Raw genomic sequence first — 288,358 nt, 5'->3', positions numbered from 1 at the left:
TCTTCAGGTCAAAATTTAAAGTCCTCGCATAGTTTTTTTTTTTTCTTTTCTTTTTTTTTTTTTTTTTGCGGTACGCGGGCCTCTCACTGTTGTGGCCTCTCCCGTTGCGGAGCACAGGCTCCAGACACGCAGGCTCAGCGGCCATGGCTCACGGGCCCAGCCACTCCGCGGCCTGCGGGATCTTCCCGGACCAGGGCATGAACCTGTGTTCCCTGCATCAGCAGGCGGACTCTCAACCACTGCGCCACCAGGGAAGCCCCCCTCACATAGTCTTTTTTACTGAAGCTCTCTAGTGCAATTTAAAGTGTTTTAGGAGAATTTGAAACCTTGTTGAATTTTTTTCTTAATTACGATCCTCCACCAAACCTTCAGTATGATGTTTTGATTCCTTTGTTCTACAGCATGTTTTTATTCCTATTGGTCCAAGTAGTTTCTTTCTTTTCTTTTCTTTTTTTCTCCACTCTTTAATTATATTTGATTGAAGAGAAATTTGTCTAGACTTAGAATTTGTCAGCAGAGGACATGGTCTGTCTTTAGTTCTTACTCTCTATGTGGGAGCTGATAAACCCACTTCTCAGATCTGTAGTTAAAAGGCAGGTTGAAAGGCATAGCTTCTACTTCACTTTCCACTGAATAGCAGTGTTTTATGCAGTATGGCTCTTATTTTATCACCCTACTTTGTTCTTTAACAGGCTGCAATGATGCTATAAATGAATAACTGCCATTTTCAACATCTTCGCTATCAGGACTCTTTCCTTGTTATCCCTTCCCACAAACTTCCTGACGTAATGAGCCATCGATAGTTAATCATCACCCCAACTCCACCTTCAATTTCTGCCTTGTTTTCTGAGACCAAGTCACTACGTGGATATATGAAGATAGGGAGTAGGGAAGAAAAGTACTCTAGCCACTTCAAACAGAAACTCTACCAGGTGAGAAAATATGACTGCCCAATTTTACAGTTAGTATGGACCATGGCTTTTTGAGCCATGATATAGACCAACACTGTCTATATATAATGAAAGCCACGAATGCAAGCCACATATGTAATTTTAAATTTTCTAGTAGCCATATTAACTAATTATTCAGTAGTCACATGTGGCTGGTGGCTACAGTACTGGATAGAGCAGGTCCCAATAATCAGGGAGTGTTATGAAAGTTTCAAAGCCTATGTTTATCTGCAGGTGAGTCTTTTTAATGGGTGAAGACTGGTTGAGTTGCCAACTTTTTCCTAATCCTATGTCTTCACCCTTATGGAAGGAAGTAAAATTTCTGACCATATTCTGGAAATGGGTTGATTATGCTATTTTTATCTTTCTCTGTATATTCATAAGTGTTTTGTTGAAAAATTGGGAGATTGTTACCTAGACATCATCTTAAACTCTAAATCAGAAAAATTAATTTTAAACTTAATTTTTTCCATTAGTACATCAAAAAGCTTTAAAGTAACCGAGAAAAATCTACCCTTTAAAGTAAATTCAGTGTCTAATGAATGATAGTAATTCATAGTAGCAAGAGATCATTTCCATAATTTTCGTGTTTATAACAAAAGTGTATGTTTGGACAGATTTTAAGTTGTTGCTCTCATTTGTATTTTCTCTTTGGAGAGATGATGTGCAGTCATGCATCTAAAGGTTTTGCAGGAAGCCGAAAAATGTTCCCATTCTCTCCATTTGTTTACCAAACATGCTGCTTCACAGAAAACTAAACAATCCTGATGTTTCTGTTTCCAAAAGTGGCTATTTTACAAGAATGTGATTAGCTTAGAAATGCAATCCTGTCCTTTTCAATGGTCAAGACTAACTACCCCTTCTCTGCATTAAGTGAACAAAATTCATGCTCAAAATTTCCATTTTACTTGCAGTTGATATCTTCCTTTTTAATGGACAAGCTCAATAATTTTTCTTCTGTTATAAGAGTTTCTATTAAAATGACCAAAACTCAAAATGCAGAGAACTCAGGAATAAAATTAGAAAAGAAACATCAAAACTTGAGATGCTTGCAATGTAAAACTCTACTATTGATTCCTAATAGTAAGACCATTATTTCAACTATTGTATTCTGTAATTTGGAGTTTTTACAATAATTATAATATTAGTATTTTTCAACAGAACACCAAACTTCGTTATCAAAAATGTTAATAATGAATATTTAACATTTTTGATAACGAAGTTTGGTGTTTTGAAAAATAAATTTAATGGATTAAACAAAACCAAATTTGTCTACATTTTTGGTACGTTGACGTAAGATCTTATACGTATAAAATACTAACAGCTTTCAAAAGAAAAATACAATTAGTGCTTTAAAAATACAGCAATAATGTACACTTGCTTCATCCATGATGAAGGGCCAAAAGAATCTTCAAAATTTTGGAGAGGAGAAAGGTTTGGAAAAGCCTATTTATTTCCTAGGTTTTTAATGATATATCACTCTATGTCTTCAAATGGGACAGAAATACAGAATCCAATCAGTAGCTTCTATGGATTTAGTGCAGCTTTACTTCAATTTTGTAGGCAACACTTGTCTGCATGTCACTGTACTAAAAATTACAAATTGTTTTTAGTTAGTATATGCTTAGTGCCCTTTTAATGAATGAGTAAATTAATTGAATGACAATAAAAGTAAAGTAGCATGAGAGAACAAATCCTTATTTTCAGCTGTTAAAGTTATCTAAGGATGAAAAGAATGGGAAGAAATCAACACCTTCTGTAAGTGTTCCTTCAGCACTTGACTTTGTTCAGAATGTGAGCATGTCTCTAATATTGTTTGTTTTAAATTGCTTCAATTGGTGTATTTTGTTTACTTTGAACGTCTTGGAATTCCAAATCTGTAAATTGCATTCCAACCAAACAGCAATATACCCTTCACAGAGTAAAATCCCTCCAAGAAGAATGAGATTAGCTCATTTTAGTGAGAGATAAGTTCATTAGGACACTTTGAAGGTTGACGGAATGTCTGGAGTTAGAGTTCTTTTCAAGTACCTTGAGCGCAACAATTAAAATTTAAATTAAATTTAACTCAAAGCAAATTTACTGAACACCTCCTGTGACCAAGACACTGTGGGGATACCTACAGGGATAAGTTGCTGCTGCTAAGAAACGGATGATCCTAAATAGTAAATGTATCCATTATTAAGTATAACAGAAGGAAGAATATGGTTAGTTCTCTGAACACAGAGGAGAGGTAAGTCAAATGGGGACCAGGAGACTAGGAAGGATTCATGTTTAGTACTGCAGCAGCCATTATGTGACTACTAGGGAGAATGGCAAAGCAGAAAGACAGCAAGAGTCTGTGGGTCCTTGATGACATTGTTGAGCTACTAGCCACCCCAGCAACTGCCTACCTCTGGACTTCTTTCTTGATTAGGAAGATAAAAATTTAATTAAGATAACACCACTTTCAGGCCATCATTCATGCCAAAATCACCTTACCTTTTACATAAGGGCCCAGAAATCTGGCTGAGCTGCAAGAAGAGGTTGAGTAAAGCTTAGCGGTGGCAATGAGAATAGAAAGGTGGGACCGAATGCAAAAAGGTAGGATGGAGAGGAATCTGCATTTCTGAACATGGAAGCCTGGAGAGAAGGAGCCAGAGATGTCTGGTTGATCGTATGCATGACTGCTATCTGCCTCAGTTGGAATAAGAGAGCAGGAATAAGTTTGAGGGCAGAGAACGCTGAGTATAATTTTGGTGTTGAGTTAGAAAATGAAGAAAAACATTAATTTTGCTAAATACTTTTGAACTAAATTGAACCTTAGTTTATGAGGAAGTCAGCATGGCCATATCCCCAAAGTGTTAAGTATGCCTTGTTCACTCCACACTGAAGTGACATTTATCCAAAGTTGAATTTAATATTGCAAAGAAATCACTGGTCTTCTTCTTACTGTTTGAGCAAAACAGTTCAAATAAACATATTGTCTATTTCCTTCTGAAACCTGCCTAAGCTGAGAACAAAAGAATAAAATGTATTTAAATCTACAAGGGCCAAGACAATGGGTCCCCTTTCTCAGGAGGCTACTGGAGCATGTTCACTAGTAAAATGAGAGAATCATTCAAGAGGACAATATTGGGTTCTTAAATCAGGGCATCCAGCACAGGAAAGAGGTGAAGGGAACTCCTAGGATGATGATGCAGGAAGCCCTAGGATGAAGGCAACAAGCCTAAAGAACAGCGCTCAGTACTGCCTGGAGCTAGAGGTTGGTAAGCAGGAGGAACCTGCCTGAACGGCGGCAGAAAAGATTTTTTTAAAAGAGTATATTTAGGGCTTCCATGGTGGTGCAGTGATTGAGAGTCCGCCTGCCGATGCAGGGGACACGGGTTCGTGCCCCGATCTGGGAAGATCCCACATGCCGCGGTGCGGCTGGGCGCGTGAGCCATGGCCGCTGAGCCTGCGCGTCCGGAGCCTGTGCTCCGCAACGGGAGAGGCCACAACAGTGAGAGGCCCGCGTACCGCAAAAAAAAAAAAAAAGTAGATTTATTTGCTCTGTCATTTCTTGCTCATACGAATAGATCTTTCTTGGTCCTAATGTAACCTCAAGGGACCTGGGAGTCTTCTCATGTACTCAGGAAGAAGAGAAGAACTAGTATGATTTGAGCACCAGCTAATCTTCACCAGTGTCTAAAGGTGAATAATCAAGTTATAGCCATAAAAGCTTACATGACAGGAGAATAAATGAAAAGTAGAAGGCAATTGGCCTGGGAGCTGGAATCAAAGGTAGGGAAAGGGGGCACCAGTAACTGCTGTACAATGTATTGTAATGAGCCTTCTAGAGCAATTTGCTCTTTTAAACTAGTCATATAAATAACTTTCATAAAAATAAAATTTTAAAGAAAATGAAAATGTAAATAATCCATCCAGAGAACCGGCTCAGATAAAAAGATTATGGTCACCTCCACTGAATCCCTTATTCAACAAACTCTATCCCTCCACGATTTAGCCTAAATTCTGCTCTCCCCTCCCTGGTAAATCTTACTAGAGCAGACTAAACAGTGCAGAACATCTTGCAAGGATACAAGAAGCATTTATTTTCCCCAAATAGCTGAGCCACAGTCTCTCATGGTGTGGGTGACACAAACACACTTTAAATCTCTATTCAAGACCATCATTTACTTTTTTTTTTTTGCGGTACACGGGCCTCTCACTGTGTGGCCTCTCCCGTTGCGGAGCACAGGCTCCGGATGCACAGGCTCAGCAGCCATGGCTCACGGGTCCAGCTGCTCCGCGGCATGTGGGATCTTCCCGGACCGAGACACGAACCCGTGTCCCCTGCATCGGCAGGCGGACTCTCAACCACTGTGCCACCAGGGAAGCCCATCATCATTTACATTTTTGATCCAAGTATTCTGGGCAGTGTAAATAATTCTGGAAATCAAATCAAAGCTAGTTTGAGCTGGATGAGGCTCTGCTAAGTCACTTAAGTTCTTGAGAATACATGAAGGCCAAGTTGTACACAATTAAAATGTTAAATTACACATGAACAGAATCTGTTGACTCTTTAAAAAAAAATAACACATGGAAATTTATCTTCTTCCATGAAGGGATGTAAAAAGGCTGCCAAAAGGAGAAAGGGAAGATTTCAAATATAATTATTGCCTACTGATACTGAAATAGAATTATTGCCTACTGATATTAGATTTAGATTTCTATGTAGAAATCTAAAATTATAGAGAAGAAATGTACCTTAAAGTCAACCAGTCCAACATCCTTGATTTACAGATATAGGAGCAGAGGTCCAGGAAGGCAAAGTGGCTTGCTTGGGACAAAAAAACTATTTATGGAAGGCCGGAAAGAAAACCAAAACCCCTGACTACCAGTCTATTGTCAATGCACCCTAAGTGCGGCTTCAATTGCCCCTGCCCACAGGACATGCTGTTGCCAGGCTGGAGGATGGGGCTCCTAGGACAAAGGGCTCACGAAGGAAGGTGGACATTTCAACCAGGCGGCAGAGAAAGTGCAGAACAAGCGCTGAGTTAATGCACTGCACGCAATGCGACCCAGAACTGTGTGTCAGGAAGAAAATTCACAGAGTTTTCAAAAGAGAGTAAAGTGCTTGGAAGCTTGTTTTAAAGGATCAGAATGCTCCTACCTCTTTTCTGTTCCTTTCATGTGCACAGTAAAAGAGCAGAGGTATTCTATTTCCACTGTAGGTTTTTGAGTGTGAGACCAAGAAAGCTATTCATGTGAAACTACTCTTTAGCGACATAGCGTTTCAACAAGGCATCACTAGTACAAGCCGGGATGATGGCCACTTGAGCCTCTTTTTTAGGTGTCTGACATCAGCTTCAAGACAGCCTCTCCCCAAATGTGAGTTTCAAATGTTGCCTGTAGACACGCTCCAATGAAGGAAGTCAGCAGTTGCAATTTGTGTATATCCTTCGCACTCCTTTTCCAACGTACCCTCTTAAACCATAGCTCCAGACCGTGGCTTTCCCCTCCCTCCGTGTCCCAGAGCAGAGAAAAAAAAGCATTCCTTTTAGTTATGTATCAGTGCTGGCTCATTGCCCCTATCTACCAATTTTCCTGTCATTCAGTAACGGCAATAACCATGTGTTTGATACTTGCTTTAAATTTCCTGGTTCTTGGGAATGTCTAATTGTTAAGGGTTTTCCTTCACTTCTAAGGTAAATGAGCTCACCGTAGTCCATTAAAATTGTCATTTTATCTGAGGACCATGGACAAACTTTGTTAGGTAGTGTTTCACTCTTATCTCTCTGTCTGATCAGAGAGGAAGTCTTGCTAGTCCCTCTTTAGCTTGAAGCTGATTATTGGCCTCATGATTACACAAAAGAAGATGCGGTTCTTTCCACACCTGAAGGCATTTGAGGTGCAATTTGTGTGGTACTTCCAAGCCCTGCTAAAAGGAATGGCTGCCTATTTTCCTAATCTGTCTGTTTGCATTTGTAGGCATTGAGAATTCACAGTAAACAAGGTAAAGGGCAAATGCTTTCACAGGTTTGCATTGGACAATAAAAACTATTGGTAACAAAGAGAAGCAGCTCTTTGCAAATCTGTACTTTATCAGCTGATACAGATGTGAGGATATTCTCGTATAGACCTTCTAAAATGATCAGAACTTACCATTTCCACAGACACGGACTAAACTGAACGTATCTGGAAAAAAGATTTTTGATCTTCTAATTTCAAATACTCTGTCCTCCTTTGAAAACATGTAATGTATAGAATACAAATATAAGATGCTAGTCTTGAAAGTGAGCAAAGATATACTGTAAAGAGAAATTGATTAATGGGTTTCTGTAAGGATTTATGTAAGGGAAAGAGCGTCACCTCTCTGTAAGTGCTTAATTTTTGTTCTACTTGAAATCTGAGATGAGTGAGAGCTCAGTGAAGTCCTCTTCAGCAGTATGATTTTATTATTTTTCAAATTTCTGATTTAGATGAGTGTTTTAAATACATAAAAATTGGTGGAATCCTTATCAGAATCTCAACAGATGAGGCCTGAGAATCTGTTCATATCATGCTGAACAGGTGACTATGATGCCCAGCTTCTGAACCCCCCTAACATTCATCAATAGTGTCTACCATGCCCTCGACAGTGAGATGGTTAAGTGCTTACAAGAAAGGTGTTCTGCTATTCATTGAACAGATATCTATAGCTGTTATATTCCTGATGAATAAGAGGAAAAGTTGGAATTTTGTATGAAGATAAAGTAGTTTGATTTATATCTTTGTTACAGGAGCAGTTACAGAATAGATAAAATAATTCTAAGGAATATTTCTTTAGGGAGCTCTTCAAATGTTTTAGTAAATATTCTATTGAAATTCCATAGTTATGTACCAGAAAGCATAGAACACTTGACCTTGGCCTGGAAAACTTTGATGGCTAGAGTAACTAATCAGCTAACACCACTATAAAAATTTTGGTAAGGTATCTGCAAAGAGCTTAATTTTTGAACAGGAATATGATTAAAACGTGAAATAGCATGTTAAATAAAGTTGTTTGGAATTGCCCCAAATCCTAAATGTTATATGCTTAAAACAATGATTTGATATTCTTTTATACTATAATCTTATTTCTGAAAGTAATTATCCCTCATGTTCAGTTGCCTCTTCAGGGCTCTCGATAATCTTTTAATGTTGATGGCTTAGAGGAAGACTCTGTGTTAATGACTAGAGGACTTGTACACAATACTTTATCCTTTATTTATTCATTAATTTAACAACAGTATATGTGAATTTACTATGTGCTAAACTCTGTGAACAGTTCTGGGAATTTGGTAGTGAATACAACAGATCTAAGGGCACTGGAGGAATTGAATATATCTGGCTTGGATTTTCAGATTCTAGGATCAGAAGTTGTTCCTCAAAAGTATATTTGTACTGATTTCTCACCAAGATATTAGAAAAAAAGAACTTGAAGGATCACTAACATAATAGGATCCATTCAACTCAACTTATATATGGTTCCTCTCTAAAGAAGTAGTGTTTCACAACAAATGAACAAATTCTGCAAACATTTAAATTGCTTAAATAACCTTACTAATTAGGTGAAATAGGCCATAACAGTTATCAAGAGCAAAAGCATTGTGTATAGAGTCAACCTGCTTCTCATATATGATGCTAGATTTAAAGATCCAGACTTGCAGTGTTTTCAGAAGCAAGATATGTTTGAATTTTGATGGATTATTTAAATTAACTATACTGAATAGAACTAGCAAATCTAGTTAGGAGCAATCTGAATCTATAAATCATCAGATGACTATCATAGAGCTATAAAAAGCAGTAGAAAATACTTAGTAAGTTGGAATAGAAATATCAGTGCAAATTTGGTCATTTATTCAATGAATATTTATTGCCTTTCCACTATAAACCATGCAATATACTAAGGTACTGGGGATATAAAGATGAAGACAGTCCTTCCCTCAAGGACTTTGCAGATTAGTAAAGTCCCTGATAGAGGAAGAATAGGCCAAATTTGATGTTCTGTAGGCAAACAAACTCTGAGAGAAAATCCAGTTTTTCTAGTCCAAAGAACCAAAGGACAATCTTTGTTCAGGACAACAACAGCTCACTGAAAAATGAGAGAAAAATCTCATAAAGGAGTGATTTAGAGAGGAGGAGCCCCAAATTCCATCTGTAAACTCTGCCCAAGTCTCTATCTGACCCCTGACCACACATGCACGGGACAGATTGCAGATAAAAATAAAGGAACTGATATGAGATTTGAGCTATCATTCAAAATACAGAATATGATGTTTAAGTCCAATCAAGTTAATTTTTGAGGAAACACCTATGAAGATTAAATAAAACATAATCCAGGGTCTCCATAAGATAATATTCACACTGCCCTAGATACAATAAAGTATATCTCAAAATATAAAGAACCAGGAAAATATGACCTGGTCTTATTTAATCAATGGAGACAATCAATGGAGATTAACGCTTAGATGATTCAAAATGTTAGAATTAGAAGGCAAGTATTTTAAAGCAACAGTTGAAACTGTGCTCAAGGACATAAAGGAAAATATGCTCATAATCAATAAAAACATAGGAAATATCTATAGAGAAATAAAAATTATTAACCAAAAAAGAACCAAGTGAAAATTATAAAACTCAAAAGTACAATAGCCAAACATTTAAAAAAAAAAAAAAAAGAAGTACTGGATGTGCTTATCAGAAGAGTGAAGATAACAGAGGAAACAAAGAAGGAATCTGAAGCTAGATCAATGGAAAATTGTCCAACCTGAAGATCAGAGAAAAAAAAGATGAACAGTATTTCAAGGAAGTGATGGGACAATTTCAAAAAATCTAACATATGAATAATTGGAATCTCAAAACACCAGGAGATACTGTGTAGACTAAAAAAAAAAATTGTGTGCTGTCTATATGAGACATATTTTAAGCATACTGACACAGATAGGTTGAAAGTTAATAGATAGAAAAAGATACACCTTGCAAACAGAAGACATCAGACACCTGGAGTGACTATATTAAATTCAGATAAAATAGACTTCAAGACAAAGAGTACTACCCACAATAAAAAGGAACATTTCATGATGATTGAAAGTTCAGCTCATCAAGGAGACATAATAATAATAACAACAATAACAACAATAATAATAAATATATGTGCTCGATAACATTTAAAATTCAAAGATATGGAGCAAAAATGACAGAATTAAAGGGAGAAATAAATAATTCCACAATCACAGTTGGAGATTTTAATATTTTTATTGTCAATTGATGAGTAACTAGACAAAATTTAGTAGGGTCATAGATGATCTGAACAACAGCATTTTTTTTTTTTTTTTTTTTTTTTGCAGTACGCGGGCCTCTCACTGCTGTGGCCTCTCCCGTTGCGGAGCACAGGCTCCAGACGCACAGGCTCAGCGGCCGTGGCTCACGGGCCCAGCTGCTCCGCGGCATGTGGGATCTTCCCAGACCGGGGCACGAACCCGTGTCCCCTGCAACGGCAGGCGGACTCTCAACCACTGCGCCACCAGGGAAGCCCTGGACAACAGTATTAACCGACATGACATGACCTGAGTAATATTTATAGATTACTATACACAGTGACCTTCTAAAATGCTGGTAATCACTTATTTCCTAATCTAGATAGTGTTTATGTGAATGTATTTACTTTATTAAAATTCACTGAGTTGTACAGTTATCATTTGTGCACTTGTATATATGTTATAATTTGATTTTTTTAAAGTTTACTTTAAAACTGTACACTGGCAGCAGCGTACAGAATGAATTGGTAGAAAATAACACTGGAGGCAGGTAGGCCAGTAGGAATGTCATTCCAGAAGATTACGTGAGAGACAAAAGAATCAGATTTGTGCAAAAACTGAAGGAGGTAGAACGGAGACCATGTTTCAATCCATTACACGTGGGAGGTGCCAGCGAGTGGGGAGCCAAAGATGACCTCAGAGTTTCAGACTTGGTAGCTGTGTGAGATTTGCACTGTCTCCTGATTCAGAGGACACAGGAGGAAGAGGCTTTTCATGACCTGGTCAAACTGGAGCCTCATCACCCCCAACCCCTCTGAAATACCTGCATTTCCTGGACCTGACAGTTGACAAGCTCTCTCCCACATCTGACTATTGTTACTGCTATTCACTCTGCCTTTTCTTTAACTCCTCATAACCTTTGTGAGTCACTCAGGAGCTTCTTCCGTGGAAGACTTCATTGTCTCTCAAAGACAGTTAGGCTGCTACCGTAATACATCATTCTGTTTTATTCTCTGGCTTGCTTTGTCCCACATCCCGAATCACCTTGAGGGTGGTATTTTGTCTTATCTTGTATCCTAATATAGAGCACGTGGCTGTATACATAGGAAGTGCTCAGTTTTAATGGTACTGAATTGAGTTACGATTTGTATCTGGAAGGATGAATTGGGCTTTTGTTAAATTAGATTTAATGAAGTTCCCAGGCTATGCCATATATAGAATACAGATAGTTGTTGGGGGGAAAGGAACATAGGTCACTACCTCTGATCTAGCACAGTTTGTAATTTAGTTAACAATTTAGGATTTTCTGAATAATGTGAAGTGGATTGTTAATTTGTTTAATTTTATCAACAACTGTACAGTTACTTTTTAGGACATCCAGATAAATTCAATATAGCACATTATTATAGAATGTAGCATGTGAAATTACACATATTTCCTTCAGTTCATTTAGCATTGTTTCATACAAGGTTATTTTCATCTTATGCTATGCTGAACTATACTTACCGGATATGAATCACTTTACAAAAGTCACTCAATAACTCGATTCACTTCTTAGTTTGGTTCTTGCCAGCCCCTTTCTGCTATTTATAACACTTTCCAGTTTTCAGACACTGAACACAGAATGTAAAATTTAAAAATATTTCATGGTTGAATGATTGTTCATATGTGCCAAAAATCTTTATTTTTTTTACTATCATTTATTAATAATTTCCCATATCTTTATTAAGGCAATACTTCATACAGATTATCTCTATCTCATGCAACAATTAAAGATTTACTTAAGAGCAATATTGGATCTAAAGAAAATGAGAAGAGATAATAAATGCAAAGAAAGAATACTTTATATCCTAATGCCTTCCTAAATTATGGAACCAAAAATACATCCAAAAAGCTATTTCATGGAAATGAAACTAGTGAATAATTTACTTTTAAAAAATAAGTGAAAAAAAAAGACCTTAAAATAAATTTATAATTTTTAAATCATTTTCTTGGTCTTAAGTATCCATCTTTTAAAAGAAAGATTTATAGGAAAATCACCATCTAAACTATGAATCATATAAAATATTTAAAGTAATAAGTAAGTAGAAAGTATAAAATAACAAAACCTTGGATTTGGACTTATTCTACTTTCTATAAAATAACAGTTTATTTTAAGAATATTTTTTCTGGTAATGAGTGTCACTTGGGTTTGAATGAAATGATTTTAATAAATTATTAGCAATCAGTTTTTCAGAACACTTCCCATACTATTCCTTGGATATGATTTCTTAAATTATGAAAACTGCAGTTAACAATTCACCCAAACATAGACTCCCAGGGACAAAGTGTGAAAATATATTAGGAAAGAATTACAAGGACATACCCAGTAGATAGTGCTTTTGAATAGAGAAATAGGAGCTCTTTTCACAAAGAACTGAAGGGATCTATTTGTAGTTTCACATACACATTTTGAAAGCCCCCCGGTTGTAGTTTCACTATCAAAATAATGAAGTGTCAATGGCATTTCTCCTCACAGTAAAGAATTAATTAAACAACCTCTATAATGATCTGGCTGCTAATAGTACTATTTCTGACATGAGACCCTTTTACCTTGGTTCTGAATTACATGAATCCCTGTGAATGCTTTTGTTATAAATACTCATCCTGCTTCCTTATGTGTGATATGAATTTCTATGATCATAGGATCACAATTATCTCCTTGCTCCTTTCAAAGAATTTGTATAGTCCCTTTGATAAGAGAAACTCGAAGTGTTTTGCAAACACACCATTTACCCCAGCCAATATGAATCACTGCCCTCGTTCTATAAGAATAACAATACCACCTTTCAGATAAATTGTCCGGCAAAGGAAAGTCTTAAATCACACCTAGGGACAAGCCACAAACACAGCAAGAAGGCTAAGTTCTGCAAATCACATAATTTTTCTACTATCAAATATACTTTGCTTTATGCAATAGATGAGTTTCCTTAAGGATTCTCACAAATGAAGAGAAACGAAGAGATTCTAAGAAACGAAGATTTGTTTCCAAATCAAATCAAACTTTAATGCATCCTGAAGACTTATTCCATAGCAGTGAAGTTTGATTATGGCCATTGGATTTTCAAAAGAGAGGATATAATATGTCCTACATATTTAAGAGGAAAAATTTTCACTTTGACTATGCTAGGAAAACCTAAATTTGCAATTTGTCTGAAATGTTGTACAAGAATCATAAATTCTAATGGTTATAGGGCCAGGCAGAAAACATAACCAAAGAGAATGAGGCTAAGTACCGGGCAATAAGGTGGGGTCAAGGGGTGGAAGCGGGACAAGAAGGCGCACGTGACCGGGCACCACGCCCCATCCAAGCGGCAACAGCTGCTCGTATCTCAAACAGCCTGTGTGTAATTTTGGGGAATTCAAGCCTATTTCACCATATCTTCAGACTTTTCAAGAGTCAGAAAGAGAAAAATAAATACTGTATGCTAACACACATATATGAAATCTAAAAAAAAAAAAAAAGTGGTCTTGAAGGACCTAGGGACAAGATGGGAATAAAGACACAGACCTATTAGACAATGGACTTGAGGACACGGGGTGGGGGAAGGGTAAGCTGGGACAAAGTGAGAGAGTGGCATGGACATAAATATGCTACCAAATGTAAAATCGATAGCTAGTGGGAAGCATAGCACAGGGAGATCAGCTCGGTGCTTTCTGACCACATAGAGGGGTGGGATAGGGAGGGTGGGAGGGAGATGCAAGAGGGAGGGGATATGGGGATATATGTATACGTATAGCTGATTCACTTTGTTATAAAGCAGAAACTAACACACCATTGTATAGCAATTATACTTCAATAAAGATGTTAAAAAAATCAAAAATCAAATCAAATCACTGGATAGGACAAATAGACAATGCACGCTGAGTAGATTAGAACTACAGGAGACTACATTGTGATTCTCATACAGTAGCACATTCTGAAAAAAGGCAACCACTCAGAAGTTAACCCTTGACAATGAAAGGAAATCTCAAGCAGACACTTGGCCCAGATCTTCTATGAAAGTTGATCTAAATCAAAACTATTGAAGATGTTCTTTCTATGAGCATTTACTGTGTTAACTCATGCTAGTCATTATGCTAGGTGATAGAGATGAGACATTGAACTGGATGCAATCCTCCCTCTTTTGAGGAGGTTGGGGGCTAAGGCTGTCCTCTCCCACAGCTCTACGGTTCCCAGTGGAAAGGTTGGATCTTCCCTTGCATAACTCTCCCAGTCTGTGGTCCCATTCTCTCACTGTCTTTTCCCAGGGGAGTAGGAGTGACTTCCCTGATTGGTGAGTTGCTGAGAAGGACCTGAGAAAGTACAGGTTGACTCCTCCTTCTCTGTCCTTGGGGAGTCAACTGATGACTGTCACCATCTGCTCTTGTCCTCATGGGGGAGAACAAACGACATTTTGAAGGATGTGTTCAGTTCAAGGGAGATTTAGCAAACCATTCGACCTCACGTAAGCCATGCCCTCCAATATAGTTTTAAAGGTTAAAAAGTTGAGGACAGAGAAATTTGTCTCTGTGTTCTGTTCTCTGTGGCTCCAAGCCAAGAAAGGATAGAGAGGTGTTAATTATTGGTTCTGATAAAAACTTCAACAATTTCCCCAGAGAGTAAGCCCAAGTGGAAAGTGTTGATCATTGCGAAGTATATTGTGCTGTGAGAACACACAGGAGGGTGATCTTAACCAAGAATCCAAGAGTCAGAAAGTCTTGTAGCAAAAATTATGAACTATAATATATTTATCCAGGTAAAGGCACAAGCAAGCATGGAAACACAGTTTTCCTGGAATAGGAAACAGCAGGCACAGAGGCACTGGGGGCAGCATGGTCATGTGGTGGAGTCAACAGTAGTTCAGGAGGGAGTTCAGGAGGGTGGGAGTGGAGAGAGGAGTGGAGAAAGGCAAGGTGGTGAGGCTAGAGGAGCCGCAAGTTCTGAAGGGTCCTCTAAACGGTATCAAGGAATCTGGCTTTCTGAGGATGCCGCTGAAGTGCTTTCAGTGGGAAAGGCCCACAATCAGATTTGTGGTTTTAAAAGATCAGTCTGAGAGAAAAGAAAGCTCAGTCTGGCTACAGTGTTACAAACGGGTTGACAGCAGCAAGGCTGGAGAGAGATGAACTAATTACTATTACAGGAACCCAGGCAAGAAGAGAAGTTTCCTATTCCAGGCATGAAGAAGAGAGATTCAAGAAGTATGTAGGAGAGAAAATCATCAGGTCTCAAGGGACCTTTTGACCTCAGAAGGGAAAGGTCCTTGGATCCAAGCAATGTCCCCACTCTGCCCTTTGGCCTCCCATTGCTGGCATTCCACTGGCTCCAATGCTAAATTCAGAAGCTAGTGTAAACCAGGATCTGATCACTCTCAGTTCGGTCAGAGCTGGTAATATACCTGGACTGACAGCCCTCCCCAGGGCTCTTGGTGGCATTACAAATCCCTGAGTCTCTTCCAGGTCCTCTTCAGGCATTCTAGGTTTAGTGGTCCACCCCAGCCTCTGTGCAGGGCTCATTAGACCTCACCATGACCAGCCCAATGTTTTCCAACTTAACTCCTTTTTAGTTGTCCTGGAGCAGTGGGTGAGCTGTAGCTGCAGGGAGTTTTAGAACCCATCCCACCACCCAAGAACCCAGAGTGGCCAGAAAGTGGGGTTCATGCCTTATCAAAATAACTCTCCATTTAAATTACTTAACACTCCTTCAATTCTGAAATCTGAACACATCTCTAATTAGTTTGTTCTCCTACTTCTGACTCTGTGTCAATCTTCTTTTTTGACAGAATTGGGATTCCTTCACTTCCTCTTCCTGCCAGGGCCTCCTCTATGTAAACTCAGCGGTCTTTGAAAGACCAAATCTGTCTTTCAAAGTAAAAGTGTCAAGTACCCAATCTCATTGGCTGGAGAGGGAACACGTTTTAAAGGAAGAAATCAAACAATTAAACATAATAATAGCTAACATTTATTGCATACTTTATAACAAGTGTGGTGAGCACTGTTCTAAGTGCTTTTAGATTTAATTTCTTTCTATTCCCCACTGAGATGAAATGGGCGGGGTGGGGGGGAGCTAAAGAATTACATAACATGCCTAGGATACATAGCTACTCAGTGGAGGAGAGTTTAAAACCAGGCATTCTGGATCTTTGCAAAAAAAATATTTTTATGTGATATAGTTCAAGCTAAGAGAAAACGTATTTCGATAACGTTAGAAAGATGCAACTGTAAAGGGTTCATTTGACTTGGCAGTAAGAACGTCATCATTGACCTTGGTGTTTTTAAGTATAGGGGAGAAGAAGGGCAGTTATCAGGGGTGGAAGAGTAAGGGAGAGTTAAGAAATTGAGGAAGAGACAGGATACCATTCTTCACAGGGAGTAACCATGTATATAGTTGAGGGGGAGTTTTTGTTTTCTTTTGTTTTTTAACTTGGGGGTAATGGAACATCCTTAAATACCGACAGGGGAAGAACCCGTAGAGAGGTGACCCAAGGTTAGAGGGAGTGATGAGAAACCTCTCCATACCTCATCAGAAGCAGCCCAGTGACCTCAGAAGAGGCTCTCTTGGTTAGTTTAGGAGCTGAGATAAGCAAAGAGTAGATCATAAACGTGAGGGAATGAAAGCAAATCCAAAATTCAGTGATGGCCCCTTTGAGAACTGCTTAGCTAAGACCCAGAAGCTTATCATGAGAACTATATAACTTATGGGGTTAAAACAAACAAACAAAAAATAAAAACACGTAGTTAGCAGACCAGTGTCTTCATCCTCTTTTTCCTTCAAGAAGTAGAAGCCAAGGGGGTTCAGAAATACACATAAGAGTTTCCATTTGATGAAATTCAAAGTTCAAGGCAGGCTTTGCTTTTGAAAGTTGTTGTTTTCATGTTCTGGAAGACCTAAGGCTATTAAATGTAGTGGCAAGACGCAAGGGGAAGGAAACCACTTAAATACGGTTATAGTTCTTCTGATGGAAGCACTGTTCAAAGCAAGCGCAGCGGGTAGTGCTCCTGGATTCTCCTCCGAAGCAGCGTTTACCAGAGAGAAAAAAACACTGACCTGAAGCTCATACTGGGCAAACATTACATTTCATTTTAGCAAGACCTTACTGAAAATTTGTCTAGTTTTCTTTTCTTATTGTTTAAGGCATGTTGTTTAACAGTATCATCTCCCTTTTTAGCTGTATGGGGATTTAAAAACATAGTTGATGCATTACAGTGATGCACTATAGGTATAATATATAAAGCTGGTTAAGGAGGTGTAATGTAATTTATAAAAACTTCTCCATTACGGGCTTCCCTGGTGGCGCAGTGGTTGAGAGTCTGCCTGCCGATGCAGGGGACATGGGTTTGTGCCCCGGTCTGGGAAGATCCCACCTGCCGCAGAGCGGCCGGGCCCGTGAGCCGTGGCTGCTGAGCCTGTGCGTCTGGAGCCTGTGCTCCGCAACAGGAGAGGCCACAACAGTGAGAGGCCTGCATACCACAAAAACAAAACAAAAAAAAACAAAAAACAAAAAAACTTCTCCATTAGAAACTTACTGTCTGAGTTACTCATGTTATTCTTAGCATCGACTGCTTTATATTCGATATTTGCATATTTTTCTGAAAAATATATGTCTCTTTATGTCCCACCTCATATGTATTTTATATAAAGTAAGAATATCATGAGTTTAATGAATTAATTACCTTTTTTTAAAAAAAATTCCTGCTCTTTTGCTTTGTGTTGTGGTTTATTTATAACTTGCAGAAAGAAATCTTAGCCAGAAAGAAAAAGAATTTCCTAGTAGATTTCACAGAAGTTGCACAATTTTCCCTGTCATATAAATAATGTTCGTATTCTAAGATTGTTTCCACATCTGTTTGTCTATTTATATGATTATAATTTTGCCATGTCTTTTTCAAGTTACAGTCTTAGAAAGAGTGTAACCTCTAGCATAAATTTTAGATCAAGGGTAATTTTCTACCACATTTGCCAGGTACTGAGGCCCAGAATATCTCGGGAAAAGCCTGCCCACTAAGGGTGATGGTCTGGGGATTGCCTTGAAGCTGCCACATGTCAGTATAAAGGGCACAAGGAGTTAAAGGTCTGCAGGTAGGCAGACCTGCTTCTAAACTAGTCTGGACAGCTTAAAGAGAGAGAATAACAAATGTAGTCTCATTTCAAGGCACAGAATGAGACCCAACAACTTTGCATGTCCCCGATGAAAAAAAAAAAAATCTGTCTTTTCCAGCTGTATGGCTAAAGGAGCAAAAACAAAACTTCCAGTTTGACCTTGTGGTGTCATCAAATGTGAAGAATACTTACATTGGTTCTCTCACATGTTGTTTTACTGTACTTGAATTTAGCGAATAAACCAATCAAGGGCCAGGCAGGAAATGCACGGCACGTTCAAACTGAGTAATATGAGGAGAGTTTAATAAAGGGATTATTGACAAAGGCATGCTCAAAGGCATGCGACAGTACCATGGAATTAGTAAAAACTGGGTACTAGTACCATTCATAAGCCTGAAAGTGTGAGGAGATGAAGAAGTTACCAGAACACAGAGACAGAGCTATTTGGAGAGAGCCACTGCATAGGAGCTTCAGCCTTTTGTAAAAATGATGCTGCCAACTCATGACAGCCTCAAAGGAGGGAATCAGGGGAATAAACACCCCAACCTCACTATCCTCTCCCTGTCACTCCTCTTTATTCAAACCTATTTGTAAGTCACTGGACAAGGGAGCTTATTAATGCAGGTCAGAGTCCCAGGACAGACGACAGTGTGAAGAAGGTATTTAACCCAGAGAGTTTGGAAAGCTAAGAACTGCGTTTTGCGAAATTCGTGATTCTACTAATTAGTTGTACATAATTTAAGAAGGTGTACATAATCTAAGTAAGTGTATGACTTTGCTCCAACAGATGTGACTCTTAGCAGCAGATGAACTTTAGATTCCATTATCTGTCACCAGTTTTGTGGGTGGAGGGCACCTAAGGCAGCAGCAACAGCGTAGTGGCATCTATAGCCATTTCCTGATGTCTGGATCACAGCTATGGTGCTTCTATTATTTACCTGAAGCCAAAACCTGTAATTCCCACTGCTCTAATGGTTTTGTTTTTGTTTAAAACATCTAGAGTAGTTTCTGTTTACTGAATTGAACTTTGACATCAAATTATGACACTAGGTGAAAACATTGTGATCTCCTCGTCTTAAGGAGTTTTCATGTATGTTTCACGTTCCCACTTATTTTCAGTCTTTTCAGTCGAGTTAGACCCATGAATACCCTAGAGGGCCTGTTATTAAATCAAGGACTTGAGGAGAAGGACCATACACCAAATTAGCATCCGGATGTAATTCTAACAGTTTACTTGAGCAGTTTATGATAACCTAGTCTTAATTGTGGCTTATTCCCTCATTTGTCATTAGGGAATTAAAATTTAAAACAAGAATAAAACACCAACACACAGCTTTTAGAATGCTTCTAATCCAAGAGATTAGCAATACCAAATGCTAATGAGGATGTGAAGCAACATAACTCTAATTCATTGCTGGTGGAAATGCAAAATGATAAAGTCACTTCAGAAAAGTCTGGTGGTTCCTTACAAAGCTAAACGTAGTTTTACCATGTGATTCAACAATCATACTCTTAGGCATTTACCCAATCGATTTAAAAAGTTATATCCACACAAATGCCTGCATATGAATGTTTACAGCGGCCTTATTCATAATCTCCAAACACTGGAAGCCATCGAGGTGTCTTTCAATGATGAATGGATAAACAAACTGTGGTGCAGCTATTATTCAGTGATAAAAAGAAATGAGCTATCAAGTCACAAAAAGACATAGAGGAAACTTAAATGCATATTGCTAAGTGAAAGAAGCTGATCTGAAAGGGCTGTATAATTCTAATTATATGACATTCTGGAAAAGGCGGAATTATAGAGTCAGTAAAAAGATCAGTAGTTGCTGGGCTTGGGGGAATAGGAGAAGTGTTGAATAAGCGAAGGAGCAGGATCTTTAGGGAAGTGAAACTGTTCTGTATGATACTGTAATTATGGAGACATGACATTATGTATTTATCAAAACCCATAGAATTTTACAGCACAAAGAGTGAACCTTAATGTGTGCAAATTTTGAAAAACCATTTAGTAGGTCAGGGGACCCCAGGAAGGAATGCAGACTATGACAAGAGAATCTACCTGTATTATAAATGTGTGAGACCACCTTGCCAAAGGGGGTGGATGGAAAAGGTGCCGATCTACCTATGATGTACATAAATATATATATACTGATATACATATGATATAAAGAAGTGATTGAATAAATAATAATTGAGAAAAAAGAGACAAATCTGCTATGGAAAAGAATTCCAAATAATTAAAGTAGATATTCTACCCTTAGTAAGGGGGTGCCTAACTCTCTACTCCTTAAGTATGAGTTTCACCTAGTGGCTTCCTTCCAAAGAGCACTGTATAGAAAGGGGGAAAAAAAGAATAACTTTACAGTGGAGAAATGTGACAAACACTATATCTTAGCCAGGTCATCAAGACCAACATCATAAGGGATTATTCATGATGATAGCATGTACCCTTGACCTGATCTGATGATAATGGCATTTTAACCTATGTGATCTTCCTCCCATAAACCTATAGCCCCAGTGTAATCTAGAGAGAGATCATAAAAATTCCAATAGAAGGGTTTCCTACACAGTACCTGGCCGGTGCTCCTCAAAACTGTCAAGATCATCAAAAAGAAGAAAAGTTTGAGAAACTGTCACAGCCAGGAAGAGCCTAAGGAGACATGGTTACTAAATAGGATAGGATTCTGGAACAGAAAAAAGACATTAGGTAAAAACTAAGGCAATCTAAATAAAGTATGGACTTTGGTTAATAATAATGTGTCATTATTGGTTCATTAATTGTAACAAATGTACCATACTAGCGTAAGATGTTAATAATAGGGAAAAGTGGGTGTGAGTAGATGGGAACTCTGAATTATTTTCTCAATTTTTCTGTAAATCTAAAAATTTTCTTTAAAATAAACTTTATTAAAAATAGTCAAATAAAAAAAGCTAAACCAAAAAAAAAAAAAAAGCAAAAACATATAACCTGAAACGTATGCCATCAGACTTTGATGTAGACTACCCTGGGTTGTTGTCACACTCACTCTCCCTTATTCAATTTGACTGTAATATCTGACTCGGTGACTTCCATTGTCAGTGACTTCTACCTCCATGTGGATAATCCCTGCAAAGTACTGATCTCCCTCAGCCTTCTGACCTGCAAAGACATTTATTCCCTCACTCCACCTCAGCCGTCCGTTCTAGACTTGCCATCACCGACAGCACAATCTCCAAAAGGGTTGTTTCGATATCCAACTCTAGCTACCCTCCAGCCTGTCCTTCTAGCCACCTGATTTAGGATTCCTACTCAAGCGAGTGTTTGTTCTCATCTGGATCCTCAGTTCATTAAATCTGCCCTTCTTTCAATAGGCGTTAGCACTCTGTTCCTAGTTCCCTCTTACCCAGCTTACATTTTCTCTCCCAGGACAACAATCTTAATTCCCTCCCATGCTCTCTTTCCATAATCTAACTTGCCAAAGGGCTAAACACATGTAATCCTATCTGCCCATTTCTTGCCTGCAACAGTGGCTGAACACTGCCGGAAAAAATACACAACTTTTCTCATTTGTTTTAAGTCCAGGACCCCTATCTCAAATGAGCCCTCAACACTCCCTATCAAGTCTACCACATTTGACTAGAATTTTTAAATTTTGCACTCTCCAAAAAATTATTTCCTATTATAACCTTCCTTTTCAAATCTCCTACATTCCCTCCCCTATGCCCTGTTTACCTCTAAGAATCTTACGCTTCACACTTTACGGTTACCAATAAGACTTAGCCACACTGGCCTTCTTTCTGTTTTTTTTTTTTTTTTTTTAACATCTTTATTGGAGTATAATTGCTTTACAATGGTATGTTAGTTTCAGCTTCACAACAAAATGAATCAGTTATATATATACATATATTCCCATATCTCTTCCCGCTTGCGTCTCCCTCCCTCCCACCCTCCCTATCCCACCCCTCCAGGCGGTCACAAAGCACCAAGCTGATCTCCCTGTGCTATGCGGCTGCTTCCCACTAGCTATCTACCTTACGTTTGGTAGTGTATATATGTCCATGCCTCTTTATCGCTTTGTCACCGTTTACCCTTCCCCCTCCCCATAGCCTCAAGTCCATTCTCTAGTAAGTCTGTGTCTTTATTCCTGTTTCACCCCTAGGTTTTTCATGACATTTTTTTTTTTTTAAATTCCATATATATGTGTTAGCATACGGTATTTGTCTCTCTCTTTCTGACTTACTTCACTCTGTATGACAGACTCTAGGTCTATCCACCTCATTACAAATAGCTCAATTTCGTCTCTTTTTATGGCTGAGTAATATTCCATTGTATATATGTGCCACATCTTCTTTATCCATTCATCCGATGACGGACACTTAGGTTGTTTCCATCTCTGGGCTATTGTAAATAGAGCTGCAATGAACATTTTGGAACATGACTCTTTTTGAATTATGGTTTTCTCAGGGTATATGCCCAGTAGTGGGATTGCTGGGTCATATGGTAGTTCTATTTGTAGCTTTTTAAGGAACCTCCATACTGTTCTCCACAGTGGCTGTATCAATTTACATTCCCACCAACAGTGTAAGAGGGTTCCCTTTTCTCCACACCCTCTCCAGCATTTATTGTTTCTAGATTTTTTGATGATGGCCATTCTGACTGGTGTGAGATGATATCTCATTGTAGTTTTGATTTGCATTTCTCTCATGATTAGTGATGTTGAGCATTCTTTCATGTGTTTGTTGGCACTCTGTATATCTTCTTTGGAGAAATGTCTATTTAGGTCTTCTGCCCATTTTTGGATTTGACTAGAATTTTTAAATTTTGCACTCTCCAAAAAATTATTTCCTATTATAACCTTCCTTTTCAAATCTCCTACATTCCCTCCCCTATGCCCTGTTTACCTCTAAGAATCTTACGCTTCACACTTTACGGTTACCAATAAGACTTAGCCACACTGGCCTTCTTTCTGTTTTTTAAACACCAACCGCATTTCAACCTCAAGGCTTTCCACAAGCCATTCTCTCTACTTGGAAGGCTCTTGCCCATGATGTCTAGATGGCTGGTTCCTAGACATTCAGGTCTCAGCTTTGGAGGCACCTTCCTAGTGAGCTTTAAAAGTAGCCATTCAATCACTTTCTATCAGAACACACCATTTAAATTCTCTGCATAGCATTAACCACTATCTGATAGACCTTTTGCTCATTGTTAGTTTATTTGCTTGGTACTTGTCTCCTGCCTCTGAATGTAAACTTCACCTGAGAGCAGAAATGTTACCTGATTCATTCACCAGCATGGCGCTAGAACAGAAAGGGCATATATTAGGCACTCAATAAATATTTTTGAATGAATGAATGAAGTCATCGTGTATATTTAAGCATAATATGAAAAACTAACATTGTTATAGGTCAGATTCCTTGAGAAGCAGACTATGGCATGGAGATTAGCATGCAGGAAGTTTATTAGAGGGTGCTCTTAGGATCAATGCCTGTGAGAGGAGAGAAAGAGGCAGGACTGGGCAGAGGGAAGAGTTGGGACAAAGGTCCCAGTCAGCTGTGCAGAAAGGGGCTGAAGGTCATCAGTTGGCAGTACTTCTAAGTGGGAACCTGTAACACATAGACCCATTTCTTCCCATAAGTTCTGAGAGCAGTTCCTCCAGAATTCTGGAGGCCTTCAACTTGTAAGGGGCAGGCTAGTGGGCCAGCTGTATAGCCCTTTCGACTGCAGTTGTTCTCAGGGCCACAAATGATACTCCTCATTTCCTTCCTCTAACATCCCTTCTAGATTCTCCCCCTCATCAGTAGTACCTCTGGGTCTTGATGGCTTACCTGGAGGGATGAACCAGAATTTCAGATTTCAGGTGTCTGAATACATGGTCCCCATGTTGTACTTAGGCTGAGGTAGCTGCATTTGTCCATTTATTATCAAAATTAGGTAAGAGAGCACTCAAAGACATGCAAGTGGATCACTAGGTTGCCAAATACATTCCTGCTGCCACCACTGTGCCTCCTCCTGATATCAGGGTAAAGGATGCCTGCCAGGACGGTGACTCCTCTTCTGGTCTGCAAATCCCTGGCATGAGGGACCTGAAATGCCTGGGCATCGGCCACAGCTTAAAGTTCAGTGGGATTTTTGCTGAGTCCTCTGTTGGAAGCGTTCCCTCTTTGTGAACCAGGATCTTAAACCCACAGAGCCCAGAGTTGTACAGACAGGAAACACCAATTCCCAAAGGTAATCACTGGGAAATGGTAATCACTGGGCCATTCCTACTTCCATCTCTTGCTTTCCAGACCCATATACTTACTGACGTCCCAGCACCACACGATGGCTGTTGATTGTGTTTCTGCCCAGGTCATAGCAGAATGAACTTACTTCTAAATTCGGTCACGTTCTGAGGGACTAGGGGTTAGGACTTTAAGATATCTTTTCCAGTGGATGGGGAAGGGGAAGGAGAGAAGGGCACAATTCAACTCATAACTGGGGGGGAATTGGTGAAGAAGAGAATTTAATTAGATCTGACTCTAAACTGTACCTCCTCTCTGCCCCCAGCCCCACGCATTTCAAAATAAAGCACCTCTAAGTTTATTTGGTTTACATATTGGGGTTTTGCCCAAGCTTTCATTTGAGGGGGAAAAAAATCCCTTAAAAAATGAAAATTACTGAACTAGATAAACTTCTACGTTCACCAGGAAAACTCTTGTTTAATAACTCAGGAACTTGGGTCTATGACCTAGGTTTGAATCCCAAAATAACCAATTATTTCTTTGTGATCCTGGGAAAGTTAACTAATTTCTCTAAAATTTACTCTTTTATTTGTAAAGTGGGATAACTAGTTACTTACATCAGAGCATTGCTGCAAATATTAAATAAAACAATCCAAGAAAAGTGCTTAGTACTTTCTCCAGCACACAAAAAGTGCTCGGTTACTGTTAGCTCTTATTAATATTTTCTCTCCAAATATTGAATGGACTATTCTGGTCAATGGAATAAACCACAAGGACTCTAACATGGATGTGTTAGGTGGCAGTAAAGAGTCAAGTAAATTCCTAAGTAGCTAATTTAAAAAATGAATCATACTAACAAAATAAGAGTCCCTGACTCAGGAAAGAAATCCAGAGCTTTGTAACACAGTCTAGAGACATTGTCTCATTCTACTCCTACAGCCCAAGATGCCCACCAAATGCTGAAATATGCTGGAGAGGTATTGGAACCAAGGGGAAATCACTCTTGCTCCCATGTAAGGAAAGTCCCTTGCCTCTAAGGGAGGAGATGGTAGACAGGTGAGGAGGCGGTCCAAGTGGAACTAGACTGAAGCAAGTGAGAGGCGTGCAGAGTGCAGAGCTGAAGGTGACGCTCTCCCTCAGGTCCTCAAGCACCAACCCTGCAATTGCAGGAACAATGTTAGAGGGAGCAGCTCTTAAGGGCAGGGCGGGGGGACCATGAGGTTTTCTGCAGGTCAATATTAAAGTGCGGTCTTAGTATTAACAGAGATAAAGAAATGGTTTTAAAAAGAGAAAGTAAAGCTGAAGAGAAGACTTTTGTTTCAATAATGAGGAAAATGAGCCCAGGAGAGGTAAGTGATGACTTCCTGCTCACACAGCTGGCGGTGGTCAGAACTAGGATGGGAACTCACTCTCCTCACTGGCCAAGTTCCTTTCACTGTAACATGATGACACCGTGAACCATGAAGAGAATGTGCCAGGAATCCCAGATATTGTAGCCATGGAAATGAAGTGTATTTGTAAAAAGAGTTTAAAATTATTAATGTTAATAATAGGTAAATAGTAGTAGAAAAAAATGTTCGAAAAGCATAAGGTTCCAGACACACTAATGACCTATTGATGGAATAAATTCTTCATTTTCTTTTCCTTAATCACTTTTGTCTGTGTCAGGGACAACAGCCTGGACATGGCTTTGGCATTATAGTGGTCATTACTAGTAGGTAGTGACCTACTAGTTACTGTGTGTCAGGAGCTGCTCATGGGTTATCTCTTTGATTTCTCAGTACAGATCTATGAGGTAGGTATTATTATTCCCATTTTTACTAATAAGGAGATAGCAAGAAAGAAACAGTAAATAAATAAATAAGAGTGCTAGGATGTGAATCCAGATCTCTCTGACTCCAAAACCTGTGCTCTTACCAAGCATGCCCTGGTGTCTTTCTCTCTTCCTTCTCCTCCTCTTCTCCACATACATCTGTGTAAAGTTCTTTTAAAATATGCTCAGTCTCAGCCTCTTGCCCTACCATTTTATATTGATGCCCATGCTAGTGTTTTTCCCACTCCATGCCTTGTGCCCTGAGGTCTTTCCAGCAGGCAGTCCCATCCTTGTTTCCATTCTCCACTCTTCTTTCCATCTCTCCTGGTTATTGTCTTAGTGTCCCCCTGAAATCCTCTGTGGGTTTCTCCCAGTTTTGTTTTTGTTTGTGTTCGGGAATTCTTAAGACCACACATTAGTATTTGTACCTGGATACCTTCATTTGCCTGGCTGTAGCACCTCCCCCTCGCTTGTCTGTCTTCTCCTCCTTCAGGAGTAAGAGACTTTCCACACTTGGAAGTAAATCACTTTGTTTCCAATACTTTTCCAGCTTTCTAATGCAGAATTTTGTAGGCATGTTTAGCTACAGGGGCAGAAATTGAGCCAATATCTGAAGACCACAATAAACTTATGACAGCCTCCAAAAGAGAATTGATGTTTGGATGACAAATGAGAGACACGTGGAATTAGTATTATGGGTTCCTCATAGGAGGGGTGGTCAGGGAAGGCTTCATGGAGGATGGCGAATTTACACAGGCATAGAGGAAACAAATGACCTTCTAGGAGGGACAGTGACACAGAAGTTGAATACGTGGTTCAGGGGACTACAAGCAGGTTACTATTTTTGAAGCAAAAGATTCACACAGGAGAACTGTAAAAGGTGAATCTGAAAGAGCAGGCTGGACATGGGGTAGAGTGCCCTTGAATGCCAGACTTTTATTATTCTAAGTAAGAAAATCTGGCTTGACACCTATTTTTTGTAAATAAAGTTTTATTGGAACACATCTGTGCCCATTCATCTAGGTGTTATCTATGGCTCTTTTCTCATTACAAGAGCAGAATCAAGTAGTCTCCACAGTGATGGATATCGCCCACAAAGCCTAAAATATTTCCCATCTGGCCTTTTACAAAAAGAGTTTACTGACCCCCTACTCTAAGTAACTAAAAGATACTAGCATATTTCTTATCTACAGAATAATATATAAAGATGACAGAAGATTGTGCTTAATTAAAATTTTTTTGAATTACAAATTTTATTAATAAAATTAGATCAAGGAGAAAGAAAATACATGTTAAGACTTATTTAGGAGTAACAGCAGAATTTTCTTTATATGTTTTAACCATTTCTAAACAATTATTGATAACAGAGATTTGTTTTGCAGAGATCTGTTTTGTGTGCATGACCTAGAGTATTTGTCATGGAAGGGGGAGGAATACATTTTAATTAAAAAATAAAGGCTGTGCATAGAACACGAGTCATTGAGGAATGGAATGATTCTAAGATATGGTGCAGTTCCTTTCTTTTGTACTGAATGCCCAAGAATCTTAGGAATACGTTACCTAACCTGGCAACTTAATCCTTTCTCTGCTGCTTCTCAAAGTCTTTCTTCTTGTTGGCTTGAATTAGGCCACAGTAACAAAAACAAAGTCTTTTCCTTGAGGATCTTTAGGTAAAGCAGGGCTGAGTTATGAGACAAAGCTAACCAGGTAATTCTGTGTTTTGTCTGCCAAGGTTTTCTCCTGACACCAATATTTGGGTGCAATTGACTCAAAGGAGAAACTCGGTTGAAAGGGATTGCATTCTTTTCTAAACACAGAATTCACTTATTAAAAAATGAATAAAACTATCAAAATTAGTTTGAATTTTCTTTAAATCCTCAACCCAGAATTGGAAACAAACAAACAAAAAACAAGAGAATAGCATCAAAAGAAAAAAATGCTAAAGGTGATCAGCATGGTGTGATATATATTACATAATTATAACAACTTAACGTTAATATGCTCTACAGTCAGATTATAAAAAAGGATAAAACATGGGAAATCTGCTTTTCATAAGAAATTAAATGTAAATGAGTACTAAAGGAAATAGAGATAACAATGAAAGTTGTTTTAAAAAATAAATTTGGTGGATTTTTTTTACTTATTACAAAATGTTGTGTGTTCATTGTAAAAACTTAAAGTATGAACAAATAAAAAGAAAAAAATAAAATTTCACCCTTCAAGTCCACAATTCATGGATAACCACTCTTGACATTGTGCAGTTCTCTGAGAAAAATGTGGGATAAAGAATTATGAGAAATTTTGAGAGAAAAATCGGAATCAACCTCATGTCAAATGATAGGGAATGAATGATTCAGGCATTATCACATTTTTGTAGTATGAAAAGTTATGCCAACATTAAAGTCATTTTTTCAAGAAATATTTAATGATATTGGCAACCTTTCATGATATAAAAACATCAGAAGCCTAAAAATTGCATCTATAGTGTTAGGAGTTGAATTGTGTCCCCCTCAAATGTATAACCCCCAGTCCTAAACCCCAATACCTCCAAATGTGACCTTATCTGACAATAGTGTTATTGTAGATGTAAACAAGATGAGGTCCTACTGGGGAAGGATGGGTCCCTAATCCAATTTGACTGATGTCCTTATAAAAAAGAGAAAATGTGGGGACAGACATGCACACAGGGAGAATGCCATGTGAGGATAAAGGCAGATATGGGGATGATGTTTCTACAAGCCAAGGAATGCCAAAAATTGCCAGCAAAACTCTAGAAATTACGGGTGACACAAGGAACAGATACTCCCTCACAGCCCTCAGAAGGAACCAAGCCTGCTGACACCTTGATTTTAAACTTCTACCCTCCAGAACTGCGAGACATTAAATTTCTTTTGTTCAAGCCACTCACTTTGTGGTAGTTTCTTTAGGAGACTAATATATATAGTATCAAATGAAGTTTGCTAATTAGTCAGCAGAGAGAGAGAGAGAAACTGTGCGTGTGTGTGTGTGTGTGTGTGTCTGTGTGTGTGTGTGACTTTCTCAGTGACCCTTTCCTGGTGAAGAGTCACTTCTTCCCTAGTGACCCTGTCTAAAACTGCAACTCTCACCACATATATTTTCTTGCATCTACTCACAATAATCAGTATCTACCATATTACATATTTTATTAATTTATCTTTTCCATTGTCTGTTTTCCTCATCAGACTCTAATCTGCATGAAAGCAGGGATTTTTGTCTTTTTATTTTCTGCCATCTCTCCAGTACTCAGAACAGTGCCTAGCCCCAGGTAGACAGTCAATAAATATTCAACAAACAAGTAAATGAATGGGAAATATTTTAAATCGGAAGGAAAGAAATATACCGTAGTGTAAATGATAGATTTCTCTGGGGAGTAGGAATGAGAATTATCGGTTTGTGTGTTTTCTAAATGATGTGGTTTGACGTGTGTCCACAGTATTCCATCCTGCTTATGATCTTCACTTCCTGTCTGCTGTCAGTCCCATGGATTTCAGACTTGCTTAGCCAGCAGCCACAGTTACATAAGCCAATCACTTACAAGAAGTAAATAAATAAATATACATATACATGGAATATATATATCTTTTAAATATATGCCTAGAGGTCACAGAAAATAAAGTCGGAGATCTGAAGCATAAGAAGGTTTCTGTCGCTAGAGGGAGCCCCCTGGTGTGTCAAGAAACAAGGATTGGAGACTGAACCAGGAAGAAATAGAAAATATAAACAGACCAATCACAAGAACTGAAATTGAGACTGTGATTAAAAATATTCCAACAAACAAAAGTCCAGGACCAGAAGGCTTCACAGTTGAATTCTATCAAACATTTAGAGAAGAGCTAACACCTATCCTTCTCAAATTCTTACAAAATATAGCAGAGGAACACTCCCAAACTCGTTCTACAAGGCCACCATCACCCTGATACCAAAACCAAACAAAGATGTCACAAAGAAAGAAAACTACAGGCCAATATCACTGATGAACATAGATGCAAAAATCCTCAACAAAATACTAGTAAACAGAATCCAACAGCACATTAAAAGGATCATACACCCTGATCAAGTGGGATTTATCCCAGGAATGCAAGGATTCTTCAATGTACACAAATCAATCAATGTGATAAATCATATTGACAAATTGAAGGAGAAAAACCATATGATCATCTCAATAGATGCAAAAAAGCTTTCAACAAAATTCAACACCCATTTATGATAGAACCCCCCCAGAAAGTAGGCATAGAGGGAACTTACCTCAACATAATAAAGGCCATATATGACAAACCCACAGCCAACATCATCCTCAATGGTGAAAAACTGAAACCATTTCCACTAAGATCAGGAACAAGACAAGGTTGCCAACTCTCACCACTATTATTCAACATAGTTTTGGAAGTTTTAGCCACAGCAATCAGAGAAGAAAAAGAAATAAAAGGAATCCAAATCGGAAAGAAGAAGTAAAGCTGTTACTGTTTGCAGATGACATGATACTATATATAGAGAATCCTAAAGATGCTACCAGAAAACTTCTAGAGCTAATCAATGAATTTGGTAAAGTGGCAGGATACAAAATTAATGCACAGAAATCTCTTGCATTCCTATACACTAATGATGAAAATTATGAAAGAGAAATTAAGGAAACACTCCCATTTACCACTGCAACAAAAAGAGTAAAATACCTAGGAATAAACCTACTTAAGGAGACAAAAGACCTGTATGCAGAAAATTATAAGAAATTGATGAAAGAAATTAAAGATGATACAAACAGATGGAGAGATATACCATGTTCTTGGGTTGGAAGGATCCACATTGTGAAAATGACTATACTACCCAAAGCAATCTACAGGTTCAATGCAATCCCTATCAAACTACCACTGGCATTTTTCACAGAACTAGAAGAAAAAATTTCACAATTTGTATGGAAACACAAAAGACACCAAATAGCCAAAGCAATCTTGAGAAAGAAAAACGGAGCTGGAGGAATCAGGCTCCCAGACTTCAGACTATACTACAAAGCTACAGTAATCAAGACAGTATGGTACTGGCAGAAAAACAGAAATATAGATCAATGGAACAGGATAGAAAGCCCAGAGATAAACCCATGCACATATGGTCACCTTATTCTTGATAAAGGAGGCAAGAATATACAATGGAGAAAAGACAGCCTCTTCAATAATTAGTGCTGGGAAAACTGGACAGCTACATGTAAAAGAATGAAATTAGAACACTCCCTAACACCATACACAAAAATAAACTCCAAATGGATTAAAGACCTAAATGTAAGGCCAGACACTATCAAACCCTTAGAGGAAAACATAGGCAGAACACTCTATGACATAACTCACAGCAAGACCCTTTTTGACCCACCCCCTAGAGAAATTGAAATAAAAACAAAAATAAACAAATGTGACCTAATGAAACTTCAAAGCTTTTGCACAGCAAAATAAACCACAAACAAGATGAAAAGACAACCCTCAGAATGGGAGAAAATATTTGCAAATGAAGCAACTGACAAAGAATTAACATCCAAAATTTACAAGCAGCTTCTGCAGCTCAATATCAAAAAAACAAACAACCCAATCCAAAAATGGGCAGAAGACCTAAATAGACATTTCTCCAAAAAAGATATACAGATTGTCAACAAACACATGAAAGGATGCTCAACATCACTAATCATTAGAGAAATGCGAATCAAAACCACAGTGAGGTATCACCTCACACTGGTCACAATCGCCATCATCAAAAAATCTACGAACAATAAATGCTGGAGAGGGTGTGGAGAAAAGGGAACCCTCTTGCACCGTTGGTGGGAATGCAAGTTGATACAGCCACTATGGAGAACAGTATGCAGGTTCCTTAAAAAACTAAAAGTAGAACTACCACATGACCCAGCAATCCCACTACTGGGCATATACCCTGAGAAAACCAGAATTCAAAAAGAGTCATGTACCACAATGTTCATTGCAGCTCTATTTACAATAGCCAGGACATGGAAGCAATCTAAGAGTCTATCGACAGATTAATTGGTAAAGAAGAGGTGGCACACATATGCAATGGAATATTACTCAGCCATAAAAAGAAACAAAATTGAGTCATTTGTAGTGAGGTGGATGGACCTAGAGTCTGTCACACAGAGTGAAGTAAGTCAGAAAGAGAAAAACAAACACCATATGCTAACACATATATGGAATCTAAAAACAAAAAGGTTCTGAAGAACCTAGGGGCAGGACAGGAATAAAGACGCAGACGTAGAGAATGGACTTGAGGATATGGGGAGGGGGAAGGGTAAGCTGGGATAAAGTGAGAGAGTGGCATGGACATATATACACTACCATATGTAAAATAGATAGCTAATGGAAAGCAGCCGCATAGCACAGGGAGATCAGCTCAGTGCTTTGTGACCACCTAGAGGGGTGTGATAGGAAAGGTGGGAGGGAGATGCAAGAGGGAGGAGATATGGGGATACATGTATATGTATAGCTGATTCACTTTGTTATACAGCAGAAACTAACACACCATTGTAAAGCAATTATACTCCAATAACGATATTAAAAAAAAAAAAAGAAACAAGGGCTGATTCTGGGGGCTGAGAGCAGTGAGCAAAGGATAGCCTCAGTCTTCCATCCACCAAGATCTGCTCCTCCCCTTCTCTCATCATGACTAGTTTGGGATTGATTCCACACTTCACCTCCAGAAATAGGCACATGACCCAAGTCTGGCCAGAAGGATTCTGTTCTGGAGTTTCCTTTGTAATTATTGGGAAAGAGAAGATCATTCAAGGAGAAAGCCCATCATAGAATAAAGTTATCACAGGAAAGAAGAGAATAAGAGATGGAGAGGGTCCTAATCCTGATTATATCATTTGCCCCAATATCCAACCACACCTGAAAGTAGAGTCCTAGTACTGTTCAGTTATGTAAGGCAATACATTTTCCTTTTTTGCTTAATTCGACTTCCAGACCCAAAGGGAGCAACCAAGAGAAGTCTGCAACCGAAAGAAGCCTGGAAAAAGTACAGCTTACAAACTTATCGTAACTTAAAAAATACAAACTCTGCATTTTCTCACAATCACGTACCTGAAAAAACAATATAAACAACAGATCAAAAATACAAACCACGTCCGAAACCAAAGATAAGCATGAGTGACTTCTATTACACAAAAGACTATAATATTTTAAACATCACTTCTTCAGGGAAGCCTTGGTGGCAACTCCACTGGGTCAGGTGCGCCTGTTATACCCTCTCATGGCACTGACACATTCCCTTCCATAGCACATCTCGATGACAATTCATCAAATATTTGCTTCCATAATTACCTGCTTGCCATCTCCTTCCTCATGATGCCTGAAGTTCCATGAGGGAAAGAACTGTGTCTTGCTCTTCACTGTGTCCCTAGGGCTGCCACATGGCAGATGCCCCATTGTATTACTGGTTGAATGAATGAGAGGACACTAATGTGACTAAAGTTCTTGAAAGAAAACGCTCTTTTTTAACCTATTTGAGAGAAATGGTGTACATTGGATGGTTTGAAGTATAAATTGTTTTTACCATACATGAATTTTGTTTCATCACCAATTTTTAAAAATTTTATTGAAGTATAGCTGATTTACAATGTTGTGTTAATTTCTGCTGTACAGCAAAGTGATTCAGTTATATAAACATATACATTCTTTTTCATATTCTTTTCCATTGTGGCTTATCACAGGATATCGATTACAGTTCCCTGTGCTATTCAGTAGGACCTTGTTGTTTATCCTTATCACCATTCTTGAGTTAATTTTACACAGATTCATTTCAGATTTTCTTCCATAAATTTAATTGAAAGTAAGAACTAACATGTGTAAGCCACTTTACGAATTACGAAGTGCTTTTCATGTACACTAGCTTCCTTAATCCTTACAAAAATCCTGGAGCTGAGGACGCAGGGCTCAAGGAGCTAAGTGTCTTGCCCAGGGTCACACGCACATGGTGAGGTGAAGTCAAGCACAAATTCCAGTCCCTGTCTCCAAATTTAGTGCAATTCTTCTGACGATAAAGAGCACGTGAGCCCATATTAATTCTTATTTAGCATTAGTCAATATTATTGAAATCTGTATATGTGTGTGTGTGTTAAATCAGATATGACAGAAAGCTGAAAAACAGGGAACACACTGAAATTCATTTACTCTAAAGGAGAGTATTATATTTTATATTTTAGCCAGGCAGGTAAAGCAAATATGCACTCGTGTGTGTGTGTGTGTGCGTGTGTGTGTGTGTTGCCTTAAAATGAGAGAAAAAGACCACTTAGTTGTTAAGATCAGTCAGAATTTCCCAGTCACATCTAGTATTACCCCCATGAAAATGATGTTTATTTTTATTTTGCTTTTGTAAAACCTAGTATATTTACTTTCTATACTATGTAGAATGCAAATTATTCTTTAGGAAGGAATTACTTTTGGGTAACAAGCCATTGCTTCCTCGCGGTTGCGTGGTTAAAAAACATCTTTATGGGGGTGGGGGCTGTTTTCTTCTTTTTTATAATTGTCATAATCCACCAGAAATAATATATAATTCCATGTAGCTCTACGGCTGTCTCACAGATGGATGGTATAGTATGTCTCTGTTTCTTCCAACTCTACCCCCAGGCCCTTACTTCTGTTTTCTGCCTTTCCTCACAGTCCCCGTAATCGTCAATTGGTAATGTATCCGGGTGATCGCGGACAGAGAGGTAACAGGGCTTACTCACGTCCCCCGGCCTTATGTCATAAACAGTAAATCCTTTATGCTGAAAGCCTGTTCGTTTTCACACCATTCGCTTGCTCACTAACAGTTGTCCAGATTTTAAAATTCAGCCTCTTACACTAATCCTGCAACTGCTGGTCCCAGACAGGTGCGGGGATCAGACTGGCTCAGTTAAGTAAAACATCTGGCCTGAAAATGATAATAGGCTCTTTTTACTCCCTCAAGCCAGAAGAGGAATGTGAAGTTTTCAGATGTTAAATCACACAATCAGTTTTTAATATTCACATAAACATACACATCCCCTTCCCCTCTGTCTCTTTCTGCATCTCTGTCTCTCTCTTTCTCTGTCTCACTCTCTCTCTCTCACACAGACACACACACATTCCACACACAATGAGCAGTAATATTTCACTATTTCTTTTATAAAAACAAGACTTCTAAAGGGCAAAAGGCAAGGAAACATGAAGATCTAACCCTGTGGACAGCCTTATATCAGCTTTGTCTCTGGGTTTTGACAGGTATTGTGGGGCTGTTCTCATAAAGGCCTAAAGATAATTTTTGCAGGAAGCATATCATGTGTTTCAGTGACATTCTCATGTTTTGTGACTTTATGAGTTCAAAGCAAATTATAGATGCCTCAAGGTTAGAAAGATGATACCTGAGGATGAGCTTATTTGATAGCAGGTCTTTTACCTCACCAGTCCCATTTAGAATCCGGTCATGGACAGTGACTGGGAATGATGAATTACTGACATTTACAATTCCTCCCAGCTTAATGTGTGGTGATTTTATGATTCCACTGCTAGGTGGTGGCAGACATACTGTCCAGTTCTCAACAGAAAAATTGAAGTATCACAAGGATCCCTGGTTTTCAACAAAGTTGAGAATTTCTCCAGAAAACCCACTATCAGGTGGCATCCCCAAATATTCTTTCAGGGGCTGAAGACAATTTCTGCATTCACGGCCAGAGCCACCCACTAGAATTTTTACCACCATCATTGTTTCGTGAAGAGCAGTGGTTTTTTTGAACCCAGGTCAGTGAAGTTTGATGAGGCTCAGCCATCTGGGAAAGTTTGAATGAGGCATTAGAATAAAAGCCGAGAATTGGATAGAAATGTAAATTCGCTGGCCCTACTCCAGGCCTACAGAAACAGGAACTCTGAGGGTGGGACCCAAGAATTTGTGTTCTAACAAACCTTTGAGGTGATTCTGATCACACCAAAATTTGAGAACCACTGGATCAGGTAATCAAGGTTACCCTTAAGAGGACACTGGGAGAAGGGCTAGAGGAGAGAGAAAAGATCCAGAAACATTTAGGAAGGCAGATGTAATGACTAATTGTGTGCAAGAAAAGGCCACCCTAGACTAACTCCCAGGTTTTTGGCTGCCGTGACCACTTTGCTCTGGTACTACTTACTGAGATGAGACGAGAAGGATCAGGTCTCAGGAAACAGGAGGACTTTAGTCTGAGAATAAATGAAGAAGGAGAGAAAGATCCTTATTCTCCATTCAGAGCACTTGCCTGCCTTTAGCTGTCTAGAATCATTTAATGATCAATGATTTAAATGTATTAAAAGTGTTTGTACTAAAAACAGAACTACCATATGACCAAGCAGTTCTACTCCTGAGTAAACATCCAAAAAAAAAGAAAACACTAATTCAAAAAGATACATGCACCCCAAGGTTCATAGCAGCACTATTTAAAATTGCCAAGATATGGAAGCAACTTAAGTGTCCATTAACAGATAAATGGATAAAAAAAAAGATGTGGTGTATATATATACAATGGAATACTACTCAGCCGTAAAAAAAAAAGAATGAAATTTTGCCATTTGCAACAACATGGATGGATTTGGAGAGTATTATGCTAAGTGAAATAAGTCAGACAGAGAAAGACAAATACTGTATGCTATCACTTATATTTGGAATCTAAAAAATAAAACAAACTAGTGAATATACTAAACAAACAAACAAACAAAAACCCAGACTCACAAATTGATGGTTATTAGTGGGGAGAGGGAAGGGGCGAGAGGCAAGATCAAGATAGGGGTAGGGGATTAAGAGACACAAACTACTGTATATAAAATAAATAAGCTCAAGGATATATGGTACAGCACAGCAAATATAGCCAATGTTTTATAATAACTATAAATGAAATATAGTTATTCAAAAATTATGAATCACTGTTATATGCCTGAAACTTATATAATATTGTACATCAATATTATATACCTTAATTTAAAAAATAAATAAAATAAGCAATAAAGGGTTTGTATTTTCTCTGAAATAATCAATATAACTTACATATGTTACATATATGGTATAATAAGGCTAATTCTACCCCAACCTTCATATACACCCTCATTCCTTTTGGGGTACCTAATCCACCTACCACAAAGGGAAATAAGATGCCTAGAGTGGGAAGTGGTGACAAAGTCTGGCGGGAGCCAACTGCAACTACTAGAGGAAAAAAAAGGGAGAATGGGCTGGGGTATGAGTGAAGAGGAGACAGGGTGAACATAGTGTATCATATCATTTCAAATAACATTATTAAAATATATTATGTATTTATATAACATGAATAAAATAAAAAATGAAATAATAGACAAGAAAAATTATTTGCAATATGTGTATCAGATAGAGAATTTGAATCCAAAACATATAAAGAACTTTCAAAACAAAATAATAATATAAACAATCCAGTTCAAAAAGTGAATAAAAAATACTTCATTAAAGAAGAGATATAGATGACAAATAAGCCCATGAAAAGATGTTTAGCTGCATTAATTCTTAGTAAAATGCAACTAAAAATACAATTAGATACTACTATAGACCTAACAAAATGGCTAAAAATAGAAAGACTGATAATACCAAATGATGAGGAGATAATACCAAATGTTGATGCAGAATAAGTGGAACTTTTGTAAATTGTTAAAGGGAATGCAAAATGGTACACCTAGTTTGGAAAATAGCTTGATATGGTCTTTAAAAACTAAACATACAACCCAGAAATGTCACTCCTAGGTATTGCCCAAGAGAAATGAAAACATAATATCCACACAAAGACCTGTATGTGACTGTAGCAGCTTTATTTATAGTTATTCCAAACTACAAACAACCCAGTTGTCCCTCAATCAGTGAGCGGATAAACAAATTGTAGTACATTCCCACAATGGAATACTACTCAGCAAATCTATTGATGCATACGACAAAGATGACTCTCAAAAGCATTCCCACTAACAAAAGCCCGTTTTCTTTAGCCAAACAACTAGGATAGGGGCAGCCTAGCAAGACAGAAAGATTTTAGACAACAAACGGTCTATTCCAGCCAAACACCCAGAAAAAAACCTTGCTCTCATCTCCCCCCATGCTACCAAAGGCCAAGAGCCCAGACGTTCATCCCCACCAGGTTGCAGTAAGTTGTCAGAGAAGGGTTGGTGGAGAGTCAGGGCTTCACCATCATCCAGTGATGAGGCTACCCCCAACATGAGCTCAGTCAAGACCACATGAAGAGGCAGAACTCCCATCCCCACAAAACAGGAGTGAGAAGACTTACCCTTGGAGGCCAACTGGGAAACCTGGAATTCTACCTCCAATGGCAGTTACCAGGCAGTTACAAAACAGTGTCACAGAAAGCCAGCTAAAACAGAAGATCTGGAGTCTCATAACATAATACAAAAATGTCCAGGTTTTAACTTAAAAAATCATGTTACCAAGAATCAGAAACATATCAAACAGAATGAAAAAACAAGATCAGCAGATGGCAACACCAAGATGACACAGATGTTAGAGTTATGAATGACTATATACACATGTTTAAATTCATCAAGCTACATTGAAATGGAGTAAATTTTACTTTATATGTTACACCTTACAAAACTGACATCGAAAGGTGAGCTCAAAATGAAATTCACAATATTTAAAATAATTTTATTTAACGGTTCGAAAAAAAAGCTTTGCTTTCCTAATGAGAACAAGCTGATTGAAAATATTTCATTACTTTTGAAAAATTTTGGTTTAACACTTTGTGATTCAACAGTTCAAAGGTCTCTTCTATATTCAATACATTTCATTTGATACTCTGGTTTTCATGATTGTCAGAATTTCTCAGAACTGAATTTAATTGTCACATCAGTTCTGCCACTTTTCACTTGTACTTGCATCATCAGTATCATCTTCACTCCATATTTTGGGTTTTGTTCTGTGGGGAGGGATCTTTTAAAATCCTTGTGCACCTTATTTAGTGATAATCAATAATACAGTCCCTACATCCACTTAACTGAACTATAGAAAAATGACCTATAAGTGAATAATTTAATGAGGGAAGTTCTACTGTCAGCCTCTCTATTGGTGGAATTTTCACCTTTCCCTTGGGATACCTTGCATACCTAATGTAACATATGGACCGAGTGAAGGTACACGTGCCATTTTGTATGTTAAATGCTAGTAAAGCATATTTCTTTCTTATTTCTAGGTAAAATTTTAACATAAATATAATATATTCTCTCCACACCTCAATGGATTGTCTTAAACACACCCGGATACACTGGATACCATTAGATTAAACCATAAAAGAAAACAGATATGCTCCAAACACTCTATGACTTACTAGAACATTGATCAGTTTGAATCTGATGAGATCACATTTTGAAGGCGAGGGCCTTCTGTCCATCTATTTTTGCTTATGAAAATTTATTTCTCTGAACATTCTTCCATGGGAATCTAAGGTGTCTATGTGGACAGATTATGAGATGAATCTTTACAGCATCTCTTTCAATACTTAGTTGTACCTATTCAGACTTGTCACTTCTCCAGTCAGAAGAATATGGCCTCACTCTCACACTATTGTAATATCTTCCTAAATGACATAATGCATATTCTGTTCTGCAAAATACATCGAAGCTGCACAATATTCATAGCCATGAAACAGGAGTTGAATCATAGAATCAACAAGCACTTAGAACTGGAACAAATCTTAGGGGTCAGGAGTTTATAGCACTCTGTCATTGTCCATGTCTAGATTCTAAATGATGATTTTGAGGTGAAAGGCCCTTGTTTAAGTGAAAGCTCTCAAATAACCCAATCCTCAGACATCATGAACTTTTAAAGATTGAATCATCCATAATCTACAGATACTAATGAATCAAATGGTATACATTCACTTCTTTTCCTGCATTTATGTCCATGAAATCAGAATATATGGATTTTTCCCCTTTGGCAAGTCAGAGGTTGAGAAAAAGAAAAAAGAGGGTGGGGGGATTCCAACCTCTGAGTGTTATGAAGTATTTTAACTGGAATGTTTCAGTTGTGGCACCCTGGGGAAAGCTGTTCTCCAACTGGAGAGTGTGAAGTATTTTATGAACAGTGTAAAGAAAGCAGATGTATTGGCAAGAAAGCCACTGCTTCTCCCAGTTGTGTGTTTTTCACTTAAAAACAAGAGAGATACCCCAAAGCAACTGGTCTTTCAATTTGAGAAGTTTTAATATTGTTTACTTATTAATTAATATGTATTTTACATGTATTCAACAAATAATTATATTTTTTATTACACATTTTAAACAAATAAGTTATTTCTAGTGGTAGGCATTTTTTAAATTTTCAATGTATATTTACCTTAACAATAAAAGATAAACTCCTACTAAACAATAGGAACAGAAAATGATCACATGTATATAGCCAAGGCAATCCTCTAAATCTACAATTTTACAAATTTGGTATTCCAATATCCTGTTATACACACTGTGTATAAGTGTGTATAATACTTCAGTATTATAGTTAAGTGTACTTAACTATAGTTAAGTATACTTAATAGTTAAGTATACTTAACTATAGTTAAGTATAGTATTAGTTAAGTGTGTATAATACCTCAGTATTATAGTTTGTATGTAATTCTGAGTTCTATGTTTTAAATTTATTATTTTATTTATCTACAGATTGCTATTTTTAATGAAAACATGGTAGTCCATTACACTGACACCAACAATTTACCTAATAAACTCTTTACCTTTGGGTATTTAGATTGTATGTAGAGTTCTCAAACCTTATTGGGCATCAGAATCACCTGCAGTGCTAACACAAACAAAGATCGCTCTGACCTGAATGTGCACACGTGCTCACACACACGCACATACATTTCTGATTCAGTAAATCTGAGGTGGGACCAGAGAATTTCCATGTCTAACAAGTTCCCAAAGGATGCAGATTCTGCTTTTCTAGGGACACACTTTGAGAACAACTGATCTAAGTTCTCTGTCAGGAGTTCACCCGCTTATCATGGACTTTATTGCTATTCCCCACATGGAAATTATTCTCCCAAATCCAAAAATCCCTATTTCATTTCTCAAATTAAGTATTTCGAAATGAATATCAAGAAGCTGGGTCATACTTCATTAAATATAGATTATATATTATTCTTTAAAGACTATCTTAAACCTTAGAATTAGGCTAGGCATTAATTTGGTTCTGTTCATTGCAATGAAATGGAAATTTCAGATCATCAAGAGGCAGAAGCCAGTAAAAGGATTTCATAATCCCTTTATTTCCTATAAAATGTAATCATAAGCAACATTCAAATATTCCCTTACTGTTTCCAGTCCCCTTTTAAGGTGAAATTCTTCCATTTCTGATCACCTCCAGGCCTCCCACAAACACGGCTGTGCTGATGATGGGAAAACCCAAAGGAAATCGATGCAACCCACAGCCAAGCTCTGTAAGGGAAACCTGACAATTGCCCCAAAGAGGGGAGGTAGTCTAATTCCTTTTATTTTTGCCCTCTCAAGGCAAACATTATGTGCCCTGGTGTTAGTCTAATTTAGCATTCAAGACATAGAAAAAAATTTTATTCTATTATAATGCATGGAAAGTAAGCCAGCATAATTTCTAAACAAAGAGCTGTTTTTATCATGAAAATTGCAAACACAACATTTTCCTCCTTTGTTGTAATATAGAACCTATTCTTTAAGAAAGGAGTTTCTTGCATGGGGTTTGCTTCCCATGAAAAGGACAAATTATTGCTTGATGATGTCAGAGGGTCTCATGTCCATTGGGATTTTTCTAGGGATTTTCATTTAAAAAGGTTGTGAAAATGTTACCATAATATTAATCTTTCATTCACGAATCATCTTGGGAAACCCTGGTCAAAAGAACTTTTTGAGTTTACTTCACATTTGTACTCCAGTTAGGGACATAATTATGATAGCTGCCCTTCTTCTTTTTATTTTCTCTGGCAAAATACTATGCATTGTTATTTATCTCTCTTTGTCATATATTTTATCCTTCATAGTATCTGACTGTACCTGGATATTCTCCTAAAACCTCAAAGTTTGGTTTTCATACTCTGGATTAGGCTGATAAATTTGTCAGGGTCTTCATGAAACGCATTTCGTCCTTCTGTAGGAGATCATCCCCTAGAATAAACAAGGAACAAATTCGTACTTTTTTGACTCAAATCTTTTCTGGAATAAATCTAAGAATTCACTGAGGTCATGCATGGAAGAAGAAATGAAAGTATTATCTGTGTCTACATATCCTTCAGTTTCCTACACAGGAGCCCAAAGTCACCAGAGTCACATTCCTTTGTTCTCTCCATTGCCATTCCATGTAGCAAAAGTGAGTAATGATTAGATTAAACTTCTCCTCACTACTCTTCAGAGCATAGTTTAGGGAAACAACAGGATTCACACACACCTTGTGATCCATCTGCACTACCTGCCCTTCAACTGGATCAGTGCCCACTACCACTCATCCCTTTTTCCTGGATGGACAATAGGATTCCTCAAACCAGCTGGGGATTATTCATGTTTTATGGATCTTGGACTGCTGCTGCCACTTTGGAAAGGCTATTACAAGTGATGATGAAATATCAAAGTGGAAATACCCTGGACATCTATAAATATGGGACTGGAGCCTATGTGAGAAGACAGCTAAAGTTCTGAGAAGTGTAAGCATAAAAGCATGAGTTCAAGGCATGAGGAACTATTAAATTGCTGAGGGAAAGAGCATAGTCTGGGAAGAGGAGGAGAGAAGAGGACTTGGAAGGGAAACAGAAACAGATCAACTGGAGAGGTAGGAGCATAACTAGGAAAATCCGGGGCCATTGCAGCCTAGAGAAGAGGGCACCTGTCAAAGAATTCAGACAGTCCATGTCAAATAAGATGACTTCCAAAAGGCCATTAAATGTAGTAGTTAGGACATCATTAATGACTTTATATAAAGTTCAGTGATGATATTCATGAGTACTCACTTAACATTCTCTTCTGCACAGACACACTGAAGAAAAAAGAAAGGTCATTTTCTATTCTTCCCATGAAAGAAGAAAATAACATTCCAAAGTTACCTGAGTGAAGGAAACTAAGCCAGAGCTGAGAAAACTGATTGAAAATTGGCTTTGATCTACCTTCTCTAGGAAGTCCTTCCTGATAGCCCCAGGGACATGAAGGTGCCTGTTCTCCAGGTACCTTGCGCCATTTCACACGCTTGCCCTATACTCATTGACTGACCAGACTGGGCTGGACTCTGAGTACCCCGGAGCCAAAGCCTGGGGCTTATTTCTCTCTTTTGATCTAACACAGTGTCCAATCCAAAGAAGGAGCACATTAAATATTTATGTAATAAGTGAATGAATGAAATGCCTGTGGACTGGCATGAGGGGAAATGAGGGTGTCAACGCTTGTCGGCAAATCCCAGTGTTTTACAGAAAACCTTTCTTAATCATAATATATACATGTTGCCAGGATTACTACAGTTGTTCAAATTGGATAGGCTTTTATGAAAGATTTTCATTTGTATTCACAAAAAACCCACACACATGAGTAAGTGCCGAGACTGATCAGTCTATTTTCCCCTCTAACTGGCAGCATTCACAGTCACTTTATTGTGTCAAATAATGCTTTTTCCTCCTCCCTTTATCTTGCTTATGTCTGACCTTCCATTAAAAGTTGCTTAGAAACTGCTTAGCAAATAGGGGTGCCGCTCGCTGACATCTTCCCTTTGTGACTTCTCAGCTTTTCTCTGGGTCCATTCCCTTTCCATAAGCATTTTTAGGCTTCTTTTCATCTTTCAACAGACAAGACTAAAGCCCAGCATTCTCCACCCATTGGAAGGAAACACTGCAGCTTCTGAAGCTTTACCACATACAAGCAGCTTCCATACACCTGCCGGTTAAGAGAGGAGTAGATTAGCAAAGCTTCCGTGGGTTTTTAATTTTTATTAACAGCTTTGCATAGCGTGCTAAGCAAGTCATAGAGTTAAAAAGAATAACAACAATGTAAAGTCCATGATGCTCACTGAAATCAACCAGACTTGGCGGACATGGAACGACAGTCATGGGGCTTCCTTGCACAAAGAGCAGGGATTGATCCACGCTCTCCTGTGAGCATGAGCTAAGCTAGAATCTTAAAACAGAATTCTACAATAAATACCCAAGGAATGGGGCTCTCCCTAAGACCACAGCAGCCAGAACACATCACTCCCCTCTGCTTTCCTCATCTCAACACTTCTATTGGTGTAACTGATCAAGTTGAACAGTATACCAAGGACAACTCTGAAAAGGAAAATGATTCGATGCAACCTTTATTATATGTCAGCTATGGTTAAGTAATATTCTAGAGTCTAGACAGTGGGTTGCGGTGGGAAAGGGGAAATAGAATAAGAAATAAGAAAGGCACAGTCCTTGCCTGCAAAGAGCTCACAGTCGTGGGTGGGGAGAAGACTAGAGATACATTGTACAGCTCTAAAATACTATTGGGCTGTGCTGGCTCTATAAACAAAATATTGCAGGACCAATGGGAACAGCAGGTTAAATTCCACCTGCAAAGGGGAGAGAAAGCAGAGGGGATTAGAGAAAACTTCTGGAGATAAGGAATTCAAACTAAGCTTGTGTAAATGGGGTTCTAGTAGATGAAAGACATCATGGAGCCCTGAGAGGTGTGTGTGGAAGAACAGAGGGGCAAGCCCACCAATTTCCCCTGTGACTGGAGCATGACAGTGGTAATGCATTCATTGTTGGCCTTTAACCCAGCCAGCTGAGCTAACTTTTCCCTCACCTGCTGCCTTCCTCCATGGTATTGTGGAGTCTGGGAAAATCACTCAGTTTATGTATATGTTGCTGATATTTTCTGACCCCCAAATCAGGACAGATAATGTGACTGTGATATTTTTTCAGATTTGTGAGATTCTTTTTATGAAAATCTATAAGGATATAATTAAACAAGAACATGCTACACACTATCTGCATTATGAGGACCCTTGGAAGAAGTTTCTTCCTGATCTTAGTATTAGGAATGGTTGCGTTTCCCCTGAGCAACTGGGCACTGACTTAAATTTCTCATTGGCTGCTAATGAGTTTAGCATCAACTCTGGGTCAAATAGTAGCAGGTATATAAAATCTACTGTATACATTGTGTGCTAGTCACAGTCCTAGCTACATTTTACATCCTTATACTTGTTTGTCCTTTTCTTTCTCATTGATCTTAATTTTACAGAATCTTCAATTTCATGTAACCTTTAAATCCTTTTTGTAACAAGGTGGAATAGAAATGAATAAAAAATAAAATATATATATTTAAAAGCATATACAAGTAATGAATCATGTTAACTGAAAATAACTACATTCAATTAAATCATACTTGTCTGGGAAAACTGAAGAGATATAATTCCTGGTTTAAGTCCAGCTGCTGAGAAACTGTTAAACACGAGCACCTCACATTCTTGATACCATTTTATTATTATTCTAATATAAGCAAAACTGAAAATTTAAGGTTAAAAGTTAACTTTATGGTTAAAAGTTAACCTCTCATGGCTATAATTCCAAGTTTCTACCATATCTAATAGAACTTTAAATAAGGAGGTAATCATGAGAACAATGATCTGAAGAGAGTAATTTTCAACAACCTGTCTGAAACGACGAGTGAGCTTTGAAAAACCGTGTTATTTTTGTTCTGGACACTTTACTTCATAGAAACTAATGCTGGGGAGCCAGTATTCCAATATTTTCACCACATATTAATGCTCTGCCATTTTGTCAAATCCAAGCTAATACTTGACATTAATCTTTCTAAAATCGAAAACAAAAGTTACATAAGTTTGGATGAACATAGCATTTCAAAAGCGTAGATTTTTCAAAATCTATGGTTTCCAAAACTTTTTTGTTTAAATTCCTGCTTTTTCTACATTAAAAACAATGCCTTTGCTTCTCAAATCCTTCTCTCCTTTTTTATTTGCCTATATCCAGGATAGTCACATATTAGGAAATCGGATCTCACCATAATTTCCAGAATCAGAAGTGGAAGAGATTTTCCATGCAGAACTACCCTATGCATTACCAGTGTATTCAGTTTTTTCACTTTCTTGCTGAAAAAGAGAAGGGAATGGCCATTCGTTAAGCACCTACCACACGGCAGGTGTTTTGCTGAGTGCTTTGTATACATTATCTCTCTTAATCCTCACAGTAACCCTATGAGGAAGGCAGTTTTATCCCCATTTTATAGCTCAGGAAACTCAAGCTCAGGGGGGATCAGTAACTTGCCCTGGGTCACCCAACCACTGGATGGATTATGACCTTGGGTCTAACTGCAAAGCACCGGGCCCTTCCACAAAACATGCCACCTCCCACCTTGAAAATGTTTTGCAAGACATTTTCTATTTTCACTCTGCTATTTTAGCCTTGTTCATATATTTTCATTTTGAATTATATAAATCTTCAGTCAGGGTCCTTTTTGGTGAGTCTCACATTTTAAAAATTTATTCTAAGGCACTTTTATCTCTGGGGAGACAATTTTCTTTCCTTATGGAAAATTTTAGATCATATTGTCACTATGAAAATACCTTGTGATCTAATTTTAAATTGCTATTAATTACAACTAGCATTAGCGAAAAATTTAACAAAAAAATTATACAGCAACAAATGGTGAGATCTTCCCCTTTATTCTCCTTTTCTGGGTATCTATTCCTGCAGAACAAATTACTCTAAAACTTAGCAGTATATAACAACATCAGTTTTTTTTTTGTTTGTTTTGTTTTGTTTTTGTTTTTGTATTTTTGCGGTACGCTGGCCCCTCACCACTGCGGCCTCTCCCGCTGCAGAGCACAGGCTCCGGACGCGCAGGCCCAGCGGCCATGGCCCACGGGCCCAGCCGCTCCGCGGCACGTGGGATCCTCCCGGACCGGGACACGAACCCGCGCCCCCCGCATCGGCAGGCGGACTTCCAACCACTGCGCCACCAGGGAAGCCCAACAACATCAGTTTTATTATATCTCATTATTTTTGTGGGTTGGGAATTTGAGTAGGGCTTGTTTAGCCAGCCCATTTTTCTGCTCCACGTGGCTTTGACTGAAGTTACTGGGCGGGATTCAGTGGGCTGATTGGCTGAGCTGGAGGCTCCAGGGCAGCTTCCCTCTGGACTGGGTCCAGGTGGGTTAGCTGGAGGGCAGGGCTCAGCCAGGACTGTCAACAGATGCATCTTACACTAGCCTCTCAAAGATGGTGGTCTCAGTGTCATCAGACTTTTTAGAAGGTGACTCAGGGCTTCCAGATTGTGTGGTAGGAGATGGGAGATGGAAGCCACCGATCTTTTAAGGCCCAGGCCTGGAAACCAGCACAGTATTTCTTCCACCATATTCTATTGTTCAGCAGTCACACACCCACCCCAGATTCGATGGGGAGAGAACGCTTACCTCACTTTTTGATCGGAGGACCATCAAAGATTTTGTGGCCAACCTAATCACAACCTCTTTTGATGTATAAAGCATCTACTCCAAGCGTCTGCTAATACCATACAGACTTTAAAACCATCCACTGATGGGTAGATTTGCAAGAGCTTTATTGAAGAGAAGACCTTTTTAGGTGTCTTTATGAAAGATACTCAAATCATCAAACAAGACAAAATTTTAAATTCTTTTAAAAAATCAGTCAGTTCTTATTCATCATAAAGACATCTGGAAAAACTCATGAGAATAAAAATACTCTCCAACTTCCAAACTCAGTGCAGTTTGAGAAAACAGTAAATGAAGATTTTGAATCTCATTAAATACCATAACTCTGGTCTAGTTGCTTGTTTCCATTTTCTTTATCTAATCTACAAGGTGATTTACAAACAAATATAAGCCTGGTATGGTTCTATATGTAGAAATGGCAAAAATTCTATTTACATGAGAAACATAAAGCTGATTTTTAGAATTGGTTGCTGCTGGCTTTGCACAAAGGTCTCTGCCACTTCCTCCACTGTAACAGGCTTGGTGGGCATGTAAGGGATTGGAGGCTGATGTCCTGCTTTGTAAATAAAGTTTTATTAAAACACAACATCCATTTTTTGTATTATTGCCTATGACTGCTTTTGAGCTACAACAGCAGAACTAGCCTTGCCTATAAAGTCTAAAATATTTACTATCTGACCCTTAGAAAAAGTTTGACTACTGTTCTAGGTCATGGTTTCCCAGCCTCCTTTGTAGTTAAGCCTGGCCATGGGACTAAAGCCTTGCCAGTGAATGGAAGTAATGTGCCACTTAGGGCTGGCTTCTTGGGACAATGAGAAGCTGTCCTTTTGCCAGCTTCACCCTAATATGACAATAATTTAGTTTTGACCCTTGCAAACAATGTCCTAAGGGATGGCAGAAAAATAACAGGAAAAGGACCTTGGTCGCTGAATGACCATGGAGCAGAAAGATTCACCAACTTGGGTCACCTTCCCTGAATCGTCACATGAAAGGTAAATAAACTACCAACTTTACATCACTAGAATAGGGTCATCTGCTTTATTAAAGCAATCAAGTTTTATTCTAGGATACCAACTTTACATCACTAGAATAGGGTCATCTACTTTATTAAAGCAATCAAGTTTTATTCTAGGATAGCTTCACAATTTGAACTACCAATAAAATATATAAACTAACACTTAAAAATTGATCAAAATAGGGCTTCCCTGGTGGCGCAGTGGTTGGGAGTCCGCCTGCCGATGCAGGGGACACGGGTTCGTGCCCCGGTCCGGGAAGATCCCACATGCCACAGAGCAGCTGGGCCCGTGAGCCATGGCCGCTGGGCCTGCACATCCGGAGCCTGTGCTCCTCAGTGGGAGAGGCCACAGCAGTGAGAGGCCCGCGTGCCGCAAAAAAAAAAAAAAAAAAAAAAAAAAACTGATCAAAATAGTACTCATTAATCACAGAAAAACTTTTCCATCCAATTCATTATTTTTCTATGTCAAGTAGGTAAAGTGGGGGGGTTTTGTCTTCAGGAAATAGTTTATGGAATGAAAAAAAGCACAAAAACCAAAACTGTAATTAAATGTTACCCTGAACCCCACCACTTCAAAATGCAAAAGAGGATTTTTCACTTAGTTGCATTTTGTAAAAAGGCTTTTACAGATCAGATTCACACCTTGTTTTAAACAGAGGCCCTTCCAGGTACTTTGTGAATATAGGCAGAACAGAAATCCAAGGGGAATCTGCTTAAAACTACGTGATCCCATCAGCCTCAATGTCTTCACATTCAACTTCTGCATTCTTTCCATCTTTGCACATAAGATTAAGGAATCTGTCTCATCTATAGATAATTAGAATCATTTTGATACAGGAAATAAGTAATATTTTGATCATTTCCAGAAATAACATCGATGATCATCTACTATAGCCCAGGGACTAAAGTCAAAAGGTAATCTCCAAATGGTTGTTAAGATAGCAAAACATCCCATGTTTCTCTAAATTTTTTACAAATAACAATTTAATACATAAATTGCCCCCCTATTTCCCATTTTTGGTTTGGTGCACTGTTCTTTGGAGGAGTTAAAAAACTATCAGAGAGCTAAATATAAAAAATAACCTAAGAACCCCACCATCAAATCCAAATGGTTAACCAGTAATTAGAGATACAAATGGAGCTCAGAAGCCTTAGTGGGTAAGTCAGGAAGAACCCAGACATCCTTATGGTCTATAGAATTTATTCTTTATGCCTTTATTGTTAGACTTGTACACTATTTCCTTGAATGCCAAATTTAGGCATCCTTCCTAATTAATGATCTTTTCAAGCCCTTTTCAGAAGCCATTGGATTTTGATTAGCCCACAAAGGAAGGTTTTCTCTCCTGGGCACATAGTTCTTGGTCTCCATAGCAGTTAATTGAGTAGCAGAATAATGGTTTCCTTACAGGGAGGCTTACAGGCTGCACAGAGAGGTTGATGCCTCTTTAGTCTCTGGGAACTGTAGTGACATTCACTAATGCTTGGTAAATTTAAGCCCAGAATTAGAGACCAAACTGATGTATCTGGACATATCTCAGTCTGATGTTTCCTGAGCAGCTGGGTCAGTGAAAAGATACGTACACTGGCTCAAGGCCTCTGCTTTTCTTCTAGGTGAACTTTTCATTACTCCCTTATTCCTTTACTTCACTAATACAGCCAGAAATAGCTACTTTTTGAAAAATTCAATAATTTCTATTTTTACAGACCAAACTTTCCTGTGCAAAGCAGAGCCTACAAAGATTCCTAAGTTCTCAGAAAAAATTAGTGTATATGCGTGAATGTGTGTGTATGTATGTGTACATCCCTCTCCTTTCCCAAATATTGCTAAAACTATGGATTGCTATTTGCCTATCTTTCAAGCAGAGGGAATGCAGAATCAATAGTCCCCTCTTTCAATCATCATACAGAGTGGAGTGCCTCAGAAAGAGAAACACAAATATCGTATATTAACGTATATATGTAGAATCTGAAAAAATTGGTATAGACGATCTTATTTACAGGGCAGAGATAGAGACACAGACGTAGAGAATGGACGTGTGGATGCCAAGGGGGAAAGAGGGAGAGTGGGATGAATTGGGAGATTGGGACTGACATTATACACCACGGATACTATGTATAAAATAGATAACTAATGAGAACCTGCTGTATAGCACAGGGAACTGTACTCAATGCTCTGTGGTGACCTAAAAGGGAAGAAAATCCAAAGAAGAGGGGATATATGTATACGTATAGCTGATTCACTTTGCTGTACCACAGAAACAGGCACAGCATTGTGGAGCAACTACACTCCAAGAAAAATTTTTTAAAAATAGTCCCCTCTTTCAATTTTAATAAAATTGTTGACTATTCTACCTAGTAAGAAAGTAGGAGACTACTTAACCCATGACCTAGTGGACACAAATATTTGGATGACTATATGATATTAAGAGAGCACAGAGTCATCCAAATATTTGTGTCCACTAGATCATAGCAATTAAAGAGGTCCAGTATCTCTTAGATGTATATGTTAGACAATATGAGAAGTCCCTGGCTTAGCACCACAGCAAAGCTGTTCTCTGCCTCCCTATATATCTATATTTGTATCCATGTCTATAGCTAGCTATATATATTCTATCTCTGTGCTCTCCTTAAACCCCACTATAGAACAATAAAAAGGATTTATAGATTAGTTCGCAAATGGGAACAGAGACAATGTTTAAGAGATGCCAACAACATTTGAAAGATAGAAAATGAGTGGACAAGTGGGCATTGTCTTAGCACAGCTGAGGAAGCCTAACTGAAGTGCTAAGGGTGAAATGCAGATGGAATGCAAGCCCAAGAAAGGTTCAGGGCTTGGAGCACTAAGGACTGGGGAAGGCACTACACGTGAAGGTGGGGCTGAAAACTGGAGAATTCAGTTGAATGTTTGTATCGGTAGCATTTTGACTCAGTCCCTTTGTCTGCCAATCAAACATCCAAGTATCTCTCCTTCACTTCGGCAGGAGAAGGGATTTTATTTTATAGAGACTTCAAACAGGAAGTATCTACCTTACTGAAAAAGAAAAAGAAAAGCATTAGGGAGAGCTTCAAGAATACTAATTCATATCCCAAGGGAAATGAAAAAAGCTATTAAAATATGAAGTTATAACAAAATACCATAAAAAGCATAAAGAGGAATATTACTATTTTTATCTTTAAGGAATAATTTTTCAAATATTTTTCAATTTATATACTCTTCTCCAAAAAGGGGGTATTGAAAGTGTTATCAATAAAAAACTTTCAATTATGACTGTAACAGTTTTGTGGATAAAGGTTGATATGTTCAATACACAAGATTTTAAATTCATTGCAAATATTTAAACTTATAATTAATGTAATAAATATCTTGGGGCTCATATTTTTTCAAAAGCTTTTAAGGGATACCTAAGCAAAAACATTTGAAGATTAGCCTTTGAGTACTAATTCCTGTAGGTGCTGGAATTGCTGACGGAAGAGAAAGCTGTCTAAATTTTGTTTAGTTATATTAGTGTGGAGAAGACTGGATGTTAGTGATGCAGGGGCTTTTTTAACTTAGTAACTTCATTCAGTTTTCAAGGAATCAACAAAATCCCTTAAAACCACATAGCCTTAACTCTTTCTAAAATTTCTTCTGATGCACTAAAAATCCACCTTTAATCTTTAGGACACACAGAAACACACATGTGTACACACATTGTAGACATGTGCACAAACACAAACTTCATCTAACAGGAAAACTTTTGTTTAATCTGTAATCCTTGAAGAAAAGAATGTGTTTATTCTCTACAAATAAAAGCACTCAACAGATCAAACCATCTCATTGGACTTAAATGCACCAATGGCTTCTGCATTTGTAGGAGATCTTATGGGTGCCCAGTCCATCTCCCACCAGCTCTCATGGTCCCAGTTCATGCTCACGGTATCCTACTGAAACTGGCTATGCGTGGGCTTGCTCTCAGCCAGTGCACATGGCAGCCGGAAGTGCCAGAAGCGATACTCCTGGTAGCAGCCCTCAGCCAATGAAAAGAATTGGAAAATAAACTCTCCAACTTCCTTGCTCTTCAGGAGGAATAACAGAAGTTCAGTCCAGTCTCCCAAAGTGCCCCAGGAGTATTGAGCCCCAGTGGCCCAGTTACTGCTCAGTAATGTACCTTTATTGTCTTCTTTCCCTTCCCTGTCTCTCTTCCCCACCCCCCAACTGGCGTTCCTGAGATCAACTCCCAGATAAGCTACTTGCACTCACATCTTTGTCTCAGGGTCTGTTTTTATGAGAATCCACCTAAGATACCATACTCCGCCTTCTGAAGGAAAATATCTTTTGTTGATTTCTAATTTGCAACTTATAGTGACTCTTGTACATTTAAAGTTTGTCTGAATTCATGAGGTTAACAAGCTAGTGAGAAGAGATGAACAAGTCTACATCCTGCAAATCCATTAGGAAATGTAAAGGAGCATGAAAATAGGAAGGAAAAATCCTTTTAAAGGGGAGGTAGGAAATATATGCCCCTGTACTGGGAAGATTTTCTGGGACCCCTTCATCAAGGTAGGCTGAGTCCCTTCTGATTGACAGGAGCAAAGAAAATAGCAAATTGCCTAAAAGCCAAGGCCAGAGGCCTTTGAGATGACTAGAGTGTGGGAAAGGTGTCTTCCTGCTGTTGGAACTTTGAAGATGTGTGAGATACAGTCTCTATGAGCTAAGCATCTGTCAGAGAGTGTCCTAAGGTAGTGTATGGCTGATTCCTTATTTTGTTTCATAAAAGCTGTAGGGTCATCAAGGAAATAAGGGAAATTTGAGAAGGTCTAAAAGGGGGAGTAGATTTTTGTATCTCTAATGTTGGAAGAGAGAACGATATTCTGAGAGTTACAGATATGACAAATCCATTGAGGTTGCTAGTTGCCCTATGGTTGGAAACTAAACATGTCCTATTTTATCCAGCCAGCATCCATTTCCACATCTCCCACTCCTGTTTTTTAATTTGAGAAATTACCCGCCCCCCTTTTGTGTCATCATGGTGGAATAGTGAATCCAGGTATTTGCCGTTCCAAACAAAAGAGGGTCCTGTGTCCTATCTCAACCAGATCCTACCAACATAAAACAGCAAAAGAATAGAAATGAAACCTGATCTTGGCCAGTCAATAGATAATCACAGTCATTCAGGAGTATTTGAAATAAAGTCACGTACATTTTTTATCAACCAACCATTCTCCTATTGAGAAATAATTCCTAGCTGACTCCAGGCCTGTGGTGGAGACTGAATACCTGAACAGAGAATGCAACGCAATCATGACACCCAACACAGTAATTGTGAACTAGGGGTTTTCCAATTCGCCATCGCAGCACTGCTTTGTCATCAATGCTTTTAAGTGACCTGTACAATGAGGGCCTTTCTGTGAGTTTCAGCATACTTAGTGCCAGCACAATGACTAACACCCAAAAGGCACTCAGTAAATATTAATTGAATTGAATGTATGAAACTTTTATTAATAGTATCATTTATTAATAAACTTGAATAAATGCAGAATGGATTACTAATATCTTTTATAAACAAATATAGAGGCAATGTCATCCCCTTTGACTTTTACATTAAATCTTTTTTTAAACTGGACTTTTTATAATATTAATAGTTGCTAAACTTTGAACACTCTACATTCTTTGAGCATTTATTATGTCTCAAGGAAAGTGTAAGATCCCAAAGAACAGTAAGATACTCAACCTGAATTTAATGATGATTTAGACTTGCTTAGTAGTTAATATTTCAAGTTTAAATCATGTGTCACAGAGAAAAAGGCTGGAACCAAGGAAGAATGTTATTGAGTCCATTGACCTCGAGTAGAATTTCCCAATTTCATACCAAGGATATAATGGTGTTGATCTGAGTTAGAAATGCCTGAGATAGCTTTCTTGCCCATTCTCCCTTAATACAAGGTTACTAAGCAACATCTTCACATAAAACAAAGTATGTGAGATCAAAATGGGCCCAAAACTCCTGGTAAAGACTGTGATATGTAATAATGGTGAACTGTGCTTTTCACTGATGTTATACAATATGAGAATTTTCTTTTTAAGGCATTTCAAGGTGATACTGCCTCTGTATGTCTAAGTCAGTTGATTCATCTCTGAAATACATCTATTCTACCCCTGAAATATCTCTCAGTAGCTTCATATAACATAGCTAAATAGTGAAAAATTAAAGGTGCTTACATAGGAGACTAGAGACAGTGGGAAGGTAGAAAAAAGAAATAAATGAATGTTGAAGATGACTTCGTGCCAAGTATGGTGAAAAGACGGCATATTAATTATTTCACATAGTTCTCACAGAAATCCTATGCAGTAGGTAATTTTATCCCATTTTTACAGCTGAGGGAAAATAGTGATCAAATAGGATTCACTAAACTGGATTGAGTTTATAATATAATATGCCTTTGGAGAAAAGCACCATCTCCTCTTTACTATATTTCAATGTATAAAATATAATTATTTTTATGTATTTCTTAAGCACTATAATGGATTGATTGCCTTAATTTTTATACCTGTGTATCCACAACCTTTTGTAGTGCCTTCCCACACTGACTCTGACCTTGGCCAGAGAAATCTACTGATTCAATGCAATCCCTATCAAAATACCAATGGTATTTTATTTCACAGAAGTAAAACAAATAATTCTTAAATTTGTATGGAGCCACAAAATATCCTGGATACCCAAAGCAATCTTGAGAAAGAAGAACAAAGCTGGAGACATCACACTCCCTGGTTTCAAACTATACTACAAAAATATAGTAGTCAAAACAGTATGGTACTCACTCAAATACATACACATAGATCAATGGTACAGAATAGAAAACCCAGAAATAAATCCATGCTTTTGCGATCAATCTCCACAGAGGAGGCAAGAATATACAAGGGGGGAAAGACAGCCTTTTTAATAAATGATGTTGGGAAAACTGGACAGCTATATGCAAAAAAAAAAAAAAGAAATTGGACCATTTTCTCACACCATGTAAAAAACTAAATGGATTAAGGACTTAAATATAAGACCTGAAACCATAAAACTCCTAGAAGAAAACATAGGCTGTACAGTTTGACATTAGTCTTAGCAGTATTTTTTTGGATCTCTTTCCTCAGGCAAGGGCAACAAAAGCAAAAATAAACAACTGGACTACATCAAACTAAAATGCATTTGCACTATGAAGGAAATCAACAAAACGAAAGGGCAATCTATTGAATGGGAGAAAGTATTTGCAATGATATATCTGATAAAGTGTTTATATCCAAATTATATAAAGAATGTACACAATTCAGTATCAAAAAACCCCACAAATATTCCAATTTAAAAATGGGCAAAGGCGTAAATTTTTTCCAAAGACATTTTTTCCAAAGAAGATATTTAAATGGCCAACAGGCATGTGAAAAGGTGCCCAGCATCACTAATCATAAGGGAAATGGAAATCAAAACCACAATGAGATATCACCTCACACCTGTCAGAATGACTACCATCAAAAAGACAACAAATAACAAGTGTTGGTGAGAATGTGGAGAAAAGAAAACCCTCACACACTGTTAGTGGGAATGTAAATTGGTGCAGCCACTAAGGAAAACAATATGGAGCTTCATCAAAAAATTAAAAATAGAACAACTACCATATGATCCAGCAATTCCACTTCTGGGTACTACCCAAAAGAAAACAGAAATACTAATTTGAAAAGGTATATGGACCCCTAAGTTTATTGCAATATTATTTACGGTAGCCAGTTATGGAAGCAACCTAAATGTTCAATAACAGATGAAAAGATAAAAAAGATGTGGTATATATATACAATGGAATATTGGCCATAAAAAAGAATAAAATCTTGTTTTTTGTGACAACATGGATGGATCTAGAGGGTTTTATGCTAAGTCAATAAGTCAGACAGACAAAGATAAATAGTGGGTGATCTCACTTATAGGTAGAATCTAAAAAACAAAACAAATAAACAAATAAAACAGAATCAAACAGACTTACAGATACAGAGCACGAATTGGTAATTGTCATAGGGGAGAGGGGTGGGGGGGATGAACAAAATAGGAGAAGGCAGTTAAGAAGTACAAACTTCCAGTTATAAAAATAAACAAGTCACAGGAATGTAATATACAGCATAAGAAATATAGTCAAAAATATTGTACTAATTTAGTTTGGTGACAGATGGTTATTGGACTTGGCATTTCCTAATGTATTTGATTGCCAGATCACTATGCTATACACTTGGAACTAACATAATATTGTATATCAACTATACTTTAATTTTTAAAACTATAACCCCAGCTTCTGTCTCGTAATTCAAGACGTCCATTTGCATTATACACATTTCTGTCAGATTTCTCTGCTCTCTACAGGGACCTAAGAAGATTTCTCTGGTGTTTTTGAAAAGTGCTCTTCCTTCCTGAGGAGGTCCTGCTGGGAAAGTCTTACCGGCTCCACACTGCAACCTGGGGAGCCTTGCTTTGAGTCAAGTGGAAGTTAGGGGTCTTGGATCCTGCCTCAGAAGTAAGATGGCATCTGTGAATGTATCGCTCTTGGTTTACTGATCTGCTTCTTTCAGTTATTTTAGGTGGCCTGTTAAAAGTTCTCTTAAAAAATCGATTGCACTGGGCTTTCCTGGTGGCGCAGTGGTTGAGAGTCTGTCTGCCGATGCAGGGGACACGGGTTCGTGCCCTGGTCCGGGAAGATCCTACATGCCGCGGAGCGGCTGGGCCCATGAGCCATGGCCGCTGAGCCTGCGCGTCCGGAGCCTGTGCTCCGCAGCGGGAGAGGCCACAACAGTGAGAGGCCTGCGTATCGCAAAAAAAAAAAAAAAAAAAAATCAATTGCACTGAGGAATGACAAGCCATCCAGTCATCAGAGAACTTGTCAGAGACTGTTTTATAGATATTGTGAGAATCCCGATGGCCCCTGGAATGAGGAGCTAGGGAAGAGAAGACGGGAAGCGTGTAGCATGGGGAGCAATCCAACTTCAAGTCGGGTGTGAAGTAGGGAATGTAAATGAGGGAAACTGGCTGGAGGAGGCCTGTGGCAAACTGGAATGTGCAAACCCAAGTAAAGGGGAGCCTGTTTCCCAGCCCAGCAGATTACAGGCGGCTAGGAGTCCTGGTGGCCAGATATACCAATTTTTTGGAGAGAAATGAAAAATTTTATATTTTTAGGTAAAATAATCCCAATTTTTAATGATGGGGATTCATTCCATTGTTAAACAATGTGTGCCAATTAAAACATCTGTGAGTGGGATGTGCCCACTGGGCTGCATGATTTCCACCTCTCACCTCAAGGGACAGATGACAAATAAGAGATACACAAGGATGAAAGGAAGCCCTCGTTATGTCCAAGATATCCCAGATAATAAAAGACCCCTGAGTTTACAAAAGTCAAGACCCTGCCCATTGTATAGGGAAGCACTCTGGGGAGCAGAGCTTGAATGACCTAGAGTCCCAGAAAGTTAGCTGGAGAGTTGAAAAGCTACAGAACAGAGCTATGCAATAGAACCACAATGATGGATGAAATTCTCCATATTTGTACCGTCTTATATAGTCGTCCCTAGCTGCATGTGGTTATTGAGCACTTGAAACATAGTGTGGCTGAGAAACTGAATTTTATTTTATTTTTTTCAAGATACTCATGAGTTATTTTATTAACATTCTCTTAATATTTATATTAATTTTTATTAGCTTGGCCAACACTTAATTTTTTAGTAGATATTAAGCATATAAAACTATCTTCAGACATTTAAAAAAGAGCTGTTGGGGCTTCCCTGGTGGTGCAGGGGCTGGGAATCCGCCTGCCAATGCAGGGGACATGGATTCAAGCCCTGGTCCAGGAAGATCCCACATGCCGCGGAGCAACTAAGCCTGTGCGCCACAACTCCTGAGCCTGCGTTCTAGAGCCCATGAACCACAACTGCTGAGCCGGCGAGCCACAACTACTGAAGCCCATGTGCCTAGAGCCCATGCTCCGCAACAAGAGAAGCCACTGCAATGAGAAGCCTGCGCACCGCAACGAAGAGTGGCCCCTGCTCTCCGCAACTAGAGAAAAGCCCACGTGCAGCAATGAAGACTCAACACAGCCAAAAATAAATACATAAAATAAATAAATTTATTTTTTAAAAAAAGGAGCTGTTTTAGTTCTGGAGATGGTTGTACTGGTAGCACAACAATGTGAATGTACACTTGAAAATGATTGAAGTGGCAAATAAAAGTTGTGTATATTTTACCACAATAAAAAGGATCTGTTTTTAAATAGTTTTAAGTAATGTCAACATAAATAGCCACAGGTGGGTAGTGGCTACCATACTGGACGTAACAGCTACTGAAGCTCCAAATGAGTGATGTCCAACTTTAGCATGCGTCAGAAACCCCTGGAAGGCTTGTTAAAACACAGATTGGTGGACCCCTTCCCTGACCCAGAGTTTCAGATTCAATGGGTGAGGGTTCCAGAATTTGCACTTACAACAAGTTTCCCAGATGATTCTGATGCTGCTGGCCCCCATATTGAGAGCACTAAACTGGCACCCAACTTTCAGATTCCCAGGACAGAGTGTGGTACCAGAAAGAGAAGCACTGACCACTATATAATTACTAGTTCAAACACACACACACACACACACACACACACACCGGGTAGACAGTAGATTTCCTAGAATTGCCTCTACCACACTAGAAGAACAGGGCAGGTGGAGCTCATCAAGTCCATGAACAATTTTGCTCTGTCTTGGAAAAGATGAGGTTTGCTTCTAAATCAGAACATACTGCATGCCTGCCTGTGTGGCCCTGAGCCTTAGTTCCACTCTAGCAGGGGGCAAAAGAGAAAATCCTATATCATCAAGACCAAACTAGACACCTGGTAAAATCCATATGTCAGGAAACTTGATTAATTTTTTCCTTGCTAGGCATAGCATCAGCAAATCGCCTGATTTATCCTAGGAATGCACTATTAAATATCAGTGCAGGGCTTCCCTGGTGGTGCAGTGGTTAAGAATCCACCTGCCAATGCAGGGGACATGGGTTTGCACCCTGGTCCGGGAAGATCCCACATGCCGCGGAGCCACTAAGCCTGTGTGCCACAACTACTGAGCCTGCGCTCTAGAGCCTGCAAGCCACAACTACTGAAGCCCGTGAGCCACAACTACTGAAGCCCGTGAGTCACAACTACTGAAGCCCACGCCTAGAGCCCATGCTCCACAATAAGAGAAACCACCAAAATGAGAAGCCCGCACACCGCAACGAAGAGTAGCCCCCACTCGCTGCAGCTAGAGAAAGCCCGCACACAGCAACGAAGACCCAATGCAGCCAAAAATAAAATAAATAATAAAAATAAATAAATTAAGGGCTTCCCTGGTGGCGCAGTGGTTGAGAGTTCGCCTGCCGATGCAGGGGACACGGGTTCGTGCTCTGGTCCGGGAGGATCCCACGTGCCGCGGAGCGGCTGGGCCCGTGAGCCATGGCTGCTGAGCCTGCGCGTCCGGAGCCTGTGCTCCGCAACGGGAGAGGCCACAACAGTGAGAGGCCCGCGTACCACAAAAAAATTAATTAATTAATTAATTAAAAATATATATATCAGTGCAGGTCAACTGCAGCTTCCATCCCTGGAAAACACATATTTCAGGTGCAGGGGGGAAAAGGAGAGTCCCCTAACCCTCCTTCTAACCTTTTCCCTCATTTAAAAAGGCAGAAATAGCGAGATCTGCTATTGTAATACAACCAAGGAATTTCAAAGACATGACCTTTGTGTCTTATTCCTAATATTATAAATAAACTTAATATAGGTGGAGGAATAGCACCTGACAGGATGGCAGAGGTGGGGGGGGCAGGTGGTGGCAGAGGGGTCTTTCAGACTGCCTCCATAGTTCTTGGTCAGTATAACCCTAACCATAACATTCTATTACACCAATAATTCAGATGGAAAATTTATGCTCCTTGCCACATGTGGAAGACCAATTGCATGTACAGCTCCGATTTTTTATGTATTCATGTATCAACACTGTACTCTCCTCCCACACTGACTCTGGATTTACTGTGTGATTTGCTTCAGCCAGTCGAACAGTAGCAAACTTGACATAAGCAGAGGCTTTATAAAGTTTTGCACATTTTCTATTGTCTTTCTGTTCCTAAGCATTCACAATGATTATATGCTCAGGGCAGTTTGCAATGTATGGAATACAGTCAGATCTGCCCAATTGTTCTAACGGAAGCCCTAGATATATGAGAGAATTTGGCCAAGATTAACAATGCTGCCTAGTGGACCTGCTACTGATCACAGATTCTTGAGTGAGTTTAGCTGATTGCAGCTCAGACTAGGAAAACTGACCAGCAGAACTGTGGACCCATGAGAAATAATAAATGGCTCTGTTAAGTCACTAAGCTTTGGGGGTGATGTGTTACACAGCTAGAGCTAACTGATATATCGTGTTTCCTCATAAGCATACCAGTTATGTGATATACCTAGGATAGATTATGTGGAAAGAAAGCTACTCATTATATATATTTACATTTTGGGCTATTTTTATGTTTACTTCAAGCATTTATTACAGAATCTATGGGAGGAGAAAGTTTAAAGGAGGAAATTAAAACCCTTATTCCATTCAGATATCAGAAAGTCATCATCAGTCTTAGCAAATCCAATAAGTATTTCAACAAAGTGAGGATGCTCAATGGGAATATATTTTTACCACATGATCATAGTCCTGATTATTACCCAAAAAAGGGGAAAAAAACCCTCCATTTCAGATGCATCCTCCCATTCCCTCTGCCTGCTGACCGTTGCTTTCCATTTTACAACTTCTACTCAGTTTTCAGTACAAAATGGACAAACTGTCCACCAGCATCAGGCAGGGGGCCTGATAGTGTCTTAACAGAACCCCTGCTGATGTGCATCTCTGTTCTCTACTCAGCTGTCCCATCCTGCAGCTACAGTTCTAAAGTTACAGGACAGTTTCTAACTTTGTGCCTGTCCCAAGGCATCAGGACCAAGGCACATGATTTGTAATTTATGAGGACACCCACAGAGCTGTCACTTGCAAGGCAGGTGTTGAGAAAATGGCAAGCAGCAATAGGAAAGAAAAGGACTCTGATCTCACCCCTGAATAATGGTGGCTAACCTAGCCATGGATAGAAAGCGTTGACATAAGCGAGCTTTAAAAATAAAGCAATGGCTCATCTTGCTAAAGGCACTCTGTTTGTCTCTACGCAGTTGAATATAAGAGGATTTAAGCAATCTATGAAAAACTTAGGTGTAGTGTTTATTCTGAGGCTGCTTGTATGTTTTTGAACTGTGCTTTGCAACCTAAACTACCAATTTCAGGTATCCAATAGAAAAACAGGCAATTCAAAATTCAAACTAAATAATCCCGATTCAGTGGATGATGATTTTCTAATCTCCCTAAAAGAAATGATACAAAATGGAAACCTAAACAAATTAACTCGAGTTAAATGAAAAGTAATTTCAAAATAAATATATTTACCCAGCCAACTAATATTTTTTAATTGAATAAAATGTGAACTGGTATGTTAGCTGCTCAATATTTTTGTGTCATCTAACTGAGTTTGGTCTTATCACAGCTATTTCACATTCCAATTTATGGTAATATTTTGGATACTAATACAAGGTGATTTAATCTTAAATTGATTTATATGGTAGTGGAAATCTATTTATAAGTAAAAATAGAGTGAAAGTCTTGAGGCATTTCCAAAGCGCCACAAGGTGCACGTTGTAACTCTGGATGGAAAGAATATCAGCTAGGAAGCAATCTGAGCTGTGAAACCAAATGATGTCATGATGAAAAGGCTCCAAGATTTTAAAAATATTGCTTACTGATAGGCAGCTCAACTTTCCATCTTGTGTCTGAGAGCCCCAGTGTGATGTCTGTGTTACAGTGCAAGTCCAGCCGACTTCACACCATGCAAAAACCACAATGAACATAGAGACTCAAATATCAGGCTGATTACTGGTTGCAGACGGAGCTTTCACACTGGCAAAACTAGAAGGTTTTCCTTCCTTTGGTGAAGACAGATCAAGTTGGAAGATATTTCCCACTTCCAGCCCTTAATGTCTTCCTTCTAGATATAAACTGCATGCTGGTAATGACAACTCACATGTTTATTATAGATTTCTATATGTTTATTAATAAAGAGTCAGCAAACCACTAGATAACATAAGCCATTGTGTCCTGCACCCTCCCACCTCTTTTATAACCGATGAGGCTGAAAAGAACAGTTAAGGAGGTTCTGGACAAGCCCAAGCCACTTTTTTGGCTCCTAGCCTGGAAAAACTCCTGACAGAAAGCTTGTCTGGTGCCCTTGACAGAGACCCACAAGATCTAGTAAAATGCCAAAGAGGAGACAGCATGACATCAAGAGGGAAACATGCTTAGGGCAAAAGGGCTAGACCCGGCCAAAGGCAAATTTGGGAAATTATTATTATTGGCTTGTTGGGTGTTTACAATGCCAGTATGAAAACATGGACACTGCATTCTTTTGTTGATTTTTATTTGGTGGTTTCATACCAATTTAGGTCCTATTTCTAACAAGTGGGAAATAGAGTCTTGGTGGAAGGCTAGGGTTATCTGTAGGCTGGCCTCTTTCTTCTTTCAAGAATACAAGCAATCATCAATCTATATATTAGTTTGGGTTTCACATCACCAAGGTCCCTGTCACTTCCAGCTTGCCCCTTCAGCTACATCACAGGAGATATTCTCAGGGCAAGACAAAGGGTTCACAAGCTCAAGGAAGAGGTCACTAAAATAGCTGGAGATCATCAAATATTTTATGTCCAACCTCAGCTCAGCAACCGTGCCCATCATCTCGATCTTTGTTGGAAGGTCCTCAGAAATTAGATTCCTCCATTGTTGCTCTCCTTTCCCACCCAGCTACAACATCCCACAGACTGGGCGGAGTCTGGAGGCGTGACGTGCTAAGGGGGAAGTGAGGGAGGGAGGTTTGTCCAGAGCACTCAGCTGTTGGAAAACCTCTAAAGAGCCACTGGCAAGCAAGCATTTTAGAAAGCTCTGAGTTTCAGCAGAATGCAAGTTTGTGAGCAATCATCAAGAAATGTCAGCTCATAGGCATGAAGAAAGAGTAGCAGATGGGTGGGGAGAGCCCTGAGCTTGGACTGAGACCTAAGATCTCTGGGGCCCACCTGCAAGATCTGCTTCAGGTTAAGCCTAAGGGAACACATTAAAAACTGCATTTTACAGCTCGTTATTTTCTTCACTTTTACAGGGATGATAAGGAAACTGCTCAGATTTCTTGATTTGTTGAGGAAAGGAGCTAGAGATGAACAACTTTAGGTTTCTGGTCTTACAAACCTGGGTGTGAATCTAGCCTTGGCCACTTACCAGCTGTGTGAATTTGGGAAAATTACTTAATCTCTCTGAGCCTCGTTTTCTCATCTGCAAATAGGGAAAAGAATGCGTACTGGGTAGTATTGTTATAAGGATGAATGGAAATAACATGTGTGAGGCACCTAGCACAGGGCAGTCTATTTTTATCACATGGATTCACAATTATTGCTGGCAGCAAGTGGTCCATAGCATGGGGCCTATTGATTGAACAAATATTTATTTCCTAACTGCTATGGGCCAGGCATCCTTGAAAATAAGTTCTGGGGGAAAAAAAGAAAAAGAAAAGAAAACTAACATTAGTGAAAGGCCCCAAGAGAATTTCTGGCTCCATCTAAGAAATTTGGGAAATATATGAGTGGAATAATCACATGGGTAGATAAGACACATCCATAAAATACATTGAAAAAGGCAAGTACCAAAACCAAACAATTGTGACCAAGTACCAAAACCAAACAATTTAAATGCTGAGTACTTATTCACTCTAGCACTCTAAATATATGACAAACTTTTAGCTCTCTTAGAACAGTATATATTAAATATTTTCCCAGGAGTCCTAACAATTTCTAATGTATCTTATTTCAGGGATTAAAGAATATCCTCACATTATGTCAGAATGGTGATACTTCCATCTGAACTCCTATAATTCAGACTGAAGAATTGTCTCAAGCTTTGTTGCCAACATTTATGTTTATGTTTAAAAAGAGCAATGCTGATGGGCACATCAGTACCTGAAATCAGAGCCAGAAGTAACTGTACCCCCAAAAAACACTTAAGTTCTCTGAGCCTCAGTTACTTTAGTTGTAAAATAAGGATAATAATGACCTCAACAACTTTGCTGTAAATAGTACACATTGAAGTACACTGCAAATTAAGAACTGACTATAAAAATATAAGCTATTTTTTATACTGATTTAATTAGCTCATGTTTTCCTTCATGTTATCCATATGGAGCAGAAACAAACAAAACTCACACATTTCCAAGTATTTATGTTGTCTAAAAAGATTTTACCAGAATCTCATACAAATCAGTTTAAATGCCATGGATTTAAGATTAAGTTTTATTTTATCTGAATAAAGTCATAACCATTTTATGAACACTTCATGCCTAGAAATTAGCAGTCATTTGATTGAATAAATGAGTTACTATTTAGGTAAAATTTTCAACATTTTTGCCTTCTGGCTCCTCAATTAGATCTTTTTTTCCCCCAGAAATTAGCTTTGTCATTTAAATGGGCAGCCTAAGGATTTTCCAGAGTCCTCAGACAGCATTTTTCTTTTTTTTTAACCATCCACTGTGCATTTATTTTGTAAGTATTCATTCAATGATATGTCTAATCTTATCTTACCTTTGGCTCATCCCTGTGTATTTGAAAATGCCTCTCTAAATATTTTGTTCATTATTCTTTTCTTCCTTTTTTGAAACCCCATTCCTTTTACTACTGAAGTGTCTTTTACACAGAAATGTATGACTTGTTGCTTTCAGTTCTCCACGCATCAATTTTCATTTCTTTTTGTCACATTTTGGTGATCTCTTTGGCATCAGAAAATATATCAGTCAGCTATAGCTGTATAACAAAGCACCTCAAGACTCAATGGCTTAGAACAACAATCATCTATTATAGCTTATGCAATCTGTGGGTTGGCCAGAGATTGGCTGATCTAGGTGTGGCTTAGCTGGATGACTGCTGATTGCTGTGAGGCTTGCTCATACATCTACAGTCAGAGAGGGATCAGCTGATCTAGGCTTAGCTTGCTCACGTATCTGAGTATTGAATGGTGGCTCTGCTTTAAGCTGGGTTTGGCTGGTACATCTTGGCAAGGGCAATTCTTGTCCATGTGTCTCTTATTCTAATGCTAGGATCCACGGCCTAACCCAGATATGTTCCCGTGGTGATGGGAGGTGAAAGAGGACAGACAGAAACACATAAGACTTCTTGAGGCCTAGGTTCAGAACTGGCACACCACCACTTCTGTCCATTCTATTAGCCTCAACAGGCACATGCTAAACCCAAAGCCAAGGTGCAGAGAGAGACTCTCCTCCATAGTTAGAGGCCACTGAAAGTTACATGGCAAAGGGTGTAAGTACCAGGAGGAGTAAGGAATTGGGGCCAGTAGTACAATATAGCATGATTAGATCCCAGCAGATGTCAAGACAGCAGCATTTAACCTTCCTAGGACATCAAAATAGTAAGCCTTTTGTTCCCAGTGGCCATTTTGTAACACCAGGTAAGAACAGGCGGAATGGCTGCAGACAATGTGTAGGATTTCATGGCCAGAGTAACACCTCTCGTCATGACCAACAGAACATTTACAGTAGAGATTATGGTGTTCTACACACTTTTTTTTTTCCCCATATAATCCTATCATTTAGAAAAAAAAATTTGTTTTCAAGATTGAGTTCTAATTGCTTGTAGCTCATTTGCAATGAATCAGCTTTGGGTGACATTTGAGAGATAGCATCTTCTAAATGGCAAGTCACTGAGCTGACAAAGTTAGGATAAATGAGGCTGACCCTAGTTCCGAGTGAGCCCAAACATTAAATGTGGTGTGTATAGACAATCTTAACAGCATCACATAACTCTCTTTTATCAATACTGATGTTTCACTTCAGATGTCTGCTCCCTCTAATTACAGATCTACAACTTGTATCCTCAGTGTGGATGTACCCTAAGCAAATGAGACCCTGCAGTATTCAAACAATCAAAACCCTGATGAAAGTGAGTGCTCAGAAAAATTAAACAGTAAGAGCTCTAGAATACTGTGGGTAGTTATGGCAGTATTGTTTTTTAAATTCAAGCATAATGGGCATGTCTCCTAATGAGATTTACAACATAAATAGGAAGCAACTTTAGGAATAAGAATAAATAGGAAAAAATAGGACATTTAAAATATATTAAAAATCACATTGATTTTTTTATATAAATCATATATATTTCAGATATAAAGTAAGAACAATATAACAATTCAGTATAAAATATTATCATCTGCACCTAGGAGACGGTGAATAAAAGAGACCCTCTAGACAATTTCCCAAGATGTGCAGATGTGACATATCTGTCAGTCTCAAAGGGAAGTGTGATGATGGTGGCGCTGCTCACAGACACTTAAAGCATCTGAAAGAGTCTGCCAAATGTGGCACTCTTTGGCAAAGGCAGGCCTCCATATTCCTTACCCAGAAAGGGCGAAGTGACTCCGTACCCATCAGCTAAAATAAATTCTGGCTTCCAGCCTGGAGTCCTACAAACCTATTCATCTTTTCCCTATTAGCTCTTAGCTTCAAGCAGTAGTGCTCAAGGCTCTCAAGGCAGACCAGCAGCATCAATTCACCTGGGACTTTGTTAGAAATACCAATTCTAGGGCCCCACCCCAGATCTCCTTAGTCAGAAACTCAGAAATGAGTTTCTTATGAGGGAGAAAGTTGTTGCTTTTTGAAAGAAATTCATGCTTCTAAAAGAACATTTTGGAAATGAGTGTTTGGAAATGTTTCCATACTGAGTAATTTGGTTGCTGAAAATTTTTTCATCAACTATAAAAAACAGATGAAAAGTCTTGCAACTGGAGACTTTCATTGGTCTTTGAACCAATTTTTAAAAAAAATAATAAAAATACAGTATCTTCCACTAACATATGCTGTTAGAAGTCAAGATAGTGAGGTGGAGAGTAAGGGAGCTTCTGGGATGCATTTAAGTTTTGCCTCTTGGTCTCCATATGGTGTCCACTTTGTGAAAACCGAGTACACTGTCCATTCATAATTAGTGCACTCTTCTGTACACATATAACAAACACATCCTTAAAAGTTTATGATACAAAAGAAAGAGAGTTTCTTATCCTATCTCTGAGCCTCCTTGGGTGGGATTGGAGATGAGCCGAGGATCAGGGTTGGGTAAGTGTAGAAAAGTCTCTTCAATACATTACCATGATCAGTGTTTGAATGTTTTTCCTGGCACCAAAATGTCATTCTCCATCCCTAATACCACGGATGCTGACGCTCTTGCTTCAACCTATGCTACCTACAAAGATTCTAGAGTTCTTACACTCTTACTCTGTGTCCCACCTTCCTGACCCTTCCCCCTCCCCCAGAATTCATGCATGAAGGCACAGGGGCAGACCAGAGGGTCAGAGAACACTCAGACGACAGCCGTGGGGCTGGCTGGGGTTACGTCTCCCTTCCAAGGCTGACCGCTGTCCCTGAACCAAACTGCTGTTCCCTGAAGTTTGCTTCCCTTTGGGTGACTTCTTCCTCCATTGCCAGCTCGATCTCTCAGTGAATGTCCTCCAGATATGCCCACACAAGCTCAGTATATGTTTCAGTCCCACAGTGAGCACAGATTAGTTGGGACCTGCTTCTACATAAGCAGTTGTGGCTACTGTCAAACTTCACTTACACGTACAGCTTTGCTCTTACTCATTCGTAACAGCGTAAGAGTTAAATGTGCAAATTTTGGCTCCTCCACTTACCAGGTGTGTGACCTTGAGGACCTTTACTAACTCCTCAGTGCCTCCATTTAACCATAAGTAAATCAAGGCTAATAATAGAAACTACCTCACAGATACTGCATGAATACTGCCTAGTTCAGCAACTAGGACATGGTAAAGGGCTCCATAGAAGCTAATCATTATTATTTCTTTGAAAAGAAAGAGGAAAGTGGGTTAGTAAAAACGTTTCTCTTCTCCTTTTAATACTAATTCTCAAGCAAACAACAACAAAAGTCAAAAAAGTCACACAAATTTATCTTCATGAAACTTTATCTTCATTTAACCTTAAAGAACAAAATAGGGAAGTAAAAAGAGAAGAATCTCAAATGACTCATCTGAGAGAAGGAAGGGTAAATCTATTTCAGTATGCCTGTGGAAAAGGGGTAATGGGGTGGGTCACCGAGGAGGAGCAAGCTGATTTGCACGTGGTCCAGATCTTGCCATGGCTAATACCTTCCAATCATGTGTCCATCCATTTATCATCCCTGGCAGAACTTCCTGACATCCCATCCCCTAGGCAACGTTGTCCTGCTCCCATCACATTGCCCCATTTTGTTTCCTTTAAAATACTGGCTACTGTCAGACTTTCATGGGAACTATTGGTTTATTTATTTCTTGTCCAGCCACTCTTTATTTTTTTTCATTATGGTTTATTACAGGATATTGAATATAGTTCCCTGTGCTATACAGTAGGACCTTGTTGTTTATCCATCCTACATATACTAGTTTGCATCTGTTAATCCCAAACTCCCAATCCATCAATCCCTCGCCCCCTGTCCCTGACCCTCTTTTAAATCCCTTAAACAAGGAGGCCATCAGACTAAGGTGGCTCTAGTGCCATGGCAGCCTAGGTAAGCAAACCAAACTCTAAGCCTGTAAATGCCTCAAGATTACAAAATGGAAACCTAAGGACAACCAATCACAAACAGCCAACTAGGATTTAAGCTGTAGCCAATCAATCATTCCCTTGCTTTGCTTCTGCCTTTTCTCTATAAAAGTCTGTCCTGGAACTCCTGTTGGTGGAGTTTCCTAGCCACTTTCAGTTTGGCACTGCCTAATTCAAATAGATTTTTGCTAAAAACAAAACAAACAAAGAAGAACACAACTTAAAATTTTTAGTATGTCATAGTTTGTCTTTTAACACTCTGCTATGATGTCATCTCAGTGAGAACAAGAAATATGGCAATTGTGTTCATTCTTCTATCTCCAGCACCTACAACAGGACCTAGCACATAATAAGTGCTCAATAAATATTTGTTTATATTTAGATGTTTAAAGGCCCACACACGGCCTTCTATTACTTTTGAGTAATCTTTCAATGCAGAAAGATTTTTTTGTGTGACTGTAAGCTCGGTTTGAAAGATTGGCTTCATCCTCCATCAGACCACAGGCAATTGTGAGCATGTATTAAGAGGCACTGAAGAAACTAGACAGTATCTAGAAAAAGACAACAGGGACAATAAGACTTGACAACTAGGTCATCTGAGAAATGATTGAAGGAGCAAAACTTCTCTTGATGCTGAAGAAAGGATTACTTTGGAAAGAACCATTTTCCAAAATTTGAAGACCCATAATTTAAAGGAGAAGTAGACTTATTACATGTACTTTCTGAGGGCAATACTGGGAAGTGGGGAAGCAAAATTCTACTCGACTGAAGAAACTGAAGAAAGTTAGAGTGGCTTATAAATTAGAGCTGTTTCCAAAAGTAGTTCCATAATTCAGATCCATCAACATTTATGAGCATCAAAACTGCCCAGAGTAACTGCTAACGGGCCCACTTGGCATATGGAACAAAATCATCAAATTGTCTACATTTTAAACTGTTCTATCTTAAAAGAGTGACTGTTTTAAGCTACCATAATTTGCCATGCTTGGCAATATAGAAACATGTTTGTTTGCCGTTGGTGAATTCTCTCATGGGTTGCTTATTTGATCTCCTCTTGGAACTCCTGGTTCCAACTTCACTACTTGTTTTCCATTTTTATCACCATCACCTCCTTTCACATTCCACCACAATGTTGTCTTCCCAGTTAGAACCCTTTGTTTCTCCCTTGGGCCACACTAGGAAGGCAGCTCTCCGGTTGTATAAGATTCACAATCCTCTTTCTGTACCACCCCGTGGGCAACTGTCCTGTCTAGCTTGTTCTTGCTCTTAAATAGATAAATTTCAAGCCTTAAAAATTTTGCATAAATCAGAATAATGACAAAATATTATGAGTAGATCTTTACCATTTTAGAAACATATACAAAGGGTAATTATCATGCCTAAAAAGTTGATAAATAAGCAGTGATCCTTTCTTCATGATACACCAAGAAAAGACCTAGATGTTATCTCCAAGGTGCTGTGAACCTAGAACTATTCAGTAATGGCTAAGGGAGAACTGCATAAATACACAAATATATGAGGACAGAAGTTCAATTTTTTAAATGGTGCACACATGAATTACAAATTTGATCAACCAGTTAACTTTAAATATGCTACATTTAGGAATTTTTAATGCAATAACGTTTCATTACATTTGCCCAACTATATCTAGATTGTTCAAATGACTCATTCTTTCGTATTTCTTAGGCCAGACAAGGTCAGGTCCCCTCGTCTAAATTCCCCAGTTTGAAACACGTCTTCCTAACATTTATGTCACACCTAAACATTTGCTTGATATCTGTCTCCTCCACAACACTCTGAACTCCCTGAGTCCGGGTCAGTGTCTGTTTATTTGCCATTGACACCAAAGTCGTATCCAGACCCAACACATTCCAGGCACTAAATAAATATTTGCTGAGTGAATGAAAAATTAAGTGTGATATAAGCATGGTATACGACATTACTTAAATCTAAAGTCTGCTTCTAACCAGTTGCCTATCAATGAGCAGATCATTAACCTCTCCAAGTCTCAGTGTCCCAGCAGGAGCACACCTGTCCTGCTTCCCACGTCGGGTGGTCGTGACAGCCATAAAGGAAATATATGTGAAAACATAATAATCATAGATATTGTTATATAAACATGGTGTCCAAGGAGTGTGTCTGTCTTAGGCATCTTACTTTGCCTTCACAAATTGTGAGCAGTATAAATTTAATGAAGAGGAAAACTTGTTTACCTTCCGAAATGTACTACCCTAAAACTGCTTCTGTATTTAACCTGGTATGTTTTCCCCATAGTATTTCTAACTATTTGGCATAGAATATTTATTTGTTTATGGTCCGTCTCCCCCACCTAGAATGTTAGCTCCTGGAGGGGAGGTTTTGTTTGGTTCCCAGCTGTACCCTTGGTGCCTGCAACAGCGCCTGGCTGCATAGTGTGTTCTCAGTGAATACTGGTTGAATGATGGGTAGAAATTTGAGAGGAGCATGGGTACCATGAAAGATGAGCAATCAAGTATATATAAGCTTTTCCTTGGTGGCCGCTGCTGCATTTGTAGACTGTGAGTTATGGTGTCGCTGAAGCCCAAGTTGATTCCTTGTTCCCAATGTGATTCCCATTTCAGTTGCTTTAGAACATTTTAAATCCTCAGTCACATAAGGCATCCTCTCACTCGGAGCATGACACTTCTGCAGAGAACGCAGAGCAGGTGTCTCTGCTCTCCCCTAACGTTTCTCTGCAACGCCTTTATAGCTCAGATACCAGTGGGAGCACTCAACCCTCCTCCAGGCGCTCACAACTCTGCAGGAGATGGTTTCTTACTCTCGCTAAGTCCCATCACCCAGCTGGGTGGCCAAAAAACAACACATTTGATCCACAAAAAGCAGTGGGTTTGGAATGTCTCCCATTACTGGGAGTCAAACACAAAATCAAATCAACTAAATCCTTCTGGAATTCCACAAGGCAGCAATTTCCCTAACTCCCAGCTCTATCACATTTGCCGTCTTTTATGGCTGCAGAATGTAAACTCTTTAACACCTCCTCCCATTCCGTCACTCAGTCCTTCAGTCCAACTCAAGGGGTGCCAAGGAGTGTGAAAAAGGAAAGAGAAATGAGCTGCATCATATTGAAATGAAACTGTAAAACAATGAAAATGCTATGTTTATGATATAAACTTAAATAACCTATTATGGATGGTTATATCATATGTCCTTAATTTAGTTTTATGCTCACTTTAGATTCTGATCATTCCTATAGGCTTGCCATATTACAGAATTAAGGTGTTTTAATTAGAGTCTAACTGCACATCAACATAAGTCAGATGGAAACTCCTTTTAGGAAACATCTTTAGCTTTTTAACGTTATATTTTTTCCTCTCTCATAGTCTGAAATTAAACCCTCCCTTCATCCTCACACCACCACACAACTCAGTTTTCTTAAATGTTTTCCTTATCCCGAGTTAGCAACTGTTGCAGTCAAAAGAAGTTTCTTTAAAGGGAAAGTGCTTTGCCCTGACCACAGCAGACAAAGTTATATTAAACTTGCAGCTGGCTTTCACCGTGGCTGTGGTTTGGGCAAAAAGTCCTACACTACTCTCTGCAGCTACTCACCCACCTTCCTTGCCTCTGCCTTCCTCTCTTCTTCCAGAGGCAGAGGCTAGGGCTGCAATGTCAATGTCCATACACATCAGCAGTGAAGGGATGTGGATGAGTGGATGAATGGCAGCACCTCCAGGGTACCACCCACCAGTAGGAGGATGCAAGGCACATGTGAACACAGTGATGGATTTGCCAAATGAGTCAGTTCATTCAATTGCCACTTTGGTTATTTGAATTTAACTCAAATCTGGGTCTTTAACTGTGCTTAAACTATCTTAATATTATGATGTGATATAACACTGAAACAAAAGCAATGTGCATGCCAAACCACAGAAGTAGGGTTATGGAACATAAATCTATGGAAATCACAGCAAGTATTTGTCACTGGGGATGCAAGTGAACTTCATGTTTTCTTAGAAAGGCCCAAAAGATAGAAAGCACAAACGAAATATTGATGTTGGACTTCACCAAAATTTAGAACTTTTTCTTTTCAAAAGGCACCATTAAAAAATAAAAAGGCAGGGCTTCCCTGGTGGCACAGTGGTTAAGAATCCGCCTGCCAATGCAGGGGACACGGGATCGAGCCCTGGTCTGGGAAGATCCCACATGCTGCAGAGCAGCTAAGCCCGTGTGCCTCACAACTAAGCCTCACAACTACTGAGCCTGCGCTCTAGAGCCCGAGAGCCACGGCTACTGAGCCCATGTGCCTAAAGCCCGTGCTCCACAACCACAACAAGAGAAGCCACTGCGATAAGAAGCCGGGGCACCGCAAAGAAGAGTAGCCCCCGCTCGCCGCAACTAGAGAAAGCCCGCGCACAGCAGCGAAGATACAATGCAGCCAAAAATAAATAAATAAATTTATTTAAAAATAAATAAATAAAAAGGCAAACCATAGGATAGTAGGATGAGGATATATATATATATATATATATATATATATATATATTTAGGAAACGCAATTTAACCCACTATGCTGGGTGGGGAGGATGTCCAACAACAGGTGAATGAATAACAAGTGCTATATCCATATGATGAAATTCCTACCTAGCAAACAACATGGAGGAATCTCAAAGTTATGACGCCAAGCGAAAAAGGCTGGACCCAACAAAGTCTATACTATATGATTCTATTTATGTAAAATTCTAGAAAATGCAAACATATATAGTGACGGAAATCAGATCAATGCTTGCCTGGGTCTAGTGGCTGAGGGAGAGATAGCAAAGAATCATGAGGAATGTTTTGGATGTGCTGGAAATGCTCACCATCTAGACTGTGGTGATGGTTTCACGGGTGTACATGCTGTCAAAACACTTTAAACGTTCACTTTAATGTGTATACTTCATTAGTTGTAAATTATACCCCAATTTTTAAAAAAATAATTTGGGCTGATTTTCAAATGAATGAGTTTAATTTTATCTGTAGGTAATTTAATTAAATGCAGGGTCATAACTATAGATTTAGCTAATCAAGAAATGGAGACAAAGACACCAGCATTCTTCAATATACTTCTAATTTATAGTGTCAAGCCAAAAGATGCTAAATAGATCAGGATAACCAGTGTAGGTTATGAGAAACAGCATGTCTTCAGGATGCTATACATGTATGACTGCTAGCACCAGAATTAATTCAGAAATATCTTTAGACACTTAAAATGCCAAAGATCTAGGTTCAAACTGAAATTCTGGATAATGAATAAATATCTACTAGGTATGAATTTTCAAGTTACAAAAGTTCAGTGTATCAAAATTCAATTTTCCTTCTTTTTTATTAACTGGAATCAATTTAGCTCTTGAGCTCTCATGTCCACTGAAGGTAGAAGACTCAAAGTGGACAATGCAAGGTAAGCCATTCTCTTCCAGTATAAAATTCTGCCTCTTGTGTATTATCTAGGCACTCAGGTAGGGTCTACGACTCCACTGCTCTCCTCCATCTATACTAACCTCTACAGGACAGCTTACCTCAGCTTATCTGGTCCCTCTTGTCACATACTGGTGTCCATCACTGATGTTCCTCGTCTCACCAACTTCTACTCACAGGGGTCCCAGGCACTGGGTCTCCTTCATTCATACACATTTCTACTACAGCAACCCTGTCCATGGCCCTCTCTATTTAGAAGCTCCACTGCACCACTCTGATGTAGAGGACACTAAGGATCCTCTCAGGCCCATCTACCTCACTCACTGATAATCCACTGCTCAAATGCTCTGTTGGATGAGGATCAGCTCCCTTAGTCTTTCCATCTTCCAGGCCATACCTTGGAAGCTTTGCAATGGTCCTGTCTGTGTAAGGATTCCCCTCAACCTATTCAGGGTGTTTGCTGCCCAGTCAACCCCCAGGGTTTCAGAGCTGGAAGGGTGAGGATGCTGGGCATTTCTCAAAGACAGACTGCAAATTGGTTACATCCTCTCCAAATCTCCTCCTTGCCATGAGTTGGTTTTCATTTCTTTTGGGGTTCATGGTATATTCTTCTCATAGTGTATTATTTAGAGATAAACTCCATGGCTTCTTCATTCAGTTTTTGGCATTGATCTTTCAAGCCAAATTACTTAAAATTCTAATCCAGCCCTTATATCCAAGTCATCAGGAAATCCTATTGGCTCTGAGGCCTTTCACAATGTATTCAGAATCCAACAACTTCATATTGTCTCTTCTACTGCCACTCTACTCCAAGCCATTATCACCTCTCACCAGCACTACTGCAACAGTCTCTGTCATAGACTGAATATTTGTGTCCCCCCAGAATTCATGTGTTGAAACCTCATCTCCAACGTGATGGTATTAGGATGTGGGACCTTTGGGGTGATTAAATCATGAAGGTGGAGCCCTCATCCATGGGATTAGTTGCCTTTATAAAACAGACCCAAAGAGCTCCCTCCTCTCTCCCACCTTCCATCATGTGAGAACACAGCACAAAGGTGTTGTCTATGAACCAGTAAGCACGTCCTCAGCGGGCACTGAATCCTCTGGTGCCTTCATCTTGGACTTCCAGCCTCCAGAACTGTGAGAAGTAAATTTCTGCTGTTTTTAAGGTTCTGACACACTGTTCTAACCCGGCAATTGCTCTTTATTTCACTCAGTAAAAGCTGAAGGCCTTACCATGGCCTCCAAGGCCTCACATGACCTTAACCCCATTAACCCTGTCCTTCCTAACTCCAGCCCCACTGGCCTTCCTGATGCTCCCTGAACACGCCAGGTATGCACGTTATGCCTTACGGCCTTTGCTTTAACTGTTCTCTCTTCCTGGAATGTTCTGCTCCCAAAAATCTCCTCAATAACTCCCTCAACACCTTCCCATCTCTGCTCAAGTCCCACTTTCTCCATGCTGCCTACTCTGAATACTTCAATTAATGCTACAACCTTGCCCCCGCCACTGCCCCACCAAATGAATTGCCCATTCTCTTTTTTTTTCTCTTAACATCATGTTTATCACCTGTTGTCTCAGGTAGTTTCCTTGGACTGCAGATTCCCAGATGTTGATAAGAGGGCAGGATGTTCATTAGGGAGTAGCTGGGACCAGGCATCCGTGAAAGTGAGGCCAGGGAAGCAGGGCTGGGCAGAGAGGGCAAAGGTTGAACTGTAATGCTGTCCCAATGAAGGCCTCAGCTGACCTTCTGGGATTTCTGGAGCTGGGAAGTTCTGAGTTGGGATGAAAGGGTTGGGCCTTTGTACCTGGACGTGGGCTGCCCCTGGAAAGAGACCTAACCTTGGGTGAGTTTTCTTTAAAGGCACTCCCAAGAGAGGACTGACAGCTGAAGGTCAGCTTCTATCAGCAGACAAGAGAAGTAAATGCTTCATTCCAGAAGAAGTTTTCCAGTGGAACATTACAGTATCCACAATGTCTCCTAATAGTTTGCTTATATACTATTGTATTTCTTGTCTTCTACTTTGGGCTAGAATACAAGTGCTATGAGAGTAGGGTATTTTGTTTATTAATATTTACAGCACCCAGCACATAGTAAGTACTCAAGGAATATTTTTAAATGAATTCCAAAATAACCTTATCTAGGGGCCAACTGACTCCTCCACTTGAAAGCTGTATCTTTCAAGCATATTGGCTCTGGTATAAATTTAGAAAAGTTTACTTAATCGCTCAAAAGGGAAAAATTTGGCTTTTTGTTGCCTTCAGGGATTCCCTCTCTGGAACCAATGATGCTTAATATTTGTCTATTTTTAGTGGTGGAAGGGCTACGAGGTTTTTTGTTTTGTTTTTTTTTAAAGAAAAACGCATTTCTAAAAAGGAAAACTAAACATCAAGCAACATTTCAAACTAATATGCTAGCATAAAGGAGAAGAAAATAATAAGAATGTAATTGTGTGGATAAACATATGCTATTATCAAGTCAATATTTAAGGTATGGTTTTCCCCCCTCCCCCAAAGCTGTTATTAAATAAATGGTGTAATGAATGGTTATACAAGTAGGAGAAATATGGAATAATGGTATGGAATTTCCTGCCGATGTTCTCAATTCATATTATATTTCAAAGGTTCTGAAAGGTCTTGCAGTAAAGGAACCTGATTAACCATATTTGATCCGTTTAACTTAGTTTGCCAACTTTCCTGTCCACAGAATCTCTTAGAATTTATTGCTCTAAGGAACACACTTTGAAAAGTGATGTCTTGGACTATTAACCCTAAAGCCACACAGTTGAAAAGCTAACATAAATAAAATCCGGTACATAAAAAACTCCACTTACATTATCTTGCCAATGATATTATCCCTCCTTTTCTCCTTTTCTCTTACCATCACATAGGATATCTTCTTTATAACATTATTTCTCCCAAGATCATATTAGATATTCCTAAATAAATGGAAAAATATTAGAAGCTCTAGAGTCTAATTACATGCTATTGGTTGCTGTATAACCCTCGGAAAACCAGTGATCATTACAAAGATGAGTTGGAATCTATCAATGAAGGTTATTAAGATCGGCGAAGTAATGACATTTTATTATGATTAGCGTGGCAGATGTTGTTGCCTACCCCATGTGTTTTTCTGCTTTCTTCTTTGCTAACACAGCTCCAACTCTGCTATTGAGGCAATTTTCTCAGTTTAATATTCACTTGCTTCATATTCCATAAAGTCAGGAGTAGTCTCACATGACACAGACTTTAAGTCTACCAGGGATTTCAGGGAAATCTTTTGCTTTTCTAATATCTGGGGGCAGACTCTCTTAAAGTTGATATCCTTCCTCCCTTCTTCCTGACTTTAATGTGACAGGATGTCTGGTGCTGCAGCAGCCATTTTCATTCCATGAGGAATCAAGTAGGAAGACAAAGGGCAATGTGCTGAGGATAGCAGAATGGAAAGAGAGGAAGAAGTCTGGCTCTTTAATAACATCACTGAGAAGGTGATTGTATACCTGCACCATTAACTTCAAGAATCCTTCATACCACAGCAAAAAAAATCTCTATTAAGTGTTATGTTACTAGTATCCAAACATGGTCCAAACTGACGTAACATGAAGCTTCTACCATCTAGAAAGAAAATACCAGAAAAAAATGTATGCAAGAAAATAGAATAAAGGAAAACCTATCCTAAGTTCCTTTCATTTATGCCTATGTTTGTAGTAGCCCAACAGATGTGACATGAGAAAATCTACGTACCTGGACCTAGATTCCAGTGTAGCTACTTCACAGAATATAAACAGGTACTCAGTGATATACACACATATGCATAGCGCTCTTGTATAATGCATGGCCTCACCATCTGTAGTTTTGCAGACACATGTATGCTATATTCTCCTTATTTTGTAAAATGCTAAGCTTCTAGGTAAAAAAGATTTTTAACATCTTTATTGGAATATAATTGATTTACAATGGTGTGTTAGTTTCTGCTATATAAGAAAGTGAATCAGCTATAAATATACAAATATCCCCACATCTCCTACCTCTTGCATCTCCCTCTCACCCTCCCTATCCAACCCCTCTAGGTGGTCACAAAGCACACAGCTGGTCTCCCTGTGCTATGTGGCTGCTTCCAACTAGCTATCTATTTTACATTTGGTAGTGTATATATGTCCATGCCACTCTCTCACTTTGTCCCAGCTTACCCATCCCCCTCCCTGTGTCCTCAAGTCCATTCTCTACATCTCCATCTTTATTCCTGCCCTGCCCCTAGGTTCCTCAGAAACATTATTTTTTGATTCGATATATATGTGTTAGTGTACAGTATTTGGTTTTCTCTTTCTGACTTACTTCACTCTGTTTGACAGACTCTAGGTCCATCCACCTCACTACAAATAACTCAAGCTCTTGTTATGGGTGAGTAATATTCCATTGTATATATGTGCCACCTCTTCTTTATCCATTCATCTGTCAATGGACACTTATGTTGCTTCCATGTCTTGGCTATTGGAAATAGAGCTGCAATGAACATTGTGGTACATGACTCTTTTTGAATTATGGTTTTCTCAGGGTATATGCCCAGTAGTGAGATTGCTGAGTCGTATGGTAGTTCTATTTTTAGTTTTTTAAGGAACCTCCATACTGTTCTCCATAGTGGCTGTATCAATCTACATTCCCACCAACAGTACAAGAGGGTTCCATTTTCTCCACACCCTCTCCAGCATTTATTTTATTTATTTACTTATTTTGCGGTACGCAGGCCTCTCAATGTTGTGGCCTCTCCCGTTGCAGAGCACAGGCTCCGGACGGGCAGGCTCAGCGGCCATGGCTCACGGGCCCAGCCACTCCACGGCATGTGGGATCCTCCCGGACCGGAGCATGAACCCGCGTCCCCTGCATCGGCAGGCGGACTCTCAACCGCTGTGCCACCAGGGAAGCCTCCAGCATTTATTGTTTGTAGATTTTTTGATGATGGCCATTCTGACCAGTGTGAGGTGATACCTCATTGTAGTTTTGATTTGCATTTCTCTGATTAGTGATGTTGAGCATCCTTTCATGTGTTTGTTGGCAATCTGTATATCTTCTTTGGAGAAATGTCTATTTAGGTCTTCTGCCCATTTTTGGATTGGGTTGTTTGTTTTTTTGATATTGAGCTGCAGGAGCTGCTGGTAAATTTTGGAGGTTAATCTTTTGTCAGTTGCTTCATTTGCAAATATTTTCTCCCATTCTGAGGGTTGTCTTTTTGCCTTGTTTGTGGTTTCCTTTGCTGTTCAAAAGCTTTTAAGTTTCATTAGGTCACATTTGTTTATTTTTGTTTTTATTTCCAGTTCTCTAGGAGGTGTGTCAAAAAGGATCTCGCTGTGATTTATGTCATGAGTGTTCTGCCTATGTTTTCCTCTAAGAGTTTTAAAGTGTCTGGCCTTACATTTAGGTCTTTAATCCATTTTAGTTTATTTTTGTGTATGGTGTTATGGAGTGTTCTAATTTCATCCTTTGACATGTAGCTGTCCAGTTTTCCCAGCACCACTGATTGAAGAGGCTGTCTTTTCTCCATTGTATATTCTTGCCTCCTTTATCAAAGATAAGGTGACCATATGTGTGTGGGTTTATCTCTGGGCTTTCTCTCCTTTTCCTTTGATCTATATTTCTGTTTTTGTGCCAGTCCCATACAACTTAATTACTGTAGCTTTGTAGTATAGTCTGAATTCAGGGAGCCTGATTCCTGCAGCTCCGTTTTTCTTTCTCAAGATTGCTTTGGCTATTCTGGGTCTTCTGTATTTCCATATGAATTGTGAAATTTTTTGTTCTAGTTCTGTGAAAAATGCTATTGGTAGTTTGATAGGGATTGCATTGAATCTGTAGATTGATTTGGGTAGTATAGTCATTTTCACAATGTGGATTCTTCCAATCCAAGAACTTGGTATATCTCTCCATCTGTTTGTATCATCTTTAATTTCTTTCATCAATGTCTTACAGTTTTCTACATACAGGTCTTTTGTCTCCTTAGGTAGGCTTATTCCTAGGTATTTTACTCTTTTTGTTGCAATGGTAAATGAGAGTGTTTCCTTAATTTCTCTTTCATAATTTTCATCATTAGTGTATAGGAATGCAAGAGATTTCTGTGCATTAACTTTGTATCCTGCTACTTTACCAAATTTGTTGATTAGCTCTAGTAGTTTTCTGGTAGCATTTTTAGGATTCTCTATGTATAGTATTATGTCATCTGAAAACAGTGACAGCTTTACTTCTTTTTTTCTGATTTGGATTCCTTTTATTTCTTCTTCTTCTCTGATTGCTGTGGCTAAAACTTCCAAAACTATGTTGAATAATAGTGGTGAGAGTGGGCAACCTTCTCTTGTTCCTGATCTTAGAGGAAATGGTTTCAGTTTTTCACCATTGAGACTGATGTTGTCTGTGGGTTTGTCATATATGGCCTTTATTACGTTAAGGTAAGTTCCCTCTATGCCTACTTTCTGGGGGGTTTTATCATAAATGGGTGTTGAATTTTGTCAAAAGCTTTTCTGCAGCTATTGAGATGATCATATGGTTTTTCTCCTTCAATTTGTTAAAATGGTGTATCACATTGATTGATTTGCGTATATTGAAGAATCCTTGCATTGCTGGGATAAACCCCACTTGATCATGGTGTATGATCCTTTTAATGTGCTGTTGGATTCTGTTTGCTAGTATTTTGTTGAGGACTTTTGCATCTATCTTCATCAGTGATATTGGCCTGTAGGTTTCTTTCTTTGTGACATCTCTGTCTGGTTTTGGTATCAGGGTGATGGTGGCCTCATAGAATTAGTTTGGGAGTGTTCCTCCCTCTGCTATATTTTGTAAGAATTTGAGGAGGATAGGTGTTAGCTCTTCTCTAAATGTTTGATAGAATTTGTCTGTGAAGCCGTCTGGTCCTGGGCTTTTGTTGTTGGAAGATTTTTAATCACAGTTTCAATTTCAGTGCTTGAGATTGGTCTGTTCATATTTTCTATTTCTTCCTGGTTCAGTCTCGGAAGGTTGTGCTTATTTTAAGAATTTGTCCATTCCTTCGCAATTGTCCATTTTACCGGCATATAGTTGCTTGCAATAATCTCTCATGATCCTTTGTATTTCTGCAGTGTTAGTTGTTAGTTCTCCTTTTTCATTTCTAATTCTATTGATTTGAATCTTCCCCCTTTTTTTCTTGATGAGTCTGGTTAATGGTTTATCAATTTTGTTTATCTTCTCAAAGAACCAGCTTTTAGTTTTATTGATCTTTGCTATTGTTTCTTTCATTTCTTTTTCATTTACTTCTGATCTGTTCTTTATGATTTCTTTCCTTCTGCATATTTGGGGTTTTTTTGTTCTTCTTTCTCTAATTTCTTTAAGTGTAAGCTTAGGTTGTTTATTTGAGATGTTTCTTGTTTCTTGAGGTAGGATTGGATTGCTATAAAGTTCCCTCTTAGAACTGCTTTTGCTGCTTCCCATAGGTTCAGTGTGGTCGTGTTTTCATTGTCACTTGTTTCTAGGTATTTTTTGATTTCCTCTTTTATTTCTTCAGTAATCTCTTGGTTATCTAGTAGTGTATTGTTTAGCCTCCATGTGTTTGTATTTTTACAGATATTTTCCTGTAATTGATACCTGGTCTCAGAGTGTTGTGGTTGGAAAAGATACTTGATATGATTTCAATCTTCTTAAATTTACCAAGGCTTGAGTTTTGACTCAAGATATGATCTATCCTGGAGAATGTTCCATGAGCACTTGAGAAGAATGTGTGTTCTGTTGTTTTTGGATGGAATGTCCTATAAATATCAATTAAGTCCATCTTGCTTAATGTATCATTTAAAGCTTGTGTTTCCTTATTTATTTTCAGTTTGGATGATCTGTCCATTGGTGAAAGTGGGCACCCTACTATGATTGTATTACTGTCAATTTCCCCTTTTATGGCTGCTAGTAATTGCCTTATGTATTGAGGTGCTCCTATGTTGGGTGCATAAATATTTACAATTGTTATATCTTCTTCTTGGATTGATCCCTTGAGCATTATGTAGTGTCCTTCTTTGTCTCTTGTAATAGTCTTTATTTTAAAGTCTACATTATCTGTTATGAGAATTGCTACTCCAGCTTTCTTTTGATTTCCATTTGCATGGAATATCTTTGTCCATCCCCTCACTTTCAGTCTGTATATGTCCCAAGGTCTGAAGTGGGTCTCTTGTAGATAGCATATATACGGGTCTTGTTTTGTATCCATTCAGCCAGTCTATGTCTTTTGGTTGGAGCATTTAATCCATTTACATTTAAGGTAGTTATCAATATGTATGTTCTTATTACAATTTTCTTAACTGTTTTGGGTTTGTTATTATAGGTCTTTTCCTTCTCTTGTGTTTCCTGCCTAGAGAAGTTCCTTTATCATTTGTTGTAAAGCTGGTTTGGTGGTGCTGAATTCTCTTAGCTTTTGCTTGTCTGTAAAGGTTTTAATTCAACAGAGAACTGTTGAATCTGAATGAGATCCTTGCTGGGTAGAGTAATCTTGGTTGTAGGTTTTTCCCGTTCGTCACTTTAAATATGTCATGTCACTCCCTTCTGGCTTGCAGAATTTCTGCTGAAAGATCAGCTGTTAACCTTATGGGGATTCCCTTTTATATTATTTGTTGTTTTTCCCTTGCTGCTTCTAACATTTTTTCTTTGTATTTAATTTTTGATAGTCTGATTAATATGTGTCTTGGTGTGTTTCTCCTTGGATTTATCCTGTATGGGACTCTCTGCACTTCCTGGACTTGATTATTTCCTTTTCCATATTAGGGAAGTAGCATAACAACCATGGAAATAGTTTTCTTTCAAGGTATGTACAATCATGTATACGTGATGAAAGCAAAATAAAAAACTGACCTAAAAGAATGATTGTTCTACAATAGCAAAGGCTAAGAGAAAGACAAAAGGCCCAGACCACCCAGACAGGACAGATTTCCTCAAACAAATGCACATCTGAATACAATCCAACATTTTTATCCCATTTGTTATGGCTTCAACTTCTGCCTCACTATCTGCACTTTCACATTTACACCATTCCCATCAGATTTCTTAAGAATGGATTTCCTTTGTATTGTAGAGCACTGGTGATTTAAATCACTTGGTCATAGTTATAGTTTCCTGGGATTAAAGAACATGCTTGACATGGAGGCCTGACAGCATCTCAGGTCAACCACCAATGGACTGAAATGTCTTCCTGTGTCTCAGATGCCTCTCTCTAGAGATCTGGGTAACTGGCAGTCAAGGAGCCCTGGGTGATATTCAGCTCCTTACTCAGAAGCAAAGTCATGTATATATCAATACAATGCTAATTGGATTTGTTCATCCTTATCGTATGCTCATGGTCCACGAAGTCTTTTCCAAATTGCAACTAGACACTTTACACAAAGTCATTTTGTAATATTGAGGTTACATCTTTTTAACAGTGGTGCCTATACTAGGTTGAAGTCAATTTACCCCAATATTCCAGGACCCCCAAAAGCCCCTTGATCCAAACAGGCTGCTCAATTTCAATCTAAACAAACAGGAGGATGACTAATAGAGTTACACTCTACATGTCCACAAAGAAATAATAGATTTACATGAAGGTTTACTTTTTATAAGTCCCATTTTACTTTCACGAGTAAAAACTTGTTTTCTGGAGACGCTGGAGGCTCAGATTTCACCACCCTGTCTTTCTCCATTAGTTACACTTACCAGGCAGGTGGGCTGTGTCACCTATTAAAATGGACTATCCAAATTCTTCCCCCAATGTCAGCATTTTTTAGATGAATGTTGCAATTGTATCAACTGTGTTTTATTTAACTGCATAATGGTTTTTTCTGCAGCTGGGTTTTCCTAATTCAGAGTGCGAGAATGACAGAAATGATTTTACAGAGTATAGAAATGTTCCCGTAAATTTACCGATCTCCATAGTTATAACATATTGTCATCTTCATATTGTCAAGCAGACCAAATCTGCCAGCTTAATACCAATAATAATACTAAATTGTGCTTCACATATTTATCTCCTTCTTTAAAAATCTTGTTACATTCTGTGAAGAAGAAAACCTGCTTTCATCATACTCTTGTCGTTAAAAGACTCTCAGAAATGCAAATCACAATCTTTCCTCAAAATATTTTGAGAGAGTGTTTAATGTTTTATTTTAATGGCTCGACTACACTGGAAATTTTAAGGAGTGGTTTCTTTTTGTGTTCACCAGAGCAGAATGGGAAGTGCACTGCTCTCCTGACATCTAGAGAGCAACTGGCCTGGACAACTTATGGATTAACCACTTAAGCTTGCAGTTGCTGCTCTGCCTTGGTTTTTTCTTTTTTTTTTTTTTTAAAGACCCAGGAAGTACTGACATCATTGTAGAAGTATAGAATTTAATTTCACCAATAAATCAAATTGGGCTCAAGCTGTTAGTAACACTGTCACTTTTACAGAGTCAGGCAGAGGCTAAATGACTCAATGAACTGATAACAAGATATAAAGCTTTTCCCCTCCAAGTCCCTGTTTTGGGGTTTTTTTTTAAAATAAATTTTATTTTATTTATTTATTTTCATTTTTTGGCTGCATTGGGTCTTTGTTGCTGTGAACGGGCTTTCTCTAGTTGCAGTGAGTGGGGGCTACACTTTGTCACTGTGCACGGGCTTCTCATTATGGTGGCTTCTCTTTGTTGCGGAGCACAGGCTCTAGGCACACAGGCTTCAGTAGTTGTGGCACGGGGGCTCAGTAGTTGTGGCTCACAGGCTGTAGAGCACAGGCTCAGTAGTTGTGGTGCACAGGTTTAGTTGCTCCACAGCATGTGGGATCTTCCCGGACCAGGGCTCAAACCCGTGTCCCCTGCACTGGCAGGTGGATTCTTAACGACTGTACCACCAGGGAAGTCCCCAAGTCCCTGGTTTTAATTAGGCCAAGCCCAGCACAGAAGCAACCAAAGCTGCACATGCTGCTGACCAAGACCCTGCACACCCAGTGCCAGGGTCATTTTCAGAATCAGCCTGATTAGAATCCACATGGAGACAGCATAGACAAGTGTTGGGTTTTCACAAACAAGAAAAGGGCCAAAGAACTGGTCAATAGAGATAGTCAAAGGGCCAGGGGATAGAGGTTTTGAAGGAAAAAGAAAGTTTTTATATGCCTACCATATGGCATGGCAGAAAGAATGGCTATCCCCACACAGAAAGCCTGACTTTGTTTCTTCTTTGATACTAAGAATTGGTGATGAATGTCTAGACAGAGGTATTATCAGGTGTGATGGTTAATTTTATGTGTCAACTTGGGTAGGCCATGGTACTCAGATATTTGGTCAAACATTATTTTAGATGTTACTTTGAAGGTTTGTTTTTTCAATGACATTGACATTTAAATCGGTAGATGTTGAGTAAAACAGTTTACTCTTCGTAATGTGGGTGGGCCTTATCCAATCAGTTAAAGGTCTTCTAGAAAAAGACTGATCTTTCCCAGAAGAAGAGGGAATTCTGCCAGGAGGCAGCCTTTGCACCACAAAATCTACTCTCCCCTAGGTCTCCAGCCTGCTGGTCTACCCAGCGGATTTTATACTTGCCGGCCTCCACAATCACATGAGCCAATTCCCTAAAATAAATCCCTATCTATCTATCTATCTATCTATCTATCTTCTGTTGGTTCTGTTTCTCTGGAGAAGCCTGACTAACACTTTTCCTCTCTTGGCCTCTTCTTTACTTGCTCAGACCCCACCTCATTTTGTTTGACAGAAAACACAGAACTATTAAAGATGTTTGAGATGAAAGAATCATATGACAAGAGTGGTACTTCAGTAAGCTAACTCAGACAGCAATACAGAAGATGGACTAGAAAAAGACAGATTGAAACAGTTAGAACAATAATGCCTGTGGGCCATTCCATCCAATATGATAACCACTAGCCATATGTAGCTATTTAAATTAAATTTTGAATTAATTAAAATGACATAAAATTAAACTATCAGTCCTTAGTTGCACTGGTCAACATTTCAAGTATTCGGCCACACAGAGGAAGTAGCTACCACATTGGAAGGTGTAGATTATAGAACATTCCTATAACTGCAACAAGTTGTATTGGAGGGTTGTCATAGAGCAAACTCAGGTGGGCCTCCACTCTGCCTATAACAGAAACAAGAGAAAGCAATTTGCATTGGGTGGGCAATAAGTGCTCAGTCATGTCCTGTTTGCTTTACATGTCTTATCTTGGGTTATCATGAACTGTACTCAGTACTGTAGAGTAAACAGTGTTGTCCACATGTCTACAGATGAGGAAACTGAAGTTCAGCAAAGTGTCCTGCTCAAGGACAACAACCAGACAGTGATGGTGCTGAGATAAAAGTCATGGCAATTTTAACTCCCAAACCTCCCATAGACATAGACAACTATCCTCACCACACCTGGAAAGAGAATGTTTTTAAATGATGACAGAATGTTACACCAAATTTCCAGCTGGAATTCCAAAGCCGTTACTCACCACTTCTGGGCTTTCTCTCTAGCACCTATCTTTCTGCCTCCCAAACCTACAGCACAAAGAGCATTCCACAATCCCCTGACATTTGGAATCCTGAATGTTCCTTCTCTGACTACAATTTGCTACCCTGCGTTTTTTTCTGTTTCCCCAAACCTACTGTATTGTCGTCTTAGTCTGTTAGGGCTGTTATAACAAAATACCACAGACTGGGTGGCTTTTGCTCACAGTTCTGGAGGCTGGAAAGTCCATGATCAAGACACCAGCATGGTGGTGTTCTGGTTCATACAGGTGCCTTCTCACTGTGTTCTCACATGGTTGAAGCGGCTAGCGATCTCTCTCTGGACCCTCTTTTATAAGGCACTAATTACATTCATTGAGGGCTCTACTCTCATGACTTAAGCACCTCCCAAAGACCTTGCCTCCTAATACCATCATCTTTGGGGGTTGAGATTTCAAAGTATGAATTTTGGGACGATGCAAACATCCAGAACATAGCAGTTGTCTGGGTCAGCTCAGCTGCCACAACCAACAACCCCCCAAAATTCAGTGGTTTAGAGCAATGTAACTCTAAGTAGCCAGTCTACATGGCTATGTCGTAACTATATGTTGCCATTCTGTGACAAGACGAGCTTGCACCAGAATGTAAAAGAACACACTCTTTCCATCATTGAGAAAGTCTTGCTAAGGAAAAAAAAAAAAAAAAAAAAGGCTGAATTCACTAGTGCCCTTAGTGGAACAACTGATTTACATTCTGGTATAATCTCCTTATGATGTCTCAGGCTGAAGACCAAAACTGGTCCCTGGATCGTGAAGAGCATTGGCTTGTAGATTTGTGGCTTTTCCACGCTTTATTATTCTTCCAAAGGCCATGATCCTGTGGTCACTACTAATGCTTTCCATAGATCAGAATCCACTAGGCATGAATCTCTCAAATTCCCTCTGTTTCTACCACTCCCAAGCTCATGAAATATTTATCCATCCTTACAAAGCTTCCCTTTCTTTCAAAGTAAAATGTGTCCCTGCTCTTTTCGGATGATAATCATTGCTCTTGAGATCATGTCTACTTCCTATTAAGTTATTCAGCAACTTGATTTATAAATTATCCCTCTTTTCTTGAATATCATGTCTCTAACTTCTCTTTGAATCTACACCCATGCTCAAGTTTCCTACATCTTAAAAAAAATCGTTACTTCAACCCCACCTGAGCCAAAAGTTAAAACTGTGTAACTCTATCTCCCTTCCTATCTGGACTTTACTTCCTAACTGCCTGTTCAAATTCAGTCCACCACTCTACTGAAAATGCTCTTAATAATAATCATGATAATGAATATTTTAAATGCCTCTTATGAGCCAGAATCATAGTGCTGATCAACCATGTGCTTTGCATTACACCTCATGAAGCAGATATTACTATTAATCTATCACTTGTAAAAGAAAATTATGGCTCAAAGACATTAAGTAACTTCCAGGTGGCACAGCTACTGAGTTTTAAACCCGAGTCCATCTGACTTTTTTCACATCCAATTCTACTCGCTCTCTCTTTGGCACTTCCTAATACTCCCCGAGTTCAAAGCCCCTATTCTGTTTCTTTGCTGTTTTGCAGGCTCCTGTTTGTCCTCTGGGGGAGCGTGCTCTCTACCCTTTCTCTGTTGGTGACCCATAGCTGTTGCTTTTAGGGCAGATTCACCAGCAGAACAGCTTCAGGGAGTCTGCTCTTAAATTGCCACACTGTCAGTAGGCTGCCTGGGAAGCACAGGTATATGACCAGCTCCCAGAAGCATGTTCAAAGGAAGGGAGGGCTGCCTGTACCTGCGGTGGCATCCATCTGTCTAGCCAGGTTCTGAGCCATGCAATATGTGCCCAGAAGAAGTGAGGAAAATAGAGGGGGTTATAGGAATGCAGCTTTCCACACCCTGCAGGGAATTCAGAGAGAGAAACCAAGGCAAAGAAAGAAGAGAAGCAAAGCCAGAAGAGAAAAGCAGCCCTAAATACCATCCTAAGAATTTAGTTTTATGAAAAGAACATGTGACCCTCTAACCACACTTACTAGGAAGTGGGCTAACTCCCCAGGGAAGGCTGTCGGGTTCCAACTTTGTGAAGAATGTTTTTCTCACACACAGCTGCAGCATACCAAGCTTCCAAGCTTTCTTTCAGGCTATACTATGAGATGATTTAATTCTCATGAATGCTCTCAATTCTGAAAAATGCCTGGTTATCCCTCTCTGAGAACATGTTTACCTTTTAACAGGTGCCTCTTATGCCCAAAGGAATAATTATGGTGAAACCATCAGACACCTTTACTGACCAGAAGCAGGATATTGGGGGAGGGGGGGAGCATCAAATAAAGTTGTCTTCTTCCCTTAGTTAAGGGTGTGACCCAAGCACTCCCTGATTCCACGTTGGATCCATCATCCATGAACTTATCTGCACTGCCTTGATGGTATTTGCCTTTCCACATTCCTCTCAGTATCCAAAGTCTAGCCTTCCCATACCCTGGGAGGATGGAATGGAGACACCATCACTGCAGCAATTTGGCTGCTCCCATAGAAGCTATTACACTCCTGATCCAGAGCTTTGCAGCACCCATTTCCCCCACTTATGTGAAGAGGCTGTCGAAAAGCTTCTCTTAGCAAGACAGTGTTGGGTTACCAACAGCTGCTAGCTGTTCTGTGCAGCCAGGTTCCAGGCTTATGGGCGATTACGGGTTAAATATGTGCTCTTGCCTATGGGTGGCTGTGCTCGAACCACGCCTTCCGTAGGCACAATGCCTTTAAGTGGAGGATGGCTCTTGTGGGAATTTCAGAACCTGGCAAGATGGCACGGAGAGATATTTCAGGGCCGGCAGGCTTTCCAGCACCCAAAATAACCACCAGTAGGAGGCTGCATACATGGCCCCCACAGAAGGTCAAGCCAACCCTGCTCTGTCAGCATGAGCCCTTTGAATCATCTCAACACTTTCCATTTAGCCAAGCTCTTCCCCTTCCCCACCCCCCACTGGCCTTCCCAGCCTTTAGAGTCATCTTCGAAATGGAGCGGCAAGCAGGGATCATTTCTTTTTATTTGGATTTGATAGAGAATTTTAAATGGGCAAGGCACACGCAACAGGGGATCAGCATCCTCCCCTGATCCACAAAACCACAGAAGCTCAGCACTGGGGGCGGCCTCAGAGATCTGGCTGGAACTCACATTGTCAACTGGGATTGCCACAAACCCCAGTTATCCCAGGGATACCTAATCTGTTCCTTGACACTGCTCCTTTGCCCTCAAAAGGAGAGACGTATGTATGCCAGTCATCCGCACACATGAAGCCTCCCTCACCACTCACTTTCCAGCCCTCCTAGCACAGTGAGCTAAGCTAAAGATTCCCGGGATTCCCCACAACATAGCAGCCGTGCTTCAGAGAGGTGCTGCAGCTTTTTATGAGAGATGCCACGCGTGGTTCCTGGAGGGTATATTTTCATTTAGTCTGGATGTTTGGCACACTCCAACCATAAACAGAAGCCCAAGGTAGAAATAGATTGCGTGACTGGTTTACTCAGAGAGTGTTGAAAATGTTTAATCAATTAATGGTGATAATAAAGCATCTCATTGGAAGATAAAATGACAACTCCTCAAGCTACAGCATATGTGTGTCCAGCCTAACAGCTTACAAGCATTTACGCTGACTGATGGACAAACACGAGAGCTATGCAAATTATGAGCGTCTCCTTTTATGTTTACATTTGTGCATATTCCTGGCTATTTTTGCAGATAGGCAGATTAGCAGCCCTGCTGATAATTTGATCTCTCTGACAGAATGAAAAACCATTCACCCATCCCTGAAACATGTTCCCCATTCCCCCAGCGTATGGATGTAATAAGCTCTCCGGGTGTTACCTTGCAGACAGCAGTCATGTACATAACCAAGCATGGGGATTTCTAGGGCAAAATCAACCTAAAAATGGACAAAAAATAAGGAGTCATAGCACAAGTAGCATCTGGTGAGATGAAATTTCAAATATTTCATTCAAATAATTTAAGACCGCAAGAGTTTATGACATGACCATAAAAGAATGTTGTAGTATTTACTCATTCACTCATCATCCAAATTCATTTACTAGCATAGAAGTTGCATAAGAGTGGGGATCTTGTCTGTTTTTATTCACTGCTGCGCCTTCAGCTGTTTACTACATAGGAACAACTGAAAAAAAATTTGTTGAACTGAATGAATGAATTCATTCATAATTCAGCAAACATCGAATAAATAATGTGGTCACAGGCTCTTCCATTCTTCTGCTTTCTTCTGTTCCCTTGTTATTGTGCAATTTCACTTCTATAAGATTTTCCTTTTGGGGGATATGTAAATACCTTGGCCTCTTCCCCCATAAGTTTGGTCTTTTTAAAACATTAAACTTGTTAATATAAAAATGAAAAATAATAATAATTCAAATCGTCCTTAAATAAACTGAACTTTTAACATACCATATAAGAAAATTAAAGATCAATCTTTGCATTAATCTTGCATTTTACAGGAGGCAAATGATCTAAATACATTTATATAGAAGAATCATGTTCTTTTCTCTACTATAGTTATCATGAGTGTTTATATTTCATTAAATATATGAGGTATATGTGCAGATCTTCAAAATGAAATAAGTAGGATTTTTTTAAAAATTCAGTCAAGTTATTTCAAAAACAATCAAAATAATCAGATATATTAGCTAATCCAAATCGCTAATTAACTAATATAAATGGCTGTTTGATTTAGTTCTTCATTTAAAAACTATCTTAGGACAATAACGAGATACCACAACACACCTATTAGAATGACTAACATACAAAAAACTGACAATGCCAAATGACGGCAAGGGTGTAGAGCAACAGGAATTTTCATTCAGTGCTGTTGGGAATGCAAAATGATATAGCCATTTTGTAAGACAGTTTGGTAGTTTCTTATAAAACTAAACATAGGGCTTCCCTGGTGATGCAGTGGTTGAGAATCTCCCTGCTAATGCAGGGGACATGGGTTCGAGCCCTGGTCTGGGAAGATCCCACATGCCACGGAGCAACTAGGCCTGTGAGCCACAGCTACTGAGCCTGCGCGTCTGGAGCCTGTGCTCCGCAACAAGAGAGGCCGCGATAGTGAGAGGCCTGCGCATCGCGATGAAGAGTGGCCCCCGCTTGCCACAACTAGAGAAAGCCCTCACACAGAAACGAAGACCCAACACAGCCAAAAACAAATAAATTAATTAATTTAAAAAAACCCAAAAAACAAAATTAAACATAGCTTTACCACATGATCCAGCAGTTGCACTTCTGGATATTTCCCCAGTTAATCTGAAAACTTATGTTTTCACAAAATCCTGCACACAAACATTTGTAATAGCTTTATTCATTATCTCCAAAAACTGGAGGCAACCAAGAAGCCCTTCAATGGGCAAAAGGATTAAAAAAAAACTATGTCACATTCACACAATGGAACATCATGTGGTATTAAAAAGAAATTAGCTATCAACCCACAAAAAGCATACATGAACCTTAAATGCACGGTGCTAAGTTAAAAGAAGCAGCTGAAAGACTACGTACTGTATGATTCCAACTCTCTGACATTCTGAAAAAGGCAAAAGTAAGAACATTAGTGGTTGCCAGAGGATTCAGGGTAGGGAGGAGTTGACTATGAGAAGCACAGGTGACTTTTAGAGCACTGAAACTATTCTATATGATACTGTATTTATAGATACATAACCGTATGCATTTGTCAAACCCATAGAACTTTACTGTACAAAGAGTGAATCTTAATGGACACAAATTTTTAGAAATTATTTAGAAAGTTGAGGGGAATCACAGAATGGAATGCAGAATGTGACAAAACAATCTGTTACAAATGTATGAAACAACTCTCTGAAGAGAGTTGGGGGATGGGGGTGTGCTGCCCTTAGTAGCTTTAGAAATGAGTGGAGTCTGTGAAACTAAAGGCAAGAGAAACAGAACATAGCAGTATACTCTAGTTAATAAAGTGATTTCCCAAGAACGTACAAATTAACAATTCTGATCCTATATATATATATATTGTTATCAGTATCATATATATATTAGAATTAAACAATTAAATAAATAAACAGTGAAAGGTGAGAGCCAGATTTCTTACTCTTGTACTGGTAATTTACAAATAAGCAAGGGTGCGAGGCTAGAATGATCCATTTTGTAGTGGATTAGAATTGGAGACATCCATTTGAACTCATTTTTAATTTAATATGCATACAGATGATTACATATAGAAATACTTGTAGATCTGTATATATATGTAAGTTTGCACACACATATATTCCCTTGCTCTGTCAGCTGAAAATGCCTAGAAGTAATGACAACTAGGTAGTAATGAGCACACCTAGTGTCCAGATCTTGGTGTCTAACACCATTTTCCAATGAAAGGAAGCAGATCTCTTTAAGAAAAGGCTGATTCTAAGACCGCAGCATAAAATATACAAGATAAGCATGGAGCATCCTATAATGCCAGGAGGAAAGTGCTCAAAAATTTTTAAACTTAATTAGAAAATTGTAAACCTATATAGATGGGAGTATATTAAAGGGAGGGACACAAAAGACAACTAAAAGAACTCCAAGTAGTCAAGCTCCAAATGATCAAAGATGAAAAAATTTGAACAAGAAAATAAAGCAGTATTGGATTATAACCCAAACCATAAAATAAATATCCATGAGTAAATAAATAAATAAAATTTTTTTTAATGAGGAAAGATAAATCCCCCATGAAGAAGAATTCCAAATAATATATGTAGACACTTTGCACTCAAGGAAGAGAGCATAACTCCCTAGCCCTTAAGTGTGAGTTCCTCATAGTGTGTTTCTTCCCAAAAGTACAGTATGGAAAGGAGGGAAAAAGAGTAACTTTACAGTGGAGAAACCTGACAAACTATCTCAGCCAGGTGATCAAGGTCAACACCAACAGTGATAAGTCCTTTTGGTAGTGTGTGTACTTGTTATGATGTGATGAGAATGATACTTTACCTCTGTAGTCTTCAACCCCAAAACCTATCACGTCAGTGTAATCATGAGAAAAATGTCAAACAAATTTCAATATTAGGAGCATTCTGACATCACCTGACCAGTAGTCCTCAAAATTGTCAAGATCATCAAAAACAAGGGAAGTCTGAGAAACTAACACAGCCAAGAGAAGCTGTAGGAGCATAACTACTAATGTAATATAATATCCTGGATGGGATTCTGCAATAGAAAAAGGACATTTGGTAAAAACTAAGAGGATGTAAATAATGATGGACCTTGGTTAACAATAATGTATCAATACTGGTTCATTAATTATAACAAATGTATACCATACTAGTGTAAGATGTTAATAATAAGAGATACTGGGTATGAGGTATATAGGAACTCTATGTACTATTTTGCAATTTTGCTGTGAATCTAAAACCGATTTAAAAAATAAAGTTTACTTTTTAGAAAATTCTTATGATGTAGCAGGAAATACTGAAGCATGTTCATTTAAAATATGATACTTTGAATTTGCTTAAAACATAATATGGGTGAATGTGATGGTTAAATTTTGTCAACTTGACTGGGCCACAGGGTACCCATACATTTGGTCAAACATTATTCTGGGTGTGTCTCTGAGGGTGTTTCTGGATGAGATTAACATCTGAATCAGCAGCTCTATCTGAGTAAAGCAATTTGCCCTCCCTAATGCATGGTTGGGCCTCCAATCAATTGAAGAGCTGCACAGAACAAAAAGGCTGAGTCAGAGGGAACTCCTCCTGCCTGACTACTTGAGCTGTAACATCAGTTTTTCCTTGCCTTCAGACTCCAACTGAAACATCAGCCCTTCTTGGGTCTTGGACCTGCCAAGACACCATTGGCTCTCCTGGTTCTTAGGCCTTCGGACTCTGATTGGAACTGAACCAACTCTTCTGGGTCTCCAACTTGCAGAATGCCGATCTTGGGACTTCTCAGCCTCCATAATCGTGTAAGCCAGTTCTTTACAATAAATCATATGTATATATGATTTATTATATATGTGTGTGTATATATATATATACTGTTTGTTCTGCTTCTCTGGAAAACCCTAATACAGTGGGGATAAATAAAATAAGATTGGAAAAATAAAAATGTTGATACAGAGAAAGGATTCACTTTCTGTTTACTATTGTGTGCCTGTTGGAAAATTTATGTAGTTTTAAAAATTTAAATGAGTACATTAAAAAAAAAACGGAAATCAGAAAGGACCACTATTACCCATGCACTATGCCTCTCTACTTACTTGCTCCCCTGGCACTTAAACAGTAACCCAGCCTTCCAGGACAAATCCACTCCCACCCTCACCATCTAAGCCTATGGAATGAAACTCATCTCCATATTTCTTTACCTTTAGCTCTGTAGAAACAGAACATTTTTTCATGCTCTTTATTATGAACCTAAGGGAAACAAAAGAAAATAAAAGAAACACCGAAAAAGGCGCCAATACTGCCTTGTGCAAAACAGGAATTCACATTCTTAGGTACTGCAATCTAGCTACAGATGACCTGGTATAACTGACAATGCCTTGCCTCACTCATCCTGTTCAAGTTGTCCCTCAAAGAAGCCCCATCTCTTTCAATTCCTGACAGTTCTCCTTTTCACATTTATGCAATTCATTCATTCATTCACTCACTCAATGAATAGTTGAATGTCCACCCTGTTCTAGACGTTAGAGAATCAATGGAAACCAAAAGCATGTAAGGTCCGTGACCATACAAACCTTCTAAAAGGGAAAACAAAGAAATGTAAAACTGTGATTGTGATTTGTGCTATGAAATAAAATATATTGTGGTAGGAAAGAAGAGTTTTAACCTAATATGGAGTTCATTGGAAAATGCCTAAAACTGAAAAATTAGGAAGTAGCAGTAAAAACCTGTCATTTAGAGTCTTAATAAATATCAAAATAATCAGCTAAAAGAAAAGCTGATACACTTTGTTATAAAGGAGAAACTAACACACCATTGTAAAGCAGTTATACTCCAATAAGGATGTTAAAAAATAATAAAAGAAAAGAAAAGAAATGAAAGTGATGTGTCCAAGAAGGAAGAAATGGGAGAGAGTAGGCAGGAGCCTACTAATTTTTGAACATCTTTATGTTCAGATGTTTCTGTGTGCTCAGAAAATTTTGATAAAGCAAAATTTTATTTTTAAAGGAAGGAAACAAAAATACGAGAGGACAAATAAAGCCAAATTTGGGGTGTTTAAAAAGATTAATAAAATTGACAAATCTCTGGCAAGTTTGAGCAAGAGGGGAAAAAATCAAAATTACTAGTAGCTAAAATACCAGGTAAAGAAAGAAAAAGATATAGCCACAGATACAGTAGTGATTAAAAAGATAAGAAACTACTACAACCAAATTATTTCTTATAAATTGGAAAACTAAGATAAAATTGTTAAACTCTTATTTTAAAAACTTGCCAAAATCAACGCCAAAAGAAATAGAAAACCTGTATAGTCTTTAAAAGAAAGCCCTACTAAAGCAATTGTATCACACTTGAAGGTTATTCTACAAAGGAAACAATCAGATTCTATCAAACTTTTAGGCAATTTACAGACAAGTTTTGCCAAACTTTCAAGGAATAGACCACTCCAACCTTATGCAACCTCTACCAGAAATAGCAAAAGAGGAAATACATCCCAACTAATTCTAAGTTGCTAGTATAGCTTGATACCAAAAAAACAAAAACAAACACAAACAAAAAAAGACCAGACAAGGAAAGCACAAGAAAAGAAAATTACTTTCCTAGGTCATTCATAAACATGAATGCAAAATCCTGAATGAAATATTTAGAATATTAGTAAATCAAATCTAGCAAATCCACTGATGTCATTTATCATGTTAACTGTTTAGGGAGAAAACCTATGATGATCCCAATAGATGCAGAGACTAGATTTCATAAAATTCAGCACCCATTTTTGATACTCTAACCAAACTGGGGATAGAAAGGAAATACTTTAACCTGGCAAAGGGTTAACCTCCAAAAATCAAATTATTTTAATGGTGAAATATTGGAAATATTCTTTTCAAAATAAGGAATGAGACAAGATATCCGAAATGATTGCTTTTATTCACTATGGTACCAGAGATTCTGTGTGAAATATGCAAAGATAAAAAGAACCAAACGGGGCTTCCCTGGTGGCACAGTGGTTGAGAGTCCGCCTGCTGATGCAGGGGACACGGGTTCGTGCCCCAGTCAGGGAAGATCCCACGTGCCGCGGAGCGGCTGGGCCCGTGAGCCATGGCCACTGAGCCTGCGCGTCCGGAGCCTGTGCTCCGCAATGGGAGAGGCCACAACAGTAAGAGGCCGGCGTACCGCAAAAAAAAAAAAAAAAAAAAAAAAAAGAACCAAAAGGTACTATTATTGGAAAAAAAAAGAAACAGAAATATCACAATATTCAGATTAACAACACAGAAAACTCCAAAATAACCTACAAATTATTAGAATTAATGAGAATTTAACATAGGAAGCTGGTTATAAGAAAGGATGGACTATGCAACAAGTGAGACTGTTACAACTGATTAACAAATAAAAAGAATCAAACTGGATCCCTTCCTCATCTTCTACACAAAAATCAATTCCAGATTTTTTAAAAAGTGAAAATGTAAAAAGCAAAATATGTAAATATTTTGATGTAAATATAGGCAAATATCTTAATGACCAACAAACAGAGGATGATTTTTAAACAGGGCACAAAAAGCAGAAACCATCAAGAAAAACTGATAAATTCAAAAATTAAAATTAAGATCCTTTAATCAAAACATACCATAAAAAGAATGAGAAGGCAGGATGTACATATAACCAATAAAAGATTCATATCTAGAATGTAAAAACTGCATTTAAAATTTAACGAGAACACAAACACTCCAAAAGGAAAATGGACAAAAGTCATAAATCAGCATTTCACAAAAGAGGAAACACAGGGAACTCCCTGGCGGTCCAGTGGTTAGGACTCGGCACTTTCACTGCCGTGGCCCATTTAGTCCCTGGTCAGGGAACTAAGATCCAGCAAGCCACGCAGCACGGCCAAAGAAAAAAGAGGAAACATAAATGCCCAATGAGCCTGTCAAAAAAACCTCAATAAAAATTAAACAAATGTTCATAAGACCTCAATAATAATATAACATTTTAAACATAATCAATTGGTAATATTTCTTAATTATGAAAAAAACAAGTGTTGGCAAAGTTATAGAGCAATAGGAATTCTTATTCATTTCTGGTACAAACTTTGAAATAAAACTGGGATTACCTTTTTAATACAAACATGTGCATAACTCTATTCCAAGGGATTCGGACTATACTAGAAAAACTCCTTTAAATTTGCACCATGAGACATACTATGAAAATGTATACAGTCTCCATAAGGACAAAAATAAAAATAAAATCCGAGTACACATAGATAGAACTGGTGAATAATTTGTGGCAGGGACAAAAAAATGGAAGGTTATATAGCAGTGAAAATAAGTGAAACACACCCCCATGCACAACTTGAATGAATTTTATATACGATATTGTATGGTGGAAAAAAGGCTCAGAAGACTAACTGTAAGCAATTTAAAGCTCAAGAAAAAGGTTTTAAAAATGTATTTTTAGGAAGGTATACATATGTGCTAAATATCATGCAAAGCATGATAAATACACAATCCATGATGGTGTTTACCTCTGGTTTAAGGAGAGGAGGCAGGGAGAAGGCATTTGGAAAAGGCACACTTGTACTTTCAAGGGTCCTGAAAATGTTTTCCATACATTAGGAATTTGAATCAAAAAAGCTAATTTTATTACCAACCTGGCTAATAATACATGTTACATTCATATATATATATATAATATATATATATAATATATATATATAATATATATAACCTCTGTTTCTCCTATCATATTAAAATACAATCTTAACAATTCTCAGATAAATAAATGTACAGTCTTCTTTATGAAAGTTTATACCCCCTTAGCCTCTGGTGCACTGAGAGAGAATCACACATACACATACACATACACACTCCCCTGAATTTTTATGGCAATATAGAGTTCATCCTCTGTTGATGCTTTTCTTTTCCCTGAGATAATATTAACAGACTTTCAAAAAATGAACTTGAAAAAAGTAAAATCTGACATTTAGTCACTCACATTGATAGGTATTTTAAAGTGGATAAAATTCCCTATTAAAAAAAAAAGGAAGGAAATCTTTGACTCTTTTTAGCTCCCTCATGTGGCCACCAAAGAAAAAGGCAAGTATTGTTTCTGATTAGAGATAAATAACCTTCACAACGTGTCTACACTGGGATTCCCATATATCAGTATCATTCTACATTTATTTGCTAGGTCATAGAATGGCATATTTACAGAAAAAAACTAAAGGGAAAGTTCTTGATTCTCCTCACAATTTATTATTGGAGTAACCAAGAAGAAAAAACAAAGTGTGTTACACAAGACAGAAAACAAGAAAGTAACTCTCAAACGAGCAATGCCAACTGTGTCCCACAGAACATCAATGCACAAGATGTTTTGTGGGAGAGAAAAAAAGTACTTCTTGGTGAAATAAGTTTGAGAAATTTGGCATACTATCCCCAGAGGATATTAACAGTGACCATTAGCTTAGTAAAGGCTCTGAAAAGTCCTTTATTAAAAAATCTGTTTAACCCTTTTTCACTTAACATTACTCTGTAAAAGGAAACTTCTGTGAAAGTACTGTTTGACATAACTCATTTTAGGACGGTGAATCAAAGCTTTCAATTCTAGTAGAAAACTCATTTTAGGACATGGTGAATCAAAACTTTCAATTCTAGTAGATTTTTAAAATTTATTCAAAACATTATAAATGACTTGCATTGTGACAGCCATCACACAAATGTAGAACTACATTGCTTAGTGAGTATTTACTGTTAAATATCAGGTAGTCAGTTGAGTGGAGTTTGGTTAAATGAATAAAAGAATCAATCAATCAATCAATCAACCTAGTGCAGAGAATAACAAAAACTACTTATCTAGAATGCAAGTTACTTTTCAGACATTTCTAATTGATTGCATGTGTTTTTAATAAGAAGGATATTTCAGTCTGAGCCTCAAGTCCTCTAGCTATAAAATGAATTTGATCATCTCTGCTGTAGTAATCAGTTAAGCATATCAATAGTGACATATTTCAGATAATCTTCAAATTAACTGGAAGAAATGGTATTAAGGACAACCTATTTTGCAACAGTTTATATTTTTTCCTGTCATCATTTAAAACTGCCATTACAGAAATGATATAGAAATGATTATATATCTATTACTGATTTTTGGTAAGGAAAATAATTACAGTGCGTATCTTAGTCTCTTCACCTTCCTCCCAAAATCATGCTTACAAAATATTCTGAGTGGCTTACTTTTAATAACCCTTGCGTGGTTAACCTTTCAGAGTGGTGCCTGTTCAAACAGTATAGTAGATTTAGTTCCTGCCTTGATGAATAAAACTTGAGTTAGTAAGAATTTTCCCTAGGGCAACGTCGAAGAATAGTAACAATACTAACACATACTTACAAATCTACCTTCTTTTTTCTGGCATATGCAAATGTTCACTTATATATATATATAATATATTATATATTATGTAAATAAATAAATGTATAGCTATATAAATACATATCTAAATAATATAATAAACATAAATATATATTTAATATTATATATATTTCTCACTAAAAGATTTTATCAGAAGATGAACATTCTCAATTGCCACACTGTTTCTTGAGAGGTAATCACACCCTAACCATTTTTTTTGAAATACAAACTTAAAGGTGCATTTGGCCAGATTCAGGCAGTGAGAAATCATTTATTCCAGTAAAACACTGATATTATATTTTTTTAATATTTTAATGCTTAAAAAAATTTTTTTTTCAAGTCACAAAGTAATATAGATCCATTGTCAAATAAAAGTAGTATGAGAACTTAGTCCAAAGAGGTGAAGCTCCAACTAGCAGTGACATCCAGAAGAACAGGGAGCCCTCACTCAAGGAAGATATGAACATCTGATACCACATCTAGCCAAATCCACAAATTGTTTTTTTACACAGAACTAGGCTCTATGAACACATGAATGAGAATTATCAAATACAAACTTGAGTATACAACCAGGAAGTACCAAGTGTCTGAAGAAAACAGAAATGACTAATAATCTAGGGAAAAGATATTATAATAAACATACTTTTTTAAAAAGACAGGACAAACAACAATAATTTAAAATAAGTATTATTGACATCCTCAGAGAGATTTGAAATGGTAGAGCCTCCCTGAAAAAGAAACTACTAAAGAGCTTGGAAATTTCAAATATGTTGCCTTTTAAAACACTCAGTACATGAATTAACTAGCAAAGCAACCAAAAAGTAAAGCAAATCAGTAAGCTGGCCCATCAAGTCAGGTAATTATTCCAGAATACTATGCAAAAAAAAAAACCAAAAAACCCACAAAGATGTTTTGGAATAAAATTAAGAGATAAAAGGATAGATCCAGAAGTTCCATTCCCTGCATACATTTTTATAGAAGTTTTATAAAGAAAAGAAGAAAAATACAGAGTTAATCAAAGAAAATCTCCTAGAAATGTAGAAAAGTATTAGCCTTCAGTTTGAAAGTTTCCATCAATTCTGGTCATAATAAATTTAAAAATTTATAGATGAACATATCATTGTGAAATTTCAAAATACCAAAGATAAATAGAAAATTCTAAAAGTTTCCAGAAAGAAGGGGACAGTTATTTAAAAAGGAAAAAGATTCCAACTGGTGTGAGACTTCTAAACAAGCAAAAATGGAATCTAGAAGACAATACAGCAATATTTTGAAGGCCTAAGGGAAAATATCTTTAACCTACAATTCTATACCCAGCAAAACTAGCATTAAGTTCAAGGGCAAAAATCATTTTAGATATGCAAGAAATGAGAATATTTATTCATCACAAACCTTTTCCTGAAGAAAAAAATCCAAAGAAAGGAACGATATGGGATTAAAAAACCGTACTGAACAAAGACATAAATCAATCATATAATCAAGGTTGATTAACAATGTTTAAAAAAATCATTAACAAGCTGAATCTAAAATCCTAATGGCTGCAAAATGTGAGACAAAAATGGTGATGCATATAGACAAGTAAAACTATGCTAAAATAATTTGTTTGTTCATTGAGAAAATGTAGATACATATTATTAGACAACAATTTTTAAAATACGTATTAACATTTTAAAGGTAATCATCAGGGCTTCCCTGGTGGCGCAGTGGTTGAGAGTCCGCCTGCCGATGCAGGGGACACGGGCTCGTGCCCCGGTCTGGGAAGATCCCACATGCCGCGGAGCGGCTGGGCCCGTGAGCCATGGCCGCTGAGCCTGCGCATCCGGAGCCTGTGCTCCGCAACGGGAGAGGCCACAACAGTGAGAGGCCCTCATACCGCAAAAAAAAAAAAAAAAAAAAAAGGTAATCATCAGAAGAACAAAAACAAATATCTAAAATCAGGGATAATAAGATCCAAAGCACTAGAGAAAAAAAGAAGCAAAGATAAAACTCAACAATATGAAAATGAACAACCTGAGCAACAAATAAAATATGAACTAAAGACCTGAACAGACAGCACACTAAAGAAGCTATATGGATGGCAAATAAGCATATGGAAAGATGCACCATGTCATATGTTGTCAGGGAAATACAAAACGAAACAACAGTTAGATACCACTACATACTTAATAGAATGGCCAAACTCCAGAACACTGCAACACCAAATGCTGACAAGAATGTGGAGGACCAGGAATTCTCAGTCACGATGGGAATGCAAAATGGTACAGACAGTTTGGAAGACAGTGGGCAGTTTCTTACAAAACTAAACATACTCTTACCACATGATCCAGCAATTGCACTCCTTGGTATTTATGCAAAGGAGATAAAAACCTATGTCTACACAAAAACCTGCACGTGAATGTTTATAGCAGCATTATTTATAATTAACAAAACTTAGAAGCAGCCAAAGTGTCTTTCAGTAGGTGAATAGATAAATAAACTGTGGTACTTTGAGACAATGGAATATTAGCACTAAAAAGAAATGAGCTATCAAGCTAAGGAAAGGCAGAGAGGGACTTTAAATGCATATTACAAAATGAGGAGACTATATACTGTATGATTCCAACTATAAGACATTCTGGAAAAGACAATATAATGCAGACAGTAAAAGGATCAGTAGTTGTCAGAGGTTGGTGGGGAAGAAGGGATAAATAGGCGGAACACAGAGGATTTTTAGGACAGTGAAACTACTCTGTGTGCTACCCTAGTGTTGGATACATGTCGTTATACATTTGTCAAAGTCCACAGTATGGAAACTCTAATGTAAACTAAGGACCTTGAGTGATAATGACGAGTCAACGTAAGTTTGTCAATTGTAACAAATGTACCACTTTGGTGCAGGATTTTGATATTGGGGTAGGCTGTGTCCATGTAGGGGCTGGTAGTACATGAGAAATCTCTCTGCCTTCTGCTCAATTTTGCTATGGACCTAAAACTACACTAAAAAGTAAAGTATATTTTAAAAAATTATATAGTAGTAAATGAAATAATAAAATAATATCTGTTATTGTTTGGAAGACTTCAATATATTTAGCTAAAATAGGCATGTATTATTAAAAAATCACCTTCAAACCACTAAATTCTAACAAAAGATTAAATTTTTCTTTTTGTGTTTAAAAAAGAAACAAAGAAAACCATCAATCCAACAGAGAGGGAGAGAGGGAGAGAGAGCAAAGAACAAAAAAACATATGGTAAACATATAGATGAATATAAAGTAAACCTAAAAAGATCCCTTTACCTCTCCTTATTCCACTACCCTCTGCAAAAGTAACAGCTGTTAACAGTTTGGTCTGAATACTTCCATTCATTTTTTTAAACAGACAGAGAAGATAGATAGATAGATAGATAAAGATAGATAGATAGATAGATAGATATGTTTTTCTCCATCTTTCTCTTTTTTTCTAAATAGCACCATCAAATGTGCTTTTTAAAAACATGTGTTATGGAAATGTTCACCCATTATCTACCAGAAGTAGAGAGAATAGCATAATAAACCCATATATACCCATTTTCTATTGTTGTTATGGGCTGAATTGTGCCCCCCCAAATTCATATGTTGAAGCCCTAACCCCCAATACATCACAATATGGTTGTATTTAGAGATAGTGCTTTTAAAGAGGTGATTATGTTAAAATGAGGTCATTAGGGTAAACCCTAATGCAATCTGACTAGTGTCCTTATAAGAAGAGGAAATTTAGACACACAGAAGAGACACCAGGGATGTGTACATTAGAGGAAAGACCACATGAGGACACGGTGGCACGGTGGCCATCTACAAGCTAAGGAGAGAGGCTTCGGAAGAAACCATACCTGTTGACACCTTACTCTTGCACTTGTAGGCTCCAGAACTGTGAGAAAATAGATTTCTGTTATTTAAACCACTCTGTCTGTGGTATTTGTTATGGCAGCCCTAGTAAACTAATACACCCACCTCTAACAATTAGCAACATTTTGTCAGTCTGGTGTCATCTATCCCACACCCACATATTTTTTATTCTAGAGTGTTTCTAAAGTAAATCTTCGGCCATCATGCAATTTTATCTATAGGTATTTTACTTTGCATCTCTAACTAATAAGAACTTCTTTTTACGTATTTATAAGCTATATCACACCTAACTAATAAGAACTTCTTTTTACGTATTTATAAGCTATATCACACCTAACAAAATTAACCGCGATCCCCTCTTGCCTTCTAATGCCAATCCTTTTTTTTTTTTTTTTTTTTGCGGTACGCGGGCCTCTCACTGTTGTGGCCTCTCCCGTTGCGGCACACAGGCTCCAGACTTGCAGGCTCAGCGGCCATGGCTCACGGGCCCAGCCGCTCCACAGCATGTGGGATCTTCCCGGACCAGGGCACGAACCCGTGTTCCCTGCATCGGCAGGCAGACTCTCAACCACTGCGCCACCAGGGAAGCCCCCAACCCATATTTTAAATTTCCTAAATTGTTTCAAAGATTTTTTTTTACAGTTGGTGTGTCTTTGTAAAGTTAGATCAAAGGTCCTCATAATACATTTTGTAATTTTTCTACATCCTCTCCAACACTGGATATATGTTTAATACTTTCTGAGCAATGGGCAAAATTACCTTTTCGTTTTCTATTAGAATTCCCCCAATTACTAATCAGATCAAACATATTTTCATCTACTTATTTGCCCTTTACTATTCTTTTGGGAATTGCCTGACCATATTCTTTGCTCATTTTTGTGTTTACATCATCCTACGTTTTTGTAGGAGCTCCTTATATTCAGAGAATTTTTCTTAATTTTGTTTCACTGTATTTTCTCCTAATCTGCTTTTTGTTTTTATAACTTCTTAATTTCCATGTGTCTTTCAATCTTCTCCTCTATGACCTCTGAAGTTTGCTGATATTATATTAACCAGTCATCTGAAACTCTTCACTCTGAAAATTGTTTTCTCACCAGCTAGAATCAAGCATATTGATTAGTAAACTTCTTCTCTAGATTGGAGTTTAGCCTAATATTTAGGCTGAGTCTTAAGAAGACATTCTGCAAATGATCTTAGGCATACAAAGTTTTACCTTCTATAGGAGACACACAGAGAAAAACAGAATTAAAATTCCTAGCCCAAATTTCTACATTTTGCATCCCCCCCAAAATCACAAAAAGGCTTCTTTGCCCAGAAAAATAGCTCACTTATTATGAGCAGTGTTGGAGATGATAAAATTTCAGAACAACCAAAAGCAATTCCAAGCAGGTTACTGAATTCTCCCTGAAATGGAATGTTGGTTTTCTAGGAATGTTCACAATGACCTCATGCTCTTTTATCAAAATAACATTTTAAGGAGATTATTTTAAATGTATCCTTGAAATCTTTCTTCATGAAACCTAGATCTCTAAAAACCAAGCTTGAATACTCTCTAGCATCAGTGCAAGCAGGGGGAAGGTAGCATGGCAATTTCGATGCATATTTGTAGAATACTTTTTTTATGCGTATTATTTCTAGTGAGGGTAGAACAGCTGCAAGAGAGGGAGAGGGAACTGGGAAGCAGACAGAAGAGAATTTTGTGGACCTCGTTATAAAAAAGGAAAATCATCGCAAAATGAGACGCAGGAAAGTTTGTGTTTCGTCTTTTCTCTGACCTGCAGGAACAGCCTATTGGCTTCTTTCTATTTCCTCAGACAACAGCATTGTTTACAAGCCCCGCTACGTGTGAATTAGGAGTCAAACCCATATGGCGTGGGATTTCAAGATCAAACCTAACAAAAATAAGTATAGCCGTTTCCTCAGATAAGCAAATGTCTCTAACTTTTCATCTACCTTTGGCCTGTCTATAAGTTTTTCTGTTTCTCCTATTCCACAGACTCAGCATCTTAAGTCCTAAATCCTTGAAGCTACTCTCGTAAAGCGTGTCACACACGCCGTGTCCAAGTATGGTCACTATGAGGGAGCTGTCACTGAGAGCCCTTGTGGAAAATTGATGGCTGACTACAGAGGGCAAGACGATAGGACAGATGGCTCTGTCACCACTGCCAGCCCGAGAGGCTGAAAGAAACTCAGTGTCTGGGCAAATACTGCTGCATTTCATACACTTGCTCCTTTGTTAATCCAATCTCCCTGTCAGCAGCTGTCCTTCATTGGTTTGGGGGAGGGGGGGAAATGTTGCTTCATTTTCTACAGACATTTTCTATATTTTCAATTTTTTAATGACTGAAGGAACACATTGCAGAAATTCCTTGAGACCCCAAACCAGAAAAGAGTCTTGTCTGTTATCTCTTTAAAGAACAACAGTGAAATTTCTATTCTGTACAATGCCAATAAAATATTGGTCTTCATCCTGCTGTGGAGTACCAAATTTAAATTCTTCTAAGAAATTCTGTAAAAAATGAGCTGGGATACTTAATATCCTAAGGTTACCTCCAGCTAACACACATAATTAGGTTAATGCAATGAAATGGGGAAAAAGGTCAATATGAAAACGTCAGTCACATTAGAATGATTGTATGATCCATAAATTTTGTACTTTCCAACAGTGTCTTGGAGTCCATTAAACATCCTTTATTTTCCAATTGAACTTCCAGTCCAGGGAAAGCAATGTAAAATTAAGTCATAAGATGTTCATCAAACCTTTTCCCTCTTCCTCCATCTTCTTGGTCCACCATAAATCTCATTTCCCCTTAGTCAGGACACTTCTGGTGTTAACAGATGGCTTCAGAAAAGAAGCAGAATGGTTTGGCTTCTCAAGTGTCAAGGTCATGCCTGAATTGAGCAACACAAGAGTGTGCCTCAGGGGGGAAGCTCACCTGCATTCTATAATAGTTCCCTTATAAAAGGCCAAACATGCATCCTTACTAGAAAAATCCTTGATACATAAATCCTTAAGATTCCTTCAGTGTCTAACACTCCTCTCCTTCCCACTACTGATGTCTGAATTTTAACCAAAGAAGTATCGTCACTCCTGTGACCCTGTACAAGGGCTGGCCACCAATTTCACTAGAAATATTGTTGCTGCCTTAGTTTTCCCTCTATTCTTCTCTGATGGTTTTCTAAGGTAACAGTCCTGGGGTTCTGGGGAGTAAATTGGTAATTTCATACATTTTTTGGAAAGCTTAAGAAGGGTGTTTACGTTCACGTGTCTTCAGTACAAACAGTGTAACTGAAACCCTCCATGACTTAGAGCTATCACATACTCCATAAAATATTATGGAGTTTTTCATTCCTATTTATAGGAATTTAGAGAAAGAGCCCTCAAAACAACCTATCCAGTTAGCAATCTCTCATCTGGCTTGTTAAATGTCCATGCTGAGAGGCCTCCTCCAGGACACAGCTCACACCACCAAAACTGTCATTACCCTCTGGTTATGTGATGCCGTCTCATGGAGGTTGAGGGGTGCCCATTTCCTGGTATCCTTGTATGTCTTTTACTAAACCTTACTAGATACTACCGTTGGTGCCCAATAAAGTCTGAAAGTACTTTAATAACAAGTCCGGTCATTTGAGACTTATGAATGGTTAGAGAGAATTACTGTCTACAAGGTTTCATCCTAGCCCGGCAAGTAGATCCCTCATGATCCATGAGGTTTCACCAACCCTCACTCCATGCTCTTGAGCACTAAAATCATGCTGACTAAGCACCTCTTGCATTACAGCACCAAGTGCTGCCTCCATATCCATCCCTCCCTGCTCTTTCTCCTGAAACTCCTGCAATCCCAGCTTTCTCCTGCCCACGTGTGCACTGCCATTCTCAGGTGACACAGGGCAGTGTGTGTGTTCCGTATTCTCCCCACTCCTCCATATGCATCCATTGCAGCACTTCACCAAATAAACCATTATAATCCTGCATTGGCTGAAAACTGGTGGACTGCTGTATCTTTTCACGTGCAAGAATAATTAAACAAAATTGCAAGCAGAAAAAAGTTAACCTATATTTAAATTTTTATTCGTAAATAGATATATATTGAACAGCTACTTTGGGGCCAGCACTCTGAGAAAAATAAGAGAAGTATAAGGAAATGGTTTTCAAGATGTGCTTCTGGGAACCCTAGGGCTCTCAAACCATTTCAGGGAGAGTCTATGAAATTAAAACTATTTTCATCATATTACTAAGATATTATTTGTCTTTTTCCCTCTTGCTCTTGTATGAATAAACAGTGGAGTTTTCCAGAGGGTATAGGACATGTGATATTGCAACAGATTAAATACAGATGCAGATATGAGAATCCAACTGTCTTTTGTTAAGCCACATATTAAAGAGACTTGAAAAAATATAGAACAATGCCACTCTTCTCATTAAAATTATTTTGTTTTGGAAAGTATGGCTATATTTTATAAAAATATGTTATGTTAACATGTAATGGATTTTTTAGTAAATTAAGAAGTGAATATTACTTAATTTCTCAGTTTTACTTTCTAATATAATAAATGTCAATAGATATGACTATATAAACAAAAGTTCTTTGGGGTTCTGTGATATTGTGATTTATAATAAGAAATACATATATTTGGTATTCATCCAGGTCTCAACTCCAATACCATCTCCTTGAGTAACAGCCTTCCATTCCCTGCTCTATTTTAGCACTTATTTAATAAAATGATCTCATTGATATTATTTTATTCTCTGTCTACCTCCACTAGAATGGAAGGCCCACAAAAGCACAGATAATAGCCATCTGAAAAATCTTGCTGAGTTCACTTCTGTTCCCCAATACCTAGAACAAAACCTGGCATACGTAGGTGCTCATTAGAGAATCTGAATTAAATGAACACAGTTGTTCAGCGTGACATGAAATAGGCAGATCAGCAGAAGTTTATACCTTCCTTAGGTGCTTTGAGTTGATTATTTTAATTATTGTGCAGTTGCTTAAAATACTGTATAGAAGTCATTATAAGGTTATCTCAAACTCATCCAAAATGCTTGTGTTTTGTTGACAGTGTAACTAGAGGGGTCTCCCTTGGATTTAATAGAGCAAGTTTCCATTGATTAACTATGAGTCAGGTCCTACTGCAGTGAACAAGATATCATGGTCCCTGACTTCACAAAGCTTATAGGCTAGTGGGGAAGACTACTTAAAAAATTAACTTTAGGGGCTTCCCTGGTGGCACAGTGGTTGAGAGTCCGCCTGCCGATGCAGGGGACACGGGTTCGTGCCCCGGTCCGGGAAGATCCCACCTGCCGCGGAGCGGCTGGGCCCATAAGCCATGGCCACTGAGCCTGCGCGTCCAGAGCCTGTGCTCCGCAACGAGAGAGGCCACAACGCTGAGATGCCTGAGTACCGAAAAAAAAAAATTTAACTTTAAAACCAAGTATAAAAAAAATCATGGGCGCTACGTTGTGGAGGAGGGGCAAGTATAAGTTGCTATAGAAACAAGAACATAGAACCTAACATGGGGCAGAAGTGGGAGGCATTAGGAAAACTCTCAGAGGTAGTTACAGGAATATACCTGGCAGTGGAGTTAGTGTTAGTGACGTAAAAATAAAGAGAACTGTCTTCTAGGCTAAAAGGAGGAAATGTTGAAAGTTTCTGAGAAGAGGCAGAGCACTTTCAACAACCTAAAAGGAGTTCAAAATGTACTTGATCCAGAGAGCAGTGGGAAGCCACAGAAGAATTTTAAGCAGGGGAATGGCCTGACCCGAAGTGGTGGCTGCTATATGGAGGATGGGTTTGAGAAGGTCAAAGCTAAAGGTAGTGAAGCTGCTTAAGATGCTGTGATGGGAATCCACGTGGGAGTCGAGGTTTCCCTAGATTACGAGATTGTTAATAGTACTGCAAAGAGTTGGACTAATCCAAATATCTTCTTCGAGAAAGAATTTATAGATTTTTAGAAGTCATTGGATGCCTGAAATGAGGAAGAAGTAAAAAGTGAACTTCTTTGAGGCAGCGCAATGGATCATTGGTGACCCAGAGATTTCCGGTATAACCTTGCTCTTACAGGCTCCATGGTGCTTGGGAAGGTAAGCTGGCTTCATCCATTACCAAAAAGAAACTAGCTCTACTGAGTTAGTTATCTGATTAGAGTTCTAGGCAGGGTGCAAAACAATGTTTTGCTATTTCAATTCAAACAAAGTTGGCCTCAGAAGGATGCCCAGAACCTCCTTCCTTTATCTTACTACCCTGACAGTCCAGGCTCCACCCTGCAACTGCATGCTCCTTGTGAGGCCGGAAGGATTCCTACCCTTTTTGTCTGAGTCTGGCAAAACCCAGTTCTGCCTCCATCCTGGGAGAGCAGTATGGGATTCTGGTATTTCTCAGAGTACAGCACCCACTATACAAGCACACCTCTCCCTTCCTAATTTGATCCCCCTAGAGTAGAACTTTGGTGTTATTCTGCTAAATCCCTCTTCCCCAGTAGATATAAGGACTAGAAGTGACAAGGAGCCAACAAGACAAAAGCTCCATCCTGATACAAGGGCTTAGGTGACTGGATGGATGTTAATACAATTCACAGAGCTAAGATACTCTGCAAGAAAAACAGAGATGGGAGCATGGTCATAATGAGGTACACAACAGGTGTCTCAAGAGAAATGGGATGGGACTTCCCTGGTGGCACAGTGGTTAAGAATCCGCCTGCCAACGCAGGGGACATGGATTCAAGCCCTTGTCCAGGAAGATCCCACATGCTGCGGAGCAACTAAGCCCGTGCGCCAAACTACTAAGCCTGAGCTCCAGGGCCGGGGAGCCACAACTACTGAAGCCCGCGCGCCTAGAGCCCATGCTCCGCAACAAGAGAAGCCACTGCAATGAGAAGCATGTGCACCGCAAGGAAGAGTAGCCCCCGCTCGCCACAACTAGAGAAAGCCCGCGCACAGCAATGAAGACCCAACGCAGCCAAAAATAAATAAATAAATATATTTTTTTTTAAAAAAAGAGAGAAGTGGGATGGATCACAGGAATGACTGAGACGAAAGAACAACCTAGCATTACCAGGGAGAATGGGTTCCTTAACCCTGAAGTGGTTATAGTTGGAGGGGAGGACATATGTTATTTAGTTGATTTGGTTTGTTCATTTTTTTGTTTGTTTGTGTTTTGGCCCTGGTGTTAAGTATTGTGTAATGTAAAGAGTAGCAACCTCATTGCCTAACTGTCTGGTTCCCTGAGCTTGTGTCCCTGCACAGGTACTAAAGAGCTCTGTGTCTTCAGACTTCCTCTGGACTTACGATGGCTTGCTTCATCTCTCAAATAAGTGTGCAGCTATGTACCTCCTATGTAAAAACAACTATCTCTTCTATATTACCTCAAACTGCTATTGAATTCTTTCTTGTTGTTTCATTTTCCCTGAATTTTTTTCTTGCCTCTAAATAGATCCTACACTCCTTGAAAGAAGAGTAAAATCTCTGATTCATCTCTGAATCCCCTTTAACACCACAGCCATAAGGTGGATGGTCAAAAGATATTGACAGAGGGGGCTTCCCTGGTGGTGCAGTGGTTGAGAGTCCCCCTGCTGATGCAGGGGACACGGGTTCGTGCCCCGGTCTGGGAGGATTCCACATGCCGCGGAGCAGCTGGGCCTGTGAGCCATGGCCGCTGAGCCTGCGCATCCGGAGCCTGTGCTCCGCGGCGGGAGAGGCCACAACAGTGAGAGACCCGCATACCACAAAAAAGGAAAAAAAAAAAAGAAAGATTTTGACAGAGATGTTTGGAAAAGTATGTGTAAAAACATTTTTAAATAAGCCGTTATTGTTACTACACTTTGCTTTAGTTTTGATGACAATCCCTCTTCTATCAGATACTTGTCAAGTTAAAGAGAATGCTGTAACTCTCAGACTTTAAATACATTCCTCCCATGATGCAAACGACTTCCAAATTTTGACATCTTTGAAATCATAAAATTACGTTAATCCAAAGGATATGGTTATATTTATTCCCGCTGCTTTACCCCATCTGTGTCAATGGTTTGTTACATTGCTGAACTCCTTAAACTCTCCTCCAGCTAGACCAGTCCGTTTACAACAGAACTGGGCTGCTGTGGCAGTACTAGAGGGTTGGAAGCCAGAATGCAGTTTAGTTAGTTGGTCTATTTTAGTTCAGATTTTGCCTAATAGAAACAGACTGCTAAGATGCATGCAACTGGCATTAACCCATGGATAGATCCAATTTTCCTTAAACACATCTCTCCTTTGTTGAAGACAAGTATGTTTTGTCACAATTGGCTGCCTAATTTTAGCTCTAACTAGGGTTTGCTTAGCCACCAAGCTCCAAATCCAGGCCAGAAATAGGGAGAAGAGTGATGGTCATGTGTTTAAGGAGATCCCAGGCAATGGGCCAACATTGGAGATGGGATGGAATTTCTTGTCCTGTGAAAATGCAGTGCTAAATTTTCCTCTCCCTCTTCTCTCTTTCTCTACAAGTAGATCTCTCCTGTACAGTGAGCTGAGCTATCACCTGAAACTAATGAGGAAGGTGTGTCTCCGAGCAATCTAAGCTATAGTCAGAAGTGGGTGATCTACCAGGCTTGACATGCCAACTTGGACCACGACATCTGGAATGGTTGGAAAAGTATTTTAATATAGTTCACCTTCGTATACTATTTCATCAATAACTTCTTAAATTTCACAGGGTACATCTTTAAAGTCCTAAGACATCCTCAGCTTATAACACATAGTAGTACATTTTTTACTATAGGAAATAAACTCCTTATTCTTCCTCTTTCACTCACTCCCTTTCATCTGGACTTTCTTTTTTTTTTTGGTAGGTGAAATATGAACTCTCATACTCACTCTTCTCTTTCCTTCTCCTGATTATTATTAGTAGTTGAAGTATATTTACCAAAAAAATTATTTATAAGCGTATAAACATAACTTGTACTTTATAAATATCTAAATTTAGTTGTATACTCATGTCTCCTTTACTTTCTGGGGCTTTCATACCCCTTTCACAGAAACTTTGCCATATGTTAAGACACTATAGAGCAAAGATAAAAATAGCATGTTTGTAAATTCTTTTTCTAGGATTGATTCCCTAGACAACTTAAGAAATAACACATAAAAACAAAACAGTCTCAAGGATCATAAAAGACAGAGAAGGCCTGTGACCTCATTCAGCGTAAAATCCTTAGGCCTTTTTCAGAAGATTTTTTTTGTAGTTGTTAGCTACCTATAGTTGCTAAAATCAAGGGATCAACATACGTTACAGCCAACTCTAATATTTTAAGATATAATTAAAGTCCTGAACAAAAAAAAAGAAAGAAAAACATTTTACCATAGGGAAACTCTTAAGGCATGTTAACTGTGTCCCACTCAGGGAGATAGATGACATTCACATTGGATTTAGAAAACCAGATTTGGGTTCCCCTTTGTATGCAAAGGTCACAGGCTTGAAGAAGTTTTTTACTTGTGCCGATAGAAATGGGTTTGCCATGATCCTTCCTTCTTACCTGTTTCCCATTGTGACCTAGACACCGAAGGTAGGGACACCATATCTAACTACAGACCTAAGTCATCCCCATCTAACCCATACCCAGAAGTGAACCTCTGTAACACCGGCTAATTAATTCAGGAAGCCATCCAACTGAACCAATAACATCACTGATTAGCTAATGAGCTGGTAGGTGGAAAGGATCCAGGGACATATCTAATGATTTAAGCTTTAGTGATAAGGAAAGTTCTACCCATTAAATATTTTCTTAAATATTTTGACTGTCATTATTATTGACCTAGAGATGAATCCTGAAAGTTTATTTGGGGGTCCTGGGGATGGAGAATGATACGATATTTCTATAATTTTTGGTCAAAAAACATTCCTTCATTTTTCATGAAAGCTATCCCTCTCAGAACAAGGACGCTTCTTGAGGAGGAAGACATCTTCAGTTCCTGGGACTCACCATGTCCTCTGGCCCTTTGCACCTGGCAACCCTTCTGCTTTGATGCTGCCCTCTTCTGCTCTGTTCCCTTTTGTCTGCCTAACATCTACTGATCCCTCAGATCTTGGATTTTATGTAACTTCTCCAGGAATATAGCACTGATCGGGCAAGGATGCTTGCTGATCCGCTGGACAAACCCTCATCAATGCTTCAGCCAAATGATCAGCATCTCATTATTAATTTTTTGACTGCTGTTCTGCTCAATACTCTGTTTAATCCTATTCATTAAACTCCTAAAACATGAAAAGCACAGTTATTAGGTACTGAGAAATGGTATCCATTAAAGAAATAAAGTCTCTGCTCTCAAGGAGATCAGAATCTAGCAAAAGCAAGAAACATACAAACAGCTAATGATAGCACAAAATAGTAAGGCTATAACCAATGTATGTGCAAAGTGCTACAAGAATATGTCTATGCAAGGATGAGTAGGATTTATATAGGTAAGAGGGCAGGAAGGTCATTCTAAGCAGAAGAAACAACATAACCAAAGGAATGCCAAAATGCAAGGACATTGTGGGTTCAACTATTAGACAGAAGTGTGTTCGGTGCCTAATAGGAGGTGAGCAATGGTAGGGGGGATGGGCAGGGTCAGCTATATATTGTGTGGAGCCCCACACAATGAAAATGTGAGGCTTTTAGTTCAAAAAGCAGGGGGAAAAGTGCAGTGAAAGGTACTAAAATAAAAAGCTTTTACCTTTAAAAAAGAAAGTAATAGAATCATAATAGTGATATATGACTAATGCATACTTGAAAATTGCAAAGAAGATTAAATATTTTTGGTGTCATAATTTTATGTACTATAATGAATAACAGTATTTACTAATGTGATATCTTAGTTTCTGGCTCATTTTTCTACAAATTCAAACGAATTTCAATTCAAATTAAAACGAAAAAAGAATTTGTACTCTTAGGAGCTAAATTTCCAAACAATATAATTAAAAGCAATGACAGTTGCTAACACAAGATCACAAATACTTTTTGATAATTTCTAGTGGTCTTTCTGCTGATGCAAATTTACTGGAATTGTTCTCTAGGCAGTGACAACACCGAGAAACATTTCTGATAAATTATTTTATAATATAAATTTTAGTACATCTAGAGCTGATAACTCTTTCAGAACATTTTTTTAAAAGATTTGACTTTTTCTACAAATCAATTTCATGTAGATCTGAATTTAATTTTAAATGTAAATTTATACAACGACATTTTAACGTCTCCTATGACATTTCCTAAAACTTGTGGAGGTTATATAAGAAGCTAAAAGTAGCTTCGTGATTTGCATATAATTCAAAATACCTGTTTATGCATTCCATCTCTGTGCCTTCAATTACAAGGAAAACTTAATTTTGTAATTGTCTCCTTTTAATGGTTCATGTGAAGTGTCATATGAAAATAGCATTCTTTTCTGTCAAATGTGATCATCCTTAAATTTAATTTCCGTTTCTAAGCCTATGGATATTTGCTTTGTAATGTTGCAGCAGTTTTCAAAACCAGAAATTCAAAACTCCCTGATTCTTTTTATTGCAATATCTGTGTGTACGTTTTGACTTTGTAATAATTTACTGACAAAGTTTACTGTCCCATCGCCAGAGTTCCTGACCCTGCCCTCAGTCTGGAGAGTTCATACCTGTGCAAATGCACAGGGATGGGCTCCAGGGATGGACAAGAAGCCCATCTCCCACCACCGTGCAGGTATTGACCCCATACAACACCTCTCTCCCAGGGCCATCATTGCCGCCACTGCTGCAGCTTTGGCTTCTACTGCTGCCATGACCACTGCCAATTTGGGTCCAGGTTCTAACCCTGGATGCCCCCTTGGGGACCCATGGCACCCCAGACTGTCCCAGGTACATGCCAGGGGGCCAGGCCAGTGGCTCAGATATTAGCTGCAGCAGAGCTGAGCTCATGCTCGTGTAAGCTACAGTCTAATATGTCAGTGCTGCTTATGCCCATGTTCTATTGTTGCTTGTGTGGTAGCTCACAAAACACAAGTTCAAAGATAAAATCATCAAGAATTTCAAGAAATCCATACCAGAGCCTTAGGATGGAGCCTTAGAATGGAGCCTTAGGATGGAGTCCCTTTTGAAAGCAAGGCCCTGTGTGACTGCATAAACCACTTGCCTGAGAAGCGTGCCTTGGGGATGGAGAATGCGAAGAAGGATAGAGAAACTTCTCAAATAGTATGGGGACGGGCTTCCCTGGTGGCACAGTGGTTGAGGGTCCGCCTGCTGATGCAGGGGACAAGGGTTCGTGCCCTGGTCCGGGAAGATCCCACATGCCGCGGAGCGGCTGGGCCCCTGAGCCATGGCCGCTGAGCCTACGCGTCCAGAGCCTGTGCTCCGCGGTGGGAGAGGCCACAACAGTGAGAGGCCCGCATACCGCAAAAAAAAAAAAAAAAAAAGATTTAGGCACTCAAGATTTTGAAGTATGAAAGGGATATTAAATTTGTACTTTAAAAAGATCACTCTGATGTCGAATCAGGTAACAATACTAGTAGGTCAACTAAAAAATTTATATAACCTAAGCAAGTGATTTTGGGGCACTGGATTTAGGGACAATAACAGATGCAAGTCATAGCCATAGTATCTTGAGTACTAAATATGTGCTAGGCAGTTTACAAACATTATTTCTATTACTCAAATAACCCTCTGAGGTACATATTATCCCCATTTTGTACCTGAGGCTGCTGAAACCCTCAGAGTCTAGTTTCCCAAAGTCATACAGTAAGTGGAGCAGAGCCACCATTAAGCCCTGAGCTCATGCTCTCCCCATCAGGCATCACTTCTTCTAAGCTCAAGGAGGACACCCCAGAATATGGTGACAGATCTACACAAAACTTCAGGGAGAGGAAACAGTCAAAGATTCCCTTAACATTTTCCCTTCCCTATCCTACACCCTCCAAAGTTCTCCAGCTTGTCCATGTTTATTTCAGGTGTATTTCAAAAGATCCTATGCCATAAAGAGGACTGAGGTCTATAAGGGAAAACACTGCAGTAGATTCTTTCAAGGTCATGTGTGCATAGTGCCAAACATATAGTTGGTATTCTGTAAGTACTCCTTTCCTTTCCTTACTAATTCTCTAGTCACGGTCTCACTGTGTTCAAGTTTGATTTAGTTTGGTTTAGATTTTCCTGTTTTATCTCCTAAGCTGGTACCCCACCTAACTTTCCCCCTTGTGTCACTGATTGTAAACTTGCCCAAAGGGCCATGGGAAATGTGTGAATTTTCCATGCTGTGGAGACACTGCCCTCATTTGGTTCAGAAATAGTCCATGGGAAGGCATGGTTGGGAGAAATGAAAGCGATAAGCATGTAAATGAGTGAGGTGATTAGCACCCAGGCAGCACACAATAAATGTCAACAGCCTGTCAGCCACAAGAGAAGGATGTTTAAAGCGCTCTTCTATTACCTACCACAGAGCAGGTGAGAACCTTCCCACAGTGAACATCCCTGGGCTGCACACATGGAATCAGTCACAGCCTCCAGTCTGAAAATCACTATGCCTTTGTTGTTCAACAAAAATGTTCGTCAACTATGACAAAGACACCAGGCTTGATAGTTCCCACCCATTTAGCTAATAAGATCTCAGGATCTGATAATGTTGGGCTATATTATATTTCATCATATATGTAAAACCAGGAGAATGAGGCCCATTGAGTTATTTCATCAGGTCTTGGGCCAGCTCTTCACAACCAATGCCATTCAGTTTAAGTCAGAAATTATTTTAGAACAGAAAGTTCCAAATGATCATTCCATTTCCCATTGTACCAATCCTCGTAGTATTCATTATTCCTTAAGAAATGAATATCGACTATCTTAGCCATTTTTCAGGATTAAAACATAGTTCGACTTTACACTCAAGTCCATAGAACAGCCATTTATCAGTGGGGGGGTAAGGGGCACCCATATTTGCTGAGCGATGACCTCATAGGCACACACCTAGAAGCCCCTTTACATACATGTCCTCATTTACTTTCACAGTGACTGCTATCACCTCCATTTTACAGATGAGGAAATTGAGACTCAGAAAAGTGAAGCCATTGGCCACCTATCACGGCACTAGCACAAGGTGGAGCCAGAATCTGATGTTAGTTCTCTTTAATTTCAAGTGACCTCCATGGGTTAGAGTTCAGACCTTGTGCAGGCATACACAATTTACTCCAAGTCACTTGATTAAGTGGAATAAAAAGCAAGCACATAAGTGCCAGTCTGTCCCGATCCAAAAATGTGGTCTTGCTATCCAACCCAGGTTCAATGTCATCTATTTTCTTTTGCGACTTCTTATTTTCCTGCAGAACTCATCACTATGCTGCAAGTAATATAAACGTAATAAATGTTCGCTTCCTGGGGTTTGAGTAAAGTTCAAGTCATAGAACATAAATATCATTTGCATAACAGGTCATCCAGGTACAGCAGCTTTTGTAGTAAACTGGGAAGTCATTGCTTCCCCAGTGATAATCCAGGCAAACTGAGAAATACCGTGAATTAGCTTGAGTTAAACAGTTGCTACAGTTGTGCCCTGTATACTCTGCTTAGCAACAACCGTCAGGTCTTCCAATGATGAAAGAGCCCTGGGAGCTGAGTCCTGACACGATGGAATGTGTGGGGCACTGGGTGTGCAGGGTGCTGGAAGGGGGGAGATTAAACGAGGACTGGCAAGCGTGGGCTGGAAGGAGAGGGCAGCACTGAAAGACATGTGTGTGTGTGTCCTGTGCAGGGAGGAGGGCTGGGCCGCACAAGGATCTGAAGGACGAAGCCGAGCCTAAGGACACCTGGTTGACCTTTTGAAAGGAGGACGGGAGGTTGTGGGAAATAATCGGACCCTTAAGCCACTCATCGAGGTGCATACCCTCTACTCCCTTCTCCTAACTCATTGTTCACCAAACCTGTGGAATGTCTCTCGAGATCATTTCCTTAAATACTGGATCCCAAAGCTCAGGGGATCATAATTATGCCTGCTGATCTGTCAGGGCCCTGAAGGGAGTCAGTCGCCATCCTTCCCACTCTGTCCATCCTCCTCCTGCCTCTCAGCTCTCAGGTGCTTCCCTGAGACACAGACACGGTTGACAGCAGCAGGGCTCTGGCAGCGTTCGAGAGGTGACCACAGGCTGCGTGGGTGAGCCTCCACCTTAGGGAGGTACTCTCCTCAAACGAGACAAATGACCTCCCCTCCCACCACAGTGGGAGCTCCATGAAGAAGACAGTAAACATTACCTGTAATCCCATCACCTAAAGAGACAACCACCATTAGCATTTTAGTTATTTTCTTCCAGGCTTTTACTATACACCTAGAATTTTTCTTTTACAAAATTGGAATATCTGTATATATGTGTGTGAGTGTGTGTGTGTGTGTGTGTGTGTGTGTGTGTGTGTATTGTATGCAGATATAGGTAGTTTCATGCCTGTCTTTCACTTAAGTTATATAATCAGTGTTTTTCATGTCAATAACTATTCTTAGGGGCTTCCCTGGTGGTGCAGTGGCTGAGGGTCCGCCTGCCGATGCAGGGGACATGGGTTCGTGCCCCAGTCCGGGAAGATCCCACATGGCGCGAAGCAGCTGAGCCCCTGAGCCATGGCCGCTGAGCCTGCGCGTCCGGAACCTGTGCTCCGCGGCGGGAGAGGCCACAACAGTGAGAGGCCCGCGTACCGCAAAAAATATATATATATAAATAAATATTCTTAGGAAACAAGACTTTTCTTAACAACTGGCTGTCATGTTATAAATACAACATAACAGTTAAACATTTGCCTATTGTTAGACATTGGAGTTGTTTCAGGTTTTTATTATCAAAATATACTGTAATAAACATCTTTTATATAAATTTATCTGTATATTTGTTTATTTTCATAAAATAATAACAGCTAATGTTCACTGATTTCTTACTATGTGCCTGACCCTGAGCTAAATGCTTTATGCATATAGCTTTATGCATATTCATTTAATTTTCACATAAGTCTATAAGGTAGGTTCTACTGTTATCCCCATTTTACAGGGGATGGGTGACATAGAGAGGTTAAGGAAACTGTCCAAGCTCACACTAGAAGAAAACAGGGGAGTCAGGGTTCAAATGCAGACAGTTTTACCTTGACCTGAACTCAAAGTCAGCTGTAACTTCTTAGAAAATTAAATTACACAGAATCAAAGACTAAGAAGATTTTATTTACTAGTTTGTATGTTTGTCATAAAGTAATTCCTGCAAGTAGTATATGAGTGATATTAAATGAAAAATAGAAGACTTCTATACCCTCCTCCCCTACTCCCCAGACTTACTCCCTATAAGTGGTAGTTAAACCTTCCTTGTTTTTATTTCTCTTTATTTTCAATGTTTTAAAACTGAATGATGATATGTCTAAAGGTGAATCTTTATTCCATCCATCTAGCTGAATACTCAGTGGAATGCTTTCAATCTGAAGACTTGTGCCCTTGAAGTCTGGGAATTTTTTTCTAGTTTTTTTTTTTATTACTTTTTTTTTCTCTGTTCCCTTTTTCAAAACTCCTTCTGGAGGAACATCAGATTTTTTTTCTCACATCTCATCTAGCTGTTCTAAGTTCTGGGAAATTTTCTGGACATTATCTATCAGCCTTTCTATTTCATTCTTTCCACTTCAGGAATTTCATATTTTAACTTTTAAAAACTCTTTCCTTGTCATTTGTTGGGTTCCTCAAGAAGAAGAAGCAGATTCTGATATGGAGATCAATACCTGTTGATGGAAAGAGAAGGGAAGGGAAAGGAAGGAGGCAGGCTAGGGCAGAGAGAGAAGTTAAACTGTGATGCCTTCACAACAAGACCTTACTCAGCAAAGGCATGAGGCACTATACATCCCACCGACAAGTCACTGACTTTGCGCTATCCCAGAGAGAGGGTGCTGTCGTTACGGATAGTGGGGCTAGTTGAGGTCCCATGAGCAGGAAAAGCAAACTCATGCCCAGAATATGAGTTTATTCCAGGAAAGATGAATACCAGAGAGGTCACTGCTAGAAAGAAAAAATTAAATGTTTTATTTCTGTGCCATTTTAAAAAATATTTGCTTTAACCTATTTGTAATCCATTGAAGTGTAAGTTAATTCTGTACTACTTTGCCAGTCAGGCTTACTTTGTAATAACTTATGTTTCCTATCTCAAGTCTTCAACATTAAGGATATATTTAGGTAGCCCTAGGAGCTATGTCATTTTTCCCAAAATAACATCCTGACCCTAAACCATACAATCTGATAATAAGGAATTACTATCAATGAGACATTGTAAACAGACATAATATTTCTGAATCTGAAAAGTATTTGACCTATCAAAGGAGCACTGGAGCAAAGGTCCACTGTCAGAGTCATACTTCCCATCATGACATTGCCGGGTTTCTCTTACAAGCCTGAGTAATGATCCTTCATTTATCAGTCAGCAGTCAGCCTATCCTGCCTACGGGCAGGTCCTTCACTCTTTCTATTGGCCAGAGAGAGTGATGGAAGGCAGCAGCTGCTGCCTTGCTCAGTGCTAGGCTCCACCTCTACCCTACAGAGATCACTGACTGAAATGCATCAGAGACCACTCAGCTGTTCATTAAGGAGCCCACAAAGAGGGCCGGCATGCTGAGCGCTTACATGTGAACTGAATCTAGGAGGTCTAGTTCATAGAAAAAACGTGTCCAGCACCATCATCTTTTCCCTTTACAAACACAGGGCACGAACTAGGGACTAGTGCTGCAGGCATATCAGGGATTTGTGTGCAAACTGCCAATTAACAGGCCAACCTTAGTTCCTGAGAGAACACTAGGCAAAAGGAAAAGGGTTTGAACAGGCATTCTGGAGCCTAATGCTGGGTCAGCACTAATCGGTGGAGAGTGTTTCACAGAGTGGGGCTTGCAGCACTGTCAGGTGTGTCTCTGGAACGCCACTGTCACTAAATCTGGAAATAAAGTAAGGTGATAAGGAGGGACAAGAAAGAGGCAACATCCAATGGGTGCTAGGACCTCTCAGGGGACCTGGATGAATTTTATTTGGCTGTTTTTCTGAGAGTGCACATTTTGGGGGTATACTTAGTCTCAGGTTCTGAGGTGGTGCTCTCTGGATACTAGCATTCTATGTAAGAACTCCGATATTCCTGGATTTGGGACCCATATTGACCCTGCGACTCTTCCATTGAACAGCTGACCGGCCTCTACTGTGTATCAATAATCTCCAGAGGCTAAGCGATTGGGCTGGGCTGACAGCAGCATCTGCTGCTCGTCCATCATCTCTTCCGGCCAATAGAAGCAGGGCATGGTCCCCATGGCCTGGGAAGGCCTTCACTCTCCCTCTCCAGTGGCTGTGCCAGATGAAGAAGTCATTACTACTCAGGGCTGGAAAAGAAACCAAGGATGTCTGGAGGGAATAAAAGAATGAGAGAACAGGATACAGGCAGCCAGTTGGTCACCAGGGCACATTACAGCCTCTGGGTACTCTTTCCAGATGCCTTGCATTTTTCAGTGTGCAGCCTCTTTCCCCATCCCTTCACTGGGGGGAGTTCAAGGTTTCAACATCCCTGCATAATTCAGTCTTTAAGAGAGGGATAGGAATGTCTTGAGAAAGAGAAAGTAATGTGGCAACCCAAAAAGAGATTCAAAGTTTTCTCATTGTTTTGTGATTAACTCAGGAAGCTCCACAAGGAGCTGTGGGTTCCCAGGAGCCATGAATATCACTTAGGGAAAGTGAGAAATAAATGCTGAGACAAGCAATCTTTCAGTGCTCCTTCAAATGCTCTCAGTTTGACCCCATTCTCTCTGTACTCAGGATGTGTATGTCTTTCATGGTTGTCCTTCATCACTATTTTCATGTTCTATTTCTCAAAAGCCTTATAGTTGTTAATAGTGATAATAACACTAATAATATCTTCCTCTTGAACCATGCACAGCATTTACAAAGATTGTTCACATTCATGACTTCATCTGAAACCCTAGGAAAGAAAGACTTGTGGTATCGTGCCTGTTTTAGAGACAAAAGCCAGAAAGGTCAAAAAAGGTGTGAGCAGCCCCAGGTAGAAGACCTGATAAGAGTCAAGGTGGAACTTGACCTCAGATGTTACGTTTATAAGTCCAGGTTTCTTTCCACACTCATGGCTCACATGACATCAGCACTGTCCACAACTCAAGTAACACCAGTCAGCTATGATCCAGAAGTAGGGGGCAATGGAGTACGTTTCTGCCATGATGTCATTGCCCTGAAGGAAGTTACATCCACGCCATCAGTGTATATGTGTGTGTATGTGTAATAAAATTGTAATCTTTCCACTCACCAGATCAATGACTGCTGAAATGGAGCCGTTGAAGGAATCTCAGTTTTTTTATGAACTCCTTTATTCCCTCTCATTTGGGATTTGGTGTCGTTTTCTCAAATCCTTGGGAACTGAAAAAGGGACAAAGTAATTGATTTATGCTGAGATCTGAAAGGTAGAGTTCTGTTCGTGTGTGCATATGTGTGTGGGTGTTTTAAAAAGCAGTGTGATTCACTTTTTTAGCCTATAGAAAACAATTCTTAACATTTAAGAGGAGGATTCATGCAGGAAAACATTTAGATATGGAAGTGCAGACACTGTGCAGAAAGTTAGCTGTCCTTAAACTATCGTCAACTTCCAATAAATGACGTTTCATTTTTCCCTTCCTTGGGATCAATGTTTTTAAATGTCCCTTTCTTTGTCTGTTTCCTCTTTTCATAAAAATGAGCATATGACAATAAAATATTTTTCCTTATCCTCTCAAAAAATACATAAGAAAGGATTCTACCACTAGCTTAAACCAAATAAAATAAAACAGCATGACCAACAAGTATCTCATGATGTTGAGGACAATCTTTTTGCTGATTTGACTTTCCACACCAATTAAGAGATTTGGATTAGGCAATGAAGCTTGGAGAGTCTTTCACAGTAACACTTAGGAAACTTTAATTCATAAACCCTAGAGTGCATGACACCCAACAAAAAACATCTACAAAGCACATCAGTTAAGAAAGAAGAATAACAATCCTTGATCTTTTTTAGATAACTGTCTGAAAGATTAGGGATATGGGATAAGACCATTATGAATATATAAAAATGGAAATACCACTAAGATCCTAATTATTCTCTCTACTAAAAGAACAATGAAAGCTTCAATTTTTCCCAGACTTGATCCCAAGATAGACTTGTCTTCTACCCTCAAATCCATTTTCCTCTCAAGTTTTAGGAATTGAAACAAAAAAAGATCAAAGAGTAGGAAAAAAAGTAGGAAAAAGTTAAAACCCATAGCCCTCAAGCAGTAGTCACCTCCTGCCAGCACAAATAAACTATAAAGGGTATTGAATCAATTACATCATTTACTCTCTTACTAACGTATTTCTTAAAGTATAATGAAAGGTTGTCTTCATAATCGGTTCTTGAATAAGCTTAAGTGGGAGTTCTAGAAAAATGTATGATCAATATCGTCCAGATTGTCCACACTAAAAAAAGAAAAAGAATTCTAGCATTCAATGTGCCTTTAATACAAATCACAGTGGGACTGTAATATTTAAAAAGTAATTCACAATGCCAACTCCTATAATATATAGAGCAGTGATTCTCAAACTTTATCATGCATCAAAATCACCTAGAGAATTTATGAAAACAGATTGCTGGTCTTGCCCCCAAGAGCGTCTGATTCCGTAGGTCTGGGGTGGGGTCTGAGAATCTGCATTAGCAATATATTTCCAGGTGATGCTGATACTGCTTGTCTGGGAACCACTCTTTGAGAATCACTGCTATAGAGGAATTAATTTAATAGGAAATAACAAAGGGCCTTTGGCTTTGGGCTGAGTAAATTCATTGATGAAATAAAGAAAGAAATTTCAGAATGGAAACTACATTCATTCAACAACTATATAAGTGCTCACTATAGGTCAGTAACTGTTCTAGATACTGGAGATACAGTGGATTAAAATGGATTAAAGACCTAAATGTAAGGCCAGAAACTATTAAACTCTTAGAGGAAAACATAGGCAGAACACTCCATGACATAAATCACAGCAAGATCCTTTTCGATCCACGTCCTAGAGGAATGGAAATAAAAACAAAACGAAACAAATGGAACCTAATGAAACTTAAAAACTTTTGCACAGCAAAGGAAACCATAAACAAGACGAAAAGACAACCCTCAGAATGGGAGAAAATATTTGCAAATGAAGCAACTGACAAAGGATTAATCTCCAAAATTTACAAGCAGCTCCTGCAGCTCAATATCAGAAAAACAAACAACCCAGTCCAAAAATGGGCAGAAGACCTAAATAGACATTTCTCCAAAGAAGATATACAGGTTGCCAACAAACACATGAAAATTCTTTATGTGATGTTGAAATTCTTCTCAACATCATTAATCATTAGAGAAATGCAAATCAAAACTACAAAGAGATATCATCTCACACCAGTCAGAATGGCCATCATCAAAAAATCTACAAACAAGAAATGCTGGAGTGGGTGTGGAGAAAAGGGAACCCTCTTGCACTGTTGGTGGGAATGTAAATTGATACAGCCACTACGGAGAACAGTATGGAGGTTCCTTAAAAAACCTAAAATAGAACTACCATAGGACCCAGCAATCCCACTACTGGGCATATACCCTGAGAAAACGATAATTCAAAAAGATACATGTACCACAATGTTCATTGCAGCTCTATTTACAATAGCCAGGACATGGAAGCAACCTAAGTGTCCATCGACAGATGAATGGATAAAGAAGATGTGGCACATGTATACAATGGAATATTACTCAGCCATAAAAAGAGATGAAATTGAGTTACTTGCAGTGAGGTGGATGGACCTAGAGTCTTTCATAACTGAGTGAAGTCAGAAAGAGAAAAACAAATACCATATGCTAACACATATATATGGAACCTAAAAAAAAAAAAAAAGGTCATGAAGAACCTAGGGGCAAGATGGGAATAAAGACGCAGAGCTACTAGAGAATGGACTTGAGGATATGGGGAGGGGGAAGCGTAAGCTGGGACAAAGTGAGAGAGTGGCATGGACATATATACACTACCAAATGTAAAATAGATAGCTAGTGGGAAGCAGCCGCATAGCACAGAGAGATCAGCTAGGTGCTTTGTGACCACTGAACGGGGTGGGATAAGGAGGGTGGGAGGGAGGGAGATGCAAGTGGGAAGAGATATGGGGTTATATGTATATGTATAACTGATTCACTTTGTTATAAGGCAGAAACTAACACACCATTGTAAAGCAATTATACTCTAATAAAGATGTTAAAAAAAAAGAAATTAATTCACACTTATACGGTCAATTAATCTCCAACAAGGGAAGCAAGAATATACAATGGAGAAAAGACAGTCTCTTCAATCAATGGTGCAGGGGAAACTGGATGGCTGCATGCAAACGAATCAAGCAGAGCTACTTTCTCATCCATACACAGCTCAAAATGGACTAAAGACTTAATGTAAGACCTGAAACCATAAAAGTCCTAGAAGAAAACATAGGCAGTATGCACTTTGACATCAGTCTTAACAATATCTTTTTGGATATGTCACCTCAGGCAAGGGAAACAAAAGCACAGATAAACAAATGGGACTACATCAAACTAAGATGCCTTTGCACAGCAAAGGAAACTTCCAACAAAATGAAACGGCAGCCTATCAAATGGGAGGAGATGTTTGCAAACTATACCTGATACCTGATAAGGAGTTAATATACAAAATATGCAAAGAACTCATACGACTTAACATCAAAAAAACAAACAACCTGATTAAAAAATAGCCAGATGACCTGAACATTTTTCTTAACAAGACATACAAATGGCCAAAAGACACATGAAAAGATGCTCAGTATCACTAATTATTAGTGATCGCACATCTGTTAGAATGGCTATTATCAAAAAACAACAAACACCAAGTTTTGGAAAGGATGTGGAGAAAAGGGAACCCTCATACACTGTTGGTGGGATTGAGAATTGGTGTGCCACTATGATAAATGGTACAAAGTTTCCTCAAAAAATTAAAAATAGGACTGACATATGATCGAGCAATTCCACTTCTGGGTATTTACCCGAAGAAAACAAAAACACTAATTCATTCATATATATATGTAAACACACACAATGGAACATCACTCAGCCACAAACAAAATAAATCTTGCATTTTGTGACAACATGGATGGAATCAAAAAGTATTATTCTAGGGTCTTCCCTGGTGGCGCAGTGGTTGAGAGTCCACCTGCCGACGCGGGGGACACGGGTTCGTGCCCCGGTCTGGGAAGATCCCACATGCCGCGGAGCAGCTGGGCCCGTGAGCCATGGCCGCTGAGCCTGCGCGTCCGGAGCCTGTGCTCCGCAACGGGAGAGGCCACAGCAGTGAGAGGCCCGCGTACCAAAAAAAAAAAAAAAAAAAAAGTATTATTCTAAACGAAATAAGTGAAACAAACAGAGAAAGACAAATACTACATGATCTCATTTACATGTGGAATCTGAAAACCAAACCAAACATACAAAACATCCTGGCTAGGCAGAGAGGGAAAAACAGCCTCATGACCAAGAACTGGGCTAGATGGCTTTTGACTCAGTGCTTAGATGTACATTGTCTTTGTTATCACAAAGGAGCAGAAGCTCTGAAAAATACACTTAAGACCAGGTTGAGAACCAGGATGCGCCCAGGGCATTAGCCCTGCTCATAGCTTTGAGTTTCTTTTTTATTTTTGCCTTAGAATGTTTGTTTTGGGTTCCAGTTGTGTTTTCTGGTTACCTCTTTTTACATTTTCTTTATTATTTATATGCGTTTGAGCAAAAGGAGCGAATCTAATGGTTAATTCACTCTCATCTCTACAGAAAGCAGTTTTCACATATTCTTTAGGAAAAAATAAATAACAAAATTTCTATCTAAAGTAAGACTCCTAACATACCCTGTGTTGTTGCCTGTCTTCTTCCAGAAATCGACTTAATCATTCACCTCTCCTGGGCAGGGGGATTTGTAGGTACTAATCACTAAGCAGGATATTATGGCTAATAATTCTAGTAATTTATTTCCTCCATTAAATATGCTATATATTACTGTACATTGAAATATACAGTAATTACATATTGTGATAAAAATGAAAACGTTCTCGTTCCAAAGCCCCAACTTTACCAGATAAAAGAATGGTTATCTTCTGTTCCTAGTCTCATGAAAGTTCAGAAAGGCTGTACTTTTATTTCCCAAGGAGCAGACACTGTATGTACATACATGTACTCAGGCCCACAGAAAGCAAACATAATGGGCAGCTTTGCTTCTGATACTGCATACCAGAGATCTCAGCTTCACTCACCGATGCTTGGAAGACAGAGCTCCCTTTTGTATTACATCTCCCTGGAATTCTAAAGGATCTCTGGCTAACTAATTCTGTCCAACATTTAAGAGTAGGCCCCTGCTTGATGAGATTTGGGGAACACAGGACATTTTCAAGTAAAGGTGATCATGTACAATTCTTCAAGAGGGATCTTTCGTTGGAAATAACACGCATAGCGGAAATCTTTAGAAACATGACGCTCTTTTCAAATCAAATGTGAGTTTATTCCAATTTCAGAGTTTGGAATCATAAACACCCTGAGACAGAGATAACCTAGTCCAGTTTCTTCTTCGTATACATGAGCAAACTGAGGGCTTAAGGAGTGACAACATTCCACACCACAGGTCAGTATACAGTGTCTTGATATCCAGTCCATCACTCCTTCCATGCTACTCATCAGCCCCTTCCATTCTTAAGAACGTAACTAAGATAATGTCATCAGGTTGAGGGTGTAAAACTTTTAGAGAAGAGACAGGGCAATGTCCCATGAAATGCAGCCACTGGGCTGAGATCCCAAAGTATGTGACCTCTACAGTCACAGGCAGCCAGGGCTTAAGTCGGCCACCCCCAGTGCTTCACAGGTGGCAATCAGCAACACACCCTTCCGCCTTTCCCCGCCCCTTTTAAGAGCTAGGGCTGCTCTCTGGTTCTTAACTACTTGCTCACCTAACTATTTGACGAGTGCTCTGAAATGTCTTCCTTTTGACATCTACTATTGGCATTTTCTTTCTACTGAAATAATTCTCTGTAGTTTTCAGGTCTACTACCCAAGGTAAAAGAAAAAAAAAGGACCTTTGTTTCTGTTTAACTTGTTGGGAGGGTTGCTTTAATTTAGCACTTTATTTGAAATGCACAGACACGGCCTATTTTTCTAACAGCAATAGTTGTTTACGAATAGAGTTATCCTACTGCATCACCGAAAGGCTGTTTTACCACATCCATTACCAAAAATAATAAAGGGTAGTGCCCTGGAATTAGCTACTTCCTCATATACCCAGGAACAAAGCCATATACATTGATGCAGATTAGGGTTTCAAATTTATTTTTCCACTGAATTCCCACAGAGAAAAAGAACGCTAAGGGGTAAAAATACGTGTTCATTTTGAACCATTTCAGAATCACTGGCTTCTTAAACTATTTACAAACACCAACAGACACTACTAAGGTCATGGCCACATTCTGAGTACATGATTTGTTTGGAGAAAGAATTAGCTATGGTCAGGAGTATAAGCATTAATCTACTAATATGTAAAGAAGCTTCCTTGGTGAAAGCCCACTTTGAGACCTGAATTTTTCAGTTTGATTTCTTACATGGTCATATTCAGCTGGTTTTCATTCCAAATTAGCTGGACAACTGACAAATTTCCACTTTGATTCACTGTGCAGCAATATCTTGCATGAGGCATATAAAATGATATACTGTTCTTAAATTTTACATTTCAAATTTTTAAAACTTTTATTTTTTAATTACCCCTGTAATGTCACGGGTTGGATTACTTTACAAATTGATTGATTCATTCCTCTCTTAAAGAAAGATGAAAAACAATAGCAGCTGGTGAAGTTTAAATTTCATAGTCAACAACTGGACTTCTACCTTAAAATATGATGCACAGTATTTATAGCATAAAGTTAAGATCAAAAATAAAAGGTGTAGTCTGCTTTGGGGTCTGCTAAGCTAAGTGTCTTGATGCACCATCAAACTTCTTTCTACATGTTATACTTAAGGCATAGTTAAACCTAATTTACTTATGTCACCATGAAATAGACTTCAAAATCAGTCATTATAACCAAATACATTAAAGACAAACAATGCCAGTCTAGGAGTCAGTGCTAAAAATTCTTCCACACGTGCCAAAAGAAACTTCCTACGAATGAGTTTCTAAGAAGCTGTTTCTTGAAGCATGTGACAGGACATCACACCCACATGGATATCTTCACCTTCTGTCTGTTATTACTGTGGTCTCCTTTTAATCCCTTTAGCATCCTGCTGAAATGAAGTTTATAAACAGAAGTTTGGGAATGGATCAACACCAATACTGTCAAATATCTAAGTCAACAGTTTAAATCCTTCAGTCTACTTCTACCTTCTGAATCTGCAAAATCCTCTATGTCCCTGCATCTTACAAAAGGAGTTTCACACATATGTTAGTTTCTAGCATATGTTTGTTTCTAGGCTGTTATCTCCAGACTGTGTGTCTTTAAAGAAAAAAAATCCACTATGGTCAGAAATCTAAGGCAAGTAGAGTGACTTTTCCAGCCAAGTAAAGATGAAAAACAACTTCTTCCCATTAAGAAATAATTTATACATGTTCTCTGAATTAACTCTTTGTGTCCAAGTAAATAATCAGAGGATGTAAATTTTCTTCTAACATTTCCACTCTTGTAAAAATCTAACAAGCCAAAATATTTTCCACACATCTATTCCAAATCTCCCTTTTTGTCATTTGTTATCGTTTTTAAGGTTTGGCTCTTGTGAATTGTATTTGTATAATAATATTTTTATACTAAGCATCTCATAGAGACTCATTAAAAAGAACTCATTTCTGAAAGATGAATCTGGTATTAAATATATTTCTCAATCCTAGAACTGGACATTACTGTCAACATGAATTCAAGAGAAAACTAAATTCAGGAAGTTGTCTTATACCTAACATGAAAATAGTCATTAAAATATAAAGGAAAAAAAGTTTAACATTCTTATAATAACCAAATATATGTTAATAATTACGAAGTAGTCTCATCTATTCATCAGGATAGACCATGGAGGATTTTTACTTGAAAACACTGTTAAAAACTACTCTAATTTGCATGAAAATAATTGAACCCTCTTTCTCTTGGTTTTTAACGAAGTAAACTGGAATTCCTCCACTTAGCATTTCAGTGAGATTTCGGAGAACAGGAATTTCTCCTTTTTTCTTTATTTCTTTAAAATAAAATCACCATTCAGACCCTCCATTAATCACTAGAGTATCATTACTAACACTGAAAAAGCTGGCTTCTGCAGACATGTTTTCAACTAATACTATTAATGGGCTGAATCCACAAAATCTTGTCAGCTACTCTCCAAATTCCAAACACAACTCTGCTCTGTAAAACAGGCAATGATGGGTTTAGGGGTTTAAAAAAAAAAAGTCTGCGAGATTACCATCATGTTCATCCTCTGGCTGGCAAAACAAGGCAACATAAAATGCCAAGACTCAATGATTCAAATAAACCATGGCTGAGGGAGGGGCTGGACTGGCTCAGGTCAGCAATCCAAATTAGTTCCACTCCTTACATCCTTCCTATAAAGCAGCTTCTTTACAGTTTTCAGAATAAGATGACACAGGTGGACAGAAAAAATTCAGAAGGTAATGAAGTCAGCTTATTAAAAAACGAGACGCAGTTCTTCTGAAAAGAAAATAATTTCATTGTGATGCTACCTTGAAACATGTATCATTCAAAAGTAATTTGGCTTCATTCATGAACTTTGAGAGTAAAGGCACTTTTTATTTTCACAGTTATAGATACTGTTAGAACTGCACACTAGAACTAGGGTACTGAAAGGGAATTTTGGTGTAATTGATTTTATTTTCATATGGCACCCCCTCCCCCACCTTGGCAGCTCGGTAAATTGCCATGAAGCTATCATAAAGTGGAATTCCTTTCTAAAAGAAGTTTTATATTCGCTCGGCCCAATTAGGAAGTTAAAAGGCAATTAGATTAGATGCAATTCACAATAGCTGATTTTTCTGGGGATGTTAGTACATTTTTCCTCGGGACCCAAGTTCTGGGACATTTAACTGTTTGCTTTGCAATCTCTTCTCCTAAAATAACTGTGAAAGAGGAAGAGAGAAAGAGGGAAGAGGAGAGAGACTTTCCTCCCAGTTTTCTCCTTCAACCTGTACCCCATCCCAAGGTTCTAAATCAAAACTTGACTCCTTTGACTCTACTAATGTCCTGGCAGTTTGAATGGCTGGGAGAGTAGAGGGGTTAAATTTAGTTGTTTTTACTTTCTGCCTCAACTTAGAAACAAGAGGCAACCTCATCAGATTGATAAATACCACCCACGTGTAAATGACAGCTTTTCAGATATACAGAAAAGACTGAACATGCTTCAATCTTTGGATGTATTTTAAAACTGCGGACTGTTTGTTCTCCTCTCTGTACTTTGGATTTGGGGGGAGGAGACTGCTTTCCTGCCTAAATTCAGGATTGATGCTCACTGGCCCAATTGCCTGTGTTCCTTTAAGCTCCTGTGCAGTCAGTACCCTTAGTTAGGTTCAATGATGTTTTTAAAAACTGTTTCAAATAAGAGAGGATTGAGAAATGTGAACAGAAAGAAGCCTTAGGCAACTGGCATCGTACTCTCTTCATTTTCTTCGTTCAAAATGTAGGAAATCGCTGCTCCTGTAATCCTTTTCAAAAATAACAATTTGTTGGACCTTGTTGGTTCAGAAAGGTTGTCGTTATTTTCTCCTGCATTTGTAGGAAAAGTAAAGTTCAGGGCCAAAGTAAAATTAAAAGGTCAGCGTGACTGGGTACAGAGGATAGGCGATGTCTACTGGGAGGTGAGTGAGGACAGGTTTCGAGCTGCCGAGCGCATTGGCTAGACATGAGATTCGGCGCTTGCCTCCCACCGCTTTTCCCGCGAAGTACTGCCAGCCTCTTGCCACGCTGCAGAGCCTGGGCTGCTCGGGAGGAAGCGCGCTCAGGCGACGGATGCTCAGGCCTGGAGATGCCCTACCCCAAGGAAGCCAGCGTAGAAACTCTATGTCCAAGGATGGACAGAGGGACCTGCGCGAAAAGCGGGAGTGTGACCGACCCACGGAGGCCGCGCCTATCGGCGGCGATCTGTCCCGGGCGCTGCGGTGTCCTTACACTTGACCCGGGGCTTGCGGGCCGGGCCCACCCAGGACCTGGCTTGGTGCGAGACGAAGTGGTCCCCAGCAGCAAGGGTGGCTCTTCCCATGACCGTTCGCTTCTTTGCCCCCAGAGGAGATACGGGTAAAGCGATTGTTGCCCTCCTCCAAAACTCCTGAGGAGGGAGGGTTGGAGTAGTGGTGGGAGGGATGTTCTGCTTCACCTGTGCGCCTGGATCATGGTAGGCTCCAGAAGCCACCCAGCTCAGCCACAAGGCAGCCTGGCCCCTAAAAAGAGACTTGCGTAAAACTGTACCACAGGGGTGTCTTTTTTTTTTATTATTATTTGCTTTAAAATAGATTGCACTGTAGTTAATTTAAAAAACACTTCAGCCACTCACGACTTCTCACCATTTATAAACCGAACTGGAGACATGGAGCCACTACCCACTTATAAATTGAACAAAACCAAAATTCAACCCTGAAACCATTTGGCTTAAAATATTCACGTTTTAAAGACAAATATATCTTTTTTAAAAATTTAATTTAATTCATTCATTTTTGGCTGCGTTGGGTCTTCGTTGCTGCACGTGGGCTTTTCTCTAGTTGTGGTAAGCGGGGGCTATTCTTCGTTGCAGTGCGCTGGCTCCGAGCGTGGGCTCTAGACGCGTGGGCTCTAGAGCGCAGGCTCAGTAGTTGTGGTGCACCGGCTTAGCTGCCCTGCTGCTATGGGATCTTCCTCGACCAGGGCTTGAACCCCTGTCCCCTGCATTGGCAGGCAGATTCTTAACCACTGTGTCACCAGGGAAGTCCCTAAGACAAATATATCTTTTAAGGGTGCATTTGTTCGCAGTTTTATAGCCTGTGAATCGATGTCGGACTTTTTGTTGTATTTATACTCTATTTATAAACTCTAGTTATTCACTAGAGTTCATTTCTATCAGTGATCCACGCTGCTTCTTTCTTGGGTCTGGGCTCTCAATGCTCCCAACTCTACCCTCCCTACCCCCAAGTATGCCCCACAGGTATTCTTGTAACGTTCTTTCCCCCACCTGTCACGACGTACAGAAAGCCTTGTCTCAATTCGTTCCTAAACTTTAAGGACAGAGAACTACAGGGCTGGGGGAGGGGTGCCTGGGAAGGCGGAAAGCGTTGCAGGAAGCAGGTCCGAACCAGGAGAGGTCTCAGGGAAGGAAACAGAACGGCGATGCGAAATGCGTGTTTCACAACTGGAGTGTATTCTCTTTCACCTCTGAAATGAAACAAGCAAACAAAATCGCAGCTGCTGTATTACTGACTGAAGAGTCAGCAAAAGTCCTCTCTGACCTCCCTGCAGTGCTTAGGATAATTCCTCTTGCAGCCAATGAGTCGTCGTTCCAAAAAGTTACTGAAACTTTAAAGGATGACGGCTGAGGAGACTCGGGGCGGCCGGGGTCTGTGTAAAGCCGCCTGGACTCCTCGAAAGCAGCTGGTACCCGGACGAGCTGGAGGCGGGGAGCGAATAACGCGGACCTAGAGGGCTCGGATGGAGGGCGTCAAACAGAAAGGGCGGGATCATAATCTAGAGGGGCAATAGGGATCCGCCCCAGTGAGCGGAATTAAAAGGTGTGGTAGCTGATGGCGTACGGATTGGCTCAGAGGGGGCGCAAAGGAGGTGCCGCAGGGCAGCGGTTACAGGCTTCAGCCGCTGCCGTTTCCCCGCAGAGGGAGCTCCTCCGCGCAGAGAGGAGTTCCCGGACTCTTACATCCTGTCTGCGAAGATCCGGATTTCCTGGGGTATTCCTAGGGATAGCGCCGTTCCTCCCGCCGAGGAGCCGAGAGCAAAGAATCTTCCCCACCTCGCCACCCCGGACGCACACACTCAACTCTCCAGTGTGAGGTCGGGACTTCCCACAAGACCTTTCCCCACTACTCAACAACTTTCTTTCTCTCTCCAAATGTAAAAGCCCCCATTTCTGCCCTCTCCTCTCTGTCCTCCCGCCCCCTTCTGCTTTAGCCTGGAAAATCCTTGCTCCTCACAGTGCGAAGTCTCAGGGCTCAAGTTCCGGGCTGCGCAGTTCACCACACCCTTCGGCCACAGGTTCGCCGCCGGGTAGCCCAGGGAAACGCACCGGCAAGCCCCTCGGTCCCTCGTCCCACGCACCCCATTGGCCTCCCGGCCCCGCCCCCAACCCCTCCTCCTCCGCGGCCCGGGAATGGCGTCAGCACGCCGGCCCCGCGTGGGGTTTAAATGCCCACTAGCTGGAGGCCGGGCGCTTCCATCTCGGAGCGCGGTGGCGACTGGAACTGCAGGGGTGGGAAGGGAGCGTGCGAGCGGGATCCCGAGCCGCGGAGCACGCTGCCCCTCGCTCCGCCGCGGATGACTTGGGAGCTCGGGTCCAAGTGCCGCCCATGCAGCATCCCTGCCCTCCGCCGCCCGAGAGTTGATGATAAAACACTTAACCGTCTCCGCTGCGGGAAGCCATGAGCTGTCTGGATGTTATGTACCAAGTCTATGGTCCTCCCCAGCCTTACTTCGCAGCCGCCTACACCCCTTACCACCAGGTACGTGTCTCTTCTCGGCCGGGCCTCGTAGACAGGTGGCGCGCCCTGGCTTCTCCGAGCACTGCCAGTACTCCGAGGTTCCCGGTGCCTCCGCGCGGGTACTGGGCATCCGAACAGCGGCGGGCGCCTCCCGGATGCGGGGATTGCCCGCACTGCCACCCAGTAGGTTGAGCTAACCCCTTTAGCTTGCCCGTTTGCTCTCTCGGGAAGGCAGCTAAGTCCTGCTAGTGCGTGCCCTGGCTTCCCGGGAATAATTAGACGAGGATCGCGCGAGCTGCATCGATTTCTTAGGGTATGTCGGACTCCAGATTTCTTCCAAGCCCGGTGCTGGCGCGGGGAGATGCAAGCAAAGCTCACGCAGGGAAAACCAAACTTTGGTCTCAAAGGTGAGAGTGACAACAAAACAAAAGCAAAGGCCTGTCTCTGTCTTTATGTCTGAGAATCAAAGACTCGCGTTCTCATCTCTGCAAGCTTATTTTATCAAAGCCTTTTTTTTTTCAGTTTCAATTCTCAAGCGATCAGGCCAATTAATTCCAGAACCAGCGAATTCGTTACAAAGAGAACTGCACGAAACTCACTGGCTTTATAATCTCTGCTTTGCAAAGTTCTGGGAAATATTATTGACCTGGCAGAGGCAAGCTTCATAGATAATACTTCGCCTTTCGCTAGCTGAGTCCGGCTGCCCTGCCATCAACAAACCCACTTTTGAGAAGAGCACTAGCCCCGGTTCTGCAAACTCTTCAAGTTTCGTTTAATTTTTACAATATTTCTATTCTCCGGGCTATATCTGGTCGAAGTTTTTCTTTTCATTCCTCAGCTGCTGTAGTCGAAACTGAGGACAGTAGTCCAGGAAATTAATAAGATCGCACTCCAGTGGGCAGAGGGGGGGATCCCCTAGGAGTCCGGACGAGGTTGGAAAGTGAGGGCCTGGACCTCCTGCTTCGGGAAAATTGAAATACACCCCAGTGTCCGAGTCCATGCTTTTGCCAATTTTGCTTGCAGAATATCTATTTGAAATTTTCCGGATGAATTAATGATGGAATGGGTAGACTTTGCCTTTTGTTTTTGTTTTTCTCCCTCCTCCTCTCCTTTTTAAAACTTTCCAACCAGAAGTTTTTTTAGTCTCAATGTTAATTTTAGTTATCACCAGAGTCTCTCACTGTAAGCCAAGTGGGAATGTGGTAGAAATGGTGATATTGCTAAATAACTCCAGTCTTTTGGCTTCGGTGTCCAAGATGAGCTCCTTCCCAGGCTGGGAGTATTACAAAGAGGAAAGGAGGGTTGGTTTTCTGTCCGTTTGGTCCTTTCTCCTCCCTGACCCTGGACCAATCTATTGCCCCAAGATCTCTGTTCATTTTTGTATGATCAGGGTCTCCCTTGAAGGGCATCCCTGCCTGCATACTGCTTTAACACTGCATTCAGTCCATTGCTCGTTTCTAAGAAAATGTTTTCAGCGGCCACACTTCGTTTTGTAAATCACTATCAGACAGTCATGATTTACCCAACCTTACAGACAAGATCATCCTCTGCTCCTTTTTATTACTTTTTCCCTCAATATACACAGATGGTGAGGTCGAAATTGTCATAGCCCACTGGTTTTTCCTTACTCAAAAGAAGATCTCTTTAAAAGCTGAGACTTTCTAATGGCCAGTTTATGAATGACCAAATATCAACTTGCATTTATTAAAATGATCCATGTCACGATGTTATTCCATGTTTTTATCCTACAGCAGTTCTTCCTTTACATCCTTGCTGTGTAGAGTGGATTTTGTTATTTTCATGTTCTATCATGAGGATGCTTTAATCCTGCATCTTGCATGTCTGCCCTGAGTTCTCAGGCAGGGAAGAGTCAGGCCCTAACTGGACTTGGGTGCCTTTTACCCTTGGAGCCTGATTTTAAAACTATATCTGCCTTGAGCCTGGCTCTGTGGTCAAACTGCTTAGGCGTCTTCCTGGACCTTCACCCTGACACCTTCAGAGAGTTCTCCCTGTGGCCTGGCAGCAATTCCAGGGAGACAGAGGCTCCAAGAAGGGCAGTCGGCCCCTCAGGAGCCCCACCTTTGTTGAGCTGCAGGTTGGGAGGCCTGTTGACTGCAGCCCACGTTACTGAGCACCGGGCATGGACACCCATGTCAGTTGCTCCTGGATACCTTTGGGATCCAGATGAGGGAGTGCAGTCTGAACACAATTTGCTCGCTCTTTTGAAATTGACTTCTCTATTCTTTCTCCTTTGAGCAGAAACTAGCCTGTTACTCCAAAATGCAGGAAGCACAGGAGTGCAACGCCAGCCCCAGCAACAGCAGTGGCAGTGGCAGCTCCTCCTTCTCCAGCCAAACTCCGGCTAGTATAAAAGAAGAAGAAGGCAGCCCGGAGAAAGAGCGCCCACCAGAGGCGGAGTACATCAACTCCCGCTGCGTCCTTTTCACCTATTTCCAGGGAGACATCAGCTCTGTGGTGGACGAACACTTCAGCCGGGCCCTGAGCCAGCCTAGCAGCTATTCCCCAAGCTGTACAAGCAGCAAAGCCCCACGGAGCTCCGGGCCCTGGCGGGGTAAGTATGGGGCCCCAACTGGCAAGGGAGGATAGAGAGCCCTCATAGCCTGGGGGCCACCTACAGGGGTTCAAAGAGATGCAGCTGAAAGAATGCTAGGTGTTAGAGAAGAGGTGAGGCGGGCCATTGGGAGAGGATAAGGAAATCGAAGGAGGAGTAGGCACAGGCCTAAGATCTCTCCTTGAAGAGGCAGAGCAGAGCAGTGACCTAGAAAAAACCGAAGGCCTTGGAATTGGGAGGCCTACGTTTGTGTGTTGGCTCCACCACTTCCTAGCAATATGACCTTGGGCAAGTCTCTTAACCTCTTGGAGGTCACTCTATTTACTGGTCTCTAAAATTAGAATAATATTTGCCCACTTAACTATCCCTGGAGGTGGCTGTAAGGGTAACAGAAAATGTATGTAAATGTGCTGTGGAAATGTGAGGTTTCCAGCAGCCTCCCAAGGCAGGTGGGGGGGGGAGGGGGGAAGGGGATCGTCACAAACAACAGCTTACAGGGCCCTTACCCCATTTCTGAAAATCTTTCCAGAGAAAAAAGTCCTAGAATGCAGTGCAAGCAAAACCTGCTGAAGAATGTCTCCTAAAACCTACTTATGCCTTTTGCCAGATTTTGATTACTTGGGAAATCTTGAAGCAGAGAATGTCTTTCAATAAGCAAGTAAAATAATAAAGAAATAAGAATTTAAGGGTAGCCAAAACATCTCTAAGTGATTTCCCCAAACACATCCCTTCTTTATTGGTTTACCCTCCTCACCAAGCACTGCTTTACCTAGCCTGGGACAATGATTTCTTGGATGAGTTAACGAACTCTCCCTTCTATTCTGAAATCTTGACCTCCCTTTATTACCAAAACAAGGGTGGAAGTAACTATTTGGTAACTTTGGTAACTTTCTCACTAATCTTTGCTTTTGATGTGTACCAAGCTGAGAAATGAGGACTTTGTTGTAACAAAGGAAAACAAATATTTCATTTTGGGGGAAATGACAACTGTCGCCCTTCCTTTTTTTTCTTAAGAGTGTGACAGTTTGTACAAACCTTGCCTAGACAAGATCCAAAAACATTAGTTTTAAATACAAAACATTCTTTTTATTCTCCAGTTGCCTAAATACTTTTAACAGGAAGACTGTTCACTACTTAGAATGCATTTTCAAGGCATTTTAAATTATCTACTATGAAATGCAGATGCCTTCTCCAGGGTTCTTTTAATTAAATGTCTTTCTTTCCTTTCTTCCCAACTAAAGGCAACAAATTTGAGCTAAATGCTGTTCTCTTAAAATGCTTCCAGACACTAGGGGTCAACAATGATACAAACAATAATAATTATTATTGTTGTTATTATTATTATTCCTGGCGTCCACATTTTGATGCAGAAAATTTTTTAATTAAAACTGAAAAGACCTGTCCCTTCGTGTCCCCCTCTGCAAATAATACAGCTGCCCTTTTAATAGGTAAAGTTTACTCTTTGCAAAAAAATTTTTTTGAAATAAAGTTTCTAGAAAGGAGGCTAATAATAGCAAGACTCCGAAATATGTCGATGGATTTCCAGTCCATCCGAGGCCTTGGAGGGGCACATTTTCTGGAGCAAGAGAGGCTGAAACGCGAGAGCGGGTAGTGCGATCGCTAGGCGGCCGACCAAGAGCGGGAAGAGGTACCTTTAGCTTCAGGAGAGGCTGCGGGCCGGGAAGGCGAGGCCGCTTCTGGTCCGAGGCCGTCCAGCCCGGAGTCCGAAAGAAGCTCCCTGCGCCCTGAAACTGGGGCTGGGGAAGGAAGTCTCTCCGCTCTTCCTCTCCCCGCCAGTCTCCAGGTTCCCGCAGCCTGGGACGCGCCTGCAACATCCGAGGAAGCGGCGCTCCTCCCCAAAGAGTTCCCCAGTGCGGCGCTCGGACCTCGCGTTCCCGGGCCGCAGCCCCGCGAGAGAGGCGCCGCGCGTGCGCCCAGCACGGCGCCTTTCCCGCCCTTTGCCCGCCCCGGCCGTTCAGTTCTCCGGCGGCCGAGCGGCGTCGGCAGCCGTGCTTCCGGCGGTGATGCGTTCCTCTCTCCCTCTCCTCCCCTCCGCCTCGCCGGCCCAAAGACGGCTCCTTCCCGATGAGCCAGCGCAGCTTCCCCGCCTCCTTCTGGAACAGCGCTTACCAGACGCCGGTGCCCGCGCCGCTGGGCAGCCCGCTGGCCGCCGCTCACTCGGAGCTGCCCTTCGCCGCAGCCGACCCCTACTCGCCGGCCGCGCTGCACGGCCACCTGCACCAGGGCGCGGCAGAGCCCTGGCATCACGCGCATCCCCACCACGCGCATCCGCACCACCCTTACGCGCTGGGCGGCGCCCTCGGCGCCCAGGCCGCCGCCTACCCGCGGCCCGCAGCCGTGCACGAGGTCTACGCACCGCACTTCGACCCGCGCTACGGGCCGCTGCTGATGCCGGCCGCCTCGGGGCGCCCGGCCCGCCTCGCTCCCGCGCCGGCCCCCGCGCCCGGCAGCCCGTCCTGCGAGCTCTCGGCCAAGGGCGAGCCGGCCGGCGCCACGTGGGCCGCGCCCGGGGGACCCTTCGCGAGCCCCACGGGGGACGTGGCCGGGGGTCTGGGCCTCAGCGTGGACTCAGGTAAGCGGGAGAGGGAACGTGGCATCCCCGGGCCCCTCCTGCCCTGTGCCCAAACCTGGGCTGAGGCCGGGACCCTACTTAGTTCTCCTTGGAGACCCCAGTGACCCTGAGGCCCGAAGGTCTGCCTGGCGGGGTTGCGTTTCATCAGACAGATGACCCTGTCTGTTATCGGTGTGGGCAGAATGAGAAAGTAGCTGGTTAATATTACAGAGGATTTTTAAAAAATAAAATTTGTTGGAAAGGTTCTAGCTCTGTGCTGTTCAGCACTGTAGCCACCGGCCACATGTGTCGGTTGAGCACGTGAAACGTGGCCAGGCTGAATTGGGATGTGCTGTAAGTGTATAATATACACTGGATTTCAGGACTTTGTCCCAAAAAGAATGTAAAATTCATCTCACTGATGTTTTACATTGATTGCATGTTGAAATATTTTCAACACATTGCATACTGAATATATTGGGTTAAATAAAATATATTACTAAGTCTCACCTGTTTGTTTTTTACTTTTTTTCAATGTGGCTGCCGGAAAATTTAGAATTATGCCCATGGCTCCCATTGTGTTTCTGTTGGACAGCGCTGATCTAGAGTGCCTGCTAAGAGGGTAGTTTAAATGGTGGCCCGGGGTGGGGGGGGGCGGGGGGGGTCTTGTCACCTCTTGTGGTAGTTACAAGTCATACAAATATGACTCATGACTCTGATATCAACTTAATTGTCAAATTAAATAGGTCTCTGGAAAACATAAAGCTTAACAAGAATACGATTTTAGTGATAATATTAAGTCCCTGGCTTGAAGAGTTGAATTTGAAAGGTACAGGCAAATAAGGGTTTACTTTTTTGTTTGCTTTATTTTTAGGGCAAATGAAAAAAATAGTTATATAATAAATGCAATCGTTGGCTCGTAGTCTTGCCGGCTCTCCCTTCCCTCAGGTGCAAATTTGACACTTGTTTGCTTTGCTTTTACTTTCATTCATGCCCTTTAGATGAATTCTGTGACTTTCACAATGAAACAGTGCTGTTTGTCTTTCTCTTTCTTTAAATATCTTGTGCCTTCCCTCCCCCACCCCCTTCTCTCTCCCTCTCTCTTTCTCTTCTCCCTCTCTCTCTCCCTTTTATTTTCTCTCTGTTTTCAGATTTGCAGCCTCAGGACAAAAGCAAGGATCTGTACTGGTTTTAGACAACCCACCTTCTTCCCTGTAGGTCTCTGCATAGTGCAATTGGTGACACTCAGAGCTGAAATCAAGTGGGTTTGTAACAGCTTCTGATCTTGGTTTGCAGCTCGTCGTTATTCCCTCTGTGGTGCATCCCTTCTGAGCTGATCTGCTGACCCAGGGTTTCCCCTTCCCTTTCCCTTCTGACCAGCCATGGAGGCTGGCATCTGTGCCTCTCACTTCATGGATGAGGACATGGGGGAATGCAGAGACTTCAAACTTCTCCGTGTATTGGGAAAACCAGAACACACATCGACAGAATGTTCATCTAAAAATAATTCCTTCTGCCAAAGAGGAAATCCGAAGACTCTGAATGATGCTTAATGACTTTTGGGCAAATCACTGGAAATATCCATGGTGATCACTTAGGTGACATGATATCATAGTTTTCTTGGAAAGAGGGAAAGAAAAAGAGATGTTTTGGTGTGAATATTTTTTATGCTGATGTGAATTATTTCATTAAGTAGTGTGATCATAGCACTGCCGACGTCAATATCCTCAGACTGAAATGTATTTGTATTTGCATCAAAGACTGTGGTAGAGAAGTCAAAAGAAGCCAATTCCTTCTTTCTCACCTGTAGCCTCCAGCTCCTTTCCTGCCCGCTCCCTCCCTACAACACCCACTCCAGACACAAAGACACACTTTTTCCTTCGGACTGTGAACGTGGAAGCCTCAGCCTGAATGTGAGCAGCAAGTGGCTTATCTGGAGCCACCTGCCTGAGTCTTACTGAAATGCAGCTGTTGTAGGACAACTGTTTAAAACTCCAGAAATACATCGACCAAAGGGGGCACTTCCCAGTGTTTGGCACAGCAATTGCAGTTGCACTGGATATGTTTTATACGTGTGTGTGTGTATATATATCATATTTTTTACAAAGAACATTTTATGATGAAAGAAGAAACTCTCTCTGCCTTCTCTCCCACAAATTCTGTCCCTCCCTCTATCCTCCTTTGGATGAAAAAAAGTAAGCATCAAGAGGCCCCAGTTGTCTCCAAGAAGAAGAACTAGGAGTCACCAGAAGGGGAAGAGATGCCCATGGAGTCTCTGGTACCTCGAATATTCTTCTCAGTCTCTGTGGTCATGGTTTGGTCACTTTAGTGTTGGGACAGGGGAAGGGGTACACATGTGGGCAAAACTGAAGGGGATGAGGAAGAAGAAACGAACATTAAAGATGTTTGTTTACCACTAGGTCGCTGTGTTATTTCTTAAAAGGAAAACAAATACCTTAGTTTCTCTCTAATAGCATAAAATAATTTATAGTAGTATGATCTGATGTCAGGAAGTAAAATTACTTCGTATATATATTTTTGGTTTTCCAAAGTGATTGTCATGCTGTGAAACCTGTGAACCCCTTTCTACCTCATGTCAACCCTGGAGATGAGAAGTTGGGTATCCCCCCTCCTTTTTACAGATAAGAAAATGGTAGCCCACGGAAGGCCAGGTTATCTGATGGCCTTCATCAAGTAAAAGCAGAGATGTATAGAAAACACTACTTGTATACCATTGAGTCAGATACACACATTTTTCTCCAAAAGAGAATTATTGTTACTTCTTAAATTCTAGACTCTTCAGATAGTAGAGTCCTCAATTTAAAAATGTTTTGGAAATACTGGTTATTTTATATTTTAATCAGCTAGGCTAGGAAACCAAACCTACAGCTAGGCCAAAAAAAAGAAATTATTAAATTAATGGTTTTATTTTCCCTTGATGCCAAAGTTATTCGTGTCCTTTCTCTGAAGAGATTTAGTGTTATGCCCAAACTGCCCTTGAAAGTTGTTAAAGCATAAAATATTAATTCAAATCTTGATCTTCATTATAACACAAGAGGCAAATACAGTGTATCTTGGGTAATTGTCTCAAGAGTTGGGTGCAGTTAAGGGACCTTACTCAGAACATGGCTTAGCAGAGTTACCCATCCCCTCTTTCTATCATTTTGGTACATGTTAAGTAGACTATGATCATTACAAGAACCTATTACTGTTTTTGCTCAGATGGAAGATACTATATGATTATATTGTCCCAGATGTCATAGTAATTAGTAATAACTAATTGCATTGCATATAGCAATAACTAATGTTAATTATCAGGCACTGGTCTGAGGGCTTTATATATAGGTTAACTCATTTAAACCTCACAACAATTCTGTGTGGTACTTATTACCACAGAGGCTCACAGAGGAGAAGTAATCTGCCCAGTCACATAACTGGGCAGAGCCAGGATGCCAACCCAGGCAGCCTGGGGCAGAGACTGCACTATTATCCACTGCAGTAACTACTGGCCCACTTCTGATCTGTCTTGAAATGCTCACCTTTGGGCTTACTTTCTCCTCCACAATAGATGAATAAAGAAGGGAAAAGAGACAGGCCAGCAAAGACTGACATGCTGTAGAACTTACAGAATCCCAGGTCTCAAAGGAAGTATCAGGACGTTGTCCAGACTCCTTCGTCAAATGGCACTACCTGTAGACCATTCAGCCAGATGCATTTTTCAATTCATCTCTAGGAAGGAATTATTATCGCTTCTCTTATTAATTCATTTCAGTATTTATAGCCTTCTCTGCTCTGAAGCTCTTCACACCCAACCTAACCAAGTCGTGTTAAGCGTGTTAGTCTGAGGTTTGGACATTGAAGCAATAACTAAAATTAAATTTGGATTCTCTGTGATTTTTTTAAATCCATGTTCCATTGGCATGGATCGCTGGTGTATACAAGCGTAAATAAAACGCATTTGGTTCCAGCGCCCTTTTAAAACTTTGCCACTGAGTGTACAGATGAAGAAGAAAGCACAGCAAGTGCATTCTCTGCTGGACATCTTTTCCAAGTAGTCCCCCTCCCCAAGAAGCTTTCCCTATGCTCAACCTACGTTAGCACTCACAAGATCTCTGATCAGAACCCACAGGGGGCCTTTTCCCTGCCACGAGGTTCTGATTACTGAAGCCTCTCTCCTGAGCTGCATCCAACCTGAATATCAGGTTGCTGGTGAGGAGACTCATTCACTGGAACTGGCCTTTGGGGCAGTCCTGAACAGACCGTCCAGACTGCCGAACAGGGCTCCAGTGACCTACAACATAGGACACACGGAGCAGAGGAGCAGAGCATTTCCCTCCATGTTACACATTCCCAAAGTAGAAATGCGAGGGGCCCTGGAACTATCATCATTCGGTTCTGTGTAATAAGACTTTCGAAGGGAACTTTGGTGAACTCATAGCTCTAACTGACATTTTTTTGACATTCTTTTAGGCCCACCAAGTCATGTAAAGGATGAATTCTCATGCTTGTCTTGCTAATATTCGTGAAACCATGCAGAGTAGAGAAGGCCCTAGTAGTTGAAAAAAGGACATTCAAAGAAAGGAGGGATGACATGAGAAAAGGTAAACATGATGTTTTTGCATATATTATACCTGGTTGGGGGTCTGAGAGAAAGATTAGATTCTCCTCTAATCATCCCCGGTTGGCACTGGTGTCCTCCTCATCCATGGTTTTCCCTTTGCACTTGGCCTCTACTGAGGGAGAGGTGAGGAAAAGGGGAGAGACAGCTCCCCGCCACCAAATAATCCTGTTGCCGATTGCCCTCTGGCTGAGAACTCAGTCACCCAACTGCAGGGAACTCTATCTATTCTACTCCCTTAGTTTAATAAGAGTTGCCATCCTGTCTCGTTTACCCTTTGAAGTTCTATTTCCATGCATGGCAAATTCTAGCAATGACTTAAGATTGATTCAGGCCTGGACGGGAGGGAGGGCAGAGGTGGTGAGTGTTGGGATGTAGACTCCCTGACTGGACGCTTCTCTTGCCACTCTTTCTGGGTAAATACTGCATTTTCTGTGCCCTTTCGAATAGGGGAAAACAACTTGTAATTTTAACCTCCCATTTGCTTAGAATCGTAAATCCTGTGCTTATGTGCAGGCACCTATACACCTTCTATCAAAATAAACAAGAAACCTTTTCTTAAACACTTAGTGATTGGTTACTTCAGAGTTGGGGATTTTTTTAAAATAAAACTTAAACTGCTTTCCATATAAATGCCGTTTCTATAAATTGCATTTTTGAACATAATTCACTAGGAGTCAAAGCATGGAAGAAAAGTTGAAAGATATTTGAAAAGACTTTAAAAATAAATGAAACCAAAAAACATAAGATTCCTTTATAAAATTGCTTTAACAGTCTATGGATAATTTGCATGCAAATAATTCACATTTTGATTGTACTTGTGAAGGTCTTTGCTCTCTATGGTCCCTTCTTCCTTGCAAGATTTTTAAGATTTGTTGTTCTTCATTATTTGTTGCATATTTCTAAATTCTGAAGTAAAGGGAAAAAATGTCCTAAAGGCAATATCATTGTTATAGTTGCTGTTTGCACATAACTGAAGTTTTGGCATTTACACAAACAACAGGATTAAGCAAATGTAAATTTCATATTTCCTCAATATCAGCTCTCCCTCATCTCCCATGAATAAATGAAACTCACAATACAAATACAGGATCCATACAATGGAATCTATTTATCTACAGATACCACACACACACAGACACACACACACACACCACTAATGCATGCCTAAAGAGAAATCAGAGACCCCATGCCCTCAGACAGGCACAGACACAAATGATTATTCTCACTTGACAGACCAAGTGTACCGCTCTTTCCTTGTATTTCATTCCAGCCACAGAGGGCTGGATCAGGAACGAGACACTTGATAGCTGCTGTTTCCGTGGTTGAAATATTTGTGAAGTTAACGCACAATCTGAAAGCAGAAGCTAATAAATTATAGGGTGCTAATTGGAGCTGGAGCAGAGCTGTCAATCATGTTATCCTAAACACAGAGAGACCCTCATAACCTAAAAAGGCAAGGCAGCCTTCAGGAGGAGCGCCCAGTTGTCTCCAGCCTTGACCTCCACCCCAGTGGAAACACTGTCCAGGCAGAGTGGCCACTGGCAGAGTCGGCAGAGGTGATTCTGCTAATCCAAGCTCACTTTAAGAAAATAGACAAATTGTCTTTGGGGGAAAAGAGTAAAATATTTGACTGAAAAATTAATGTTTAGAGAAACATATTGTTTAGAGAAATATATAGTGAATTTACTGGAATAATTAATACTTTGATAAAATGTTACTCTTTACTTGGAATTTTTCCACTTTAAAACACAAGTTTAACTCAATAAGAGAAAAATCTAAAGTTCTCCACAACACAGGGTCATGTCTACCTCAACTTACAGTGTTTCCATTGGTTTACCAGTGTACTCATGAAACGAAGCACCTCTAAAACAGAAATAAGGAGTCCAAATTTCCTTTGTCTTACGGAATTCATTTCTTTCATCTAGAAAAGCAACAGCAGCATATTTTCTGCTTGTTTTGTTCTTCGAATCTCCTAGTAAGCTCTAGTTCTACTTATCTCCCAAAATTTCAAAGTCACTAAAGAGATTTTGCTCAAACCATCCTCCTCTGTCATTATTATTTCCATTTCCTATCAAAACTGCGTAAATTAATAAATATACAATTTTCATTACATATAAGAAATTTAATTTAAAGGTAGACTAAAATTTGGAAAACAAAACTAAAGAATTAAAATATTTTGATTCCTAATCAATATTTGCATGACTCTAACGATCTAGTTACCACTAGATTTTTACCAACATTTATTTAAGGAGTATATACTTTAGTCTATCTATATATGTATTTACAACTGGTAAAATACTCTGTTTACCTCATAATTTGGAAGCTTCTTTAGAATACTTCAGGTAAAAATAGTTTTCGCTTAGGAAGAGCAAATCAAGTATCTTAAAATTCTAAACACATAATTGCTTAAAACATGGATTATAATTGATGGGAATGTCAGAGCTTATTTTTTTTCCTGCTAATTCTCATTACTACAGCTTTGCCCTTATTTTTGGCAACTACATTATCAGCCCTGTGCCAGTAATGGTATTATCAAGAAATGGGATGGAAAACAAACAAAAATTAACAAAACTTTTTGTTATTGCTGTTTATTTTTACTAGGTACAATCCTTTTTCTTTTCTTCTTCTAGTGCATTTTACCCAATGTGTAATCCATCTCAGAAAACAATAGGATGCTTTTTCCTCTAGTATCATATTACTTTTTTTCATTGTACCTGCTTTTTTATGGAATTTCTTGACATATCTGGGAGGTTATCTCAATATATCTAAAGGTTCTGTATTATTAGTATTCTTCCATCTTGCTTTGTGGAGTGTGAAATCCTGTTTTTACCTCGGGCAGTTTCTCCTCCACACTCAGAAACTGACAGAGGGCATTGACAGACAGATTTAGTAAGAAACACAAAGAACAGAGCTTATGATATTTGTTCTTCCTTGTTCAAAGGCTTCTTCTAAAAACACAATCTTCGCTTGTACTTTTTGAAAGGAGTAAGATAAGAGCCTAGGGGCGTGTCAGACTTGTATCCCGAGGGAAAACCATGCTGAAGTTGTATTCAGTTGGGATTGGTGAGAAGGGAAATTTTATTCACAATTTTATCCTTAACTGTTTCAAACTAGCTAGTAAATTTTAAAAATGATAATACAGGCACCACCATCTTGCATTGAAGTTTGGGACACCTGGTTATTCGATGTTTAAGGACTGAAAAATTTTTAAACCTGCCAGTGAGATACTGCCATCTCCCTTTTTTGTTTGCGATATAAAATATATTGAAACTATTTTAAATCAACTGTACCCCAATAAAAATTAAAAAGGTTTTAAAATTTTTTAAATAAAATGTATTAAAACTAAAAAAGAAAAACAATGCTTCACTGCCATAAAATGTACCAGGCTGCAGGTTAATATAGGCTTTGGGTCTTAGGAGACTGAGGTAGCAAGAATAGGTACCACTGAATCTCCCTGTGTCACAGAACAAGGGCAAGGCATTAAGTTAAAACAAGACAAAATTATACCACTTAAAAATGTATATTCTTTCAGATCATAAAAGCTTCTGACTACATTTTTACTGCTATTTTAGAGTGCAAATTTAATTCTTGTCACTTCCTTTATTAGAGGAACTTCTAATTTGAACTCAAATTACCCATGCTTTATTCTCCTTCTCCTTAGTTACTATAAACAGGAAAGTTCTAAAAGTGGTATTATAGAAAATGCTTTGCATGTTATCTGCTCGTTTCCTGATCTAGTTCTTATGCTTGTCCTATATGTCCATATGGTTGCTCAGAATGAAGTTAGAGCTATCTTGTCACAGTTCTCAGGAGGACATCAAGCTCACTACGAGACTATTTCAGCTCAAGGGTACATCATCTAGAAGTGACCAGAGTACTTATCACAATTCTAGTTGACTGCTCCTCTAGGTTAGTGCACTCGGCAGTGTTTTTCTCATATTCCACAGAAGGTTCCTGGTAAATTCCTTCCTCCCATTCTGTTAGAAAACCTTCACCCTAACTACCTTCTCATCCAAATGCTATCTGTTCTTCAACGTCTCACGTAAGTTTCTGCCTCTTCCTGGAAGCCTTATCTCCACACCAGACACAGTACGTGGTCTCACCCATATCAGAACTCCTACCAACTAATGTCTCTGCCATTTTTTTGCCATTTGTTATTTAGCATCTTGGGACACAAGTTCAGAATTTAAAAGGTTGCAGTAACCCTAAAGATTATCTCATTCTCCCTTGACTTATTCTTTACCCCCTCAGCTGGATATTTAAGTACATTGAGCAGGTACTACCAACTATTGTGAAAAAAATACACAAATTATTGCATTAAACTTTTTGTTTTACATGCAAACCAATTTTAAAATACAGGTTCATCTGAGGTTTAATGTCCAAGTTAAAAAAAAGAAAATAAAAATAGTCTGGAAGCTGCTTCAGTAAAGAAAATCCTCTTATTAAAAGGAGTGGGGAGAGGTTCTTCACTTTTAAGAGGCAGTGTCAAATATCCTTTTTCTGCACTTGTATACTGATCCTCAATCTCTGTCTTCTGCTCAAGGACATCCCTTCAACAATTGTCCTCTCTTTTCCTGCATCATCATTTCTCCCTCTCTACTGGATCATTCCCATTAATATAAAACAGGCTGCAATATTTCCTGCCTTAAAAAAAAAAAAAAAGCAACCTTCTTTGACCCTGTCTCCTTTTAGTTACTAACTCATTTCTCTGCTCCCTTTAAATGGCAGCGAGCCTTAAATGAGTCATCCTCTTGCTCTCTCCACTTACTTTTCCATTTTCTCTTGTACCCACTCTAGCTTAGCTTCCACTACACACACACTTGTCAAGGTCATCAGCTAGCTCTGTGTAAACCTGAAGATCAGCTCTCAGTAACCTTTTACTTGTCTCATCAATAGGGTGATACATCAGTGAAGATCCTCCCATAAGCAGAGGTCAGGCCATATACCACGCACTTGAGGCCTTATTAATATGTTCTAGCAAAGATACTACACCTGGCATAGCAGTTGCAATTGGGCTACTATTTGATTTAACTCATGCTATACTACAGCCATGCTCCAGGATCCATGTGGTTTCTGCAGAAGCTCTGGTAAATTAAAAGGAGGTGTGACAGAAACCATGAACCCTGTGACCTTTTGAACATAAATGCTGGCACTAATCATTGTAATTCCCCAGGATCCTATTTTATTTTTGACTTACTATCTTGGCTAGGGGAGGGAAGAGAGGAGGGCAGCAGTTCCAGAGGTTTCCGCTTGGCCTTCCACACCATGATATATTTTACCCCACAGGCCAAGGATCCAGTGATTCAACCACCAAGTATGTCAACCCCTATTACACATTTATAGAGTGTATAAATGTGTGACCCCCCCCCCCACCAGTGGGGTCACGGACCCGGTGGACACACTGTAGGTTGGCCTTTAGCCAGGACTCAATTTAATACCTGGCTCCGTAAACCCCACCCTAACAAAGGGGCTATGATGATGCTTCAGGTCTCTAGATACCAATGTCAACTCAGATCCTGTGTCTAATAGTCTGAAATGTCTGGGGATTCCCAGTGCACAGTACTGGAATAAATGGCCACAGTGCCCTGTGGTGGAATCATCATAGTATATACCGTGATGGTGTTACAGGTTCTGTCCTAGGACCTGTCCACTTCTTCAGTCAATGGGTTACAGATCTGTACAATGGTGATTTTTATTCAAGTGACCACATCGGCCTCCTAACTCCTCCATTTTTGCCTGTCTCTGATTGTAAATGGTAAGCACTGCTGCCCTTCTGTTTTGTCCTGGGGACAACATGCTTTATTAACCATCTCCACAACTCCCTATGCTCAAGCTTCTTTGGGTGCCTCTCCATCGTCATGGTGATGGGGGTCCCCTGGCTTCTAGTAGTCCAGTGCAGCCATCTGGTATCTATTATTTCAGGGCTGTGTCATGTCCATAGATTTTAACGAGCCCAGATGTGGATGGCCTGCAGAGGAGGCCATTACTGAGCTGCTTAGTGATGCTCAGTGAGGCACCCCTCTCATCATCCTGTTCCTAATGACCTTAGTGTGTCCTTTGATGGGTCTTCTGGCCTCACATAATATGTCCGTGCCAGCATTCCCACTTCCCTCAGTCTTTTTATTCCTTCCTCTCCCATCTGACAGGGCATCTCAGCATGGGCCTTTGTTTTCTCCAGGCTTCTGAGTCTACCCTAGCTGAAAGTTTGCCTTGGGTCTTTTCCAAGATGTTAAAATTTCATGTTCCAGGAAGTCCCACTGAGTGAATGAATTCCTCCTTATCCAGTCTTACCTTCCCACCCCCTTACTCACGTACCCTCTGAATGTAATCCCAGCATTACTCCCCTGGCTCCCACCATTAGATGCTAGCTAATTCTTAGAGCTCCTTTGAGATGTAATCTCTTTCCTTCTTTATCAGACCCAGCATATCCCAAGTCAGGTTGGGCTGGGATTTAACCCTGGTTATCAACCTGGCAGTCTCCATCAGAGGTAGGTGCAGCTCCCAAGGGGGCACCTGTTGCCTTGCTGGGGACAGGCCACAGGAGTATCTCCCTGCACAGAGAAAGTGCTAGCTCTTATGTTAGAGGTATGAGCCATCTCGACAAGCAGTGAGGTATGAGAGGGGTCAGCTGAGCCAAATTCCTTGAGGGCATCCATCCAGTTGCCCCCATCCAGGGTTTCAGGGTCACAGGTTTTCTCAACAGACCTACCTTGACTATCACATGCGGGGCTTGCCCCTCAGTTGTGTCTACTCTTACTCTACAGTTTATAAGTGCCTCTTTTTAACCTATCAGAGACACCTTCTAGCTCTCACAATTAGCCTTTATTTGCTACATACCCTTAATTTCTCATGATCCTTCTGCTGGGAATCAGCACAACTGTTCTGCAGGGAAACAGCCAGTGAGTTCCACTGTTCTCATAGGCATCATTGCCTCTATATCTTTCAAAGGCCTGAATCATCACGTTGGCAAAGGTGTTCCCCTCCATGGGATATTTTTCTCGTTCACCACTGGTGAAATTCGTAGCATTTGGGCTGCCATGTTGTGCCCAGGACTGTCTGTGCCCCACATATCTATCACTCATGATGAGGTCGTCGTAGCCACTTGGGTGATGAGGGAGCCAGACCCCAAATCCCATCTCGCTACCTGTTTTCTTGGGCCATTCCTGGTACTATTTGTATTAGTTAAGGGCCTCAAAGAAACAGATGCCAAGAGGAATAGATGTGCAAATGATTTGTTGGGAGAAAACCCTGGGAAGGATAAAGGGAGAGAGACAAAGCGTAGGTGAAAAAAGCCTTCAGGTTGCAATGCAGGCCTGACACCTGTTAAGAAGAGAGAAAAGGGAGGATTGGATAGGGAAAACCTGAGATTACAGTGCAATTCTGGGAAAGTCTCAGCCAGACTGATAGAGAGTCAGTCCCCAAGTCAAAATGGCCTGTTGGTGGCCAAATAATGTCCAGATCAGGCAGGAATGGCCCATTCCTGGTACTCCCCTGTGTTTAGTCAGTGGCTGGAAATGGCCCAAGGGAAGCATGACCTGGCATGAATGTCACAATAGATCTGAAGGTACAGCAGCTGGAGGTGTCAATTAGCCATGCTCCCCAAAGCAGGTTCTCTTGAAAGATGATCTAAATAGCACACCTCTGTGTCCACCGCAGGGGGCCATATAATTTATGGTCTGAACAAGATCACTTATAAGTGTGAAAGGGACACTGGTAATAATCCAGGACAAAGGCATAAACTGGGACTATCCCAGGCAAATTAAGACATATGGTTACCTTACCTGTCAATAATATTTGACACAGTTCATAATTCCATCCTTCTTCAAACACTTTGTTCATTTGGCTTCCAGGATTCCATGCACTCTTGATTTTCATGCTACTTTTCTGACCCCTCCTTCTCAGTCTTCTTTGGTAGTCTCTCCTCAGCTCCCTAATGTCTAAACATGGAATGATTTTGGCCTTAGTCCTTGGACCTTCTTTTTTATACACACCCCTGGTTGAGCTGGACCAGTCTCATGGCTACTCTCAGCCTTATCTATATACTGACAACTCTCCAGCCTGAACCCTCTCCTTAATCCCCTGTCCCACTGCATAGTCAGCCTCTCACTTAGATCTCTAAAAATCATCTCAAAACTAACATATCCTAAACCGAACCTCTAATTGCCATCCTGCCTCTCAAAATGAATCATCTCTCCTTCAGTCTTTCCCACCTGATAAGTGGTAACTTCCATTCTTCCCACTGCTCAGATTAAAAATCTTAATCTTTTCTTCCCTTGTACTCCATATCTAATCCATCAGCAAAACCTTCAAAAGAAACACAGAATCAACCACTTTCACTGCTGTTTCATCACCTTCCCTGCCAAGCCGTCATCACCTCGTGGTTAATTATCATAACTTTCTAATTGATTTTCCTGTTTCTACCTTTCTGCCCCACCCTACTCTCAGTCCCTTCTTCACATGGGCTCTGGAATGATCCTTTAAAACCAAAGTCAAATCATGTCTCTCATATGTTCAAAATTCCCTAGTGTCTTCCTATCAGGTAAAAAGTCCCTACCATGGCCTGTATGATCTAACCACCACTACCACTCTCCCCTCCTTCCCTCCCTTTTTTTATTGCTATTGAGTTATATGAATTCTTTGTATATTTAGCCTACTAGCCCCTTATCAGATTTATGATTTGCAATTATTTTCTCACATCCAGTAGATTGCCTTTTAATTTTGTCGATTTTGTTTTGTTTTTGCTATGCAAAACTTCTTAGTTTCATGCAGTTCCACTTGTTTATTTTTGCTTTTGTTGCTTTTGTTTTTGGTGTCAGATTCAAAACATCATTGCCAAGACATATGTCAGGGAGCTTACCACCTGTGTTTTCTTCTAGGAGTTTTAAGGTTTCAGGTCTTATATTCAAGCCTTTAATCCATTTTAAGTTAACTTTTGTTAACTAAAGGGAGTTATGTATAAGATAGCAATCCAGTTTCATTCTTTTGTGTGTGGCTGTCCAATTTTCCCAATGCCATTTATTGAAGGGACTATCCTTTCCCCATTGTACATTATTGCCTCCATATTCTGTCATGAGTTAATTGATGATACATGCATGGGTTTATTTCTGGGTTCTCTATTCTCTTCCATTAATCTATGTGTCTGTTTTATATCAATACTACTACTGTTTTAATTCTATAGTTTTGTAATATAGTTTGAAATCAGGAAGCATGATGTCTCCAGCTTCATTCTCCTGTCTCAAGATTGCTTTGGCTATTCAGGGTCTTTGTGTCTTCTTCAGTTTTTTTCCATTACTGTCTTATCGTTTTCAAAATATCGTTCTTTCACCTCCTCGGTTAGATTTATTCCGAGGTATTTTATTCTTTCTGTTGCAATTGTAAATGGGGTTGTTTTATTAATTTCTCTCTCTGATAGCTCATTATTAATGTAAAGTAAGGCAACAGACTTTTGTGTATTGATTTTGTATCCTGAAACTTTACTGAATTTGTTTATTAGTTCTAATAGGTTTTTGATGGAGTCTTTAGAGTTTTCTGTATATAATGTCATATTATTTGCAAATAGTGACAGTTTTACTTCTTCTTTCTCAATTTTTTTTTTTTTTTTGTGGTAGGCGGGCCTCTCACTGCTGTGGCCTCTTGCGCTGCGGAGCACAGGCTCTGGACGCGCAGGCTCAGTGGTCATGGCTCACGGGCCCAGCCGCTCCGCGGCATGTGGGATCTTCCCAGACTGGGGCACGAGCCCATGTCCCCTGCATCGGCAGGCGGACTCTCAACCACTGCGCCACCAGGGAAGCCCCCTTCTTTCTCAATTTGGATGCTTTTTATTTCTTTTTCTTGCCTAATTACTCTTGCTAGGACTTCAAATAGTATATTGAATAAAAGTTGTGAGAGTGGACATCTTTGTCTTGTTCCTGATCTTAGAGGAAAAGCTTTTAGCTTTTCACTGTTGAGTATGATGTTAGCTGTGAGCTTCTCATGTACAGTCTATTATATTGAGATACCTTCCCTCTATACCCACTTTGTTGAGAGTTATTATCATAAATGGATGCTGAATTTTGTCAAATGCTTTTTCTGCATCTCTACTGAGATGATCTACTGAGATCACATGATGTTTATCCTTCATTTTGTTAATGCAGTGTATCACACTGACTCATTTGTGGATGTTTGAACCATCTTTGCAACCTGGAATAAATCCCCCTTGATCATGGTGTATGATTCTTTTAATGTATTGTCATATATATTTTTGTTTTTCATTTACCATGTCTTCTCCCCCATCTATTGATAGAATGTTAGAATGTGGCCTCCATCAAGGCAAAGACTTAGCTTTGTTTATTGCTCTATTCCTAGCACCTATAACAATGCTTCCTGTGTAGTAAGCATTCAATAAATATTTATGAATGAGTGAATGAATCTACATGGGAACACTAAACAGCAGTATATCCATCGTAAGGGATGTATGCAGTCATTAGAAACATTCACAAAGAATTTTTAATGATAAGGGGGAAGGAAAGCTTATGCAATAAAGTAAGTGGGGAAAAAAAAAAAAAAACAAACAAGAGAAATACAACTACTCCAGCCATGAAAATAAGCTCACATGGGGAAGAAAAAAAAAAAACCTGGAAGGAAATATTCTAAAATATATACAATGGAGTTTGGGTTGTATATTTTGTCCCCTTGATTCTTCTAGTTGTGAAAAGCCTAGAAGGATTGGGATGGGTCTTCTGGTTTGGGCACCCCATAGCCTTGACCAATGCAAAAAGCAAAATTGGATGGGCTCCTCTTTACCAAAGAGAGAAGGTCAAAGAGAAGTCAAGGACAACTTAAAATTTATGACATTTATTCTACATCCATAAGGCTATTCTGAGGATAAAAGTTGGGTTTAAGATGGGAGAAATGCTAATGATAAAATAATTTTTTGCCTCCTTTAACATCCTTTACCATCATTTCAAGGGCTTTCAGAATTTCAGGCCTCACCTAAGTTTGATCTGAACCTCAAAGCAGTCCACCAACTTCTATAATATGTCTAGGTCTCAAGAGATAACTCAGGATCTAAAGAATCCTCTTGAGCCCCTCTTGACAGTAGACCAATTTTCTGGCATCCCTTCCATGAGCTAAAAGTGAAGACTTGTGAAGTGTGTTGGAAAAGGATGATGAGAAAGCCAATTCATCCATTAAGTATGAATACTTACTTTAGATTAAAGGTATAAAATGTTAAAAGACATCACCCTGTCTTCGGAAAGCTTGCAATTTATTCTAGTAGATAAAATACATAGAAATAGAACAGAAATACATATAGTTGCCAGCAAATGAGATATAAAGACAAGGGCAACAGTAATTCTGAGAAGTGAGAGGGGAGGGAGTTAGGGACAAGCCTTTCCAAAAAGTTGGAATATGAGCTGATCCTAAAGGAAGACTGGAATTTAGATAAGCAGAGAAGAATAGGTGAGAACATTCCAATAGGCCAGGGAAAACCAGGATGGGTAAGCAACACAGAGGGTATCTGAGACCAGGGACAGGCTCTTTTCTCCAGGACATTTTGAATAAAGCATTTTCAACAGAATCATAGCAACACATTAATTTTATCCAGGTAAATTTTGTTCAACTGGCAATGTTAAACCATAATAATCTTATGGATTATTTCTTTTCCTTGAACAATTTAAAATGAAGGTTAGATTCATTGATCGGCTTTTGTATTGTTTTGTTTCGTTCATACCAATTATAACTTCTGCCTTTGGGAGCCATTATTTCTCTCAAGTCTAACATTCCCAGGTCGTATTTTGCAGATAAAAAATTTATCAATAAGGTTTTATTCTTCTGTTAATTTTTAGTGAAGAACATATTTTAACAAGTGCCAGTTTTAGCCATTGCCAATTTTTTCCCTCTTGATTACAAAATCTAATTTTTCCAGAATTAACTTACATGGTTTTCAGTATTACCAGCCATTTGTATTTTTATCAATTACTTTCATCTATAATAAATTTCCCTATGAGATTTCAGCCACTATTTTATGTTGCATTAAGTATTTCTACCAATATTATTCATTATGAATTATAAAAAAAGACTACTAATTTGCACTTATATCCTAGCTGAAACATGATATTTTACGGGCCGTTCCCCTCAGCTATTCTATAAATTTCTCTATTGTAATGCAAATGATTGTAATGTAATCATTTGCATTACAATTACCAGATTGTAATGCAAATGTATTGTACTGAAAATCGAATTCTTCTATATGCTTCTAATCCCTTTGTGTATTCCAAAATAAAGGTCTGTGGCACTGGCAGAGCAAAAGTCACGGTTGCAAGAAACAGAAACTGACTCTGGCTGATTTAAAAGAAAAACATTTATTAACAGGCTATGGAGATAATTTTACAAAAAGCTTTGATGACTCATCTACTACAGAATGAAATTCAAACTCTGTGGTTTAGCACTAAGACCCTCTACTGTCAGCTCTTCCCTATCTCTCATTTCTTTTGCTTCTCCCAGGACAGGATGAACTGTTAATGCCAGTGTTTGTAGATGACCACACTCCATGTTACCCATTTTCTTTATTTTTGAAACTACTACCTGGCCAAATGCTCAGTACTGTGAACTACACTAGTAGTTATAGTAGGTGAACTACACTCCATATAGGCAGGGATTTTGTTTTGTTCATTGCTGCATTTCTAGTGCTTGGAACAGAATGTGGCATGTAGTAACTATGTGTTGAATAAATTATTAAAGGATTGAATCAATAAATGTAAATACAGGGCGGGGGAAAGGCTATGGAGATAAGTCACAGAATCCCTGGGAGGGCTTGAGAACCCAACTCAGAGGCTATGGAAGAGGGAGCCCGGCCAGAAGCAGACAGCAGAACCAGGCCAGTCTGGCCTCCCCAGCTGCCAGAGGCACCAGGCTCCAGACTTGCTCTGCAGACTCTCCAGGCCCTGGACACTGCATGCTGGGAGCTAGACCAACTGCAATTGCCACCGTCACCAGGGACGACTCACTGCGGTTCCTATTTCTTTGCTTCCTTCGCTCTCAATTAGAAGCCTGTGGTGGCTGTGTCTGAGTGGTAGGGGCTAGGGTCACTTGCCTGCCTTCTTACTGTGAGAAATCTCAGGGAAGCAAATGGAGCATAGCTTCCACTCGGAATATAATGGTAGAGGAATTCCCCAACACAGGAAGGGGCATCATATGCTGGGCTAACAAAAAGAATGATCAGTGTCCATTAGAAAGTCAAAAGATCAGAGGGAAAATATTCTGCCTTGTTCAGTGAGATGACAGATGTGGCAGAGTGGCCATAAATCCTGGACCTTTACTTGAGGGCTGTTCACCACAGAATTGACACATTGACCTCCCTGTGTTCCTCATCATACAGCCTATCATCTGTGCAGGTTCTCGGGCAGTAGGCAGATTTTAAAATGAACTAAATGATCCAAGGTGAAAACATACGTGTTCCTCTTCCACAGTAGTTTTTAGCAAATGTTATGATCAAAGTGTTCTTTATAGCTCGTGAACATCCTGTATACTGCAACTAAGTAACACACAATACTTTCATTGGTGTTGCTATTAGAGCATTTGAGGCTTTCAGATTTAAATGGGTAACTGCAAAAATACGACTGTCTTTAAATCAGAGTGTTTCTCTGCAGCAATTTTTTAATTGCTCTCATTTAGGTGCTCTCATTTAATTTTTAATAGTTCTCATTTAGGTGTTTATTATTTTGTGTGGTTGCTAAAAATCACACAGCTTGAATTAACGTTATATAATCATTTATGTTTAATTTTAAGGACACTTGGGTAGTAAATGTAATCCTAAGTATGTTATGTATAAAAGATATGGCAAACAAAAACCATCTTTATATTAGCTAATTTCTGTAACAGCACACAAGTCACAGAGTGATTTTTATATGACCCAAAGATCGTGGAATGCTAAAGTTTAGAACGTAGAGACCTTCATAGTCCTGTTGTCATTATGACTGAAGCTACTGTTCCAAGTCTCCAAAATACAAAGTATTTTAGAGTCGTCATTAAGGACAATATTGTAGTAATAGCTTTCCCAATGACTTCTCATGTCATAGGTGCTAGTTCCTTCTGCATGTGTAGAGTTATTTAGTCACTTCCTTTGTCCCTTTTGGGATAATCTGTAGTTCATTTGGCCCCTTGAGCACACTTCTCATCCTCCTCCTTCAGGTCCCTAAACATAAGTGTTGAGTCTTTAACCATCTAACTAAGATGTTTCTCTTACAGCCCAGACTGAAGGGTGGGCAGTGGCCTAAGGGACCTCGGGGTGAGGAATCACAGTTTCATTTCCAGACTCATAAGTCTTTCTAAGCTTTCCCAAATGCTCAGAGGTTCACCTCAGAATCCTGCTGAAGGTTAGAGAGTTGGTATGGGATTGTCACAACTAAAACCAAATGGCTCTTGGGGCCAAGATGAGAACTCAGGAACTTCCCTGTGTTAATGCAGAGTCATAGACCACCACCCACAACATGTATCATTCTACTAGGCTTTCTTTCAGCCACTACTTAATGGGAGGAGTGTTCCTCTCAGCTCTGCATTTCCCAAACAGAGCTATTAATCAGACCCATCTCCACATCCACTGTGAGTGAGACAGGCATAGTTCAGGCCCTCGGGCTTGCCAGGAGGGCAGTAAGCCACTTGTTTTTCTTGGCAGATGTCTTTGTCTGCATGTGATTCCTTCTCTTCTTTCCTCAGACCACAAGATTCAGATGCCTTGGAGCTTAGAGGACCCTCAGAATTTGCTTCACCTTGTCTGCATTCCGTAGCCAGTATCACATAGTTTAACCCTTCTTGGTTCTTGGTTTCCAGTAAAGCAGGTGACATAACGTCATCTGAATTCAAACAAATCATATGACCATCTTCATCTGTGAAAAAAAATACAAAAGTTATTCTAGCATCTGTTTGGTTTCCTTTATCTGTACTATCCAGGCTGTATGAGAATTAGAACAACCCCAGCCTTACCCGTTGGTTCAGCAAATATTTATGATGACCACTAAGGGAACACAAAAGTCCAAGACATGTTCCCTGTCCTTGACGCTACTGCAGTGTAGTAGGAAAGCAGAAATAGTACCATGGAAGGTCATGTGTGCGTATATAAGAAAGGAATACATAAAGTGATGAGAGCACAGAGGTGATTAACTCTGCCATAACAGGTGAAACAGGTCATGGTCTTTGTGACAGGAATTAAGTGGCCCTAGGGCAGCCCTTTTTGTGTGAAGTGCTTACCCTTTCATCTTGCCACATCAGCTAAAATACCTACCTTTAAAGATGTATTTCTTTAGATAAAGTAATTTAATCATTTATTAAGCTAATATCTATTGCATGCCTACTGCACACCAGGCTGTGTCCTAGGTATTGATGATACAGCAGTGAACAAAACACATTTGTTGCTATTTGGGGTTTACATTCTAATGGGGAGAGACAGACAATAAACTAGTGCAAAACTAAATTTATGTTGGGTGGTGATAAGCACTGATATGAAATATAATAATAATAATTGTTATTAATACTTACAGAGTACTTACTACGTACCAGGCACTGTTCTAAGCGAAATGCATATATTAACTCATTCTCCTGTTAAGTCAGTATTGGCACTATCTCCATTTAACAGATGAGGAGATTGAGGACAGAGGAGTTTAACAATTTTCCCAAGGTCACACAACTAGAATTTGAACCTAAACTGTCTGGCTCTAGTCTGTGTCCTCATGTTCACCTCCCTGAGGGGAGAGTGGAGCTGCCGTGCTGTGTGACAGGAAGGTGGTGGGCAGTGTGCCCTGCAGGAGTCCTTGAGAGGCACTGACTCCAGACACACATGTTTGTGAGGTGGGCCTGGCAATAGAAAGATGGGCAGCCAGAGGGTAGTTTGACCTTCTTCACAATTGTGCTCATATTATTTTGTCTTTCTCTACTTAGAAGCTGACCTTCTTACTTAGAAAAGTATAAGAATTCTTGTTGAAACCTAATTGCAGGGTTTCTGAAACATTCCGCAAAATTCTAGGGAGTCAACAAGATAAATATGCAAATGTATATTGTGGGAATTATTTGCTTTGTAACAATGCTTTCCAATCTCTGGGTGTTACTACCTGGATGAAAAATTTACAGTCAGAAATATTACTGTCCTTTCATACAGCATCACGTTTTACTAATCAGAAACATTCCAGTCAATAGATGCAGGTCCTTCCCTTTCTCCTCCTCCTACTTCCAGCACAAGAGCATCCAAATGTGTGGGTGAGGCCTGCCGGGCTGCCAAGCTTCTGTGCTTGGCCCTGACCTACACCCAGGCTGGATTTATTTAAATTGAAATATGGGGAAAATTTAAATAATTTCAAAGGACTAAGGGAAGCACCATTGCATCTATTACTCCCTGATGGAATTTAACGGATCTACCTATGACCAAGTTCCAAGCCTGAACTACAAAGCCTATTTTATTAAAGAAGCATGTGAATCACTGTCCTTGCTCTGTCTTCTTAGGTGTTTATTTCATTTTCAGACACTCCCCCACTGCTGAAGAACAAGAAGCCCGAGCTACAGGCTCACAGCTTCTTGGGCATCACCCCATATTCCTCTTCATTGTTCAAACATCATTCTAGTATATTTCAAATCACACAAATAGTCAGATAGTGTTGTAAAATATCTCCCCCACAGAAATAAGTTTATCAGATGTCAGGTTTGGTTAGTGCCTAAGTGCTGAATATCTATGGAAGGATCCAACTGTTATGATTATTGTCAATATGTACTTATAGCCATTGAGAAACTCATAAGAATAACTTGCTATGCATGATAATAGCAATAGAAAATATCAAAAAATGATAGCAAGAAATAGGATATTTAACTTTAAATTGCCCGGCAGCCCAGATTACTGAGGAAACTAGGATGATATTCCTGAAGGGCTTAAAGAAATCAGGCTAAAGGAGTTTAGAATTTCAACAAAAATGTACACCTACAATATAGGTATAGCTACTCATGTTATCAGCTGCTTCACTGCCGTACATTTAGTCCATTAAATAGCATATTGGGAAACTTTCTACTGAAACATGATTTAATTTTTTGCCTATATTGAGTTATTTGGAAAAAAACCTTTTACATAAGGCAAATAAATTCTTTTTACAAATTCTAGTGCAACATGTCAAAGAAAAATCATTAGCTAACTATTCCATTTGTTCATAGTACTTAGGGCAATATTTAGTAACTCGACCCTGGCAAGCTTTCAGCAATTAGTACATTTTCTTATTGCATAATTATGAGAGATGGGGCAGGTTGTTTATTTTGGTTTAAAAACTACTGTATAGAAAACCTGCAGGTCCTTAAAGCAGAGAGAGATCCTGAGCAAAGATGGCATGCACTTGGCAACCCTTGGTTTAAGAGGGAAATATTAAAATAAAGACTTCCAAGTAAGACAGGATATTTACAGATAAGACATATGCTGGCTGACTGGCTATGTTTAGAACAGCAGAAGAGCATTTAGATTTGTTTCCTGTGGAACTCTCTGGGACTGATGAGGTGATGTTTACACAAATGTTTGGATGAAGTCACTGGGATATTTTTACTAGATCCCCAGATATGTTACTAATCTTCTCTCTCTATCCCCTCTCCACCCCATTAGGTCAGTAGGACCATAGCATAGGCATGGTATTATTGCTCCCTGAAATCCTAATGCCTTTTTTTTTTTTTCAAAAAAGTCCTCCCAGTGGCTTTCCTCTCTTCTTACATACCTCCGACAATAACAAAGAAGACTTCTTACAGTTTTGTTAAATATGCCCACCAGTCTGCAAAGCAGCAAACTATTATTAAATGCATTCTCTTTTACTTAAAAGGTAATTAAGTTTAGGCTTGCCTTGAAGAGACTGTTCCATGATTTCTATCCTTTGCAAATATGCAAACTCTGCTTTTCATTCTATTTCTTCTCTCTTCTCTGCCACTTTTTTTTTTTTTTTTTTTTTTTTTTTGTGGTACGCGGGCCTATCACTGTTGTGGCCTCTCCCGTTGCGGAGCACAGGCTCCGGACGCACAGGCTCAGCAGCCATGGCTCATGGGTCCAGCCACTCTGTGGCATGTGGGATCTTCCCGGACCGGGGAACGAACCCGTGTCCCCCACATCGGCAGGCGGACTCTCAACCACTGCGCCACCAGGGAAGCCCTTCTCTGCCACTTTTGTTCAGTCACATCGAATTATCAAAATTTTTGGTGATCCCTGTATCTCTTTCTATTCCTTATCATCAGGATTTACATTCATTGTAAATCTCAGAATGTGAATTTCTCTTGTACCAAAATTCTATATCTGTCACGGCACAGAACTACTTGTTTCTATCTAAATTATCAGAGTTTGATTATATTCCCTGTTAACCTCTTCCTGCATCCTTATTCTGCCTCATTATGTCTGCTTCTCTATTTTTTTAAATATTATTTAGAATTTTAATTCAGTCTTTCAACAACTTAGCACCTAAATAAATCAGCATACCAAAGAAAACAAAGTGGGGAGAGTGTGGGAGCAGTTTTCTAACCATAGCCACGTCTCTGTGAAGGATGAGAGCAAAGGCTCTAGAATAGAGTCCTACTCCAGCCCCATTCAGCAGGATGACCATGGGCAAGTTACTAACCTCAATCTTTTCAGCTGTAAAATGGTAATATTATAATGCCCACTTCATAGGGCTATTGTGAGGATTTAATGAGTTAAATTTATATAGCACAAGTGATATATAAAAGAGTGCTAAAATAAAGTTAACTAATACTGCAATTAAAAGCCATTCACAAAAAGAGTTTTGTTCTCTATATGTACTGTTACCTCGGTCTCATAGATGAACTAGGTAATGCTATATGGTGAAAGGATTTTCTTAAGGGTTCATGGAGACTTCTGGTAGACCCTAAGGTAAAACTAAGCTCTCAGGCCCTCTAACACCCATTATGACAGCCTCCGTAATTTTTATATAAAATGTCTGTACTCATTAGAAGGAAAGGCTTCCGTGAGCAAGGAGTTGAATTTTAAAATATAACATAAGTCAACTGTAAATTCCTCGCAACCCTATGGAACTCTTTATCTCTGCAGCATTTGACCACTCTCAAGTCTGTGAGCCTCTCTCCTTTGGATTTCCATGACAGCCTTCCTCTTCCCTTTCTGACTTCTCCTCTCAGTGCCCATCATCTTTCTTTGTCAGTCCCTCATATATTGGCCGTTTTCTGGGTCCCATCCACTGTTTACTTCTCTTCTAATTCTATACACTTCAATTGAATAACCTCAATTACACCCTTGACTTCAACTACCTGTATTTCCAACTGAATGCTGGGCTTCTTCATTTCTCCCACATTCAGCTCAAACCAAACATGCGTAAAGCTGTTCCTCCTCCTGTGCCCCCGCCTTTGGGAAGAGCATGGCTTTGCACCTAGTTTCTCAAATCACTGGGATTCACTATCGTCTCCTCTCTCTTCTTCACCCAATTAGATGCCAAATCCTCTAGCATCTACCCCTGTGGTAAGTCTGGTTTCCATATCCTTCTTTCTATACCTGTCACCATTCATTATTTCAGCTTTCATTAATTTTCATTTCTTATGTGATTAGTGTGACCACCGTTCCTCCAGTTTCATCACTTGCCATTTCCCACCGTCAGGTGTGATAAACTACCTGCAGTTCTGTGAACCCCCATTCTCTATTATTCCCTGACTTTCTACATACTGCTCCTTCCATCCTGAGATACCTTCTTCTCACCCCTCTGTAGGACTCAGTTTAGGATTAACCTCTCAGTGGCTTTTATTGACTCTCCCTCTGCCATACAGTGTAGGTTTGGCATGCTGCCGCAGGACTCCCACAGAACATGAATTCCCTCTCAATGGCAACAGAATGCCTCCTGGCTTCTGGCAGAAGATGTAGTTTAAAATCATCTGCTCACCAAATCTTCGAAAATAAGCTCATTTGTTAAAAAAAAGAAAAATGGTGGAGAACTGACCAGAGAATCTACATCTCACTCATTCCTCTAGACTACCAGCCAGTGTGTATGTATACAAACATACACAAATGAACACATCTGTAAATAGTTGTATATGCATATAAAATATCTGGAAGTATATAATCAAATCACAAACAATGGCTAGCACGGGGAGTAAGGACAGGGAAGAAGTAAGAGACTAACTTTTTATGCTGCTTAGATACTTTTATATGTTTTTTAAACAATAAACATAAATTACTTTTCTAATAAAGATCTTTAAATACAGTTATAAAAATAATATAGCAAGAACTATTACAGAGATTAATTACTAGTAAAGTTAGAAGAAAAATTGGAAAGGATCAGGAGTCACTTTTTTGATGGATTGTAAAATAACATAAAAATTCTTTTTTAAACCTTTAAGAAGATGATGATTGTGTTTCATTTTATAAAGGCCACAAAAATGATATTCACAAGAAAATCTGAATCAGAGGCTTAGTAGTTAAGCTTTGCCTTCTAGAGATCAGAGCAGTGATTTAGTAAGGAGATCATGCTTTCAGTGCCCAGTAAGCAAAACCATGTTCTGCTTGCCTTTCAAACATCTCTGCAATCAACTCAACCCACTTACTGCCATTCATCTACCTCAGGAACAAAAGATTTCATTTTACATATTGGCAAACCACCCCAGATTGTTGTTCCTCTAAAGTTTCCATATGTGAAGTTACAACCAATAAGAACCAGGCCAAGCAGGGGCAGATTCATATGGCTTGAGCAAAACAGTATTATTCAGTAGTGGACTGGTGACACTCACCTTTCCTGTGGATAGAGACACAGTCCTATGACAAGGACAACTTTTAAAATCACCAGTAGAAGAACAGCTCACTACTAAACATTACACACAAGATTAAAGAAACTGACTCTATAGTTTCTCAAGGGAAAGAAATATTCTTGCCTCTTCTTTTTCTTTAAAGCATCCCAATGGTACACATTAAATTCAGGTGCTTACCACTATACTAGGCCTTGCACAAAAGTCAACAGGTATCTGTTGAAATAATTTTTTAAATTTTCTCAAAAATTCATTCAAAGGAATACATTAAGCAAACGTTTAGAAAACGAGAAGGATTTTATTGTATGCAGAACGGCTTATAGATATGTTTTTTCTTAACCTGGGTGATCTTCACACAGTCAGGTATACGTATAGAACCCTCTAGAAAAATGGGGTTGCCTTGCAGTTATAACTTGTAAGGGCCCAACCATTGGCACTCCTAGAATCAGCTCGGTTCCATGATGAGAAGGCAGGTAGAGCCAATGTGAGATTATTAACAAGGCTTATTCTGTTAAGGATCAGGACGCATGCTCAAAGCAAGCACAGCCCTTTCCAATCTGTCACTTAGCTGTTTGTGTTAAAGAAGTCTCATGATCAGAGTCTTACCTCCATTCATGTCATGGATCCAAAGTTACTCAAAATGTATAGTCAGAAACACAGCAAACAAGACAAGCAGATATTCGTCCTTGGGCTTCGTATTTTTCCCTGCCATTATTAGTCAAGTGCATCACTCACAGTGAAGGTCTCACTGTAGAGAGATGACTCCAGGGCAACCATCAGCCATTGTGTAATCAATCAGTGCAGAGACGGAGAGTCTTAATTTCTGAGGGATTCTGAGTCATGGTCAATCTTGCCAGGTTTATTTCTAAGCAAGAATGTTTGCATTTGAAAAAAAACAAAGGGTCCTATGAACTTTTAATAATGGGATGAAGTTTAAGAGCAGCTGGAAAGGATCGTTTTAAAATTTATTTTTCTGCAGCCAATTAGGCAAATGTATTGTAAATCTGATTTTGGAAATGAATTAAGTGACTACTGTGTTTTAATACCAAAATACTGTAATAGAATCACAGTAGACCTTAGCAAGGTGTGACCCACTACAATAATCATAGCAAACTAAGTAGCAGTTAAAAGCACCAGATTAGACATATACATAGCAACATGGATGACTCTTAAAAACACAGTACTTAATGAAAAAGAAAGAAAAGAAGCATTACATAACACGATAGTATCCATGCATACAATATACAACAAATTAAAAGATACACATTAAAGACATTAGTATGGCTGCCTGGCAGGTGGAGGGAGGAAATAGAACAGGAGAGGAATATGGAGATAAAGGGACTAAACAAACAAATGAAAGAGAAGTCTTGCATAGACCAGTGACGATAATGTACCATCAACTATAATTAACTCAACTCTGCCACTGAGGTGCAAACTGGCATGAGGGGTGGAGGGCGGAGAGAACAGGCCTCATGAAAATATAGTCTAACATGTTAATTCTCATCCTTACTATCTGAAATTATAAATCCAGGGGCCATACCATTATTCTTTTTTTTTAATTTAATGAACGAATCAAAATTATTTTCAAAGAGGAGTACAATAAATACTTGATTATGAGGATGGTGCCAGTATATTATTCTTCTTACGCACTGTAAGATGTCTTCCACGTACATCCCATTTTAACCTTATTCAGTTCACACTGTAGAGAAAACCCAAAAATTCTGAAGAAGAATCAAACTTACCTTCAAAGGCTTCATTTATGACTCCACTGGGGTTTGTTTCTCCTCTGCACTGAGAAATACTATTTAAGGAAAAATTTCTGAATAACTGAAGCTGTTCTTGAATTTTATGGAAAGTAGGTCTTTGGTCAGGTTCTTGAGCCCAGCACTGGGTCATTAAATTCCACCTGGATATGTGGGTAAGGACACAAAGTAAATAGTGATTGGATATGACTAGGTACCCATTACTGATAACCCAGGTAAGGTCATTTCAGAAGGAAAAGAATTTGGGGTATTGCCAGTTTCCCGTAATTAATGTAACTGAACTAGAACAAAAGCTTTTGTTTCTTATATAATAGTGGCTGGCAGTATAACTACGTTTATTAGAAAACATCTTCCTTCTGAAAAGCTGACATTCAACAGTTATTAATCTAAATAAATAGATAGTAAATAGATGGTTGGAAAATGTTTACTGAACCCATTAGGAAACTAACAGCTATAAAAATTACTGAAGAAGCTGAGATTAAATTTTACATTCATACACTGATATCTGAAACAAAATCTAAGATTTACTCCAAGCCACACAGATATTTAGTGGCAGAACCAGAGGTAGAAATCAGATCCAATTCTAATGTTTTTACTCTTCATTACACTGCCAGGTTCATTAAGAGACTCAGTTCTCCTAGACATAGATAGCTGGTTGAACATTCTCTTTTCCTTAATGGTTGTCTAAGAAATGTCTGTGCAGAATTCTTGACTAATGTTCATTCGTTCATTCAGCAGATTTGTTGGACACTTACTATATATGAGCAGTATATCAAGAGCAAGAGATGTGACAGTGTGACTCCTGTCCTCATACGATATATATAGCAAACGTAAGAGGGAGACAGAATTTATCCACTACAACTCATAGGAGCAGGGGGAAAATGTAGCTCTTTTATAGTTCTGTAACTAATTCTCAAAGCCCCACCTAGTAGAAGAAAATTAGTACAATGCCATTTATAACCTAGCCCATTCCAATATTTTAAACCACCCTTTTTAGGTAATCCTCAGTCTTTTATGGATAATAACTCAGTCTCTCTTATCTTTAGGCTATTCCTACTCCCTCTGTCTTCCTCTCCAAGGTGGTACCAGGATTTATGTTGGGTGAAAGTCTTTTGTGAGTTGTACTGGCACAGTGAAGGATCCTTTGGACCCCACTGTGCCCTCCTTCTCTAGTCTCAGAATGGAATGATGAGGAATTCCATAAGGAGTGACTGGTCTGGTCCATCCTGCAGGCATCGGCTGCTCTCTGCAGTCTATGATCCCTTTAACCTGTTCTTTTGGCCCTTCTCCCTGAACTGGTCCCCCCTTTTCTCTCTCTAGCTGCAGGCCTCTGAGACGGCATCATGTCCCATATCTGCTGACAAGGCCCAGGAAATCCCTTCCTGTTTCTGTTGCAGGCCCGAGGATGCTCCTCGGCTGAATCTCCAGCCTTCAACAAAATGTTCACTCTACACAGGAAACAAAGGAGGCTTAGAAGGGCAAGCTACATGTTCCCTGTCTGGACATGCCATCCTACCCTGTGCATGATGCTGGGTGTCCATGTCAATGTGGGGGATCTCCTGCTCAGTGATCTCCTTGCCATCCTGCCAAATTGGGAGGAGTGGGCAGTTGCTCCCTGTGCTTAATGTCACCCACACCTAATCTAACTGAGGCCTACAGAGGTTTCGAGACCCAAATATCCAACATCTTCATCCTCCTACCTCTGTCTGTTAAGTTCTCTTCTTCCTACACTTGCCCGGGGCTTAGAAGGAGTTGAGTTTCTCTTCAATTCCTCTTTTTTTATTAGACTATCCTTATATAGAATTATAGGTTTAGTTGCTCACACCTGGCATTTAGCAAGCTAACAAGGAGCTAAAGGAGTCTGTTGGGTGGGCTAAAAGGTTCGTTTGTTTTTCTCCGTAAGGTGGCTCTAGTAGCACTTAGTTGTCTTTAACTTCATTCAAAACAATTTTGTTAGATTGTATGTGACAGCTGTCACGTCAGCGTGCATTATAAAAATCTTATCAAAATTGGTGTAGCCATTTCAATATTGAAGGTGGAAGGAAAAAAAGCAACATTTTCAGCATATTATGCGTTATTATTTCAAGAAAGGTAAAAATGCAACCGAAACGCAAAAAAAGACTTGTGCAATGCATGAAGAAGGTGCTGTGACTGATCGAATGTGCCCAAAGTGCTTTGTAAAGTTTCGTGCTGGAGATTTCTCGCTGGAGGATGCTTCCAGGGTCGGGTCGACCAGTTGAAGTTGATAGTTATCGAATCGAGACATTAATTGAGAATAGTCGACGTTATACCACACGGGAGATAGCTGACATACTCAAAATGTCCAAATCAAGTGCTGAAAATCATTTGCCACAGCTTGCTTATGTTAATCGCTTTTATGTTTGGGTTCCACGTAAGTTAAGCAAGAAAAACCTTCTTGATGGTGTTTCCTCATGCAATTCTCTCCTTAAACGTAACAAAAACATTCCGTTTTTAAAACATTGTGATGGGTGATGAAAAGTGGATACTGTACAATAACGTGGAATGGAAGAGATCGTGGGGCAAGCGAAATAAACCACCACCAACCACACCAAAGGCTGGTCTTCAAAGAAGGTTATGTATATATGGTGGGATTGGAAGGGAATCCTGTATTAAGAACTCCTTCTGGAAAACCAAACGATTAATTCCAACAAGTACTGCTACCAGTTAGACCAGCTGAAAGCAGCACTCGACAAAAAGCGTCCAGAATTAGTCAACAGAAAATGCATAATCTTCCATCAGGTTAACGAAAGAGCGCATGTTTCTTTGATGACCAGGCAAAAACTGTTACAGCTTGGCTGGGAAGTTCTGATTCATCTGCTGTATTCACCAGACATTGTGCCTTCAGATTTCCATTTATTTTGGTCTTTACAAAATTCTCTTAATGGAAAATATTTCAATTCCCTGGAAGACTGTAAAAGACACCTGGAACAGTTCTCTGCTCAAAAAGATAAGTTTTGGGAAGATGGAATTATTAAGTTGCCTGAAAAATGGCAGAAGGTAGTGGAATAAGAGGGTGAATACAGTGTTCAATAAAGTTCTTGGTAAAAATGAAAAATGTGTCTGTTATTTTTACTTAAAAATCAAAGACACTTTTTAGCCAGCCCAACAGATAACCCTCTCTCTCCTCCAAGCTTCATTTCCAAGTCTACTGACTCACTAAAAAGGTCAAGTACCTGTTCTTTTTTTTACTTTCTGGATCTAGAAGGCCGATTGGGGGCAGAGAGAGAAAGACTGCTAAAGAAACATAAACTGGGAAGTATTTAAAAATATTAGTACTACCATATCAACAGAAAAATATACAATTACAACTTATAAGTTCTAAAAAAAGTATTAAAGAAAACAGATGTGAGCTCTAATAAGAGATGGAACATTGTTGGCAAATTGCTTATAGAAGGACCCTCTGCAGAGGCGATGTTTAAGCCAATGAACTCTGTAGGAAAATAAGATGCTAGTCATGGGGACTGGGTGGGGATGGAAGTCAGGCAACACACTAGAAGAGGCAAAAGCATGTGTAAATTCCTAAATTGGGAAAGAGCTTGGCACATTTTAGAATGTGAAGGAAAGCCAGTGTGGCTGTAGAGCAGTCATTGAGGGGAGAGTATAAAAGATGAGGTCAGAGAGCTGAGGATCAACCAGATCAAGGGCCAGGCTAGGTGCTGGGTTTTATGGCACTGCAATGGAAGCTGTCCAGGGTTTTTAAGTGGGCATGACCTTTACATCTTTAAAGGATGACTCTAGTTGATATATGTGGAGAATTGATTGTAGAGGGGCAAGTTGAAAGCAAGGAAGTTGTGTTTTTTTTAACATCTTTATTGGGGTATAATTCCTTTACAATGGTGTGTTAGTTGCTACTGTATAACGAAGTGCATCAGCTATACAGATACACATATCCCCACATCTCCTCCCTCTTGCGTCTCCCTTCCACCCTCCGTATCCCACCCCTCTAGGTGGTCACAAAGCACTGAGCTGATCTCCGTGTGCTATATGGCTGCTTCCCACTAGCTATCTATTTCACATTTGGTAGTGAATACATGTCCAGTAAGCTGGGACGAAGCGAAGGAAGTTATTGAAGACTAGGTGAGAGATAATGGTGTTAGACTAAGACAATGACAGTGGAGCGGGAGTAAGAAAATATTCAATTGCTAGGTGACAATGACGCAGAAATCATCATAGGCATTGTATTTAAAATAGCTGTATCTGTATATGGCATGCAGACTCCACTTCCATCTCTTTCATTCTTGCAAGCACCTCAGGTCAGAGTTAATACTCAATATCAGAGTATCATGGAGAAACCTAATATTGGTCTGTTTTTCAGTATTGATCTGATGACTTTTCATATATATTACAAGGAATTTACATTCTGGATATGGAGTGCCAAACTTGGCTTTATTTTTTAAAGATTAGAATCATCGCTAAGAACCTAATCTTTTACATATTTCTTTATAATCTGTGACATTTAGAAACAGGGATGACAGAGAACTCAGTGAAAGACAATTCGATTCTGAAATAACATCGTGTAACTGATATTCGATCATGGAGTTTAAACCAGTAGTTAAAGTAGAATCTTGATGGGAATCTTAAGGTTGTCCTAAGAGGTGAGAGGAGAAAGTGAAGTGTAACTTGCCACAGGGAGCCTATCCCTTCTAAAAAGAAAGTTGAGATTCTGAGATACTGCCAGAGGATACATTGAATCTCTCAAGACTTGTCATATTTCAATTATGAAGTTTCTAGTTTATTTATTCATATCCCACCTCATTCTACAAAGTATTCAAGACACTTAATGGAGATGATTTAGTGAGAAGGAAGGAGCGAGAGGAGGACGGAGGGAGAGGGGAGAGAAGCCATCCATACAGTCGCCCCTTTGCCACTCTGTACTTCACCCACTCACACTCCCCTCCAAAAGTTTAATCTGTGCAAGTTATTTAATCAGATATTCCTAATTTTCATCTATGGAGGCTTTAATTTACATTGAGTCCATCATTACTCTTAACTCTCTGATGGCAAAAACAATTGACCTGATGGTATTTAAAACCTTTCTCTCCCACTATCCAGGGCCAAATGAGCACTGGATTGCCCTAGATTAAGAAAAGAGGAGCTCTATAAAGCAGTAGTCATTTAAAAGTAAAGAGTAAAACTTGTGCTCTTAAACAGCATTAAGGTGACAATGGAATAAATGACTAGGCTTTTAAAATTTTATCAATCCTAAAAAATGCATTTCTTACATCTTTCAGGTAAATTAACAACAACTGTACCTTTGGCATAGGGGTCTTTCCTTACAAATACATACTTGTCACAATTCAGTATCATGCATTAAATACTTGTACCAAGTTATAGTTACAAATATTCAAGCATATTAGTCTAAATAAACTGACAGCTCCTTCACTTTTATTAAAATTTACCTGGGCTGGTTGTTCTACCTCTAAACAGATACTCACACACTATACTTGAAATGTCTCATTTAGCTAAGTGTTCCGGTTCAAATTCTTCCACTCACTATGCCAACCCCTTTACTCCTCTTTGCTTCAGTTTTTTCCACAATAGCACAACCTCATTAACCATGTTCATTAATAGTCTCTATGAGTAAAATCCTTGGATTCGTAAGGCAATTGAAATTCAACAGTTGAAAACTCCATGGCATCTTTCAGTATTAAGGGGATGAGTTTCTATAAGTATTTAAGCACAGCACATAAAATACAGATTTTAAAATACCCAATCCCGGAAAGACCCAGTTAGCATCAATTAACGTCTATTCTTAAGGGGTAAAAATAAGGTGGTGAGCCTCCATGTTCTCCCATTGTCGCCTCCGTCATTTGAGAGACTCTCCAGTAATTTCAGTTGCCCCCGTGATACCTGTGAAAGAGCTCTCTCACTTGATGTAGATTGCCCTTTGATCCCGTTTATTCTTGAGAGTGCTATGGTTGTTGTGCAAACTAAAAGCTGAAGAGAATGTTGAGGGCTGGGCTTTGCACCGTACATCCCAGGCTATGGGAAGAAGGGCAGGAATGCTCTGAACTCTCACATTCCATTAATAGCTAGCCATCTATGGACTCACCTGACCCAGAGTGCATCCAGGTGCTGAGTATTTAAGCAGTGAATAGAAGGTGCAGCCTGGCTCAGCACAGACTTTCAACCCTCTAAGCTGGGCCTATGATCTCCGAGAACTGCTTCAAATAAAAATCAGTTCCCTCTGTACTCTAAGGAGAGTAGTTAATCTTTATCGTGACAACTTAAGGCCGTGGACAGATTGAATGGCATCGCTGAGAGCTCCGTTTCCTTAGCACAGCTTGTCTTCCTGGTTGGCCATGGGTCGTTAACCCTTCCTAGGGATCTGGAGCGTGCAGCCCTTAGAGGGCTTGGAGCATTGTTCACTTTTTAATTACTGATGTTCAAATGAACTTCAAAATCAGCAATGGAAATTTTAGCTTCAAGGAAACTCTATTTTTATACAATTAGAGCAATAATGTATCCAACTGAATAATTATTCAAGGTAAAATTATATAGAATATTATCTTTTTCCACTTATAATCAGGAATATTTTTCTAGAACTTTTCTAGCACTCCTTCTTTCTCCTCCTTCTAATTGAATTTTTGGATACCTTTGGATAGAGCAAAGTTCAACATACCCGCATTTTTCTTCTCCACAATAGGGCAGTTAATTATCCACCTCCCTCTTCCCCAAACAAAATAAATGAACACATAAGTCAAAACGTATAATTCAGTGACTGATTCCTAGAGTGCCTATCCAAAAAAAGAGCCTAATTATGATGAGGTACATTACCCTCTAGAGGGGAAGATATGCCAAATAGAATTCTAACAGCACAAGGAAAATTTCGTGCAACTGAAATTTGGGAGAAATTTTCTGAGTGGTCAATAGATGTGTAAGAGATGCAAAACAGTGATTAGTTTGCTAACTATTTAATTAAAATGTATTTTATACCTAGGTATGCTGGGTTTTTTTCCTCAAGCCCTAGACTAAAGTTTTTCAAATTTTGTATAACTTTCTTAGTCCTAACTTCTAGAAGTTTTCCCATCTGCCCCAAAAGGATCATGAGTCATACTTTTAGACACTGCCACCAAACTTGTTCAGGTATGTGTATAACTGATCCTTCTGTAAATATCCCAGAGGCTATAAGAACTAAACAGAAACAGACAGTGATTCCAATCTTCTTCTAGCTGGAAGATTTAAATAATACAAAAACATTCACCCATAGAACATCCAGCCAAGGTGCCCAGATCTTAATCATCTTTGGCTCTAGTCTGAATAATCCTCTAAATAACACAGCATAGGCAAGGCAGTGCAATCATGGTGTGTATCCGCATACTGCTAATTCCTTTTGCACTTGTCTGTACCACGCAGTTTAGCACTTTATTACATGTGGGCTTGTTATCCAGCTGCTCCATGTGTGTGTCTTTTCTTTCAAAATACATTCAGAGATGCTGAAGAAGCGTGGCTCCGGTTTAAACACCTCTGTATTCCAAACAGTCCTTAGCATGGTGTAGTGCACACAACAGAGGAGTTTATACTTGTTGATTATATGTTCTTTTAGAAATTTCTTGGGTAAAACACCTCTTAGAAAAAGTGTCAAGACTTGATATTTCTGCCAAGGTTGTTCACAGGAAGGTAGATTAGTACTCAGCAAAATTACTTGGCTTGTTTTTCCTTTATAATTAGATCAAAATCACCTACTGTTCCAAGGATCACAAATCTATTAGAATTCAATAGTTGCCAGGATCAATTTGATAAAGTCACTAATCCTTATGTAGCCACTTCGTGTGAAGTTCATAAATAGATAACAACCTATATAATTTTTAGCAGTGCTATATCCCAATATCAGCTTTATCAACAAAAGCAATCCAACTTTTAAACAATATATTCCTAGTTAATAGAACCTTTTAATATGCAGGTTAAGATGTTAGTCAAATTAGATCTTCCAAAATGAAATGAGTATATATGTGAATACACACACACACACACACACACACGCACACACGCACACATATACACAAAGAGCTTTTATTTATTAGAATTCTCTTAACCTAGAGTATAAACATATTCTGCTGTTCTAGATTTTGCTTCTGAAATGAAATATCATGTATATATATAAATAAAAAGAAACCATCATGTATTTAGTAAATTAAGTGCCACAATAATTTACATTTTACATAAGATATACAAATATATAGATTCAGTTTTTATTTAAAAATACCATACCAATGAGGCATGTGATTGCCTGTGCGCATGTTTTTGTTCTTGGGTACTTATGGAACATGATTAACTTACAGATCATCGGGACAATTTCTCGGTGGCTCCAGTCTCCCTCCTGTTTGCACATAGCTTAAAACATCAAGGTTAGAATGAGCTGGATAAGGCTGATGACCAAGAGTTAAAATTTCCCAAATCAAAATTCCAAAAGACCTAAAGATATTAAAGAGTTTGCTTTAATTATACATATTAGAAGCATCATGTTTACAGTAGTTTTTCCAACATAATTATTCCTGGGGCTATCAGAGTCTACTTTGTGATTGGCATTTTTGGCCCCATAAAAGGCAAATGGGAGACTTAAAAGCAAGTTGACCTCAAGAAAAAGAGAACAAGCAACTGCATACTAGCAACACTTCAAAGGTGATAGGAAGGCTTAGTGGGGGCACAAACACACACACACACACACACAGACACACACACACACACTGCTCCTCTTCCCTGGCTGAATCTGCACTGCAGACCTCCATTACCTATGGCTTTCATAGCTTCATTATGCAAACACACTAGGGGTGAGCAAGAAAGCATTTCACCTTTCTTCCTGAGTTTGAGTGCTAGTAAATGTGGAGAGGGAAGGCATGAATATAAACTGACAACACTGAAGACCGACTTTATTTCATCCCCAGTTTTGCAGAGGTCCAGTCCAGCTTAAAAGTTGTTGGATGAATCTTTACATTTTGAGCAGCTCTAATCAAAAGTTTGGGGTCAACAAGCAAAAATGAGGGGTTCTATTCAAATAATAAAGAGCTCTCCAAACCTCCCTCATGTCCTAATCGTTTTGAGATCCATGATTTAAATTTTGTGTATAAATGGATGACCAAACATCCCAAAATAGTAGGCATTTGGACACATACTTGGACATTAATTCATAGGCACCAATTCCTATTAGTCATAGCCTCTGCACTTGTGGAGAGTAGTGAGCTATCTGAAATAAATGGATCTATTCCACATACACCAGTAAGGTAACGGATCAAAACTAATTGGAAGGAGAGGTATAAACTGTTGAGACCCAAGAATAGCCCTTCCTTGCCCACCAGCTTTCACTTTAGCTTGAGGCAAATCACTTAACCTCTCTGGTCTTATGTTTTCTCACGTAAAAAACAAGACTAGATGACCTTTTAAGATCCCTTCTGGCTCGGGCATTGGATGGTTCTGCCCACGTTTCTCTGGGTCCTGTTAAGCTCACCATACATCAGACTGAGTAGTGAAGATTCCATCCATCAAACTTTCTGGAGCCATCCACCGAACAGGGAGCAGGCCTTCTCCTCTCTTTCTATAGTAATCATTTTTATAGATGTCCCTCGCGAGTCCAAAGTCCCCAATCTTCACTATCCGTGATGGACTAGTATAGTCTTTTACAGAGACAAGGCAATTCCGAGCTGCTAGATCCCTATGGCAGAAGCTATACTTTAATAATAATAATAATAATAAAATTCCAGAGATCAGACAAGTAACACCAGGAGGTCTGTAGAGAAGAGAGATTTTAACAGAAACTATTGCTATTTTGAAGGAATGAAAATGTTAATTATCTTGTATATTCTACCCAAACTACAGGTGATTATTGTGCCAATCTTCATAAGAACTCTTTATCCAGAATGTCACTGTACCTGTGAATGAAGTGCATCTGCTCCAAGTAGACACAGCCTTTTGAAATATCTACACAAAGGTCTACAAGGTCAACCAAGGTGAGTAAAGGACCGTGAAACTGTAAGAAATAAAAGAAAAATTACAGGCACTTTTCCAGTTTGCACAAAATATATATGTATATTTTTGGCCCCATATATATGCATGTACACACACATATATATGACGTTTTAAAGGAATTTTTAGTTATGGTAAAAGAATTCCAACAAAGAGGAAAAGAACTACATTTATATGCTTTCTACCAAAATATACATAAACAAGACTCTCTTTAGTAAGCAGAAGCAATATAGAATCTTTATTGGAAAGATCTCAGGGTGTTAGATCAAACAGACTAGTTTAAAACCTAGTTCTGCTACTTACAAGCTGTGTGAACTTGCTCACATTGCTTAATTCACTAAGCAGTTTTCTCATATGTAAAATGGGAACAATAATACTAACTGTGTCAGATCTGAGATAAGCTATGTAATCTAGCTGGGACATAACAGGCACTTAATAAATAGTAGCTGTTCTCATTAGCAGTAATGATGATAGTTTAATCAGTTTAATTATTGGCCCAATGTCACGCTATAATGTCAGTCATGACAATGGGCTTGTTCTCCATATGGACCCCATAGAAATTGTTAGCAATACTCTATTTCAAGGTCACAGATTACTCCTCTCATCTAAGAGAGCCAGCACAAATATACAGTTGAGCCTGTACTGGCTGCGATGATTTCTACATGAACAAAGCCAGTTGAAGTTTTTATTAGTACCATATGGAAAAAATTCAAAGTTCCTTCCTGGAGGCTCTATTCATATACTGTCTGTCCCTTACCATTTCCCTGCAATTACCCTGTTTCAAGCCTTTATCATCCCTATCTGACGCTTCCCAAACTTCCCATGTCTCCAGCCTCCTGTGCTTTAATTAGCTCACTTTGTTGTGACCCACTGCCTGTAGAGTCTATTACAGATTCCTGAGCACAGCCTCCATGGCAGCCCCAGGCTGCACCAGCCTCTCTTTACATCCATTTATTTTCCATAGATTCTCCTCTCACAATCTGTGCTTTGGTCACACTGGGCCATTTGCAGTTCCTTATACCTGCTCTGCATTTCTCAACCTCTCTTCATTATTCCTTCTATCATTCCTGGAATGCCCTCCGTATTCTTGATTTCCATCCACATCCTTCAATGAGCATCTCAAAGGATTCACAATCTTGAAATCCCTTGATTCCTCATAGACGGGTGCTCTTAAATGCTGTTCCCTCTGACTCCCCTGACAAGCTCATGTCTTGTCCCAAAAAGTAGGAAGAATCCTGAATTCTGGGACTCAACATTGCCATGGTCCCACTCAACCACACCTATGTCTTAAAACTAAACTCAGTCTTACTCCCAAGAATCAATCCCTTGCAGCCCTGTTCAGGTCCATTAGATGTGCGTCTCACAGCCTTGTGTCTGAGTCCCTGCCTTGTGTCTCAGCTGGTTCATTGGTTCCTCTGTGAATGGAATCCTGCTTTGCCCTTGGCAAAACCTACTCTACTCTTGAAGACATTCTTCGCAGAGAATCCTACTCCTGCACTTCAGTCTGGTGGCTAGTGCCCTGTTCCTTGCTGACAGATTTTCAAATGCTGCCTGCCTGTTTGAATCTCTAATTGTAACTTGCTCCTAATAGCCCCTGTGACAACCTATTGGAACATTTCATTACCCCATGTCGGGCCTCCTTAACCCCAGATGCTGCCCTCGGCTACCACCTGTCTTCTCTTGCCAAACCCTCCAGACATATTGAACCTCCATCTCTGTCCATCCCTAGTCAAAGCCTTTTATATAACTCATATCAGTGTAGTTTCAGAAACTGTTCTATCTCGCACCTTGGTTGTGTCCCAAACAGAAGACCTCCTCCGTGAAGCCTTCTCTCATCTCCCCAGTTGGAAATCATCTCTCTCTCCTCTGTGCTTCAGCAGTGTATTCTCTACTCCATTCTAATGGGCCTTCCCTCTTTCTACCTTAAATGATTCATTCATATGTGACTTACCCACCCTACCATGTGGCAGGGCCCTTGAAAGCAAGAGCCACATCCTCCACTGTCGTAAAATAAATACCCGGCAAAAATTTCATGAAGTGAATTGTGTCTGGCTATGTAGTTGTATTATTTTGATAGCTAGGGTTTTTTGTTCACTTTTTCTATCTTACTACAATCTTAGAATATCAAAGCTAAAAGAAGCCGAAAAAGTTTTGGATTCAGGGTTCCATTTTACGATGCAGAAACTGAGTCCTGAAAATGAAGGACCAGACTAAGGTTTATAAACCCAGTTGCAGTCAATCCTTATGCATTCAACGCAACAAAACAGTCTCAGAGTGGGGATGGGGAGAAGGGTGCTTGTAGCACTCTCTGTGGAGAGGCGGCTGGCCCCGTGTGAACTTAGACTGATGGGGGCGAGAGCCCGTGGCCCTCCGCTGTGGACCCCGCACCTTGATTCTGGCACTCAGCACCTAAGGGCACCCTGTCCGATAAGGTCAGGGCAAGAGAGACAATCATGGACGCTGCCTTGGTAGCCAGCAGGAAAGGCAGTGGAAGAACTGAAGTGCACTTGAGAACCAGTCCTCAGAACCACTAGGACACTGGCTGAATAAGAGTAGTTTGGGAAAAGCAGCTCTGTGAGTTCTTTTAGTCCACCTTCATTGTCTCTTCTCTCGCCCACAAAAAACTAAAAAAAAAAAATCTACAGAGGCACTTTCTTGTTAAAGATGAGGAATTGAATTTATGCATTTTAGTTTTATTCTCTCCCCAAACCTTACTAAAATGACATTATAGAGGAAATGTTGTGATCTCAAGAGGATAAACAGATCAGGAGAATAGATAGAGCGCAAGGAAACATTTTTGGAGGAAGGAAAGCAGGTGGAGGTGTGGTCATTTAGCAGAGCCAAGAGAGATGAAAGCTGGCTGCCTGCAGAGGTAGAAGACAAGAATTAAGTGATGTTTTTCACTATAGAACCCCATAAACACTCTGGAATTCGAGGTAGCAAGTATCTCTGAATGCAGGGTTGAGGGGCAGGACTGAAAGCAAGGTGAATATTTAAAAGTTTGTTTTAAGAGCTAAGTAGACCCTAGATCCCCGCCCCACAGCAGCAGCAGGCTTTCCGCTGCTAAACCCACACACACACATACACACACACACACACACACACACACACACACACACACACACATACACACACACACACACACACACAGAACCAGAGCAACTCCAAGTTCAAAGATACCAGTCATACTAAGGCGCTGTGCTAAAAATGGAGAAGGGAATTAAATGAGAATCCTCATCCTGAGAGACCTCCAGCCCTCCTCCCCGACTCGACTCCCTGACTGAGGCTCAGGCGTTTATTGCCCAGGCAGGAGACCAGCAGATTCCTCTCTGGGGAAACTGGCGTATGCCAGGAAAGACATCCAGGTGCTGTCATCAGGCGACCCCAGCGGAACATCAGGGTCCCCCCTGACAACCCAAAGGAAGCTGCCACAGACGTAGGCTCCAATTCTTAGGTCTCCCTATTAAATATGAAGACCAGCCACAAATTACAAAACATTTGAGAAAAGCTTCTCATATTACAAACAGATCCCAGAACAATGAGGCAAAAAGGAAGTCAAGACAATGCAGGAAGCAAATTAACACTTAATAAAAACTATGATTAGTATCCTAGGAAAGATAAAAGAAGACTTTGCATGTATGGAAAAATCAGAATACTATTTTAAGAGGCAGTCAAAATATAAGAATGAGTCTATGGAAAATTAAATTTTTTAATTCTATTAAAAAATTAAGGAAATATACCAGAATTGAGAGCAAAAATACAAAGAGTAGAAAATAAGAGAAAACAGCTAATAAAAGAAAAGGATACAACAAAGGTGACCATTATCCAACTACTAGGATTTCTAGAACAAGGAAATAAAGGGAACAAAGAGTTTTCTTTATTACCAAAGAAATAATATTAAAAAATCCCAGAACTAAAAGGGATGATTTTCCAAGCTGAGTGTCCAGATGAGTAAAATGTACCACAGATAAGAAGCAGTTCCTGGGACTTCCCTGGTGATGCAGTGGTTAAGAATCTGCCTGCCAATGCAGAGGACACGGGTTTGAGCCCTGGTCCAGGAAGATCCCACATGCACAGAGCAACTAAGCCCGTGTGCCACAACTACTGAGCCTGCACTCTAGAGCCTGCAAGCCACAATTACTGAGCCCACACGCCACAACTACTGAAGCCCGCGTGCCTAGCACCTGTGCTCCGCAGCAAAGAGAAGCCACTGCAATGAGAAGCTGCACACTGCAATGAAGAGTAGCCCCAGCTTGCAGCAACTAGAGAAAGCCTGCGCACAGCAACAAAGACCCAACGCAGCTAAAACTAAATAAATAAATTTATAAGGAAAAGAAAAAAAAAGAAGTTCCTAAAATTTTCCAAAGAGAGGACAAAAAGCAAGTCACTGATCATATGTCCAGGAATCAGAATGGCATAAAACATTTTAAAGGCAATTGTAGAAGCTAGAAAACAAAGAGGCAGGAATTTTATTTTTGAGGACAAGGGATTTTCAACCTAGAATCCAGCCAAATTATTAATCAAGTGTGGGGCGGGAGGGAAGAACAGTTCCTCAAAATGAAAAAAAAAAAAAGATTTTTGCCTTGCATGCTTTCTCTTTTCTAAAACAGAACAAAGAAGCCATGGAATTGAGGAAATAAAGGTCCAACATGGAAATTACCAAGGTACATGTGAAGGAAACCCCTAGGGTAACAGCTCTGTAGAGACCAGAGGACAAGCGCCTATCAACTCTAGGAGAGAAGTGTCCAGGAAAAATACAGTGAGGAGCTGGATTATCTCATATATATACCCATATTGTGAGAAGGGTTACAATTCTGTCAGAGTTTAGGAATATAGAAACCTAAACAACTGGGGGGGGCATTTATTAAACTACTCAAGAGAAGAACCACAATCATAGTATTTGAGTAACTTAGCAAATAATTAAATAGACATAGTAACATAAACTTGCAATATTGATTCATCTGCAAATTGGGGTAACTGTCAGAGGATGGGGAAAGCAGAGTTTTTCTGCGTGTAGAGCTGGTGGGGTCAGGCTGGTACGTGACTAAGAGCTTAAATCCTTGCCTCTTGCAGTAGGCAGTCAATAGATCTCCCCCAAGGTTGAAAACTCACTTATACTGCAGCAGTATAAGCAGAGCGTTTAGGAAAGTGGAGGTAAACACCAGAAGGAATGAGCAGAGGCCTGGGATGTGGGGATGAGACAGAGCACAGGACTTCTGTTTTTCACCATAAACCTTGTCATATGTTTCAGTTTTTTAGCTATATAATGTATACTTCAATAGAAATAATAGAAATAGAAATAAATAGAAATAGAAATTTATTTCAATAGAAATAAAACCCGTAATTTTTAAAACTACACATTTAAATTTTAGTTACTTGTTTTGTCTCAGGTGTTTCTCACCTGAGACCTAAACGCAGGTTCCCACAGGTGCTGAGACCCCCGGCCCTCATTCCCCACACGTGCCACAGTATTTACACCGTCCACTGTGCTGGATGCTGCTCTAGGCACTGCGGACGTGGAGAGGATGGATCGGGGCTGCATTTTGTTAGCAGGACCCTAGAGTGAACGGGACCTATTAGCATGGTTGTAGGAAAAGAAAAGTAAGGAACCAGATGGATGGCATGAAGGAGGATGCATGAAATCAAGAGCTCTGTTTTGGCCAAAGTTTGAGACGCCTGTGAAAATCCACACAGAAAAGTCAGCTGGGAGAGATGTAAGACTAAGGGCTGGAAATTTCAATTTGGGACAGAAAGGCAGATAGATTAAGTACAGAGAAACTCCACACATTCTCTGTTCTTCAGAAACCATGATTCTGGCAGGGAGGGACCTATTTTTCCATTAGATACTAAGAGCAGGCTCAGATAGCCAGAAAGTGCGAGACATTAGCCCAGGGTTCTAGTTTGACTAATCCAACATGAAGGAAATATAAGAATTTTTTTGACAGAAGTCTTCTAAGTTTCTACCATCAGTCCAAACTGCAGCCTATTGAATTTAAAGGAAAGTAAGACGAACTTATAGGTCATCTGCATTACATAACCAATACTGTGGACCCCATTTCCTACCGATGTCATCCGGGCTTTACGCAAATAGGTAAGAAGGTCTCCTCCTTCCATCAGTTCCAGGATGATGTACTGGGGCTCATTCAGCAGACAAACTCCAAGCTGCTTCAGAATGTTGGGATGATTAAACTTACTAAAAGGCGAAAAGAGACAGGCAGGATAACATGACAACGACAAAAATCTAGTGAGGATCTTTATGGAATAGAACAATTCTTTATTTCTGGTTTCCTTCAAAACCCTGATTTTTTTTTTTTCCTCTTAATAAATGAAAGCCTCCTTTTCCAAGAACCCGGCTGCATGCCTGCCTTACAGAGGTAATATTGCAACCCCTAGTGGCCAAGGCATGTGGATAGAACAGAGGGAGTTTTAGAAGAAGTTATATTTATATTAAGCATTTTATGTTCTGGAAAAGAAAGTAATTTTAACTAATGTCCCTTTTTGAAAAATATTTTAGAACATCATGTTTTTGGTCATGACAAGTATGAAATACTCTCTCCCTTTCAGAGAAACAATTCAGACACTCAGGTTTGGCTACAAATGTTTGCTCAAGAGGTCAAAGCAAATAAGCCGCAATCTAACAATCAGAACCCACAACTTGGGACCCGATCAACCACTGCCTCAGGGTGTATTAAGATGTATTTGAGTAGTTTTCATGACCATCAACTAATTCTAACCTTGAAGACAAGTTTACCAAGACCAGGGATATTCTCACTGACATCACTGTACTTAAGAGAACTCTCCCTTACTTGGTCTACTTGACCCATTATCACACACTTAGAAGAACATAAGCATATTTAAAGCTGAACAGCTTCAGAAATCCCTTGCAAGACATGCTTCTTATTGAAGGTAAAAAAAAGGACTGCCTGAGGACTGCTTGTGACCAGGCTCAGAAGACTGGGTTCTATAGAATACTTGTCACTCCAGACATATTTCCTTTTAAACTTCAGCCATGTTTATTTTGGGCATGATCTGTTATGTCAGGTCATTTTGAATGTTAAAAATCCATCAATCAGATGTAAGAGCTTCCTACCCATACCAAGGGAAAATTATTTTAGAGCTGTCCTGATACCTCATCAGGTGTGCCTCCTTCAGGAATTCAATCTTCTCCTGGTCTGTGGAGCCCTTCTTCAAAGTCTGTGCAATGTAAAAACAAGCCAGGAATCAGTATAGCAGACATTTCCGTGAGCTCAGTGGGTTAATGGAGACAATCTTTGTTTTGTTTTGTAATATGCACCCTTTTCATAAAAAACTGTGTTCTCCAATTCTCCAGCCTCCCTTGCAAACAGGGCTGGTCATATGACTCAGTACTCATCAAAGAGATGTAAGGGGGAAACTGCTGAGGGGGAGAGAGGCTTCTGCAGAACTTTTACTTTCCTGAACATATACATCTAACACTATCCTTCCCCCTCTCCATGTCCTGAATGAATATGTGATGCTTGATTCTTTGGCAACCATCTTGGGACCATGAGGCACCATACATGTACAAAGTTGAGAGAATTTCAGATATACTGGCTCTGGCCTGACACAGTACTACACCAAAGCCAGAAGTCAACTTGTTATCTAAGAAAAAGAAACACTTGTTTAAACCAGTTGAGGTTAGAGTATGTGAAAGACTGTTAAATGCTATCAATTGGAAGTGGAGAAAATTTTGCCAACTTCTCTGGCTGTATAGCCCACTCTCAAAGCAATAAATTCCTAACAAGCAGTGATCAGGATATTATTCAATTACATAAAAGATTCATCATCCTTTGATCAAAAGAAAGTTTTATAAAAATATGAGAGTGTATCCAGGGCTTCCTTAAAACGACATCATCAAATACACCATGATGAATAATTGTGTAGTCCAGGGGTCAGCAAACTACAGCCTGTGGACCAACTCCAGCCTGTTACCTATTTTTGTACAGCTTATGATCTGAAAATAGTTGTTACATTTTTATTAGTTGTTATTTTATTTTTTCCAGGTTTATTTTTTTTAACATCTTTATTGGAGTATAATTGCTTTACAATGGTGTTAGTTTCTGCTTTATAACAAAGTGAATCAGTTATACATATACATATGTTCCCATATCTCTTCCCTCTTGCGTCTCCCTCCCTCCCACCCTCCCCATCCCACCCCTCTAGGTGGTCACAAAGCACCGAGCTGATCTCCCTGTGCTATGCGGCTGCTTCCCACTAGCTAGCTACCTTACGTTTGGTAGTGTATATATGTCCATGCCACTCTCTCGCTTTGTCACAGCTTACCCGTCCCCCTCCCCATATCCTCAAGTCCATTCTCTAGTAGGTCTGTGTCTTTATTCCTGTCTTACCCCTAGGTTCTTCAGAACGATTTTTTTTTTTTTTTAGATTCCATATATATGTATTAGCATATGGTATTTGTTTTTCTCCTTCTGACTTACTTCACTCTGTATGACAGACTCTAGGTCTATCCACCTCACTACAAATAACTCAATTTCATTTCTTTTTATGGCGGAGTAATATTCCATTGTATATATGTGCCACATCTTCTTTATCCATTCATCTGTTGACAGACACTTAGGTTGCTTCCATGTCCTGGCTATTGTAAACAGAGCTGCAGTGAACATTGTGGTACATGACTCTTTTTGAATTATGGTTTTCTCAGGGTATATGCCCAGTAGTGGGATTGCTTTTTCCAGCTTTATTGAGGTATAATTAACTTGTTACATTTTTAAATGGTTGAAAAAAGTTATAAAAAAGAAGAGTATTTCGTAACACATGAAAATTATATAAAATTTAAATTTCCGTTTTCATAGATAAAGCTTTACTGGAACACAACCACACCCATTCATTTAAATATTGACTATGGCTGATTTCACACTGCAATGGCAGAGTTGCGTAGTTGCAACTGACACCATCTAGCCAGCAAGCCTAAAATATTTACTATCTGCCCTAGCACCTAGCACTCCAGTTCTCTTATGGTATATTTGAAGGGAAAGACTGACTGTCTGCCAGGTCTTAACTAATTAGTAACCTCAGAGGTAATTGTTAATAACAGAATTTATGTAGGAAATGGGGGGGGATGTGATTTCTGTAGCCATGGACAGGTTTCTACCTTCTCCCAGTTATCTTTTCCATCAAGAACACTCCTCTTTTATCATAGTTGTATCCATGTAAGTCCCTGTAAATATGTTGACATAACAAGTCAAGGAGTTAAAAGATCAGCATTACCTTCACTGCTACTTTGGTTTCTGCACTTCCAACTCCTAAGATGTCTACCGCTGTCCCTTCATACACTTCTCCAAAGGCGCCACTTCCCAACAAGAGACGCAGAGTCAGTTTTTCCCGAGGGAAGGCAGGAAGACTGTCAATCTCCTCTTGGGTTGGAAGCGTACTGGAAAATAACAGTATTTTTGGTCTCCCAAAATGCATATGGTTTACGAGTGGGTGTTGGTGTTAGTGTTTGAGAGAGAAAAAGTATGAGAAAGAGGAAGAGAAATCTTATGGTTTTGCAACACTGCAGTGCATTCAACGTGACATAGTGATGTGTCTGTTCCTATTCCTTTCCTATTCCACCATCCAGAATATTCCTTCTCTCTTCCAAAACCCAGACAGAACATGTTACTTCACTTCTAGGCACCTTCATTTTGATAGCATGCCTGTGTGTGCACTGCCTCAAGGCTTTTTACTGTAGTTTGTTTCGTTAAAGTTATCAGTTATTAATTTCTTCAGGTCACCAATTTGTGTAAAAAGCTATTGCAAATTAGTAACAAATACAGCTGGACTTATGATCTCAAAAGCTTTTGCTTTACTTCATACACCTGATCTCTCATGTAAAACAAAATTTACTATGACCACAAAATTACTCCATGTCCATCAGGTTAACTTTTAGAAAGTCAAGCTTCTCACTTGGAATATCATGAGGGGAAGGAAATCCATCTGCATTAAAAATGCTTTGAGATTTTAAAAGAGAATCTTGAATATCAGATATGCTGTGTATTTTCTCCAGGAAAAGTCACCTCTGAAAAGCTGATTTAGGTCACCTCTGTGTCTACTTCACATCCTGTGTTCTTATGTCTTTAAATAAATTTCTAGAAGCAAGGCCAATGGCTATATAATCCTTTTTGCATGGAACATAACATAGTGTCTTGTACAATGAGACATTTAAATATTTTCTTTAATTATGATGACAATGGAAGTTCAAACCTCATCTATTTTAGAGAAGTTTTGTAGGCAATCACCATAGAATTTCTGAAAACAGAATAAAATTGACTTAATAGCACACACAAGAGACCTTGGAATTCTTCTCTTCCAGTTGAATCAATCATGTTACCATCTACTCCCTTCCACGTAGTAGTTATCTCCTTGTTTTACTGACTTTCAAACTATGCGATAAGACACTAGAAAACAACTAATTTTTGTTTATTTTTCTTAGGATAGGATAACAACATAATTTGCCATCCATCCCAGGTCACATTTGAGAGTGAAAGGGGATGTTACTTTTGAATATGCCAGAATAATATGGGCATAAAGCAGGACAGTCCTGGGTAACGTGGCATACATGGGCACTCTCTTTAGAGTTGCCCTCTCTCCATCTAGGTGCCCCGTAATGCCGGCCCAGGTTACATACTGTATCGCATAGCAGGCATTCGCCAGTCCTACTCCAGCGGCCAGACCTCGAAGGTCAGCCAACTCTTTGTCTTCATTTATGAGACCCGTCAGCCCTTCCTTGGGAGTTTTTTGATTCTTTAATCTTCTGTGCCAGACTATAAAGACAAAAGATCATAATTTACAAAATAAAACATTGCTTTCTTTTTCTTTAGGAAATGCTAACAATACATTTTTAAAGTTTATACTGAAGGACACTATTGATAGAATAACAGAATTTGATTGAAAAAATATGCCCATAATAGAATAACTAAATCCAGGTACAAAGCCATATAAAAACACATAACTTATACCACATCACATTTTATCTCACTTCTCAGAGTAAATTTTAATATATTTCTTATTGCTGTTATAAACAAGTTGAAGCAACTTAATATCAGAACTTATTTCTCAAAATCACCCATAAACTAGAATCAAAATAAACCAAAACAAACTTGCATAATAATTATTAGTGAACAAATTCATTTCTGAATCCAGATATGTCCAGGTTATACTCCTCAGCAGACCTGAGGAATGCTTTCAATATAATGGCATGCTTTATTTTAAAATGCAGAGTACAAGAGTGTATATTCATTGTTTTTCATAATACACATACTCAAATACATAGAAAAATTATTAGAATGAAATCTACCAAGTGTTAGCAGTGATCCTCCCTAGCTGTGGGATCATGGGCGATTTGTATTGTCTTCTTCATACAATGGGCAAATATTGTTTTTATAATCATGAAACATAAGTAATATCTTTTGAAGATTAAAATACAATTATATCATTAAGATCGCCCATCAATACTAGAATATTGGCTCAGAAGTTGAAAACAGCAAGGATGCTTTGTGAGATGATGATTAAAATTTGAACTTTATTCCATAGTAGCTTCAGTACCCAACAGGTGAGAGTTTTATGCAAGTGAAATTCTGTCTGAGGGACCACACAACAGGGAGAGATCTTAAGTACCTTTGCTAATGCAATTCTTCAAACCTGAAATGCTCTTACCATCCCTCTTCATTTTTAAAGGCCCAGAGTGAGGCCCCACATCCTCAGGGATGCCTTCTGAGACCTCTGCAACCTCTGTTGATGTCTCATCTCTGAACTTCTAAGACCAACTGTGGCTCTCAGTCAGCATGGCTATGTCACTGTCTTCTACATTTCCTATTTCCTTTTATTGCTGTTTAACACATATCCTGCTATTTATCTTTTCGTACAGGTATGTCTTACCTCCCCCATTAAATGGCAAGCGCCTGAGATCAGCAATTGTATTTTACAGTTTATTTTCCTTTGCTCCCAGCGTCAGGCTCATGTTGCACAGTAGATATAACCACTCACCAAAGTGAAAGCTGTCGATGCTTATTTTAAAACCCTTGCTTCAATTTTGTATTTATAAGTATGACTGATGAGAGCCCTCTGCACAATACAAATTTTTAAACAATTGCTGTTTTCATTATTTGAATAATTCAATCTTTTCTCATGCGCTCGCATAATCCTACCGGTAAAACCGCATACACTGCTACTAAAAGCAAAAGAACCAAATTAGCTTACCTATACTCAAAAATCTGTGCGTGGGCTTCCCTGGTGGCGCAGTGGTTGGGAGTCCGCCTGCCGATGCAGGGGACACGGGTTCGTGCCCCGGTCCGGGAAGATCCCACATGCCGCGGAGCGGCTGAACCCGTGAGCCATGGCCGCTGAGCCTGCGCGTCCGGAGCCTGTGCTCCGCAACGGGAGAGGCCACAACAGTGAGAGGCCCGCGTACCGAAAAGGGGAAAAAAAAAAAAAAAAAAAAAATCTGTGCGTTCCAAGTACAATAAAGACCTTTAAGTCCTGCGGAAGTCAGATATCCATAGGATGTCTTGAAAGCACAATAGCTTGTCTGAAATTATCTCATGTTCATCCACTAGAGTTATGGGTTTAAACAATGGTGATGTACAAGTAGGCAGGCAAAGGTCAGATGAAGGACTCTTCATGTAATACTCCTTCCCAGTAGGAAAGCAGACAGTCAAGCCTATATGCCAACTGCCAAATATACTGCAGTCATATGCATAATTCTGGAGGGGGCTGGCTTAGTGGCACAAACATCAGCTGTGCAATACTTAGACTCCTTGGAACCACAGTTTAAAATCCTGGCAGGGTCAGCTGAAATATTTAGCTTTCCAAGTTAGCTGAAGAAATAACATATTCCATATATTGTCTGGTGTGGAATCTTTGAAGAGAAATCTCAATTCAAGTTTCAATGTGCTCTCTAATAGCTTATGACTCCAATCAGTTTGGGGAAGAATATAGATTTAGAACACTTAGTAAAATATTGGCTTTCTTTGTCCTGAGAGTTCAACTTTATGTTTGTAACTTTTCCTTAAACTTTCCCCTATTTTTGAAAAAAAAAAAGAAACTACTGTTTCCTGAATGTGCGCTTGAGTGTTCTCTTCCGGTAAATACCATGTCTTTTTTTGTAATGTTTCAGCATGTCAGGGACTCATACGTTAATAATGACAGGGTGACCATATATCTTATAATCCAAACCAGAACATTTTGGGGATAATGATTATGCTGAAACAATAAGAATGAAGCAGGATGTATGATCCACTATGGTAACCCCATAGGTCCAATATTTAATCATCCTTTTGGGAGTTGTCACTGTATTTTCTCATCATTAAATCTTGAGGAAAAAAAAAAAAGACTTTTAAGACCAATACATTAGTATAAAATGAGTGGTGGGAAATAGCTAGCTTCCTATCTATCTAACCTAATTCTTCTGCTTTCCTGGTCATTTACAAATGAGCAGGGATTTGAAACAAGCAGGCCAGACATCTGCAAGAGAGAGTATTGAATGCTATAAGGCAGAAATGGATCTTTTGCAAGAGGCCCTCCTCATTCTAGACCAGGCTGTCTGCCTGGAGACCTAAACTATCCCAACCAAGGATTGTCACTGGTTTCCCTATTAAAAAAACAATTTTTTTATACCCAGAGTCATTTTTCTTTTATTTATTTCAAACTATAAGTCACAAAACACTTGTTAGATAGCCAATCTGTAATACTGTTTTAAAGAAGGCTAAAGTTGGTGCCTTTGCAAGTAGTTTTATCTAAAGTGTACTGTGAAGTGTAAATACAGATTTATTTTTCATAAAAGTTACCCCAGATTAGAAAAAAAAATTCACAGGAGTTAGTGGTTATTGAAGTGTAGCCAAAGGTAATATTGTGAACTTTATAAATTTATTTCATGTGGAAAATTAAATCAACTCAGAGATTAAATCAAGTAATATGATCAAATAAATAGTTTATTACCTATATTTCTAAATCTACTATACTTACCAAAGGTCAATAGGATTGTAACAACCAGAAATATTCCAATTATAGTAGTAAGTATAAAGCTTGTTTCTGATATCCAAAAACCATCTAATAAAATAAATGAGAAAAAGAAATTAATTCAAAGAGTAAAACTAGATTGTCTCAGTGATATGCCAGATGTGCCAGAGTTAGCTCCTATTGGGTTTTTTGCAAGCCACTTGTTAAACCATCGGTAGCTTGAAATCAATCATGGTGAGAGTATTTACACCATGAGAAATCAAAATCAAGGTTTTCTTCTTATTTTTTTTTCTTTTCCAATGATCTGGTTTACCAATACATCATTGGGATATACCCACCCCGTCTTCTACTTTAAAATGGCTGAGGAAACATGTATAATCTTTTTAGCGAATTTGGGACATAACATGTTCATGTACATTTAATTCCATGAGTACTGAACTGAGGAATATAAACATGATAACATGGTACCTGCTCTTAGATAGTTTCATTGAGCAGAGGAGACAAACATGTGGACCAGAGCTGGCAAACTATGGCATGCAGGCCACATCTGGCCACAGCAGCCTGATTTTGTACTATTCATGAACTAAGAATAATTTTTACATTTAAAAAATATTATTTGAAGGAGTTCCCTGGTGGCACAGTGGTTAAGAATCCGCCTGTCAGTGCAGGGGACACGGGTTCAAGCCCTATTTCAGGAAGATCCCACATGCCACGGAGCCAGTAAGCCCGTGAGCCACAACTACTGAAGCCCGTGCACCTAGATCCCATGCTCCACAACAAGAGAAGCCACCACAATGCGAAGCCCGAGCACCGCAACAAAGAGTAGCCCCCCACACACCACAACTAGAGAAAGCCCACACGCAGCAACGAAGACCCAACACAGCCAAAAATAAATTAATTAATTAAAAAATATATATATATATTATTTGGAAAAAAAAAAAGAGGATGCTACAGAGATCATTGAATGTAGGCCGGAAAGCCTAAAATATTTACTATTTGGTTCTTTGCAGAAAAGGTTTACTGAGCTCTTCTCCAGATAACTAACTATGATGCAAATAAGAATGATGTCAGTTTTGTATAGAATAATAGGCTGTGTGCGTATAAAATGCAATAGCTCATTTTGCCTAAGAAGCAGCAGTTAAGCATCACAATGGGTTCATTTAAAGTTAGGCCTTCAGGCTCCCTGACTTCAGACTATACTACAAAGCTACAGTAATCAAGACAGTATGGTACTGGAACAAAAACAGAAATATAGATCAATGGAACAGGATAGAAAGCCCAGAGATAAACCCATGCACATATGGTCACCTTATCTTTGATAAAGGAGGCAAGGATATACAATGGAGAAAAGACAGCCTCTTCAATAAGTGGTGCTGGGAAAACTGGGCAGCTACATGTCAAAGAATGAATTTAGAACACTCCCTAACACCATACACAAAAATAAACTCAAAATGGATTAAAGACCTAAATGTAAGGCCAGACACCATCAAATCTTAGAGGAAAACATAGGCAGAACACTCTATGACATAAATCACAGCAAGATCCTTTTTGACCCATGTCCTAGAGGAATGGAAATAAAAACAAAAATAAACAAATGGGACCTAATGAAACTTAAAAGCTTTTGCACAGCAAAGGAAACCATAAACAAGAGGAAAAGACAACCCTTAGAATGGGAGAAAATATTTGCAAATGAAGTAACTGACAAAGGATTAATCTCCAAAACATACCAGCAACTCATGCAGCTCAATATCAAAAAAAACAAACAACCCAATCCAAAAATGGGCAGAAGACCTAAATAGACATTTCTCCAAAGAAGATACACAGATTGCCAACAAACACATGAAAGAATGCTCAACATCATTAATCATTAGAGAAATGCAAATCAAAACTACAATGAGATATCATCTCACACCGGTCAGAATGGCCATCATCAAAAAATCTAGAAACAATAAATGCTGGAGAGGGTGTGGAGAAAAGGGAACCCTCTTGCACTGTTGGTGGGAATGTAAATTGATACAGCCACTGTGGAGAACAGTGTGGAGGTTCCTTAAAAAACTACAAATAGAACTACCATACGACCCAGCAATCCCACTACTGGGCATATACCCTGAGAAAACCATAATTCAAAAAGAGTCATGTACCAGAATGTTCATTGCAGCTCTATTTACAATAGCCAGAACATGGAAGCAACCTAAGTGTCCATCAACAGATGAATGGATAAAGAAGATGTGGCACATATATACAATGGAATATTACTCAGCCATAAAAAGGAATGAAACTGAGTTATTTGTAGTGAGGTGGATGGATCTAGAGACTGTCATACAGAGTGAAGTAAGTCAGAAAGAGAAAAACAAATACTGTATGCTAACACATATATATGGAACCTAAAGAAGAAAAAACAATGTCATGAAGAACCTAGGGGCAAGACGGGAATAAAGATGCAGACCTACTAGAGAATGGACTTGAGGATACGGGGAGGGGGAAGGGTAAGCTGTGACAGAGTGAGACAGTGGCATGGACATATATATACTACCAAACATAAAATAGATAGCTAATGGGAAGCAGCCGCATAGCACAGGGAGATCAGTTTGGTGCTTTGTGACCACCTAGAGGGGTGGGATAGGAAGGGTGGGAGGGAGTGAGATGCAAGAGGGAAGAGATTTGGGGACATATGTATATGTATAACTGATTCACTTTGTTATAAAGCAGGAAGTAACACACCATTGTAAAGTAATTATACGCCAATAAAGATGTTAATAAAAAATATTTTTAAATAATAATAAAATAAAGTTAGGCCTTGAAGGATGAGAAGAATTTCAGTTGACAGAAAGTGAGAGAAAGGAAATCCCAGCTAAGGACAAGTGGTAGGTGGTGCAAGCCTGCATTCTAGGCTGAGGGAAACAAAGGCTGAGGACCCAGTGTCATGAAAGTTCTTTACCAGTCTGACATGGCTACAGCATAAGGATAAATATCAGGAAAGATGAACCACAATCGGAGGGCAAGTCACGAAAGGCCTTAAATGCCACAGAAAGGTTTGTACTTGATTCTGAAGGCAGTGAATGGAGAGCCATTTCAAGCATTTCAGAGAGCAGTGAAGTGATCCAGATTGTGCTTCAGCTGGATTAACTGTCAGCAGTAGGATTAAGCCAAGAGCACAGGCTAGACATGGTAGCTTAAATTAGGAAAGTCAAAGCAGGAATAGGAAGAAGCAAACTCATTAGACAGAAATCAAGATAATAAAATCAACAGAACTTGGTGGGCGAATAGAGGGGAAAATCCTACATGGTACTGAGATTTCTAGCCTATGTGATTGGAAAGGTAATGTGTTATGAACAAAAATAGGCTACCCAGTGGAAGATATAGATATCGGGAAGTAGAATTTCAGGCCTGTTGTGTAGCAGATGAGAGTACCAGGAACAGAATAATAAAGCTGGATAAAAACCAGACTGTGGACAACCTTGGAAATCCATCTAGGAACATGGACTTGATGTGGTGGGCACTAACGATTAGCTGATTGTTACTGAGGAGAAAAAGGACATGCCGATCTTGATGTTTTAGGAAGATCACATCAGATGAAATGAATAGTTCAATAGTTTCAATGATAGATTTGTGAAGTTATACATTCACCCAATTTAATGCTAAGAATTCACCTATCTTTACCTCTGAACCTTTGTGTAATAAGTTAGTATATAGACAGACATGATAACATACCTCCAACGAATATAATATCCTCACTGATTCCACTATATTCACCAAAACCCAGATTATTTACAGCTACTACTCTGAACTGAAATGTTCCTTTCAGGTTTTTGGGCTTCCATGTGCAAATGCTACTGCATGAGCCATTAAATGCCATCTTCCACATTAAATTCTGGTTCTGTGAATTCTTTGAAGTGCCCTTACTGCAAAAGAAAGAGCAAAGTTATAAATATAGGAAATATACAAGAGAATATATGTGTTATTTCTAGGTGCTCATATATCATTTAATGACAGAACTCCAAAGCGGCTCCTGTTGCACACTTTGCCCTTGATTTCATTCCTCTCACATGGTTTGGCTACAGCACATAGCAGAGTCTTATAAAGTCATCCCAACAGTGCCTGGAGCCAACCAACTCAGCCCATCTGGAAAATTACGAATAATCAATGGCCAAGAGAAAGCTGAAGATCCTCTTCTTACTACTAGAGTGTGCAAACCTTCCTCAGAATTCCAAACACATAAGACAATCATTTCATACTTTTTAACTGGGAATTTTTTATTTTTCTTAATTTTTGGTGTCTTATGCTATCTGTCATTTACTGATACCATATCTGGATAAAATACAGAACATAAAATTGAAAAGGAAAATAAAATAGTTCAGCTACCAAAATTATCATTGTATCTGAGATTCCAAGATTCATTGCTTCCATTTATATTGGCCTACACTACCTCAGTGTCAATCCTCATTATTCTTCATAACGAAACATGGGAAGAGAACAAGAGCTGGGTTCGAAAGACATAACTGAAATTACTTTTAGCAGAACCACAGACTGAAGGCAAGTTCAAGGCCTTCCAATTATGTCTTTTCTGACAACGAACTTTTCAAATCTGAAACTTCTCAGACCACAGCCGTTTTAGGACTTAGTACCAACCCACAGTAACCTTGAGGATAAGTAATGGAAGCCAGTTCTGCTCCCACTAACTGAGTGGTTGTCCTGAAAGAGCACCAAGGACAGCAAGGGCTGAGCCTCTGAGGGACAGGGAATGAGCAAGGGAAGCAAGGATGGTTACAACTGTGACCAGGAGCTAAGTGACCTCAGGACCATCCTAAATAAAGCTGCAGGACACAGTGATTTTGTACATTGTGTGAAGTCTCACGTTGGGCATTGGCAATTTCATTGTTCAACCCAAACAACGCTGATCCAAGAGAAAGAGACCCTTAAAAATGTATAAAGGGCCTCTTCACGGATATTGGCCACTGAGGAAGAGAAGGAAGAATGCTTCCTTTGTTGAGCACCTTCTATTTACAACACACCGTACTGGGGCTTTTCATATGTTGTTTCATTTCATTGAATCTTCTCAACAACCTAAAGAGGTAGATATCATCATCCCATTTTACAGATGAGAAAACTTAAGTTTAAGAAAGCAATAAAGCAAGGATTTAAACATGGTCTGTGTACTGGGTTGAATAATTCCCCCCAAAATTCATGCCGCCCAGACCTTGTGAATGTGACCTTGTTTGGAAATAGGGTCTTTTCAGATGTAATTAAGTCAAGATGAGATCATACTGGATGAGGGTGGGCCCTAAATCCAATGACCAGTGCCCTCTTAGGAAAGAGAAATTTGGACACAGACACATACAAGGAGAACATCATGTGATGACAGAGCCAGAGACTGTTGTGATCCATCTACAGACCAAGGAATGCCAAGGATTGCCAGGCATCACCAGAAGCTAAGAAGAGGCAAGGAAGGATGCTTCCCTAGAACGCAGTCCTGCCAGCACCTTGATTTCAGACTTCTAGTCTCCAGAACTGCTAGAGAATAAATATCTGTTGTTTTAAGCCACCCAGTTGGTCGTACTTTGTTCCAGCTTCCCTGGAAAACTCATACAGTCAGCTCAGCTCCCAAGTGCATGCACTACGACCACCACTGCACCATCAGCAAGTACACACGAGTATCCTGACTGAAGAAGATATTCTGCGATACTGTCAGGTACTCTGAGACAGATAATACATTCTATTATACCATAGTCCCTCTCCTGAGAGCAGAGACTTGGGGGCAAGGAAATGCAGAGTATTTATGGAGCCATGCACTTAAGGTGTTACTGAGGGGAATACACTACAGGGGTCCTAGTGGTGTGGCCTGGTTGGTGAACATAAATGCAGTCACAGACCACCAGGATGGTTCTGCAAGTCAGAATGTATTTCACTCTGCATGAAAAAAAAAAAAAGTGACAGAAATTTCAAGCAAGTTTCAGTTGGAAATATGGCCAACATAATTCTCTAGCATGAGCAGGAAATTTTTTTAAGGCTATGGGAATGCCAGAGCAAGATGAAGCAAAAATAGATCGAAAGCTCAAGTTGCCAGGACTATAATTATGGAAGTGACTTTTGTCCTTGGAGCATCTTAAAAGATGGCTTCAGAGTCCCGTGAGGGGAGTGTCTGTGGAATTTGGAATTCGCCCCTCAAGCTGGCACAACATCAGCCCATCTGAGCCAGTTATGATTCACAGAGCTCCCCATACTGGCCAGATCTGAGGTTGCATATGTTCATCAGGTTTTCATCAAAGGCACATTTTCAGTCCCTGGGAACACACTACAAACTGTAATCTTGACAATAGAGAGAGAATCCTGGGCTGCCTATGCACTGCAGGCCATTTCGGATGTTGACCTGATTTTACATTCTGAAAAATACCTAACTCATTGTCAATTCTCACTAGACCTTATTCATCTCCCTAAAACAAATTAACCTCAGAAATTTACATGCATACCGTCATCTAACATCAAACGTCAGCTCAGAATAGGTACTAAGTAAGTATTAGTTACATGCTCAAAAGATTGAATTGTTTCCATCGACAAGCAGTTGCAGATTTCTGAGAAGAATGACTACCTGCCTTGTAATTGAGTGCCAAGGCTGACCGCTAGGAATTGTGCAAAGAACCTAATGATGCATGCAAGGCCCTTAAACTAAAGACCCTTTGTGTTTATTTATGAATACACGTTCATAAATAGTGTTACTTTTGATCTAATAATACCTTACAATTAACTGCTTAGGTCTTTGTAGTTTACAAAGCACTTTTGCAAACGGACATACCTGATCTCAAGGATATAGTACATAAGTCTGCCTCCATTATCATCAGCTTTTTCCCACTGTATTGAATTTTTACTCCCTTCTGATAATTTTGGAATGCCTGGTTTACTTGGGACTCCAGCTTTGGAAACAAAAGAAAATCTGATTTGTATGTTAGAAGTATAAAATATTCTGCAAAACATCTTTCTATAGACTGTATTTACTCAGAGGAAAGCCAGATATATTAAAGAAATATTCAGAAAATTATTCAAAAATTTTATTCAAGAAATATTCAAAAATTCTCATATGATTGCATATTTTTAAATGTGTAACTGAGGTTTTTATTAGTGACAGATTAGATGGATTAGTGACAGGAGTAACAATAGATCTCAGCCTGACACGAAATAAGTGATGCAAATAAAAAGAATTATTGTAAGTTTGGGAGCACTTTCCCTTGATTCCTATAGGGATCAACTTGGTGTTATAGTATACCTTTTAGAACACTAGTTAATTTAATATACTGTTAAATATTTTTTATTTTGGGCATCTGGTTATAGTAGTCAGTAGTAAATATTTGAACACTCAGTGACACTGTTTTCATTTAGTTCTTACTGCAAAATATCATAGCTAGACAGGAAATCAGAATACTGAAATAATTTTGCCCAGTTCAGGATCCTGCAAGACCAGATGAGTATTATCTCATTACTGCCAGTAAGGACTCCTACCTCTTTTCAGTTTCTTCAGTCAGGCTCTAGAGATAGTAATTTACTCTTTTAAGAAAAATCTCAACCTCTAGGATTAGTGAAGTAAGCGATGAGAAAGGAATTGAGAAACGTCTAAAGTTTTCTAAGTGCGGAATATGTTAGTACTCACCTTTAGTCTTAAAGCTTTCTGGAAGTGAGGTGCTATTTTCTCCTGTCCTGTACACCACCACTACTCGGACATTATAGAAAGTATAAGGCTGTAGACCTGTGATGTTACAAACATAAGCAGGACCTTGGCTGCACGAAGCTTTAACATGGTAAAACTCATTGTGCTTCCACTAGAAAAAGAAGTCTCAATTAACATTTTGTTTCTTTAAGAAAAACAGTTTAAACATAGCAATTCAAAATCTTGTGGCAATTAAAATTTAAAGTTTACTTTCTATTAAAAAATAAGAGCTCCTTTATGAGTGTTTGATCCCAAATATTATCCTTACCACCAACAGCAATTTTATTTTTTATGACAAGCTATAAGTGACTTGAATGGTGGTCCTTAAGATAAGTCCAAGGTGGGAAGTGCACCCCTGAGTATATATCATCAGGGAAGATTCAAAGCTTGACTTCTTGTTATCCCTAATCAAAGGCATTTTTATTAAATCAGGATGACTGAGAACACAAATTTACACCTGAGGGGAAATGATGGATCAAAACAGTGATACTTTCAATTCCACGGATTTGCTAATTTCAAAGTAATAATATTTTTACATATTTTGATTCTTTGAAGAAGTCCACAGTGACTTATAAATTAAAACATTTAGTTTTTCCTCCCCAAACCCTCTTCAGACATCTAACCAACATTCCTTATATTTATACATAGGAAGCCTAGTTCCCTAAAAGAAGGACATTTTTGCCCACCATCACTCAGTCACTAAGTAGCAAGGTTACAAGTTAAATATAGGAAATGTTACTTTCATTTCACTGGGTCTCTAATTATAGCTATCTTAAACTTCTTTCTTTGAAACACTGCTTTAAAAAAATTTGTATGTTTGGACCCTTAATATCTTGTTTGAAAATGATGATTTTTTTCAATGTACAAATAGGAAAAGACAGAGGCATTCTGTCAAGGGTTCTTCTTGTCTTTTCCTCAGTAGAGTTTCCTAAGAAGGTCAGTTTCCATAAATAAACCTGACTTTACATCTCCTTTTTCATTTAGCACTCACAAGGTCATGCCATTTCATTGGATGGGCACTTTATATTAGTTTTCTGTTCAGTTAGAAATGATTCTCTGTAGCACCTTCAGGAAGTAGACCACCTGGTTCCAGAAAGAAAGAGGAACAGAAGGAATGAAAAAAAAAAAACAAAAACCAGAAATGCTGATGTCAGAGACATTGCCTGTTAAACTCATAAATGTCTCAATTCCACTGAGACATATAGCCTAATGAAACAGATGCACTGGGTCCTTAATATTTATGCTGAACTTTCTGAGAGAGACAGAGCGAGAGAAATGCTGAGCCCTGGCTCAAAAATTTTAGCCCTTTTTGGTCCTGCCTCCTTAATGCTCTGTCATAGAAACCTTCAGTGAATAGTCTAGATGGCCCAACATTCCACACCAACCAGAAATTATCAGAGCTCCTTGGAATGTCAGGGAGATGTTTGACCAGGGGTTTTGCTGGAAAACTGTGGAGTATTGACCTCACCACAGCAATGAATGTTCTGGGCAGACCATCAGCTTGGAGAGGTACCACGGGCTACCCCAGTAAATCACAAGGGAGTTGGGATTTTCCATTCATCAGAGGCCAACAGGTGCAGGGGGGGAAGGCTACCACAGAGGATTTCCAAATTCTTGGGCAAGGGTGTGAGGGAAATGGTGCAGACTATGGTGCAAACTCCGTGTCTCAGTTTCAGAGACTGAAACTTCAGAAATGTTTGGTTCTGGTAGGGATTCCCCTGGACAGCTGAGAAAAAGACAATTGTAATGGATTTCCATGAAAAAAATTTACCAAAGCAAAATTATTTGTTTCTCCTCAATCTTAAATTGAATATGTTCTTCTGCTATACATTGTTGTGAGAAAGAATCTATGAAATTTAAGACCAAGATAAAAATTTAGCCTTGTGCTCTAATTCCCTCATTTTTCCAGGTAAGGAAAAGATGAAGACTGGAAGTTTAAAAATTAAACTTTTTAAACATTAAAATATTTACTCACCCTCATCACTCACCCCTCAGAGTTTCAGTGTGGAGTTACAGGGCCACTGCTAGCTGTCCTATCATTATGAGTTAGATTCAACTTGCTCAAAAGAAACAGAACTTTCTGACTAGATGTAACACAGCCTTCTACTGTGCTCATCAGTTAGTACTTGTAGGTGGTCACGCATGTAGAAATTACTATCTTACATGTTCAGCTTCATGATTTCTTAAGTGGTCTATCTGGAACCTGTGCTGAGCAAGTGTAGTGGAAGTTTTGAAAGAAAAAGCATCACATGAAAGTCATGAGGACTGAGCCAGGTGGCCCCTGTCTGCTGCCCCTCTCCCAAACTTTGCGGAGCTGGGTGGGTGACGATGACTCATGTTCCTTCTGTGCATGAACCAAGGAGAACCTCTGTAAGGATGAGTCAGCCCTGAGGGTCCTCCCCTGCACGGTTGTGATATCTGACTCATCAGGGTGCCTTACTGGGTCTCTGGCTTCTCATCAGTAAAACGAGAGGCTGGAGTCATCACCTCTAAGGTCCTTCCTCAGTTCACGTCTTTGATCTGGGAAATGAGCTTTACATCCCTCCCCTTGACCTCAAACTGAACCACATTAAGCTCACCTAAATAGATGTCCCCAAAGAGATGATCCTTCAATTTCTCCAATTTAAAACTGAATTTTTATGAAATGACCATTTTTTAAATAGGCAACAAATCATCATAAACATGCTCAATGGAAAAGATCTGATTGAACTATGGTCTTTGGTCTTACCGACTTAATATTCACTGCTGTTTTATATTTTTCATAGTTCTTATCTAAAAGTACAAGATTATAAAAAATATTTTACATAGAAAAATTTTAAACCTCTGGGGAGCAACTCCATTTTTTTTGTTTGTTTTTTGTTTTGTTTTGTTTTGTTGCGGTACGCGGGCCTCTCACTGTTGTGGCCTCTCCCGTTGCGGAGCACAGGCTCTGGACGCGCAGGCTCCACAGCATGTGGGATCTTCCCAGACAGGGACACAAACCCGTGTCCCCTGCATCGGCAGGCGGACTCTCAACCACTGCGCCACCAGGGAAGCCCGCAACTCCATTTTTAAAGAAAAGTGAGGTCATGACTATACTGATTTGTTTTTCAGTTCCCACTAAACAAAACACTCCTAACCAATCTTTACAAATGCGGACACACAAATATATAATAATGAAAAATGAAACATCACAGTTATAAAAACTTAATCATCTATTAAGTACATCAGTATAAAAATTAATGTAGACTTTCCCTAGCAGTGAATTAATTAGATTAACTGATGCTTAAATTCAGTGGGCATTTTTACATTGGTTAAAGCGTGAAGATTTTTGGATGAGGAGCCATTTAAACTAGTTTACATGCCAAGAGCCAACTAGTTTAGAATAAACTAGTTTTATATTTTACTTCTCTCCTGTTGCTATTCAGCCCTGAAATGGCTGAAAGAACATTTCTAAACAAGGTTTTAGATTTATGTTTGTTCATTTCTTTCCATTTTTTTTTCATAGAAAACAGCAAATTGCTATGGGCTTTAAACTGAAGAGCCATGCTGGTAACATCTAAAGTAAGTAAAACATTATGAAACCAGTAAACCATAATTTATACCCTTTCGTGTGAAGCCTTTTAAGAGCAAATGAATCTCACTGGGAATTTTTTCCGTCAGAAATTATACCACTTCTATCTGGCAAACCTGAATCAATGAATCTTGTCAAATATATTGCTCATTTATACAACTGGATGCCCTAGAGATATCCTTTTAAAGGCCTTTTGATCTATTCTATAGCATAAAACAAAGATTTGCATTAAAAGTGTACAGTGAGGGCTTCCCTGGTGGCACAGTGGTTAGGAATCTGCCTGCCAATGCAGGGGACACGGGTTCGAGCCCTGGTCTGCGAAGATCCCACATGCCGCGGAGCAGCTAAGCCTGTGTGCCACAGCTACTGAGCCTGCGCTCTAGAGCCTGTGAGCCACAACTACTGAGCCCTCGCACCACAGCTGCGGAAGCCCACGTGCCCTAGAGCCTGTGCTCCGCAACTAGAGAAGCCACCGCAATGAGAAACCTGCACACCGCAACGAAGAGTAGCCCCCGCTCGCCGCAACTAGAGAGAGCCCACGTGCAGCAATGAAGACCAAAAGCAGCCAAAAAAATAAATAAATAACATTTAAAAAAAAAAGTGTACAGTGAGATGTACCTTTTGGAGTTCAAACCAAAATCTGATAAGGTGAACATTAGATGGAGCCTTCCAATCTAATTGCAAACTAGTGCTCCCTGGAACCAAGGCATGAGGTTTCTCTGGCGTGTCAAACGTTTCCACAGTGACAGGATGACTCTCCGTGCACCACATTTCCTCGGCGTGGCAGGCCAGAACCTTTTTGTAGAAAAGAACAATTGCTTAACTTTTCTAGAAACTTGCACTTGAGAATGGCAATAAAAGTACCCAATATACTCGCCGTACTTTTAACACATAGAGTTTTCCACCAGACAGTCTAGTAACAAGGAGAGAGAGCCTCCCATTTGGATAGTCACTTTGCCTTAGTGGAGTCTCGGGAATGGGAGCCAGTTGAGAGATTGCCACCTGATAGCGGACTGCCTCTTTCGGTCCATTTGGCTTGTGAGATTCTCTCCAGGATATAACGAGGCTGGTGTCTGACTGCACGCTTGTGTTAATGAGCCAAACCGCCTCTGGTACTGAAATAAATAGCAGTGCACAATAAGGCATGTTGCAACAGCACTGAAAGATGGAAAGAAGTAATAGGGTCTTGATTGAGGAATAGGCATATCATGTGAGCAGAATGAATGACAGATGTTCCAAAGGAAAGCCAGCCTCCTCCATAATGGTAAGTTAACAGGCTGCCTGAAAGGCTCTCGCTTATTTTTGCCTAATGACTAAATCATTCTCTGGCTGCCGCTCAAGGATATGGCCAATGATGAATAATCCAATTCGGGTGAGTTTTGTGAATGGCATCAGAGATGTGTGAAAGAAATGGCCTCCCCTCGTAATAATCGCCACCTCTTACAACACCTTTTCAGATTCTAAATCCACTTTCTTTCAGGCAATGATGTTATATTACTTTACAACTCAGTAGCCTTGGTAAAATTCGCATAGAGAAAAGGCTTGGCTTTCCTAGGTTTCACCACGTGTACAGAGACCTGTAAATACATGGGAAGAGAGTGACGCTGTGAGGTGAGACCAAAGACTGTGTTTCCAGACACATAGAATTGATGATGATGTTTTGCCATGTAGTTGCTTTTCATTTTGATGGGATATTTTCCATCATCTTCTGGTGTTCGAGTAAGGATCATGTCAACAGAATATTCTCCTAGAAATACATTTTTCTTATTAAGCTTAAAAAAACTCACATAATAAAGATAACTTAGCATCCAGATAAAAACCAAGTATAGGGCTTCCCTGGTGGCTCACTGGTTAAGAATCCGCCTGCCAGTGCAGGGGACACAGGTTCGAGCCCTGGCCCGGGAAGATCCCACATGCTGCAGAGCAACTAAGCCCATGCACCACAACTACTGAGCCTGTGCTCTAGAGCCTGTGCTCTAAAGCCTGTGAGCCACAACTACTGAGACTGCATGCTACAACTAATGAAGCCCACGCACCCTGAGCTCATGCTCTGCAACAAGAGAAGCCACCGCAATGAGAAACCTGTGCACCACAGCGAAGAGTAGCCCCCGCTCGCCGCAACTAGAGAAAGCCCACGTGCAGCAACGAAGACCAAATGCAGCCAAAAATAAATAAATTTATTTTTTAAAAAAACCCAGAAAACAAATATAGGCACACACAAGCACATATATCACAAAATTCCACTCTAGAAAATCCCACACCACACCCGTAACTCACCTCCACTTTTAGTTTTTCCCCAAATCTCTTTTCCCAGAGGTAATTGTTCCAAGGGATCTGAATAATAATTCCTTACAGCTGTCCGTATCATATATGTTGAAAATGGTTGTAAACCTTCAATAAGGGCTATACTCTGCTGAAACTCCTGTAATTAATTTTTAAAAATCAGTGTCTTATTTTTTGTACAAATGGGGAGAAATTATTTAATCAAAGAGAAAAAAACTAAAAGACTCAAATATTTTTAATTCATCTTTAAATCTTGGATCATGAGTGACAATCTTCACTGTCCTAGTCTGCCCAGAGTCTCCAAGAATAAATGCCAAATGATTGGCAGCCTCAGTCAGTTGTGACATAATCATTTCACTTAGGAAGCTGAATTCCCAGAGCACACTATCTCATTAGCGTTGCATTAGAAATTCAGCAGGAAGGTATTGTAAGGATGTGACACATCCGTGAGTACAATAAAAGAATAAGCTACATTATCTAATCATTCTCAGAAATAAACTTTAAGAAACTAAAAAGGCTTTCCTTACACTAATGGTTCTCAATTTTGGTTACACTTTGGAAACATCTGGGAAGTTTTAAGAAAATACTGATACCTGGGTCCCACCCCTAAAGATTCTGATTGCATTGGTCTGAGGTGAAGCATGGGCTCAGAAATTTTAAAAGCTTCAATGTGCTGTCAAGTTTGAGAACCACTCACTGCCTTTGGCCCATGTTAATCATTATGAAGACAATAAGAGATAAGCTCTAATAAGAGAAATGACAGAAACCCAATCTTGGTCAGCCAAATGATCCAATCTGTCTCTGAAACGACTCCTGTTAGAAATGTGTAAAGAAAGGTTAAAATAGACAAAATTTTTAAATAAATAAAATATATATATATATATATATATATATTTTTTTTTTTTTTTTTTTTTTTTTTTTTTTTGTGGTACGCGGGCCTCTCACTGCTGTGGCCTATCCTGTTGCGGAGCACAGGCTCCGGACGCACAGGCTCAGCGGCCATGGCTCACGGGCCCAGCCGCTCCGCGGCATGTGGGATCTTCCCGGACCGGGGCACGAACCCGCGTCCCCTGCATCGGCAGGCGGACTCTCAACCACTGTGCCACCAGGGAAGCCCAAAAATAAATATATTTTTTAAAAATAGACAAAATAAAGGAAGTTACAAGAATCAGAAAGAAAGTATATAGTGCTTAACCTCCAATAGATGATGGTCAATTTCACCTTTTTACTTGATTATAAAATAAGCACAAAGAAAAATACTGGATACATACAATTCCATCTCAAAGACAACTGGAACACCCAGGCCAATGATGGAATGAATTGTCTCCATTCATTCATTCAAGAAATATCTAGTAATGCCTATACAATGCCAAGTAGCATACTAGGTGCTACGAATACAATGATGAATAAAAACATAGTCTCTGCATAACAACACATTTCACAACATATAGAAAATAAACAAACATATAATGTACAATTTTTATATTAGCTACATGCTATGGAGGAAAGGTATACAGAAATGTTCTTTTGTCCAGTTCATTTCTTACCCCTCAATCTGCTGGAATGGCCACAAAAACAAGTCTCTATCACTTTCTGGGGATAATTAGATAATTAGGGAGGGAAACAAACCCAGCTCTTTTAGGACACTCAGGAAACAGTCACTATAAGGCAATCTACCGACTGATTAAGGTTAATATATTTCCTTGAAGCTTAACTTACTCGTAGACAAGAGACTAGATAGAACACAGTATGTTTTTGTTTTTTTTACATCTTTATTGGAGTATAATTGCTTTACAATGGTGTGTTAGTTTCTGCTTTATAACAAAGTGAATCAGTTATACGTATACATATGTTCCCATAACTCTTCCCTCTTGCGTCTCCCTCCCTCCCACCCTCCCTATCCCACCCCTCCAGGCGGTCACAAAGCACGGAGCTGATCTCCCTGTGCTATGCAGCTGCTTCCCACTAGCTATCTACCTTACGTTTGGTAGTATATATATGTCCATGCCTCTCTATCGCCTCGTCACAGCTTACCCTTCCCCCTCCCCATATCCTCAAGTCCATTCTCTAGTAGGTCTGTGTCTTTATTCCTGTCTTACCCCTAGGTTCTTCATGACATTTTTTTTCTTAAATTCCATATATATGTGTTAGCATATGGTATTTGTCTTTCTCCTTCTGACTTACTTCACTCTGTATGACAGACTCTAGGTCTATCCACCTCATTACAAGTAGCTCAGTCATCTGTAAAAGTTAGCATCACAGTGTGTTTCAGAACATAATATAGAAAATACTATGGCTGAGGATTTTATATCAAAAAAAGGCATCTTGTGAAAAGACAAAGACAACGGGCTCCAACCTTACCAGCATTCTATCTTTCAGTTCAGAGCTGTTCTTCCTGTCATTTACTTCTTTGTAATAAAGCAGGTATGTGGGAGTGGGACTGGTGATGCCATCCCACATGTGGTTTGTCTGGACAGGTGGTAATCTGATTGTGAGGCTGGTATTAGTGGTGTTAAGTATAGTTGGCTCTGCAATATCTGAAGCTAGAGACAGAAATGCTCTATCTAAAATAATAATAAAAAGGTTAAATATATACACATGTATGTACAAGAGAAACAGCAGATTTATCTAACATCAAGGATAATATCATATTTTCTTTTTATTTAACTGACAAGGTATGGTACATTGGAGTGTTGGAAATGTTATTCAGGACAGGAAGACACGTTTTTTTCACATGTTTTGAACATGTTAAATGCCTGGGGAAGAGTGCAAAATAACTGGTAATTGCTTACAATTTCCAGCAGATGGAGCTAAACTACCCTTAATTACGTACCTAGACAGTGAATAGCAAAATAAGTTGACCCTTTTTTATTTTGAAGAAAGTAATGAGAGCATTATATCAATCATATTTTTCAATGAATTCCGATTATGAAAACTGATGTTATCTTTAGGACTTTTATTTCTAGGGATATGCGTGTGTGTTCAAACTCAAACAGATATTGCATGGATTTTTTAAATCTCTTAAATGAATTATTTCACCAAAATATGCACTCAGTTTATTTATAAGTTCTCCCATGTTTTCATATTGTATAACTTACATATTTTATAACTGAATACATTTAAGCAAAGAGGGTTTGTTTTACTCATTTCTCTCCCTCTCTAAGAGGGAATTATACTGAATTTAGAATGACATTGTGACTTTAATGCAGAGAGAGCTTGTGAAAAAACTCAGAGACCACTTTAGGTTTGAATGTCACCCATGAGGCTATGTAGTGCTGTTTTTGTTTTTGGTTGGTTGGTTTTTATATTTCAAACATTTATTTTATTATGACTCTCAGCAAAAAATATATAGTCAGTTCTGCCATAATGTGATACATGCATTCCTAAAAGTCATTGCATTATACAAAACCCAGAGGATGTGTGGGGAAAATAGAGTGAAGGGCACAACACTAAAAAACTTCATGAGTGACACATTAAACAAACGAGAGAAACTTAATAAAAATGGTAGCACAAATGTACACGTTAAATGGTTGACATATCTAATCCTATAATACATAGGCATTTTACCTTGAAAAAGACCTGAAATTTTATGCAAAGCTTTTTGACACCACTGGGAGGTCTAAAATATCATCAGGGGAGAAAAAAGACAAAAAGAATGGAAATTATGGGACTGAGAAGACAAAGAGGATAGACAGAGAGAATGACAGGACAAGGGTTTCCCGTGTCTAAAGTAGCCTGCCACAGCCCAAGCCATGTATACAGATAGAGATAAATTGTGACCCACGGCAAACAGCAATCACAACGTGCACCAAACCCTGACCGTTTGGAGCAATGCTGAGAGCACAACGAAGAGTTGGAGGGACAGCCCTGGAGGAGGAAACATTATGAAATTTTCCTGACCCTAAACTGGGAGAACAAGCTGATTAAGTATGTGACTCTCTTACCTGGAAAAGGCTGCAGAACTGAACTGTAAACCAAGATATGCTTACTGCTTAGGGCCTCCACCTGGGACAGGATGGCCCCATTGCTTTTCTTTGCCTGATAAATTTGTGTGCTGTCCTTTGCTGTGGAGATCCAATAGAGAAATTGTCCATCCACAGTCAAGCTAACAAGCATTTTTCCTGTTGATGAAAAACAGAAAAGAACATAAAGAACAAAATACATATCTGACATTTTCTACTCGAAGCAATACGTGAAATCCTTTTTCTATAGCATAACTGAGAAATTTTGAATCTTTCTGTTATTTCAATATGAAAAAATAATACCTTTATGTCATCAGCCTAAGGATTTTACAGATACTTTCTCATTTTAGCTCCATATCAAGGCAACAAAGCAAATACCATGATTATTAGTCTCATTTTGTATAAGTGGAAACTGAGGCTTCGAGGGGTTAAATAATTCCCCTCAAGGCCACAAAGTTCGTCAAGGGCAGAGCCAGGATTTAAAGCTTACCTGTGTGATTCCACCCCAAACAACACCAGCTGAAGGGAGGTATTAGCTGAGGCACAGGGCTCAGCGCCTTGCTCAGTATATTTATCAATGATTTAGAATGAATGCATAATAAACATATTTATCAAATTTGCAGATAATACATGATTCTTACCGTCACTAGTACATTCAGTCTTTGACTTATTCAAAAATATCACAGCAGAATCGTGAAATGGATTGAAATTTAATAGCAACAAATATAACATCCTAAATTCAAGGTTAAAATTAAAACTGTAAATAAGGAATGAAAGAAATTCTGGCTTAATAATAGTTAACATGAAAAAGACTATGGGTTCTTCAAATGGCAGGCAGCCCAAAGGCCTGATGTCACTTTTAGCTGCAGTAAAAGAAGACCTAGGAAGTCACAGGCCCTCTGTGCTGACCAGAACATACTGAAAGTACAGTGAGTTCTTATGGGACAACATTTAAGAGGACTAAGCAGCTAGAGCGAAACCTCAGGAGGGTGAATAGGGCAAAGAAAGATCTAGAAGTCATACCACCTAAGGGGTACTTAGAGATACTTGAATTTTTTCCTCTAAAGGAAGTGCTTAGCATGGGCTCTGGCAGCTCTTTCCACATAGTTGAGTCGCTATCATGTGGAAAGTGATTGATTTATTCTTTGTAAATTTAGAAGTCAGAACTCAGGCCAATGAATGAGAGGAATGGGGAGACAACTTCGGCTAAACATAAGAAAAATATCTAGCGTTTAGGATTGTGCAAAAATTAAACAGACTTCCTTATAAGGTAGTAAATTGTTTTATAAACAGGTGCTCAAAGAAGGCTGTTTTGGTAGAGGGGATTTCTTCCAATATTATGTCAGCTAAATGATCTCTAAAGTCATTTTAATTTTCTAATTTTTGGATTATGGATTTCAATTGTGGCTTCATGAAAGACTGACTAGTTCTACAGCTATAAAATAATGGCCCAATAGATAACTCTTGTGTATCAGATGTTAAAGAAAAATTATTCTGACACTTGTTTAAATGGTAAGGAAGACTTTAATCAAGGCTGTTGCAATAGTGCAGTAGGGGAGGGAGATGTGCACAACTCCAAATACAACAAAGACAACTGGGGGTTGTATCCAACAAGCAGAGGGAGAGAAGTCAAGAAAATTACTAAGAGGAGACATCAATGGGAGGGGGATTCTTGCTAAACTGGCCTCATAGGATTTTTGGCCAAGAACATCAAGGGTGGGGGTGAAGAACTTTATCAGATACCAAGATGAGGGATTCTCTCTAAACTGATTTGGCAAGATTCTTGCTAAAACTGGACTCAGCAAGGATGGACAGGGAAGACCAAGTTTGAGGCCTAGTTGAGAAAAGGGCTCACAGGAGCGTAACTAAAGTTTGATCCGGGAATTCCCTGGTGGTCCAATAGTTAGGACTCTGGACTCGGTGCTGCCACTGCAGGATTTAATCCCTGGTTGGGGAACTAGGATCCAGCAAGCTACTCGGCGTGGCCCAAAATAAAAAAAAAAAAAGAGCAATTAAAGTTTGATCAAGGAAAGAGTCTTTGTCACACATTCAACAGAATCAAGTTATTCTCCTAATAAGAGAGGTTCAGAATATTATCTCCACTCTTAAGCCCATTGAAAGTACATTGGAATTGCTTCTAAAAGGCTCTGGGGGCTTCCCCATTGGCTCAGCGGTTAAGAATCCACCTGCCAATGCAGAGGACATGGGTTCGAGCCCTGGTCCAGGAAGATCCCACATGCCGCAGAGCAACTAAGCCCATGCATCACAACTACTGAACCCACGTGCCACAACTACTGAAGCCCGCGTGCCTAGAGCCTGTACTCCACAACGAGAGAACAGCAATGAGAAGCCTGCGCACCACAAGGAAGAGTGACCCCCCCACACACTCGCCGCAACTAGAGGAAGCCCGCACGCAGCAAGGAAGACCCAACGCAACCAAAAATAAATTAATTAATTAATTTTACAAAAAAAAGCTCTGGCTGGTATGTCAACAAAACCATACATAAAGTTACAACACACAGACAGACACACATTTGCAATTTCAAAACTTTACTATATAAACCAGCAATACCCAATATCACTTTTTTAAAAATAAATAAATTTATTTATTTATTTGTTTGTTTTTGGCTGCGCTGGGTCTTCGTTGCTGCACACGGGATTTCTCTAGCTGCAGTGAGCGTGGGGGGCCACTCCTTGCTGCGGTGCTCAGACTTCTCACTGTGGTGGCTTCTCTTGTTGCGGAGCACGGGCTCTAGGCACGTGGGCTTCAGTAGTTGTGGCACGTGGGCTCAGTAGTTGTGGCACACAAGCTTTGTTGCTCCATGGCATGTGAGATCTTCCCAGACCAGGGATCGAACCCGTGTCCCCTCCACTGGCAGGTGGATTCTTAACCACTGCGCCACCAGGGAAGGCCCCCCAGTAGCACTTTTGATGATGGAAATATTTTACATCTGTGCCGCCCAATACAGTGACCATTAGCCGCTGTGGGTTGTGATCATTTAAAATGTGACTAGTGTGGCTGAGGAATTAAATTTTGAATTTTATTTAATTTTAATTAATTTAAACTTAGATCACCACACATGATTAGTGATTGGATAGTGAGGACTAGACCCTTAAGAATATATGGGGGTATTTAGAGTGTTTTTTTTCTTTTGCAATTACTCCTAATTAGAAGACTTCCAAGTGACTTTAGACTTTCAAATATTTCCTCCACAAGATTGTGAATTTCAACAGATAGACCTGTCAAGTATTGACCAAGTCATGCTGAACGTGGAGGCAATGAAATCATCAGCATGGGGGTGGAGTACTGGTGGGAAGATCAGGGATGCCGTAGTTAGGCTCAGTTTCAGATACCAGCTCCTCTATTAACTATGGCCCTTTGGACAAATTACCTTTCTCAGCCTCAATTTCCTCATCTGTAAAATGTGGATACTAGTATCTACTTCACTGAGGTGTTTTGAAGATCAAATGAGATAATACATTTAGTAGCCTGCTTAGAACACATAGTTGAGCTCAATAAGTTGTAGTTCTACTGTTAATTATAAAATAACAACAAAAAAAGCCCCCCACAGATCCAGAAAATTATGTGAATGCCTATGTACAATTTGCCTGAAAACAACTTGAATTCTACAAAAACATTTGGCACGGTCTGGAGCAAATACTATATATATATATATATATATATATATATATATATATATATATATATATATATGTATATATATACACACACACACACACACACACACACACACACACATATTCCTTTGAGTATAGGTTGAATGTAACTCCTTTTTAATGCGACAGGAGGGGCTGCCATTATTAGTGAAGATCTACTACACACACGAGTGTCTTACCAAGCAGAGCAGGCATGATGATAACTTGCCAACACTGACATCCTTCCAGATCCATTGCCCAGATCTCTTGCCCTTTGACAAAGTATATCTGTGGTTTCTTTAGGTCAGAGGTATCAATAGTCATTGCTCCACTTAACTCGAATTCAGTCACATTGCAAGAACATTGGCTTCTTCCATTTGGATGGTTTATGGCTGGGGGTTGCAGAATTCGGTGCAAGGTCTGGTTGATAATACTGTAGTAGAACATCTGAGATCCAAAATCAGAAACTTCTGTCCAATACAGGCGACTATAGGAACAAAAGGACACTCCAACTTAATGAGTAAAACATATCATTGCAAATATCAGTTTCTAATGAAGATCAATCATTTCTAATGATTGTGGGGACAGATGCCACCTTTAAAAAGAACATGTCCCAGTGTTCAATAACCTTCTGATGGAAGAGATCACAAGAAGTCTAGTTTGTAGCATTTTCTAATGATTTCTCAATAAATGTGTTTGCAACGAAAGCCTTGGACTATAATGACCTTAGGCATTGTATTAAATGGCTCATTACTGGCTCTAAATATGAAACATATTTGCATACTTTTCATCAACACCATCTCCATTCTCTTCCTCTCAAGTTTGTTTCTGTTTCTTAATACTAGTTACCAATCTAGTTTCAAGATAGACTATAACCATGCTTATGGCACAAACAAAATATAACTCTTCAGCCGGAGAAACTGCTATTCAGTTGCTGAATGGAGGCCTTAAAATTAATCTCATAAGGACATTAATTAAAGATGGATGAGCCCAGAATAGCATTTACTATGGAAAACATGCTTCCTGTCTATCTCCTGCTCATTTCCTGCTGCCGTCTCAGTCCCCTTCTTGTCCTTACCAACTGGGGATATTATTAAATTCACTGGTATAAAAATATCCTTTGGTTTCCCGCTGGCAATTAACCTAACTTTAGGTTAGTGGAATTGTCAGTATGGATTAATTTTATATATTGGTGGTTGTAGGCTCATCATTTATATGTAGAATTACTATAAGTTAACATCAAGAACATTAAGTATCTTACTGTCCCAACATTGACTCTAATATTAAACCAAAGATACTACATTAAATATGTCTATGTCTATTTCATCACAATAGAAACAGACACTCACGCTTCACATACCTTAAGAAAGGATATACAGAAAAAGAGATTATTGTTGAATTTCTGTTGCAAATTTTCAGCTTCCTGGGATATTTCACCTTGTTTTCAAGATCTACATCAAATACTTGCATTCCATTTTGTGATTCTTTCAGCACAAAGTAGAGGTGCCTTGAAATCCAGTCAATTGTAATAATTGTGATATCAAAAACCAGTGCATCTCGGAAAATCTTAACAACAGGTAGAAAACACAGCCAAGAAGATAATGCTCATTTTCTTCAACTCTGAGGACTTTTTTTGTAGTCACTCGATTTCTTATTTACTGCACTTCTCTTCTGTAATCCAAAATCTCGGTAACTCTGGACTGTGTGCCACTGTAACACTGGTCCTCTTCTCACATTGTATATTTTCCCTGGTTAATTTCAACTACCATGGCTTCAACTGTAATCCATAGACCGGAGCTACAAATTCACATCTTCAGGCAAGATCTCTCATTGAGTTACTGCTTCAAATATCAAACTGCCTACCGAACATCTCCAAATGAATGATCTCAGAAAACAAAATTCATCACCCCACCCCCCAAACCTCCTTTTCTCCTGCATTTTATATTTTTATGGATTTCCAACACTCACCTGAAGAGCAGTCTCGACAACTGTGGTTGCCCCTTGACTTCTTCCTCCCATTACTACCCATAGCCAATTAGTCCCATTTTAAATATCTCCTGAGTTTGTCCTCTCCTCTCTTACCTCAGTGTCTCTCACTTCCTGCCTAACATTTCCTGTCTGGATTCCTGTGATAGTTCCCGATTGCCTCAGACTTAACCTTCTCTTCTTTGCTAACAGAGAGGTCTTCCTAAAACAAACCTTCTCTTCTTTGCTAACAGAGAGGTCTTCCTAAAACAAACCTTCTCTTCTTTGCTAACAGAGAGGTCTTCCTAAAACAAACCTTCTCTTCTTTGCTAACAGAGGGGTCTTCCTAAAACACTACTTGATCATGTTAATGACCCACTAAATTTCTTGAATGGCTTGATGTTGGCTTCAAAATTGACACTCATCTCCTTGGCACCGTAAAGAAGGTCCCTTATATATTTAGGCTCTTGCCCACCTCTTCAGCTTTACCACCTGCCTCTTACTCTGCCCTGACCCCCACCTCCATTCCAAGCTCCTAGTTACAGCTCCCCGAACAGGCTATGGCTCTCTGGTTTCCCGGACTTTGCTGCTCCCTCAGCTTTTCCCCACATTCACCTGGTTCATCTTATTTGTACCCAAGATGTCTTTCCACTCTACCACCACCACCACCACTCCATCCTGGATGAAGCATCCTTTCTCTGTGATTCCACTGCATCCTGCCCTCAGCATAGCACTTACAGTCTTCTGCCTGTCTTCTCCATTAGCTAACAGTCAGTGAATACCTACCACATTCCAGGCATTGTGCTAAATGCCTTACATGGATTAGCTCATTAATCTTCACCCTAAGATGAGGGACTATGCAACCATAGTGGTTAAATAAGTTGCTGATGGTCACAGTTCTAGCATGTAGTAAAGTCAGAATTAAATTCTAGGTTGTCAGGTTTTAAGGCTCACCCTCTTAATCACCATGCCATACTATCTTACCCTTGTTAGACTAATACTAGACTGGATTTGTTCAAGGACTGTGACGTTCTGTTTTACCTCTATCTCAGGTAACACAGTGCCTTAAGCCCAAGAACTGTTTGCTAAATTAAGCCTGAATCACATCTGCACAAAACATAACCTGAATTCATTTGTGACTAAATATTACAACATCTGTCCTTTTCAACCATTCTAATCTTAATGGCTCAACCACTGGCTCGTCATTTTCATCACAGCGTTGTGTGATATGCAAATACTCCACTTCTCAGAAGAATTACATAGCGAAATACCTCAGAGCTGGACTGATTGTGCATGTTGAGGAGGAGGAGTGAGTCTCCCTGAGCATAGTACGCCACTGCGTCATCAGCTGTGTAGCCCATGGCACCAACGTCGCCTTCTGCCAAAAGTGTCCATACAACTTGATTTCGATCCATATCTAACAAAACTATCTTGTTGTCAAAAAAAGTTATGAGGTATGGAAATGCACTGATCTCTAAAAACAAAAAACAAGTAGATAATATGTATGAGAAAAAGAACGTTAGCAAAATCCCTTGATTCAACATCAGGCCATTCTGAAATCCGTGAGTCTCCTTTGGACTCATTCACTACACCCGTCTCAATGGATTCTGCCTGGGTGCTCTAAGCCTAGGTTTATTTAAGCGTGTTTGGTGATGATGAACATTGATTATTTTTTTTGACTTTAATTTCAGCTCAGAGATAGCACTTGGGTATCCCTGAGAATACTAAGGGTCAAAAATGTTTTTAAATCACTAGTTGTTATTTGCACAGGTTTTAGATAATAAATACCTGATGTTTTGGACTTTACTATGTCAGAAAATGGTCCAGGTCCTTTGGATGTGAAGACTCGAACCTAAAGAAAGAAAAGGATACAAAAATGTGCATTCAAAAGTGTCCTCAGTGACAACAGTTAAGTTCTGAGACTGATAAATTATTGAATGTTTCATTTCACAGTTATGAGATATATCATGAATAGGTTCAGTTATTCACATCTAAGTATATAGCAAAAAATTACTAAGAGGAAAAATATTGTCCCAAACAATTTTTGGTAGCATTGTGTTGTCCAGAAAAGTACAAAGTAATGGCACAAACCTCTATTGCAAAAGATCTGAATTTCTATAAAACGTCTTCAGCTATTTCCAAAATTAAATTACATGGAACATTTAACAGAAACAAAACCATACAGATTATGGTAAACTTCCACTTTATCATGAAATCAACAAGAAGCTTCAAATAACTAAATTTACTGTACTTTTTTAAAAGAAGATTTATAAAAAGAAAATAGTAATTAACCCTTATATTTGAAAATGAGTTGTGCATTTCAAACCACTTTTACGTATATTATCTCTTTTGATCCTCACAACTACTAAGAGTAGAAACTGGACAGAGATCATAATTAGGGGAGGCAACCTATCCGCAATGACACATGTAGAAACTGGCATAAAACTAGGTCTTCCGAGGTCTGTATGCTTTCCTTTCCACTGTGCCAAGCTGCGTTCTAACAGCAAAGCTTTTTTAAACAATTTTTATTACATGTCTCTTATTATATAATAATTATTTCCACTTCCAAAACTTGCCTGCGTTCTATAGCCTAAAAGAAAATTGCCTTCCATAATGGTGGCCTTGAAAGATAGAAGCTCAAGTACCCTCTCAATCAACGAAACATTGGATTATTTTTATTATACTTCTAGAATTAAATCTCTTTTACTATATTCTGTTTATTACTATCTGTGTATGGTGTGCGTGCATGTGTGTGTGTTTATCATGGTGCATATATATATCAATCAGTCTTCACTTTTGCACTGGACCGTGTTAAGTAAAACTCAACGCCTATACATGCAGATCACTTTGCAAAGCTCTGTGGTGACTGAGATTTGAACCAATATAAACATATAGGCAAATACACTTAACCAGACTATTTATTTAACTGGAACACACGTAATTCTTAACAAATAGGAATGTGTGTTATCTTTAACTTTTATGTACAACTGTTTTGATTAGTATATGTAGACCTAATATATTATCAAAATAATTACAGAATTAGAATTTTACAAAAAGAAAATAGATCCTCTGGAAACCACAAATCTCTAAAACACTCCCCAAAACATTCTGTTCCCCAAAATGAAATGGAAAATAACTCTAAATATGTACAACCTTGTCACCAACCTGGTATATAATGACGATGTGAAAATCATCAGGCTATCTACCATAAGGGGAAAGCTAGGTCATATTATATTTAAAACACCAAAATAGGTGGCAGTCGTTTTTCCTTTTGACTCCTACTCTCTCCGACTTTCTCCTCTCTCCGCAGCCAGGTGATAAATGTGAGATGTCAACTACCCAGACCCTCAGCTTTTATTTCCTTTAGTAGCTGCAATTGGGGGCGTCCAGATGACTTCCAGCAGTTGATGTAATATAGTGAAAAGGACTCTAGAAGCTAGACCGTAGCACACCACTTCCCAACCACGCAGCTTTGGTACCTCACTGATACACCCAGGGACATGGCTTTTGCTTCACAGTGTGAGGATCAAATGAGATAATGAGTATAAAAGCACCTAGCGTGGCACACGGCCTATAGTGTGGAGCCAAAGAATAATGTTTGTTCTGAATCTGGAAGCAAGAAAATTGTCAAGATGTCCTTTACCCTAGCTGTCCCCTCTCCCTTCTGTACCTTTGCTGTCCACTTGACCTCTGTGATCACAGCGTACATGAAATTATTGACAGAGCGGCAGAATTCTTAACCTGGTCCTTTAATCCACCTTTTGTCTACACTATTCAGACCCCTGTATCCCTGTTTTCACTCTCATACCTGGAAGGCAACACTGTACCCAAGACTCATACCCTCAAGTTGAAAAGACATCACTGAGGAAGTGACACTGACAGCAATCCAGTCTTTGAATGTTTTGTTTGTGTCGCTTTGGTTGGATATTTGATAGAAAATTTCGAATCTTGTTAACACACCATTTTCGTGCTTAGGCTTATTCCACCTAAACTCCACCACAACTTCATTCTTATTGTGGTATTTTTCACTTGGTAATATAAATATTCTGGGATTCTCTGGTGCTGATGGAACTGAAAAGCAGAGACACAGGGCAGAAAACAATACAAGGTCAACTTCTACCACTCATGATGAGGGTGCAGAGCAACTGAGTAATAGATATTTCTCATTCCTGACAGTTAAGGTATATCTATCTTCTTCTTAAAGATCTTCAGGAGAGAATATTCCATAGATTTCTTCAGGAACCTATCCTGATATTTCTGCAAATCTTCCTTTTCTCCAACCCAAATCCTACTTACTACCATTGAGGCACACCTTTCTCATCTATGGTCTGTATACATGGAAGCTGGCTAGTTCACCTTATAAAATACAGTATTTACTCTCACTCTGGAGGTGGAAATGGCAGTCACCAGGAAGGAAGACTATATCCAGCCTTTAGCCAGTTCCGGGTGTAAAATACAGCATATCCAGGATCTAGGCCCTCTCACCGTGAAGCCTCTCTGAGAGTATGGCTTAGTTTTTGCCATCTATTCTGGAGCCACATCAAGAAATTTAGCCTCTCCCAATCCTTTAATTATTTTCTCTCTCTCTCTCTCTCTCTCTCTCTCTCTCTCTCTCTCTCTGTCAATCCAGAGAAATTCCTGATTTCCAAGTCATTCCATCCAAGACATCCCTCTTCTTTCTTAGGATTCCTCCATAGGTCCCCTCCCACTCTGCCGCTCCAATCACATTGCTCCGTAATGTTCAACACTCACATCGTTATCCAATCCCCAGACCTTCTTGCATTGTATTTACACGGGATAAACCTCTTCTTGCTTCATGCCTTAGAGCCCAGCTAAAGTTTCCACTCCCCAAAGGCCTTCCCCAGCCATACAAGCCTGCATGTATGGCCCTCTCATAAGAATGCTGAGAGGCAGCCTGATAGAGGTGAAGGTTTCATAGCCTGCTTATTCACTCTATGCCACTGCTACTCAGTTGTCACTGTCTTATTTCTTTTATCATTAGCAGCGTCTGCGTTTATCTCTCTACTGTCTTATGAGCTCCGTCAGAGAGAAAGCACCTTTTCTTATTCCTTATTAAATCCCCCCAAATCTAGTAAAGGACTGGCACACAGTAAGTGCTTAATAAATATTTGTCAATTTGAATAATTTCCAACTATATTGTAAACTCTCCGAAGGCAAGGGCCAAATCTTAACCTTTTTCCTTATTTCAGAGTGTTGATGGCCCCTAGCCCCCAGTGCATCCCCTGATAGTCAAGTCCATTTCCACAGAAGAAGCCAACCAAAGCTGCCATCCCAAGACAATCTCAAAGAGAGCATACCTGGATCCAAATGCTAACTGCTCCACAACCTGCCCAGGCTCCACTATGTTCCTGTTATGAGACTCATGGATAAATATTGTTGATAAAACCTTAACAGTTTAAAACAAAATTGCAACAGTGAACGTATGTCTGTTTATTGAGCTCTTACTGCCTGCCAGGTCCCGTGCTAGGAAGTTTATATAAATTAAATCAACATGATAAGATCACTCGCCAGTGTCTGCAAAAATGACTGAATGGAGATTTGAAGAAACTAGAGTGAAAAGTCCAGATTAAGCCCCAGCCCTGCCACTCACTAGCTAATTTACATTGGGCAACTCCTAGGCTTCCATTTTCTCTTAGCATAACCAAGATAATAACATCTGTCCTACCTACCACAGAGATGATACAGTGATGTTGAGGGTCACTGAAATGATACAGTGATGTTTCTGACACATGATAGGGATGTAATAAATGTTTAATAAAGGAGTGATATATATAAATGTGCTTTGTACACTTTAAAGTGATATACACACGTAAAGGTGTGGCTAATTTCCTTTTTAAAAATATATTCCAAAGAAAAACATTTTTTAAAAATTTAGAGGGACTTCCCTGGTGGCGCAGTGGTTAAGAATCCGCCTGCCAATGCAGGGGACGTGGGTTCGAGCCCTGGTCCGGGAAGATCCCACATGCTGCGGAGCAACTAAGCCCGTGCGACACAACTACTGAAGCCCACGTGCCTAGAGCCCGTGCTCTGCAACAAGAGAAGCCTCCGCAGTGAGAAGCCCCCTCACCCCAACGAAGAGTAGCCCCCGCTCGCAGCAGCTAGAGAAAGCCTGCGCGCAGCAACGAAGACCTAACGCAGCCAAAAATAAATAAATTAAATACATTTTTTAAAAAAAATTTAGACATCGATATTCACCTACAGAAGATTCTGAGTTACCATCTGTGAGAACACCTCCTGGTAAACCTGCCTTCCAGGAAATTTTTACTCTTCTTAAATCCCCTTTGTCTTTATGAAGCATCTCACAAATTACCTGAACCATGTTTCTGCATTATATACATACTGTATATCATTACAATCAAGTGAAACAGTCTTTAAGAAATCTTTGAGATATTCGTTAGGAATAAATTATGCAGATTTATTTTAATGGTGCTATTCTAATCTCCAAAAAGTCATTAAAGAGTATTGAATCTAAACACATCTGCAAAACTGAAAGTTACTTTTAAAAATTATTAACTATCCATTCTAGATCATGAAGGTGAGATTCTGTCTTTTTTTTAAAGAGATTTTAACCCCTGTACCTGTTTCAGGTGCTCGGAGTGATAGAGATGTTTTGGGGCCCTTTCCCCAGTAGGTATAAGGAGTGACAGAAAGATTAAATAAGGCATAGGGCACCAGCCCTTCCACAGTAAATACAGGTAAAGAATGTTGTTCACTAGCCAGGAACTAAAATATAAGCACAAAACATTATTTTCTTAGAGAGAGAATCATAACATCTTTTATTCCTAATTAACTAAAATCTTCAAACTTTGGTTCACATGTAAAGTTAAACCTTGCAATTTTGGAAACACTAATGTTGGTAAATTCCATGTTGTTCCACGAGGACCAGTGTATCTAACACACCAATGGTTAACACTAACCACAAAGCAATCAGAGACTGGCTATAAAAAGGAGTTCTCAGGAATAATCTTAATAATCAAATGCTACAGGAACAGTGAGGGAGATGAGCTTGGCTAAGTAAAGAAAGTGGCAAATCAGTGTGGGCAGGGCTGACACAGATGGTACACTCTGTTTGAAAAATGGAAGTTACTAGAACCAATGCCATACCTTAGAATGAGCACTAAGTTCCACACTGTAGAAAATTACACCCCAATCCACTGCTGGGGAAGCATTCCAGAGGATTTGAAAACTCGAAGCATTTCCTTCAATCATAAATGAAGACTCTGGAATGGCATCTGGGATAACCTTAGGGGTAAAGGAAAAGTTCCCTATGGGATGAAAGAAACAATAGAGAAAGAAAGAATTTAGGATTATCAATTATCACAGATACATGGAAGATTAATAGAAATTACTAATAATTAGAACCAAAACAAAATTTTTCTTTCCTTTAACATATCCTGAAAATCATCTTTTTCTGACTGTTTCAGGCTGTAAATTTGGGTTAAGAGTCAAATGACTGCAAGCAAATTAACAGAAACTACTAAAGCCTTTTTTCCTCTTAAAACATAATTCTAAAGAAAAAAAACCCCAACCTTAACATTTATGTAACAGAAAGTATGGAGAAGAGAAGTTATGAAGGAATAAAATATCGTACCTGGCAGAGGCTTGAGGGATGTCTGAATAATTGTGAACTGATTAAATTTGGCTGGTTCCAAAACAGAGACACTAGTTCTCTGATCTATTTCCTGAGCTGTAATAATCCTAAAGCCATTGATCCAGAAGAGCCGACCACTGTAGTACATCAGTGTGTTCTGGGAAATGTCAGAAGTACTCCAGGCTGCGAACTCTGTGATGGTGGTGTCCCCAGCAGTGCTGAAACAGGACGTCAGTTAGTATTTCTATCTGGAGTGGGGTAAGGGCTGGTGCATTCAAGTACTGGGGAGAATGTGTGTTTGTGAGTGTGTGTGTTTGAAAACAAAGAGAAAATACTTTGCAACAATAATTGTCATTCTTCTTAATTCCATATTAAGTTGATTTTTACATTTTATATGAAGTATACCGAAAGCAAATTTCCTAGGGTTTTTCTTATGAATGTGATATTGCAATAGCAAGAGTGTTACACAGATTTTAATAAATCCTTGTGATTTTTATCAAAAACAATTTTTTACCCTACATCAAAGGCACAACCCATTGATTTGTTTCTCCTCATTGCATCATGCCTTCCTCCTATTCTTGGTTAGTCATCTTATTTACTCACCGTTCTTTATTCTAGGTTGTTTAGTCCTTCACTTTATACTATTCACAACTGTCTGTTGCTTCAACGATACTTATCAACTTCCACAGCTTAGTCCAAATGCTCCGTTTCAGACCAGGGAATTCAAGGAAACAGACTATTGTTTTAAACTGCTTTTAAAGTCTTTTTCTCAATGACAAGGAATTTTATTTTAAAAATCTGCTTGGTTGTTTCTAAAATTACACCAGTTGTCTGGTTCTCACAATAACTATCTCAATGTTCTCAGCCTTTTGGAGCAGTTATTTCACTTTTTTTAAATGATTTCTCTAAATTTTTTTAAAGTGTTGACATTCCCTTCTTTAGAAAAGTATGGCACTTAAAATCAAAATAAATAAAAGTTTTGTTTTGAGAGTTTCATAATACTTCCTTGAGAAAACTGAAACTACCTCCAAGGACCTGAGAGGTGTCAGACTTATAAAGAAAAAGTATATTCACTAGTACTATTCCCATAGTCCTTTTTCTCATAAAATAGTCTTTATTCATACCTACTCAGATGTGAAGGCAGCACCTGGTTTGCCTTTTGGCCTTTCACTGACTTGTCTAATTTTACACTTTGTCGTTTCCACTTCTCATTAGAACTTTCCAGTAACCTTGGTGAGGTATATAAAACCTAATTCCATATGGAAAGAAGCTCACCAAGCAGGATGCACTTGGCCTGAGAAGGCTGGCCCTTCTGGACCACACACAGAGCTGCTGCAGCCTAGATGCTGTGAATGTGTTCATGTTAGCCTTGCTCACAGGTCGTTTGTTCAGCACTCCCAAAACAGTCCCCAGGGCAAAGATTTCCCTGCAGGGTGAGACTTGAGATCCTTAGTTGTCACTGGCTTGGATTGCCCCTCATTTCCAGCTGAAGACTCCTCTCCTGTAAGTATCTCCTGGGCTGGTCGGAAAACTCTTGCCATCTGGTGTTCATCGCAATTTCAGCACAACTTCCTCACTTACAGGAGATGAGTACCTCAAACCCTTCAGTCCTCAGACAGGTAGAGCTGGATTTAAATCAAAGCTCAACAACAAAAAAATCATTAAAAGGTAAACCCTTCCATGAAGCATGAGCTGTGTATAGAGGTCAGCTGAGGTTACTCTACTGAGGGCTTACTCATTTATTCGTTCGTTCAGCAAATGTTGGGTGCCTAGTTCTGTGTTGGCCACTAGGAATACAGTGGTAAATAAGACAAATACAATCCCTGCCCTCATAAAATATACAGCCTAGCAGAATAGGCAGGTAATGAGCAAATAACTACACCATTGAATGGCACTGTAAAAGGAAAGGTAGAGTGGGCTCCTAAACAAGGAGACCTAATGGGGTCTGGTCAGAGAAAGCCACTCTTAGAGAACAATGTTTAAGCTGAGCCATGCAATCTGAACACAAAGTAACCAAGAGAACTGGGTTTGGGGACCATTTTCGGCAGAGGGAACAGCAGGGTGTAGGCTCCTTTGGAGCAATATACTCAGTCCTGACATGACTAAATATGCCTGAACTTTTATGACAGATGCGCCTTTTTCAACCTCCAAGACAGATATGTTGTTATAGATTATATATATATGTCGGTAATAGATTCATTCTTTAATAAACCAAAGGGAATGGCTGTACATAGGAAAGGGAAGAGCAGTTTGAAAGGCAGCTTACAGTTGTCAAGTTCTGAATATGCTGAACGACAGCAGACAGCTAATCTCATCTCTACTCTATGCTAGAACTACACTGTCCAGTAATGTAACCACTAGGCCACAGGTGACTACTGAGCCCTTGACATGTGGCTACTACAATTGAGGAGCTGAGTTTTTATGTTATTTAATCTTAATTAATTTAGGTTAAAATTTTAAGCTAATATTTGATTTATATATTATGAATCATATGTATGATTTACTGGAAAACTTTATAAATATTTTGGAAAAACTTGGGTACGTAAATCAACTTTTTCAATTGTAAATTTTATAAAATCTAACTGCAGATCAAGTATTTCCTATGAAAACTTAGTGTGCAAAATGAGATGTGCAGTACATGTAAAATACACCCAAGCTATCCAAGAATTAATATGAAAAAGGAATACAAATAACTCATTAATAATTTACCTATATGCTTTTACTTTTTAAAATGAGGCAACAGGAAATTTACAATTATATATGTGGCTCACATTAGTTGTATTGGGCAGTGCTGATCTAGACTAGAGGTGAGGAACTTAAAATGCAGACGAAGGAAGCTTGATTACATATTAGGAAAAAAATTCTGCTTGTAAGATGGCTTTGGAATCCCTGTCTCTAGGTACAGCTTTTTTTTCCCCCAGTGTGATAAAAAGGCAAGTCTTACGTGGAGGGCAAAATTGCCTGTCCTTTGTGTAACCTTGTCAAGATCTGCTGCACTCCACTGGGCATGCAGACAAGGAAAATTATTAACCTTGAGATAAGGAAATGCATTTTTAAAGGAGAAACTTCCTTCCTCTATCTGGTAAATCCAGTAGTACTGATTTTTCTGGACACTTGAGGAGCTGGGCTCTCAACGCCAGCTAGCCTGTCCTCTGGAAGGTACAGACAGAGAGAGTGAGCTGTAATCCTTCAGGACACTGTCACTTTGAACACCGTCTATATCTCACAGACAGATTCTTTTGACAATCACATCGCCAGTATCTTACATTTCTAGGGAAGGGAACAATCAGTTTTCTATGGTTCACAGTTGGGAAACGAACGAGAGCTGTATGTTATAGCTGATATGAAATAAATGATTAATCAGATTTGCTGTGTTTATGCTCGTATGCATTATAGGTTTATAAACATATACTCCTTTTTTATAGTCTCTATGATTAAGAGTTTTTCCATAAACCAAAAATATATATTTTTTAATCTAAAAGTAATTTTGACATTGTCTTCATAGAGCACAAATTCTTGGTCTTTGTAAGATTAGACTCTTTTGAAAATTTGATGAAATGAATGGATGCTCAATTTCCAAGCACTCACACACCACCTGAAGCCCTCCATGAACTCCCTAGGGGGTCCAAGAACCCAATATTAGAAATTTCTGCCCTAGAGCAGGACCTTTTGTTTTACTTTAACCTTTTCCTATCTCTCTAATTTACCATGTGACAATCGGCAAATTTATACACATCTGTGGTTTCAGTTTCCTCATCTATGTAATAATATGACCTCTAAATTCTCCCTTTAACTGCTGTTCTTTAATGATTTTATGTCCTGTATTTTAATTTGAGATATGTAACTGTTTCCTTGAAGTTAAAAACTATTGGCTGTTTAAACTAAAAATAGTAGTGAACATGGATTTTAGAGTGTAGATGAAAGTAAAATATATGACAACAAGAACCCAAAGAGTGAAGGGTAATAATTGGAAACATATCACCATAAAGTTTTAAAATCATTTATGAAGTAAGAATATTTTGAATATGACTGTGGTAAGTTGAAGATATTTAATGTTAAAAATGCATATTTTACTCTCTAAAGCAACCTAAATAAAATTATAAATACACATAATTAAAATGTTATGAGAGGAGATAAAATGGAATACTAAAAAAGTATTTTATTTACCCTCAAAAATGCAGAGAAGTAGAACAGAGGAATGAACAGCTGATGAGACAAATGGAAGTCAAACACCAAGATGGTAGACTTAAATCCCAACATATCAATAATTATATTAAATGTAAATGAATCCAACACCCCACTTAAAAGGCAGAAATTGTCAGACTGCATAAAAAAGCAAAACTTTATATGCTGTTTACAAGAGACACCTTTTAAATGTAAAGACGAAAATTGAAAGTAAAGAGATATAAAGAGCTGTACCATGCAAACACTAAGCATAAGAAAGCTGCTATGACTTTCCTAATACTATCAGACAAAATGGTCTTTAAGATGAAGAATATTACCATAGATGAATGAGGATATTTTATAGTAATAAAAGGAAATACAATGTAATCAAGTATATAGATAACAATACTAAATACAAAGCATGCAGATACGTCAACTAAAGAGTTATAGGCAAATCTATAATCATAGTTGGAGACTATATTAAGAAGCAGAAAAACCCATCCACCCATTTCCTGGGCTCTTGAGGGGCATTCTCCTCAGTGCCTCTACTGGACTCTCTTTACATCCCATCACAGTATTCACCATATCCTACAGTAATTAGCTATTTAAAAACTTACCTTTCCTTACAAGCACAATGCCTGCAACACAGTGGAAAATTGGTAAATGTTTATTGGAAGAATAAATGAATTCTCATGCACTATCATTTATAACTGAGGAGCAAGTCGTTCTCTTATTCTCAACCAATTGCCTTCAATCTTACTTACCTCTGACCCCGAAGAACAGCTGTGTACAGGTGAATACACTGACTATCTTGAACCAACCAATACAGGAGCCCATCACTAAGGTCTAAAGTTAGAGCAATTACCTAAATAGAAAATATGGAAAGAAAACAAATCAAATACATGTTTAAGGATACCTTTGTGATTATGTCACACTTAAGCTACAGATTTCTCTTTAACATCCTCTTTGGAATAATAAACTCAGTGATTTTTGCCTTTCACTGAATATAAATATTATATGTCTATTACTATGTAATTTTGATATAAGCACTGGTTTCCTAAAAATCCCCAAATGGCAAGAAGTAGTCACTTCTATATACTTATCTCTAATGGTTCTCAAAGTTTGATTCTTGGACCAGCAACATCAGCATCATCTGGGAATTTGTTACAAATACAAATTTTCAACCACACTCCAGGTCCTACTGAATGAGGGACTTTGAGCCACTGTGTAAAGCCTTGTCTAAAGCTAGCCATAACTCTGGACTCTTCAGCCACATAAGCCAGTGAATTTGATCATTGTTTAAATCAGTTGTTCTCAATTGCTACACATTAGAATTACCTGTGGAATTCTTTAAACATCTCAATTCCCAGTCTGCATCCTGTTAAATTTTGATCTCAGGAGATGGTATCCAGTCTCCAGTATGTCTTCATATTCCCCAGGTAATTCCAATGTGTCCCCAAGTTTGAGAACCAGTGGTTCAAACCATTTAAAATTATATCTCCTGTTAATTACAACCAAAAAATCCTGATATTTTTCTAAAATATAACACAAACAGGGTTTTTAAGTGATATAATCGGATAGAGTCATGTATATATAAAGTCCTATTTCCAGCTGACATCTTACAACTACTTCTTATTACTCTTTCTTTGTCTTCTTTTTACAATCTATGTCTTAATTTTACATCCAGTTGACTACGTGAGGCTTGAGGGAAGACTGTTTCTCCTATGAAATAAGGTGCATGAGATAGAAGTTACAATCCAAAGGATCTTTTTTGCTTTCTTTGGCTTTATAGGTATTTTTCAGATGAGTTGAGATTGCTAGGAGTCTGACCTCAGAATAGCAGAGTCTTTCTATAGCAGACCTAGAGGCTGAGAGGTATCAGATAGGATTAAAGTTGATGACTGTATCTTTAGCAAGATACAACAGCATATAAACAAAAAGATGAGCCAGTGAAAAATGTAAAAGGAATACAATAAAGTATCCAACGACTAAAAATACTTGCTGGCAAGTTACCCAAGGCTTGCTACAAAGAAATAATCTCAAGACCCATGGCTACAAGAACCTTCAGTAGTCATGTAAATCACAGCCTTCAATCTTGAAGAAAACTCAACCTACTCCTTTCCCAAAAGGTAGAAAACTATTCTAGCAATTCCTAGCCTTTCGGGAGTTGAATTATGTCCTTTCTTCAGGCTACAAGAGATTTATTGATAATTTTTCCAGTTAAAGTGAAACCAGGTTAATATTGTTTGGTTATCTATAATGAGATGCACTAGAGTTTTCCAAATTACAGATTAACTCTACTTTATCTCTTAAAAAAGAGTTTCGACAACTCCCTTTGCTGGAATACAACAAACTCTTCAAGCTATAAGTGAAATTCAGGTGTTGGATCATTACCCCATTCCTTTACACCAGCCATTTGGGCCCATATTTAAGCAGTGTCAGAGGCTGTTCCATAAATCTTTGGTAACAATTGTTATGTCTAGTAACTCCCATACGTAGGAAATAATCCCTTTGATCTAAACAAAAACCTTAAAGTTTAATCCTCTGGTAAAATGTACTATATACTATGAGCCTGACACATCAGGTGTGGCAAAAAGTATCTTTTCACTTTAAAAGAATTTCTCATTTCATTCTCCCTTTTCATCGCACAAATGAGTCTTTCTATAAATGATTGGCTAACTATTTTATTACACCGTTGATTGCAAAGTATCTTATACTCCGTGATAAATCTGTGAGTAACACAGAAAGGAATGACAGTGAGATGGAGCGCTTTGCTCAGTGCAAAACATATTACCTTCAAAACACCTACTAGCATGAATGGAGGCAGATGAATAAAACAAGCCACGGAACCAGAACACAGATTTGCACAAGTAGGAACAACATTAGCCAGCCTGTGAGAGTATTTGGAGTGGATTTTAAAGAAAAGTGTATTTCCCCAAACATGCTGAGAAATCTAATGATTCCCTCATTTACAGAAAAGTCCCCAGGGCCACTCCCGAGCTATCCTGAGTAGAAAAAGCTCAAACGACAAGATCAGGACAGCAGGGAGATTACTGACAAAGTCTCGGGGATGAATAGGAAGTTACTCCTGATATACTGTTACCTTTAATCTGCTTTTACACAGAAAAAGGTTTTCCCCTAACATTTTTTATGGAGACATAAAAAATGTACTTCCTTTGTATTCAGACTCAAGTGGCTCTAAAATAGAATTAAGGGATTATTTCATTATTTGACAGGAATAATTAATCTCTGGATATGGTGTGTAAATTTCTATTTCTTTTAAATATCTGTGTTATAATCTGTAGGTGCCAATCATAGGAATTATAACTGATACATCCTATGGAATTGAGGATCAGTGACTCAACAATTTGTTTGTTTGTTTATAAATGATCTGATACATCTGTATTATCTCTACTGACAACAAAAAAGACTTTAAAAAAAATAAGAAAATTTTAAGAAATATCCTAGATAGAAATAGTATAAATGATATATTTCTTCTTCATGCTTTTCTGTAATTCCTAAATTTTCTACAGTAGACATATATTATTATGATGATCAGAGAAAACAAAATTCAGAAATTTAGATGGGTTGCTAGAGGGTAGCTAAACAGGATCAAGAAAAATAGGTATTGCTTCTAGAAGTTGAGGAAGTAAAAATATCATTTGTTTTAGAACCATTTCTATATCAGGGTATTTTTTCGATTGAGTTACAAAATACAAGCTTAGCCTCTATCGAGTGGTTACCATGTGCCTGGAACTATTCTCACTACTTCCCATGAATTATCTCATTTAATCTTCACAACAACCCTAAGAGGTAGGACAATTGTTAATATTCCCGTTTTTCAGATAATGAAAAAGACACAGAGAAGTCAACTGTCCTAGGATTTATACAGTTTTTAGAGCAGTCAGTACCAGAAATTGATTGAAAATAATAAAACACCTAATCATCGCCCAAGAAGAAGCTCTAAAATATCCAAAGAATTCCTAAAGACTATGAAAACAGACGGAAATTAAAATGCTCTTAAAGTGTGAGTCCATGCAAGATAAAGCAAACTATAAAAATCTCCACATTATATTCTAATTTATTTAATCACTTATGACAATCAATAAGAATTAGGGAAAGTTTGGTTATACCAAGATCTTACCATAACAGTATTTCTTTTCAGATTCTACCTGAACAACTCACAATAAGCAGAAACAGTATTATCATAACTATAAAACAGCATTATTTAGTACTATTAAATGATCAGATCTTATTTTTCATTTTTACCTTTTTCCCAGAAAACCAAGGCTGTGCCTGCAGTATAAGGGAACTTTCCCCATTTAGCCTGGTACTTTCAACTGAATACAGTGTGGTCCAATAGAGATATCCGGCAACTGAGTCCACCACCATGTCATTCACCAACAACTTCACGTGAGTCACAATGTCTGTGTGTCCTGTCGACAGAGACTGCCTTTGTATCTACAAAACATAATCATGTCAGTTAGTGATTTTCAAATGGCATCATGATTTCTGAATAGTTTATTGCAATTGTTAGTAAATTACTGCATTCATACATTCATTTGTTCAACCACAAGTAGTTATTGGCACTCTGTGCTGGGTAGTGTGCCTAGCCTTGGAAACATAACAGTTAGAAGTTATAAGAAAGTTAGAGGTTATAAGGAAGCTTACTCCTTTTCATACCTCTAAAGAGAAAGGAGATACATTTATTTTGAGTTAAAATACTTGCCCTTCCTAATCATACATCCAATCAACACATAAAAATATATTTGATTAGGCTCCCAAAGAAGATGTATACTCCTGATAAATGGTGATGTCTCTCTCCTTGCTCCTGTCAGTATATCTCCATAATATTAATTACTATCATTATTGAGTACCTATTGTGTGCCAGGCACTGTACTTCTTTATTTCAATCTTTAAAATATTAGCTCTTTTAGCCCTCACATTAAGCCTGTAAATGATTTCTATTTCCTACTTTTTCACAAGTAAACTGGGTTCAAAGAAGTTAAGTAATTTTTCAAGGAGAGGAACTGTTTTATAAGAGACAGAGCAAATACTTGAAACCAATTTTTATCCCACTCTTCCACTTCCTCCTTCAAAACTATTTTCAAACTAACCCATTTTGGGGAGCATTCTCTGATTAACCCCAGTCAGCTCCATTCTGCCTACAGGTCATTGGCACTTATGAATTCAGACTATACCATATTGCTTTGCTTCTAAATACATTGTTTTGTATGCTTCTTCTATTAATTCATGAATGTTTTTTGTTTGTTTGTTTTTTGGCTGCGTTGGGTCTTCGTTGCTGCCCATGGGCTTTCTCTAGCTGCGGATAGCGGGGGCCACTCTTCGTTGCAGTGCGCGGGCCTCTCATCAAGGTGGCTTCTTTTGTTGCGGAGCACGGGATCTAGGGTGCACGGGCTTCAGTAGTTGTGGCACACGGGCTCAGGTGCTCCGCGGCATGTGGGATCCTCCCAGACCAGGTCTTGAACCCGTGTCCCCTGCATTGGCAGGGGGATTCTTAACCACTGCGCCACCAGGGAAGCCCCATGAATGTATTTTTATGTCATGAAAAGAGCAGGGGCAAGTAGTGATGGTTGCACAACACTGAACATACTAAAAGCCACTGCATTTTATACAATCAAAGGGTGAATTTTATGGTACATGAATTATATCTCAACAAAGCTGATATATTTTTTCAACAGAGCAGAGGCATGTCGTCTATTTTCTTCATATTCTCTACTATGCCTATCCTCAAGACTCTAAACATATTGGTAACAGATAATGAGTAAATAAGTGAATGGAACATATAATGAGTAAATAAATGAATGAGTAAATAAATAAATGAATCAGGAAGATTCCTGATTAGAAAACGATTTCCGTACCATATTTCTTGATCTGTTAGACCAGTGTTCTCATCAGCAACCATCTTATATTTCAGTGTGCGCCATGCACGGGATGTCTTCATCTTGCCCCCCAATCCACTCTCCACCCTCTCCACCCTCCTCTGTGCCCCCTGAGCCTGATATCAATGGACTACATCAACCTAGCTCTGTTGTTCTCTGGCTTCCAGAGAGTTTCAGCCAATGGAAGCACTGGCGGAAGATCAGATGCCAGAAGAAAAGAGGGATAGGGGTACATAGGTACCCCCGTATCACTCCTTGCTAGACCATACATTTTGGCAGTGGCTGGCTTTCATGTCAGCAACTCTCCTAAAGCTACAGCCCTCACCATTCTTTACCTTCTTTCCCTTGCCCTTTATGCCTGGTGGCAGTAATAGCCTCCCACACTTGCTAGCCCAGGGCATGCTTCACCATCCTTTGTTCATTTTCCTTAGCCCTGTAGATACCTTTGAAAATAGGCTCCTCACTTAGTTTCTTTTAATCATGCCTTTGGAGTGTGCCATCTTCCCTAGGACACTGACCCACTGGTGAACATTTTAATATATTTATTTTAAAATATTATTGAAAATATGTGACAAATACACCACATAGTGATATAAAATTTCCTTTATACCTAAATACGTTTTAATTAAAAAGTGAGTAGGCTTAGAGACAAATACTAAGTAAATGGTAGCAGAGGTGGTACACAAGTATGAAAAAAATTGTGAAAATTACATTCCATTCACTGAAATGGGTGGGCATTGTTCGAGAGCATCCAGAATGCCAGGCTTCTACTTACCATGTACGTCTTTCCAGCCCAGTAGAGAAAGTGACCCAGCCACTCGAAAGCTAACGCCCCTGCTCCTGCAATGTTGGGTATGTGATAATTCTCTGAGATGTCCGTCCCACTCAGCAGCCACACATAGACATCGCCTTTCATGTCGCTGTAGTAGAGGCTGTTGTTATACCAATCCATGTCTCAAAACAAAGTGAATTGGTAGCAGTTATTTTTTCATACATGCCAGCGTAAACATGGCGAGTCAACAAATCATACATGCACCTCAACATAACATTAAAGCATATACTAACATAGATACTCACTAGAACTTCAAGGATCTGTCAAGAAGTTTATCCCAAAATCTTAACCCCTGGAACTAGAGAGAGGAACTAATAGTCATTGAGTGTCTCCTCTTTGCCAAACATTGTCTTGGGCACTTTTACCTATTTCACTCAACTCTTAAAACAAAGCTATGAAGTAGAAATCATCCCCATTTTTTTTTCTTTTTTTTTTTTTCTGGCTGGGCTGTGAGGCTTGCGAGATCTCAGTTCCTCAACCAGGGATTAAAGCCGGGCCATGGCAATGAAAGCCCAGGCCCCTAACTGTTAGGCCACCAGGGAACTCCCCATCCGCATTTTTGACATGGAGAATGGAAGACTCCGTGAAATTATCTATTCTGCCCGAGGTCTCACAGGTGAAAAGAGGAGGAGACCAGATTCAAGACAACTTCAAAGCATCGTTCTTTCTATTAGTACCACACCGCCTCCTAAGTCCAACTCATTTTGGTCAGAAATGCTGTGGTACTTTTAATAGCCAAACAAAGAAATCTAATAATTAGATAATTATAGAAGATGCCATTAAATAATAAATAAATAATAATAAATTATAGAAGATGCCATTGAAGTAAGATACCATTACTTAATCTTCTTTGTCATGAAATTCTTTCTTATACTTGATTTAGAACTTCACATAGCTGTTCTGTGTTCCAGTCTTACAGCAAACTCATAATAACTTACTTAACTATAGCTGTCTTCATGGAACAAGTTAGGCTGTTACTGTGAGACAACATTGAGAAATTAAAATACATGAGAAGTATATCAAAGCCTTCCTGAAATGGGCATAAATCATTAAATAACTACATTTTGTGGAATAATAAATGGCCCTCCTCCTTGAGAACAGACATTTTCTTAATAGTGTCACTGGCAGTATAGTTCAGTCAATATTTTTTCCTTTCATTATTGACCTAATACTAAAATATGCAATCCTTTTGATTGGTTGAATATCTCAGGAAGTCTTACAAGTAGAAACCTGCCATCCAAGTGTACAGGGGACTCCGTGTTTACCTGATACATTTCCCATATCAGAGGATAGGAATTCTCCCGGGCCAAAGCTATTTAATGGTTTACTCCAAAGCCCATCTTCTTTCACAGCCATGATAAATGGTGGCTCTGCAGCTGTTTGGTTTAAAAAAAAAAAAATTGAAAGAAATATCACAGAAAACACTTTTTTTAGGTACACATTTATACGTTAGATTTCCTTCATAAAGTCAATGAGCATTTTGAAAAATACTCTGGAATAATATGAGTAATTGTATCTGCTTAAAAGAATTATCTATCATATTAAACATACTTTCTGATTTTTGTGTGAATAGTTGTAATTGAATGTGAAGAGAAATGTGTAGTGATGTTGCCTCTATAGCAATGTCATGGTCATGGCAGAATTTTTTTTTTTTTTTTTGCTTTAGCTATTGGTGGCCATGGTCCTATTCAGAGCACCCAGAATCGATTGCGATAACAACAGTAGTATAAATGGGTCAGTTATCTTTCCATTTTTTTTCAACCAAGAGGATAGAATTCAACATAATTCACAGCCCCTCAGCTTCTCTCACCAAGACCTTCAGAGTTCAAGGAGTGCTACTGCTTAATAAACCATGAGAAAGGAGAAAACCATGAAGAAGAAGAGAATTATATTGTTTGTTAAAAAATATCTCGGACAGTTTAAAATAGCAGGTTAGAAACATAAATGTCACACTGCTTTATTTGCTTTCCTAATCTCAGATGATAAACACATCCTCAAGGGGTCAACGCACTCTCATTCTAATTTTTTTTACCACATTGAAGGTGAGGAATTTTAAAGGACATAGGGAGAAAGGCTTTTTGTCAGAATCACTCCCTAAATCAAGACTATTTTCTCACCTGGTACCAGGGTAGTTCCCACTGAGGGCTCTGACCAAGGGCCTGGCCCCTTGGGAGAACTTGCTCTCACAAAAACCTTGTATTTCGTAGCACTCTGAAGGTCGTGTACATTAAGGATGGTCCCACTTATATTAGAGAACACGTGAGTGGTTTCGGGAAAGTCTTGGGTTGATACTTTCACCTCGTAAGTCCAGTTCTGCCAGGCGGAAGGGCCTAATTGGAAGAGTTAAACAATATTACTGATGAGGATGACATCAGCAAGGGCAAACAAAGGACTGTCAGTAAATTTATCTACAGCTTCACCTTGAGTGAAAGGATAATTGGGCCTGTTACCCCGTAATCACCAGGGTTAACTTGGTGACATGACTAGGACAGTGGTCATCCCACCCACTCATTTTGTTCCATCAGAGGAGACATCATGCCCAGCAAATCAGAGGCCACTGTTCCCCTGTCAGTGCTGTATGCTTGGCTGCATAGAACTGTCGGAGGGCTTTTCTATACAAGCTCCTAAGAAACAAATGCTTAATGATGAGTCTCTAATATAATTTCCAGGGTTGGTAGAGCATCTCCCTTCTAGAAGCCCAAACAATACAAAAGAATTTTTTTTTGCTAATTCATTTTCAGCCATCTTTGACATATACAGCAAACAGGCATAATTAACTTAGTCTTAAAGTAAAAAATAGCCAATGTTTGCTAGATACTCTAGGGGACCAGGAGTTGACAAACGGCAGCCCACAGGCCAAATCTGGCCCACTGCCTGTTTTTGTAAATAAAAGTGTACTGGAACACAGCCACAGCTACGTATTTACATTTTATCTATGGCTGTTTACATACCACAAGGACAGAGTTGAGTAGCTATGCCAGAAGCCATATGACCCACAAAGCTGAAAATATTGACTTATCTAGTCCTTCCTTTATAGAAAAAAGCTGCCAGCAGCTGTGCTAGACACTGTTCTAAGCATTCTACCTGTGCATCTTAATTTGGTCTGTATGACAATCCCATAGAAGTATATAATTAATGTTTTTATTCCAGTAGTGAAAACATGCATGAAGTGGTTAAGTAACTTGCCCAGGTCATTCTGCTAAAAAAGGGCAAGACCAGCCTTTGAATCCATGCAGGCTGGCTCCAGAGCCCACCTGCATATCCACCACACATGCTGCCTCTCCAGAGATGAAAATTCAAGTCCAGAGAGTTTTAGGCTCAAATTCATGCAAGATCTCCCTGGATACATAATCTCAACCCAAATCTCCATCCCCCTGGCTAATGCATTCCCTCAGACTAGAATGTTAGTGCCTGACTCCAAGGAGACACTCAATAAATGCTCCACCCATTCTGCTGGGACATATATGATGAAATATAGAGATTCTCTTAATGCAAAACTGATAAATGTAGAACAAACGTATAAACACGTGTGTGTGTGTGTGTGTGTGTGTGTGTGTGTGTGTGTGTGAAAGAGAAAGAGAGAGCACTAAGTAGTGCTTTGAGTTGATGACTAAATAATCACATATGGGCTCTCAAAGTTGAGTCGCCATGTCAAGCCATTCAAGCTTTCCTCTCCTTGCAGCAAGGCCAGTCTCCAGGCTGGGGACAGGGTACTCACTGGCTCCAATGGCGAGCACAGGGGGCTTCCACTGAACCAGGGCCTGGTGTGAGCCGAACAGCACTGAGAGCTGCTGTGGGCAGCCCGGCAGCGGGTGTGGCTGGGTGTACAAGCCAAAGATGACCAAGTTGCCAAACCCAAATTCTTCTATGTGACTCAGGTCACATCCCACGATGAACTCATTAAAAGACAGAGAATCCTGTTGGAAAACAGCCTTGCCATCTGTGACCAGGAAGTCGTTGTTTTCACAAGCAAAGCTCTTCACATCAGTAAAGGGGACATGAGGTAGGACAAGGTGGGACGTGGAGCCATCCAGAAAGGTTGACATGAAGACTTGGGCGGTGTCATTGAAGTAAATGATTCGCTTGGACTGTGGCTTGATTGCAAAGTCCTTTAATGTGCCACTCTGCACAATACGCACAACTTCCGAGCCCCGACCAGAAGCCACAGGGAGATCAACTCTATAAATGCCGTCTCTCAGAAGATAAAAGAGATACCTGACACAGGAGCAAAAGAAGCCTGGTGTGATTCAGTGCAAGGGTGAAGGAGCAACAATGCCTCAGCACATTGTTTTATCCTGTTGGGCAATTAGAACCAGGTATCTCCAGAGTGGATAAGTACAGGGTTTCCCAAGGTGCAAAGTAGTAAAGGTATTTATTAAAGATATGCTCTAGTCATTTAAGAAAAGGAGAAGAAAGGTGAGGAGAGCTGGGTGTGGGGGGAGGAGGACGGAGGTGAGAGAGAGAAGCAGCAGGGATGGGGGAGAGGGAAGAGTTTTATAATAAGTACAAACTCAGTGAGTGAATAATTCAGTGGTGCAAGATAACAGCATAATGGTAACCGTTTTTAATCAGAAGAATAAACTATTTCATCTGCCTGAAATTCTTCAGGAATACTATATAAAAAGGGTTGCTAAAAGTTTTGATTTTTACAGAAACTCTATCATTGTCTAGGGAGATGATTAGAAGACAGGCCCTGGAGCAAGAAGTCAAATACTGATTCCAGCGCAAAACAGCTGATGGTCGTGGGCGGTCGATAAATCAACTTGTGCTTTGCTTTCCTATCTATAAAATTGGGATAATAAAAGTACTATCCCATACGGCTGAACAAGAATTAAATGAATTATTGGAAGTAATGCACTTAGAAGCACATATTAAGTGCCTGGTAACTATTATTGAATAATTATTATTATAATTTCTAGTCATATTTCAAAATCTAAGCACAAATCAGTTTTATCCTAATGGAAGAAAGAGCCACCAAAGACCTCTTTGAGATGTATTTTGAGCGACTGATTTAGTGAGTGAAGTTCATTATCCTCAGAATGAGTCATTTCGTGTAACTGCCAGCAACAAAGTTCATTTCATAGGATCTTAGACTTTTACAAATGAGGAAAATAAGATCCAAAGAGTCCAAAGGACTTGTCCTACATCACAGGGTTTTAAAAGAAAAAAAGAAAAAAATTCTGTAATTCAGTAATTCACTCAAGCTTAAAACATTAAAATAAATATCTGGTAAATTATGAAAGAATATGAATAGAAAATCTTGATTTTAAATCAATAATGAGTAAGAAAGTCAATTCGTGAAAGATAAAAAGTGCTATGGGCTATATTTTTTTTTCATTCAAAATGAAAACAACTTTATCCCTACAAGAAAGAAAAATGTTTAGTCTTACAAATGTTGGCCTTGCTTATTTGTTACTAACCTGTAATTATCTGATTATATTTAAGAAACAATAACCCCAAAATAACTTCCTATGTTTTCATCCTTCACATGTGAGCATGTGGAGATCATGTAATACATTCACAGTGAATAACTCATTTCATCCTCAAAATACCCCAACTGAGTATTATTGTCTTCCCCGAATGGGAGGATAAAGCAAAGGTCATAGACCCGAAGTTACTTTCTTGAAGTCCTACTACAATTTAGCATCACAACTGAGCTAAAATGTGTCCATTTCATTTGTGGCAGGGGGAAGCATAGTGATTTGTAATGGCAAATTTTAACTTGTTATTAGCTATCAATTTCAGTTTCCTAAAGTGGATGGTAGCAGTGTTCTTTCTAAACCAGCCTCCTGATAGATGTGAGAACCAGACCAGAAAAATGAACAGGTGCTGAATTGCTCAGCAAGAGAAAATGGTGCAGTGAAAAGACGAAAGAGAGGCAGGAAGGGCTTCTCATGGGGAGCATCGAGGGGGAATAAGACCCTGAGTCATGCATAAAATAGTGATATACCCAAGACGAGAAACCAGGCCCCGGAGTCCCAGACAAGAAGTCTTTCCCATAAGCCCATATTTTACTGTGAAGGAGAAAGGAAAAACTACTTACCTAGAGAAGTAGTGGATCAAGTTTGAATGAAATTTCCTCTTGGCTCTATAAGAATGAAAAAAACTTTGCCTGGATTTAATTAAATGTGAAATCAGATACATAGATGGGCTCATCTGGTACTAGGATGTTATTAGCAAGCAAGTTTCCCCAAGTTCCTTGCCAAAGGAAGAGAATTCACATTTACAAGACTAACACTCACCCATTGTATGAATCAGCCACGATTTTTTGAGGTGCAATGACTGAGGGAGGAGTAACTTCCTCAATGTTTGAGCAGTTTTCTAAATCACAGACACAGACCTAGAGAAGAGCACATCAGTAGAATTAGTGTCTATTCAATTTGACCAACACGTATTGCTTGAGCAACTGTTCTGTATTTAGAATTTCACTAGTCACAGAGCACTTTTAGAAAACATAAAAAAGTTCTTAAAAGACAGTGTCATATCCTATATCCTAATGAGTTTATATCCTCTTGGTATCCGTGAAATACGAGTACGTATTTTCCTGGCTTACAGAGGCACTCAACTATTTTTATTAATATTTAAGCTGTTTCCAAGCTTAGGGGCTTCCAGCCGTAGTGATGGTGACCAGCCTGTCCCTTTAAAAGAAGGAAACTTGAAACACAGCAAACTGTGTCTTCTCAAAGGTTTGGTAATACAATATTTTCAGAGACCTACTAAAGTTATCCATGGTTATTATACAATTTACAATGCTCGCAGCTGATTTTGATTATGATTGGCCGTTTTATCTAGTGATAATTCAGGTACCACCACTGTCTTATGGAAGATGAATTATCATTAGTATAAACTCATAGCTCTGAAAAATCACAATAAAGATGATTTAATGGTAGGTCAGGACTAGTACTAGGTAAAGTCTAGACCCTGCTATAGGCTAGATCTATGGTTCGTTGCTAACCCAGTGTCTAAAACATAGTAAACACTCAGTGACTAATTATTGAATGAAAGAATTATGTTTATTTGTAAATATACCAAGATATGCATTAGAGTATCAATATCAAGTTGCTTACTTTAAATTCTCAGACTAACCAGTTGAGCCATGATGAAGTACATTCTCTGATAAAGCCAGTCTATGGAGATGGAAGAAATTAATCCCGAACCACTGTAAAAAATTCTCAGGTCAGACACATCAGACATGTTGGCAGCTCCCTTCACCCATATGAGAGTTCCTTCAGAGAAATAAACAACTTGCTGGTGGACATTAACTGATATTCCTGGAAGAGCCATGCAAATACATGTGTGTTATTAGGTAACAACCAGACAAAACACTTCCTTGAAAGAGAATTTATTTCTTTAATCCTTAATAAAGGGATTCAAACTGAAGTCAACCTGGATCTTTCTTTTCACACTAAGGAAACATTTTTCTCTATTACACTGACCTGTAATGTTACGGTGTGTAGCACCCGGCTGAAGGCAATGTGCTTCATCTACTAAATGTTTTAAAGATCTCTTTCGTAGAGAAGTTTTCCTGGATAAAAAGAGCCACCGTTCCTCTTCTTGAACTAAAACAACAACACACTTTCTAGACAGACAGACCAATCATATGCACGTTGACACAAAAAAGATCAATACCACCCTTCAAAACAAGGGGATTAGCACGTGAAAGAGGCTGGTCAGATTTTCTCTGAAGGCACTGGGGTATTTCAACTGTAGTACAAATCACATTCTGTGATGGGGATGAGAAGTACAGTGTCAGTCAAGTAGGATTTCTGGGTATGTGCCCCTAAATGCCCTCAAAATAACATCCCATGCGGGATCACTGTTCTCAACAGCCTTGCCCAAATAGGAGCTCGGCTTATTTTCCTCCACCATAGGAATCTGACTGCTTGGTGGAGGTGGTCCAGCCCAGGCTGGAGCGGGTTGTTGCATAACACACACATATGGACAAACTTTGGTTGTCTCTGTTTTGTCTTTAATTATCTCCCTTTGAGGCAGGAGAAAGGTCTGTAGTAATGAAATGTGAGGACTACAGAAGCCTGACATCCTGTTCAACTGGAGACTGATGGAGTGTGTGTTGATGAACACTTTTAGTGTAATTAATAAATGTTATGCAATAATCACGGTAACAACAACCTTAAGCCTGCTCTATATTTAACTCGCCCTTTGGATGCTTCTTGCATAACAAAAATACCTCTCCTTTCCTAGAGTGTAGTAACAGCCCCAAAAAATAAACTAAAGGCTGGTGATAGATGACATTCACTCCCCACTGGCATAGGCGTGTGCAGCTTAGAGGACGGGGCAGTCAAGTCAGCAAATGGGGCTCCCATGAAAACGGAGAGCAGACTCCTAGAATTCTGAATCTTTGTGTGTTATTCCAGTCTTTTAACTCACTTCCCCAAAATATTTCCAGTGCTTCTTAGAGAGCATTTTCTTTTATCATTTTGCTCACGTGGGCATCATGCAGGAAGTATTCAATCTCTCAAGGCAATTGTTAAAATGCCGAAGTAAAAAAAAAAAAAAAAAAAAATGGTACTTGCAAAATAATAACAGAAGCCAATTTGGTAGACTGAATATTCAGAATGGTACAATGTAACTTATTAAGTTTAGATATATTTAAAAACCTTAAGGAAACTGGAAGAAAAAGATATCTGATCTGTGTTAAATGATAATACATGATATAAGGTGGAGGTTAGGGCAGAAACAATATATGTATCCCCTAAGTGTGTAAATGAGAGTCATAATCACTAGTGACTTTAACTGAAACCAGGGGTTTGCTTGAAGCCATTTTTTTAATCCCTAATTTTTTTTTAAGTTTTAAATTCCAACGTGGAAACTTTAGATCAAACAACTTACTCCTATTTGTCAAATACTGGGACTCATTTAAAATTGAAAACTTATCAAGTATTCAGAAGACAGTGTCCATTTGGGCAGAACAGTAGGGTCTTGGGGAGCACCAGAGGACCCAGGACCTCTAAGATCTGAACCCACCCTTGCCACCCCCTCAGTTCCGTGTAACAGGAGGCGCATCCCCAGTCTCTACCTGCTGGGGATGAAGTGGTAATACTAGATTCTGCTTCCGGCCCCTCACCAACTTCATTTACTGCTGCAACAGAAAACCTATTCCAAAAACGATTTGGAGAGATGTATTTTACATGGCATGGTGTGAACATGAGATAAAAATAGAAGGAGCAATAACATTTCTATTTAAAGGACGATGTGGCAATGCATGTATCTAGTTACTTGGTGCCACTGCTTAGCACTAAAATGACCATCAATCACATCCTTGTTTGCATTCCCCATAGAATAGTTCAGGGTCACAGAGGTCAAAAACTGAACTCTGCTATCTGCATGACCCCCATTCATGCCCTAATTTAAAGAGGTCTTAGTAAATGCTGGAAAAGCTAACAATAATAAAATAATCCCCTTAACAGTTAATACAAAAATACCATTAACAGAATTTTACCTCCTTACTTTTTTCATGTTGGATTAAATGAAGAAATGATATTTATGGTGCTTATAATGTCTCTTTTAGCCAATATTTATAAGCCCATATTTATTAGCCCACATTTATCTCTGAATATAATAGAAATACTTACAAATGTTTTTGCTCAGGATGGTGTAATCTAATAAGCATAAAAACTTGAGGAAAACCACAGTAACTTAAACCAACAGCACAAAGCCAATGCGACTTCTCAAAATACATTTAAACTATTTTTTAGCCCTATTTCTTAAATAATATCATGCCTGTACCCATGCTGGTTACTATTTTTAAATTTTATATTGGAGTATAGTTGATTTATAATATTGTGTTAGATTCAGGTCTACAGCAAAGCAACTTAGTTATACATATGCATATATCTATTCTTTTTCAGATTCTTTTCCCATATAGGTTAGTACATAGTATAGAGTTCCCTGTGCTGTACAGTAGGTCCTTGTTGGTTATCTATTTTATATATAGTAGTGTGTATATGTTAATCCCAAACTCCTAATTTATCCCTCCCCCCCCACCCCCCACCTTTCCCCTTTGCATGCTAGTTACATTTTTCCTGCACCACTTAATTCTTACCTGTAGGTGGTATTTGGTAGAGTGGAGTAAAACTGGAAACTGGTTCTCTGTGTCCCTGAATCTAACTTTTGATTTTTATTAATCAGCCTTAAGTTATAACCCAAAATAGGTCCACCTGGGAATTGAGGTGGAGCCCAACTGATTTCCACCGTGTCCGGACTGGAGCTTTCAATGTTTTTAATGAGAGGAGCAGTTTCAGGAACTGGAAGAGATAATGGTGACATCGTGAGCAGAAAATATACAGTGAAAAATGTAAAAATGTAAATAGGATAGGAAAAAAATGTTGTTTTTTTGAAAACAGCATAAATGAAGTATTTTTGTTAATATTCACAGAAGTGGTAGAAAGAAGATAGTAATATATCTATGAGCTGCAATTCTTGATCCCTAAATGATACCAGTTAACTACTTTCCTAAGGGACTCTTTCAAATGTTATTTTCCTCAGTTCTAATTTATGCAATAAAATTAAATGTGGAAGTATGCAAATAGGATAAATGTTCTAGAAAAAAAGTGGTCAAAAATCTCCAGAGACCTAAACAAGTTGAAACGTGGGATGGAACCAGGTTAGGAAGGAGAAGAGAATCTGTAATAAACTGGAGTCAATGATTAACACAAGTTAAAAGAAGTAAGTCCTGGGGCCTATTCCCTCACTAGAGTGCTGTGGCCAGACTAGTTCCAGCTAAAGATATGGATTTAGATAAGCCTGAATTAGAACAGTCTGCTTCACTTTTGCTGGCATCAGCTCTGCTGACCTAGACTGTACTTTCCTCCCCCAGCTCCCAAGGTCCCCTGGAATCCAGGCTTTCTGTGCCTTAGCAACACCCCTTCCCTTGTGAAGGATGAAAGGAGCATGCATTCTCTAATTAAGCACTCACCCACAGACTTTAGGAGCTACCCAAGTGACAAAGAACAGAAAGGAAAACAAATGATCTAACAGCCTATCTTCCACCCATGTCTCCACCTGCTTTCCATACCCCCCACGCCCTGAAACCACACCCTTTTATTTCGTCTTTCCATAGAAAGACAGACTGATGTCACTTTGCTCTTCAGTAGTCTCTCTGCCTCGGAACAATTTTGGCAGGTGCTCTGTGTCACCCCTGACCCTTTAGAGTGGGGAGAGAAGAGACAGTTCAGCCCTCACATTGGCTGCATTTTAAAAAGGCTTTTTAATTGATCTCTCAGCCTTTCTCTGACACAGTTCCTCCCCAACTCTCAGACTGAGCTTTAGCAAACACAAATACCATCACATCACTCCTCTGCTCCATGCACTCAGTCACCCTGGTGAACAGGGAAGTAGGAATCATCTCCCAGTGAATCAGAATCAGGATGTCAGAAAAACTAACTCTTCAGGGTCAGTGCCCAGACAGACATGATCTGCTCCACTTCAAGCATGTAGATGTCCCATGGTGAACTGTGATTATTGTCCAAATCGCCCCCACAAAAATCGTCCCTGAAAAGGCTGGTCAGGTTAGGCAAGGTAACCATTCCACCTGATTAAGAAATTATCTTCATAAAGGCCCCAATTAAAAGGCAGTAATACCATCTAAAACTCATATATTCCCATAGCTAAAAAAGAAAAGAATCACGAAGTGATGGAACATGAAACAGATAACTTTATAAGTTTTGATGTGGCTAAAAAAAGTGAGATAGAATTGAGGCATGAGATGCTATCCATGGAAAAGACCCTCAGTACGAGGACTGGAACACCTGGAGGGTATGTGGGCTTGCATATCCAGAGAAACGCCCGGAAATGGAAAGCAAAATTTGCCTTCTTCATTATTTTGATTTGACTAGCCTTGGGCCCTGGGCCACGGTATGTCTCCAGCACTGGAAAATGTTCCAACACTATTGGAGTACATGAGGCATTGCTTTGAATGAAGAAGGATCCACGTATTCTACTCGGATCTGGAACCTTTCGAATATGACCCTAGACCAGTGTCTGACCTGAGGTCCCAAGGATAGTCAGGGAATAGTCAGCAGAGGTGCCACACATACCCTAAAATCTGATAAGCAAGGAGAGAGCACTAATCAGAGAAGAGGGAAAATGCCCCAACCAGCTTCATCCGCTATCTAGCTATGCTTCTGGCCAAGGCCTAGTTCACAGTGAGGGTCTCTGCACACAGCTGAAGCTCCAGAACGAGGGGTAGGGACATATAAAGTCTGGCTTGGAATAAGTCCTCCCACGTCCCCTCAGCTAACTCCAAGGGTGAGAGCACCAGGCAACTCTCCCTGAGTGTCTGCCCCAGGCATTCACCTCCCTAAAAGGCTCTAGGCTTGAATCCTTTTCCTGGTATGGAAGTCACATCTTTGAAAGAAGAAATCAGAAAATGCCCTAATATATGTACTATTTTTAAAAATCAGCTCTAATCAAATGTTAAAGTATTATAATAACCTCCCAGCTGATCTCACTACCTCTGTACATTCCAGTCTCTCTCATTCCTTCAATCCATTCCATGTGTGGTGGCCAAAATTATCTTTTTAAGGAGTACTCAAATCAACTACTCCTCTTCTTCAAAACCTCCCATAATTTCTGACTGCTAAGTGAGGCTTATTCTGACCACCTTCTTTAATACACTCCCCATTTCTAAAGGACAGACCCTGCTCGAAACGTTCCTCTTACCATAGCACCCCATATCTTCCTACTTACAATATACTTTCCTTATTTATTAGGTTTACTGCTTAGAGTATTTCTTTTCCACCAGAATGGGTATTTTTGTTTTGATCACAGAAGTACGGTGAGCACCTAGAACACTATTTGGCACCTAGCTAGGTACTCCATTGTTGGATGGGTCTATTAATGAAGGAATAAATTTATTTCGTTGTTTAAAATAAAATGAACTAACCAAAGCTTTGGAATAATCCCTGATTTCTTAAGCAACATGTGCATGCCATACCTCCAGAAGGATGAGTCCTATAACTGGGACTTGGAGGGGAATACAGTTGCAGCTGGGCTGTGAAGATCCAAACCACTCGAAAAATATATTCAGTGAAGGGATGCAAGGGCTCTACCACATAGGAGAGCTTGGACACGGCCTAAATCAACAAGAGATCAAAATCAGCGTTTATGGAATAGCCACCGTATATTGTAACTCAAGAGCACAGATTCGTTTGTAGATGATGGATGGCCTTCTGGATATGGAGTGACCCAAGGCCTGCCAGACCAGTTGAAATGGAGGCCTGGAGCTCAGAGCTGAGCCATCCCGACATCAGTCAGCATAATTCACACCAAAATTCTTTCCTTCTTCAAAACTGCAAAATTATGGATTCAATTATATGGCATTTACCTCAAGGCTTTACTTTACTTTTCCATGTTAATATACTTGGTGTCTTTGGACTATTTTTCTCTGAACATGATTTCCTAAAAGGGAGCATGCTGGATGACCTCCCTGCCCTCCACCCTAGTTGGAATCATTTTCAATGGGGTGGGCAGATAAAGACAATGATATAAGTAGTTGGTTATGTGATGCTGTGCTGAAGGAATAATATATATGTCCAATAATAAATTTTCCTTAAAAATAAAAGGTTTAGCATAAAAAGTAGCAGAGATTAAAGTTCATCTAATCCAACCACTCATTTTACGTTTGAATCTTCTCTAGAATGTCTTTTCACCTATAATTATATGTAGTAATTTGGCACTTTTAATAATTTGAAGAAAAAGTCTCCGTTTAGGCACATGGGCAGCAGTTCATACCTCAGTGTAAGTCCAGCTTCCAGGCAGTTGTGCATATTTCCACTGAATGATGTATTTTACTCCAGAGATGTAGGCCGATTTCCATCGTAATGTCACATTGTGGCTTCCAATGGAAGAAGCAAATGGTGCAGTGGGGAGGTCTGTATTTTCTGGGGAGAAAACAAGATTTCATTCACCATGTCCCCTGTCTGTCAAAGCAGGAGAGAGTGTCCCTGCTTCATCTAGTGCCCTTAGCACCCTCTTGCCACAATTATTCACCTGAACAATAACTGATGCACATATTCAAGTGATTTATTTTTTTAAATCAGCCAGTCTGTCTGGCAGCTTTTTTCTGCCATAGAACGCACTTATCTTTTTTTTTTTTTTTTTTTTTTGGCGGTACGCAGGCCTCTCACTGTTGTGACCTCTCCCGTTGCGGAGCACAGGCTCCGGACATGCAGGCTCAGCGGCCATGGCTCACGGGCCCAGCCACTCCGTGGCATGTGGGATCTTCCCGGACCAGGGCACGAACCCGTGTCCCCTGCATCGGCAGGCAGACTCTCAACCACTGCACCACCAGGGAAGCCCCGAACGCACTTATCTTTGACGATAGATTTTTTACAAGCAAGCAACATGGAGTGTTCTGAGACTGTCCAGTTTTCTCTTGTGATACCACTTCTATATAGGCTAGAAGGGTGGGTACCAAGGGTGTGTCTGGGGCAACAGAACCATCCACTACCCCAGGACATGTATCTCAAGATACATTTTAATTTTACACTATATGTCTACAGTTGTTGCCCATTTTGTCAACACATTATTTTTATACGTGCAAGTAGTTGTCTGTACTCCAAAGGATTCTATATTCTGCTGTTTTTTATTGTGAAATATTTCATGACTTTTAAACAGTAGCAACATTACAATTGGTACACACAGTTATAGGTGCTACTTCCCAGGCCCTGTGTGAGGGGTTAGAATTCTGAATGGTATGTACTACTGGGATGAAATTATTTTACTTTACTTTTTCTATTTTCCAAAATCGTGACTAATTTAATGCATTAGCTTGCTTTTTCCCCAGAATTTTTTATTGTGGTAAAATACACATGGCATAAAATTTACTATCTTAACCATTTTTAAGTGTACAGTTCCGTGGTATTAAGTACATTTGTATTCTCGTACAACCATCACGACCGTCCATCTCCAGAGCTCTTTTCATCTTGCAAAACTGAAACTAACCATTAAATAATAACTCCCCATTCCCCCTCTCCCTCCCCCTTCCCTAGGCAACCACCATTCTACTTTCTGTCTCTATAATTTTAAGTACTCTAAATACCTCATATAAGTGGAATCAAACAGTATTTGTCTTATTGTGACTGGCTTGTTTCACTTAGCATAATGTCCTCAAAATTTATTCCTGCTGTGGCATATGTCAGAATTTCCTTCCTTTTTAAGTCTGAATAATATCCCATTGTATGTGTATATTGCATTTTGCTAATCCATTCATCTGTCAGTGGACATTTGGGCTGCTTCCATGTTTTAGCTATTGTGAATTCAATATTTGAGTATAATAGGGGTGTATAAATATCTTTTTGAGACCCTGCTTTCAATTCTTTTGAGTATATACCCGCAAAGTGGAATTGCCAGATCATGCAGTAATTCTTTCTTTAATTTTTTGGTTTTTTCCACAGGAGTTATACCATTTTACATCCCCATCAACAGTGCACAGCATTCCAATTTCTCCACATCCTCGTCAACACTTTTACTTTTCTGGGTTTTTTTGCTTTTTTTTTTTTTTTTCCTTGAAGTGGTATTTCATTGTAGGTTTGACTTGCATTTCTCTAATGATTAGTAATGTTGAGCATCTTTTCATGTGCTCTTTGGCCATTTGTATATCTTCTTTGTAGAAATGTCTGAGTCCTTTGCCCATTTTTTAATTGGATTGTTTGGGGGTTTTGTTGTTGAGTTTTAGGAGTTTTCTATATATTCTTGATATTAATCCCTTATCAGATATGTGATTTGCAAATACTTTCTCCTATTCTATTGGTTGCTTTTTTTACTCTGTTGATAGTGTGCTTAAATTTTTTTAATTTTCATGAAGTTCAATTTGTCTATTTTTTCTTTTGTTACCTATGCCTTTCGTGTCATATCCAAATAATCATTGCCAAATCCAATGTTGTGAAGCTTTTGCCCTATGTTTTCCTCTAAGATTTTTATAGTGTCAGGTCTTACATTTAAATCATGGATCCATTTTGAGTTATTTATTTATTTTGGGGGGCTGCATTGGGTCTTTGTTGATGCACATGGGCGTTCTTTAGTTGAGGTGAGCAGGGGCTACTCTTCGTTGTGGTGCGTGGGCTTCTCATTGCAGTGGCTTCTCTTGTTGTGGAGCACAGGCTCTAGGCGCACAGTTTTCAGTAGTTGTGGCACGCGGGCTCAGTAGTTGTGGCTCGAGGGCTCTAGAGCACAGGCTCAGTAGTTGTGGCGCATGGGCTTGGTTGCTCTGCAGCATGTGGGATCTTCCTGGACCAGGGCTTGAACCCGTGTCCCCTGCATCGGCAGGTGGATTCTTAACCACAGCGCCACCAGGGAAGTCCCCATTTTGAGTTAATTTTTGTATATGATGTTTTATAAGGATCCAACTTAATTCTTTTGTATGTTGATATTCAGTTTTCTCAGGACTATTTGCTGAAAAGTCTGCCTTCTCCCCCATTGAATGGTCTTGGCACCCTTGTCAAAAAATCATTTAACCATATATATAAGGATTTATTTCTGAACTCTCTATTCTAGTCCACTGATCTATATGTCTGTCTTTATGCCAGTACCACAGTATTTTGATTACTGTAGGTTTGTAGTAAGTTTGAAATCAGGAAGTATGAATCCTCCAGCTTTGTTCTTCTTTTCAGCATTTGGGGTGCTTTGAGATTCCATATAAATTGTAGGATGGGTCTTTCCATCTCATGCAAAAGATCTGCAAAAACATCTTTGGAATTCTGATACAGATTGCATTAAATCTGTAGATTGTTTTGGTAATATTGACATCTTGACAATATACCAGGTCTTTCAACCAATGAATAAGGATGTCTTTCCATTTATTTGTCTTCTTTAATTTGTTTCAGAAATGTTTTGTAGTTTTCACTTTACAAGTCATTCACCTCCTTGGTTAAGTTAATTTCTAAGTGTTTTTATTCTTTTTGATGCTATTGTAAATGAAATTGTTTTCTTAATTTCCTTTTCAGATGGTTCCTTATTAGTGTATAGAAATGCAATTGATTTTCAAGTGTTAATTTTGTATCCTGCTATTTTGCCAAATTTGTTTATTAGTTCTAACATGGTATTTTGTGGTATCTTTAGGGTTTTCTGCATATAAGATCATAATATCTGCAAACAAAGAGAAGTTTTACTTCCTCCTTTCAAATTTCGATGGCTTTTATTGGATCCATCAGATTTGGATGCCTTTTTCTTGCCTGATTGCTCTGGCTAGGATATCCAGTACTATACAGAAGTGGCAAAAGCAGGCATCTTTGCCTGAACTTAGAGGATAAGTTTTCTTTTATAGAAAAAGAATCACTACTCTGGTTCAGAAAAGATGGTACATTTTTTTAAGGAGCTTAAAATGATTAAATACAAACTCCCATGACCTCTTTCCAGTTAAAGGAAATGTTGACACAATTCTAATCACTATAGATACTGAATCTGAACTAATTAAAGTCCATACTACAAAAATACTCTGTGACCCAGAAAAAATAAAGCCACTGTCATCTGAGAGTTTAGCCCACAGAGTGGCTTCACACAACCCTTCTCTGCTTATTCTTCCATTTAGGGTTCACTTTTGGATACTATAACTATACAGGCAAAGCACAGTTCCATTTTTCCCTTTTTATAGTGTGAGATGCTTAACAGCAGGGATTGGAATAGCTGTGGGATACCTTGAAGAGGAGTCCAGTGATGGAGTGGTCAGCAGAGCAAGGAAGAAGAACCAGGAGACATCAGAAAAGATGTAAGTTAAGAACTGGGCAGAAGGGGCCAGAGTTATATAAGTACAAGTAAATGGAAATTTCATAGCTAAATACAGACATATGTTTCAAAGCCATGGTGATGCATATGGAAAAATAGAGATAAGGTAGGTTTATTCTAAAATATCAAGACAAGAGTGAACCAAATGAGAAAGAGGAAGCTAGGGACTTCCCTGGTGGCACGGCGGTTAAGAATCCGCCTGCCAATACAGGGGACATGGGTTTGAGCCCTGGTCTGGGAAGATCCCACATGCTGTGGAGCAACTAAGCCCTTGCACCACAACTACTGAGCCTGTGCTCTAGAGCCCGTGAGCCACAACTACTGAGCCCGCGTGCCACAGCTACTGAAACCTGTGCACCTGGAGTCCGTACTCTGCAACAAGAGAAGCCACAACAATGAGAAACCTGTGCACCACAACGAAGAGTAGCCCCTGCTCGCCGCAACTAAAGAAAGCCCACACGCAGCAACACCCAATGCAGCCAAAAATAGATAAATAAATGAATAAATTTATAAAAATAAAATTTACAAAAAAGGAAGAGAAGCTAAACTGAGCTATATACTACTTTTAATATATAGCAGAGTGGCTAAGAATAGGCTCTGGAATGAGATAACTGGGTTAAAATTCAAGTTACATCCTTCTCTGGCTATGCAGCGCCAAGTAAGTATTTACATTCGTGCCTTACTTTTCTCATCTGTAAAATGAGGAGGATAATAGTGTTTATACCTCTGAGGACAAAAAGAGCTAAAACCTATAAATTACTTAGAACAAACTAAACATAAGGTCTGTAAGTACAAATGCCATATATGTAAACTTGGTACATCTCAGTTAGTGGTACATAGACATTGATAGCCAAATGAAAAATATAAAATAAAGCACTGATTACACTTGTACTCTAACAGAATTGTATAATTAAGTTGGTAGTATAATTTTAGAATATGAGAAAAGGATATAAATCAAAGTTTCCCAAACTCTCTCAGTTCTGGCATCTTTAATATATTAGTAATTTTTGGGCTTCCCTGGTGGCGCAGTGGTTGAGAGTCCTCCTGCCGATGCTGGGGACACGGGTTCATGCCCCGGTCCGGGAAGATCCCACATGCCGCGGAGCAGCTGGGCCCGTGAGCCATGGCCGGTGAGCCTGCGCGTCTGGAGCCAGTGCTCCGCAACAGGAGAAGCCACAGCAGTGAGAGGCCCGCGTACCACAAATATATATATATATTAGTAATTTTTTCATGACCCACTAGAACAAAAGAATCACCTAAACAGTTCCATTTATTAAGTATTATAACTTGAGTATGCGTGTCCTATCAACTTAGTAGATGATTGGTGAAAAAACACATAAATTGAAAGACAAAATAATATATTTATTTCATTCCTAAATAAAAATAATTGCCTACTGGGCACTGCACAACTTCTCAAATATTCTAATCAGACTGGACACCTCCATCCTTATTTCCTGTTCCTCGTTGTATTCCTCATGGTATTTGCTTTTTAACACAGCAACACCAAAAACGCAGGATTGTAAAGATATGATAGCATAGAAAAGAATGTAGTGCAATCCATTGTTTATACCATCACTTACCTCTGGCTAGTAGTTCCTGTGATGTCCAACAGACATCGACTACCCTTGTGTTTCCCTCGATGTTTAAAATGCCCCCACACCTCCCTGTGAGGTAGATGTGATGCCCTGGGGAACCTCAGTGCACAGTTTGGAAACCACAGAATATAAATTTTATCCACAACTAACTCCCACTACACAGAAGGTAAAAAATGTAATACCACTACCCCTCCACAGAAATGTCAAGGAGGGTCTTTTGTGGGACATTAAAGGGCAGAAGCAAATCAGGATAGGAAGGCAAGATCCACCTTCCAATTTCCATCAGCCACTGAGAGCAAGGAGCAAGCCACTGAAACAAGGACCACAACTTATGGAAGAACCAACCATCTCTTGTTCTGGAAGGAGCTGTCTATCTCCCAGTGGGAGGAAACACTGGGGAATTCTGGAAAAGTTAACTGCTAACATATAGGCTATAATTTATCAAAGCGTTGGTCCTTCAGAAACCACTGGAGAATTAACACACTTGGGCAAAGTCACTTAGAGACACCCAACCTGCTCTGAAATAAGTCAGAGGGAGCTGGAAACCCAAGTTCCCTACTTACTCAAAATTTAGCACTGAGAAGGATAACTTCCATACATTGTGCAAATTTCCCAATGTCTTGTAGGGAGCCATACTATAGTAGGTACTTGATTGAATAACTGTTAGCTGAGTAATGAAATGTGCATTAAATAAAATACTTCTACACTTTCAGTTCATTAAAACAGTGGCATTTCCTGACATCAAGTTGCTCAGGATTCACATTGGTCTTTCTCGTTAAGACAGAAGTAATTGCATCCACTGAACTGCGGGCAAAATCTCAAGTTCTAAACATGTCATGTGCTGTTTCCTCTATTTTGCTCTGAAAGAAGAGTTTTGCTGAGTCTCTGTCAAAATGGCTTCCACATTTGAAGTTATCGAAAAATATATATATTCAATAATATATATATTCAATAATATATATATATATAGATCATACTGAGACGTAGAAGTCTAGATATTTTAAGAGGTGGCTCATTACCCCTACCTTAGCACAGGTCCCTGGAGTAGTGTAAATTATTTTCAATAACAGTTGGTTGCGTCTGCTTACCTAGCACTTCCTCTTCATATGCACCTTCCCCGCTGCTGCAGCCAACCTCACAGGATTCTCGCTATGGAAGACAGGTAGCATGCCAGTCAGCACAGCCTTTGTACTGCTTTTCTGATAAGCTTCAAGTAAATTTTGAAATATGAATGCCTGATATATAAGCATACATGTATATCAAGTATTTCAGCTGTAATAAGTATTAAGTTCCCATTTGCTAGTGGGATTAGAACAACACTTCTCAATCTTTTTTGACCGTGTCCCAAATTCCAAAATACATTTAACAAAACAACTTAGTACACACATACATGTTGGGAAAAAAAAGATTCTTGAAATGGTATTTTTTTCCCTGTTTTAACAGTTTTATTGAAATATATTTTACATAACCATAAAATTCGCCCATTTAAAGCACATAGTTCAGTGGTTTTTAGTATATTCAAAGATTTGTACAATCATCACTACAATCTAATTTTAGAATATTTTCATCCCCAAAAGGAATCCTGACCTGTGATGCAATCTTATATGTTCTATGTCATTTTATTGTGATTGTTTATTCAGCAAATTGATTTCATCACCCTCTAATGGGTGACACCCCACAATGTGACAAAATACTGAGCTCAACAATGCAATTACATGTTTGCCATCTTAGTCAAAGGTTTAGTGAGTTAATAACCTAAAGCTCTAGCCTAAAGTTATGCCTATTTATTTTATATATCCATGTCTTCCTTGAAAGATTAAAAATGGACTATAAACTTTATAGTAACTAAACATTTCAATGGTTGTCTTAATGCCAACGTTAAATTTTAAGGTCTACAAAAACCTAATGATGATTAACATGTTTATCTCATTAACAGAAAACATTTTGGTGACTAAGAGATAAATTTTCTGCAACTTTTAGCAGGTGCATTAACAATAGCTAATGGGGGGGGGGGGACTTGGAGAAAAGGCACACATCGTAAAACTACAACACAATCATGATCAATCTTCCTGCTCTCACTCAGTTTACAATACCTAGGACAACATGCTGTTGTTTCTCATGATAATAGTGGAAACCATGACACGATGCATTTACTCTGAACATCCAGGTAGAGAAGGGCTGTAATTTGCAAATACTTAGCTGTCCCACGTTTGATCTGTGAACTCAGAGGAAGTGGAGCCTGATAAGCCTAGTTTTGCTTATTTAAGGATTAATTTAAATACTTCAGTTTGGGCTCAGGGTTATTTAACTTAAGGGTTTAGTATACTTTTCACATCTTCTTTGCAGGTTTCAGTAAAATACATTCAACACATTCATTAACTGCAGAGAATAAATATACCAATTGGGAGCAAAATTATCATTAACATAGGATTTTCTTTTCAAGAAAGAAAACTGAGGAAGAAGAAAGGAGATGGAATAATGTTTATTTGGAAATGTAGCTAGTCCTGACCTAAGAGTATAAATGTTTCATTTTGTTTACTTTGGTGAAGCTTGTATTTTTTTCCAGCTTTTTTGAGATAAATGATTACCACCAAAGCATTAGCTAACACCTTCATCCCATCATATAACTACCATTTCTTTTTTGTGATAAGATCAGCTCTTTAGCAGCATTCAAGTACATAACACAGTGTTATTAGCTGTAATCATGGTGCTGTACATTAGATCCCCAGAACCTGTTAATCTTATAACTAAAAGTTTGTACTCCAAAGAGTTTAAATGTTTTCTCAAGTGGAGGCAAAAGCTGTTGATTAGGATTTCCTTCCCTCTCTCTCTCTCTCTCTCTCTCTCTCTCTTTCTCTCTCTTTCTCTCTCTCTCTCTATGCCTTCCTCTCTCTCTCTCTAATCTAACATTAGACTTCAAATGAAATTATCCACTGTTTCTCAAGCTCAAGTTGCCTGGAGAGAATCTAAAGGAATTCGGATTTAAGAAATTCACAGAATCTGAGCTCACAGCCCCTGGATGGGGCGTTTATACAGCATATTCCAGGCTACTGAGCTGCCATTCCCACTGCAGAAGCCAAGTTCATACTTCCCAGGGGCTGCATCAGTTTGCTGTCTCTGTTCTCACAGCAGTAAGACCATTTTTATCATCATCCCTCTGGCTCCATGCTTGTGTTTCCCAGACTAGCACACCTGCTGTCGGTGCCTTTTCTTATTCCTGTAGCACAAGGAGGACATGCCCCACCATCCTCCTGGGATGCCTCTACTGCAGAGTCTCTACACCAATTGTGGCTTCATCTCCTAAAAAATCATTCATTCACTCATCAAAAAATATTTATTGATACCTTTTATATGCCAAGCACTGTTTTAGGTTTTAAGGGTATGGCAATGAATAAGACAGGCAAGCTCCCTGACTTCATGGAATTTACATTCTCTTAGAAGGGAAGAGACAATAATGGAGTAACAAACTTAAAAGATAAAATATGCTCAGATATGAAAAGTGCTATGAGGAAAATAAAACAAGTCAAAGGCAGACGGCATGACCAGACAGGAAGGGGACTAACTTTAGTGAGGGGACTCAGGAAGAACCATGCAGAGGTGACCCCCAAGGCAAGACCTGAGTGATTAGAAGGAGCTGGCCTTGCAAAAGTCTCGGCAAGGGCAAACACCCTGAGGCAGGCATGTGCCACATATACTCAGAGAAGAGGGAAAGGCCAGTGTGGCCAATACAGAGCACAAGGAAGAGGGGGCAAGATGAGGCAGGGGCGTCAGCAAACACTGGCAGTCTGTATTTTTTCTCAAATGGCAATGAGAAGCCACAAAAAGGTTTTTAGAACCTTTTAGATAAGGATAATCTAATCTGTGTTCTTCAGGGATAAGCCACCTTACTTGCTAACATCATTTTCCAAGTTATATTTTGCTAAGCTACCAGTTGTAAAACTATTCCCTCCAAGGAACATGTGGGCAGATTCCAAGCTTCCTAGGTTGAAGCTTTGATGGTTGAGGAGTTTGATTTCCTAAAGGTGTGAGCAGCTGAGTTTAAAATATCTCTCTCGGGACTTCCCTGGTGGTCCAGTGGCTAAGACTATGTGCTCCCAATGCAGGAGGACCACGTTCGATCCCTGGTCAGAGAACTAGATCCCACATGTTGCAACTAAGACCCGGTGCAACCAAATTAATTAATTAATTAGTTAAATATCTCTATGTTTATCTCTACCTCCACCTCTATTGAGCATGTATTACTGTTCAGTTCTACATTATTTAACATATAAAATAGCAAAATATAATAGAAAAGAATAGAATAATTATATATTACAGTAGAGAGAAAAGATGTACATTACATAAGCACAGACAACTGGGCAGCATACTGATGAACAGGGAACTACCACACTGGAAACCCAGTCCTGGGCTGCTTCAATGCTTGAGACACTTTAACTCTCTCTGGCTTCTAAACACAATCCTCCAGGGACTGTTTTTTTGGCTGCTTTTATTGTGGTCACATAAGAGAGTTCTCAGGCAGTCTTTTTTTTTTTTAATCTCAATCAGGAAAGAACATTCATTATCTATTTACATACGGGGCAAATTTTCTTCTCTGTTTTATCTCTTCTTACCCAACTCAATCACCATCCACTCCCAAGGAAAAATCACTCAGGAACAGGGTTGCCGCAGACTATTGAGAAGATATTCCAATTTACTTTTTTGTTTTTACTTTATTTTCCACTCAAAGGAAATTTTTCTATTTTACTAATGAATGACAATCTTTGTTTCTTCCTCAGGCAAGATAGGATAGTTCTGTTCTCTGGTTTCAAGGACATTTTAAATAGAATACAGCATAGATGTTAAAGTGAGAAATAATGCCGTTTCATCATAAATACTTATTGTCAAATAAACTAAAATGAATTCTGAAGGGTATTGAATCCAGGACAGGAAAGTTTAGTTGAAGGAGATTGAGTAGGAAAAGATCAAAATCCCAAGGTCTTTCTGAAGGAAGAAGAAAGTCAAGAGCAGGAGAGGGAGCTCCTAGGGTGAGGGAGACTGGGGGCAGGGATGGCGGGGAGGCGTTGATAAGAAGAGACCTGGGCACCAGAGTCTGCACAAGGTCCCTTATTGTCATAGCAAGAAGTAAATTAATTAGTTAAAATTAAAAATTTAAAAAGCTGTGTTTCAAATTGTTGTTGAAAGAGTTCACTGAATAAGGAAGAAAATTGTAACTAAAGGGATCTCTCCTTTTTTTTTTAACATCTTTATTGGAGTGTAATTGCTTTACAATGGTGTGTTAGTTTCTGCTTTATAACAAAGTGAATCAGCTATACATATACATATGTTCCCATATCTCTTCCCTCTTGCGTCTCCCTCCCACCCTCCCTATCCCTTTGTCACAAAGCACTGAGCTGATCTCCCTGTGTAAAGGGATCTCTTCTAATGCACTGTATTAATGATAGCGCATAGGCTTTATGGGGAAGAAATGAAATCAGCAGAGATGAGGGTAGTCCTCCAAGTGCCTTTTCCTCTCTTCCTGCCACCCTCTCTCACCCAGGCTTCAAGAATCAGAACCTTTCAAACCAGATTAGAGCAATAGACATGTATATATGTGAATGTGTGTGTGTGCATACACACATCTATGTACATTCATATATGCATTTTATGTATGCACATAGATATATAAAGCACAGCAAATACTTATGTCAAAATGGAATTATACAGTCATTTTTATAGCCAGAGTAGAGCACTCCCAGGAAGAACATTTCTGTGCATTAAGAATGACTCACTTTTCTTCATTCTTATTTTAACAGCTTCTTAAGGACAAGAGAGAAAGACATAGGGTTTAATGACATGTTTTCTGTAAGCGACTGACACTCACCTCACAAACAGCAGCATAGGTATCATTCTGCATAGAAAGAAAAGGAAAGTAAAATTATTGAAAAGCTCTAAAGTTGTAAATAATTTTAATGACACTTAGCTAGGCATTTCTTCCAAATTAATTTCTTGCTCCACCACTGACAAAATAGTCAATAAAAATATATCAGAAGCAAGGGAGCCCATAGATGGGCCTTCCATCCAGGAAGGCTGCTGTACAAACAGCTATAAAAATTATGCTGTTTGCATCATTGGAGAAACAGGGTTGCATGATGTCTACTAAAAAATCCCAGTCAGTTAAGAGGTAATCTGTCATGGACCAGGTTAGAGAATGAAGGGGTGTTGGCAGGTGCCCGGGGAGACAGAACCTGAAATGAAAACCACCAACAGCTCTGGCTAGGAAAGGCCGGCGGGTTCCTCTGCCCAGACAGGCTGCTTCAGCGTCCACTCTGCTTCCTGGACTGTTACTGGCAACAAATGGTACTTCCCATTCACTCACTCAGCAAGTGCGATCTGAGCACCTGCTACGAGCCCCTCACTGTGTTCAGCGCAAGGGACACAGTGTGAACAAGACAGAGAGGATCCTGCCTTGATGGGCTTACATGTCGGCAAAAGATACTAAACACATAACTAGACAAATAATGATTTAAATTGACATTTGGACAAAGTGCTACCAAGGAGAAGGAAAAGTGTTTTTAGAGTGTGTAATAATTCCCAAGTGCAGACAGCATCTGCTCCATCTTTTGGTAAATTCCATTCTATGAAGCACACAGTCACAAGCATGAGAGTAGGCATTAAGTGACTCCCATAGCGGAGATCTGTGAAGACACACTATATAAGAAAAGCTATAAGGACTGTACATAAGGAGATGTTAATGACGGATTTAAATCTCAATGCTATAATTTGAGTCATTAATAGAAAATGATATTACCTAAAGTTATCATGATCCTAACTGATTTAATCTCTGACTTGAACAACCTGAACAAAGCGACCCATTTTTTCTTTTTTTTAATATATTTATTTATTTATTTATTTATTTATTTTTGGCTGCATTGGGTCTTCATTGCTGCGTGTGGGCTTTTCTCTAGTTGCGGCGAGCGAGGGCTGCTCTTTGTTGTGGTGTGCGGGCTTCTCATTGCAGTGGCTTCTCTTATTGCGCAGCACAGGTTCTAGGCACACAGGCTTCAGTAGTTGTGGCATGTGGGCTCAGTAGTTGTGGCTTGCGGGCTCTAGAGCGCAGGCTCAGTAGTTTTGGCGCACGGGCTTAGTAGCTTCACGGTATGTGGAATCTTCCTGGACCAGGGCTCGAACCCATGTCCCCTGCATTGGCAGGCAGATGCTTAACCACTGCACCACCAGGCAAGTCTGAGACCCATTTTTAAATTACAGAATTCTTAGCCATGAGATTGGAGTAATTATAGTGTAACAGGCACTATCCCTCGCAGGGAGATTCGATTATTATCCTCATTTATCCATAAGGAAAGCAAAGTACCAAGGGTGAAGTACCTTAACAAAGTCACACACTAATTGGCAAAGCCAGGATAAATGAAAAATAAAGTACTGGGGATGTATTTCCTATACAAAGTGGAGTAAACCCAGGTGTTTGTGCCCTCTGGATGAGATTGCTACCATGTTCCCTGAAGAGAAACTGAACATGACCTAGGACCCTGTTATCCAAAGTGTGGTCTGGAAACAACAAGCATTGCATCACCTGGGAGCTTGTTACAAGTGCAAAATTTCAGGTCCTGCCCAAAACCTACTGAATCAGAGTCTGCATTTTAGCAAGATCCCTGATATTTGCATATTAAAATTTGAGAAGTGCAGGGCTAGGAAATTGAACAAATACCTAACATTCTACTGAAAGGCCTTTATAATTTGGAGCAACTGGTCATCTCCGGGTTCCATGGTTTGCATTAACTTCCCTCCATCTCCAGTTGCATTAATAATGTTGATCTCATTTTTTCTATTACTATGTATTACTCATACTTTTGCTTTAGAGTCAAGCAAACTAATCGAAAGCCAATGGAAGCTGAAATGGGAATCCTCTTGGAGAACGTTTCTCTTAAGGGAAACAGTAGTATCAAAACAGAAAATTAATACTTACACACTTTAAAGTACAGTTTTCCTGATCTGCAGAGGTCCAAAAATGACATCCTTGGATGCACTACAAGAGACAATACGAGACAATGATGACTGAAGAAGGATGATTTTTTCTTGTCACCTGAAAGTGCAAATAGTGACATGAAGTTTTTCTGAAATAGAAATCTACCAAGGAATCCGTGGCCTCACAAGGTTCAGGACCTTTGGAATTCTAAGCAGAGCTGTCATATTTACAGGCAGACAGGGCTTGGTGTGGCTCAGGGCTGCTGAGTGGAGTCCAGCCTGAGGCGGGCAGGCCTGGATCCCAGAGAGCACCAGACCTTCAGTGAACGCACTGTCCATTGGGTGCTTGGCAGCAGGTTAAGTCCAGGACAGCATGGCATCAAGCATATTATAGAGGTCAATGGGGTGTCCTCACACAACAAGCAAAAAGCAAAGCTGGGGACTCAAACAGAAGGCAGCCCATCACAACCTAAGTAGGTGGACAGTTTGGGAAGTCAGCTGCCCACTAGCTGGCTTGCACCCCTTAGCTGCTCTGAAAACCTGCTTGCAGAGCTGCCCTGGCCTCCTACTGAACAGATTCAGCCAGTTCCTCCTTCCCTTACCTGGTTTGTCTGTGCCTGTGACTGTGTTGACCTTTCCGTCCACAGGCCATGATGACACCTAGGTCCCACCTTTTTCTCAGTTCCTTCTACTTTGCCATCTCTTTTTTCCTCTCCTTACTCCTTCTGTGTTTGTGTCCTATGCTCAACTTTTTCTCTTCTCACTCTTCAGGTTCTCCAAGTGAACTCATCCCCCACCTCAGCTTCAACCTTCCGAGGTGTCAATAACCCCCACGTGTGAACCTCAGCTGAGACTCCTTCCGGAGCTCCAGACACAGATTTCCAATTGCTCATTAGATATCTCCATTTAAGTCCCTACAATACCTCAAATTCAGCAAATGAAACATCAGATTCCTCACTTTCTACCCTCTAATTTGCTCTCTCTCCCGTGTTTCCCATTAATATGCTTCAATCTTCTGAGCTGCCCGAGCCAGGAACCAGGGTGGCTTCTCTTTCTGCCATCCCCTTGCTCCATGGACAATCCATCATCAAGTCCTATTGACTCACTCCTTCGTTACCTGGACTCTATCTGGGTTCATCACTCACTCACTGCCCTTGCTTTTCTGTGCCTGCCGCCGCTTGCCAACAGCCTCATGAGGGACCTCTCTTGTTTCCACACTTGGAGTGATCTTTTTAAAACAAAACCTAATCATATCCTTCTCTTACCTAAAACCTTGTGTGTCACTGAAACCAAATTATCAACATGGTACTCACAGCTCTCCACCACGTGGGCCTGCCTAGCTTGCCAACCTCTTCTACCTGCCATCTCTGCACACACGCCCTGTCCTCCGAGCAAGCTGAAATCCTCCTCTTCTCCTGCACCAGTCAAGCTCTCTGAAACCGTTGTGTCTTGGCGCAAAGGGCTCCCTCTGACCGGTGTACCTCCCCCCTCTAGTCCGTCTTTCTAGTTTTAGCCATGCAGGCAAGCAAGTGCTTTTCCTCTTGTGTATTCTCTTTGCTCCTCCCACACACTGCTGATCTAACTCTCGCATGGCTGTCTGGCCGTGGTTTTATCCATGTCTGTCTCTCCTACAAGGTTGAGAGTCCTTTAAAACAGAGACCCTATTTTACTCATTCTTAAGTCTCTACTACCCAGCACAGTGTCTGGTTTAGTCTTACACTTGGAGTCCCTAAACGCTTGTTGAGTAAATGGATACAGGTGCAGAATAGTGATAAAACCATAAATGTAATTATTAGAAGAACCAGTGGAGACTATCTAATCCAACCCTCTCAGAATACACATACTTTAGTATTAACTACATCTCAGAAATTTTAAGGAATTTGCCCAAAGCCACATAGCAATGTAGAATCAAAATCATGGTCATGGCTGAGTCCTGTGCTCTTTCCACGTCAACACACTGTTCCTGAACTCATGTTTGACTTCTCTGTGATTCAGACTTCTCGCTGTTTTCCATCCAGCTTCCTTCATCAGGCACAAATAAACGAGCTTTTACTTAGGAATTATTCTATGGTAATCAAACCTGACCATTGTCCCTTTTTTATCAATGCAAACAGTATAAAGTCCCAGGAGGTGGGAGTGATTACTCACCGGTGCACTCAGATTGTATGGTGTGCTGACATCAAGCTGTCTGCCCTGAAATGAAGAAGGAAGGAGTGAACACCCCTATCAATCTTGTGTTCAGTATAACTACGACACCTTTTTTTGAAAGCTTCCTGGAGTAGTGTTGCCTCCTCAGTGTTTTCTAACTGTAAAGTAAGGAGCCAACTGTTTTAAAGTTGTTAAATCAGTCATGAAACCAGACAAATGCCAGTGCAAATTAACAGGCATACCTTGGAGATACCGCAAGTTCAGTTCCAGACCACCGAAACAAATGGAATCACGCAAGTTTTTTGGTTTCCCAGTGCATATAAAAGTTATGTTTGCACTACAGTAGTCTATTAAGTGCGCAATGGCGCTGTGTTTAAAAAAAATAATGTGCATACCTTAATTTAAAATACTTTATTCCTAAAAAATGCTAACCATCATCAGACAACACAGGGTTGCCACAAATCTTCAATTTGCAAAAAACTGCAATATATGCAGAGTACAGTAAAATGAAGTATGCCTGTCTAAGATGTAATGCTTAAGGACTCTGCAGAAATGATAAAGGTGGGAGTGGGGGTGTAGCCAAAAGGAGTAGTTAAGAACAATGGAGAGGTTCTACATAGTATTACATAAGCCTGTGAATTAGTCAATTAATCAAGGACTGCTGGATTAGAGATGAATTATGTTTGCATTTTTCTTTCTTATTTTAAGAGACTGAAACAACCATTGACTGCATTTAATTAACATTATATAACAGACTATACAAAAAATATTCATATTCCAACCTAACTCTGTATACATTTGCATTCATTACACACAAGGTAAAAATGTGGGTATTTCCCTAGGCAAGATTTTTCAAGGTGTATCTCTTTCTTGTGTTTCCATATTTATTATTTTGGATTTTTTTGGAGAATGGGAAAAACTATTTTCCTCCATCCAAGAAATTGCTTCCAATATAGAAATCATTAGTGAGCTTGGATATGAAATTCAGAAGTGGGAAAATGAAGTCATTAGCTAAACAGACTATTTGATCATGAGATTAATAACCTGAAGCCCGGAAACAACTTGATTTTCTTCCTTATAAAGTCTCATGTCCTAATATGAACAGTATGTCTTAACTCTCATGGCTATGCAGTATTTGGGGTTTACATAGCCAGGCACTCTCCAACTCTTTAGCAAAGGGATTTTCAGAAGTCCTGGTAACAAAGGAGTTAATGGAATGGCATTACTATTAAAAGATTTATGCTAACCAGGTGTTTGAGTTGGTTGAAAAGTCAACCATTTAACATATAACCATTCTGTTGTAAATACTGTACCACCAGAAGACAGATGAAATCGTTTTGTATAAAACTACGGTTTAAAAAAAAATAAGGGTAATGAGAAAAACATTGTGTTCAAATTTTCTTGAGTAAGTTGCCAACCATGTGACCCGGAGAATGCCACAATGTCCTGATACCAGCAACTCACTTAAATTGTCTCATGCAGAGACAAAGGTGGTACTGGGGGCTTTAAAACATAAATATAGGCTATGCATACCCGAAACAGATTGATGACTATGCTAATCACGTATACAATTACATGTGTCATGTGCAAAAACTCATTCAAAGGACTCCAAGGTTATGGTGGCCTATACCATCATACTTAGAGACTTTCAGTTTGTCTGAATAATGACTTTAAGACTGTTAACTCTGTCGCCTTCACACTGTTTCGCTGGAAATCCTTCCTGTTTGGGAAAACTGTGGTTTTTCAGGCTTACAGTCTGGAGCTTGCTTTATACAAACTAACCACTAAAAATGGGGCGGGGGGCTTTTCGTGAAATGAGCGTTATAGGAACTAACCTCTGGGTTAAATACTACAATCATTCACAGGTGGGATTAACGCGGGTTTCGTAACTTTCCATGAAGGGATTTACATATGCCTAAAAGAAGCCACTGCTGAAACAGGTTGTTTTTTCCTTTGGGGCGGGGGTTGGGTGTGCAATTTTTATTAAGCAGGGAAGTAACCGTATCTGTTCATGGTTACAGAGCTGTTGTGCTTTTTGTTTAGTAAGTCAACATACTGTTGTCACCTTAATTTGCATCTGGGCCTATCACGCAAGGGCCATTGCCTCTCAGAAGGTTTTAATCAAAGCAGCCACACCAACAAAAGATATCCTGGTCGGAATTATTCTCGAAACCTCATTCTGAACTGTTGCTTTTTCAGAGATGCGGCAAATTTCACGCTAATCCACTTAGCAAAGTGTTCACATATAATGTGGCAATTTTTACAAAAAAAATAATCTTCTGTCACCAGGTCCTTTAAAATGTCAAATATCCATAGTTAAATAAAGAGCAGTGCTACCTTTTCAATCAGTCTGCCATGAAAACTTAAAGCATAGAGTCTAAAACCGTGCTGCTCTTTAAAAGAGTTCTCTACTCATACCCCTATAACCTGGATGCTAATCGTCCCAAAAAATTTTAAAGATTTTCTTTCCATCCTTTTGAGCTTCCCATAAACATAAGGACCATAAGTATTGTTTAGTATTCAGCTTTTGAGTATCCGTATCCATCTTCCTGCTCTACTCTTGGATCTCACAAATGAAACGACTTGTAGGTGACTACTAGAGCCTGCTACTGTAAAATGAAACAGAAAACCGCCCATTGTCATCAAGAGTTACTAGATTCCCCTCTGGCTTTCTCATGAATCACCAAGTTAAATGTACAGTCACAACCCAGAAATTTCTAGATTGTTCACAAATGCCCAAAAGGTCAAGCGTGGTGCATGTTTAACAGCATTTCAGTTGAAGACCATCCTCTTCATTCACACAGTCATGGCATCATCTTTTTTTGCCAATAGTTCATTGAAGTCAGGGTGGTTTTTTTTTTTTCTTAAAACAAACCAAAACTAAAGTCTCATTTCTCTCATAGATAGATATGAGATTGATGTTAATTTTTAAAAGCTCAATTTGAAGACATATTCTAGGCTTTACACAGAGGCAGTGTGTATGTACACATGTGTGCAAGCAGCTGCCATGTGTCAAGATGGGGATCAGGCCTTCTAGCCCTGCCTCATGGCACGTGGCATCTTTCTTTTTTAAAAGCAGCCTTATTAAGAACAGAGGAAAAATACAAATTCAGAACTTTGCCTATAGTAAAACAACAGATTACTCTGTTTATTTCTCAATTTATTTTCAGAAATTTTAAGAACTTTTTTGTGCTGGAGGAAAATACATGGAAACTAAGGTGGGAAAAGTCTATAAATTGTCCATCCTCTCCCTGGTCATTTCTGAGTGGAGACCTTCATGAGCAGAAGGACTTAGAAAGGATGGCAAAGCTGAGTCTATGATAGTCAGATATGCACCCGAATAGCCTTACATGGATATGATCTAATTGTCAACCTGCCTCACTCATTGACTTAGAATTATAGGCAGAGGAAAAGTAAGTGAATATTTTTAGTAACTCTAGTTGGTACTGACCAGAACCTCCCCTTAAAAGTTGCTGAATTCGAACCATTGAATTGGAGAGGTGATTAATTCAGCAAGAAGCACGCCGTCTGTCCTGGGCTGACCCAGCACTACAAGCAAGGTACGTTCCAAGAGACAATCGAAAATCTGTGGGGGCTTGGGAGGTGGCTTAAGCATCTGTTGTGGCCTTCCAAACAGTCTGTGCTTATCAGAGGGAAGAGAAAAGGCGGCCATTACTGAGTCCGTGGAGCCCTGTCTCTCCCTTCCACGTTAGCACCATCCATTTTGCTCTCCACTCTCTCCAGCATCTAGAACGGTGCCAGAGGGATAATGAGTGTTCAGTAACTATAAGCTGAAGGAATAAATCCATGAATTCAACATGGCCTACTACTCAGGAATGATCCAGAAGTCGTGCCTCTTGGAAACATCATCCGGTGACCTAGCGTCATGGGGGTTTACTTGAGAAGTAATCAGACACAGGAACCAAAGGACAAATGTTGACGTTTTTCCTCTCATTTGATGTGTAAATAAAGATTCCTCTAATCTCCATTCCCTACCACTTGTATTTGTAGGGGAAGGAGAAGAAGGCTTAATATTTTTTGTTGTTTTTAGATAATAAATACATAGAGAGTAAGAACTGTATCTTTTAGATTAATTGTGCAACCACATACTTCACAGTTCTTTGTTTTCATAATTTTGTTCAAAATGAAGCCTTTGATTCCCCTTTGTGTGACTGAAACACAACCATACACAACCAAGTGTAAGATGGTGAATTTGCAATTGAATTTTTTCTACCCCTTCAAAAAAATCAGGGTTAGCTCATAAAAGCAAAAGGGTGGATGCTGGGTAGTTTTTAAACAATAAAGCAACAGATGTTTCTTGATGACCATAAAGTCACACTGTAACAGTATTAAGTCCTTCCGTTGGCAGCTCTCAAAATTAAATTTAACAGGCTGAATGGCGTGCCCATAAATGGGCTTGGGCAAGGTAGCTTCCTGAGTTGGGTCTAGGGGGTTCTGATGAAGCAGATTTGTCAGCCCTCTTTGCTGATCTCCACTCGCTTTCCATCCCCTTCCTCCTCATTATCACAGCTAACATTAGTGAGTGATTCCCACGTCCCAGCCACTCTTCTTGGTGTTTTACACTGTCTTATCTAACGTGCCAACAACCCTATTCAACAGGTACTATTGCTAATTCCATTGTGCAGCTGATACCCAGGGAAGTTTTGTAAATTGTCCACGAGTTAGGATTTGAATACGGCACGGAGCCTCCAGAGCCTGTGCTCTTAACCAAAGCATGGATGCCGCCTGTAGTCTGCACCAAATTGCTCACGTTGGACTTAGGATCCTCGTCGTTTAACTTAGTTCCACCTGCTCCAGTTACCTGCTTGAAAGACACAATCCCAGTCCCGGATCTTAAAAACTCAACCCAACACCTGCTTCTTGGCACAAGCTTTTCTATCTTGCCCGCCTCAGCCGGAACTAATTTCATTCTTTACTCCTACCCTAATAATAAAACAGAGCAGAATGATCTGTATTTTAATCCCACATATGATATTTGCTCCTGATGTGATATTTTGAAAGTTACCTATGCTGTTTAAACTTAGTATTCTCATCTGAAACATAGGTAGGATAATATTAATAAAGTTCTGTGAGGATTCAATTAAATCATATATTCATTATTATAGTACAGTGCCAGGTGCTTAGAAATCTAATATTAATATGTGCAAATTTGCTATAAACAGCCTTTTGCAGACATATCGTTAGTTATGCAATAATCTCTTCAGATAAATTTCTTGATGTTCAGTGTTAAAAGTATATTTTCTCTTTTAATTTTGACATTTATTAACCCACTGTTTTCTAGAAATCTATCAACTTACATCGTAACTAATAGCCCATGAAAGTCCCGTCTTATACAAACTTGGCCAACTGTAAAATGTTTTATCTCTGCCAATCTGATAGAAGAAAATTGATAATTCATTTTTTCTGTGCAACTCTATGGTTGCTGTGAGGTTGAACATTTTTCACATGTTTTTTCACCATTCATAGTTCTTCTTTTCTAAAGTAAGTCTTCATGTTCTAAACTTAATTTAAATACTCCTATATATATATGAGTTGGTAAAATTGTGTTTATCATACGTAAAGCTTTTTTCCATTCTTTGGCTTTATTTTTATTGTCTTCCGTTTATTGTCATATAGTTAGTTTCTAAGCAGTTGAATTTATTAATTATTTCTTTTAGTGATCCTGGATTTTTGAAGCTGGCTTCTTAAGGCATTCCCACTCCAAGATTGTAGAAATATTCATCCCTCATTTATTCTAATATTTTTATAGGATGAGGTCTTGTTTTGTTTTGGTTTTGCTATTTGTCTGTTTGTATTTAAATCCTATCTTTTTTTAAATGCCTCCTGGAATTTATTTGAATCTGGTAGTGATGTAGGAGTTGGATTTTTTTTTAATCCTTCTTTTAAACTTTTTTTTTTAAAGAAAGAAGTACTGAACTTTTTACTTTTTTTTTAAAGCAGCTTTAGGTGTACAGCAGAATTGAGATTATTCAGGTACAGAGATTTCCCATAAACTCCCTTTCCCCACACATGCATAGCTTCCCCCATTATCAACACCACTCACCAGAACAGTACATTTTTTAGTAAGGGCGAACCTACATTTGCATAACCATAATCACCCGAAGTCCACATTTTACCTTACCTTCACTCTTGGTGTTTGGACAAAAGTATAATGAGATATATCCCTCATTATGATATCAATACCATACAGAGTATTTTCACTGCTCTAACAGTCCTCTGTGTTCTACCTGTTCATCTCCCCCTAGCCCAACGCCATCCCTCTCAACCCCTGATCTTTCCAGTATCTCCATAGTTTTGCCTTTTCCGGAATGTCATACAGTTGGAATCATACAGTATGCAGCCTTTTCAGATTGGCTTCTTTCACTTATAATGTGCATTTAAGTTTCCCCCATGTCTTTCATGGCTTGATAGCTCGTTTCTTTTTAGCTTAGAATAATATTCCATTTCCTGGATTGCCGCAGTTTACTTATTCTTTCGCCTGCTGAAGGAAGGAGTTATTTTTCATTCTAAATGGATGGCCCCACTTTGGTTTGAAGGATCATCTTTATCATATTCCACACTCCCTTATGTACATGGTATTGTTTCTGGAGTGTATTCTCTTTTACTGGCTTGTCTATTCCTATACCAGTACAAATTGTGCTAATTTCTGGATATTTTATGGAATTTTTGGATTATGGTTTTGTTCCATTATCTTGTTATACAGTTACATATTGATATACAAGAAAGGTATTGATGTTAGTACATTTTTTTAAACAGGACAACCTTCTGAATCCTGTAGTTTCTAATAGTCTGTTTTTGAATTGAGTTGATACTTGTAAAAGAGCACTTCTGAACACTAGTCCCTCAGCTGTTCGGATTTGTTACTCAAAAAAAGAGTTTCGTTGCCAAAGAAGATCAGAAAATTCTGATTAAACAAAGCCATTAATATGCGGTTGTGTCCTGTGGATCTACAAAAAGAGAGTATGGCAAAAAGCATTTCCATAAATTATTTGACCATGAATCTCTTTTCTTTTTTATAAAGGATCTCACAATACTAGTGTTCTGAAGAACATTATTTTTTGTTCTCTGCAGCACATGGCATATGTAATTTTAAAATATCAGGTCAGCTAATACACTCAACTAATACATACAGATTCCTCCATTAATGTAAAACCCATGCTCAAGCATAGAACACTGATTTGTGCATTTTGGGACAGCAATTCTAACATTCCTTTGTACAAGACTTTTTTGTGTCTTTTTAAAAGACAAAGATGCCTCAATATCAAGAACCACCCAGTGAGAATAATATAATATACATCCAATTAGAGTCTCAGAAGGCAAGAAAAGGATATAGTAGAGACAACCTTTTGAGAAATGATGACTGATAATTTTCCAGAAATGTTGAAATACATGAATTAGCAGTTATAGGAAGTATGTTGTATACCCAGCATGATAAAGCAAAAAAATTTTAATTTTTTTTAAAAAAAAAAGGACCACCCAGTGAAATCGAAGATGACCTTCATAGCAAAAATCCAGGCTAAAAAGGATAGCACAGAAAAAAAATTCAAACAGTGAAATAAACTCGAGCACTTTTCCATATCTTTCCTCTGACCCATGGCTCCGTTCACTGTTCTTGCACCGAGCTTTTGTCCCCGCAGCCCCATGTGGGAGGCCCAGATGGAGGACATGATTACTGTCAGATTGGCAGACTGGGTCTTCTGCCACCGCCGCATCACTGTGCCTTTCTCTGTAGGTGGTGAGTGGAAGGCAACTCGGCAAAGGACAGACTGTCTACTCCTCCTGCCAAGCCCTGAAATCAAGGAGCCCACACACAAAATAAGACAGAACTAAGCTTAGCTAAAAAATAAAACAAATAGAATAATAGAAACAACCAACATCAGTTTTGATAGTAGGGAAATTAATAAACAAATTACAGTGGTACATTCATACGATGGAGTATTCTAAATATATTAAGAATCCTGTTTCCATCAAAACTTCAGGGTATAGGGGAAAACCCACCATGTAATGCTCAGTGAAAAAGCTGGGTACACAACTGTGTGAAAAATTATATACATATTTGAGGGAAAACACTGAAAGAAAATACAATCATAGGTTAATAGTGGTGGAATTATAGGATTTTTTCTTTTATTCTTCTCTAGCTCTTCTCTATCTTATAAATATTTTACAATGAATATGTACTGTTATAATCAGAGAAAATTTTTTAATAAAGAAAACATTTAATAGTCCCATTTTTCCATGTTTAAATTTAGATTACAACTGTAAAAACCTAAAGCACACAATTCTACATTCGTAGCAGTGAAGCCTTCAGCAAAGATTTATATAAAATACCAAACTTTTAAAAAAAAGTGCTACTAACCATAGTAAGCCTAAGTAGTGTTTTAAACTGTAGTTTAAATTAAACCAAGAGTGTAACACAAATATGTTTCTTTTTTATTCTACCATAGACTTCTATCTCCAATACCTTAGCATAATAGTGAATATTGTATTTAGTACTTTTATTTTTTTTAAAAGTATGACTATAAGTGTTGTCACATGTAAGCTATCATTGCTAGTTCCTTTGTCTTTAGATAAGAAGAGTGCATCTTTCCCTGGCTAGAATGTATTTGGTTTTTAAAGTTGATTCAGTGACTGTTTTAAGCACAACCAAGTCAAAATAACTGAAAAGACATGAAACACTATATATAGGAGGAATGACACCCAGAAATGAGAAGGAAATCATAAATGTCCAGCAAAACTCACCAAAAGAATTACAAATGCACAGATAGAAAGGAATTTACCAACAATTCTGTCTTTTAATAATAATTATTATATATAAATATATAATACATAAAATAATATATAAATATATAATAACTAATAGTAAGATTAAATGTTAAATGTTCACCTACATCTGCTTCCCTCATCATCCACTTCCCGATACAGTCATCCATCCACAATATAAATAGTACTGCTGCCTGCAATTAGAAGGCATTGCCCTGTGGCCGAACCTATTGCATGCTTCAAGACAAATATAAATGATTTTGTAATAAATGAGTTTAACTGATATTTTTTAAGGTGTGCAAAATTGATTTTATTTAAGCCTCCTTTACCCGAAACCCATACCCCCCCCCTGCAAAAAAAAAAAAAAGATCTATGAACGGATAACTTAAAGAAATAAAGTAGCTCTGCCCTACCTTCTGTAATGACTAATGTTCCTAACTTATTTTGGAAAAAGAATCTTTCTTGCCTTGCTACCAACTTCTCATGAGAAAACTTCTCATAAAGATAAAATAATTCAAGCATTTGTAACAAGCTGAATTCTACATGTTCTAGTTTCTACAAAGACAAATATTAGACCAGGAAAACTTACCAGGTTAGTTACACATGACTTTAGGCAGCTGTTTAAAATTGTACACTGTAACACAGAAGTCCATATGCAGCCAAGAGTCACAAAATTGACAAGTTTCAGAACAAGCCAGTAAATGTTCTTCATCACTTCACCAATGGCGGATTCTTAGATGAACTTTCTTCTCATTTTCTCCATTTAGCTATCTGAATTCTTTGGGTTTCATCACTTCAGTTGAAAGAGTGGCAGGTGGATTTTTTGGGTTTGTTTTGATGTGTTGGAATATCTTTGCCTTTTAAAATAGTGATTAGACCTTTGAATCCTAGATAGCTTGTATCATTCCCATAACAGCTATTTCATAACGTAGCTTCCTTTTACTCCCATAAAGAAAGTCACCCACTGCGTAAAGGTTAGGTCTTAGGAGAGCACTTCACATGGAAAGTCAACAAAGTAGAGAACGCAAATTGCATTTCAGCAAAAGCATGTGACGACATGCAGTCTGAGACGGGATCAGACTCGGTGGATCCTCCACCACTTCACTTCTTTGAGGTTTGTTCAGCTACGCAGGAAATTGGGTTTTGACCGTCTATGCTTTAGCAAACAGTAATACTATTCTAATAATGAATTCTCAAAAAAATCAAAGCGCCCAAATCAAATGATGCAGCAGAGAGAGAAAACAGAACGCTTCGAAACCAAATACATATTTCACAATGAAAAAGCAAACAAAGCTGCAATTAATAGACAAATACTCTGAGGGTTAGCTAAAGACAAGGAAGTTTGTTAGAGCGCTCTCAGAACTTCACTACATATTAACTAAAACACAGCCTTATCAGGTCTATTGAGACAGAACTGAAACCAGCCACCACAGAAACCTAAGATATGTCCCGGTGTAGCTGTCATGAAAAGGAAATATTGTACAAATTTCAATCAACCCAGCATCAAGATAAAGTTTACGCCTGAAACAAAGAATTTGAAATTTGCAATGTACAGAAGTGAGTCATTCTGGATAGGTACTTTTTAGATTGCTGAGGGTTAACTCTTTAAGGCTAGATATTTTCGTGTTGGTGTTCTTTCTTATGACAACCTGAAGTACCACATCAACTTCCTTGTCTTCTTAAATAAATTATACTAATGTAACTTAAGCTTTTCTTAATGGCATGAAGTTATTGTGAGCAACGTCCGCATGAGGGTTTGCTTTGAGCTGAACATCTTTTAGTAAATACTAACCAAATCGGTGAACAACATAAACAAGAACCGTACTGACTCCAGAACTGACCCCTAAAACCTGTTCTCTTGAAAAAATTCCCCACTGTCTGCCTGCTCTTTGTTCATTTTCTGCATTTTAAAGAACGTAGATTAAAGAATATGCAACTATCCAACTTCTTGGTCAAAGGATATGGCCATCTTTCTACAAAAGCATTTTTAAATCACAGAATAAACTATCTTGCCTAAGGGATTTTCTCATCCCAACAAAATTTATCTTCTTCACTGTGCCACAAGTGCCTTTGTCTTATTAGCACAAATAATATTTGTAACTTTTACTTCAGTAACAAAGTGGACCACTAAGTACTTCCTTGAAAACCTAAATACATTCTTTACTCTCACTTGATCTAACTCTTTGGTGGGATGTGAAAAAGAAGTATCCTTACAATATCAAGACTTGTGCTTATTCTGGTTTGGGGAATCTAACCGGTACATAGATTTGCACTTGTGAAAAATGGAGTATGTTCAAAGATATTTGCTGTAGAATTAATTATATTAGCAAAAGACTTGAAACAACCTAAAAGTTCAATAGTATAATACTGGATCAACCAATTCACACATCTTCTCCAGGTGATTTCTCCAAATAGACTTATTTGGACTCCTTCACAACATAATAGTCTCCAGGCAATTGGATGGCTTACATGGTGGCTTAGAGCTTTGGTAAAAGTGTGCCAGTGTTAAGCTGTATTGACTTCCATGATTCAGCTTTAGAAATCATGCAGCTACTTTTGCTCCATTTTACTGATTACCAGAGAGGCACAAAACTGCCTAGATTCAAGAAGAGGGGAATTAGACCCTACCTTTTGACGTGGGAATAGCAAAGTCCTAGAAGAACATATAAGAGGAAGAGATCATTGCACCACCTTCGGAAAATAAAATCTGCCACCGTATAGGGAATCATTGTTGGGATGGTTCTGAAATGCAGAAATTTAAGTTACCACAGTTTAGTTAAATAATAATACAGTTCAAACTTCAGTTAGCCCAATATGTTAACTGTAACTATTGTGCATTAAATACAAACTTCTCTGCTATCTCTGCAGTCCACAAATCAGGTGTATATAACAGATGCACATTAAGATCAGATACCAATTATGTCACTTCTTTCAAAGTCTGTCAGTGATTGGCCACTCACTGCACATCTGCTATTCGGTTCTTACACAGACAGCAAAGCATGTTGTTGTGTTGCCTCCTTGTCTTCCAGTGGTAAATCCACATGACATTTTACAAAATGATGTTCAGAAAGATGGATAATTGAAAAAAGGGAATTGGCCAACAAAGATAAAAATGCAGCAAAGAAACAAAAGTGATAAAACTGGAAGTGATATTTGAATCAAATGTAAATGGAGGATTTGACACCAAAAACAAGGCAACAAAAGCAAAAACAAACAAGGCGAACTACATCAAACTAAAAAGTTTCTGCATAGCTAAGGAACCCATCAACAAAATGAAAAAGCAACCTACAGAATGAGAAAATATTTGCAAATCATGTATCTGACAAGGGGTTAATATTTATTTGTAATGTCTGAGTTTTGTACCATGTGTACATATTACAGTTTCAAAAAATAAATTTTTAAATAATAATTTTTTAAATATTCTGCATGAAACTTTAAAAGTATAAGACTTAACAACCTCCAAATTCATCTCAATTTAAAATAGGATACTCTAAATACATGGCAAGAGTTCACATCAAACAAGTTCCTCCAAAATGTCTTTGAACAAAATTTTAGTGCATGAATTAAAAATTTTATACTAACAAATAAGACTTAAACTCCTAAAAAACCCCTTAGAATAAATCAACTTTCCCATGGGATCAATTTGCAATTAAGAGATCACATTCTGAAACAATTGCCTTGTTCATAGATTGAATCAGTGAGGTGGCACTGTGAAAGGAGAAATTGTTAAAACATTCCTTTATTCTAAACATTCCTTCATTCTAATCCTGCTTCACAGAATAGATTTGATGTGATCAAATACATCGGAGTTTTGAAATTATATTTATTGAAAATATACAATGTATGTCCTCAAACTCAGCTGTACTCTATCAGCACCACATAACTCCAGGGAAATAAAATTTTACAGTCATCAAAAGGAGCCCCAAAGAAGGACCTTTTACACTATTAGGCTTGAGAAGGGCCATGTTGTCAGGGGAACCACTGACTAAAACCACCGGTCCCACCGGTCTGGCCAGGCCCTGTAGTAACCATTTGCATGAATTATCTTACAATAGGAAGTCTTGGTAAGGAATGTGGAACTAACAAGCCACCACCAACCGGAAGAATTCGGGAAAGGTCAAAAGGAGAGAGGAGATACCAGTCCATATGTCCTACCAACCTCCCAGAATCCTCCTCGCTGGATTCCATCTTGGCTGAGCGATGTGCACGCCACCATGAGGGACCCTGAGTCAGACTGATTGGCCAGAGAAAACCCAGAAACTAACCCAATTACCATAAAAGCCGAGACTGCGAGCCACGTGGCAGAGCAGTTCTCCTGGGTTCCCTTATCCTGCTGATCCCCACCTGGGCTCCCCTTCCCAATGAAGCCTCTTGCTTTGTCAACATGTGTGTCTCCTCAGACAATTCATTTCTGAGTGTTAGACAAGAGCCCACTCTCGGGCCCTGGAAGGGGTCCGCCTTCCTGCAACAAGACTGGTCTCAACTTTGTAAAATAAAACGAGAAAAAGAAAATGGATGCAAAGGAAGAAAACTTTCTGTTTCTTGTCTGCAAGACATTCATTACAATAAGAGTGCGTTACTTTCATCACAGTCTTTAGAGGTTTCTTCATGTGCATTTCACAGCATCTTCCCTGTCTGCTCCCCTGACCCCCTGCACCCATGACCCCCAGCTTCTCACAGGTGAACTGACTCACCAGTACCCCCAGGTTGGGATCTCAATCCTACCATTGGCCAGAACTTCAGACATACTCATTCATAGATGAAGTAGGCATCAAGTCAGTTTTGCTGGATTTCTCACTTTAACTTTGTGATTCACTTCCATTTATTGAGTTTCTGCCAGCATCTGGGGTTCCATAAACTTCTGGTAGCAACTCCGAATTTGTATCTTCACAAATAATCTGTTTCTTGATACCTGGTTCCCATGAATGGGCTGCTGGCTGAAATTTCTCCAGTTAGAGCCAGTGGCCTCCAAGGCAAATACCTGTGTTCCACTGAGCACTCCTTCCAGCTACCCAGGGCCTTCTTATCTCCTGACAAAAGCATTGCTTTTTATTTGTCAACTCTCCCAAGTATTTGCACTTTTTGAGCCTTTTCAATCTAATTGAGACTAAAAGGCATTGTGTTTTCATGGAAGATACTTCCAGAGATTGAAACTAGATACTGGATGACCACTTCACCATTTTACCTAAAGCTAGCCCTCAAGTGAAAACTGCTTTTGTAATAAAGTTGAGAGGTTTTCAAATACAAAATCAGGCCCTCTTCTCCCAGCCTCCAGATCAGAGGACCCAGAATCTATAACAGGGTTTTCACATTCCTCTCCCTCAAGAGTGGCCCCAACCTTTGTTCTTAATGAAGCTTCTCCAACCCCTGAGGAGCTGGGGCCCAGAAACCCCACAGTACCATGTGGCACCACCAGTGACCTCGCAGACTGCCATACACACCACCAGCACCCCATCCTGGGCCAGACTGCTGCTGTTTCAAACCCTACTCCAGGCTTGAAATATATGCACAGAGCCAAGAAAGCAACTGCCGAAGGACAGACGGTGGGCAGAGGACAGGAAAGCACAGATACATCTCGTTGAGGCAGAAAACCTCAATGGGCAATGGGAGCAGGTGAGGGAGGCAGTGACTCTGACCCATGAGAACCAAGCCGGGGACTTTTATCTTGTAATAAAGGACTTTAAGAAATGTGTGATTATAATTGTAATTATTAAGCCGTGAGTGACGTGGGGAAAACTCCAACATTGGCATTTTTACAGATATTGAGAAACCAATTTATAAAAGGGGGGGCAGAATAGGAAGCCTTACTAATAATTAATTATGTTGCAGGAGAATGGGGCATGGAGGATGGTCATGTCCCAGGTCTCTGGCAAGTTGCTGGAATGGGCCACCAAGTGAGGGTCCCTGGCTCTGCGCAGGAAAGAAGTCAAGAGTGAGCCATAGTAAAGTGAAAGCAAAGTTTATTTAGAGAGATACACATTCCGTAGACAGGATGCGGTCTGTCTCAGAGGTGAGAGCGGCCCCAGGGTGCAGGGGTGGTTAGTTTTTATGGGCTGGGTAACTTCATAGGCTGTCAAGTGGGAGAAATACTCTAACTAAATATCTTGGAGAAGGGGCAGGGATTTCCAGGAATTGGAGCACCACCCACTTTTTTTTTTTAACATCTTTATTGGACCACCCAATTTTTGGCCTTTTATGGTCAGCCTCGGAACTGTCATGTTGCCTGTGGGTGTGTCATTTAGCGTGCTAATGCATTACAGTGAGCATATAATGAGGCTCAAGGTCTACTGGAAGTTGAATCTTCTGCCATCTTAGGCCTAGAAGATTCTAACCCGTTTTTGTTGTGTCCTCAATGGCTGTGTCATTCTTTTAATGGGTGTGCCCAGCCTCCTTACCTCTTCTTTCAATTACATCATTTATTATTGTTTACCGTTTATGACTTAGTCTGAGCATAAAACCAATTAGCTTTGAATACGGACTTCAGATTTAAAAATGTCTTGACAAGAATACACCAAAGTTCACCTAGGAAAGAGAAAACAGGGAACCTTCTAGACTTTTCTTTGCTTCAAAGATTATTGCAGTGGTGGACTTCCCTGGTGGCACAGTGGTTGAGAATCCGCCTGCCAATGCAGAGGACATAGGTTCGAGCCCTGGTCCGGGAAGATCCCACATGCTGCGGAGCAACTAAGCCCGTGCATCACAACTACTGAGCCTGAGCTCTAGAGCCCCTGAGCCACAACTACTGAGCTCACGTGCCACGCGTGCCACAACTACTGAAGCCCGCACACCTAGACCCTGTGCTCTGCAACAAGAGAAGCCACCGCAATGAGAAGCCCGCGCACCGCGACGAAGAGTAACCCCTGCTCGCCACAACTAGAGAGAGCCCGCATGCAACAACGAAGACCCAACACAGCCAAAAGTAAATTAAAAAAAAAAAATTGTTGCAGTGGTAAAGAGAGGCTTTGGTACATCAGAAAACAGTTCTTCACCCTTAACGTGTATGGAGAGATCGTTTATTAGGTGGTAGACATGGTATTAGATTTCAAAGCACTTTATTTCTCTTATCCACCCCCTCCTGCAACATGTCTCTGACATCAGAGCCCTCACCTTTTCTGTCTCCTGGAAATAGTACAGTAGTTAGAACACGGACTCCCATATCAGCCTGTGTCTAATCCTGTCTCCACTTATGAGCTTGGGAGTTACTTCAGTTCTTCTGCCTCAATTTTCTCATCTGTAAACGGAAATAATAATAGATTCAATCACAAAGTTTTAGTACCTGCCGCCTGGTACATTCTTGGTCAATTTCTTCACGTTTAAGAATTTTGTCACTTAGGTATCCACGTTGTTCCAGTTGAGGTTAAATTAGTCCTAATGATTTGCTGAATTAATCTTCAACAGTTATTTACCGCCAACTATGTGCCAAAGACCATGCGAAGAACTATGAAGACCACACTGAAGCAAACAGATAAAAATCCCAGTCGGCATTTGGGTAGGGACCAGAGGAAGACAAACCAGACATAAACAAGTAAAACGCCTGCTAATAGATAAAGAAGATGTGGTACATACATACAATGGAATATTACTCAGCCATAAAAAGGAACGAAATTGGGTCATTTGCAGAGACGTGGATGGACCTAGAGATTGTCATACAGAGTGAAGTAAGTCAGAAAGAGAAAAACAAATATCATATATTAACACATATATGTGGAATCTAGAAAAATGGTACAGATGAACCAGTTTGCAAGGCAGAAATAGAGACACAGATGTAGAGAGCAAATGTATGGACACCAAGGGGGGAAAGAGGGGGCAGGGTGGTGGTGGTGGGATGAATTGGGAGATTGGGATTGACATAGATACACTAATATGTAAAAAATAGATAACTAATAAGAACCTGCTGAATAAAAAAATAAAATAAAATTCAAAAAAATAAATGCGTGCTAAGTTATTATACACTAATAAATTCTAAAGAGGAAAAAGGACAGATTTGCGGGGATAGAGGGCTAAGTTTGCAGGTTGCTATATTAGATATTATAGCATTGAGTAACCTCTATATAATTTTGTTCATTATTTAAAGATATATAAAATTGTGATTTTAATTGGAACAGTGAACTAGTCTTTGCTAATATAACAAGGTTACCTGCTCACAAATTAAAAACATTTTCACAAACATTGTTTTCTTTAGCTATTTGTATTTAGTAAAAAGATTTCTCAATTTCCTTCACATACTTTCAACAAGAGCACTTGGGCCACCTACAAGTAAAGATCACGGCTGAGAGCAAAGTGCTTTCTTTCAATAGCTCTTATTGCTATTGTGATGATAGACACACTATTTAAACTCAGAGAGGATGAAGAACTAGGAAACCATGACTTCAGCCTTGGCAAGTTTTCTATTTCTTTATCAGATCACCCGATCTGCATTTGCAAATATTGCAACATATACATCAGACAAAGGTTCCAATTGAATCCTTCACTAGAAAGAAATTTTATGACACAAAATTGTTACAAAGTCCCTCTAATATGGGGGTTTATAATAATATAATTTTGTATTTAAAATAATTGACATTTATTTAAATATTATTAATATATTTATACCTTTAAATATTTTAAGGATATTTTAAATTTTAATTAAATATTTTAAATATAAGTAATAATATAACGTATTATTGATTATAATATAATTAAATATTATTAAATAATGTAATTTAGTATCACTAAAAATATATTTAACAATGTAATTTAAAATAATATATTCTCTTTTTTATTTCAAAGACTGGGCTTGGAGAAGGAGGTTGGTTCAAACCACAGGCATCCAGATATTAATAGCCAACACCCTGGAGAGTGGAGATCAGTGTCAAGCTGCCATATCATCAAGAAAGTGTGAGTGCCCATTATCTGTCTGGCAAGAGTGAGGTAAATTGCTTTGGGGGTAAAAAAAAAAAAAAATTGCTTTGGGGGTCTCAATCAGGGTTCCCATTTAAAAGGTAATCATTAAGAAAAAAAGGATTGGAGTTTTGAAGGTATGTTATTTGAATGTTTATATTTATGTGTCCAAGTTTAATTTCCCTGTTTTGAAATACACACATGATTCAGAATGGTTCCGGTGGTTTTCTTCTACCATGGGTTTTGTATCAACATACAAATATAGCTGTTGTGATTAACTCACACTGAATGAGCAATGTCTGTGTACTGCACACTGAGAAATGATCTATGTGTATTATCTCCTTCCAGTCTAAGACTCAATAAAATAATTATTAGCATATCCACTTTACAGTTGAGAAAACTGAGGCCTGAGAAGGTTAACAAAGTTTCTTAGGTTCACACAGATAGGAAGTAGCAGAATTGGGACTGAAATCCATATTTATCTGACCTTAAACTCCATAACCTTAATTTTAATCTTAAAATCAACCTTGACATTAAACTGCCTTTAGCCAGGTAATGTTTTCAGTGGGTCATCAGCATTCTTTTCGTCTCTCTGAACTGGAATATCTAATTAGAATGGTCCTGCTCCTTTTAAAGAGGAAATGTATTTTATTTAGCACTATCAATTTAAAGTTTCGAGTAGTTCCCACTCCCCACTCCTGCCCCAAAATTTAAAATAATAATAATAATAATAACAGGAGAGAACTATAAGATATTGCATTCTGACTGTTGCAATAACTAATCATTTCTCAGTTTTTAGATTTGAATAAAGTTCTTGGCAGAACGGCAACAGTTTAAGTGTATTATTATCTTTTGTAATAGTAACATTCCTTATATAATACTTACATTATACTAGATATCTCTCAGAATATATGAAATATACTACCTAATTTTCAAAGGAGTTACCAAGGCAAAGAACTAAGACTGAATAGGGTTTGGACAGTAGACGAAGCTTTGGTTTATTGGGAACTAAAAATGTCCTCATGAACTTAACATGTCATTAGGTCAATCAGTTTGACTAATCAGACTGTTCCCTGGTCTCTAGAATTGTGAAAAGGTAATCCAGCTAAATCCCTTTGACATGTGTGAAATAGCTAGACTTCACTGGTCTGTTCTAATCATGAACACCACTATGTTCACAAGATCACAGTGCCCTGTGCTTTTGAATCTTCTCCATGGGAGAACCCTGACAGCAAAGGAGAATTAATGAGTTAAGTGGGGATGATGTCCATCTCTGGAATTGGGTTTGAGTTTTGAGCTTTGAGCTGCTCATGAGCTCAAATTTTCTTTGTATCTCTAGTTTCGGTTTTAAAATTCATACAAATTTAGCATTTTACACCATAACATGTTTTAATATAAAAATCATTGAAAAACTGAATTAACACTGGGCCCACCTACTTCCAGACTTCTTTAAATGAGATCATGTTTGTGTTGTTTAAGACATTTTCAACTTGATACTCTGATTCTTACTCAAGAGCTTCTAAAGTGATACATAACAATAAAAACAAAAAGAATATAAAATGATAACAGATAACGATGAAGCCCAGCACCTTGCAGGTGGTACAAAAATGTTTATGGGTGATGAATATCGGTATCAAATAAGAAAAGATTTAACATCAAAAATTCAAAATAAGAACTTCAGTTTTTTTTTCCGGTAGCTTATCCCAATCACATGGGAAGGATGGGTCCTAATTAAGCTTCAGGAGCACAGGGCTGTTATTTACTCGTAAGGTTTGTTCCAGATATTAAACAGTCTTACCGTACATTGTGCACTATCTACAGCCAACATGGCTGTGTGTTCCAATATTGTAAGCAGATCAGCTACTGTAGTCATTATTGTACTTTTTCAGTTGCTTTTTTACCTACCTTGAATTTTCACTGAAATAATCACTTCAAAACCCTGGCTGCGTTATTTTGAAGGGACTCCCCAGCAGCCGAGCCACCCCAAGCCATTTATTTCAAGTGTAAAAGAGAACTATGATGTCTTCCTATGTCACCTCCTTTCTGAATCTTTACTTCCATCTGTTCCTCTGGAAACTGAATAGTCGCAGTTTCCCAGAGGAACAAGAAAGCCTGTAAATGAATCTCAAGCGACCCAGCTGTGAGAGCTGTGGTGAGATAGCTGCCTCGCTGCTCCCCAGGACAGGCACTGCCCTCATCACAAGTGGACACTGTCTAGAGGGACAGGTGCACAGATTTGGCACTCCTAAGACTTGGGTTGCTGGACACCAATTCAGACTTTGGATGCTTCATTCTTTTCAGATTTGGAAATGTCGACTAGACAGTCTCTGAGACTAATTCTACACCAACACAAGGTGTAAAAATCAGCTGCTCCCCTGCCTAAAACACTTTGTCGCCTTCCCATGTCCCTTTGGACTGTTAAACTAATTAAACAAGGAACGCATTAGACTGAGTTGGCTCTAATGCTGTGGGGGTCTAGGTAAGCAAACCAAAACTTAAGCCTGTAAATGCCTCGAGGTTGAGAAATCGAAACCTGAGGACAATCCGACACGAACAGCCAGCCAGGCTTTTCCCAAACGAGGCAGCTGCTTAATCAAATAATTGCCTTGCTTTGCTCCTCTCTCGCCTTCTCTGTGTAAGTCTTTCTCCTAGCTGCTGTCGACAGAGCACTCCTAAACACTTCGCTCCAAATGGATTCTGATTTGGCAGTGCCCAATTAGAACCTACATTTGCTCAAATAAACTTAAAATTGTTAATGTGCCTCGGTTTACCCTTTAACAGTTCAACATCTAAAATCCCTAAAACAGATGTGGTTTACAAGGCTCTCCTCAGCCTACCTGCTCAGCTTCTCTCCCTCTGATCTCCTCCTACATCACCTCCAACTGGCCAGAACTCCTTCTGGTTCTTTCCTTCACCAATGGGCCTTCCCTCATCAGTCTCCACTGCCTGGAAGGCCCACCCCTTTCTCCATCTGACTCATCCTACCCATCCCTCGCACCACTTTCCCAGTGACCCACCCCCTCCAAGACTAGCTTTGGTTCCCTCATTCCAGCATCCCCTGGGTCCCTCTTTCTGCTCATAGTTGGCACATTTGTAATTATTTGCTGATTAATTACTCTTTAGTTATTTGTATGAAGGCTGTATTCCACACTAGATTATCAATCCCTTGCGAGTAGGAGAGCTTTCACTGCTGATTCCTTGAACAACTACTTTAGCCAATAGGCTCAAGCATGTGAAATGGCTGATATCTGAACAACAATTTCACATGCTTCAACCTAACACCTGTTCAACGAATACTTATTAAGCAAATACATTAAAAAGCCTTCCACTGTGGTTTTAGGATCCCTCCCTCTCTGTGTGTGTGTGTGTGTGTGTGTGTGTGAGGGATCATCTATTAGTGTTAACTGTTATTAAAAGAATCTCTTAAGTTATGCTAATTTTGAAAAATTTAATTGGGTTTCATGGAAATTTTTTTCAAAATTAAATACAATAATAAATTCTAAAAAATGGTTCCTGTTTGAAATACAACATTAGTAGTTTCCCTCTGCTGCTTTAATCTTAGGTCAGTTCTCTATTCACCCAAGTTTTCTTCATTCTTCTCTGAGGTTTAGTTCAAAAGGTCACCCCTTGAGGCCTTGCAGGTGAGTTCTGCATGATTTCTTGCCGACCGACAGAAGGAGGAACCAGGACAGGATCTAGATTTGGCACCGTCACCCTCCCACCCCACCCTTAGCATCAGACACCTTTCTTCACTTTCCTTCCCTGAGTTGGATTTAACTGTTTATAACCAAGACCAGTTCTCTCAGCCAGGAGCTGCTCTCCAGGAATGCCTCACCCAAACTCCCCTAATGTTTATAACTCCATAGAACTCCTCTGATTCAAGCACAACCAAAACTTTTAGTGATGCCAAGTCTATGGCACCTGAGTTAAGGCCATTCAATTTTATTCCTCTCATAGATTCTCCACCTAAGAGACTTTGGATGAGGGGAATATTGAGGGAAGGAACCATTCGGGAGAGTGGGGAAAGGGAGTATACAGGGATATGACAAATACTGCATAGAATTCTCTCCCTCAGCCCCCCTCATTGTTATAAATTAACTGGTTTGCTCACCTCACATAAGCATTCAGCAGGCACGTCCTGTGTACCAGCCCCCTGAGCTCCAGTGCCTGACAGGCACTGGCCCCCTACCTTGTGAAGCCCAAGTCTAGCAAAGCCAGGAAAAGAAGAGGTGATTTAATCATACTGAGAAAAATAGTCAACTGAAACACCTTGTTAGTAAAACTTAAAATCTTTTATAATTGCCCAAGCTTTGGAGCACTAGAGAAACTATTGCATTTTATATATAAGGCAAAAGATAGTAGTATGAATCATAAAATAAAATAATGCCTAGTGACTGGCCAGGAGGAAAGCAAGATGAAGGAAAAACAAATGGTCTAAGAAGATAGGAACAGGTCCTTCGGGAAGCAGATTCTTGAGACTATCACACCCTGTCCATCATCCAGCCTCCAGAGCTGCTTGAGGTTCAACGCACCCTGGAGCCCTGACTCTCCCATAGAGCTTGGAATGAAAAGCTCTCCCAGTCACGATCTGCTGACTTGACTTTCTGATGAATGGCAGCTCTGAGGAGCTCATCAACATACTCAGACCACAGCCACCTCCCAAAGGACAAAAGCCCTATGTGGCCTAAGAGGGGAGGCTTTCCCTCCTTCACCCAGAATGGCAATTCACCCAACCCAGCACTTAGTCAGTACCTGGGGTGACAACAACAGGAAAAGTAGGATGTGCATGAACAGCCACAACAATCCTGCCTCAGAAGGCCAACCAGATCACTCAAGACCTGCACACCTTCAGTCCTTACAGCAACTCAACTCAGTGAACATGGTATCAAACCCATTTTACAGGTGGGGAAACTGAGGCTTGAGCAGTTAGGTGCTTGAGCCAGGAGTCAAACCCAGATAGATGTATTTCGCACTAAATCTCCAAATCTCTATATAGGCAAAGTTGCATCTGAAATTGATGGCTTCCTTACTCTCTCAAGTCATTTAGAAGTTAATTGATTCCATAGCTTATAGACCTGAAAGGGGTTAATCATGGAAATGTTTACACATACATTAACTTTTCATATATTTCTATATGATTCATCATCGTGTTTGCTGACAGTCTGCTATAGTGGAAGCATGACGCCAAGGAGCTATTTTCTTTTGTAAAGAGCTTTATTGAACTATGATTCACATGCCACACAATTCACCCATTTAAAGTGTGCTGTTCAATGGCTTTTAGTATATTTACAGAGTTGTGCAATCATTACCACTATCTAATCTAAGAACATTTCATCATCCAAAAAAGAAACCCATTGCCCACTAACAATCTTCATTCCACCTCCCTCCAGCCCCTGGCAACCACTAATCTACTTTCTGTCTCTGTGGATTTGCCTATTCTGGACATTTTATGTAAAAGGAATCATACATGTGGCCTTTTGTGCCTGGCTTCTTTTACTTAGCATAGTGTCTTCAAGGGCTATCCATGTTGCACCCTGTATCAATACTTCATTCCTTTTTATTGCTGAATAATATCCATTGTATGAATACACCACATTTCATTTATCTGCTCAACAGATGACAAACTGGGATTGCTTCCACTTCTGGGCTATTATGAATTATGCTACTCGTGACATTGGCTCTGTTTACTTTTAGTTCATCATACTCTCCTTTTACTCTATAGAGATTACAGTGAGCTCCCCTAGGTCTGTGACAAATTACTAGAAACAAGGCTAAAATCCCTGGGCAAGACAGCAATATGTGAGTCATACTTAGGGGGAATCAATTCTTCCTGGTTTGCCTAGAACTTCCCCAGTTTTAGCATGGAAATTCCTGTATCCTAGGAAAATTTTAGTTCCAGGCAAACCAGGACAGTTGGCCAGCCTCGACTGGAAGTTGGCTCAGAAGAGAAGCCCACTTTCCTGGGATGAGTTTTGTGGTTTCTGGTGATGGTATAGTTATATTTTTAAAAACTGGCTTATGTAGTAACTATCCTTTTACATAGTTACATTTGAGCAGAAAACAATTATTCTTTTAATTCCTGCATGGTGAACAATGCCCCCAAATTTCACAGCTTCACATATACTAATTTTAAAGTTATTACATATCTATTAGGTAGACAGATTGATAAATAGATGCTATTTGCCCTGCATTTTTTTTAAGATTTTTTTGATGTGGACCACTTTTAAAGTCTTTATTGAATTTGTTAACAACATTGCATCTGTTTCATGTTTTGGTTTTTTGGCCACGAGGCATGTGGGATCTTAGCTCCCTGACATGGGATCAAACCCACGCCGCCTGCATTGGAGAGCGACGTCTTAACCACTGGACCGCCAGGGAAGTCCCTGCCCTGCGTTTTTTTTTTTTTCTCATGTGATTTTTTTTTTTTTTTTAAGACTGTATTTTTTGGAGCAGTTTTAGGTTCATAGTAAACTTAAGAGGAAGGTACAGAGATTTCCCATATATCCCCGGTCCTCACACACGCATAGCCTCCTCCATAATCAAAATCTCCCGCCAGAGTGGTATGTTTATTACAGTTGATAGCCCTGCATATTTTTAGGCAGAGTACAGGTTAGTAATTAAAAGACCTCCCTAAAAGCTGAAAAGCCTTATGTCCACAGGGTGGCAGTGTGTCACCCCATAAACCCAAATACAATTTAAGTAAAAGCTATGTTAATAAAACCTAATCTCTATCTTTATGGGGAAATGCTAATGCCCATCAACTCCTTGTGAGATCAATGGCTTTGTTTTACACTGGTAAACAGACACGGATGGTTAACGATTGATGTTTACAAACCTCCCTGAAGCCCTGACAAGAAATACAAATTTTTTTTTTTACATCTTTATTGGAGTATAATTGCTTTACAATGGTGTGTTACTTTCT

The 288,358-nt window shown here is 39.3% G+C and overlaps 2 protein-coding genes across 3 annotated transcripts; one reads left to right on the top strand and one right to left on the bottom strand.

Moving 5' to 3' along the window:
* Nucleotides 1-136,422: 136,422 nt before the first annotated feature.
* On the top strand, nt 136,423-142,963 carry VGLL2 (vestigial like family member 2; the record flags this gene model as incomplete). 2 transcript variants are annotated; one of them, XM_082855242.1, is made up of 4 exons in its annotated part: nt 136,423-136,503; nt 138,742-139,054; nt 141,126-141,647; nt 142,923-142,963. In XM_082855242.1, the coding sequence occupies 4 exons, from the start codon at nt 136,423-136,425 to the stop codon at nt 142,961-142,963; spliced, it is 957 nt and encodes a 318-aa protein (XP_082711368.1). The 2 variants fall into 2 exon arrangements, with proteins under 2 accessions (XP_082711368.1, XP_082711369.1); XM_082855243.1 differs by lacking the exon at nt 141,126-141,647.
* A 17,837-nt stretch (nt 142,964-160,800) lies between these two features.
* Nucleotides 160,801-273,268, bottom strand: ROS1 (ROS proto-oncogene 1, receptor tyrosine kinase; the record flags this gene model as incomplete). The annotated part of the gene is made up of 44 exons (XM_082855556.1): nt 160,801-161,111; nt 168,729-168,892; nt 177,051-177,185; nt 178,216-178,419; nt 178,637-178,734; nt 184,794-184,923; nt 185,860-185,924; nt 187,977-188,139; nt 189,376-189,511; nt 192,711-192,794; nt 196,416-196,606; nt 199,495-199,612; nt 200,344-200,512; nt 204,572-204,748; nt 204,836-205,068; nt 206,231-206,375; nt 208,598-208,800; nt 210,181-210,357; nt 214,056-214,342; nt 215,216-215,421; nt 217,092-217,294; nt 217,609-217,672; nt 219,629-219,891; nt 222,420-222,564; nt 222,946-223,106; nt 223,433-223,650; nt 228,361-228,461; nt 231,866-232,057; nt 234,275-234,453; nt 235,597-235,707; nt 236,449-236,661; nt 238,050-238,546; nt 240,574-240,671; nt 241,418-241,602; nt 241,768-241,890; nt 243,369-243,445; nt 244,395-244,596; nt 247,287-247,425; nt 248,084-248,232; nt 254,757-254,817; nt 259,529-259,555; nt 261,629-261,688; nt 263,776-263,820; nt 273,146-273,268. The coding sequence occupies 44 exons, from the start codon at nt 273,266-273,268 to the stop codon at nt 160,801-160,803; spliced, it is 7,032 nt and encodes a 2,343-aa protein (XP_082711682.1).
* Nucleotides 273,269-288,358: the final 15,090 nt, after the last annotated feature.

This window comes from Leucopleurus acutus (genome assembly GCF_964270905.1).
Source record: "Leucopleurus acutus genome assembly, chromosome: 15".
NCBI classification, from domain to species: domain Eukaryota; kingdom Metazoa; phylum Chordata; class Mammalia; order Artiodactyla; family Delphinidae; genus Leucopleurus; species Leucopleurus acutus.
The sequence above is the reverse complement of the archived record's forward strand: the minus strand, read 5'-3'. Positions and strand labels throughout refer to the sequence as shown.